This window comes from Lynx rufus, unplaced genomic scaffold (assembly GCF_022079265.1).
Source record: "Lynx rufus isolate CCGP_SWC_20201006 ecotype Redwood Valley unplaced genomic scaffold, mLynRuf1.p SCAF_4, whole genome shotgun sequence".
NCBI classification, from domain to species: domain Eukaryota; kingdom Metazoa; phylum Chordata; class Mammalia; order Carnivora; family Felidae; genus Lynx; species Lynx rufus.
The window spans coordinates 147,189,190-147,477,547 of record NW_025814856.1 but is presented as its reverse complement, the minus strand read 5'-3'; the positions used below and the strand labels follow the sequence as shown (position 1 = coordinate 147,477,547).

Genomic DNA, 288,358 nt, shown 5'->3' with positions numbered 1-288,358 from the left:
TTAAATTTAGAGAACAAACTGATGCTTATCAGAGGGGAGGTGGGTGAGGGGGATGGGTGAAATAGGTGATGGGGATTAAGGGCACACTTATCATGATGAGCGCTTAACAATGTATCATGATGAGTGCTTAACAATATTGTTGATTCACTATATTTACACCTGAATCTAATATAACACTGTAACTATACTGGAATTAAAAAAAAACAAGATGGGGGCGCCTGGGTGGCTCAGTCGGTTAAGCATCCGACTTTGGCTCAGGTCAGGATCTGGCGGTCCGTGAGTTCGAGCCCCACGTCGGGCTCTGTGCTGACAGCTTGGAGCCTGGAGCCCGCTTCGGATTCTGTGTCTCCCTCTCTCTGACCCTCTCCCGTTCATGCTCTGTCTCTCTCTGTCTCAAAAATAAATAAACGTTAAAAACAAAACAAGAGGGGTGCCTGGGTGGCTCAGTCCGTTAAGCGTCTGACTTGTGCTCAGGTTATGATCTCATGGTTTGTGGGTTCGAGCCCCACGTCAGGTTCTGTGCTGACAGCTCAGAGCCTGCTTCAGATTCTATGCCCTCGTCTCTCTCTGCCTCTCCCCTGCTCACACTCTGTCTCTCTCTCTCGAAAATAAATAAACATTAAAAAAAAAAAAAAAAAGAAGTGCCTGGATGGCTCAGTCAGTTGAGTGTCTGATTCTTTTTTTTAAAATTTTTTTTTTCAACGTTTATTTTTATTTTTGGGACAGAGAGAGACAGAGCATGAACGGGGGAGGGGCAGAGAGAGAGGGAGACACAGAATCGGAAACAGGCTCCAGGCTCTGAGCCATCAGCCCAGAGCCCGACGCGGGGCTCGAACTCCCGGACCGCGAGATCGTGACCTGGCTGAAGTCGGACGCTTAACCGACTGCGCCACCCAGGCGCCCCAAGTGTCTGATTCTTGATCTCAGCTCAGGTATTTGATCTCAGGGTTTGAGTTTAAGCCCCTTGCTGGGCTCCATGCTGCCCAGCATGGAGCCTACTTTAAAAAAAAAAGAAGAAAAAAAAAAAGAACGTTAACTGCAGCTGTTTTTGTAGATGCTTGTTTTATAAGATTGAGGAAGTTCCTTATTATTCCTATTTTGTTGAGAGTTTTTTTTTTTTATCATGAATGGCTTTTGACTATTGTCAAATGCCTTTCCTGTTTCTATTAAGACGATTGTGTAGGTTTTGTCCTTTATTCTATTAGCACGATGTATTACATAAATTGATTTTTGAATGTTTAATCAACCTTGCATCCCTGAGATAAATCACACCTGGTCATGGTATATAATCTTTTTTACAGATTGTTGGGTTTGATTTGCTAACATTTTGTTAAGGATTTCTGTGACTGTGTTAATTAGGGACGGTGATCTGTAGTTTCTTTTCATGTCTTTGTCTGGCTTGTTATTAGGGTTATACTAGACTCCCAATAGACTTGGAAAATGTTCCCTCCTCCTCTATTTGCTGAAAGAGTTTATGTGGGACTGGCATTTTTTTCTTCAGATACTTGATAGAATCCAAAGCCACCTGGGCTTGAGCTTTTCTTTGTAGGAAGATTTTTAATTATAAGTTTAATATCTTTGCTTGTTTAGGTCTATTCAGCCTTTCTATTTATTTTTTAGTCAATTTCGGTAATTTGTGTCTTTCTAAGAATTTATCCATTTCATGTTGGCACAAAGTTGTCCATAACAGTCCCTTATAATCCTTATTATTTTTGTAGGATTGGCCTTGATGATTCTTTTTTTTATTCCTGATTTTGGTAATTGTTGTCTTTTCTTTTTTCTCGATCAGTCTAACTGAAGTTTATCAGTTCTTTTTTTTTTATTTTTTTTTAACGTTTATTTATTCTTGAGACAAAGAGAGAGCATGAACGGGGGAGGGTCAGAGTGAGGGAGACACAGAATCTGAAACAGGCTCCAGGCTCTGAGCTGTCAGCACAGAGCCCGACGTGGGGCTCGAACTCACAGACCGCGAGATCATGACCTGAGCCGAAGTCGGCCGCTTAACTGACTGAGCCACCCAAGCGCCCCTGAAGTTTATCAATTCTGTTGAGCTTTTCAAAGAACCAACTGTTGTGTCTATTGTTTTTTTTCTACTGTGGTTCTGCTTTCTATTTCATTGATTTCCAGTCAGATCTTGAATATATCCTTCCTTAAGTTTCCTTTAGATTTACTTTACTTTTCTTTTTCTAGATTATTAAAACAGAAGCTTAGATTATTGATTTGAGAACTTCCTTTTTATAGAGGTACTTACAGTTGCAAATTTCCTCTAAGCACCGCTCTACATATATCCCATACGTTTTGATGTTTTTATTTCCATTAAGTTCAAAATATTTTTAAATTCCCATTATGAGTTATTTGACACATGGGTTATTTAGAAGTATGTTGCTTAATTTCCATAGTTTTGGGGATTTTCCAAGTTCCTTTCTATGGATTTCTAATTTTTCCATCATAGTCAGGTACACGTTGAATGATTGAAATATTTTTTAATTTATTGAGACTTGTTTTAGGACTAGCATGTGAACTATGCTGGAGAATTTTCCACGTTTGCTTGAAATAATGTGTTTCCTGCTATTGTAAGGGTAGAGTGTTCTATAAAATGTTAGGTTGAGCTGGTTAATAGGTTGGTTAATAGTGTTGTTCAAGTCTTCTATATTCTTGCTAATATAGACTATAAATTGTGTAGTCAGATCATAGTTGGAACTTGCACTTCTATTCTGACAATATCTGCGTTTTATTGGAGTGTTTAGTTCATTCACATTTAATGTAATTATCAATAGGGTTAGATTTACACCTGGTAGTTTTCTGTTTTCTGTATATCTAAAACTTTCTTGTTACTCTTTCTCCTTATTGCCTTCTTGTATGTTAAGCAAAACTTTTAGTACACCACTTAAATTCCTCTGTTGATTTTGTAATTATACATTTTGAATGGTCTTTGTAGTTGTTTCTGTAGGGATTACAATATACATCTTAACTGATCAGTCTCCTTCAGATTAACACTCATGTAATTCTGATAAGACACCCAGGAACTTTCTATTTCCTTCTCCCTCCTTACATTTGTACATGTTTTGATGTTATTTATAATGCTTATATTTAAAATACTTATCTTTTATATACTTACATAGTTCATTACATGTATAGATATAGCATATAAATATGCTATTATATCTAAATATTCTCTAAACCCAACAACACAATGTTAATTATTGCTTTAAATAATCTTATGTCTTTTAAATCAACTGAGAAGAAAAAAAAAGATTTTATACACTTACTTATATTTATTTGCAAATTTATCACTTTTTATGATCTTCATTCCCTCTTTCAGATTTGGTCTGGTGTCATTTCTTTCCGGCTTGAAGGACTCTTTTTAGTATCAGTGTGACACAGGTCTAATATCAATTCCCTCAAGCTCTGTTTATCTGGAAATCACTTTATTTCACTTTATTTTGAAGGACGGTAGGATGGTTAATGTCATGTGTCAACTGGTCTGTGCCACGGGGTGCCCAGGTTAAACATTTTTTTCTGGGTCTCTCTGTGAGGATGTTGCCAGATGAAATTTGCATTTGAATTGGGCTCAGCAAAGCCGATTGCCCTCCTCAGTGTGGTAGGATACCATCCAATCCACTGACAGCCTGAATAGAGCAAAATGAGAAGGAAGAACTCAGCTTTTTCCTCCTGCATGCTTGCTGAACCAGGACGCTGGTCTCCTCCTGCCCTTGGACTGGGACTTATGCTATTGGCTCACCTGGTTCTCAGGCCTTCAGACACAGGCTGGAATTCTATTATTGCCTTTCCTGGGTCTCTAGCTTGCAGTTGGTAGATCGTACGACTTCTCAACCTCCATAACTCTGAGCTAATTCCTCGTAGTAACTCTCTCTTGACATACGTACAGATGTAGATATAGGCGTAGAACTCTCTGTCTGTACACGCATACACACCACACCGATGTGGCACTCCTGGTGTACCACTTCAACAAGTTTCTTTCACATTCAGTACTCAAATGATGCAAGCATGCTCGCCAGAATCTACAAAAAGTACTTAAAACAAGTACGTGACTTTAAAAAAAAAAAAAGGATCTTGTAGTTTGAATGGATATCATGGCAGCTAAGTTGTTTAATCAGACAGGCCCAGGTAGACCCTTTCAAAAAACGCATCTCTTTGTCTTGATATTGCCAGCTGAAATGTATGGTAGAGAGAACTTCCTGACTACGAATTGAAGAATTTTAGAAGAGTTGGCCGGGTATGGATCCTAATGGAAACCAGTCCTCAGATGTATAGATATTATTATTTCGAATTTCCTTATAAGAGCAGCAGAGCACCTTCCTCTAGTGAAAAGATTCCAAAAACTGGTTCCATACGTAATCCTATTTTTTCTGAATACTGACATCAGCAATGCGATACTAGTGTGCTGTAAGTGTCAAGAACTTCAGGGGCACCTGGGTGGCTTGGTCCGTTGGGCATCCGACTTGAGCCTAGCTGTTCTCAAGTTCAAGCTCCGCATCGGGCTCTGTGCTGACAGCTCAGAGCCTGGAGCCTGCTTCAGATTCTGTATCTCTCTCTCTCTCTCTCTCTCTCTCTCTGCCCCTTCCCCACTCACGCTCTGTCTCTCTCAAAAATAAACATTAAAAAAAAAAAATTTAAGCACCAAAAACTTCATGTAAACGTTTCCAGATATCCGAGCTAGTTGATACAGATTCGACTTTTAGACACCAGCAAAGTGCCTCCATCCAGATCATGCCAATTCAAACCCAACCTTGAATCTGGCTCTATGTATGTCATAAACTTGTCTTGCCTGGATAAAAATAGAATACACAGGCAGCAGCAGTAAAATTTCCACATCATTTTTCCTCTTTTTGTTCCATTTACGGTGAGAAATATTTGTTTCCCCCTGCAGCCACATATTTATAAGTGTTCTGCTCAGCAGGGGAAGCTCACACTACCAGAGTGAGTTTGTTTTAAACATGCAAACAGATGCTTTTATATGTATATAAAGGGAACTAGCTGATAATCACATTTGGGCAGATACATCCAGACTAAAGTGACCATAGTGGCTACATTTGAAAACTCTTACTAGAAAAGGAGAGAATCTCATCATCTCAGGTCCGGTTGTGGGGGAAGGACTTGGGAAGAGTATCGTTTCCAGTACAAAAGTGCCTTAGTTACCTGTCCTAGAGTAACTGAAGGTGCATTAGTGCCAAGGTCACTCCCATACCTGGTTCACCGGCGTGCCACTACTTTGACCAAGTTCAGGACTGCCTTTCTAAGTGCCAACGACCACATGAGTTGTTTAGGAGGGGATGACAATTTAAGGCAATATTTTAGAAGTAACTGAATCTGATTCCAGGCAGTCCAACTGGAATACTGCTAAGAGCATGTCCTAATCCAGGTAGCCTAGGTCATGGGCCAAGATGTAGCAACGGAATCCATTTTCCAAGATGGCAGTGATCCGGGTCAGGTGGAGAACTCATTACCTCCTTAGTCTCCTCTGGCTGGGAGCTGACTTTGAAAGGGAAAGCTCCCGAAGGGTTTATGATTCAGTTAAATTTATGAGTTTCTTTTCTTCAGTTTTCTTAAGTTTCCTAGAATGTTCAACCTTAACTATAAATGTGGGGTTAAACCCAGTCCTATTAGAACGGTAGATTCTTTTCCCAATAAAAAGAAACCTTCGGATTTCTGGATATCTTGCTTTGACATAAGTCCATCTGGTGTTGTAACAGCACAGACTTAAGCACTAAAATTTATTTGGTGTCTTGCCTGACTCATTGTCTCTGACAGACTATGGAAACAAGACCGTCTCCAATTAGGAAGTAAATCATTCCAATATGTCTTTGTAACTGCCAATGCATTAATTCGTTTTATAAGACTTTGCAGGTTGCATCCAGAAAATGTAGACAATTGTTGCTTTTGGAAATGGGATAAAGTGCTTTAGAAAGTTTAGGAAAGAACCCAGGACTCTCCCACAACTGTCTTCCCAGGATTCCTCACAAGGTGGACACAAGATAAGGCCTGAAAGTTAAAAGTTTTGAGAAGGGTGCTTACTATTTAGGGCAAACAAACGTTTTTTAGTTGATTTGTAATCTCTCCTTGTGTCACAAGCAGCAAACAGCACCAGCAGAAACTGTATAGTGGAGAAGAATAATCTGACGAGCCATCAGAAAACTATGTGTCACATGATCCAGATTATTCATTACAGTGGTTCTCAAAGTGTGTGCCTGGATCAGCATCAGTATCAGTTTGGAATATGTTAGCAATGCAAATTCTTGGGGGCAAGGGGCGCCTGCCTGGCTCAGTCAGTAGGACATGTGGCTCTTAATTTTGGGGTCTTGAGTTCGAGCCCCATGTTGGGTGCAGAGATTACTTAAAAAAAAAAAAAGGAAAGAAATGCAAATTCTCAGGCCCCACCTCTGGTGTGTTTTCCATCACCACCAAATAATTCAGCTCTGAGCAACCACAGGCTGTGTGTCCTATAAGCTTAACTCACTTCTGACACCATCTGATGTGAAACGTTGGGGTCAAAGAGCAGATGGTTGAGAGAGAATTCTCGGGACGTCTTCGGCGCAAAAGAGGTGGTTTTATTAAAGCATGGGGACAGGACTGTGGGCAGAAAGAGCTGCACTGGGGTTGTGAGGGGTTATATACTTTCAAGTTGCAAAGAGGTTAGGGATAGCCTGAGTCTCTAAGGAATTTGGAAGCAAGGTTTCCAGAACCTTGAGGGGCTGTTTGCATAAGGTCATTTACTACTGTCTAGTAAAACCTTAGTCATGAGACCCTTCAGATGGATATCAGTGGGCCATGTGCTTGGGGGATGATTGCCAACATGTATCCTGGGGGGGGGGGGGGGAGAGATAATGGAAGTTTCCAAAGAGATTTTCATATGTTAAAGAAGACTTCTAGGATCCTGGAGGTCAGGCTAATGTCAAGCTAAGGTTGCCGTTGCCTCTAGCAAAGTATTCACATTGAGGCAGTTGAGTTCCTGGAGGAAGGTCATTCTGCCCATCGAGTACTTGTCAATGGGCTGTTAGTTTAAGGAAGTTTAATTTTTTCTGTATTTCTTTTGCAAAGTTCCTCCACATCACATCTACCTAGAGATAGTGTCAGATTCCACAAGGTGAGGGCTCCATCCCACAAGACACAGACTGCCCCCACTTTGGACACCAATCAGCAGTCCAGGTTGTCACCTGTGCTTCTGACACACAAGCTATAAATCAGGGTTCCCACACCCCCCCTCCTTGGGTTTGATCATTTGCTAGGTGGCTCACAAAGTTCAGGGAAACTTTACCAGTTTATTTTATGTGATAATTTAATTTACTTTACCAGTTTATTATATAGGATATTATAACAGATACAGGATGATAAACCAGATGAAGAGGTGTACAGGGTGAGGTCTTAGAGCATCCCATGCACAGAGCTTCTGTCCCCCATGGAGCTGGGGTGTGCCACCCTTACAGCTTGGGGATGAGTTCACCAATTCAGAAGCTCATCAAATCTTGTTCTGGAGTTTTTATAGACAATTATGTCCAGCTTGCCACCCCCCTCCTCGCCCAAACTTCTCAGAGGTTTGGGGGGGGGGGCAGTGCTGAAATTTCCAACCTTCTGCTTTCAAGTCATCATGACGACCAGTCCCATTCCACCCCTCATTAAGCTCTGATGTGTTTATTCATAAGAATAACAAAAGATACTCTATCCCTGGGGGAATTCTGAGTTCTAGGAATTTTAGGAACTCTGTGCCAGGAACCAGAGAAAAAGACCAAGGGGATTGGTCCAGCAGTCCCTGTCCCTAACAAGTGCTCTAGATGACCCCCATGCACACTGAAGTTTGGTACCGCGGCTGCTCTGTGATATCTCTTTTTCCACTTCTGGGGCCTGGTCTTGTAGACTTGCCACATCTCGGAAAGAGAGCAGGACGAAAGTCCGTTTCAATGAGAAAACCATTTCAAACAGGAAATAACAGAATAAAGAATTGAAGGCCAATTCCTTGGCTGGAGAATCAGCTAATGCATTTTATTTTTAGATTTCATCAGGTATTTTTTTTATTTCTTTCCTTTCAATTCCAATAAATTGGAATTAGGGTTCACTGTACCAAAAAGGGCTAATCTTCACCCGGAATACACTAAAACAACATACAAGTCAATATCTGGTTTGACTGGCTCGTGCCCATGCTGTACAAGGCTCTAAATAAATCTCTCCAAAGGGACATGATAGAGAATACAAACACACAGAGTAACTGCTCTTAGAATTTCATTCACAGTTAATAGAAAGTACAAGAAAATACAATATGAATGTATTAGGGCAGGATCTGTGAGAAGTAAGGCAGACGGTTCATTTTCAGAAATACCAAATAAAAGCCGTGCTGTCTAACAATAGGTTTACAACCTATTGGAAATATGTATGAACCCCACCCCCTACAATGGAGTTCCAAACCCTTAGACACATCACTGCCTGGTTCTTCTTCCCCTCTCCGTTTCGCAGGCTTATTTTCAGGGGCTTTGCAAGGAGCATGGGCCAAAGAACAAGGGGAGAAGGGACTGAAAGTCTCACCTCAGGGAATGTACATTTGTTCCAGTCAGACTATTTTTTGCCTTACGTGGGCAGAGGTGACGCCCAGGTAAGGCCGTAACCTCTGTAGTACTCAGCCAATGAGGAACCAGGGGAGGGACCTGCGTGCTAGGAGATAAATTGTCTGCTGTAACTGCCCCCAGTGTGCCTGTCCATCAGATGCCCACTCTTGCAAGCATGTTGATTAAAGAAAACCTCACTTCACTATGCTCTGAGTCTCCACATCCCTCCTTTGATTGGGTCTGTGGGCTTATTGTTAACAGATCTAACAGATCCCAACAGAAAGAATAATTCACTCCAGATGGTTCAGACGAAGCGACCTGAGTGAGGGCAAGATTTTTGAGGTGTGGGCAGAGTTTAGGGAAGAAAGGAGACAAGGCCAAGAACCTCAAGACCAGCAGCAGTGCAGAGACACTAAAATCCCTTGGACAGAAGACACAAAGGGAGAACATAGCGTCCCTGGAGAAGAAGTTCTGCTCAGAGCGAATTGTTTTTGTGGAAGGATCCAGTTATTGCCCAAGATACGACTCCAAAGCAAGGAAAGAAGGAGGAAAATATCCCGACTTATCTCTCCCATCTTCTAATTCCTACCCTCCCATTTGCTAAACCCAACCAGAAGCCAATGGCAAGGAGCTCGGTGATATACTCCACAGGGGTCTAACTCCAATGTCCTGGGGAAGAACAGAGAAGGGTGAGCAGAAATGGGTAGAATGAGGTAATAGAGCATAATGAGAAAAACAGACAAATTAGGACTTTGTGGCTTTCACTCTCCTACAACTATTTTTATGGATATTGGTCTGTTATTTCAATAAGTAGTCATAATGTTGACCTCTATTTTTTATAAGGTCTTTACATAAATATTCATAGTCTCAATGTTGCATTAATACTAAAGATATCAGCAAGTACTAAGTTAATAACCAGAATTATCAGAGATTTTTTAGAACTTTTGATCCAGAAATGTCATTTGGAACAATTTATGTACGTAAATAGCTTTCAAACGTTGTTTATATTCCACAAGAACAACTCAAAAGACATTAGCATATTTTAATTAACACATTTTAGTAGCAAAATTGTATTTAAATTACATTTTGTTATCCTAATAGCTTTACAAGTAATTTTCAGACACATTTGAAACTCTGCCCAGAGGATTTTATTTGATATAAAACAACCAAAGAATTTAGCAACATTTATAAGAAAGTTTTGTGTAAACATCCACATTTCTAAAGCACATCAAGCTCCAGTTTGGGATTCTGTGGTGAATGCATAACCAGTGGAGGAGGGACACAAAGTCACCTTATTATAGTTGTCTCTGCTTTAAGGATAAGGGCCAGTCAGATTCCTAAGTGTAGGGAACACCCAGGGGCATGCTGCAGGTGGCTAATACTGGCCCCTGGGAGCCAATTTTGTGCATTCCTTCTCAACTCCATGTGCAGTGACCTTCACCTTGGTGGTTTGAAATCTGCCGTGATAAGAGTGGTTACATATAGAAATGGACAAAAGGTACAAATAAGGGCTCTTCCTTTTTCTTTCTTTCTTTCTTTCTTTCTTTCTTTCTTTCTTTCTTTTCCTTCCTTCCTTCCTTCCTTCCTTCCTTCCTCCCTCCCTCCCTCCCTCCCTCCCTCCCTTCCTTCCTTCCTCTCTTTCCTTCTTTCCTTTTTTAATTTGTCTCTATTTATTTATTTGAGAAAACAGACACCCACTGGGTATTCAGCTTTTCACCTGGGCCTGGTTGTACCTATGATTTATTTTTGGTTGTCTAGGTTTTGCTGGGGATGGCCCCTGCCCGTATGGTTCCCAGGGCTTGCCTATTTCAAATTAATCCCTTTTGGGGCTGATAATACTGCAAGTTTTCATCTTGTAAATCTAGTTGGTACCTGTGCCCGGGTGGGGACACAGCTCCCCCTGGGGCCGTCAGTGTTGTCGCTCTTCTCTGGACCTTTAAACTGTCAATCTCAGGAGAAGCCTCTGAGGACACTGCCTCACCTGTGTGCCCAGGAGCCAGCTAAGCCAACTCCGAGCCAACTCCCAGCCATCACTGTACAATCACCTGGCTGGTTTCTGCTCCACCAGCTCCTGACCCACTTGCCCCCCCACCCCCGTCCCCCCCCCCCCCCCGGCCACCTCTCCTCCCTCTTTCAGGGTCCCTAACAGCTTGCCCAGGCCCTTCCAGGATCGTGCTGCCCGAGGTCCTGATTTTGACTCATTTCAATAGCATGTACTTTTTTTTTTTGGACTAATATCATCCCTTTACCTTCTTCTTACACATTCGTTTTACTAAAGTAAGAGGGAGCAAAGCCCAGCTCACCCCTCCCCCGCCTTTCTCAGTTCAGAAGCTATGTAAGTGGAGGCAACCAGCCAAGAGCCCAAATTAACCCAAACCATAATTTTTCTTCTAATACATGAGACCTTGGCAAGTTCTGGGAATAATGCCAGATGCTTTCTAGCCTAGGCTATAAAGGCCATCATTACCTAAATAAAATTGTGCCTGAAATAGAAAAGTCAGCTCTTTAATTCATTAGCGACATTTGCTTTATGCTATTATAATTTACTACCCTTGGGAGCTACAGAGCACCCTGATAATGACGAACTTCCTATTGAACAATTTCTTATTCACATCTCATCTGAATATTATGCTGTTTTACCAGACTCAGATAACAGGCAAATAGAAGTTTAAAGAATAAATTACTTTCTGTACCCTTGACCAATAGGAAGTCTAAGTCTTTGTAAATATGAGCAATCGCCACCTTCTCTGTAGGTGAGTTTCCCCATTTGCAAAATGGGAACCACAGAAAAGAAAGGCCAAGAAAGAATTCTCGGAGACGCCTTTGGTGCAAAAAGGTGATTTTATTAAAGCACGAGGACAGGACCTGTGGGCAGAGAGAGCTGCACTGGGGCTGTGAAGCAGAGTGGTTCCTTATATACTATGAACTTGGGGGAGGTAAAGTCAAAAGGGAAGTTTCCAAAGAGATTTTCATATGCTAATGATCCACAGATTACTGAAGCCTAGCTATTGTCAAGCTAAGGTTGTTTTTCCCTCTAGCAAAGCATTAACATTAAGATAGTAGGGAGTTCCTGGAGGACTGTTACACTCTGTATTTGCCTCAAGTACGTGTCAATGGGCTGCAGGTTATAAGGAAATTTAATTTTACCTGCCATTTCCTTCTTGTCTTTTCCCCACATCACTATGGAGGGGTGATGTTGAGGCTCCAGGAAACTGAGTCTATAGGTTTCTGGAGATTAGGCTATTGACAAGATTGTCCTTTTCTTGTAATTTACCAAGACATTTGTAAACTGATAGACTCTATCAGTTTAACCATTTGTTCTCTCTCCCTTCCTCTGTCCTTGGGCAGTCAGGAATGGCTGAGGGATGTCACACATATCCCACTTGGAGTGTGGGGGGTGGAGGGGAGGTGTGTGTGTGTGCACACGTGTGCAAGCTTGTACTTTGCCCTCAGCCTACCTTATGCTCCCTCATCAGTATGGGTTTAGGCAAGACCCCAAATAGAGCTTGCACAGAGCAAGCATCCAAATACATTAGTCATCATCATCATTATTATTGTTAGTGTGGAAGTCCATATGTTCCCTTTCATCTAAATTTACTTTGAATACATACCATCTTTCGGAGTTCAAAATAGACCTCAATTATTAATCGGTTTTTACAGTTTCCTACCTTAGAAGAGTTTGGGTTTTAATGACTGTTTGTTTTACTTTTGTGAAGACAGATAATATGGAGGGAAAACATAGTTTATTAAAAGTAATTTTCTTATTACTGTTGGGTGAAGGGCTCACATGGATGTTAAAAGTTGTTTTTGGACACTATCCATTCTGTGTTTCTAGAAAGAATTCCAAAATACTGAAGAAATTGCCATGTAAGAAGAATTTAAGGTGGAGCAGAGAGCAACAGAGCCATGAAAAGGATTTTATAATGAGATAAAATTTATCACTCTGACTCTGGTCTTGCCCTCCCTGTGTGGAATTCTCTCCTTTTCTTATAGCAGAATAATGTAAAAGGCCCAGTGCTCAGAACAGCTTTCACAGCAGAATATGCAGAGACTAGGGGAGGGAGGGATGTTTTTTTTTAACCAAGGAATGTACTTTATTAGTAGTGATTTATCTAATATCCATTTTATTATCCTGAAAAATGTGGTGTAAACATTTAAAATTCCTCTAAATATTGGGGCCATCTGGCTGGCTCAGTCGGTAGGAACGTGTGACTCTTGATCTCAGAGTAGGGTCAGAAATTCCCTACACTGGGTGTGGAGCCTACTTAAAAAAAAAAAATTCCTCTAAGTATTCATTCACTTAACAATAAATTAAAAAAGACAAATGAATATCAAAAAATTAGAGTTCCCTAGACATTTAAATGCTGATTACAACCTAAATTTTTCACATACAATGTATCAGATTCTTGTAAATACTTTAAAGCCTTTTAAGAATAGATATTGAACAGAGTGCCCGGGTGGCTCAGTGGGTTAAGCATCCAACTCTTGATTTCGGCTGAGGTCATGATCTCAGAGTTGCGGGATTGAGTCCCAAGTGGGGACTGAGCCCCTCGTTGGTGTCTGTGCTGACAGCTTGGAGCCTACTTGGGGTTATCTCTCTCCCTGGCTCTCTGCCCCTCCCCCGTTTATGTGTGCTCTCTCTCTCTCCCTCTCTCTCCCTGAATAAATAAATATTAAAATAGAGAATAGATATAGAACAACACAATGATTGCAAAACAGACGCATGCGTGTATGCTATCCCTGGTTATAAAAGGGTTAATACCACAATTTCGAATTTTCTTTATCTTTTTTACTCCAGCAGGGAGATTCGTATCATAAAAGCCTGGAGTGGAGGGTGCCTGGGTGGAGCAGTTGGCTAAGTGTCAGACTCTTGATCTCTGCTAAGGTCATGATCTCACAGTGAATTTGAGCCCCACACAGGGCTCCTCACTGATGATGCAGAGCGTGCTTGGGATTCTGTCTCTCCTCTCTGCCCCTTTCTTGCTTGTGCGCGCGTACCCTCTCTCTCTCAAAATAAATAAGTGAACTTAAAAAAAAATGTTTTTTAATAAAAATAAAAAAATAAAAGTCTGGAGCGTTTCTCACCTAACTGCTCATCTTCTCAGATCTAAACCCTTGGCATTCATCCAACTTCGCTTGCCGGATTAGGACGCATAATCATTTTAGACCTTTTTGTATTTTAAAACCGAAGTGAGGATTACTAGTTCATCCGTATTTCTATTGTAATTCAGTTATAGAGCAATTGAAGGTTTGTGCTTAAGCCTTTCAGATGTAAACAGATTTGCCCGAATCTAATAATCCAGGTAAGGGGAATGATGATTTAGAATTATCCTGGATAAAGAAATACCAATGAGCCAGGTGTAAATTTCTGGCGTGACTATACTGGTGTCTCATATTTACGACTCTTATTTCCCCCCCTTTTTTCTTAATCTTTCTCCCTGCCAAATCAGGCTCTAAGAATGTAATCCTTCACCTCGAGTGGGATTGGAACATACAGGGGTGGGATGTGGTCTCATGTTGTTACTGAACCATCCTCAGGAAACGAACCAGAGAATCTGGGGCACTGTTGCCAAACAAATTCGGATAAACTCATTGCAAGAGAAGCCAATCATTCAAGAAAGGGGGGGGGGGCGTTGAAAAAAGAGAAAGGGAGAAATTTATTTCTCCCAGCAGCTGGGGCAGGACCCAGCTTAACAACGGACCTCTCTGTCCACAAGCTGGACACCCAGAGTTTTACTGAGAGAGGTGGGGGGTGGGGTGGGTTGGGGGGTATGCAAGAGTGTAGGAAGCAGGAAAGGTGTGATCAAGGATCAGAGTCTATATGTGTTCAGCCCATGATTGTGGGCAGGGAAGGGGACGTGTGGGGTGTCTTCTAGGCATTCCACTGCTATCAGGGTTTTTCCGTTCTGGCGGCTGGGATGGTCTGGCCATTGCAAAACACCTTCATCAGTGCCTCAAGAAAGTATGATAAGAAATTAACAAAATGGGTTTCAGTTAGAGCAGGCTTAAACGGGCTTGCTTATTTCTGCTTTTGACTGCTGGGGTCTATAGTTGAACAAAAGGACTTGCTAACAACATCACCATGGAGACAGGACTGCAGTTTCACTGTGTCACAGTTCTTGTTCCTGGGAGGGACCGTCCCTCTTTGCTTTTTATTTTATTTTATTTTATTTTTATTTTTATTTTTATTTTTATTTTTATTTTTATTTTTATTTTTAAGTAGGCTCCATGCTGGGTGCAGGGCTCAAACTCACGACCCTGAGATCAAGACCTGACCTGAGATCAGGAGTCGGATGCCTAACTGACTGAGCCACCCAGGTGCCCCAGACTGTCCCTCTTTGGAGCTTGGGGCTTACACGTACCTGTCTTCAGTCTGGACTTCTAGTGAACTGGCCTATTTGAAGCAGAGGGAAGTATTATCAGTCGGCAGGCAAATGAAGCAGGTGTGCTTTTCAAGAACCACCAGCACCACCAGAAACTAAAAATGACTGGGTCAGAGTTTGGATGGATGTGGGTGCCGGGCTACTCCCACTTTTGGGCAGCCGCATACAGAGATGTTAGCTGCCGACCAGGAGTTTGTGAACTGTTTCTAAGCCCCGCTGCCAGCTGTCCCAGAATCCAGACGGCCCTCGGACACACCGATGTAGCAAGTGGGGTTTTTATAAGAGCTAAAGAACGCTCTCTTTGGGCGAGAGGACTCCGAAGACCTATCTAGTATGTGGCTTTCATTAACAAAAGAACAGCAAACTTGAAGGGTGAAAAACTCAATACAAAGGTATTTGGAGATCGGTACAGATGTTAAGTCTTTTACTTTTGGATAGGGAGAGACTACTGGCATGGAAGTTTTTAAGACAAAATGGAAAGTCAAACAAGGATCACTAACTTTGAGGAATACACAATGTGCAAGAGAAAGACCAGAATTAATGGGAAAAAGTAGTCGCCAGAGGAAATAAGAAACAAAGTAGGCAATCTAGACCTGGAGAAGACCATCTAGCATCTTCAGGAAGGTTTAGGGGCTATTTATTTTATTTTTATATAATTTTTTTTCCATTTATTTTGAGAGAGAGAGAGAGAGAGCACGTGCACATGAGTGTGCACAAGTGGGGAAGGGGCAGAGAGAGAGAGAATCCCAAGCAGGCTCTGCACTGAGCCCGATGTGGGGCTTGGTCCCACAACCGTGAGATCATGACTTGAGCTGAAATCAAGAGTCAGATGCTTAATCGACTGAGCCACCCAGTCACCTAAAATAAATTTAGGGGATATTTAATCCATAAAATTAGAACAAGTTCCCATAAAAAGGGACGCTGGGGACAACAAAGAGTAAGCATTCGGTAGATAAACATGTAATTGTCAAAATGAAGACAAAGATCAGTATAAAACCTGAAAAATGCAGGGTTCATAGAATTCTAAACTAAAGTTAAAAAGTCAGTGAGTTGGAACGTGAGAGAGGAAGATCAGTAGAAGGTGTCGAAGCCAGTTAGGCAGGTCCAAATTCGACAAACAGTATTCTAAAGAGAGAGAGAGCAGAGAAGATGGAAGGAAAGAAATCCTTTAAAACCACCGAATGGACAAAACAGGAAACGATTTTCTGGATCGGAAGGCTTTGGGGTTTCAGATTGGAGGGGCTCACCATGTGTCCGTGAGCCTGAAGAAAAAGGAGCCAGGCTGAGATTCCGTCTCCCCCAGTCCCCGCTGGTCCCGGGTCATTAATCCAATTTGGCATCCCCTACCGTGGCCTCCCTTCCCAGACCCCAGGGCCTCTCTGGGTTTACAAAAGAGTAGCCCGCCACACACAGAAGATCTAACGATAAGAAAATATTTTTCAAACTATGCCAAAACTCTCGTGCTGCCCTTGAGACACTGACAGACGATTTCAATTTTCTTTTGGAAAACAGCACTTTAAGCAAATTCAGAATGAAAAGAAATCTCTCCCTCTATCTCTGTGATCTATAAAGGTGCCTTAAAAAGATGTGCAGAGGACAGCGGAAAGAGAAGTGTGAGGGGGTGTGTGGCTGAAATTCAGACGCACCTTTCCTGAATTAAATGTGAAACGAAAAGCCCCACGGAAACCCATTCGCTGACCAACATACCAACTCCTGGAACAGAGGCCCAAGAGCTAGACATTTCTGAAATAAAGCCTGTGGCTACTTTCAAGCGTTTATCCCAGCAAGCCTATTTTTATAACAGTTCTAAGATGTTCCTGGAAGTTGTCTGAACTGAAACCGATCGCCCTCTTTTAACACTGCAGAGCAGGTATCACCCTCTGACATGTCTGCGTTTATCGCTTGCTTGTTTGCGGGTTGTGAGTTCCACAAACGCTGGGACTTCGTGTGTCTCATCCACCTCTCTACCCGCGCTAAGACTGCCTGGCACGTTGTAGGTACACTGTTGCTGTTGAATGAATGAATGAATGAATGAATGAATGAACGAACGAATGAACAAACGAACAGAACTTCCTGCTGTGCACTTTTCTTTGTGCCTCGGGAGGCGCCCCCAGGCTGTCATAGTTGGCGTTGACCGAGGAGCTTCTCTCGGTTGAGGATCCTAGGCTCAGATTCAAGGACTTCCATGGAAGGAAAGCTTCTTTTCCGTCCCTGTTGTCAGCCCTGTGAACGTAAGTGTAAAAAGTAAATGTGGGCAAATGCAATATTAGCTATGACGAAACATAAATGTCCATCAGTGGCGAATGGGGAAATGTTGGGATTTGGGGGGGGGGCAAAACATGATACTACTTTCTTTCCTTCTTGAGAGGGAATCTTTTCTTCCTCTCTTTCTTCCTCCTTTCCCTTCCCTTCCCTTCCCTTCCCTTCCCTTCCCTTCCCTTCCCTTCTTTCCTTCTTCCCTACCTTCTCTTTCTCTCTTCCTTGTTTCCTTCCTCCCTCCCTCCCTCCCTTAACTCCCTCCCTCCCTTCCTTAACTCCCTCTCTCCCTCCCTCCTTTCCTCCCTGAACTCCTTCCCTCCCTCCCTCCCTTCTTTCCTCCTTTCCTCCCTTTCTTCCCTCCCCGCTCTGTCCCTCCCTCCCTCCCCTCCTTCCTCCTTTCTGTCTGTCAGTCTGCCTGTCTTTTAAAGGAAAAGTCCTAATTCAGAGTCCACATAGAGCTTCACTGGAGAATGTGAGTAAAATGTGTAGGCTTCCTGCTGGAGACAAGGCCAAGGAGCATCCCCAGGGCCGCCACTCTGATCAAAGCCCAGAAAGTATGGGCCCTTGTGCCCCCTTTTTCCCCCTGGCCTCATAAGTCAGATAAATCACTCCTACCGAGGGGCTGGAATCACTCATACTGTTACACCCTGGGAGTGGAAATTCACTCAGGAAACATGAGGGAGAGGAATAAGATTTCCCACCAGAAAAATCATCTGCAGAACACCCAATGTTATAGTATGCATCCATTTACAAGAATAAAGTTGGGTATACATTCGCTGATGCAGGAAATGCTCCAAAGGACGTTACAAGTGAAGGGAAAATTGCAAAGCTATGTATGGTCTGATTTTTGCAAAAATAAATGAATAATTCTAAGACATGTTAGCACATGAATATACCAGGGAAAGAAAGAGGGCTATGCGTAAACTTAGTGATAGTTATCTTTAGGGTGGAATTATAGGGGATGTTTATTATTATATTATAGCTGTGATGATATCTGAATTTTATATAATAGGCATTGCTTTTAAAATCAGAAAAAAATGAGTTAAAAAAGGGGGGGGGTTAAATTAGAAGCAAAAGATTTTTCTTTTTTTCTTCCTAAAATTGCCTTGAAGCATAAGAGAAGGAGACTAGCTAAATGGGTGTCTCTAGAATGACTGACCATGCAGATGGCCTTTCCCATGGGTTCCAGCACACATGCTGAGGGTGGGTGGGGTCCTGGCCCCACCGCCCTGAGCCCTCACCGCCTCTCTGTGCTGTTCTCTCGGTTGACCTCCCGTTGTCCAGTCCCTACTACTCTGGGACGGGAAACCACAGTTGGGGCCTGGATGTTATGGCCTCTGAAGCCACAGAAGAACAAGCCCAAGCTTTGGTGTCGATGAGCCAAGGCTCAAACGCTAGTGCTGCCGTGGCCTTGGTGTTTGAATTTGGGCAAATTACTTAACCACAGATCAAAGACGGTCAAAACTCATCAACCTACACAGTTACAATGGGTGCCTTCTATTGTGTGTAAATTCTGATTCTGTCTCGATAAGGTTGATTTTATTAAAATATATATATATATATATATATCAAATCACATCAGTCCTCTGCTCAAAACCTGTCATGATCTCCTTGTCTCTCTGGGTCAAGGTCTTACTCCGGCCTCCAGGGCCCCTCCCAGTCTGCACCTTCCCTGCTGCCTGCTGTCTGATCTCATCTCCTGTGGTCATGGCCACCACTCTGAGCGCTGTGGTCTCCTCAGTGTTCCCCAAACAAGCCAGCACGCTCAGGGCCTTTGCACTGGTGGTTCCTTCTGCCTGGAATGCTCTCCCCCAGATAGCCACATCTACCCTCTTCTCCTTAGGTCTGTGCTCAAATTCCATCTTTTCAGTAAGATCCAGCCACACAGTGCCATTTAAAACTGATTTCTGGGGGCGCCTGGGTGGCGCAGTCGGTTAAGCGTCCGACTTCAGCCAGGTCACGATCTCGCGGTCCGGGAGTTCGAGCCCCGCGTCGGGCTCTGGGCTGATGGCTCGGAGCCTGGAGCCTGTTTCCGATTCTGTGTCTCCCTCTCTCTCTGCCCCTCCCCCGTTCATGCTCTGTCTCTCTCTGTCCCAAAAATAAATAAACGTTGAAAAAAAAAATTAAAAAAAAAAAATAAAACTGATTTCTGGACAGCTTTTACTCATTCTCATCCATGTACGGATCCTTCCCTATCTTCTGGTGGGATTGCAAATTGGTATGGCCACGTGGAGAGCGATCTGACATTACATATTGAAATATAAGATGGGCTTGTCCTACAACTCGGTAATTACACTCCTCTCTTTCTATCCTGGAGAAACATCTGCACATGTGCATGAGGAGGCATGTATTAGGATGTTTACTGCAGTAAAATAATTAAAAAATTGAGTTAAAAAGTCGTAGGAGAATGGACTTTTAAATACATCAAGGTACATTTATACTATGAATTACTGTTCAGCATTTAAAGAGGATTAAGTGTATGTCATAAGGGGGGGGTGGATCTCTAAGACACACTGTTGAGTGGTGGAAATTAAATTTTTTATCAAAAAGTCACAGAAGAATGGATATGACTACCAGTAGTAGCCCCAGAGGTCTTGCTGGTGATGGAACAGGTCTGTGTCTTGATTGTGGTGGTGATTGGAAAATCGACGCCTATGGTGGGGCGCCCGGGGGGTTCAGTCGGTTGAGCGTCCGACTTCGGCTCAGGTCATGATCTCATACTCTGGGAGTTCGAGCCCCGCGTCGGGCTCTGTGCCGACAGCTCGGAGCCTGGAGCCCGCTTCGGATTCTGTGTCTCCCCCTCTCTCTGCCCCTCCCCTGCTCCTGCTCTGTCTCTGTCTCAAAAAGAAATAAAAACATTAACAAAATTAAAAAAAAAAAAGAATATCTGCACCTATGGTAAAGTTGCATAGAACTTTACACACACAACTTTACATACACACAAAACTAAGTGCGTGCAACAGTGGTGAAATCTGAGTGAATTCTGTGGATTGTACTAATGTCAGTGTCCTGGTTATGATCATGTACTTCTATAGCTTTGTAAGATATAACCATTGGGTGAGGCTGGGTGAAAGGTGTACAGGGTCTCCTATATAATTTGTGCAACTTCCTGTGAATCTATAATTATTTCAAAATAGTTAAAAACAAATAAAACAAAATCAATGTTGATGTGGTGAAAGACTTAGTTTAATTATGCATTTACCCCTACAACGTCTAGAATCAATGCGATCTCAAACTTTTTAAAAGTAACTTGACAAACTGTTTCCAAAATTTATCCGGAAATGTGAAGAATCACGAATCTCACACACACACACACACACACACACACACACGCACAAATTCTTGAGAAAGAATGAAGGAAGATAACTTGTTCTACCACATGAAGATTTATTATAAAATAAGGAATAATAAGTAGAAGGAAGTATGGCTTTGGCATAAGAATGAACAAGTTGATCAATGGAAAGGATAGAGCATGTGGGAGTGGGGGTGAGGACCCATGAATGTGAAAGCGCCTGATAGGGGCACTTGGGTAGTCCATTTGGTTAAGATTCTCAACGTTTATTTATTTTTGGGACAGAGAGAGACAGAGCATGAACGGCGGAGGGGCAGAGAGAGAGGGAGACACAGAATCGGAAACAGGCTCCAGGCTCTGAGCCATCAGTCCAGAGCCTGACGCGGGGCTCGAACTCACGGACCGCGAGATCGTGACCTGGCTGAAGTCCGACGCTCAACCAACTGCGCCACCCAAGCGCCCCCATTTGGTTAAGATTCTGACTTCAGCTCAGGTCATGATCTCTTGGTTTGTGAGTTCGAGGCCCACATCGGGCCCTGCACTGACAGCTCAGAGCCTGGAGCCTGCTTCGGATTCTGTGTCTCCTCTCTCTGCCCCTCCCCTGCTCACGCTCTTTCTCTCTCTGTCTTTCAAAAATAAACAAACGTTAAAGAAAAACAAAACACTTGACTAATGGTTAAGCTGGTGCTGTAAAATAGAGGGAAAGGATGGGCTCTTGCTCTTTTCAGTACAAGGTGTTGGAAAATGTGGGTATTTGTATATAAAAATAAAGTATCTCAAAAATAAAAACATTTTAAAAAACAAAAAATAAAGTATATGAAGAAGAATTAAATGGCAATTTTATTATGGAAACTTGTAATAACCTAAGTTTTATTTTATTTTATTTAAAAACATTTTTTAACGTTTATTTTTGAGACAGAGAGAGACAGAGCATGCATGGGGGAGGGTCAGAGAGAGGGAGACACAGAATCCGAAACAGGCTCCAGGCTCTGAGCTGTCAGCACAGAGCCCGACGCGGGGCTCAAACTCACAGACTGCGAGATCATGACCTGAGCCGAAGTCGGCCGCTTAACCAACTGAGCCACCCAGGCGCCCCAATAACCTAAGGTTTAAAACTCAATGGATGGGCCTAATAGGAGAATGGAGAGGACAGAGGAAAGAATCAATGAACTTGAAACAGAATATTATCAAATATTTAAAGAAGAATTAATGCTCATTCTATACAATCTCTTCCAGAAAATAGAAGAGGAGGAAATAATTCTCAAATTATGAGGCCAGTATTACCCTGATGGCAAAACCTGGCAAAGACACACACACGAAAAGAAAACTACAAATGGATATACGTCATGAAGATAGATGCATATTTTTAAACAAAATATTAGCAAACAGAATTCAGTAATACCAAGAATTATACACCATGAACAAGTGCAACTTATGTCAAGGATTCAAGGCTGGTTCAATAATTGAAAATCAACCAGTGTAATCCACCATGTTAACAGACTAAAGGAGAAAATCATAGCATCATGCAGACGCAGAAAAATATTTGACAGAATTTAACACTACCCATGGTAAAACTCAGAGAGCTAGAAATGGAAACTTCCTTGGCTTGAGAAAAGTCATATGCAAAAAGCCTACAGAGAACATCATACCTAATGGTGAAAGTCTGAATGCATTCCCATTAAGCTTTGGAACAAAGAGTGGAAGCCCACTCTTACCACTGACACTCAACATAATACTGTAAATCCTAGCCAGAGCAGTGAAGCCAAACAAGAAAACAAAAGGGATATGGATAAGAAAGAAAGCAAGGAAGGGAGGGAGGAAGGGAGGGAGGGAGGGAGGGAGGAAGGAAGAAAGGATAGAAGGAAGGGAGTGAAGAAGAAAGAAAATGGTTCCTAATTGCAGATAACATAATGATCTACTTAGAAAATTCCAAGAAATCTACAAAAACAAAAACAACAAAAAACCCAAAAAACAAAAAAACAAGAAACCCTCCTTCAACTAACAAGTGCATTCAGCAAGGTTGCAGGATACAAAATCAACCTACAAAATCAATTGTATTTCTACATTCTGACAATGACCACATAGAACCAAAGTTTAAGATACAATACCATTTACAGTCCCTCAAAAAATGCACCTAAACCTAACAAAATACAACACTTTTATAACACAACATTAACTTGCATGCTGAAAGCTATCAAACACTAACGAAAGAAATCAAAGTAGATCTAACTAAATGGAGAGATACCACGTTTATGGAGTGAAAATCTGAATATAGGGAAGATTTCGATTCTCCTCAAGTTAATGTGTTTCCTTTTAGTTTTGTTGGTTGTTTCCTTTGCTGTGCAGAAGCTTCCTTTTAGTTTTGTTGGTAGTTAATACATTTCCTATCAATATCCCAAGTATATTTTTTTGTAAGATAAACAAAATTATTCAAAAATGGAAAATCAAAAAAAACTAGCATAGCTAAAACAATTTTTTGAAAGAAGAATAAGAGAAATTACTCTCCTAAGATTTATTGTTGGGAAAGGCAGTCTTGTACCTTCGGGCTCGTAGCCCCCACTTGACTACGTAAAAAGGAATAGCTTTCTCTATTTCAAGCTCAGGAATGCTCTTTCTGCGTTCACTTGAAGCTTGTGCCTCACAGGGCACCTGGTGAACTTGGCTGTATATCTGTCCTCCACGGGGAGGGGGCAGAGCCCTTCCACTGTGGCACAAGAAAGGCAAATTGCTCTGTGCCAGTCACCTGGAGAGACCTGCTGGCCACAGGCAAACAAATAAACAAACCGACTTCGACCTACGTCTCACAACCGATAAAAAAAAAAAAAAAAAAAAAAACTCAAAATGGATTTCACTATAAAATGTGAAGCTATAAACCTCTTAGGAAAAAACAAAACAAAACATGGGAAGTAACAAAAGAAAAAAATAGACCAAATGGGCCACACGAAAACGCTGTAAGTCTGTGCATCGACAGACACTATCAACAGAGTAAAAACGCAACCCCCAGGATGGGAGAAAATATTTGCAAATCATATATCTGATAAGGGAGTAATGCTCACAATATGTAGAGAACTTCCGAAACGAAACAACACAAACGGTGCAATTGAAAAGTGGGCAAAGGAACGGATATTTCTCCAAAGGAAACATACAAATGGCCCATAAGCGCGTGAAAAGATGCTGGACATCACTGATCGTCAAGGAAAGGCAAATCAAAACTACAGTGAGATATCATCTCACACCCGTTAGGATGCTGCTATCAAAACCCAGGAGACAACAGGCGCTGGCGAGCATGTGGAGACATTGAAATCCTTGCGCACTGCTGGTGGGAATGTAAAATGGTACACACCACCCTGTGGGAAAGAGTTTGGTGTTTCCTCAACACAGCACTAAAATTAGAATTACCAGATTGTCCAGCAATTCCATTTCTAGGTGGATACCCAAGATAACTGAAAGCCGCATCTCAGAGATTCGTACACCCACGTTCATAGCAGAATGGTTCACAATAGCTAAAACGCGGAAGCAGCCCGAGTGTCCATCGATGGATGAATGCATTCGTGTATTGTATGTGGGATCCACATACAATAGAATATTATTTAGCCTGAAAAAGGAAGGAAATTCTGCGATATCCTACATCCCGGATGAACCTGGAGGACATTATGCCAGGTGAAATAAAGGCAGTCACGAAAAGTACGATTCCACTTAGAAGCGGTACTTAAGTTAGAGTAGCCTAACTAATGTGGTCCCAAGAAACACAGCGCACCATGAGGTACTCTGCAAAAAAACAAAGAGCAAAAACAGACAATACTACACTTAAGAATGAAACAAGACTAGGGGCGCCTGGGTGGCGCAGTCGGTTAAGCGTCCGACTTCAGCCAGGTCACGATCTCGCCGTCCGGGAGTTCGATCCCCGCGTCGGGCTCTGGGCTGATGGCTCAGAGCCTGGAGCCTGTTTCCGATTCTGTGTCTCCCTCTCTCTCTGCCCCTCCCCCGTTCATGCTCTGTCTCTCTCTGTCCCGAAAATAAATAAACGAAAAAAAAAATAAATAAATAAAGAAGAATGAAACAAGACTAAAGTAAAAAAGCAAGACAAAGGGCCCTATATTATTGAATACAGTGATAAACTTCCTCCTGATGCAATAAGAAACATAAAAGACGATCCGTTATTGGAAAGGTGGTGGTAAATGGTCATGATTTCAGATGTCGTGATTGCCCATAGGGAAATCCAAAGGCGTCAACTGAAGAAGATTAAAATCCAGACATCAGTAAGGTCATGAAGTATTTAAAGATCAGTTGCCTCCCTACACCAACACCCATAATAATCCGTTCAACAAATAATAAGTGGAGACAAATCCACCTGCCGATGCCACAAAATGTAAAATACCTAGAAACAAACCTTGAAACTAAAGTACTGGGCCCCAATGAAAATTATAACATTCAGTTGAGGGACTATCAAAGAAGATCCAAACAATGGAGAGACCTACAATATTTCTAGATGGGAAGACTTGATTTTCTATTGTAAAGATATAAACTCTCCCCAAATAAATCTCTGTATTTCCCACAATCTAAATGCCAGTGGGATTTTAAAACACAGAACAAAATTAAAGTTCGTCTGAAAAAAATTGAAGTGGGAAAACAGCCAATGCTATTTTGAAAAAGAGTAATAATGTTGCATGACTGTGGTTAGTAAGAAACATTTCAAAATACATTAACTTATTTAATGGCAGAATGCAAATCCAAATTAATTGCAATTACATTTGCAGTGTGGAAGATTACAAAATGGTACAGATATAATCTCTGTTAAAAAGTAAATTATGCATGGGGCGCCTGGGTGGCTCAGTCGGTTGAGCGGCCGACTTCGGCTCAGGTTATGATCTCGCGGTTTGTGAGTTCGAGCCCCGCGTCGGGCTCTGTGCTGACAGCTGGGAGTCGAGAGCCTGCTTTGGATTCTGTGTCTCTTCCTCTCTCTGCCCCTCCCCTGCTCATGCTCTGTCTCTCTGTCTCTCAATAATAAATAGACGTTAAAGAATTTTTTTTAAAAAAATTATGCATAAAAGGGGGCTTGGGGTAAATAAATATTAGCAAAATATTGGTATGTGGCTATCTCTGGGTGATAGGATAATGGGTAATTCTTTTTAGTTCATCAGCATTTCCTAAGTTTTCTACACTAAACATATATTGATATCATAAAGAGGAAAAAATGGTGTTTACCTTATAAGAACTCAGATCACACCTTTACTTCAGAAAGTCTTCCCTTACTTAACCCCATCCTTTCTGATCTGTGCTGGTGGCTACATTTGTTGTTTTTATTATTGCAGATACAATATATCATAAGTCTTTGGATTTCTCTTTTCTAGGCTTGTGACTTTTTAATAAATGAGACTGTATGTTTTAGCTCTGCATCTCTAACACAGAGCCTAATATATAGTAGTTCCTCAGTAAGTCTTGGTTGACTGAATAAGGAAAAATGTACAAATGAGAATGTGCAACTCCTCACATCACCACTAGAGGGAACCACACTTCCACCAAGACAGTTCCTGGAGCGTATGGATTTTTTTTTTTTTTTTTAAACAAGGCCGTGCAAATCTGAGAAACCTTCCAGAAGGTATTGTTGAACCCACCTGAGGGGGACTGAATTTAAACCATTCCTAACAGTGAGCTGTCTATTCTATGATTAGATAGTCCCATGATCTCCTATCTTATCCAAACTCACAGCACTTAATATCTGTTCCATTCAGTCTGGCACAGATCAAAATATATTTTAATGATTATCAAATTTTATGCTGTGCCTGTGTCTTCCACAACAAGAGAGTAAGTTCATGTTTAAGCTCATTTCTCTCTCATTAGCCAGCTCTAATCAGTAAAGAAAGGTGTGCAACAATATTTAATTGAATTAAAAGGTTAACATTCTCCCTTGAGTCATGTGCCGCTGTAAGAATATCTAATATGCAAAATTCCAAATGTACAAAACACAAAAATTACGTGATGATTATAAGAACATTCTCAGCGGTACAGAAGGTTTCAATACAAAGCTACAATAGAAAGCTTCTCCTGATACATTTAAAATACCGTATTTTCAGAATTAAAGTGACAGCTACTTTTGCAGGGGACAATTATGATTTAAATAGTGACAGGCTGTTGCTGATGAGACCTGAAGAGCAGGCAAGTCCATTCAAGGTGGGCAGAGATGCCTCCAGAGGAAGGCGTGACTGGAATGTGTTTGATGTTTAAAAAAAAAAAAAAAAAAAAGGTGGAGGGGGAGAAGGGAATTAACCTAATCTCGTTACACAGGCTGGGATACAATAAAAAAGAAGGAAAGGCCAGAGCAGGTATTCGCTCCTCAAGTCTCCAGCATCATCCACGAGAGGCAGGTGGACAACAGGGCCCGAACCCCAAAACTCTACCCCCTGCTAGGCTGTGTGACCTTGAATAAGTTACTTGACCTCCCAATACTTCTGTTGCTCCAGATGCAAAATGGGGATGATAATTCAAACCTACTGCATAGGATTCTTGTGAAGATTAGAGGACACAAGATATAAAAAGTGCGTGAAGCAGTACCTGATACACAGGAAGCGTGCAAAATATGTACTATTACTCATTCCCTAGTACCCATACCCATTACTGTTACTGGTATACTATTACTCTTCGTTGAAGCTCATTCAACAAATTACACGGAAAGTTTTCAACAAATTGTGCCTGACACAGAGCAGGCGCTATAGAAGCGTAGGCTGTTATTATACGAGAGAAGGGCCCCGGACAGGCTATACATTTTTTGATTCCCATGGAAGATGTGTTCCCATCACATACGTGTGGTCATGAGATTACCCTATAGCTTGATAATGCCAGCTATGATTATGCTGGCTCCGCTATTCTGATTCATTTCAATAAGTCACTTTCTGATAGCAAGTTAGCATTCTATGGAGAAAATGTCCTGGCAAGTTAATATGACGAATATGTCATACTTTATTTTATTTTTCATTCTTCTATTTTTTAAAGTAGACTTCACACCCGGCGTGGAGCCCAACACGGGGCTCAAACTCACATCCCTGCGATCAACACCTGAGCTGAGATCAAGAGTCGGACGCTTAACCCGCTGAGCCACCCAGGTGCCCCACACTTTATTAGGCACAAAACAAGGTCACATTTCCTTTAATGTTCAATTTGGAGGGGCTTCCAACCCTTTCCTGACCAAATTAATCAGATTTAAGCCTTTCCCCTCATACATATTCTTAAGGAAACAGGGTTCGTTCAGTTCAATCGACAAGGATTTATTAATCACCCGCTATGTGCCAGGAACTATTGAAAACATTGCAGTTAAAGCAGTAAACCAAACAGCTCCCCCTCCAAATTTCCACTTTCAGGGGGCTCACGTTCTAGGGGAAGAGACAAACGATAATTAAGGAGTGAGTTAACCAACATCATAGCTGAATAGTGATAAGCACTAAGGAGAAAGAGCCAGTGAGAGGTGTGGGTGGGGGTGATGTAACTACACAGAGAAGCCAGGGAAGGCAGGACTGCAAGGAGGTGAAGGTGGCATCCATCGGTCTAAGAGTAACCGTTGGTCTGTGGCTTTTCGGTAAGCGGGGCTTCAAATGTTCCCCAATCCAGATTCATCTCCACAACTGCTCACCCTAGCCCATCTGTCCCTTGGGTACTCCCGGCCTTCAGGGATGGCCCACCACTGCCAGGTCAACCTCTCCCACGTGCAGAAGCATTCTCTTAATCCCAGAGGTCCACGAGCCCACATCCCCTGCTGTTGGCAAAGACAACGGAGGCCCTGTGTGACCAGCTCACAACTCCTTGGCCTTGTCATACTTCTGAGCTGGGCCCAACCATCACCTCCTTCTCTTGTTTACAACCACAGAATTAGCCACCTCCTCAAACGACGGGCAGAAAGGTCTTCCTGGTCCAGACAATCCCCAAATACACTCATCCAACGTAGATCTAATGCCTAAGGTCTGGCGTATTCGGTCTCAGCCACAGGTACCTTCTTACAAGAGGATTCGGATTCGGGGGTCAGGCAACTTTTTCTGTAAAGAGCCAGGTAGGAAATATTCTAGATTTGTCAGCCACCTACGTTTCTGCTGTATATTCTTCTTTTTGTTTTACAACCCAGTAAAAATCTTTTTAAAAAGTTCCTTGCTCGTGGGCTGTACAAAAACAAGCCACAGGGCATAGTTTAGCAACCCCTGTTCCGATCCACTTGTTGGTTACCTACATTAAAATTAATAAATTGTCCTCATGGCTTATAAATAAGTCTTTTGCTGATATATTTTTGTTGGTTCATTTAGCATTAATAGGATACAGTTATCTACTGCATCAGATTATGCATCATTTGTGTAAGAGACATTCATTTGGTTGCTGGGTAAAAACCATACATATTGTTTGAGGAGGAGGCACTGAAGTTCCTCTTCTGGAACTTCTTTTTTTTTTTTTTTTTTTTAATTTTTTTTTCAACGTTTATTTATTTTTGGGACAGAGAGAGACAGAGCATGAACGGGGGAGGGGCAGAGAGAGAGGGAGACACAGAATCAGAAACAGGCTCCAGGCTCTGAGCCATCAGCCCAGAGCCTGACGCGGGGCTCGAACTCCCGGACCGCGAGATCGTGACCTGGCTGAAGTCGGACGCTTAACCGACTGCGCCACCCAGGCGCCCCTTCTGGAACTTCTTTGAGAAGACCTTGATAGATCACCTTGGATGTGGAGGTGACTCTCCATGGGCATGGCCAGGAGGGAGGCAGTGATGCAGAGAGAGAGTCACATAGCTCTGCAGGAGACATTGATGAGCAGGTGAACTTTGGGGCAAGAGTAGATGAGAGGCAGGGCAGAGGGGAAGTGAGGTTGTACCCCACGGGAGGCCACTAAAGCCCATAAGGAAATGTGAACAAAGATACAGTCCTGTGGCAGAGTGCCCAAAAGCCTTTTTTAATTTTAATTTTTAAATCAATAGGACTCTGTAATATTCCATTTTAAGTTATTTGTATTGCTGTCATGTAAACCCCTCGCAGATCCCAATCCTCCAGTTTGTAGGGTTTTTTTCCTTCGCAAGCAAGAACGTGGCTAACTTTAAACCAGCTCAATGTATTATAAGATATGAAGCACATCAAAGAATTTAAAGAACAGCTGGCTGTTCCCTGGTGACCCAGCTGGCTTGCCACTCCCCGCATCCGAAGCCCGGGAAGCCGGCTTCTGCTCAGCCTGTTGGGGAGGACACCCAAACATTCCTAAAGGAGGCTGTTGGACAGACAAAACTGGAGATGTCCACTTCATCAGCCTCACTCCAGCACCTCTTGTGAGTGGCATGTGGGGAAGGAGGAAGGGGATCAGAGACCCACATTCTGGTCCTGAGCAGTAGACAGTAGGGGACGGCCACAGACAGTGAGAGCTCTGTGGACACAGGAGCTCAGAACCAAAGGTGAAACTGAGAAATGAGTCCCTACAAATGCACTTGAAGCCTCTAGGAAGGTCACCGGAGCTTCCCCAGCACATTGGAAGGGACTTGAATCAAGATTCATGAAAAATGTAGATTATATATTATTTTCCTTTCCCCATCCCTTAAGCTGTGGCTCCACTGGGCCTGTGAGATTAATGATCTGACCTGAAATAAGGGACAAGGACAGGGACAGAAGCTCTGAGGTCATTGCCTAATCAGCCAGCCAGTGCCTCCATTTAAATATAAGAGGGGGTCCATTCTCTAACAATCAGAAAGTCCTTCAGTAACCTGGATCTAGGACTTTGGAATTAAGAAAGGGCTTTTTGAGATCCTTTTTCACTCATTTTTATTTATCACCCCCCCCCCCCCCCCGTTGAGATGCTAAACCAGGTGGTCCCCAGAGCAGCAGCAGCAGCATCAACCTGGGAAACTTGTTAACAGTGCTCATTCTAAGGCCCCACGCCTGAACTACAAAGTCAGAAATTTAGGGCAGGGGGAATCTGCATTTTCACAATCCCACCAAGTGCTTCTGGTACACGCTCAACTTTAGAACAACCCTTCTATGGGATTTGCCCAAAGTCACAGATGGTTAATGAAAGAGCCAGAAGATTCCCGGTCCCTGTGCCTTTTATGTCTCATTCAGATCTCTTTCCTGAAATGTGGTCATTTCCGTCCTTTACGCACTAAGTAGTAATGTTTCAGTCCAATTAACTCCGCCTCTGTGCCCCGAGTGGTAGATTCTTGCGCTCTGCGCCTAGAATTAGGTCACTGTTGCAAAGATTTGTTTTTCCTCATTTCCACAAAGTCAACCCTGACTGTTGTTTTGGTGCTAGTCTTCATCCAATCATTTCCTCTGAAGTTATAAAGGAGGGAATCACTCAGTCAACAGGAGTCCCATTTCTTTCTCAACCACTGTCTTGCCAGTAACTTCAATTCCTCTGTCCCTACTGGTACCAGTTCTAGGATGTGTCTTTTTTTTTTTTTTTTTTTTTTTTTAAGTAGGCTTCACACCTAGTGTGGAGCCCAACTCGGGGCTTGAACTCATGACCCTGACCTGAGCTGAGATCAAGAGTCGGATCCTTAAATGACCGAGCCACCCAGCGGCCCTAGGATGCCTCTTAACCCCGGTGCTTCAAGGTCATTCAGAGAAGGACTTAGGGACATTTTCTTGCTTCACGCTGTGGCCCAGCATCATGGAAGAGGCAGTGTACAATCTCAAGCTTCATCCAAAGGAGTACATGTTGACATCAGCTTATATAAATGGAGTCACTTCTTCCGTTGTAACATTTTCTCCATTCTCTCCTAGTTATTCCCTTCCCAGCACCATAACAAATCCGTCCCCATAAGAAGCTGTGAAGATGTTTTAGGAGAGACCAAAAGAATGAGACTTCTAGTAGGACCTTCAAGACCAATGTGGGTATTTGTCCTCAAAGGAGTCCACGGCCATCTCGTTCTTCTTGCGGAGTTAGGGCACCTTGTGACATACAGCACGTTCTCATGATCACCTACATGCTTCCAGATCAGTCTGGGCCCTTCTCTCTTGACACCCCTCACGGGATATCCTGGAACGTCAATAATAGAGCCAAATTCCAAGACCACTAAATCATAGGAAAATCACAGGGGAAGAGTGGTGGCCCACTATGGAAGACACTAGTCTTGGGAAAAGTGAGTACAGGCTATCACCAGGCAATGATTAAGGGAATCACAAAATCTAGGCTGCTGGAAGTCTGAGACACAAAAGGAAGGGAAATACCAGCCAAAGCTGGGTTGGGTTAAAGGTAGGGCTGTCCGACACCCCCCTGAATGCTCAGTATTACGTCCTTGCATGTGGGTGAATGTCCTATTTTAGGATTGTTTCTGCATGTTTGTTCTTTCTGCACATCACACCCTCTAGGGAGAGCCCTGCCACTGTGGTCCTTCCAGGTTTTTTTTTTTTTCTTTTTTATAAAATTTTAAAACAAAATTGAGACCATACAGTGTTTACAGTATATATGTATTTTCTCCATAGTTTATAACGTATTTTCCTGCCATTGTACATTTTTCTACATTAGCAATTTATTGTCCATGTAGAGTTTCATTGTAAAAAAAAAATAGGTAACATAATATAACCAACCAGTTGTCTATTTGGAGGCATTTATATTCTTCACTGTATTGCCTTTGTAGTGCATTTTATCACTTTTCAATATAAAAATAATTGCATTTGTTCCACTTATTTTTAAGATTTTATTTTTTTAATGTTTATTTATTTGAGAGAGAGAGTGTGTGTGTGTGTGCGTGCATGCATGTGCATAAGCATTGGGGAAGCGCAGAGAGAGAGGGAGAGAGAGGATCCCAAGCGAGCTTTGGGCTGTCAGCACAGAGCCTGGCATGGGGCTCAATCTCATGACTCTGAGATCATGACCTGAACCGAAATCAAGAATCAGATGTTTAATGACTGAGCCACCCAGGCGCCCCTAAGAATTTATTTTTGAGTAATCTCTACAGTCAGTGTGGGAGCTCGAACTTACAACCCCGAGATCAAGAATCACACACTCCACCTACTGAGCCAGCCAGGCACTCCTCTTTGTTCCATTTAATGTTCTGGTCCCGAATCCTATTTTATATGACTTTAATATGAGCCCGTATAGATGGATGGGTTCCCTTTCGTCACATTTGTCTATGATATTTCTGCCCATTCCATTAATCTGCATGGTCATTTTCACTTTGGGTGTGTGTGTGCGTGTGTATTGTGTGTGTGTGTGCGTGTGTGTGTGCATGTGTGTGTGTGAGATATATCACATATACATTCATTTTGTAAACAGCTCATGGGTAAATTTCTTTTTTTTCCCACTTAATCTGAAAGTTTTTTGGTAGAGACTTTAAAGCCATTCACATCTATCATGACATAAGTTATACTTGGTCTTTGCTCTGTAGATCTATTTATGGTTTCTGTTTTCACTGCTTCCTGATTATTTCTCTCTCTCTCTCTCCCTCTGTTTACTATAGTAATCAAATTTACTTTCTCCTCCCATTTATAATTTGGAAATTACATACCTTTGTGTTTTTTACTTGGGTTTACTTAATTTAGGATGTACAGATATATTTGAATTCTATTTCTTCACTAAAAAAAACATACATTTGCATTTTTAAAGTTCAAACAAGACTTTGTGTAAAGCAAAAAGTGAGTTTCCCCAACTTCATTGCCCTCCGCACAGAGAACCACTGCCCTAACTCTGATGAGTATGTATCTGGACCTTTTTCTGTATGTGTGGGTGTGCGTGCGTGTGTGTGTGTGTGTGCGCGTGTAGATTTGTAGATTTTTGAAAAACACAAATAGGGTCAATATACACTGATGACTATTTGCTTTGTTATTTCATAGTGTGTTTCTTTGTAAATAAATGGATACAATACTGTATCAGTCCTAACATATTGTCACGTGTCATAGATTTTTGACAATTCATAGATTGTCACAGGAAATAGATTTACCTACTTTGTTTAACCATTCCTCTGCTCATAGATGTTTAAATAGATTCCTATTTTTCACTACTACACTTTAAACATCTTATTAAAATAAAAAAATATTCTCTTATCTCCATCTTTGTGAACCTGCTCCAGTATTGCTCAGTATTGACACCTAGAAGTGAAATTACTGAGTAAAAAAATATGTACACTTAAGTTTTTGATAGCTACGATCGAATTATCCTTCAAAATATTGTACCATTATACACTTTCAAAACTTGATGGGAGTACCTGTAGCCTCACATCCTCACTAATGCTGGCTTTTAACCATCTCAAGGTTTTGCTATGTGATGACTGAAAATGGTGTTGCTGTAATTCATAGCGCACTGAGTGACAGTGAGACTATGAATCTTTTCATGTTTATTGACCATTTGGTTCTTTCTGTGAACTCCGTGTACTTTTATTTGCCCTGTACCACACGCACTTTGCCCATCTGCTCGTTCTATTATTTATCTTTATTTTTTAGCCGCTGAAAACAACATGGATTTATTATTTCACCATTTCTGTGTCCTAATTCTTGGTCTGTTATATATGCTGAAATTATATATTCACTGAGTCTGTGTTATTTATTTATTTATATACTTATTTTTATAGTGATTTTTACCTGTTTATAGTGATGTTTGCCCTACAGAAGTTGAACATTCTGTAGTAATCATACATCTGTGCATCCTTCCTTCCAAAGCTTCTACGTTTCATGTCTTCCTTCCCTACCACACAATAGTAAAGACAGTCTATATTTTTTCTTTTCTTTTTTCTTTTTTTTTTTTTTCAACGTTTATTTATTTTTGGGACAGAGAGAGAGCATGAACAGGGGAGGGGCAGAGAGAGAGGGAGACACAGAATCGGAAACAGGCTCCAGGCTCTGAGCCGTCAGCCCAGAGCCCGACGCGGGGCTCGAACCCACGGACCGCGAGATCGTGACCTGGGCTGAAGTCGGACGCTTAACCGACTGAGCCACCCAGGCGCCCCACGATCCGTTTTCAAGGATTTCTCGTGTCAATGCAATCATGAAGTAGGTTTTATCTAACTTCCTTCACTTAGCATAATCCATATGAGATTCATACATGTTGCAGCATGGATTCGCAGCTTGTTATTTTCATTGCTGAATAGTATTCCACAGCTTGTTGATCCATTCACCAACCAAAGGGCATTTGGGTTGTTTCTGGTTTGGGGCTATTATGAATAAAGACATTATGAACAGTCACATAAAGGTTTTGGGTGAGTATACGTTTTCATCTCTCTTGGTTAAATCACTCAGAGAAGGACAGCTGGATCATGTAGTATGTGTATACTTAATGAACATCAAACTGTCTTCCAAAGTGACTGTACTATTTTGCCTTCCCACCTGCAGAGCATGAGACTTCCAGATGCTTGGCAGTTGGTATTGTCAGGTTTCAAAAAAAATATTCTAATAAGAGTATAGTGGCAACTCGTTGTGGTTTGAATTTGCATTTCCCTCAACTAATGACGCTGAGCATCTTTTGTTGTATTTCTTTGCCATCCCTACGTGTTATTTGCTGAAGTGTCTGTTCAAATCTTTTGTCTGTTTCTAAGAGTGGGTTATTTATCTTTTAGTATTGAATTTTAAAAGTCCTTTAGATTTTTTTCAGCACAAGTCCTTGGTCACATATATAACATGCCAACATTGTTCCCAGTGTGTGGCTTGTTTTCTCAATCTTTTTAACAGTGTCATTTGCAGAGAAACGTTTAACTTTGAGGGACTCAAATTTACAATTTGCCATTGTATACGGACCGCGCTTTTGGTATTGTATCGAAGAAATCTTTGCCTGACCCAAGTTCACAAAGATTTTTGTTTTTCTAGAAATTTTATAGTTTGGGATTTCACATTTAGGTCTATGATCCACTTTTAGTTACTTTTGTATAAGATGGAGGTGCTGAACTGAGGTCCAGTTTTTGCATATGGATGTCCAATTGTTCGAGCACCAACGATTGAAAGTCCTCTCCTTTCTCCACTGAATTGTGTTTGCACCTTTGTCAAAAACCAGCTGGCCAATTTGATCTATTTCTGGACTCTTTCTTCTGTTCCATGAGTCCCGTGTCTATCTTTTTACCACATCACAGGATCTCTGTAGTTCGACAATAGCTCTTGAAATCAGATAGTGTGAGTCCTACAACCTTGTTTTCTTTTCCAAAACTGATTATTTTAGTTCTTTTGTCTTCCCATATAAATTTTAGGTATGCCATCTAACAACAAAAAACTAATAATCCTACTGGATTTTGATTAGTCTTGCATTGATTCATACATTAGTTTTGGGAGAATTGGCACCTTTACGATATTGGGTCTTTCAATCCACGGACACAGTATTTATTTAGGTATTTGCTGTCTTCCATCAGAGTTTTATAGTCTTAATTACACAGAAAATGCATATTTTGTTAACTGTATCCTAAATATTTCATTTGCGGGGGGGGTGTTCCTAGAATGATGCTATTTTTGGTTATAAATAATACTGATTTTAATTTTGTGTTCTATTCGTTCACTGTGCGTATATACAACTACTATTGATTTTTTGCCTGTTGACCTTGTATCCTGCAATCTCACTGAAATACTCATTAGTTCTAGTAATTTTTTGATAGATTCTTTGGGATTTTCTAAGTAGACAATCATGTCCGAAAGTAGGCAGTTTTATTTCTTCCTTGCCAAGCTGTATACCTTTCCTTGTGTTATTGTCCTAGCTAAAACCTCCAGGGTAAAGCTGAATAGAGGTGGGAGAGTGAACATCCTTGGCTTGTTTCCAATCTCAGAAAAATCACTTGGTCTTTCATCATTAAGTTCAATGTACTTTTTTTTGATAGATGCCTTTTTATCAAATTAAGGAATTTTTTTTCTATTGCTAGTTTCCTGGGTTTAAATTAAAAAAATGTTTTTAACGTGTATTTATTATTGAGAGACAGAGAGACACAGAGTGTGATCAGGGGAGGGGTAGAAAGAGGGGGAGACACAGAATCTGAAGTAGGCTCCAGGTTCTGAGCTGTCAGCACAGAGCCTGACACGGGGCTTAAACTCACAAACTGTGAGATCATGACCTGAGCCGAAGTCGGTCGCCCAACCAACTGAGCCACCCAGGCGCCCCTAATTTTTTTTTAACATTTATTTATTTTTGAGACACAGAGAGAGACAGAGTATGAGCAAAGGAGGGGCAGAGAGAGAGGGAGACACAGAATCTGAAGCAGGCTCCAGGCTCTGAGCTGTCAGCACAGAGCCCTATGCGGGGCTCAAACCCATGAACCGGGAGATCGTGACCTGAGCTGAAGTCAGATGCTTAACCGACTGAGCCACCCAGGCGCCCCCCAGTTTTTTTTTTAAGTGGAATACAGTTGACACTAGTTTTCTGAGTTTTTAATCAGGGGGATTTTGAATTTTGTCAAATACTTATTCTACATCTATTGAGATTATTACCCAGTACTTTAAAATTTGTATACTTAGATCTCTAATCCACCTAGAATGTATTTTTATATTGTATGTGGAAGTGAACTTTATATTCCCCCAAATGATTAACTAATTGTTGAAACCCTTTAACACATTGTCTATCATTTCCCCACTCATTTGAAATGTCACTTTTATCGTACATTGAACACATAAATACATGTTTCTGGACCATCTCTTCTGTTCCATCAACTTATTGATCTGTTCCTCTGCCAATCTACACCGAGTCAATTACCAAAGCTTGGTGATATGTATTAATAACTGCTGGAAAATGTCATTCCTGCCATTTTTCTCTTTCAGGTGAATTAGAATCACCTTGCCAAATTTCATACAGAAACCTGTCGGTATATTGTTCAGGACAGTGTTAAAATTATAAATTTGGGGGAATTATTATTATTCTACAGCACTGAGCTTTTCTGTTAAGAAACAATATGTATTTCTCCAGGTCTCTTTGTATGAACTTCAATTCCATTGAATACTTTCCTTCATGGAGATCTTTATATAGTCATCTTAAAAATATCTTACTAGTTCAGAAGTTTCTCATTTTTCTTGGATTTTTCCATGTAGACGGAAATAATCATTTGCCCAAAGTGACAATTTTGTATCTTTCTTCCAATATTTATATCCTATTTTTTTGCCTGTTTTTTTTTTCATTATTGCATTTAATGGGCATCTAGTTCAATGCTAAATGTGCTAGGAGCTATTGTTCCCCATTTTAATGGGAATGCTTCAAGTATTTCATGATTAAGCATTGTTTGTTGTAGATTTCTGGTAGAGAACCCTTTTCAAATGTAGGATGCTTTATTCTATGACCCATTTACTAAGACTTCCTTTTTAAAGTAGGAATGTGTATTGCATTTTGTTAACTCTTTTTTGGGGGCAACTATTGAGATAATCATCTCTTTTCTCTTCAGAGAATACAATGAATTCTATTATTGTATTTTCTATTTTTCGACTACTCTTGGTCTCCTGGGATAAGCTCAAGTTGGGCATGATGCAGTATTCTTTTAATATCTACTAGATTTGATATGCTAACAATTTATTTAGAAATTTTGTATTTATGTTCATCAGTGAAATTAACTTTCTTTTTTTAAATCTTGTGTTCATCTGATTTCAGAACTGGGATAATATCTACCTCTTAGATGAATTGGAAAGCTTTCAATCTGTTTTATGGGCTAGAACCATTTATATAACTTGGGAAATATCTTTTCCTTTGTTTTGGTAGCTTTAGGTTGCAAAACTACTTGGGTCTGGTGCATGTTAATATTTTTTTTTTTAGATTTTAAATTATTTTCCATTTATTTTTGGGTGATGGTCCATAGGTTTTCTCCTGCTTATTGAACCAGCTTTGGCGATTTGTTTGTACTTTTATGGATCAAACGTTTCAATTTTTAATTGCACTTCTTTAAAATTGCACATGGCAATCAGCTTTCCCCACGTTCCTTGTCCCTTTGTTATTTATATCTTCTCCTTTTTTCCCCCTTACCCTCATTCACCAAGAATTCATCTATCTTATTGGTCTTGACAAGGTAGTAGTAATTGGTTTTAGTGATGACGCCCAATCTTTCTTATTTCGTTAATTCCTACTTTTGTTCTTATTCTCTTTCCTTTTATTTCTTTGGGCTTATTTTTCCCTATTTCTAGCTCTCGAATCAAACGCTTAGTTTGTTTATTTCCACAATTTCTGTTTTCTGCAAGCACTTAAGGCTGTAAATCTTTCCATTTGTACCATGTTGGCAGTGTGCACTGATCTTGAAATGTAGTGTGCTCATTTGTTCATTCCTAAGTAGTTTGTAATTTCAATTTTAATTCCTCCTTAATCCAAGTTAATTAGAAGTGTGCTTTCTCGTTTTCAAGAGGACAGTGTGTGTGTGTGTGTGTGTGTGTGTGTGTGTGTGTATCACCTTTTACTATTTTTTTTTTGTCGTTAAAGAATTTTCTGCATTTGGTCAGTGAATGTAGGTGTATAATTTCTACTCTATACAACGCTATCGAAATTTTCTTTGAAAATATCCCATGTCTGTCAAAAATACACGTATCTCCATTATTTCTTGAGCGTAAAGTTTCTTAACGATGTTAATTGACTCTTCTGTAGCCTTTTTAAAATGCCTACTTAAAATATTAATTTGGTTTCCTTTGTTCCATCTGTTTCTGTTAGTTCTTAATCTCTGGGTCATTTTTGTTTCAGTTTTAGGCGCATAGCTCTTTAGGGTTTGGGACTTCTCATTCTTTGACTACTGACACTCTGGGCTAATTCATGCATCTTATTTTTGTTTTCTGTTTACCATGTTTTGTTATTTATCTCCTTTTTCTCCTTACCCTTTTGATGAATTGATGACATTTTCCTATTTTTTTTTTGTCTTATATGGTTAGGGAGTTATATATCCTATTCCAATTTTCCTCGGGGTTACTCTAATTTTTAAGCACATACTTGAACTTGTTTTATAAAATCAGTACCTTCAATTAACGAATACAGCTAAGCTTCCCTCTGAATAAGTCGAGAACCTTTTCATGCTTTTACTTTTCTCCTTTGCCCCTGCTCCCTCTCAAGTAAGATCCCATTAGAGATTGTAATTCCAGATTGTACCCCCCCCCCCACACACACACTCTCCTCAACCAATAATGATTTTAAATCTCACTACAAGTTTTGCCGTGTTTTGTGTCCCTCATGCCTTCCTCTTTGATTCATTTTTCATTTTCCTGAAATACGCTGTTTAGTCATTCGTCCAGAGAGGATGCTCGAGTGGTATACTTTCTGAACCCTTACATTTCTGAAAGTGTTTTTATTTTGCGCTCACACTTGAATGATGGGTTCACCTGGGTATAGGATTCTAAGTTCAAAATAATTTTCCTTCAGAACCTTGAAAGCTTTGCTCCATTGTCTCCCTGAATCCATTGTTGCTGAAGAGAAGTTTTCTATCCTAATGGCCATGTCCACCACTGTGCTTGTATTCAGGGACTAGAGAGCAGATTAAAAGGGACATCCAACTGGATGTTCCTGGGGCTGGGTCCCCAGTTCATGTCACTTCTCAATCACTCATTCATGTAGCAAATATTTTTGTGCCTGTCATGTTCCAGGCTCTGTAGTGGGATTTGTTTTGAAAGAAAATATTGCATGCACACAGAAAAGCACGGAGAGTAATGTAGCACACAGGAGTGTACCCATCATCCGTATTGAGAAATCTTACCATTTTGCCTTGTTTGCTTCAGGTTTTTAAAAAACAAATAAAACGCTAAAGAATTCATTGAAATCCCATTCCTTTTCCTCCCGAACCGGAGATAACTGCCCAAGATTTTGGGTTTATCAGACTCATTTATGGATTATACTTATCATATATGGATATACTATGGCCATATACGGATAAACAATATATAGTAACTAATATAGTGCTTACGACATGCCTACAGATAGTCTAATTACATTACATACATTAACTACTTAAGTTCTCACCACGACTCCATGAGGGAGGCACTATTACTCTCTCCTTTTGTTAATGAGAAGTTACTTAATTAAGGTCACACAGCAGCTGACCAGCTAAGCGACAGCAGCAGAACCTGGCAGCTTGGCCACGGAGTTTGTGCCATTAACAACTATAACATGCTAATTTGGCAATAACTCCCATGTACTTAACCTTTGTGTAAATGCTAATCATATTAGACACACTCTTCTCAAATCTTAGGTTGGTTGGTTTTTGTTTTTGTTTTTTTTTTTTTTCCTGCCCTGACTACTGAGCAGAAAACATTATCCATGATCTGGCTAGCGTGGGTTCATAATTTACTTTTACCAACACATAGTACTGCCTTGCATTTTTATGAATCTTTACATTGCTTCCAAAATCTGTAGCAAATGTGACACCAAACACACTTGCAGCTCTGTCCTAGGGCCAAGGACAAGAATTTCTCTAAGGTATATACCGAGGCGTGAAATTTCTAAGTCACAGGGGATACACACTGTCATCCTTACCAGTTATTTTCAAATTGCTGCCCCGACTTCTGTTTTTCTGTGTGAAAGGAGAGTCTTATGCCTTGTGCCACGATTTGCTTTTTTTTTAATTTTTTTTTAACGTTTATTTATTTTTGAGACAGAGACAGACAGAGCATGAACGGGGGAGGGTCAGAGAGAGAGGGAGACACAGAATCTGAAACAGGCTCCGGGCTCTGAGCCGTCGGCACAGAGCCTGACGCAGGGCTCGAACTCACGAACCGCGAGATCATGACCTGAGCCGAAGTCGGACGCTTAACCGACTGCGCCACCCAGGCGCCCCTTGTGCCACGATTTGAATCTGGCTTATTAGACTCCACTTATATTGCTGAACTATTGGGCTATTATACTGTAGAACCTTCTATCACCTGCTTTTTTTTTTTTTAATTTTTTTTTTCAACGTTTATTTATTTTTGGGACAGAGAGAGACAGAGCATGAACGGGGGAGGGGCAGAGAGAGAGGGAGACACAGAATCGGAAACAGGCTCCAGGCTCTGAGCCATCAGCCCAGAGCCCGACGCGGGGCTCGAACTCCCGGACCGCGAGATCGTGACCTGGCTGAAGTCGGACGCCCAACCGACTGCGCCACCCAGGCGCCCCTGGTCTGTCTTAATACAGACACCTCAGTTGGGCCTTTGCTCTCAGTCTCATTACGTAAAAATATTTACCAATTATTTGCTATGTGCTAATTCTTCCTGCCGATGGTTATTTTTTGAAGCCCACAACACTGCAGGCACTGAAAAGTATTTGAAACTAGTCCCATAAAGGCTCACCTGTTTTTCATAAGGTCATGTGTACTTCGCTTAGACTTGTAAGTTAACACGAGCCTGAACATACCAGGCAAGACGGCCAGCTGTGTCTAAAAGAAACCTGACAGCTAAAAACGCAGGCGCTTTTTACTAAGAGTTGAAACCAAATGTAAAACAACAGACTTAAATGATTAGATTATGTGAAATAGAAAATACTTGAGGGGTGTCTGGGTGGCTCAGTCGGTTAAGCGTCCAAACTTCAGCTCTGGTCACCATCTCCAGGTTCGTGGGTTCGAGCCCCGTGTCAGGCTCTGTGCCGACAGCTCAGGGCCTGGAGCCTGCTTTGGATTCCGTGTCTCCCTCTCTCTCTGCCCCTCCCCTGCTCATGATCTGTCTCCCATGATCATGATCTGTCCATGCTCATGATCTGATTTGTCTTAAAAAAAAAAAAAAACATTAAAAAAATACTTGATTTTTATAGTTTAATACTAAATTTTAAAAATACTTTAAAATACTTAATGTCTTATTATCATGATCCTAAAAATGTATTATACATAGAATTATATGCGGCATTTTGAGAAACTCTACCAAGAGTTGGAATTCCTGTCCTCCAGGAATTACATATACACATATGTCGCTTTTTAAAATTTTTTTTTTTCAATGTTTATTTATTTTTGACAGAGAGAGACAGAGCATGAACGGGGGAGGGGCAGAGAGAGAGGGAGACACAGAATCGGAAACAGGCTCCAGGCTCTGAGCCATCAGCCCAGAGCCCGACGCGGGGCTCGAACTCACGGACCGCGAGATCGTGACCTGGCTGAAGTCGGACGCTTAACCGACTGCGCCACCCAGGCGCCCCGCATATGTCGCTTTTTAAAAAACTCTTTTATTCTGCTGCTCGGCCAGGGATGCCTCTTCTGACTGCAAACACTTCAGACTCATAGATCTGACAGCTGGTTCAGCATCTCCAATGAGATGTCCACAGAGCACCTCGGAGTCTCCAAAACCAAGTTCCCACTTTCCCTCTCCCATACCCTGCTTCTTTGAAAGTCTTCTTTCTCTCAAAAGAAAAAAAAAAAAATTCTCCGAGTTACTGGGCTGAAATTCTTGGGAGTCCTTCGTGAGTCCTTCCCTTCTCTTGTAGCCTGCGCCTAACGTATGGGCAAGCAGGTATCCCACACGCTCACTGCAAAAGACAGCCAGACTCTGACCACGTCTCCCCATCCTCCCCGCTACCACTCTGGTCTAAGGCATCATCATCTTTTGCTTGGATTTCTGCAGTGGCTAACTCACTGCTCTCCTGCCTCCACTCCTGCCCACACTCCAGTCTGTTTGCTACACAGCCACCAGGGTGAACCTTTAAAAAGTAATTCAGATCATGGCACTGCTCAGAATTCTTAAGACTTGCCATCCCTCTTTACGTGGGTTTATAAGGTCAAAGATGATCTGCCTCCCACCCATCCAGATCCCTGAACTCATCCCTGCTCTTCCCATCTCTTTGCCTTCACTTACCCTGCTTCAGCCTTGAACTGGCAACATAATGACTCCCCAAAGATATCCACATCCTAAAACCCAGAACCCATGAATGTGTTACACTGTTATAGTAGTCTGACTAAATATGCTGGCGGTTTGTATTAGGGCATTGGCAGGGAAGATAAGAAGAGTGAATGATCAAGATATATTCTGAAGGTAGAATTAACCAAACATGAAGGTGAACTAAATGCAGGGGCTGAGAGGGAGGTGTCAAGGATGACCCCCCCCCCCCCGTTTCCTGGTTTGAAGGACAAGCTGGACGAAAGTGCTATTTCCTAAGACAAGAAAGAATGCAGGAGGAGTAGATTTGGGATGACCACCACAAATACAGCTTTTGAATATATTCAGCTTGTGCTAACTATGAGACACCACAACTATCAAGTACTCAGAGGAATTTAGGACTACCTGACCTCTCTGGAAAACAGACCTGGTGTAGAGATTATAATTTCCTAAGTTGTTGGTATACAGGCGTACCTAAAGTCAAGGAACATGTTCAAAATTACCTAGGGAGAGGAGATAAAATTGAGAGAAGAGGGCACTGTATAGAATTCTGCAGAACGTTACGCTTTAAACATTAGGTAAAGGAGGAGAAATGAGCAATTAAGACTGAGAAGGAACAGTTAGAAAGATGGAAATAAGCCCAAAAGAATGCAGTTTCACAGAAGCCAAAAGAGAATGTTTCAAGGATTACTCAACTGCTCTCGAGACTTCTAGTAATTTGAGGATTGGATTTAGCAACAAGGATCAATGTTGATTTTTTTTTTTTTTTAGAAAAGAGGGTTTGTTTTTTTTAATTGTGGTAAAATATACACAAAATGTACCGCTTTAACCATTTTTAGGTATACAGCTCAGTGACATTAAGTACATTCACGTTGTTGTATGCCAATGTTGCTCTTAGCAAGAATTTCTGCAGCAGTGTGAGGGCTAAATTTTGGAGCGATTTTAATAAGATGTGGGGTAAGGAATTGTTGAGAATACAGAACGTATTTGGCTCTTGAGATGCCTGGCTTTGAAAGGGAATGTGGCTATGTGGCAATAGCTACAGAAGAATGGAGAGTTGAGAGACAAACTTTTTTTTTTTTTAATGTTTATTTCTGAGAGAGAGAGAGAGAGAGAGAGACAGAGCTCGAGTGGGGAGGGGGCAGAGAGAGAGGAAGACACCGAATCCGAAGCAGGCTCTAGGCTCTGAGCTGTCAGCACAGAGCCCGATGTGGGGCTTGAACCCACAAACCCCAAGATCATGACTTAGAGCGAAGTCGGGCGCTTAATGGACTGAGTCACCCAGGTGCCCAACTTTTTTTTTTTTTTTTTGAGATATTAGTCCATGACTGAATGTTGATTCAAATTATTCTACAGAGAAGGAGAGACAGAAAATACTGGAGAGAGAGGGCATATGTTATGGATTGCGGACTCTGAGGGGCCAGAACCCATGAGAATGAGCTGGCTTTTGCCAAAGGGTAGGAAGGAAGGTGCACAGATGCAAACAGGTTTGCAATATTTCTGGGAATGCACAATATCTGTTTGAGATTGGTAATCATGAATGGATAGTGATACTAACCTGTTTATATATTCCTGTTCATGTATGCCCTATTTATAGACTGTCTCCTATGTGCCTCCTGTGAGCCATTTGTGACCAGAGGGACAGGTCAGCCTCTCAAGGCCTTCAGGAATACCTCTTTGATGTTGCTCCTGGAAACTTCGGAGTGGGCTTAGGAAGATATTGTTTTCTGTAACATTTATTTCAAGACCACAGTATACAATCTGCTGAGAAATGGCCCTTTTTCTACTTTCCATTTCAAATAACCCCCCATTCTGCTTCCAGAGCCAATTCCTGAGAGGTTACTAATGTGCACTGGTTACAGAATAGCTCACATGATAGAATACCATCTGTATAGAGACCCAAAGTCTCTCATCACCTTGAACAACTGACACCCTGTTCATTATCCAGTGAATCCCTTAATCCCAAGAAAGCACAATCAACAAGAAGAAAACTCCCCTCCCTTCACAGAGCAACTATCTACGTATACGGCATCTCCTCTCTGCAATGTCCTCCAATTCTGCTGCTTCTCAGCCAGAGAAATCCCCCAGGAGGTCCTCAGCAGTTAGAAACTGGGTGTCTTGCCCTGGGACCGGATGAGCTCCTTCAGCAACTCCCAAACTAGTATTCATGTTTCAACCCCAAGCCCCTCATTTGCATTGCTTTTTCCAAAATTCAAGAGGATCGATCATCTAGACAATTTGCAATAGCAGCACCACAGCCATAAGGGAAGGAAAACACAAGCAAATATCTGCACTACAATATAAACTCCATGAGGGCAGGAAGTTTTCATTTTTTTGTTGTTTTTCACTAATGAAACTCCCAGCCTAGAAGAATGCTTGGTATATGGGAGGCCATCAGTGTGAACTGACCGAATGAATGAAATATCTAGATTATAGGCCAATGCTACAGCAGAACTTCACCAGCAAAATAATTTTTTCCAGATCCTAATAACATTCATTAAAAAATAGCTTCTTTTCCCGGTACCAATTACCTTAAACACAGAGGCACCTCCATTTTTTCAGAAAAACCTTCCTTTAGGTGATTACCTATGCAAAGGTAAATACTACCTTTTCTACACTGTTGATAGGAAGCATCCTGTCATCCAGGGAAAGCCCCTTTTGGAAAATTTAGCTTTCAAGAAATCACGTTGGAATTATAAAGTATTTAGAACTGAATGACAAGGAAAGCACTCTTTTGAAAACTTGTGGGGTACAAATAAGGGAAGGGCAATTTCTCTTCAAGATTTCATGGCCCAAATTACATTTTAGAAAATAAGAGAGGCACCTGCTCTAATTATTTCTAAATTATATTTTAGAAAATAGGAGCGGTTAAGAAACCGACTTCTGCTCAGGTCATGATCTCAAGGGTTGTGGGTTCAAGCCCCACATCGGGCTCTGTGCTGACAGCTCAGAGCCTGGAGCTGCTTCCAATTCTGTGTCTGCCTCCCTCTCTGCCCCTCCCCCTCCCCCACTCCCTCTGTCTCTCAAAAATAGTAATTGTTTAAAAAAAGTTATTTAGAAAATAAGAAAAATTAGAAATTAATGTAATACATATTTGAAAAAAAATTTTTTAACGTTTATTCATTTTTGAGAGACAGAGAAAGAGCATGAGCAGGGGAAGGGCAGATAGAGAGGGAGACACAGAATCCGAAGCAGGCTCCATGCTCTGAGCTGTCAGCGCAGAGCCCGATGTGGGGCTCGAACCCACAAACCATGAGAACATGACCTGAGCCAAAGTCGGTTGCTTAACCGACTGAGCCACCCAGGCACCCCTAACGTACTATTTAAATTAAAAACTCTTTTTTAAAAAAGGAATAAAACATTAAACTCAACACAAGTATGAGAGGTTAATAAAAACAAATGCTGAAATTAAGCAAATATCTATCCATATATATATATATATGGATATATATATGGATAATTTAATATATATATATATATTTAATTTTTTTTAATGTTTATTTTTGAGAGAGAGAGACAGAGTGCGAGTAGAGGGGAGGGGCGCAGAGAGGAGGGAGACACAGAATCTGAAGCAGGCTCCAGGCTCCGAGATGTCAGCACAGAACCTGACACAGGGTTCAAACTCACAAACCGTGAGATCATGACCTGAGCTGAAGTCAGACGCTTAACCGACTGGGCCACCCAGGCACCCCGTAACAAATATATATTTATTTAAATATAATATATATATATTTAAAATATATATTTTAATATATTTAAATATATATATTTAAATATAATATATATATATTTAAAAAGAAACATACGATCAACAAAAGCTGAGCTATGTGAAAAGACTATAGGCAAACCTCTACAGGCTTATTTAAAAATAAAGAGAAACCTCTGTTCAGACAAAAAAGAAAAAATAATTCACAAATATATCAGGAATGGAAAATAGGATACAACTACAGAAGTTTTAAATAATAAGAGAAGGCTATGAACTATATACCAAAATTTTGAAGGCTTAAACGTAGTATCTAATTTTTAAAGAAAAGTGTGAATTATCAAAATTGACTCAGGAAGAAATTGACAACCCAAATAAATTAACAATCATTAGATAAATTGAGTTGAATTTTCAAAATACCATAGTTTCACAGATGAGATTTACCAAACACTCAAGGAACAAATAATACCTATCTCATATGAACTGTTATAGAAAATACAAAAAGGGATATTTCCGAATGCATTTTATGAGGACAGTATAACACCGATACCAAATATGGACAAAGGCAGTGCAAGAAAAGAAAATTATAAGCCCAAATCACTTATGAGCAGAGGTGCTAAAATAAAAAAGAACTCATAAGTTATGTGGAGTGTATAAAAAAAACAAATAGTACGTTATAGCAAAACAAGGTATATCTCAAAGAATGCAAGGATAGGTCCATATTCTAAAAATCCATCCGTGACCCATTACGTTAACATCACAAAGACCTATGATCATCTCAATAGTTTTAGAAAAAGCATTTAATAAAATTCAGTATTCATTGCATGGTTTTAAAATATTCCTACTTTGAACTCAACGGGGACAGAAGGGAACTCCTTCACCTGATAAAGGGGCTTCTACCAAAAACTTAAAACAAATACCATGAACAATAATGACACATTAGAGATATTATCAATGAGATAGGAACAGGAAAACAATCTTGCTGTCACTCTTACTATTTGATGTTATATTGGAGGTTCTAGCCCATCCAATGAGATAAGGGGACAGGTATCGAGTGTTATTTACAGATAAAATGATTATCTATATAAGAATACAAGAGAAACTGCAAATAAACTATTTAACTAACAAGAAAATTCAGTATGTTTGCTAAAACAAGATTGTTCCAAAATTCAGTAATATTTCCAGACAATATCAATAACCAATTAAAAAATTTAAAAATGATCCCACTTATAATAGCAACAAAAGCCGTAAGGTACCTAGGAATAGATCTAACAAAGAAGGGCATGAGTTTTTATAAATAAACTATGTTATTTATAAATAACTGTTATTGAAGGATATGAAGAAATCAGAGTGATATTAAGGTATTAGATGACTCAATTTTATAAAGATATCACATCTCCCCAAATTTAACCTATAAATTTAATTCGGGAAAATACCAAAAAGGTTTTTCAGTGGAAGTTGACAAACTGATGCTAAAGTTAATATGGAAAAATAAAAGTCCAAAAGTAGCCAGTAGAGTTTGAGAAATGAACAAAGGTGGGGGGAGGGGGAAAGCCCTTCTAGACATGAAGACTTGTTATAAAGCCATAAGAATTAAAACAGTGTGGTATTGGCTCAGAATTGGTTTGATCAGTGGAAGAGGACAAGGTAGGAACATACCCATGAATATATGAAAGTTTAATTTTCATCATGGTGGCATGAAACATTAATGGGGAATGGAAGACTGTCCAGTAAATCAAGTCAGGAGAACAGGTTTTCCGTACTGGGAAGGAGGGAAAGGGAGAGTAAAATTAAGTTCCTATTTTACACCATTCAAAAAATAAGTCCCAAAGGGATCCGTTTTATAAGTGTGGAGAGCAAAACTTTAAAATATTAAGGAAAAAAATGCTATTTTTATGGTATCAGGTATGCAGAGAATTCTTTCATAAGATACAAATAACACAAATTGTAAAGAGATCAAGGAATATGACTGCATTTTACATTTTCTATAGTACCAAAGACATCAAAAGCAGTCAAAAGACGAGCCACAGACTGAAATAATACAATGTTTATACGTATGAACGCCTATAAAACAAGAGGAAAAAAAAATGAAAACATATACAGCCCGTTGGAAAAATGGGTGAGGTCTGTAAAAAAAACAAATCACAGACTTGAAACCTTAATAGCAAATCAATATATGAAGAAGTGCTCAACGCCACCAGCAGCGAGGGGAATGCAAATAAAACAACAAGAGACTGGGTTTTCAAAAACTCAAATTGTCAGAAATTAGAAAATTCTGAATGTAGAAAGTGATGTGAGGGAAACAACTCTTACACACTGCTGGTGGATGTGTAAATTGAAGAACCATTTGGCAGTCTCTAATAAAACTGAAATTGTGCGTGTAGCCTAGCAATTCCCCATCTAGGCAGATTCAGAGAGAAATTCTCACGTATGTGCAAGGGACACATGTACACGCATGTTCGTATTAGCATTGCCCCCAATATTGGCAGCAGCTTAAATATTCATCAATAGGGGAATGAATAAACAGGGCACATTTATATGCATGGATCTACAATATAGCAATTAAAATGAATGAACTGATTTATATTTATCCACATGGAGATAAAGAATAAAAACATTCCATGAAGAAAAAAAAAAAAAAAAGCAAGTCAGAATACGTACAGTCTAACACCACACACGTATATTTGAAAAAGCAAATGAAACAGTATTCTGTATTCTTATAGGTTCATGTGTAGTAAAAGTATAAAACCTAGATTGGAAAGTTACATACTAAATTCATGATAGTGTTTGCTTTTGGAGAAAAAAGGTGAAGAATGGCTTCGGGGAGGAGTACAAAGGGACTTCAATTTAGTCAGAAATCTTGACTAGTTCAATTAAAAAAAAAAAAAAAGACCAGCAGATACGGCAAAATGTTAACATTCACTAATTACATGACAGGTACATGGATGCTTGTGATATTCTCTCTGCATTGTTAAAGATCTGTACGCTTTTTCCAAATAATAAAATGAAAAGCAGCTAGTAAAGAATGCTCTGACACAAATTTAACCTGTGTAGATGAACTGAGTTAATTGTCTAAAATTTTGAGGCCAGGAACTTGATAACAGTTATCTGGTTTAGAATGGCATCTCCATAAAACTAACATAGCTGATAATATTAATGAAACTACTGAGATGAACAAAGCAGATTCTATAGGTAACAACATGGACAGTTGTCAAAATCATATTGAGGAGAAAAAGTGAGGTGCAAAATGACATGTATATTACTGTACCATTTATAAAGAAAATTTAAAACACATAAGCATCAATCTATATTTACATATAAATACATATAAGTAATTAGGCAATAAAGGTATAGTAAGAACTGCTGTAAGAATATACTCTTTATGATGCTGATAACCTAGGGATGCAAGGAGGGAGAAAGTTGAATTGGAGAGGGAGATAAAGTGACATTCAACTCTATCTGCAGTCTTTAATATAAATTAAAAAACCCTGAAGCAAATAAGTTACATTTGATTATTCTAGGAAGCAATTACACGAATATATGTTATTCTTGATATATATGTATTTTTAATTTCCAAAAGAAAAAGTACTGAAGAATTACAAATAAAATGCATATAATTCAACACTATATAGTAAAGCTTGTGTGCATCAAAAACCGTGCTGGGACTATTTTTGGAAATCATCCTGCTTGCCTTTCTATGCGTTTTTAATTTTTTAAAAATCAAAGGAGGAAAAAAAATGAAAGCAATGAAGAAATGCAAAAAAAAAAAATTAAACATATACCTTATTATATAAAAAGAACCCCCCCCCCACAGTCACAATGAGCAATTCTATATCATTTGTTGCATTTTCTTATTTTTAATTTTTGTCAAAAGAAAAATAAAAGATGTTGCCTAATTGGAAACGTGACTTTCTATTATTAAAATTGTGGGAGTCCATTTTAATGTGTTTATCTCGCTGCTAGTCTATAATTTATATTTCAGCGTGGAAATTTGTTTGTATGCCTGTGACAGGTTAATGCAGTTTAAACATGCATTTTTCTTTCGTTGGTTGAATAGTTAAATCGTTACTCAAAGGATTTTAAGTTTCAATTTCAACCATGAGAGGATTCTTTGCTGTTTCAAGGTTAGAAATGTTTCTGGTTCGAAATGCTATTAATTAATGGCTACGTAGTGGATCTATTTAGGGAATTGGTACCGACTCCGGATTACAGTGGAACTGTTAAATGAGAAAACTTTTTTTTTGATGCAGACTTGGGGATATTTTAAATTCGGTCTGAGAGCGGCGGACAGAAATGAAATGTAATTCCAGCCCGCTTAACTAACAATCGTAATTATGAATCGAAAGACAGATCAGGTATTAGCATTTTTTTTTCCTTAAAAAAAAAGTTTCGCGGACTCCGCCGGACACCCAGCTGGCGGAGGACCAGCGGGCGGGGAGGGGGGGTGGGGGGGCGCGAAGCCGGCAGGCTGCCCAGAAGTTACGATCGGGGAGTTTTCTCTTTATTAAAATTACCTGGCTCACCAGCAGAGGCAAGAAAGCGAAGACAAGATAATTTCTTAGGCTGTTAAAAATGACTTAGCCCGGTGGGCCCCGCGTTCCGAGGGGGTGTCCTGCGGGCCGGGGCGGGTCCCGCCGCCCCCGCGGGCTCCGGTGCGTCAGGGGCGCGTCAGGCGGGGCGGGCTCCGCGCGGGCGGCGGCGGCGGCGCCGGGCGGCGGGCGGCGCGCACCGGGCCTCCTGCTTCTCGCTCCGAGGCTGCGGGACGGACGCTCCCGAGAACTCTCTCGCCCGCGGCCGGCCGCGCTCGGACGGCGCTTGCCGGCGGCCCGGCGGTGCCAGCATGTCGGCCGCCGTGGCGTGCCTGGACTACTTCGCCGCTGAGTGCTTGGTGTCCATGTCCGCGGGCGCCGTGGTTCACCGCCGCCCGCCGGACCCCGAGGGCGCGGGCGGAGCCGCAGGCTCGGAGGTGGGTGCGGCGCCGCCGGAGTCCGCTCTGCCGGGTCCGGGGCCACCGGGACCCGCGTCGGTCCCCCCGCTCCCCCAGGTCCCCGCCCCCAGCCCCGGCGCGGGCGGCGCCGCGCCCCACCTGCTGGCTGCAAGCGTCTTGGCTGACTTGCGCGGCGGCTCTGGGGAGGGCTTCGGGGAGAACTCGGGGGAAGCTCTGCGCGCCTCGTCCGGCTCCTGCGACCCGACCCGGTGCTCCGGCCCGACCCTGGGCTCAGAGCCGACCCCGGCCTCCAGCGCGGCCGAGGTCTCCGGACCCGCGCACTCCTCCGGCGCGCTCGCGGTCCCAGGCGCTCCTGCCGTCTCCGGAGCGCCTGCCGCCCCCGGGGCGGTCCCCGGCGTGGCCCCTGGGGCGGGCCCCGCCCCCGCCACAGGTCCAGTCCCTCGTCGGAGGCCGGTTACACCTGCAGCGAAGCGCCATCGCTGCCCCTTTCCGGGCTGCAACAAAGCCTATTACAAGTCGTCGCATCTGAAGTCCCACCAGCGCACCCACACGGGTGAGCGCCCTTTCTCCTGCGACTGGCTCGACTGCGACAAGAAGTTCACGCGCTCCGACGAGCTGGCCCGCCACTACAGGACGCACACGGGCGAGAAGCGCTTCTCCTGCCCCCTCTGTCCCAAGCAGTTCTCCCGGAGTGACCATCTGACCAAGCATGCTCGCCGCCACCCAGCCTATCATCCTGACATGATCGAGTACCGCGGGCGTCGTCGCACTCCCCGAGTCGACCCCCAACCCACCAGCCTGGTGGACAGCTCCGCCTCCATCCCCGGCCAGGAGCCCAGCCTCACCACCTGCCTGTCTGACAGTCATTGCTGTTAGTCATCCCCACAAGGACGATCGCCCAGACCGTTGTCCCTGCCTTTTCCTTGCCCAACCCTCTCTCCCAGAGTCATTAGACCAAGGCACAGACTGGTTCCTCTGCTCGGAGGATGGGTCCAGGGAGGCACGTTGGACCCTGGGGAGGGACTGGGGGCCCGAAAATAGCAGGAATTCTTACAACACGTATATCAACCTAAAGGGGAGAGGGTTGCCTCAAGACAGCCCCCAGGAACTGGTGAAAAAGGGATGAACCCCCGTACTCTCCAGAGTCCTGAAGATTCTCCCCTGGAACCAGAGATGTGAAACTGGAATTCTCAGGTGCCTGAGGAGCTCCCAGTCTCAAAGGACTCTAGTGTCTTATCCACCCGCCAGGGCGGACCTTGGAGAGGGTTTCAGGGGTGGCAGTCTTGGAAATGTCCAGGACTGGAATGGTGAGAGGCCTTTGGAAACAGAAATGATTTCTATTTCTGTAAATAGCAATGTTTACTAATTTATTTTTAGTATCTTTTAAACAGGGATCCCAGGTTGATGGGAGGTTGATGTCCTCCACTCCCCAATTGCCCCAGCTACCTCTGGTAGGAGAGGCCATGTAAGAGTCCATGTGAATGTATGGCTGGGAGATGCTTCTTGGTGTCTGGGGAGTGTTGCGAGTCTGTTTGCAGGTCCTGTTGCATGGTGTGGAACCCTGCACTTGCGCCGTAGCCTTTCTTCTCATTTGGATTCCTACTTGGGGAGGGCAACTTCCTGGCTCACTCTCACAGTGAGATTGGTTGAGAATTTTGGAAACAACCATGAAAGTACCAGAAATAAGAGAGTGGTCCAGGCCAGTTCCCCTTTTAGCCAGAGGGCACACCCAAGTGACTTTGGGTGAGATAGGTCCAAAACAAGACCTTTCAGGATCATTGTTAATATTCAGGGAAATAGGGGCGTGTGGTTCCAGCTGCCCAGTCCAAGTAATCTCAGGTGTGGTAGATTCTGTTCATTTCTTAGTGGCTAACAAGGGGTTTATTTCCCTTGGGATCTGTGCATTTTTGTTTTTGCAGTAAATGAGTTGACGGTTTGGGGAGGGGAAGATGAGAGTGGCTTTCTCCAAAGATCTGGCTGCCCTGGACTTGGACTTGGGGAAGGAACAGTAAGGTGAAAATTGTTATCAAATAGGAGGACCCTTCTCCCTTGACCTTGAAGTCCCTCCAAGTTATACCCTCAGGACCCTTCTGCCCCAATGCAGGAATCAAGCATCAGCAGTATTTATTTTTTCTATATGTGTCTCTGCTGCTATGAACAAAGTTGTCGGTCACTCTGCCTATGTACGTGTGAATGTGTGTACATGTGACCTTTTTACTAGAGATGGGGCTGAAAGGAATTTCCTGCTCTGGTAAGGCCCCGGCGCCCCCCTCCTGAATATCTTGTGGAGGGTGCCATAATCTCAAAGGACCATAACAGGCATGTAGTTAAACAAACCGCTTTCCCCTGTTTTGCAGATGAAGACACTGAAGCCTAGATAAGTTCAAAGTCTCATGCTGAGTTGCTGGCAAAAGCCATGAATAGAATTTAGGTATCTGGCCTTCTAAGTGGCTCTTTCCCTCAGGCTTGGTTACCCCACCTCATCTCTCTCTGGGCCCTTAATCAAAGGACACCACTCTCCCTTCCTACTACCAGTATTCCCTCCCTTCCCATTCCCTGTCACTTCTAGGTTGCTTCAAATGTCCAGTCCCTGCTGAACACTATGCCTGTTGTGCTTAGCTTAAAAGCCCCTTTCTTAGCCGGTTGAGTCCATTCCCTCCTTCACACCATGTGGATTTAGAGTGGGAATGTCTCTTTGGCATTTGGGGAGAGATTTTATCTTTTGACCTGGTGGATTAATTTTCACTGCCAATTCTATTCTTCCTCTGGTCCTGGGCATTCTGTTTTCCTTGAGAGAGTGAGTGATGCAAAGTTGACATTGGGTCTCTACTAAGTGAGGGAAATGTCCATAAGAAGGACCCAAACTGTATGCCCTGTGACTTTGAAGAAGTCAGTGTTTCCTGGTGCAGACTAAACAGGGAGGGTGGGGCCCTCTTTGAGCTACATGTGGGAAGAGGAGGCCCCCAGTTGTGGAGGTGGGTTTTGGTTGGGGGAAGAGTCCTCCCTTTGCTCTGTTTGTCTCCTCAGCTGAGACTGGATAGGAAGGGCACTCCAGGCCCCCTTGAAGACTGTCATTTCCCCTTTGTCTCTTTCAGTAGAAGATCTGCCATTGGGTAGGTGAACAATGAAGTTAATAGGAGAAAGACTCCCACTGACTGTTCTGGAATTGGGCTCAAGAAAGCTTGGCTTTTCCAACCACCCTTTGATAAATAACTTTTGATTCTCAAGCTCCCAAGCAGTGTCCTTATTTGGGTTCTTCGACCTTGGGGACTTTGGGGATGGCTTCTGACAATCTAAGTGTGGCATGTCTTCCAATGACCTCTCCTAGGACTTGGGATGGTGGGGAGGGAGACACTCAAAACACTTAGAGTAGCTAGATAATGGAGGCAAGATTTATAGGCTAGTCCTTCTTAGTCTTGGTTATTACTACCCTTTTCACTCCAGCAACCAACAGCTCTTGAAGAGCAGTCATTGATGAAATGTCTTGGAAGGGGCTTCCTAGTTTTATTGGTATTTATTTTGCTTCTTTTTGTTAAACAGATGGAGGTCAATTACTGAATGAGTCTGGGGATTGGTTGGGGTCAGCCTGAACTTCTGGGCCCTTCCCCACCTCTGCCATCCTGAGTTCTGATGTAGGAATGACCTAGTAACAGAATCTACTGATAGGACTTTTTCTGAATTCTGGGTTGGAAGCTGGAATGTGACACGCATTCACACACACACATCTGGGTGTGAGGGAAATGGATCCCCAAGCTCCACTGGGAAGGTGTGAAGAGTACAGGCCTTGCCCCCAACCGTGGGGACAAGAATCTGTCACTTGTTCCTATTTTCCTGTTCTTCTCCAAGTAGGGAACCATACTGGGATACCACTCTTGGCCCCTGTTTCTACCTCTTACTCCCTTCTCCCCAAAGGAAGTCTGTGTTCTCTGATGGAGACACAGGGAAGAGGGTCATTTTACACACACGCGCCCACACACACACACACACACACACGCTCTAAGTTCTTTCTTTTGTACCTCTTTGCCTGCAATGTGTATGCAGTCCATTCAGATCCAGCTTTCACCTAATAAGTACACCTGCTGAGGCCCAGGCCTGCCTTCCAGAGGCAGGTCTGAAGAGCACCTCTCTCTGTCTCCACTTTTGGAGCAGCCATGGCCCTTGCAGCTCTCTAGGTAAGTGTTTCCTTTGTATATTCTCCTTTGGGAGGGTAATCCCAACATCAGGAATTGGGAGGGGTGGGGGAGACATACTGTGTTAGAAAGCCCAATTCTGGCCATAGGTACAGCTTCATCAACAAAATACTGATATGTTCATCCTCATTAGTCTGATTCCTATAGCTATTACTCAGTTGTTTGAGAACTTAGCTAGGAAAGGGATATGATTGATTTTCTCCCTTAAGCCCCAACACGTGCAAATATACATTGAGAAGTATCTTGAGAAATAGCACTCTAACTGGAATTAGGGAACCAAAATAAGATGTGCAGAGATGGGACATCTTGTGTGCCAGGGCATAGGGCTTTAGCACTTTAGTGATCTTGGACTCTTCAGTTATTTGGCCTTTTTGAGTCCTAGCAGCATATAGTAACTAGCTTCCATACACAAGCTACCTTTTTAGAGGGACTGGACATATGACTCTGTAAAAGTGGGCTGCACAGGCCATTATGGCTGATCTTGATTCACATAGATATAGTTGAGACAGGCTTTCTGCAGAAGGAAAAAGCACTATTGAGTGGAACAATTTGTGCCTTTGTTGTCAGCCATGATTGTAGATAAGGACTTTAAGGTAGAATGGCATAAGTTCCATGTGAACTTCAAAATGTAAGTTTAGGAGATTCTAGTCCTTAAACTGTGCTGGGGATTAGCAGGTGGCACTAGATCAATTGCACCCAATTTGGTTCCCTTTTGTCTTGATTTGAATTGCATCCAGAGAAAGGTCTATGGGAGGGGTCAAGGTCTTTCTTTCATGAGGGGTATCTATAGGCACCTTCTATTTATGTCCCAAGCTGGTGCCAGATATGTTGACTATATAAGCCCTGACGGTGAAATTTCAGGGACTCAGTCTGTGTTCAATCACAGAGTAATGGTGGTTTTTAATCATGAAAATAAAAAGAGGATGCAAATGTTTGTGATATATGGGTTTGGGGTAGAGAGAAGCAATGCCATTATAACCCCAAAGAATAGGAAGCGTATTTTGAAAGGGTATGCCTGGGTTCTTCTTTCCCTAGGAGTCAAGTTTTCTGAGGAAATAAAGTAGGAATCATATTTGTTTCAAATATATATTTAGATCTTGAAGTCAAAATGGAAGCAGTGGGAGGGTGAAAAATGAATAAAGACAGGTCAGTTGAACTGGAGGAAGGGAAGGATTTCTTTAGGAGAAAGGTTGTGTTCTGAGAGGATAGAATTGACAATACAAATGGAAAATAAAAAATATCAGAAGCCCACCAATATTAAAGATGAGACTATGAAAGAGAGTGGTAGTTTAGTCATTACTAGGTTAGAGGATGTGATTGGAACCCAATGAGATATAATAGAAGAATGCAAGCTCTCAGAGAGAAAACAAAAATGCCTACTTCTGCAAGGGATCTCAGATCCAAGAGAATAATGAGAGGTACCTACCTGAATCTGTAGGTAAACCATTAGAAAATCACCCTTTTAACACTGAGATAGGTTGGATACAGAATATGGAGACACTATTTTCAACATTTTTGTTTAGTCTCGGCTGTCTCACCACTGAATGGAATAGGAATACAAATATGGCTTGGAGAATGTACAGAGTTAGGTCTCAAGGGAAAGCATAGGATGGATGAAACACATGTAATATATCAAAGTAGTTAAGTTAATAGAAATCAGGAAGACATAAGCATGATCATCTCATTTGGTTCCAAAGTAAGTATTTGTTAAAACTTATCAATTTGAGTTTTAATTTGTGATTTAATTCGAAAAAACCTTGGCAAACTAGTAACAAAGAAGATAGTTTCTTAAATTGATAAAGAGTATACATCAAAAGCCTCCAGTAAACATCAAACTTAACGTTGAAAGATTGCAGGAATTCTTATGGACTCTATAGTAAAATAGACAGTCTTAAAAAACTCCAGGCAGCTAATCACATGAAAATACAACAAAAATATAACCAAAAACTCATGCATTGGAAAATGTGAATGCAGACTTCTACATGACTAAGATAACAGGAGCAATTACAAAATTTGTATCTGAATGAAAACCAAAAGCACTACATAGCAAAGCTTTTGTGATGCAAGAAAACAACTGGGGGAAGAAATGCAATTTATAGCCTTAAGTTGTTTATTTAAAAAAATTTGAATATTTATTTATTTTTGAGAGAGAGAGCGCTAGCAGGGGAGGGGCAAAGAGAGAGGAAGACAAAGTCCAAAGCAGACTCCAGGCTCTGAAATGTTATAATTTTAAAATTCTGCTCATGTGTTACTATGATTTTGCATCTTTTTTTTATTCCTGATAACTTTTTTTGTGGCTTCTCTCTTTTTTCTCAGTCATATTTTTTAAATCTATTTTTATTAGTTTTTTTTTTTTTAAGTACGCTACTCAATTTTTTGAGACCCAGCGTGGGACTCAAACTCATGAGCCATGAGATAGATCATGACCTGAGCCGAAGTCAGATGCTCAACTGACTGAGCCACCCAGGCACCCCTTAAATTGTTTATTAAAACAAAAACAAAAACAAAAACAAAAAAAAAGGATTGAAAGTGAATGAACTGAGCTTTCATCTCCAAAAAAAAGGAAAACAAATCCAAAGAAAGTAGAAAAAGACATTACCACAGATCATGCATTCTCAATGGGAAAGATCACTGCCCCCAAGGTAGCAAAAATTGGTTCTTGAGAGGTCAAAATACGCTTACTATTACAATTCAGTGTGGCCTTTCAAAAGGTCATACAACATAAACAGATATATGTTATATGGGTGGTTTAGGATTTGGGGAGGAGGTGATGATTACAGAAAAAATGTTTTGAAAGCCTCCTAGAAGGGTCATAATGAAAAAAGGTTGAAAGACACTGCCATACATAAAAGCAGAACTTAGTGAAACAGAAGAAAAAATTGAGTAGAGTACTTAAAAAAAAAACTAATAAAACCGGATTTAAGAAATATGATTGAGAAAAAAAGAGAGAAGCCACAAAAAAAGTTACCAGGAATAAAAAAAAGATGTAAAACCATAGTAACACGAGCAGAATTTTAAAATTATAACAGAATAATACAAACAACTTTGTATCGATAGAGTTGAAAATTATGGGTAATGTTATAGGAAAACAGAAAATTTTAAGATAGTCTAAGAAAATGTAGAAAATCTGAAATTAAAATGGCAATCAGAGTTGTGTTCCCTAAAATGGCATTAGGTCTAGGTGGTTATATAGGCAAATTCTTTAAATGTTTAAGAAACAAATAATTTCCATTTTTTAAAATTGTTACATATCATAGAAAGAGATAGAAAATTATCTAATTTACTTTATGTTATATAATTAAGCTAACTGTAGTACCAAAACAAGACAAATAAAAGACAAAAAACAACAAAAACAACAAAAAACTTTTATCTATAAAGATGGGTGCAAAAATCCTGAGTAAAATATTAGAAATTCTAACTCAGTAGTGAATGAAAAAATACTGCATTACGATCATTGAAATTTATTGAAAACTGCGATATTAATTCAATAGTAGAGATTTGTCAGTGTAATTCGCTTCACTAATTGAAAAAAGGAGAAAAATCAATGCCTTTCTTATATGCCAGCAATCATCGATCAGAAAATGTAATAGACGAAGTGATATCGTATACAGTAGCAATTAATAACAGAGAGCCTTTATAGGCAAGACTATAAAACTTTTACTGAATGACATAAAAGAAAATATAGCTAAGTGGAGATAAATAATGTATCTGTGGTGGTAAAACTCAATACTATGAAGATGTCAGTCTTTTCCTCAAGTGTATATACTTAATGCAACTCCAATCAACCCCCCCCCCAAAAAAAAGGATTTTAAATGAAACTTTTTCAAGGAGATATTACAGTAGATTGTGGGGAGAAAGGAAGAATAATTGCTTTACAGATATCAAAATATTACAAAGCTGTGGTCATTAAACAGTGTGGTATAGTGCAGGAATAAGACAAATGGAATTGCATGAAGAACTCAGAAATCGATCTGTGAATATAGAAGAATTTGGTATATAAGAGAAATGCCATTTCACATTAGTGGAGAAGAGACAGATTAGTCTCAAGACATTAGTCTCAAATGCTATTGAGATAGTTGGCTCTTCGTGACAAAACAAAATAACAAAACACAACATTATTTTCTGTCTCAGATCTTTCAGAAAAATAAATTTCAGATGGTAAAGACCTAAACATTTTTAAGCAATAAAAAGTTATTAGCAAGAAAAAAAAAAACCTGGAAAGTATCATATTGGTTGAGGAAGCCTTTCTTATTAGGACGCAAAATTTTTTTAAATAAAAAAAAAAAAGACTTAACTGCTTCAGAATTCTAAGACATTTTATATCTGAAAGTCTACGCAAAGTTAAATATTAAGCTACACTCTGAAAAAAAATTAACAGGCACAGGATTAATATCAGAATATATAAAGGACCAAAAACGTGAGCGATAAGGACCCAAAAAAGTAGTCAAAGGATAGTAAGCAATTTAACGAAAGAACCAGGACTGAGAGATAGTCAGTGGGTCTTTAGCCTTATGTATATAATGCCTTTGCTCTTTAAAAATTTTTTGTTTATATATATTTATTTTCAGAGAGAGAACACAAGCAGGGAGGGGCAGAGACAGAGGGAGAGAAAAAGAATCCCAAGCAGGCTCCACACTGTCAGCACAGAACTCGACACAGGGCTCCATCTCACGAACCCACGAGATCATGACCTGAGCTGAGATGGAAGAGTCAGATGCTTAAGTGACTGAGCCACCCAGGTGCCCCACTTTTGCTTTTTAAAAAGGAGAATATCTTCGCATATTACTTGCATAAGTTAAAACATTAAAAAAATATATTTTCAACGTTTATTTATTTTTGGGACAGAGAGAGACAGAGCATGAATGGGGGAGGGTCAGAGAGAGAGGGAGACACAGAATCGGAAACAGGCTCCAGGCTCTGAGCCATCAGCCCAGAGCCCGACGCGGGGCTCGAACTCACGGGCCGCGAGATCGTGACCTGGCTGAAGTCGGACGCTTAACCGACTGCGCCACCCAGGCGCCCCTAAAAAATATATTTTCTAGGAGGGGAAAATACTATTGGTTAGAAAAGAAAAGCAGATGATAGGGTAGGAAATGATACACCAGACAAATGCTAATAAAAGTAAGCAGGTGTGACAAAATATCAGAGTCAAAACAAAAATCAAAGTACAAAACATTAGTGGGGCAAAGATAGATTATTTTCTATGGAGAGAAAGTATAGTGCACTAAGAATGTGATGCAATCAAGAACCATTTGGGCCATATGTTAGGGGGGTCAGCTCAGAAGCTCTAGTGCCCATCCCAGGACTTGGACAGGGTCTCCCTGGCCGCCTCCCCCATCCCTCAGTAGGAATTCGGACACTCATTCCCGTTTTCTAAGCTCATTGCCAGGAGAGGGGGGCAATGCCAACAAAGGTTAAATCACACAGGAACCAAGCCCCCAAATTCCCTCAAGAAAATCCCCCTCCAACGCCAAAGCACTTCTTTCCTTTCTCCTCCTTCAGAATACTCTTTGTCCCTCTATTTTCCACAATAGCTTGTGATGATCCAGAGCTTGACCTAGAATTCTAGTTCCCCTTTCAAAATATTCTAGTTTAGTAAAGGGGAAGAAAATAAAAACAATATAAAAATGTGCCAACACTTACAGATGGTAGCTAACTGTATCTACAGCTAACTGCACCTTATTAACAAGCTCCCACTTCTGTTAATGATAGAGGAAAAATTGAAATGTGTCACACTCTCTCAGGGCTGCCTCCTTCCAAGGGCTTTATCCCTCCTTCCTACCCTGGTTTCTGAATGCTGGGAGCTTATGTGTTTCTCTGAGGGCAGAAAGGGAGGCGGTCTCAGAGCTGTATGCTGTGCTGTTCTCTGGTCCTCACTCATTTTCCATGATGTGTGGCTGTTCTGGGGATCCCTAGGCATATAGTGCTTGTGCCCAATGGGTTGCAACAGGTCCTGTCTGGTTCTTTTGGTTGCCTTTCTTATACTCACTGCTGGAGCCTGTGTTCCTGCTATAGCCTCTCATTGTGAGGTCTCTGTAGAATGAGACTTTCTCATCCCAAATACAGACCTCATCTGGACCTTGGGTTCTCTCAGCATTTCTGGACCCTCTTACCAAGGCATGAAAAACATTCTGGTTCCCCTCTATACCATACCAAGGCAACAGGGAACTGGAATGCAGACACAAGTCCATCTGCCTAGACACCTCTCAGCCATTTGGAATTACTTCTTGAATGGCACTTTGTTGCCACAACACCATGCTGAACATGGAATGGAAGTGAAGGACCAGCCCAGAAATTTCAGATTCTACTCAACTTATCTGGGTTTCCTGATGTTGTGTCCATCTTCCCCATTCTGGGCGAAGGCCTAAGGAATAAAGGGGCTGATGGATTCTTTCTAAGGGATCTAAGCACGAAGTAAGCCTAGTCTCAACTCTTCTGATCTTCCCTCTATCCTTGGCTCTTCCAACCGAAAGAACGCTTCACTTCCACCCTCAGTAGATGGCAACTTCCCACCATCATACTCCAACTTTACCTATTGATTATAGCAAAGCTTTTTGTCCAGGCCACATGCTTTCCTCTTAATAGTTGAGAATGTTTAAAATTCAGAACTTCCTTTACTTTCCCAACAAAGTTTTTAAGACTATTATTTAGCTATAGGCTTCAAGAGCTGAACTAGAATCATTATTTACCTTTGCATTCCTGCTATACCAATCATGATGTTCTCTGAGGCAAATGGATGCCTCTGGGTAAAAAGAGAAAGGTTACATGGAAGAAAATAAGCGGGGAAAATTACATTAATATTTTTCAAAACGTCTCCCTCACACCAATTTTTAGCCTGGCTAATGATTAAGTTATTACTTCTGAAGGTGGAGCTAAGAACAGGGTTCCCCACCACCACCACCTAATTGGGTCCTAACAGGAGAACATATTTACCGAGTATAAATAAAACAAAGGTAAATTTAGTCAGTCTTCTGCATATCCATAGAATCAGTAAAAACTCAAGGGAAAGGAAGGATTACAGTTATTATTGCTCTGAGCAGAGTATGTATGGCACAAGCAAATGGCAGAGAGGGTATCAGCAGTATCCTGTCACCCTGCTGGTTCCCAAGGAGTTCTAGGTCCACTCATCAGTCAAGAGAGGGAAGGCAACTTGGTCAGTGGGTTCCAGCAGGGGTCAGCAATGGATTGGACTGGAGTGCATCTAGCAGCCCCAAAGGCAGTGCTAGAAGCTTTCCTTCTGGGGCTATGTGTACTTATGGCTTTTCCCTAAAAGAATCAGGCTTTCATGGGCCAAGACTACATTTCAACAAATATTTATTGAGCATTTACAATGTGTCAGGCACTGTTATAGGCACTTAGGATATATATGTGGAAAAAAAAAGATCTGTGCCATATGATTTTATATTCTAGCAGAAGGGATATAGAAAATAAACAAGTAAGTTATATAGTATGTTAGGTAAAAATGCCATAAAGATATGGAATTAATAAAAAGTAGAACAGCCTAAGTATGATCAGGAGTGTTGGGTAGGAGTAGGGATTAGACTGAGGTAATAAATAGGGTGATCTGGGTAGGCTTCATTGTGCAAATAAGATATGAGCAAAGACTTGAAGAAGGTGAGAAAATTAGCCAAGAGATATCTCAGGGGGGAAAGTATCCAGGCAGAGGTTACAGTGAAAGAAATAACTGTAGGGGATGAGATAATAAAAAACAAAAACAAAAAAAACCCAACAACAACAGAAGGGAGACCAACATTGTAGGAGCAGATTATGATCAGAAGAAAGAGAGGATGCCAATCAAATGGACTTTATACACGCTTGTAATGACTCTGGCTTTTTCTCTGGGAGAAATGGAGAGCCACTGAGGATTTTGAGCAGAAGTATATGATCTACCTTGGGTTTAAAGGGATCATTCTGACTGCTATGTTAGAGGGATTTTAAACAAGGAGATATGTTGGGAGACAATGAATTAATCTAGGTAAGAGATGATAGTGGCTTAGAGAAAGTGTTCAGATTCTGACATTAAAAAAATATTTTTAATTTATTTTAAGTAATCTCTTCACTCAACTTTGGGCTCGAACTCACAACCCTGAGATCAGGAGTCACATGCTCTTTCAACTGAGCCAACCAGGTGCCCCAGATTCTGACATTTTTAAAAAGAAAAGCCAATAGACTTTCCTAAAGGATTTGCTATGGGGAGTGAGAGAATGAGAAAGATCAGAGTGACACAGAGTTCTTTGACCTGAGCAGTTGGGTGGATGGAGTTGCCATCAATTGAGATGAGGAAGGCTAGAAATGCAGGCAGGTTTGTAGGGAAAGAACAAGTGCTCAGTTTTGGACATGTTGACTTTGAGTATGTTAAACATCCCAGTGGAAATTTTGAATAAGCAAAGAAATAAGTCTGGAGTTTGAGAGGAAGGTCTGGGCTAGAGATAAAAACTTGCGATTAACAGCATATTTAAAGCTCTCAATCTGCATCAGATCAACAAGAGAGTGAGCATAGAGGGAGAAGAGAAGAAGGGCTAAAACTAATCCCTGGAGCACTCCAACATGAACAACTGAGGGAGCTGAGGAGGAAGCAAAAAAGGAGCCTGAGAAGGTGTGACCAGAGAAGTAGGAAGAAAGCCAAGAGCATGATGTCCTAGAAGCCTAGTAAAGAAAGTGTCCAGAAAGGAAGTGGTCCACTTTTTCAGATGTTCAGGCTATTTTCAAGCAGGATGAGAGCTGGGGAGCTGGCCATGTTGATAAGAGCCGTTGAGGTAGAGTGGTAGGAGTAAATGCCAGACCGCAATAGGTTTAGGAAAAGCAGGAGGAAAGAACCTGGAGACCATGATTATAAGGCACTATTTCGAGACATTTTCCTGCAAATGAGAGCAAAGAAATGGAGTGAACATGATTAGGAAAAATAGGGTCAAGGGAAGTGATTGTTTTTTTTAATGAGGAAAAACAGCCTGTTTATATGCTAAATGAAAATGATCCAAAAGGGAGTTAAAAGTTGCTACTGTAAGACAGAGATGAAGAGCATTGCAGAGTGATATTCTTGAGGAGGCAAGGGCAATGGGATCTAGTGCACAAGTAGAGGGATTAATTTTAGCTAGGAGCATGGATATTTCATCTTTGAAGCAGTTGGAGATTCAGATCTCCTCCCTATTAAATCCTGCTCCCCATTATAATGGTTCCTTAGTTACTCAATTATCACTACAAAGTCTATAGTGGGGCATTTGCTTCCCTGATGAATTTCCAGGTTGGACAGTAAAAGGAAAAGTTCCATCATGAGCTTTGAGGTATTAATTCTGAGTTTGAAATTATATATACCTTTTTCCTTAGATTGTTAATATTTCATCATTTCTCTTCCCAGTGCCATTTTTAAGGATGAGTGGGACATTTTGATCTTCTTTGTAACTAGAATGACTGAGACAGAGTCTTTTAATCCATTTTGGTGACATGTTGGCCATTAGCTATAGTAATGTCCTTGTAACAGGCAATCTTGCCTTGTTGCCCAGGAGGGCCCAAACAGGTATTCAATCCTAGTTAGAAGACCACTGTGATTGTGTTGAGAGTCTGATTCATCCTGATATAGTTCCTGTGGTATAGAGGTAGTTTTTGTTCTGGAGTCCTAGAAAATAGACATACCTTCCCATCTTCCCAAGTATTTGCAAAACACTCTCCTCAGGCAGCCATCAGCTTAATGGGTTTGGGGTCATAGACAACGTCAACAGTGATATTCCCCTGGATTATTTATGAAATTTCCCCTTGCCCCTCACTGTGTGTGTTTTCAGGCTAGTATTAAAGGGTCTCAGCATTCATTCTTTATACTTTGATGGAGACATAAGGCACTTTATTGACTAGGGAGTGGTGGGTCAACCATTCTGTTATTGTCCAGAATACCAAGCTCGGTTTAACGAAAACTGAAAGTTGCTTTTTTCCAGGGTTGTAATTAGGTACTGTCAGTGGCAACATGCACATCTAGAGGTTCAGAGACCACTTTTCTTTTTAAGACTCCATTAAAGTTATAGAGTTATAACTTCTAGAGTTATAGGAAGCAACACCTAACAAGGAGGCCTCAAGGGACAAAAGCCAGTCAGGGAGCCCCAAGATAGAAGACTGATGGGTGACTAAGTAGATAAGCTGTAGTAAGACACTGGTAACTTGACAAGTTTACAAGGCAGTGAGTCGTCTTCTTGGAAAAAGCTACCTTCAGGGGAAAATCCATGTGACAACAGGCATTTAATGCTCCCAAGCGAGAAAAGGCACTGAGATTCTGGAGCTTGGATTATCTGCAAATACCTCTGAATGGGCGCTAGAGAAGGGCATCACTGATACAATCGTGAAAGAAAATTCTGAGGGAGAAGGGAACACCAGGGTAAAGTCTTGCCATTCCACAAAGTGGTACAAGTCAGGCGGATTCAAGCAACTATATAGTTAAGTGTGGGCTTAGAGCGTGCTGCTGAGCATCACAAGTAAATAGAATGCTGCTTGTTCGAGTAGACAGAGATCCAAAGGAAAGCATTGACCATATTAATGGCAGCAAATAATTGTGGTAGGTGTTATATCCGAGCCAAGCTAAATACCCACGCAACAATTTCTATGAGTCATCTGTGGCCAATCTTTTTAAGAAGCCATATAGAAAAATTAAGAGATAAGAGGTAGGAAAATGACCTCTAAGAAAGGCTCTCAGGCATAGCTGATGAATTTTTCTTTAAAGCTACAAGGCACCAGACATTGCCATGTCCTTTAAGGTCCCGGAAAAAAACATGGCACATTCAAATTGGGTCAATAGAAGAGAATTTAATAAAGGTACTATCTTTAAAGGTGTGAGTAGAGGTTGAGAAAGGGATAATTCAGTATTCTGGAGCTAGGAACTTGGGGTGCCATTACCATTTCTAGAGTTGAAGGAGTGAGGAGAGGGACTTACCAGAACCTGAAAAGAGAGAGAGCTGTATGGAGAGTTCACCGGACAGATGCAGTGTTCTTCAGTTAAGGGATAAAGCCAGCTTGTAGAAAGCCGCTAGGTAGGAATCAAGAAAAAATTACCCAGATCGCACTCTCCTCCCTCCCACAGATTTTTTTCTTACTTGCTCCCTATTGGCTAAACTCAACTGGAAGCCAGAGGACAAGATAATATTTTGACTGGGTCAGACTTCTGAGGAAGAAAAGCAGAGAAAGGTAGAGTATATATATGGAGGGATATCTATCAGAAGCTATCTAACAAAATCTCAATAGCTTTGGAGGGCTAGAGGAATACCAGTGGTCTTTTTTTCCCTTTAGATGACAGAACAAAATATCATCTCTCCACTCAAAATATGTCTCAGTGACATTCCCCGGGAAGACCAGTAACTCTCATGTGGTTAGCATGGCTAATAAGATCAATTAAAAAAAAAATCACCTATTACCAATTTACAATTTTAATCTTCTTTTATCCTTACTACAGAGCAAAAGCAATACATTTCCATTGTAGAACATTTAGAAACAAACCAAAAAAAGAAAATAAAGCTGTCTTGTAATCCCACAATTATTAATTGTGATAATCACTGCTAATATTATGGAATATATATTGTAAGTTTCTTGATCATACTTGACATATGTTTTTTAACTTTTTATTTTGACATGATTTTAGACAAGTTGCAATACTTCACAAAATTGCCATCTAGCCTTCACAAGGACCGTCCAAATGTTAACCTTTTCACCACATTTGCTTTGTTCATATCTTTCTCTCTTTTTTATCTCTCTGCACACACACACACACACACACACACACACAATTTATATACACACATACATATCTCCTTTTTGTTGAATCATTTGATAGTCATCAATTTTAAAATTTTAGCAGAGGCAAGTTATGCCAATAACCTCTGAACCATCAATATCCCCAAGTGTAATTTTGAATCCTCAAAATTAAGAATAAGAGAACTATAATGATAATTGAGCCCGTATCAAAGAACTTTCATCAGATCCAAACAGACTTATCTAGAAATTAAGCACCCTTAGACCTTTGTAAGTACCTTGGGGTTTCTTTGCAGTCTTGAGACAGGCTGTGAAGGATCCTGGGTGACAAATGCCCCACCATGCTTCTATTCAGGGGATGAGACTCTTTAAATTGGGCTAGCCTGAGCGATATCAGGTGGTCATTAGAGGGCTCAGAGAAAGACCTCGGAAAGTCACCTGTGAGGGGATGTCTGGAGGCATTGAGCCAGTTCATGGACAGCCAGACAAGAGATGTTCCATTCCAAAGATATTGTTGCTTGGCATTCCATCTCGTGGAGAAGTCAATTGTAGGTGTCCGATTGTAAATGCTTGGTATAGGAGTTAGAGAAATTAGTCATTCCTGCTAGGATATAAACAACCTCCCTCACAGTGGAATCACTAGGGAAAGAAGAGAAATTAAGGCCTTCTGTTACCTGTCAGGTGCTGATTTAAGTAGAATAATGTGTTGGGACTGGGTTAAATCTTTTTTCCGTCATAGCACATCCCCTTGAGAATCGGCATAAAATAGAGCCAGATGCTAAAATGCCTTCCTAAATTGTTTTTCAGGGTTGAGCCTATTCCCTTGAGGTGTACAGTTGAGAATATCAGATTGTCTGTGATTTTAAAAGCCAAACAGCAAGAGGCTTAGCAGCAGGGTCAAACCCCTGCAGAATGGCATTGAACTGGATATCAGTAGACAGGAGCCAAGATGGTCCAACTTGGGCTTATCAAGGAGCAGCACATGTCTATCTGATCCCACCCTTGGCCCTGTTTTAAGAGAGAAATTGCTTTATTTTCCTTATAAACCAACACTTACAGGTTTCAATTAATTTAGGAGACCGTCTCTTGGCCAAAAAGAGAAAGAGCCATTGTACCATAGTAATTCCTCACAGGGAGTACCTAGCAATATCCTGTAAGGGAGCTGGGAGTTCGTACTCCAGGTTGAGTGTCTTCTCAGCCAAAGGAGCACTAAGGGACCTGCCCTGTGCTCTGAGATCAGAAAGAAAAAATAGAGGAGAGAAGGTATGAGAGGGCTAACAAGGAAGAGAAGAAGCCAGGACCACTCTCCTTCACCAGGTTCTCAGTTCCCAGAAGGAACTGCATGCACGCGGATCCTCCAAATGCCTGTGAGCCCAAAAGTTAGCTGCAGAGGGTAGATGAGATTGGGGGTAACAGTTTGCTGGGACTGTCACAGCAGGACAAAGGTGTACCACAGAAAAAGGTGTACCACATTAAAATCACACATAAGATTTAAGTTGTAGGATGAACAGCAAGGAGTCAAAAGAGCCGAAAATGACTGTTCTAATGGATGAGTTGCTAAGAATCTACAGGAAAAGAAGTTTTAAAAGAACAATTACTAGCAGTCACTAGGGGAAATTTTCCATCTTATACGCAATCGTTGAGGTTCTTCTCTAAGGTAGTTACATTAGACATCCAGGTACTTATGTCCTCCCCCTCCTAAGACCCCTAGATTCTACCCATAGTCCTCTGTTTCTTTTTGCCCTCTTAGTACAGCAGCAGCTTTACCAAGGATCGAATGCACACCAACCAGCCTCATAACCTCCTTTTGAATCACTTTTCAAGTGGCACGCGGAGCCCTAAGTGTTCAGGAGGTAGTCTCAGCTTCTAACTCAATGAGGCCATTGTGGATCTCCTAACGGAAGCATTTCTTCCTTTGATATCAGGAGTTTTAAACAAGCAAAGCCCAAAGCACTGGAGGAAGGGGGAGAAAAAACCTTGCAAGTGACATAAGAATCCCATCCCAGTATTTACCCTGACCCGTGTATTCTGACTTTGGAAGACTCAGCCCCATATATACTACTGGTTCAGAACACATGCCCCATCAAGCATCCTGATCTTGCCAGTGTTGTCTCCCAGCTCACACCCAAACAGTCTTCAAAAGCCTTTCCATCCAGTACTTCTAGATGATATAGCACATGGTAAAAACAGTGGATCTCATGGGCATCATCAACCTTTTGCTCTACTTTTATGAAAGAGTGAATTTTTTGGTCCAAAACAAAATTATTTGAAATATCGGGTTAGTTAATGAGCCCTAAGTTCAAAAATGAAGCTTATGGGAGAGAAAGAGCAGGCAAGGAAAACCAGTTCCCATCTGGAGTAAGTGTTTATTCCCAGGATGGGGAAAAAGCAGTTCCATTCATGATTGAAGGGGTTCAGTGTAACTCATCTGCCACCATTCACCTGACTGTGAGGGCTCAGGGGTCATTGCTACTCACAGGTTAATAACTTGAGACAGAAAAAACTCTATGCTATTGAGCCAATATACAAACTCCAAATCTGCCACTATTTCACCTCGCTCATGAGCCCATGAAACAAGCTTTCAGTTTTGGGAGAGCCTGATTGACATCTACAGGACAGGTCATTTTATTTACCTGACAATTCAGCTTTCTCTGCAGTAGGAGCCTTTCAGTGAGCAGTCACAGGGAACACAGATATTCTTACACTCTGGGTTCATTTATTTATTCTCTAACATTCAGCTTCCCAGCAGAAACAAATGGCACACGAAAATTAAGATATTTCAAGGAGGTAAAGAGGGTTATTTACAAAGGTGTAGGCAGCATGCAGCAAAAAGGATAGAATAGTACCCTAGTGCTGTTACCATACCTAGACCTGAAAAGCAGACCTAAAAAGAAGACTCAGAAGGATAAAACCATATATAGAGGGCCACCTAGAGGAAAGATGTGACATTCATTTGAGATGACCCAATAGGGAGAGAGTCAAAGGAATATACAATCTGACTTCAATCTCCTTCCTTCTCATCCCTGCTGGCGTTCCTATTTACCAAACCCAATCAGAAGCCAGAGGACAAAGGATACAGAATAAACATGTCAGCCTCCCAGAGCAGAAGGCAAGAAATGGGCAGAGAGGTGGGAAAAAGTGAAGAATGAGTCTAGAAGGGTACCCAAGAGATAGCACACACTTCTTCAAGAATGATTTATCAAGTGTGCCTACCACGTGCCAAACACTGTTCTAGGTGTTGGGAACAGAGAAGTGAAAAAAGAGACAAAATCTTTTAACCTCGTGGAGCTTACATACATAAAATATATTGTATAGGATATATTCACAAGTAATAATGAGAAAATAAAGCAGTGAAGGGATATAGAAAATATTGACTGAGGAAGGTTGTCACAATCTTAAATAAGATGCCAGAGAGGACTTCAGGGGAAACCTGAAGGAGGTCAGGAAGGGCGCCTGTAGATAGCTGGGAAAAGGAAGCCATACACAGGGAATAGCATGTGGGAAGGCTCTGAGATGTGAGTATACCTGAAGTATTTGAGGAACAGAGGAGCTAGTGGGTGAGGTGGATTGAGCAAGAGGAACACTATTAGGAGATAATATCACAGAGATCAAGTTGTGGAAGAGATAAGGTGGAGGCCATACCATGTAAGGCTTCATAGGACATTGACAGAAATTTGGCTTTTCCTCTGAATGAGACAGGAAATCATTGGAGGGTTTGAAGCACATTGACATATGCTTACATTATCATTCTGGCTGCAGTGTTGCTATAGACTGACATGGAAAGGAGGACCAAGGTTAAGAGAAGGACACCAGCTAGGAGGATATTGCAATAATCCATTCAAGGGACAATGATGGCTTAAACTATGAAGGTAGCAGGGATAGTGAATGGTAAAGGTGACAGGATTTGCTGAAGGACTGGATGTAGATGTGAGAGAAAGAGAGAAGGTTGATGCCAAAGTTTTGGGGCTACCAGAAAAAAAGGAATTGCTATTTACCGAGATAGGAAGGACTTCCAGAAGTCTGAGTATGGTATATGTTGCACTGGGTGGATATTGGAACCCAGTTCTGGACATGTCCTTTGATATCTGAGTGTGAAGGTGATAGGTGGATATATGAGTCTGAATTTTAGGAGGGGGGGAGATTTTTTTTTTCAATATGTGAAATTTATTGTCAAATTGGTTTCCATACAACACCCAGTGCTCATCCCAAAAGGTGCCCTCCTCAATACCCATCACCCACCCTCCCTTCCCTCCCACCCCCCGAGGGGGGAGATTTTAATATACATTTGACAGTAGGGTGCCAAGAAACCAAGGAGAGTTTGATTGGCTATGACTAGTGCTGCTGATAGTTTAAATAAGATTTGACCTAGGGGTACCTGGGTGGCTCAGTTGGTTAAGTGTCTGACTTCGGCTCAGGTCATGATCTGGCAGTGTGTGAGTTCAAGCCCCGCATCAGGCTCTGTGCTGACAGCTCAGGGCCTAGAGCCTACTTTGGATTCTGTGTCTCCTTCTCTCTCTGCCCCTCCCCCATTTGTGCTCTTCTCTCTCTCTCTCTCTCTCTCTCTCTCAAAATGAATAAATATGTTTAAAAAATTAGAGGCACCTGGGTGGCTCAGGCAGGGACATCCCAGAGCCTGCTTGGGATTCTGTCTCTCCCTCTGTCTCTCTTTCAAAATAAATAAATGAACTTAAAAAAATTTTTTTTAATTAAAAAAAATTTTTGACCTAAATTTACTCTTGTAAGAAGCAATGCAGATGACATTTGTTAAGAGCAGTTTTAGTAAAGTGTTGGGAGTTATGGCAGTTTGAAATGGGATCAAGAAAAAATGGGAGGAGAAATACTGGCGATAATATATACAAAACTTGCAAGGAATTTTGCTAAAAAGGGGAGAAGAAATATGGATCTTTTCCCTAAACTGCATTGTCACCAACACTCCAATCTTGATCCATTAAAATTTACCTTAGAAACTGAGATATGAGTCTTAGTAAGAATATCTGTCAACAAAAATCACATCAATATACTAAAGGGAAAAAATGCAGAAAAATATATTACACTACTAGGCAGCAAAAACTTGTGGTTTTTTGATAAACACCTATTTATGATGGGAAAATTTTTCAGAAAACTAGAAATAGAAGAAAATTATTCACCCTGATAAAGTTTGTATGTTAAAACTCAATAGCAAACATAATGAATGGAGAAACTTTAGTTCAGGAGCAAGAAGATGCCCCATTTCTACTATCGTTTATACTCAAAGTCCCACCCAACATTATAAGGAAATAAAAAGATATAAGAGGCTGAAAGGAAAGAGAGAAAACTGCCATTATCTGCAGGTGATATGATCGTTGATCTAGAAAAAACAGCAAAATCAACAAACCGTTAGAACCAATTTCTCTAAACTTGACAGAAGCCCATGGGGGGAGGGAAGGGGAAAAAAATAGTTACAAACAGAGAGGGAGGGAGGCAAACCATAAGAGATTCTTAAATAAAGAGAACAAATTGAGGGTTGATGGAGGAAGTGCTGGAGAGAGGGGAAAGTGGGTGAGGGGCATTGAGGAGGGCACTCGATGGGATGAGCACTGGGTGTTGTATGTAAGCGATGAATCACAGGAATCTACTCCCCAAACCAAGACCACACTGTATACACTGCATGTTAGCCAATTTGACAATAAATTATATTTAAAAAAAACCCAAAACAAGACAAAACAAAACAAAAACCTAATTTCTCTAAACCAATAATAGCCAACTTCTAAGAAAAGGTAATAAAAATAAAATACTGTTCACAGAAGCAACAAAACTATGAAGCAACTATGACTAAATTTAATCCAAGGTGCATAAGACTTCTATGAAGAAAACCGTAAAAGAAAAGGATATAAAGAAAACCTAAATAAATTGAATTTTATCTTCTTAAATGGTACAACTTGGTAGTATAGTAACTTATTTTGGGGGAAAAAAAAGCAGATAAAGGATGTAAAGAGGATCTAAAAAGATAAAATTTCATGTTTTTGTACGGTACAACTTTATGTTATAATGTTTCCCTAAATGAATCTTATAATTTTAAGCAGTCCCACGCAAAATTACAGTTGGACATTTTGAGGAAGATGATAACCTGATCCTTAAATATGAATAAAAGTCAACTTTAAAAACATTAAACCTTAAAACAGCAAGAGTAGGGAGGTGGAATTTGCCCCACTTGATATTAACAGAATGTTGGCTCTTAATACCTGATATGAACAAGTTTTGGTTCTAGAACAAAGAAATAGACCGTAGAATAGAGCAGAGAATTTAGAGACAACCATTTATGCACCAGAATTTAACGTATACTAGACAAGGCACCAAAACTCCATTGAGAGATGAAGATGTATATGTGTATGTATGTTTCCATGTGTGTATGTGTGTGTATGTTTCCATGTATGCATATATGTATGTATGTTTCCATGTATGTATGTGTATTTCCGTGTGTATGTATGTATGTTTCCATGTATGCATGTATATATGTATGTATGTGTTAGCGGATGATGTTGAAGAAAGTGGCTCATTCCATGGAGCAATATATACTGAATTATTACCTAACATCATCACTCTGTTGAGAAATAAACTGGATTGTTACCTAACATCAAATACAAAAGGGAATTCTAGATGAGTTAAAGACTTAAATGTGGGGGGAGAGGTCAGAAGAAAAATTCAGAGAATATCTTTATATCCTAGGAGTAGGGACCTTTTTTTTTACATTTTATTTACTTAAGTAATCTCTACACCCAAACTTACAATGGGGCTCACACTTAGAACCCTGAAATCAAGAGTCACACACTTTTCTGACTAGGTCAGCCAGGTGTCCTGCAGGGGCATATTTTTAAACAAAACTTATAAAACACAAGCCATACGACAAAATCCTGATGAATTTAATTACATTTTTCTAAAACCACAAGGGAACACTTACACCTACCAGGATGTCTCCAATTAAAAAAAATTTTTTTTAATGTTTATTTTTGAGAAAGAGAAAGAGAGACAGCATGAGTGGCAGAGGGGCAGAGAGAGAGGGTGACAGAATCTCCAGCAGGCTCCAGGCTCTGACCTGTCAGCACAGAGCCCCACGCGGGGCTCGAGCTCACAAACCGTGAGTCATGACCTGAGCTGAAGTCAGACGCTTAGCCGACTGAGCCACCCAGGTGCCCCTGTCTACAATTTTTAAAAATGAAAAAATGACAAGCATTGGCAAGGACGTGGAGAAATTGGAGCCCTCATACATTGCTGGTGGGAATGTAAAATTGTTCAACTATTGCGGAAAACAGTTGGGTGGTCCTTCAAAAAGTTAAGCATAGTATTGCCACAAGACCCCTCTTAAGTATATACCCTCTTAAGTGTATACCCCAAAGAAGTAAAAACAGGTCCTCAAACAAGTGCATGTACATGCATGTTCATAGCAGCTCTATTAATAATAGCCAAAAGGTAGAAACAGTGCAAATGTCCATCATTGGAAGAATGGGTAAAGAAATGGTGGTATACCCATAAAATGGAATATTACTGAGCCATAAAAAGAATGAAGTAGTGATATATGCCATAATGTGAATGAACTTCATGTCAAGATAGCGTCATTATGCTAAGTGAAAGAAGCCAGACACAGAAAATCACATATTGTATGATTCCATTTATATGAAATATCCAGAATAGAAAAATCCACAGATAGACTAGATTGGTGATTACCAGGGGCTTGAGGGTTGGATTAAGCAGAGAAACTGCTTAATGCATAAGGGGTTTTACTTTAGAGTGATGGAAATGTTTTGGAACTAGACAGAAATGGTGGTTACACAGCATTATGAATGAACCACATGTCACTGAATTGTTCATTTTAAAATGGTTAATTATTTTTTTTAAGTTTTCAATTTTTTTTTTTGAGAGAGAGAATGAGATGGAGGGCAAGTTGGAGAGGGGCGGGGGGGGCGGGGGAGACACAGAATCTGAAGCAGATCCCAGGCTCTGAGCTGTCAGCACAGAGCCGGATGTGGGGCTTGAACTCTTGAACTGTGAGATCATGACCTGAGCCAAAGTCGGACACTTAACCTACTGAGCCAGCCAGCTGCCCCTAAAATGGTTAATTTAAAAAGTCTTGGTGGAGGTACTAAAAAACAAAAACAAACAACAACAAAAAACCCCACTTTCTATCCAGGGGAAAAAATTAATAGGTAATAGAATTAAAGATTACTTGTACTTTTTTAAATTAAAAAAAAAAATTTTAAGTTTATTTATTTATTTTGAGAGAGGGAACAAGCAGGGAAGGGAGAGAGAGAGGGGGAGAGAAAGAGAGGCTCCACGCTGTCAGAGCAGAGCCTGATGTGGTGCTCCAACTCACAAACTGTGAGATCATAACCTGAGCCAAAACCAAGAGTCGGATGCCTAACTGAGCCACCCAGGTGCCCGTTGACTACTTCTACTCTAAAACTGACAATGGATTGATATCTAGAATATACACGGAATATACAAAGGACTTTGCAAGTTTACAAGAAAAAGACAGCGACCTCAATAAAACAATGGGCAGAGATATAAACCAACATTTGCAGAAGAAACCAAAAGTTGATAAAGACAAGGTTAAAGAAATGCTCGCACTTGCTAATAATCAGGAAAATGCAAATCAAAACAACAGTGAGATATTAATTTACATCTATTAGAAAAAAAATGAGTACGTTGAATGATACTAAGTGTGCGTGGGAGGATGTGTCTTAGATCATGTTCTGCAGAGGTAGATCTTGACATGTGGATTCATTTGCAAGTGACTTATTAAGGAAGTCATCCTAGGATAAACTAGTAAAGACAGCAGAAAAATGGGAGAAACCAAACAGGGATGGACAGATCTTCCTTGAGTTATGATGGAGTTAAACCCATTGGAAGCTGAAAATATTGGTAAGTCAAAAATTTATTTGTACACCTAACCTATACCAAACATCATAAACTAGCCTAGCCTACTTTAAACGTGTTCAGAATACTTACGGTAGCCTACAGTTGGGCAAAATAATCTAACCTAAAGCCTATTTTATAATAGTATTGAATAACTCATATAATTTATTGAGTACTGTAAGGAAAGTGAAAAATAGAATGGTTGTATAGGTACAGAATTGTAAGTGAATTGATGTTTTGCCCTCATGATCGTGTGGCTTACTGGAGAGAGTATCTTAACATATATCCCTAGCCTAGGAAAAGATCAAAACTCAGAATGTGAAGTGCGGTTTCTAATGAATGTGTATTGTTTTGCCACTATTATAAAATCAAAACATCAATCAAAACCATCACACGTCAGATACTATCTGCATTTCAGAAAGAGAGTCCTAGCCTCAGTCTGATCCCAGAGAGGAGAGTTCTGGAAAGAAAATTACCCCTCAATCTGAGCCTTTTTAAGGCAAAGGAGCTGGGCTTTAATACTTCATGCTGCAGTCACCCATTGCCTACAGGATGCCCAGGGGGTGACCTAAAGCCCTAGGCATTTCCTATTCTCTGGTCTGTTGCTCCAACAGACCAACCTCTCTCTAAAGAAGGTTTTAGGACTGGCTAATCACACGGAAACTGGGAGATGAGCCCACAGAGGCAGAAAAAGGGATCCATAAGTTTCTGGGCATAGCAAGAATAGTGTCTGGAACAAGATACCAGACTACAGGAACCTCCAGGACTACTGGTGGGAAAATAGACTGAATAAGCAATTGTGGAGAGCAATCTAGCATTTCTTTGACAAATTATATTAGACAAACATATGCATGTCATATGATCCCACATTTTTGTTTTTGGCTACGTATCCCAAAGAAATTATAACGTGGGTTCCCAAGAAGAATAGTTACTTGAATGTGTTCACAAGGACATGGCTTTTTTCCCTGGAAGTCACTAATGTGATCCTATTACCAAGGCCTCACACAGGCTCCTTTCATCATCCTGACCTTTTAGCATCATTGAATCACTGAATCATAAGAGCCAAGCGACAGAACTGCCTATTTGCAGGCTGAACCAGCCGAAGAAACTTTTCTTGCTTTGGGCTCCACTCAAATCTGACAGTTTTCCAAAAGTCACCTATTGAATTTGTCAATACAACACACTCAAATGTGTCATGTGTTGCCTCTAAGTTCTATGCCTTTTTCTTTCTTTCTTTTTTTAGATTTTATTTAAAACAAAGTTAACATACAGTGTAGCAATGGTTTCAGGAGTAGAAGTTAGTGATTTATCACTTATATATAACACCCAACACCCCTCCAGCAACCCTCAGTTTGTTCTTTGTATTTAAGAGTCTCTTATGTTTGCCTCCCTCTCGCTTTTTATTTTATTTTTCCTTCCCTTCCCGTATGTTCATCTGTTTTGTTCCTTAAATTCCACATATGAATGAAATCATATGATACTTATCTTTCCCTTACTGACTTATTTCACTTAGCATAATACCATCCAGTTCCATCCATGTTGTTGCCAATGGCAAGATTTCATTCTTTTTCATCACCAGGTAATATTCCATTGTGTGTGTGTGTGTGTGTATAATATATATATATATATATATATATATATATATTCCATAATATATATATATAATATTCCATTGTGTATATATGTATATATATACATATATATAATATTCCATTGTATACACACACACACACACACACACACACCACATCTTCTTTACCCATTCATTGGACACTCATTGGACATTTGGGCTCTTTCCATAATTTGGCTACTGTTGATAGTGCTGCTATAAACATCGGGGTGCATGTGCCCCTTCGAATCAGCATTTTTGTATCCTTTGGATAAATACTAGTGTAATTGCTGGGTCGTAGGGTAGTTCTACTTTTAATTTTTTGAGGAACCTCCATACTGTTTTCCAGAGTGACTGCACCAGTTTGTATTCCTATCAGCAGTGCAAAAGTGTTCCCCTTTCTCTGCATCCTCACTAATGTCTGTTGTTGCCTAAGTGGTACTGTGGCTTTCTCTTACTGTAAGTCAGGTCAGTCCTTTACTTGGAAGGAGATAACCTCACATACCCCCAAACTGGACCCCTTGCAAGATACATTGATGTAAAAGCCCTCGTATTTCCCACTTCCGGGCATACATGAATTTTAACAAGGCTTTTCGGATACTTCCTGGACAAACGTAATTTTCCTTTGGATGGTGAAAGGAGCAAAATTCGTGTATCAGTCTGAGTCCAGTCAGACTAGTGGAAACCATGCTTCGTATTTCAAATGAAGGGTATTTAATAAAGGAACTGGTCACACCGTTGTTGGAACATTGAACAAGCAAAAAAAGAGAGTTTGAGACATTTCAGAGATTAATATCTTTTGGAAGAAGTTATCCCTAGAGCTGGAAGAACGAAATGGAAGATGTGATGTTACCAGAACCTAGGGAAGATACTTCACTGCTAGTGCGTAGATTGCTCAGACCACTGAAAGGGAATACGGCCAAAAGGATAAGAACAGGGCAGGCTTGGCTGCTACTTCTATCTTGATGGAGCATGGGGAGGAATTGCTGGGAATTCTTGAAAAATCTGGACGCTGGAGCTGAAGGGTATGCTGACTCAAGCTGGAAACTGGAAGAGACCCTTTCTTGTCTCCCTTTCCAATTCCTGAAAGTGCCACTATTTGGCAGAACCTAATCAAAAGCTAGGTAGCGAGGGGATCTAGAAAATGAAGATGATAGAATCCATGGAGAGACATAGAATCCCAAGCAGGCTCCAGGCTCTGAGCTGTCAGCAAAGAGCGAGATGCGGGGCTCCAACCCATAAGCCGTGAGATCATGACCTAAGCCGAAGTCAGGTGCTTAACCGACTGAGCCCTCAGGTACCCCTGCATTTTTATATTTTAGGTTTGTGTAGGTAAATAGTACATGGCTGGATTTTTATTTTTTTTTAACAGTACATGGCTGGATATTTATTTTGACAAAGGGGGAGAGGGTGCTAGTGAGGTAGGGTCAGAGAGAGAGGGAGAATCTCAAGCAGGCTCCATACTGTCAGTGAAGAGACCTTTGGGGCTCAAACTCAGGAAACTGTGAGGTCATGACCTGAGCTGAAACCAAGAGTCGGACGTTCAACCGACTGAGTCACCCAGGTGCTCCCCATGGCTGATTTTTAAAATCCAGCCTGAAAACATCTCTTTCATAGGTGAGCTTAATCCATTTATGTTTATTGTGAATACTAATTTTTTTGGAATTACTTCTAATATTTTATTTTATTAAATATTTAATATTTTAACTTAATTTAATTTAAAATTAAATATTTTAATTTACCATATTTTTTGCCTCTGCTTTTATTTGTTCCTTTCTTGACTTACATTGTTATCAATTTTTCTTTATTCCCTTCCATTTATTTAAACGTTATAAGTTTCGGGGCCCCTGGGTGGCTCAGTGGGCTAAGCATCTGACTTTGGCTCAGGTCATGATCTCATGGTTTGCGCGTTCGAGCCCCACGTCGGGCTCTGTGCTGACAGCTCAGAGCCTGGAGCCTGCTTCAGATTCTGTGTCTCCCTCTCTCTCTGCCTTCTCCCGCCCGTGCTCTGTCTCTCTCAAAAATAAATAAACATCAAAAAAAATTTTTTAAACATTATACGTTTCTTTTCTGGCATCTCCTACTTAAGTCAATAATCCTTTCCTGCAAACCAGACGTTATATATTAAAAATGCTAAGCAGGAGTGTATTTTCTATAATTTCAAATGAAAATATTATAATGGGTTTTGTGTCAACAAAAATGTCCTGATCGAGTTCTTAAAACATGACTAAACCACCTATCATTTAGGAAGAAAAATCACCATGTTAGGAAGAAGAATGCTTTACAATTGCTTTCTGATCAGAAACAATGTAATTGCTAGACAGTTCATTTGGTGCAATAATTTGCTGTCTCTGCACCAGCATCTGAGATGCCTATTTCTTTGTCAATACTTGTGCTTTATAAAATGACTACATATGATTTCAACATTTTGCTAATTGTATTTGGAATACAAATCAAATTATTGCTTGCACATCTTTATTTTTTTATTTAAAAATGTAAAAAGTCTTCATGTATTTATGTATGTATTTATTTATTTAGAGAGGGAGAGCGCACGCGCACGCACACAAGCGGGGGAGGGGCACAGAGAAGGAGACAGAATCCCAAGCAGGCTCCATACCATCAGTGCAAAGCCTATGTGAGGCTCGAACTCACAAACTTGAGGTCATTACCTGAGCTGAGATCAGGAATCAGATGCTTAACCAAGTGTGCCCCCCAGGCATCCCACTTGCACATCTTTAAAATACATATTTTCAAAGTAGTATTGAGTTTTGTGGACATGAGTGTAATTTTTTCTTGGATAAGCAATGGACGACATTTGTGTTGAGAGATATCTTGTTTTTTTTTTTTTAATAATTTATGGTCAAGTTAGCTAATATACAGTGTATACACTATAGTCTTGTCTTTGGGAGTAGATTCCCATGATTCATCACTTACGTACAACACCCAGTACTCATCCCAACAAGTGCCCTCTTCAATGTCCATGTCCCATTTTCCCCACCCTGCAACCCCCCACCCCCATCAACCCTCAGTTTGTTCTCTGTATTTAAGTGTCTCTTAAGGTTTGCCTCCCTCTCTGTAACTAAATTTTCCTTCCCTTCCCCTATGGTCTTCTGTTAAGTTTCTCAAATTCCACATATAGGCGAAAACATATGGTATCTGCTTTTTTCTGACTGACTTCATTTAGCATAATACCGTCCAGTTCCATCCACGTGGTTGCAAGTGGCAAGATTTCATTCTTTTTCATTGCTGCGTAGTATTCCACTGTGTGTGTGTGTGTGTGTGTGTGTGTACCACATCTTCTTTGTCAATTCACCAGTTGATGGACATTTGGGCTCTTTCCATAATTTAACTACTGTTGATAGCACTGCTATAAACATTGGGGTACATGTGCCCCTATGCATCAGCACTCCTGTATCCCTTGGGTAAATTCCTAGCAGTGCTATTGCTGGGTCATAGGGTAGGTCTATTTTTAATTTTCTGAGGAACCTCCACACTGTTTTCCAGAGTGGCTACACCAGTTTGCATTCCCACCAACAGTGCAAGAGGGTTTCCCTTGAGAGATATGCTTTTGTAAAATTGCTATTTAACAGCAAGGAAGCAGGGGCGCCTGGGTGGCTCAGTTGGTTATGTGTCTGACTCTTGATTTCAGCCAAAGTCATGATCTCATGGTTCATAGGAGTGAGCCCTGTGTAGGGCTCTGCACTGACAGCAGGGACCCTGGTTGGGATTCTCTCTCTCCCTCTCTCTCTGCCCTTCATCCCGCCTCAAAATAAATAAAATAAACATTTTTTTTTAAAAGAGCAAGTAAGCATTCACAGTATTAACAAGCAAGATATATTGTGGGCTATAGCTTTGTATTCTTTTAGTAATCTTAAAATTTCAACATGTAATTTTTACACTTTGTATTTGTACATTTACATTGCACGGTGAAGAAATATGTCATCCTCCTGACCAGATGGAGTTAAAAAGGAAGACTGTTTACCTCTGAACTTCCCCTCCCAATCTCCCTACTATTGACCAGTATTTTGGTTCCATCTTGTTTCCTCGGTAAATATTCATTTTGATAGAATTTAAAACTTAGAGAAAAGTTGCAAGAATAGTATCTGCCCTTAACTCAAACTAAACAATTGTGTACATTTTGCCCCATTTCCTTTATCACTGGTTTTCAGAAAAATTTTTAATCTTTTTTTTTTGTAGATTTCATTTTTTCAGTAATTTCCGCACCCAATGGTGGGGCTCAAGCTCACAACCCCAAGATCAAGAGTTGCATGCTCTCCTAACTCAGCCGGCCAGGGACCCCTGGTTTTCAGAAATTTGAGCATTATATGCCTCAGGGCTGTTTTGTTTTTGTTTATTCTGCTTTGCATTTGTAGCTTCTTGAATCTGCTGATTGTTATTTTTCTCTAAATTTGGAAACTTTTTGGCTGTTACCTTAATCTCCTCATATATCCTCGTCTCCTCACCAGGGCCTCTAATTACATATTGGTTAGACTATTTGATATTGTCCTAAAGATCACTGTGGCTTTATCCACCTTTCTCAGCTATTTTTCTTTATATGCTTCAGTTTGGATAGTTTCTTTTATTATGTCATTTACTAATATTTTCTTTGTGGATATCAGTCTGCTAGTAAGCCCTTCAGTGAAATTAAACACTGTATTTTTTCCTATGAAACATGTTAGACTCACTAAATTAGGTCATAAAAAGGCATACAAGGTTTCCCAAATCTCAAGCAGTGTCATTACATTTTTGTGCTTTGTTTTAAAGTTTATTTATTAGTACTCTTTACACCCAACGTGGGGTTGGAACTCAGAACCCTGAGATCGAGAGTCACATGCTTCACTGACTGAGCCAGCCAGGCGCCCCTGGATATTGTAATTGTGTAAATTAAAGTATCTGACCAAACGGGTTTTGACAGAATAATGCATTTCTCTTCTGTGTGCAGATAGTCCCCCCATATTAATTGAGATTTTGATTGAGTTAAGCTTTTAATCTGATATAGTGCACGTGTATAGTTTTGTTTTTCCTTTTCATAAATTGAGTTATGAACCTTCCCAGGAGGTTTCCCAAAGTGCTCGTGGACCAACGTACAATCTCCTGGATTTCCAGAGGGTGTCTGTGGGCTAACTTTAGCAACTTGTCAAATGGACCGTCCCAGGGCAAAGTCTCAGGCAAAGCTTAAAGTCTTTATGTGTTGAGGATCTGCCTAAGCCTATGGAGTAAGAGAGAAGGAAGACTATTCCTTACCCCAACCTCCAGTGTAGTAGGAACCACTCAAAGATGTTGGACACGTAAGGGCTAAAGAGGGCAGGCTCTGAGGAAATAGACTGGACTCCTTGCAGATCTAATTATATAAAGCTCAAACATTGTTTTAGTCACTATTTAGAAGCTATTTTTTCAAATCCCAAATTAGGAATTTGAACACCCAAACTACATGTAACAACTACTAATTGATCAGCTTTCCAATACCTATTCAGCTGTATTGGTTCCCTCCAAGTCAATGATCTTGGCTCATATTTAAACTGGCCCTAAAACTGAAAAATTCCTCTGTATCTGCTGATGGATTCCTGAACTATTCTTTCCCAAAGGTTTATTCCCAGGAATCATCAAAGAGAAGTCCCTCCCTTCACCACCACCCCCCCCCCCCCGCAATTATTCTTATTACAGACTTTCTAGCTGTTACCATCAGAGGGCGACTTTCAATAATTTCCTGCATCTAGGCTCCCTCTTGGGGTGTAATTCCAAATTGTTCCCTAATATCGTTTCTTTCCTCTCATGTTCAATCTCTCTAGGATCCAGCCATTTTCCCAGACCTACTATCATCAAAAACATCTCCTAACCCTTTCCTGGCCGAGTCCCCAAATGTAAAAGCAGTTACGTCCAACCATTCAATCAAAGGAACATCTGTCTTCCCTTTTATAGAAGGCTAGTTTTGACATTTCAGATCTGTCCTCCTCTGAGTATCAGTCTTTCTTCATTCATCTGCTGATATGTCCCTAGGTTGCCTTCTGTCATTTCTAAAGCTAACATTCTGAACTCGTCATCTGAAACACCCAGTAGGTTGACCCTACCTGTTGATCAGGACCCTCCCATTGTTTCTGGGCCAGCCTGACTCCAAAGTGGAAGCATACCAGAGGCAGGCTCCTGTAAGTGAATGTTCAGCCTTTGAGATGCTACCGTGTCATTCTTCTTGTAAGCAGAGGCCTCTTTCTCTTATCTAGCTGTTGCTATATTGCTATGCTATTCATAGTGCGATTGGGTCCTAGCTCATGGATATGTCAAGGGCCAAACTGAGCACACAGAGCAGAGTCTCGGTAGGTAAGGAAATCCCACAAAAAGGCTGCGGATAAGGTTTATAAAACCCTTGGTTCAGGTTCCACCCTGACATTTCCTTGCACCTAGTATTTCTTCTTTAAAACAAGATAAGAAGGAGGAAATTTTGGGATGGCTGTACCACCAGCAATGCCTACAAATGCCTATAAATGAAACCCCAAAGCTTCACATAGTCTCTGTGGAATTTTTCCATTTGCAGTCAACAAATATTTGCTGTTGTCTACTGTGTACCCAGTACTGCTGTTCCAGGGACTAGAGATAAAGTAGTGAACCAAGCATGCAAAATCCTTGCCACATTGGAGCACACATTCTCATAAAGGAGATGGGTAAGGAATGAACAAATATATACATTCAGGTAAATATAAGAGCTTCGAAGAATAATAGAGAGACAGAATATGACTGGGAGTGAGTGCCCGTTTGGTGTGGCTAAGGAAGTTCTTTCTTACAAAGTAACACTTGCTTAGACAAATGAACGAAGTGAGGAAGGAAGACATAGGAAGTTCTTGGTGAAGAGTGTTCCAGAGAATAGAATTCACAAAAGCCCTGAAAGGGAATGACTTAACTTGTTCGAAGAATAGCAGTAAGTCCAAGATGGCAAGAATTGCTGACGTGATGGGGAGACTAGCAGGAGATGAAGTTTGGGAGGGGCAGGGAAAATCAGAGTCTTGTAGAAAATGGCAAGAAGTTTGGATTATGGCAAGAAGTGTAATAGGAAGTTATTGAGCAGGAAAATTCTGTGATCTTTTTTTACACTAAAAAAGATCTAGCTACAGAAGTACATTTCCTTCTTTCTCTCCTCTTCTGTGTATCTGTTTCACTCTCTCTGGGATTAAATAAGGGTTTGTGATGATGTAGTGAAGCAGGCCCAGCTTGCAAACCCGGGGAAACGGTGTAGTGAGGCCATAGGTCATGGATGCTTCCTAAGAGCCTGATAAAGATCATTTAGAATTCTTTTTGAGCTGGGGGGGGGAGGGGGGAGGGAGGGCCACTGGATGGTTCAGTGAGTTAAGCGTCTGACTTCGGCTCAGGTCATGATCTCGTGGTTCATGAGCTCGAACCTGCATAGAGCTCTGTGTTGACAGCTCAGAGCCTGGAGTTGCTTCAGATTCTGTGTCTCCCTTTCTCTCTGCCCCTCCCCTGCCTTCTCCCCCCCCCCAAAAAGTAAATATCTTAAAAATTAGGATTTTTTTTAAGTTTATTTATTTGGGGGGGGGGACAGAGAGAAAGGGAGAGAGAGAATCCCAAGCAGGCTCCCCACTGTCGGCACAGAGCCCAATGCGGGGCTTGAACTCACAAACCGTGAGATCATGACCTGAGCCAAAATCACGAGTTGGGTGCTTAACCCACTGAGCCACCTAGGCACCCCTAGAATTGTTTTCTATAAAATGCCTAGGATTTCCTAAGGGAAATGGAGCCGATAAGAACTGCCAACATGCAGTCTAATCTCTGCCTGATGTGTTCTTCACTCCCTAACATTACCTCCCTTTTTTTTTCCCCCTCTTCCATAAAGAAGACTCATCTCAAAGAAAGCACCAATAATGTTTAGGAAGCCCAAAGTGAATGGGAGCTTTGGTTTGGGTCAGGGTGGTTGAAAAGCATTCAGATTTGGAATATATTTGGCAAATGGAATCATAAAGGACTTGAGGATGGGTAGATTGTGTGTAGTTGATAGAATGAGAGGAATCGGGGATAACTCCAAAGTTTCTTGCCCAAACAACAGAATGAATGGCAATGCCATTCACTGAGTTAGGAAGACTGAGGGAGAATGGGTTTGAAGGGGAGGGAGAATCAAGACTTAGTTTGGACCTATCAAGTCTGAGATGCCTGTTAGACATCCAAGAGCAGCTATAAACCACAACTGCATAGAGCTCCCAAGCAGAATGTAAGCTCCAGGAGGACAGGGATTCTTTTCTGTTTTGTTTACTATGATATCCTTGGGAAATAGGAAAGCCCTGGCCCATAGTAGGTGTTCAAGAAATGTTTGCTCAATGAATGGACAAATAAACGAATAAATATGAGTTCGAGGCAACAGATACCATTTACTGATACCAAAATTACTGAGAGAAATCACGGTCTCAGGGGCCTCTTCCTTATCAGAACTCAAACCCAAAGTTCTGGATTGGGCTGCCATATGGAGGAAAAGAGAACAAAGAGAACAGAGGACCAGAGCCTAAACAGAGGAGGGAGCCAAACCCAGTCATGTGATTTTTTTAATATATAAGATCTCCTCAAAGAACAAAGGAAGCCCAGATCGTGATACGAATTTCCTTCTTGAGGGAAGGCCAAGTGTGAAAGTGAGAGAGAAGAGGCTTCCTCGAGGGCCCCCTCCCTGCCACCACCTCCTCAGCCGAGTCTACCAAAATTGATGTTTTTAAAGCTTTGGCCAATATTGGGATTTAATATATGGTTTGGTATGAAAATATAACATATAGGAAGATAGACACATAGTTTGGTATGATTACATATTATCCCACGTGTTGCTGGCTGTCACACCATGCAAAGTCTGGTGTTATTTGCAAGAAATGGAAGAAGCAAGAAAAATTTATTTATTTATTTATTTTAATGTTTATGTGCTTTTGAGAGAGATAGAATATGAGCAGGGGAGGGGCAGAGAGAGAGGGGGAAAGAGGATCTGCAGCGGGCTCTGTGCTGACAGCGAAGAGCCCGACGTGGGGCTCGAACGCACAAACCGTGAGATCATGATCTAAGCTGAAGTCAAATGCTCAACTGACTGAGCCCCCCGAACCAAGACAAGATTTAGAGGAAGAGGGTAAGAGTTGGCTTCTCCTTGGTGTCGGCCTCACAGAGATGCCTGTAACTTAGGGCTAGTTGTCTAGAGTCTACCTTTGTGGGTAGACTCACTTATAACACTCCTTTGTGTCTCAGTTGTGACACTAGGTCTCCTATATTGCGGTAGGATTCGGTAACGTTAACAAATATTCTTTCTTGGAGAGAGGCACCCAATTGGTCACAGCTGTCTCCTAAACCATTTTGTCTTTGAAGTTTAGACTTAAAAGCTAAGAATCTGCAACCTTGTTCTTGGGCTCCATTAAGCTAGATCAGGAGAAAGGTCTATGGAGACAAGAGAATGAAATGTGTCAGCGAGGTTGAGAAGGTGCCCTCAGTGGGACAGCACATCCTCTGCTCCTTCATATATCATTCCACCCCATCCTTGAAACACTTAGAGATTTGCCATGGTGGGCATCTCCAGTCATGAGATTTTTCCTGAGACGACCTTCGATGCCTTACAATCCATTGCGTATATTTCAAACTCTCAATCCCCCCCACCTTTTTGTTTCTTCTTGGTCCTCATATCCCTGACACTCTAGTGCTAAACTGAACCAAATTTTGCACAGAGAGACAGCTTCCACTGTCTCTTGTGAGTAGATATCCCTATATTTCTTTTAAAGTTTTAAATTCCAGTATAGCTAACATACGGTGTTATATGAGTTTCACGTATACAATATCACTATATTCTATATCAACGATTCTATACATTATTCAGTGCTCATCATGATATGTGTACTCTTAATCCCTTTCATCTATTTCACCCATCCCCCCTCACCCCCCTCCCCTCTGGTAACCATCAGTTTGTTCTCTATAGTTAAGAGTCTGTTTCTTGGTTTGTCTGTCTTTTCCCCTCTTTGTTCATTTCTTTTGTTTCTTTAATTCCACATACGAGTGAAATCATATAGTATTTGTCTTTCTCTGACTGACTTATTTCACTTAGCATTACTTCGGTAGCTCCATCCATGTTGTTGCAAATGGCAAGATTTCATTTTCTTAATGGCTGAATAATATTCCATTGTATGCATATACTACCTCTTTATCCATTCATCAGTTGATGGACATTTGGGGTGCTCCCATAATTTGGCTATTGTAAATAATGCTGCAATAAACATAGAGGTGCATATAGCCTTTGAAGAAGTGTTTTGGTACTCTTTGGGTAAATACCCAGTAGTGTAATTACTGAGTCATAGGGTAGTTCTATTTTTAATTTCTTTTTTTTATTTCAAGTACAATATATGTTGTTTAAATTTTACCATTTCATCTAATAGATAAAAACTAAAGCACAATTTATTAAAAATAGGAAAGTGATAGCAAAAATGACAGATTTATGTCATGGCAATTAAGCAGATTGAGCAGGGGCGCCTGGATGGCTCAGTTGGTTAAGCGTCCTGCTCTTGGTTTCGGCTCAGGTCATGATCTCACGGCTTCGTGGATTTGAGCCCCACGTTGGGCTCTGTGCTGACAGTGCGGAACCTGCTTGGGATCCTCTCTCTCTCCCTCTCTCTCTGCCCCTCCCCTACTCAAGCTGTCTCTGTCACTCTCAACATAAATAGACTTAAAAAATAAATAAACAGGTTGAGGAATATTTTCTTTTATAGTTACTTAATATATAGTGCAACATTAATTTCTATTTTTAATTTTTTGAGGAAACTCCATACTGTTTTCCATAGTACCTACAGCAGTTTGCATTCCCACTACAGTGCATGAAGGTTCCTTTTTCTCCATATCCTCACCAACACTGTTTCTTATGTTTTTGATTTTAGCCATTCCAACAGGTGTGAGGTGATATCTTAGAGTAGTTTTGACTTGCATTTCCCTGGTGATGAGTGATTTTGAGCATCTTTTCATGTGTCTGTTCTTGGCCATCTGGATGTATCCTTTGGAGAAATATCTTCTGCCCATTTCTTAATTAGATTGTTTTCTGGGTGTTGAGTGTTTGAAGTTCTTTATATATTTTGGATAGTAACCCTTACTGGGTATGTCATTTGCAAATATTTTCTCCCATTTAGTAGGCTTTCTTTTTGTTTTGTTGATTGTTTCCTTTGCTGTGCAGAAGCATTTTATTTTCATGTCGTCCCAATAGTTTATTTTTGCTTTTATTTCCCTTGCCTCGGGAGACATATCTAGAAAAATGTCGTTATGACTGATGTCAAAGAAGTTCCTGCCTGTGCTCTCTCCTAGGATTTTTAAGCGTTCAGGTCTCAGATTTAGGTCTTTAATGCATTTTGAGTTTATTTTTGTGTGTGTTTGTAAGGAAGTGGTCCAGTTTCATTCTTTTGCATATAGCCATCTGGTTTTCCCAACACCATTTGTTAAAGAGACAATTCTTGCCTCGTTTGTAAAGAGCAATTGACCATATGATCGTGGGTTTGTCTCTAGCTTTCCATCCTGTTCTGTTCGTCCATGTGTCTATTTTTGTGCCAGCGCCATACTGTTTAGATTACTACAGCTTTGCAGTATAACTTGAAATCTGGAATTGTGATATCTCCAGCTTTGTTTATCTTTTTCTTTTAGAGAGAGAGAGAGGATGCACATGAGCGAGGGAGAGGGGCAGAGGGAGAGAGAAAGAGAGAGAGAATCTTAAGCCGGCTCCACACTGAGTGTGGAGCCCAACGCAGGTCTCGATCCCACTCCGCTGGGGAGTTTTTCTTTTTCACTCCCCTCTTTGTTTTTCTTTTTCAAGATCACTTTGGCTATTTGGGGTCTTTTGTGGTTCCATAAAATTTTTAGTATTATTTTTTTCTAGTTCTGTAAAAAAAAAATGCTGTTGGTATTTTGATAGGGATCGCATTAAATCTGTAGGTTGCTTTGGGTAGTATAGACATCCCCATGTTTTTAATAGATCTACAAACAAATTTCATGGCCTTGTATTTCCCGGATTCCCAATTTCCTGCTCTTCTCTATGTCTCTCCATTTTTGGCAGTCTTCCTTAGCTCCCTATTTAAGCCAGGGTGGCTGTTACTGCTGCTACATTCTCCTCTCATAAAATTCGTTAGCTCTGAAAATCATTTTCCATTCATTCATCTCTGAATAATGCTAGTTCTGTTCAGATTTGGTGTTGGCCAAAGCTGGGATGAATGAATTTATAAATCCCAGCCCCGCTCTGCCCACGGATGGAAGACAGGTTGCCAGGCAAAACTCCCTGCCCAGGCTCCAGCTTCTCGCAGGCTTTCATTTTTTGCTTTGCTAAGGAGATACCTTTCTGAACCCCCTCTTTCCTGGTTCTCTGGTCTCCGCACCAATGGAGAACACTAAGACTGCAGCCACAGCGTTTACGGTAGCCAGGGTGCCGAAACAGTCGAGGTACCAAACATCTCTTCCTACGGGTTCTGAAGCAATTAATAAAAACGTACAGGAATCAGAGGCATTCAAAATTTCATGGTTTTTTGTTTGTTGGTCTGTTTGCTAGAAGCTAGTTTGGAGACCATGGCTGGGGCCTAGGTAGACCTTTGGCTTCCTAGCACATCCCTCTTCACCAGAAAGACGTATCTAGTCACTGATCGACAGTAAGTGTCCCCTGACAAGGAAGAGCCTCCCCAGATGGGTTATCACACGCTGCCGGCAGGCTGTTTATGAAAGGGAGAGTCAAGAATGAGAGAGGTTCCCCCTGCTCAGCACTATGTGCCGCTACTCTTACTTTCAAGAGGGTAGACGTTTCTATTTTATAAGCCGTTCAAAATAGGAGGAGAGGAAGAAAATGGTTCCCCAAGGAGTTCTTCCAGGCTTGTACCCTCACTCACTGCTCTCTGCTCCTCAGGTCACGTCTCCCAGGATGCCCCGTGCCACCCCAGCACCCCATCCTCACTACCCGGATGTTCCCTGGTCTGTGAGGCCTCCATTTGGATGTGAAAAGCCGTGGAGATGAAGGGATGCGGGACCCACTCTCAGGTCCTGTCATAGGTCGATACCCAAGATGCAGTGAAAAGGGACAATGGACCCAAGTTTGGGTCGCTATGCACCCCGTGTCTGCAAAAGAAGGCCGTGAGTGGAGAATGTGTGACACATTCACATTGTCTTCTCCCCATTTGCTCCAGCAAATCCTGGCTCTGCCATGAACTCCAGCTTAGGAGGTTCGTTCAATCCAGACTTCTCTCCCTTACAGTCAGTGGCGCTGGATTGTTTGTTAAGCTTTGACAACTTTTTTGAGTTTTAAAAACAGCTTTCTGAGCCTTCAAAAGCTGCGGTTTCGACGCTGGGGTGAGGTCGAGGTTCTCCGGTTTTCACGGTGTCGTCTCTTTCCAAGATTTCCGTTCCTGGTTCTCTTCCAGCCTCGGGCCCCTCCTTTTCAGTGTTCTCTGTACATCTGCTCAGGCTGATGATCTTCCTTTGGCGTTTGTATCGCCCGGGGCTCTGTCTTGTGCCTTCGTGTCTTGAGTTCACCGATTCTCCTGCGTGATCACATCTGCTCCAGTGGCTTTCACGGGCCACCTATACTCGAGGCTGGCTCCCGAATGAATAATTCTATCCCAAACCTCTCTCTGGCTCCAGACCCGTCTTTTAAACCATTTATGAGACCGAGTCCCTACCTGCACCTCCTATTTAACCAACCCAAACCACAAATCATCATTTATCCCCCAAATTCACTCTATCCTCCTTATTTTCTAATGTAGTAAATTGCACCTCTCTCCACTCAAGCGACCAAGCTAAAAAATGTGACTATATGCACCAGCCTGCGGATCCAATTGGTTAGCAAGTCCTGTTAATTCTATCTTCCTAACATCTTTCAGAGGTCCTTCATTTATCCCGCCTCACTGCTGCTGATCGGCTTTAGAGCCTCTGTCAGTTTAGGTGTTGTTTTTGTTTTGTTTTGATTGCAAACAACAGAAATGAACGCTGGCTAGTTTCAGGGGAAAAAAAAGAAGGCGGCGGGGGGTGGGGGGAAGCGGTCTCCGAAAAGCTGGTGGGAAAGCTCCCAGATTGAAGGGAAAACTGAATAACCATGCGTCAAGGGAGGGCTAGATCTGCAGCGGCTCTGGGGACCTCAGCAGGCGGGGCTTAGCCCTTCTGCCTGGGATGCTGCAGAGGACAATTCAGCTACGATCATCTCCCATCTTTCTGTGTCTTTATCAAGCTCTCAAATCCCTAGCGGAGAGAATATGGTTGGCCACCTTTGCATAGGTCATCCAGGGCTGGGAGACAGAGGTGAATGGCACAAATTTGCGACCCATTTAATTTCTCACTCCTTCCTCCATACCATAGCCTTCTTAAAGGCCTCTGTGCCTTTCCAATATATAGTTCACTCTGCCACCATTTTTGTATTTCTAAAATACATATTGTTCAGTGTATCTCCCAACTTAATCCCTCGATAGCTCTTTATTACTCGTAGGGTGACTTACAAGCTTCTATCAGGGTCTACACTCTAGGAGTTGGACCTTGGCTTCCTTCCTAGTCTCATCTCTTGCTGCTTTTATGTTAAATCTTATGTTCCAGGCATAAGCTACTTGTACTCACCTTTCCAGGCTCGGTTTAGGCATTAGTTCCAAATGTCTCCCAGGGTTTAGTGCTCTTCCTCTTTGATTCAACAGCCCCTTGAACAGATCCCTGATACATGCATTGCAATCTGTTGAATTGAGCTCTTTCTTCATCTCCTCCTGGCTAAACTATGAGCTCCTTGAGGTCAAGGACTGGGATTTATGTTTGTTCCCATTGCCTAGGATGGTGTTTAACATGTCACAAATGGTCAGGAAACATACGGAAGTAAATATTAAGTTTGAATGCCTAATATACAAAACACTGTGGTAGTGGGGGGGGGGAACCAATATATATATAACTCACGTGTCACTTTCAAGGAGCTTACTGTGTAGGAGGCAAACAGTACCTGCACAGAAGAAAAGTACAGGTCAAACTACAAGATACTATAGAATTGCGTGCACAAAAAGCAGTGCCTGCAGGCTAGAGTTTGGGATTGGATTGATCTGGAAAGTCTTGTCTAAAGAGGAAAGACCTCAGTGGTAATATAAAGAAAGAAGAAGGTTCAAATGGTTTGAAGACGTGGGGAGAGGGTTTTAAGTAGGGGGAATAAGAGAGAAAGTTCACTGTATTTGAGGAATAGGTTAAAGTAGAGGTTGATTGGGGCGCCTGGGTGGCTCAGTCGGTTAAGCGTCCGACTCTAGATTTCATCTCAGGTCATGATCCCACAGTTCGTGGGATTGAGCCCTGCATTGGGTTCTGTGTTGAAAGTGCAGAGCCTGCTTGGTATTCTCCCTCTCCCTCTCTCTCTCACTCTCTCTCTCAAAATAAGTAAATAAACATTAAGAAAAAATGAGGTAGAAGTTAAGATATGATGACAAGGTCAGTGTATGTACAGGGAAGTCACAGGTTGAAAAAAACAAATTGGAACAGATCGGTGCAGATTTTGTTGAAGCCTTTGTGCTCACTCCAACATAGAACACCTGAGCATTCTAGATTGCCTGTTCATCACAAATTCCTGTGTCTCCTCCAGAATCAAGAAAAGAATGAAACACTTTCAAAACGGAAGTTTTCAGTGCCAAGGAATCTCTCCTTCCTCAATGAACTAAGGTCTCCTGATGTCCTTCAAGGTATTGTACACCAGATCTTTCCATTTTTAGTCTGGGTGTCATTTTTGTGTTTGTGTGATTTTGGTTTTTTCCACCCTGCGTTGCAGAAAAGCAACCCAAGATTTGTACCTTCCAGTTGGGTGGCTTCTTTTTATTTTAGTTTCAGTATCTGCATGAATTGGACTCATGATTCCAGTAAATTAAAGGTGAGAAAAGGGTGAAAACCTCATTAGTCTATTACCCTTGAGGGAACTTTCAGAGTTTAGCTCAGTCTAGTCATACACGCTAGACAATTGTCTTTAGGGTTTATGTCTAGACAACCAAACTAGATATAAACCTTAGATAATCACTTAGCGACATTCTCAACACTAAGGCAGATCTTTCCTCCAAACCCATGGGCTTGATAGGAGCTTGGGCTGAAAGACCTTATCAAAGTTCCTCCTTCATTACCAAGACCCCCATGATTTGATCCCACCCTACCTATCCACTTTTAGGTCTTGCTACTTAAAACAACAACGACAAATACCTTCCCGTCAGGCGACTTCACACACCATCTTACAAGGCCCAGCTCAAGTTCCACATCCTTTGGGAAACATCCCCGTGAGCCTCACTGACCTCTCTTCTCGAAATAGTGGCTTGTACACCGTCAACTTTTATCTTCCATTTTAAGTTGCTCATATCAAAGAAATATAGCAACTTCCTGCCACCCCCTCCCACACCAACATATACACACACTTTCCCTGGGTTTATAGACCTAACCTATGAGAGGGTGGTTGTATTGAAAGGGGATGTAAATTAAAGCATGGCTGCTCTCCAACTCTCTCCCACGAATAACCTGTGAATGGATTTTACTTCAGGTCTTTATGTAGGAAAATTCTTCGCGCTGTCAAAAGGAATTAGAATATTATCTTTAAATCATTTGGTTAACTCTCTCCATTTTTACAAATGAGGAAATTAAGGCCCCGAGAGGTGAAATGACTCACCTAATGTACTAGCATGTATTTGTCCTTTCTATTTCACACTTCACAATCACTTCCTCCACCCACCCACCCCTTCCACCGTTTACCACCTAAGTTCTTGAGGACAAAGGTCATCATGTCTTGTACATTCTCTGCATTCACAACAGCACCCACCAGCCTTGTTTCCAAAACAGGATCAAGAACGGGGCTGGACACACAGTGTGTGCTAAGGAAGAAATGGATTGAATTGAGCCCCTACAGAACCTGGACTCTTTGGAGACACTGACTTTGGCCTCTGGGTGAATACTTGCCTTGGACTGACCCACTTAGCAGTGAACAGCGATGGGCCAAAAGAGACAAACCAAGTGTGTACTTTTCTTTGCCCAACTAATTTATAAGGACGATTTTATGCAAACATTTGCTGTAGTCCATATCACTCTGAACAGTACTAGTCACAGAGTAGACTCATTAAAAATGTTTTAGGGGCACCTGGGTGGCTCAGCCGGTTAAGCGTCCAGCTCTTGATTTCAGCTTAGGGCATGAGCTCACAGTTTGTGAGATTAAGCCCTGCATCGGGCTCTGCACTGACAGCATGGAGTCTGCTTGGGATTTTCTGTCTCCATCTCTCTCTGCCCTTCCCCTGCTCTCTCTCTCTCTCTCTCTCTCAAAATAAAAAAATGAACGTTAAAAAAATATTTTAATTGACTGACTGTCCTCAGATCAAAAACCGGATCTTGGTCTGTGTTTCGTGCAGCAATTAGAATAGAGTTGTCAAAAGTAAGGCACCAGACTGTCCTTGGTGCACGCTGCTGGGCTGTAGGAGAATTTCCCCCACAGCTCTATGCCTTAAATTGGCATAAAGAGTATCTGGGATCCTGTGCTGCCTTTGAGATAATAGAGACTCATTTTTTTAAAGTGCTACAATAAAGATTACAGTATAGTATTATTAGATGACTTAAGATAGTAGGACACATAAAAAAGGTACCACCTTTAAGATGTTAAGTGGGGATGAATTTATTTTGGTCTACCCACAATGTGTCACCTGCTCCCCTTGAGACTATTTTTAAGACGTCTGGCCTGAGTTAAGGATGGAGTTGGTAGCCAGCGACAGGTGCAAGTGAGCCATGCTTGGATGGGACTTGATACGGGATTGGGGATGATTCGTGCCATCCTACAGCAGTTGACCCGCCAACTACATAGCTTGGCTAGTTCTGTTTTTCTTAGTTTGGTCCTTACACTGCCACCCTCATTTTTATTTATTTTTATTTTTTTATTAAAAAAAATTTTTTTTAAATGTTTTTATTTATTTTTGAGACAGAGAGAGACAGAGCATGAGCAGGGGAGGGGCAGCGAGAGAGGGAGACACAGAATCGGAAGCAGGCTCCGGGCTCTGACCTGTGAGCACAGAGCCTGACGCAGGGTTCGAACTCACAGACTGCGAGATCATGACCTGAGCCGAAGTCGGACGCCTAACCGACTGAGCCGCCCAGGCGCCCCTGCCACCCTCATTTTTAGAGGAGAGAGGTCTACTTCAGGTAGTCCCAGGCTTCTATTTAATGTAAGCTAGTTAATACCCAAACAGGAATTATCTCCAAGGAGGAAGCAGGCCATTTATTTTAATCGTTAACCCAGTCTTACTGATGAGCATCTTTCCCTGTGTTCAGGCAGTAAATGAGTTTAGTGGAATTAGTCATGGAATCTAAAATATGGAGTCTAAAACACTTTATTACTAAATATTGCAACTTCTGCCTCCCTCCCTCTTCTCTCCAAAAGGAACTGGTATCTGGGCAGGGGATCTGAAACTAAGAGTAAAAACAGAGTATGAGAATATTTGCCATTCATGATTTCTACCATCTTAGTTCTAGATAGAGAAACGTAGATGTGGTTAGGTACGAGAGGGAGCCAGTAATCCAAGCATAGTCATTAAGAATTGGAAATTTAGTTGTGAAGTTCCACTAATAATGTCCCTTTTCATGGAATCACTAGTTAATTATTGGCAAAGGTAGAGCCATTTCCCTGTGGAGAAGAGCAGGCAGGTGGGCATTCAAAATAGTAGGTCGTCTTTAAGGATATTATAAAGGTCCAGGTGCCCAAAAGAATGTCCTTAAGCTGTCTAACACCCTTATTTTTGAAGAATTCAACTTATCAGATATCATCATATCTCCAAGAGGTCCCACTTGCTGAACTCACTGAACTGAAGTTTTGTTCCCCACCCCCCCACCAGAATGCAGGCTGGATGATAACAAATCCTGTTCTTTACTCTACGTGCATATTCAATTAGTGACCACCCAAATTGGGCTCCTCTAAGCCGGGCTCCCAAACTTTGTTGAGGGAGATTGAGAATATGCCAACGACCAGGCCTCTGAGTAAGCAAATACCATTGGATTTTCCGCTTTTTCAGGTTCCAAGATGCCATATCAACGACTCCAGGAACCAGCTCAGTTAAACTCGAGAAAGGAATAGGGGTTGATAATGATGAGGTAAGAAAGAGCCTTAGTAAATGTGTATGTATAGTCTTTCTTTGGAGTTACTCTGAGTACTTTGGAAGTGGGGTTCACAGACCTCCTGTTGAAGAGCAAGAAACGGTCAATGTTTGTACAGACAGCAAGGGTAATTTATCCTAATTTTATGAAAGGGAAACAGAGACATAGAAAAGAGACAGGGATGTATCCGCGACAAATCAGGGCTAGAAGCCAGGGACCATAAGCCTATCTTAGAAACCCTACTTAGCTAGGCTTTATGGACACCTCTTGCAGCAAAACTCCATTGGATGGTTGGTTGCTTCCCCAGGTTTTTCATATTCAAGTGAATTTTCCAGGCCAACTTTTATTTTACCAGCCACGATAGTACAATTCAACGTAAAACTAAAAACATATTCCACTTGGGACACTCCCGTGGGCTTAGTCAACTGCCGTAGACTCATTTGGAGCTGAGATGCAACACTTCAGAAAAATTCAAGAGTAAAAACATTTTCCTTTGAGATTTCCCCCCCCAAAATTAATTTTTAAAAAACCTACAAGAGAAAAGTCTTCACATCTTTCTCTCACGTTTTCCTGAGATTTCTGTGGTTCTGAATATATGTAGCATATCTGTGAAGTGGACTATTCCTAATATATCTTTGTTTTGAACAAAGGGATTTCAGTTTTCCAAAAATTAAATCATTGCATCTTTGGATTTATTGCTTCCCATTGTTCCTAATGGAATGTATGGCATGGCTCTGATAGGCCTCCTCCTGGTCCACATGCCCCCCCCCCCCCGGGCATTGCCAGCTTCTGGAATTTTCCTCTAGGAACATAACACCTTCCCCCATTGTACGGTTCTGTCCCATCCTTACACCTTCCCTCTTTTCCATTCGCATCCACACTTTCCTCACCTCTCAGTGCATGTTCTGTTTCCTCCGCGCCCCAGCTTACCATATCACCTCCTCGGGGGCATGGCAATCCTTGGAAATGTTGGTCCACACACAGGATTGTGACTCCTCCTCTTTTTCTGATTTCCGATTATGCCAAGCCCAAAGGAGGTAACTCAGCTTTCATTTCCTTCTGTCCTCATCCTTTTGACTCATCTGTGGATAAGTTAGGGCTGAGCTAGAGGCCAGGCAGCAACACCGGGGTCAGCGAAGGCGATGCAGAAGGCCCGGCAACTGTACATACGACCAGACGCGACACCCCAACAGTCTGCCATTCACCAGCACGTCCACCAGACACGACCCTCCAACAGTCTGCCAATCACCAGCACGTCCACCGGCAGAGAAATGCAAAGCGGTGGACAGAAGTATGACCAACATTCAATTATTTGTTTGCCATCACTTTGGGAAGGATCGTGTGCTGTCAAAATATTCAAAACAAGCAAAATGCACCGTTGTTTCTCTCTTCCTCTGTGTGTCTGCTTCCAGCTCGGCAGGCAGTGATCCCTAGGGCTCCCTTGCACCACAAGCCTTCAGTTGTTGCCCTTTCATGACTTGCTTTTCTCCCGGAGAGGGTGTCCTCCATGATGATTTTCACTAGATTTCACCCCTATAGAAATGGAAAAGGCAGAAGGAAGAGGTGCGATCCCTTGGAGTGATTTGTCCCCATCTGAACTTTAACGCTGCCCTTTACCCACTTCCCTCCCCCACAGCTTTATCTGACATTCATAATAAAGCAGGCCCACCTTTTCCACGGACAAGCTTCCCTGTCAGGACGCCTCGGAACGTAGCTCTCCTTGCTGTAGCCGCATCCCGGGATCCCAGGGTACAAAACTGGGAGTACTTTGTTCTTCTGACCGGTTTTTAGTCAGCCTAGGGTGAGGTGAGGTAAGGAATGGAATGCTGTTTAGGACAGGTGCAACGTGAAACTCCTGATCTCAATTATTGTCTCTAGATTTTTGACGCAGTCGGGCCTTCAAAATTTGTCCTGAAGAACCTTCAGGAATACACCATCCATCCAAATATGGTAGGTGGAGGGGCGCCTGGGTGGCGCAGTCGGTTAAGCGTCCGACTTCAGCCAGGTCACGATCTCGTGGTCCGTGAGTTCGAGCCCCGCGTCGGGCTCTGGGCTGATGGCTCAGAGCCCGGAGCCTGTTTCCGATTCTGTGTCTCCCTCTCTCTCTGCCCCTCCCCCGTTCATGCTCTGTCTCTCTCTGTCCCAAAAATAAATAAACGTTGAAAAAAAAAATTTTTAAAAAACAAATATGGTAGGTGGAAAAAGCATTCATCCCCGCCAAGATCCTTAAGGGTTCAGCAGCAGGGCCACTGCTAGGGTATCCCAAATGCCTCCTGGTGCCGCCAGCTTCTGCGACCGCGCTGACTCCTGGGACAGGAAAGCAGGGCTGTCCTAGGACACCAGGCCTGTGGCAGTGCTGGGTACGGTGATAGGGAGGGACGAGGGAGGAGGTGGGAAGGGGGTGTTGGCTGCAGCTGATTTTTTTTTTTAAGTGGAGAAAACCTATTTCTAATAGGAGGTATTCTATTCTCTCCCTCGCCAATCCTCTGCCTCCCTCCTAGGGATGGAAAAGCAAATTTGGCGGGACCGCCCCTTCCCCCACCACGTCTTAAATGACACGCAGTCTTTTGTGACTGCTTTTCCTTTATAAGGTTGTGCTTATTATGCATGTTAATGTGGTTGTGCCCGTGGAGAACTCTTGGTGGGTGGGGAGATGGAGAGAGGGGCTGTGTTGGTATCCCGGAACAAGGAAGGAGCTTTGGTGCCTGGCGATCTCTGCCTTTGCCTCAAACGGACTTGTAGAGAAGGCCACCTAGGTTTGACATGGAAGCTTCTGTTTGCCCCATTGTGCTGGGCACGATGTTACACTTTTTCAGGAGGACTAAGTCATCTTGCTCCTTTTATGTGGGAACCTTCCCTCCCATCTCACTTCCTCACCCCTTCGTCTATTTGTGGGGAATGTTCTGAGGGCAGAGAGGGACAGAGGGCTTCAGACGTTTTCTGTAAAACCAAGCAGATTTCTGTAAAATCTGCTTCAGAGCAGATTTGTCCGGCCCCTGTGCAGCGTCTGTCCTTCCCCCACAGAGGCTGAAGACTAGCCAATTGATTAATCTTCTCTTGATCTAATCCCTTTGTCTCTCTGGAAACCTCTGTGTTGCTCAGGCCCAGTACTATGAGCCTTTGAAGCCCACTGCCCTGCAGAAATTCCTGGCTCGAAACGGGAAAATCAAAAGCTTCACATTAAAAGTAACAGAGTACGATCAGGATAAGACCTTACTGATTATGACCAACAACCCACTTCCCTGCCCATTCGACCAGCAAGGAAAGAACATCGCACCCAAATACTTTCCCAAGGAATTGCTGCTCAAGGTAATGGCGCCTGGGGAAGCTTCCTGGCACCCTGAGGAAGGACCCTGAGGAATCAGGAGGTGGCTTGAAGAGGGAATTAAGTTAACGTGGAAGATGGCGTCAGGAGTCATCTTCTTCCTTCTTCTGCCTTGCTGTGTATTGCACACACAAGGAATCTGGAGAGACTCAGAACCAGAATTGCACAAGCTCGTGTCATGAAACTCCACTGCGTGGAGAGAAGAGGGTCCTCATTAGAAATTGTTCCTCCCTGGCCAAAGACATTTAGTTTGTAATTCCCCAAAGGTGAACTAGCCACTGGCTTTCGGGTTGAGGGTAAAGTGGCAAAGGATAAATCAGGAAATGAGGAACGAGGAACAGAAATAACCAAACGGGAGATGGGGAAAGGATTATGCTTTATACCCACGGCTTTGGGTGTCAGGAGAAGGGGAGAGGAACACAGCAGAGGATGTACCATCACAACAGCCAGACATTTGGGACTCGGTTCTACACTGCAGAAGTTCACGTTCAATCCGGTAAACGGTTGCTGAACATATGCTAAACAAAGAACTAAGATATAAGGATGCTTTCAGGACAGTTTCTATCTTGAAGGAACTTGGAGACTAGTAGGAGAGACTGATCAATAAATGAGAAATAGAAAAGTTATTATAATATACCAGGATATATGGATAATAAAAGAATATGCAAGATATAGAACTCACATAGAGATTAGTATCTTTGTCGGAGGAAAGGGAGTGATCCGGGAGGTTTTACAGAGGATATGATCCTTGGCAAAAGAACAGAATACCCCCCATCAGAGGGAAAGGCAGACACATGAAGACACAAGAAAGTGAGGAGCACTTATGGAGACGTAAGAGAGTAAATGGCAGGACATAAAAGGCGCAATCAAATTGGCATTTTAGAAAGACCGTTTTTTGGAGGAGAAAGTTGTGTTCGTTGGGGAAGAGATACAAATCAGAAAGATTCATTGTGATGTTACTACAACAGCTAAGGGGAGAGATGCTGAAGAATTGAACTAAATTAATAGCCGAGGAAGTGAAGAAAATCAATTTAAAAGATATTTAGGAATCGGGATCTAAAAAAGATCTTGACAGCCTTGAGAGCAGGTCTAATATAACAAGAAGAAATTAAATAAAGTGAAAGTGCAAACACAAGAATCTAATTATAACAGAAATTACCTGAGACAGACCCTTGTAACACAAAGTGGTGAATTTGAGGTTAGTATTTCCTTAGTTGCTAGAGGAATAGCGGTAAAAGATTCCTCTCCAAATGGGGGATAAGATGCTAATATGCAATGATCTACGCTGAATATGGGCTAATTAATTCATTGCCCATGGTCTCTGGAGTCTCAGTATTTGTGCCCTTTGGATGTAAACTCAGTGGTTACTTCTCATGGTGATGGGTAATGTACAGCGAGAAAGGAACAAATGCCAGGCTAGGATTGTCCTGCTCAAGGTAGAGAAGGAAATACAAGACTATCATCTAACTTGATGCAAGACGAGCTTTCTTCCGACAGCTGGAACATTGTGCAAATCACACGCAGGACCTCATCATAGTCATGAGCAAACTGTGCTACCAGTCAAATTGTATTAATAGAGTTAAGGCACCGATTGTCAAAGACTGACACCATGGTAGTTCTATGGACTGTGCAACAAGTTCAAGAAGAAGGATATGCCCATCTAGAATGCTTCTTTCATATTCATACTGCAACCCACCCCCCTTTCTCTTGCCAAACAAAAGTGACGGTCTTTGGTGAGCCAAAGATCATACACAGAAGAAGCATTCTTTTGCTATGCCCAGGCATGTGTGTTAGAGGAGGGTGGGTTCCAGTAGGCAAGTTGAAGAACGGAGATGGCATGTCTATAAGTGATTGCTATCCTCACAGTCCCTTCTAAGTGAAATGGCCCCACCATAGTCCATGAAGAAAAGGATGCCCTGAGAGATCCTCTTTTGTGCAACTGGCTGGGGACCTGAGGTGGGGGCAGGAGGGCACCAGAGCCAGTGAATCAAAATTCATAGGCTGATCGGTGACCTGTGGTGTAAATTGGTACCCCCAAATGAAAACAAACAAAAAAACCCCCAAAGCCAGAAGCCAAACCAACACCAAAACCAGCCAACCTACCAACGACCCAAATCCCCAGGCCAAACAGAGTCCTCCTTCCATGCCTCTGGGTCTGGAAAAGGGGAAGATCAAGGTGGTAAGAGTGAAAGCCGACGGGGCAGGTAGAGAGAGGCCAGAAAAAAATCAAACCAGGAGGAGGAGGGTAGTGCAGGGACCACGAAAGCAGAGGAGGGGCAGGTTGAAGTTACAGGGAAGTAGAAACAAACAAGCAGAAGCTACAGGGAGGAGAAAGATACAGGGTAAAGGTAGGGAGTGAACACAGAGAGAGGGGGAAGCAGACAGGAAGAAAGTAGGAGACAGGCTAATGATATGGGGCTAGAGACGAGCTACACAAACTCATGCGGTTGTAGTCCTTAGCTAGTGCTGTTTGGATTCCAAATACTTTTCCATTCCTGTTTTTCTGCTGTGAGATCTAGCTCTGCAGAGTTTCTGCTCTTTTTGTGGCCAGATTGTTAGCTATGACTTCGTTCCTAGGCACATGTGCTTTTTTAGAGTAAAATCTCTATTTGTTGAGGTAACGTGAACGGAAGTTCCTCCAAACTGAAAGAGCTTAAAGAGAACAAGTACAGCATTTAAAAGACATGGTTCAACAGGAAGTATTCTTTTTTATTTTTTTTTTTAACGTTTATTTTTGAGACAGAGAGAGACAGAGCATGAACAGGGGAGGGGCAGAGAGAGAGGGAGACACAGAATCGGAAGCAGGCTCCGGGCTCTGAGCCATCAGCCCAGAGCCCGACGCAGGGCTCGAACTCACCGACCGCGAGATCATGACCTGAGCCGAAGTCGGACGCTCAACCGACTGAGCCACCCAGGCGCCCCGGAAGTATTTTTTTTTTTTAAAGAGCCTTAAAATTCTATGAGAAGAAGCTCACTGTTGTTATTTAATCAGCCTAGTCATTCATTCGTTCTTTCGTTCATTCAACGAGTATTTATGGAGCACCTACTTTGTGCCAGGCACTGTTACGCATAGTAGGGATACATCAGTGACTACCCCAAGGACTGCCTGAATGATGTTTAATTCTAGTGAGGTAGACAGACCATCAACACGCAAACAATCACACAGATACTATATAATGGGCTAAGTGCCATGACAAAGCAGGATAAGGGAATGAAGCACAATGAGCGTGAGAGGCAATTTTAGATGGTGTAGTTAGGCAAGGCTCCTGGAAGAGGTGATGACATTTGAATAGAGTCTTTAACAAGGTGATGGTCCCACGGTTGCTAGCATATTGTTTTCATTTCAGATTGTCGCATATTAGAAAGAATATAAACGGTCGCTTTCTCAAATGAGTTACGATGAGAAAAAGCAGAAGGAGAGGGAGCCCAAAGCCACATCGCATGAAAGAAAGTTCAAAATACTGGCAACGTTGAGCCTAAGAGAGGAGAATGAGCTTAGGAGGGATGTGATGGATCTCTTCAAATTCTTTAAGGACCCTGCAGAAGAGACATTGGATTTGTTCTGTTTGAGCTGCAGGGTCAAAGTTACAGGGAGATAGCTAACAGCTGAGCAAAGGTGAAACAGGTTGGGCTTTTAGGTGTAGGAAGATTGACCACTTAACTTAGTAGTAATATTGTGGAGGGGATTAGGGGGTCAGATGAATGGTTAGACTGGATGACCTTTAAGAGCTTTTCTGAAAGTCTTTGATTCTATGACCTTTAGTAATGATGAAATTATTACCTCACAAAACATCCCATTCTGTGACCTTTTCACTGCAGACAGAGAAGGGAATGTGAATGAGGCAGTCATCTTTGAGAAAGGAAGGTAGGGTCCCATGGATCTATCTCCCAATTTAGTACCAAATGCTTGGCTTCCTAAGCGATTCACTAATTGAATCCTTCTCAAAACTGGGTAAATTCCTCTGCTGTTCACTTCAAAGGGCCACTGGGCAAGTCCAGTCAATTACTTAGGAAACTGACCAAGCTTTGGACAAGTTTTTTGACAACAAAGCAAATAGGTACACCCGTTCCCACCCCCCGCACCCCAGCCCTCATCTCTGGTTTACCTTTGCAGGGTTTCAGTTACCCACAATCAAGTGGGCATAATCTAATCAAGAGGGACTAATGCTAAGTCACAGTGCATATGCCATTCCCTCATTTCATCATGTAGGCATTTTACCTTCTCACATCATCACAGGAAGAAGGGTCAGTACAGTACGCTATTTTTAGAGAGAGAGAGACCACGTTCACATAACCTTTGTTACATTATAATTATTCTATTTTATTGGTTATTGCTATTCATCCCTCACTGTGCCTCATTTATACATTAAACGTTATCATATGTATGTATAGGAAAAAAAGATAGTATACGTCTAGGGCTTGGTACCCTTCATGGTTTTCGGCATCCACTGGGGGTCTTGGAATGTATCTTCCGTGGATAAGGGGGTCTAGTGTTTTAGCCCACTCAGGGAACGGCTTCCTCTTCTTTTGGTTTCAGTCCCCACTTCCCCTCTCTGGCAGGGTTTGTCGCATCCTTTTAGAGGAATTGAAGCTTAGTCCAGGAACTTAGTTCAGTACCAAGGGTTCAGTTTTCTCCTTCACTGACCCTTCTTCCCTCTGCTACAGGAAGGTTACCAGCACAACCCCCCTGAGAACTTCTGCCTACCCCTGATGTCTCAGAAAAAAAAGTTAAGATCTGAGCTGAAACCAACCTTTCCTGTGACCCTGTTGGCTGATCCTACATCCAAGCAAGAACAGTGGTTTAGGTGAATATTTTCCTTCCTCTCTTTTCCTTATTCATGCTGCTCTTTTCATCACAACTTAACAACAACTTTTGATTGTAGGAAATGTATACAACTGCATAGTGATGAGACAGCTTCCCTACATGACCCCCAACCTCATTTAGACCCTAATGAGAGTTAATAATGCAAAACTAAGGTTTTTCACTAAGAATGATTTTTGAGAGTGACCAGAAGTACTCAAAGATCTCTGTGAGAAAAAGAACAAAATTTTCTCTTAGGGCATAATAAAGGGCTGCAGTTTAGGAACCAGGTGCTGTGAGATTTCATTTGAAATGAGTTATAGGAGCAGCCCACATCCAATTTGGGGAAGAGGTAAGAGATTCTGGAGTTCCTGCACAGGTTTACAATGCTAGGTTCTAGAAACTTCCCTCCCACGGAGCAATGTTCCCACCAATGAACACCATCTAGTCACTGTCCTTTCTTCTCCCCCAGAATCTGATAAAGTAGTGACTGGTTCCATTAACCCCCTGCCCTAGGATCTACTAAATGAGCTTTCTTTGTGAAGGTTTTCTACCTACAATGATTTCAAAAGTGACGGGCAGTATATGAAGGTCTGTGCTTTGCAGAAACAGAAAAAAATGTACCCTCAGCTCAACTTTGCTTCAGTCTGTGAAAGAGATATGAAGAAAGCTGGTAAGCTTCTTTCTTTCAAAGCAATGGCTTACAGATCTGAGATGTGGGCAGGAGGCACAAATTTTGGAGGACAAGAGAAAAGGGCAAATCAACAAGTCTCGTGGAGGTTCTGGAGACTATTTTTTCTCATAGCATGGAAGCTAACAACTGTTAAGAGGCCCAGGTGGCACTAGGCTTTGGATCCCATTTAAACCCTCAAATTTCAAGAAAGCTCTAGTGTGGTGTTTCCCAGACATCACCTACCACTCTAATAGTTTTCGCCATATTGATGTGTTATTTGCCCTTACTCATATAATGTTTTTCTTTAAAAGGTTTTTTTGTTTTTTCTTTTTTTAAAATGTTTATTCATTTATTTATTTATTTTGAGAGAGAGGGAACGAGGTTGGGAGGATGGGGGGGGGGGGGGGAAGGGCAGAAAGAGGGAGAGAGCGAGAATCCCAAGCAGGCTCAGTGCTATTAGCATGGAGACTGAGACGGGGCTAGAACCCAGGAACCATGAGATCACGACCCGAGCCGAAATTAAGAGTCGGATGCTCAAGTAACTGAACCACCCAGGCGCCCCTGTTTGTTTTTGTGTGTGTGTGTTCCTGTCCTAATACTACATCACTGACATCATGGGCTTGATGTACTAGTCACATTTTTTTTTCCTGACATACACTTAGTCAAATTTATAATAATTAAAAATTAAAATGTAAATTGGGTAGATCATTAACAGGCAAGAACCTGTTAATGATCTACCTAATTTACATTTCTGAACAGAGCACTTAATATCTCAGTCTGCAACAATTATTAGATTTCTGGCGACTTTACAGTTTCCCTCAAGAAAAGTGAGTACATACTTACTTTACATAACAGTATCTGAAGAGCCCATTGTGGTGCTTTCCCTAAAGAATGGGTCTGTGGAGTTGAAACAAGGTCTCCCCTTCAAGCAAAAGACACCGCCAGCCAGCCCTCCTTCTGCCAGTAGCCAATCACTTTCCTTGTTTACCAGGCATCCAAATAAAGATCACACAGAGAAGGTTTGGATGGGGCCTGGTTAGGAGGCTGTCCAGGAGTTAGAGGACAGGGTCCGAATTAAGGCGATCGCAGTAGGAATAAGGAAGCCGAGTCAAGGGATATTTACAAGGCATAACGCATCCAAAAAGTGGGGAGGGATGGAAGCAAGAGGAGCCCGCCATGGAAGCTTCCAAGAACAGGCAGACGTTAAAAGAGAATCTGGATAAAGTGATGACACTGAAACCAAAGGCAGTAACATTTTCTTAGTTACACTCTCAGGAGAACTGAAAACCACCTCCACTTTAGGAAAAGACTAAGAAGAGTATGAATACAAGTGAATGCACCTTAGTAAGTAAGAGTTACCTGGGTGTCCACATGGTTGCAGAAGGAATCATTTGAAAGGAGTGGGATGAAACAGGGAAGACTAAACTGGCAGTGTTTTAAACTGGGTTTTGATGAAGGGAAGGAATCCAGGACTATAAAGAAGGTTGGGCATGGTAGTCCGTGATGCGAACTTTACCCTCTTGCTAAGCGTAAAGACCAGCTTTCCGGTCCCTCCAAGTGGGTCTCTTTCTTGCCTCACATTGGGTGTCCTTCCAGATCCTCTGGATGTGCACATTCACTAAGGTGCCCTGTTGCTTTGTTAACAGCAGTCGCCAAGTCAGGGAGTGACATGCCGACTTCCAAGATGATTTGGGAACCACTAACCCTTTCATCGCTCCTGGAAGAGAAACCCACCACAACTGTGCCAGGAGAGAACGCCTTCCGCAGTGGAAGGGCCCAGCAGTGGATTATAAAAAACGCCACTGTCATCAAGTGAAAACAAATCCTCCAGGCCTCTCGCTTCGGTCTCCAGAGACTAAGGGGCCTGCGGAAGTCGCCATCCAAGACGTGCCAACCAAATAAAATCGCATTCTGCCCGCTCCGGGCTTGGGTTGCCCTGTGGCTGGCTGGGTGGGCCGGGGCTAGCCCCAGCTCGGACCCGTGGCGGTAGGGGCCAGGACGCAGCCCCGGGGGCCCAGCGCCTGGCCCCGCCTCCGCCCGGCTGGGGGAGGAGGAGAGGGCGTGGCCGCGTCCCCAGGGGACAAGAGCGGCCGCGACAGCCGGGGAAGGGCGGGCCTTCTCCCCGAGTGACGGGACGGCGACCCAACCGGCTCCAGAGCACGGGGCCGGCCTTCCTGCAGCCTCTTCCGCTCGCCGGCTGCGGCGCCTGGGACGGTTGCGGTGGGTCTGGGCGCTGGGAAGTCGTCCAAGATGATTAAAAAATTCGACAAGAAGGACGAGGAGTCTGGTACGCGCTGGGCTTCTGACGCCCACCCTCCGCCGCGGGGGCCCCTTCCTCGCCCGCCGCCACCTGCTCTTGGGGGCCGCGGACCCGAAGGCGTGGGCGCCGGTGTGCCAGGGGGCCGGAGTTGGAGCCCGCTCCTCCCTCCGCCCGGCTCCGCTCTGCTGCAGCCGGGGGCCTGCCCCTAGCCCCTCCCCCGGGCGCCGGAGCCTCCCCTCGGGTCGCGCGCTCCCGCCCCGCGCCCGCGCGCCGCTTGGGCAGCTCGGCGGCCCCGCCCCCCGCTCCCGCCCCCTCCCCTGGGCGCAGCCCCTCGGAGCCGCCTCCGCCGCGCTCGCCTGGGGTGGGCTGCCCGCAGAGGAGGCGGGCCCACGGCGCGTGGCGGAGGGAGTGGGTGCGCGCGTGGGCGAGGCGGGGGGGCGCTGGTAGTGGGAGGCCCAGAGTGGGTCTGGGCTCGATGGGAGTTGTGTGTGTATGAACTTGGAGGCGCCTTGTACCTTCCAGTCTTCCCAGGGGGGGGTTAAGAGTGCCCCCTGGTACATCGGTCGCTTAATGCTCCGGCATCCAAAAGTCAGTTGCGTTCTTGATAACCCGTCTTTGGTCCAGAGCAAATGGGGAAGATGTCAAGCCACCTAAAAACAACAACAACAAAAAAACCCCAATCCCCAAACCCAAAGCCCTCAATGTTTGGTGCTCTCCCGTGGTGTGGTCGAGGTTTGGGTTAGTAAATGTCCACGGCCCCTTTCAGCTTTGTAGGATTCTTTGCTAAACTCTTTTCTGCCTGGCAGAAATTGTTGGAAACACCAAAGATAGTGCTTGCCTTTAGGGAAATCCAAAGGGCCCTACCACAGTCTCATTAATCGTAGCTGTGTGCACATGACATATACTTGTAACATTCATGTAAAAAGAGGACAGGGAAAGAAGACACTCGTTTTGGGCAGAGTTCCTGCAAAACAGAAGTACGAGATCTTATAAGGATAGCAATGACAGCTAGTACCAGGATCAAAATGATTTTATTCAGTTTATATGCATAATAGTAATGGTTGTCACTGTGATATCCAAATGGTCACTTCACTTAGGTGAGATACCCCAAGCAATCAATACTCTTCTGTAGATAAGTTTGTCTAGGACAGCTGTTAAAGACATTTTTTGTTTATGATATAGGTAGTGGCTCCAATCCTTTTCGGCATCTGGAGAAGAGTGCTGTCTTACAGGAGGTATGACTTGGAACTGTATTGTGTGTGTGTGTGTGTTTTTTTAAGTTATTTATTTTTGAGGGAGAGATCATATAGAGAGAGAGCACAAGCGGGGGAAAGGCAGGGAGAGAGAGGAGGACAGAGAATCCGAAGTGGGCTCTGTGCTGACAGCAGAGAACCCCATGGGGGACTCAAATTCACAGACCCTGAGATCATGACCTGAGCTGGCACCCTGTGTTCTTTCTTTTCTATTCCTTTTTAGATGGTGGGCAGAGAGCTGCTTGAATACTATGATCAAAAATAAGAATTGAAGAATATAATAACTGTGTTCAGAGAATATAGACTTGAGGGAAAAGGAAGAGGGGTTACTTAATCAGAAGCAGGTCTAGAATTTATAGAAATGCAAAAACATGTAGACTCTGCTACATGGTGATAATTTTAAATACAATGCTAAAGAGGTGTTTAGTGTAAGGTTACTGAAGGAAGTTGTGGACATTAAGTGTTTTCAAATGGTGTAGATGAATACTGTGATTCTTAACACATAAAGCGCATAAAATTGACGTACTAGATCGAAGGGAAGGAGTTAGTGTAGGTAGAAAGTCAAGGCCGTATCTAATAATGTATCATATAGTATGATGAATTGAAAACTGTAAACAACATTATTTGGATATTGTGATTAAAATATGTTTATTTTATGATTATTAGAATGTCTGTTTGATTACAGTTGATTTTTTTGCAATCTGTGTTAGAAATCTGTGATAGAAAATATACTAGTGTAACAATGCTTTTTGTCCCCATAGGCTCGTATATTCAATGAAACACCCATCAATCCAAGAAGATGTTTACATATTCTTACAAAGATTCTTTACTTACTGAACCAGGTAGACTATTTTGATTTTCTTCAGATTTGTTTCCTGGAATAACATGCAGTGAAGCACTTTCTGGAAAGTATCGTTATTTATTTTTTTAAATTCACTTAATTTAAAAGTCTGCAGTGTTTGATTAAGGTAATGATATGTAAAACTTCTTGAGGACAAGGATTATGACATACCTCTGTTTTATTCATGAGGTTCCAGACCAGCCAAGCACGTGGTAGATTCTCAACATCAATTGAAATTAACAAGCATTAGTTCATGTTAAAGCGTGTTGTTCAGATTTGTTCAGAGGTCTTTATGTCCCCCCCCCAAAAATGTAGTACAAAATCTTCGACACATTCCAAATAGATGTGTTACCTTTTTTTGAGGGGGAGGAATATAATAGTGATGTTTTTCAAGCTTTGATTTTATTTTTTTATTTTTTTTTTTTAATTTTTTTTCAACGTTTTTTTATTTATTTTTGGGACAGAGAGAGACAGAGCATGAACGGGGGAGGGGCAGAGAAAGAGGGAGACACAGAATCGGAAACAGGCTCCAGGCTCTGAGCCATCAGCCCAGAGCCTGACGCGGGGCTCGAACTCCCGGACGGCGAGATCGTGACCTGGCTGAAGTCGGACGCTTAACCGACTGCGCCACCCAGGCGCCCCCAAACTTTGATTTTAATAGATTTTATTTATTATCCCTACTGTACCACGGCAAGCAGAATGATTCTGAGTTTAACCATGTCGTGCCTTAATGTCCTTTTCTATAAATGGTGATTATGATAATACCTGTTTTATAAAGTTGTAATGATTCAATGAGGTAATGAGTGTAGAGCGTTGCGAATAGTCCTGGACACATACATTCAGGAATAGTTTTCATTCGGTCATTCAGCAAATATTTGTAATACACCCGCTGACTCCTATGCTGCTTTAGGCACTGGGAATGTAACAGAGAAAACCAACAAAAGTATTTGCTGTGATGGGACATAGATTCTGTTTGCTGTTATTGTTATTTTGTTTTTTCTTGTGCTTTGGTTTGTTTTGCTTCAGACTAAAAAAGTGTCATGAAATGTCTAGGAGCTTAGAAAATGTGATTTTGTTTCTTAGATTCACACACACACACACACACACACACACACACACACACAGACTTCCAGTGGTTTACATATGGTGGTAAGAAGACTATGGTTTCCAATTTGAATTCCATGAGAATATCTTTTACTTTTACTGTATTTCATGACTGAAGGCCTCATTCAGAGACTTAATGATTTGTAATTTGCAAATGGAGACTGAGCATCGAGTGCATACTTTTCCATAAAATACATTCCTACACAAACATCCTATCCCTCCGTGGTACCATATTAGAAACATTTAAAGCAAAGTCTGTTTGATTTAATTTTTTTTTTTTAACATTTATTTATTTTTGAGACAGAGAGAGAGCATGAACGGGGGAGGGGCAGAGAGAGAGGGAGACACAGAATCGGAAGCAGGCTCCAGGCTCTGGGCCATCAGCCCAGAGCCTGACACGGGGCTCGAACTCACGGACCGCAAGATCGTGACCTGAGCCGAAGTCGGATGCTCAACTGACTGAGCCACCCAGGCGCCCCTGATTTAATTTTTTGTAGCACACATTGTGTCCTTGACTAAATCCATTATATAAGCAGAGTTTCTTTCTTTCTTTTTTTTTTTTTAAAGTTTATTTATTTTTGACAGAGTGTGAGCTGGGGAGGGACAGAGAGAGTGAGACACAGAATCTGAAGCAGGCTCCAGGCTCCCAGGTGTCAGCACAGAGCCCGATGCGGGCTTGAACCCATGAACTTGAATTCATGACCTGAGTTGAAGTCGGATGCTTAACTGACTGAGCCACCCACGCGCCCCTATAAGCAGAGTTTCCAGTAGATGAAGTTGGTGCAGAGTAGCATATACTTTTTTAAATTTATTTATCTTTTAATGTTTATTTATTTTTGAGAGAGAGGGAGAGAGAGAGAGAGAGGGAGAGAGAGAGACAGAGCATGAGTGGGGGAGGAGCAGAGAGAGAGAGGGAGACGGAATCCGAAGCAGGTTCCAGGCTCTCAGCTGTCAGCACAGAGCCCACATAGGGCTTGAACTCACAAACGGCAAGATCATGACCTGAGCCGAAGCAGGATGCTTAACCGACTGAGCCACCCAGGTGCCCCAAGTAGCATATACTTTTACATTGGCTAATGCCTCTTTGCTGAGCAACTCATGTTGAAACATTTAATTATGTTGATAAGGAAATTACCAGTATAATATGATAAACACAGTCAACTACGGAAACAGGTTTGGGAACCTTAGTTTAATCTTTTGTCTAGTTGTTGGTAATGCTTTATGGAAAAATACTTCTAAATTTCTACCGCAGTTGGCCTATTCATATATTCTAAATTTCAAGTCAAAAAGTAGGGACTTAGGGCCTGTTGATAGGACTGAAAAGTGCATGGACTTGTGTGTATTCCCTACATATTTATGAAAGAAAGCGGGGGAAATCTGTTGTTGGTGAGCAAGTTGGGTACTGTGATTTAAATGATTGTAGGGGCACCTGGGTGGCTGAGTGTCCCAGTTTGGCTCAGGTCATGATCTTGTGGTTCATAGGTTTGAGCCCCACATCAGGTTCTGTGCTGACAGCTCAGAGGCTGGAACCTGCTTCGGATTTTAGAAGCAGGTTCCAGCCTCCCTCTCTCTCTGCCCCTCCTCCCCTTGTGCTCTGTTTCTCTCTCTCTCAAAAATAAACATTTAAAAAATAAATAAAAATAAATGCTTGTAAATTCTTATACTTTGTCCTTCATCCTAAACTTTTAAAGTTTTTCATCAGAATCTGTTTATTCTTATAAACTCTTATTCTTGTAAGTGACAAATAGATTGAAGTGATTGAGCCTAATGCCTTATATAGGATTGCTTTTAATGAAATTAAATATTGAAATGGTCACGTTTTAGGCGGTCTATAATCTGGAATTTTTGACTGTGAGTGAAACAGGTTATCTAGCATCTTGTGCCTTAAAAAAAATGTTGTTCCCAGGCCAGCAGCATTTGCATCACCGGGAGCTAGTTAGAAATGCAAAATTTCAGGCTTCACCCAGAGCCACTGAATCAGATTCTGCGTTTTGGCAAGCTCCTCAGGTGATTTATGAAGCGCAGTAAAGTTCTGATGCAAAGCATCATCCAAAGGCTTACTTTCATATCACTAATCTGGTTCCTGCCCTTTCAGTTGGTCCCTTTTTGCCATGTTTTCTAGGATTCCTAATATGTAGTTCTTTACAATTTAATATTTATTATGCTCTTATAATATGTCAGGCTTTGTGCTGGGCATTGGATTATGGAAATGGAAAAGGTGTGATCTCTGCTTGTAGGTGGTGTAGTAATAACATGCCATTCTGATTAGAAACTCAATTTGCTATTATTTTCTACCTCCTTGTAAATTGCAGTAATCTAGGGAAATTAAAATAGTTCCTGCTAAAAGGTTAGAGACTACTATCCCAGAACTTTTATAGCATGGCTTGTGATACTAAATTATTTTAAATAAGGAGTGGACAAAATGGCCATGCACGTTTATAAATTGAAAGCCAGAAAAACAGCGTAGAGGCAGAAAACAAAGAGATTTTCTTCCCGAGTTCTAAGAGACTTTTGCAGAAATAAAGAGAAATAAAGAGAAAATCCTTGGTATGCTTTATTTAAGTTTAAGAAATTGTTTTAAATTTTCCTTAGGGTGAGCACTTTGGAACTATGGAAGCCACAGAAGCCTTCTTTGCAATGACTCGGTTGTTTCAATCCAACGATGTAAGTCTTTTTATTTTATTCTTTTCGGCTGGAAAAACTCCTTTTATTCTTTTTCCTGGGGGAGCTTCGAATGTTCTAAATTGGGAAAGGTTGCTTGCAATATTTAGCATTACTTAAACATTATTTATCTTCATCAAATTTTTCAATGTTCATTAACGGCCATGTGAGTATGAGAGATGGATAGAATATAGCATAAAGCCGTCTCCTCCCCCACCCCGCATCTGTCATACAGTCATAAAAGCCATTCCCATCCAGCTTGTGGCACGCCACGGCGAAAGTGGACTGGTGTGGAAGTCAGTGGACATAGCTACCACCTCTCTAAGTTCATAGTCAAGTTTCTGGTGAGCCTGGGGTTGCCGTTGGTCAGCGGGTCGGGCAGGTAAGAAGATGAGCCGGATGCACAGTGGGGAAGAGGACATGGGGAGGGAAAAAGAAGAGAAAGGACAAAGTAAAGCTCCCGGCACCTCAGCGTTTGTGTGTCTGCCGTAAGCCACCCCGACTCCCAGAGCATGATGGCCACAGCTTTGCTTCCGTCTTCTAAATGTGGTTGCGTATTTCTCTTTTGCCCGGCTCTAGCTCAGAACCTGCAGAGAAGGGAGTCTGGGGAGATCTACTTCCCACCTTTCTGGTGACATAAATTGTCCCAATCTTGCAGTGTTTTGGTGTGTTTTGCATATCTTTCCAGGCCACGTTTTGTCCCCAACCCCCAGAAACTTGTAGGATGTGAGTGTGGTTAAGTGTCTGGGTAATGATAAGTTTCAGGAGGAGGTGACTCCTTACGAACGTCAGCAGTCCCTTGTCAGGCAGCTGTCTCAGTTGAGGCTGTTACACACTCTTCAGGCAAAGGGAGACTCCTTTCCTCAGACGGAATAAAGAGCTGCTACTTGCACAGGAGGCCTGGGGAGTTTAGGCTCAGCTTTCTCAGAATCTGCCCGTATGTCCCCATCCCAGTTACCAGGGTCCCACTCCTTCCTGATCAAAGTCTTCCCCTTAACCTAAGATTCCCTGCAGGGTGGGTATTGATTTTGCATTATAACTCGGCCACACAGAGGATTTGCTTTTCAGAATTCTTGGCCCTGTGTCCACATGACACAGGCTTTCTATCAAGGCATTCTAGAAAATTTCTAGACTTTGAAAATCACCTAGACTTTGAGCAGTGAATTTAAAACTCTGGACTCATTTCTTTGACCAAGTTCTCCGGCGTCCTTAGAAGCAACTAACCCATTGTAAGAACCCATGTTTACAATACATTCCATGGCAGCCACTACTGGGTTACCCAAGCCTTGTCTTCTATAGGTCCTTGAATCTGCTTCTCCAGGTGATGATTTAAGTACTTTGGCCCCTGCCTGCCCTGGACGATGAGTATCCCCTTTACAACTGGAAATGGGGCCATTAATGCCTTTTATCAAATCAGAGAAGCAATTTCAGATTTCTATTGTTAAGGTCCTGTTTCCCTGTAATCACTTCCTATACCAGAAATTTGGGGCGAATTCAATCAGGGAAGCAGAACCGTCATGATTACCGTAGAATTATGTACTAGTGGAGTTAGACTAGAAAGCTCGGCATTTCAGGCTGCCGGAGGAGGGTCGTGGAGAGGGACTGGTGTAACAATTGTGGAAGGCTGCTGCCTCTTCGTGGCTCTGTGAATTTGTCGTGCAAGTGTCTGGTGGTGAATTTGCTCAGGGGGCTGGCAATTGGGAGGGAGAGCTGGACATAGAGCAGAGAAGAGGGTGCAGGGCAGGGAAGAAACAGAAGGAGGACAAACTCGAAGCCTCTGGCACAGAGGTTGTACTAAGCAAAGAAGGCATCCGGGCCCCTGGGTGGCTCAGTCTGTTAAGTGCCCGACTCTTGATTTCGCCTCAGGTCATGATCTTGCTGTCAGGAAATCGAGCCCCGCTTGGGGCTCTGTGCTGATGGTGCAGAGCCTGCTTGGGATTCTTTCTCTCTTTCTCTCTCTCTCTCTCTCTAAAAAAAAAAAAGAAGGCATGAAATAATTTTCTAGGAAATGGAATGGGGAAATGCAGGTTGTTGGAGAGTATGAATGGCCCCTTCGAGTTAGTGGTCATGAATGTATTACTTGGTGGCACAGTGAGTGTTTTTCTCCGGCTGCACGCTTCAGGATGTGGCATAGAGCAGTTGGAGATTGGATTCAATCGGGGTTAGGGTTTTTGCCAGGTTAGTAAACAGGGGGAAGAGCAAGGAAGTTGAGTAATTGAACTATTAACTGTGGGATCTGGTTACGAAGCAAGGACACGGGCTGACTGGAACAGTGAGAAGTTGATCGGATCGATGGATCGTAGGTCATGAGGAAGTGAAAGGGTTGTTGGAGTCCAGAGCGGTGGCTGGGGAGTAAGTCGCTTAGAAATGAAATTATGAGGGGGGATACTGTTATACTGGTGGGGGCAACAGTGGAAGTGGGTGATTGCAAAAGGAAGGAAGGATCGGTGGAGACGAGGCCAATTCTACCGAGTAGTTAGCTTTAGAAGTATTGCCTGTATGGATATTAATGTCCCCGGCGATTATTACTGGGCTAATATTGGAGATTGTGGTGGCGAACATGGTACTAATATTTTTTTTAAATAAGGCAAGTACCCGGAGGTCTATTTATGCAACCAGGAGTGGTGACAGGTGAGATTTCAACAGGCGGTGAGCTTCCCCACCTGTAGGTCTGGTGGATGAGGGTTAAAGGAGAGACACCAGCCGCTATTTGGGAGGGCTGCAGGGGATTCTTAGGGAGGAGCCAGCTTTCAGTTAGAGGCAAGATGGGGGTGTTCAGAGAAGAGTTAAGGATATAAGTGATGATGAAAGTGCCAGAGAGCCTGATGGAGGGTTTGGGATTTGAGAAGGATGGAAGACAGAGTCCCATTAGGCGCTGTTCCCAGCTGCATGGGGATAAGTTTCCAGGTGACAAATAGTGGCCAGGATATTTTAGGTTTTTTGTAGTGACTGAGGTAACTAACAACGTATAGCATGCTGTGATTCATTTTGATGGTCCCTTAGGCAGAACGTGGGATTGAGGTTTTTTGGGGGGAGGAAGGAGAGGTGGAGAATTTGCTGGCAGCATGTGGGGCTTCTTCGCTTTCCAGCCTTCCTTTACCAGAGGGTCATTACTCTCTTGAGATTGGTAACTTCCTATCAATGTTTGTATATATGTAGTACATACGTTTGTTTGTATGCATAATCTATACTTAATGTTTTTGTGTGTTTAAAAATATAAGTGATCATATTATTATTGCTGTTTTCAAAATTAATAGTTTTGAGATCTACCTTCGTGCTACACATACATCTACGTTATTTATTTTCACTGCTGCATGTAATCCCAGTGTGTTAATATACAGTATTTCTATTTATTTATTCATTCTCCCCTTGGTAGATAATAGTTGCTTCCCCCTTTTTGCTATTCCAAATGATATTATACATAATGTTTATGTACATGTCTTGTGCACATAGAATTTTTCCGGGGGAGATACCTACAACTGGCATTTCTAGATAATGCTAGTTATTTGATCTTATCAAATTGATCTTTAAACTGATCTTTTTTTTAAAAAAATTTTTTTTTTCAACGTTTATTTATTTTTGGGACAGAGAGAGACAGAGCATGAACGGGGGAGGGGCAGAGAGAGAGGGAGACGCAGAATCGGAAACAGGCTCCAGGCTCTGAGCCATCAGCCCAGAGCCCGACGCGGGGCTCGAACTCACGGACCGCGAGATCGTGACCTGGCTGAAGTCGGACGCTTAACCGACTGCGCCACCCAGGCGCCCCTAAACTGATCTTGTATGAATAATTTACATAGACGTTGCTTCAAATCCTTAAACCTGTTCGTGACACTTTATTATCAGATCTAAATATTTGACGTTCAGAAGAATGTGAAATGGCATCTCTTTGTGGTTTTAATTTGCATTTTCATGATCATTGCTGAAATTGAGACTCTTCCTATGTTTAGTGGCCATTGTACTTTCCTCCTCTGTGAATTGCCTATTCATATTCTTTGCGTATTTATATTCCCCTTGTTGACTTATAGGAAATGTTTCTTATTTTAGTATTTAAAATACAGCTTTACTGAGTATAACTTACATATTATAAAATCCGCCAGGGCACATGGGTGGCTCAGTTGGTTAAGCGTTCGATTCTTGATTTCAGCTCAGGTCATGATCTCGCGGTTCACGAGTTCGAGCTCCGCATCGGGCTCTGTGCTGACAGTGCAGAGCCTGCTTGGAATTCTCTCTCCCTCTTTCTCTTTCTCCACCCCACCCCACTCATTCTCTCTCTCTCTCTCTTTCTCTCTCTCTCTCTCAAAATAAATAAACTTAAAAAAGTAAAAAAAAAAAAAAAAATTTCACCAATTTTTAGTATACAGGTCAGTGAGTTCTGACCAGTGTGTGGAGTCATGGAACCATCTCCACAGTCACGATACAGAAACCTCCATCACCCCAGAATGTGCCCCCACATCGCTTAGTTGTCTGTGTCCTTCCTCGACCCCTGGCATCTAAGAAGTCAGCGATCTACTTTCTGACAACATGGTTGCATTTTCTAGAATTTTCTAGAATTTTCTAGAATTTCACTTAAATTTAATCATATAACATATAGCCTTTTTATGACTTTTATGTCTTGTTTCTTTCTCTTAGTTTATGGCCTTTGAGATTGACTCAAGTTTTTGTGTGTGTTGGTGGTTTTTCACTTTTACTACTGAGTAGTATTCTACCGTATGGTGGTGGTCTTGTTTCCTTATCCGTTCACAGGTAAATGGATATTTGGGTTGTTTCCAGTTTATGGATATTATGAACAAAGCCACTAAAAGTAAATATTCAAGTACAAGTCTTTGTGTGGACCTACTGTCCTTTTCTTTGCTTGGCACCCAGAAGTGACATTGTTGGATTTGCATTTCCTTAATGACAACTGCATTAAGCAGATGTATGCTTATTTGCTTTCTGTGTTTCTTCTTTGGTGAAGAAGTGTCTGTTCAAATCTTTTACTCTTTAAAAAGAAATCATGTCGTTAGTCTTCTTATTGAGTTGTAAGCTTTCTTTATATTTTCTGGATACAAGACCTTTATCAGAGAGGTGTTTTGTAAATATTTCCTCCCAGTGTGTGGCTAGCGTTTTCTTTCATTTATACCGTTGTCTTCTCCATTAAAAAAAAAAAGTATAATTTTCGTAGATTCACCCTTTACAGAGTATAGTTTTATGAATTTTGACAGATGCATACAGTAGTATCATCACCATTGCAGTCAAGATTTAGAGTGTTTCCATCACTCCAAAAAGTTCCCTCATGCCTCTACATGTGATCTGTTCCTCCCATCCTTCTGTTCCTCCCATCCTCTCTCCCAGGCAACCACTCATCTTTTTTCTTTCTGCATAGTTTTTCCTGTCTGGGAAGTCATAACAATGATATCGTATCATATGAATGAAGCCTGTTGAGTCACTTAGCATATCGCATTTGAGGTTTATCTGTTGTTTGTATCAGTAGGTCACTTCTGTTTATTTCATTGTAGTATTCTATTATATGGATGTACCTCAGCTTGTCTACTGTTTGCCATTTGAAGGATATTTGGTTTATTACCAGGTTTCAGTGGTTGCGAATAACGTTGCTGTAAACATTCGTGTATAAATTTTTTAAACGTAAGTTTTTATTTTTCTTGGGTCAGTTCCTAGGACTGGGGTTGCTCGGTCACAGATGAGAGGTGTAGGCATGTTTATCTTTGTAAGAAGCTGCCAATCCCTCTTCCGTTTCCGCCGTCACTGTTAGAAAGTTCTAGTGACTCTGAATTCTGGCTAACCCTTAGTGTTGTCTTTTTTTGCTTTTTAAAATTGATTTCTTTTTAATTTTAGCCATCCTAATAGGTATGCTGTGGTATCTCTTTGTAGTTTTAATTTGCATATTCCTAATGACTAATAATGTCAAACATCTTTTCGTGTGCTTTTTTTTTTGCTTTGTGTATATCTTCCGTACCGAAGGATCTGTTTATATCTTTTGCCCGTTTTTAATAATTTGATTGCATATTATCTTATTTTTGAGTTTTGAGAGGTCTTTGTATATTCTGGATACAAGTCCTTTATCAGATATGTTTCCTAAATATTTTCTCCCAGTCTGTGGCTTATTTTTTTCATTCCATAGTCTTTCAAAGAGAAGTTTTAAATTTTGATGAATTCCGGTTTATCAGTTTTTTTTTTCTGTTGTAAATTATGCTTCTGATGTGTATGATAGAAATCTTTGCCTAACCCAATGTCCCAAAGATTTTCTCCTATGCCTTTTTTCTAGGCATTTTGATCCACTTTGAATTAATTTCTATATATGATGTAAAGTAAGGGTTGGATTTCTTTTCACCTCCCTCCCCTACCTCCTTTCACCACCTCCTCCTTTTCCTCTTAACTTTCTTGTCTGGACAAATGGTACTGAAATGGTTGCATGTCAAAATGGAAGAAGGAGGAGATAATGATTGATTTACATTGGCACACTGGAACATTCTATCTTGTTTCATTGTGTTTATTCATGTGTTTATTCGTATTCTAGTACCATACTGTCTTGATTACTATACCTTTATAGTAAGTTTTAAAGCAAGTAGTCCACATTTTCCTTTTTTTCTTTTCCTTTTTCACAAGTTTTGGGTCTTCTGGGTTCTTTGCCTTTCCATATGAATTTTATTTATTTATTTTTTTTCAACGTTTATTTATTTTTGGGACAGAGAGAGACAGAGCATGAACGGGGGAGGGGCAGAGAGAGAGGGAGACACAGAATCGGAAACAGGCTCCAGGCTCCGCGCTGTCAGCCCAGAGCCTGACGCGGGGCTCGAACTCCCGGACCGTGAGATTGTGACCTGGCTGAAGTTGGACGCTTAACCGACTGCGCCTCCCAGGCGCCCCTCCATATGAATTTTAGAATCAGCTTCCGTTTCTATTATTTAAAATCTGCTGGAACTGATAGAGATTACATTGAATCTGAACATCAATTTGAGGAGAACTGACATTGTAACATATATTTAAAATCTGCTGGAACTGTGATAGGGATTACATTGAATCTGAAGATCAATTTGAGGAGAACTCACACTGTAACATTATTGTGTTTTTTTGGCTACACAAACACAGTATTTGTCTCTCCTTGCTCAGGTCTCTTTAATTCCTGTCAGCAGTATTGTAGATTTTAGAGTACGAGTCCTATATATGCTTTGTGAAATTTAACCCTAGTTAAGACTTTTAAAATACTATTGCGTCCATATTGCTTGTAGTTTATAAATTACTTAATTGTTTGCATATTGACCTGTTTCCTGTGATCTTGTTAAATTCATTTATTAGTTCTAGGAGTATTTTGGAAGACTTCTGAGAAATTATTTTTTCCTTTTCAATCTGCATGCTCTTTATTTGCTTGTCTTACCCTACTGTCCTCTTGTACTATCGTACAGGGTAAATACAAGTGACGGTTGGGGACATCCTTGCTTTGTTCCCGATCTTAGGGACAAAGCATTTAGTCTTTCACCACCAAGTGTGACACCAAGTATGGTGTTAGCTCTTAAGTTTGTCATAGATGCCCTTTATCAGGTTGAGGAAGTTCACTCTATTCCTAGTTTGCTGAGAGATTTCTTTTTTGTGAATGGGTATTGAATTTTGTCAACTGCTTTTTCTACACCCCCTAGATTATCATGCCTTTTCTTTTTCAATATGTTAATATGGTGAGATGCACTTATTTATTTTTCTGGAAAACATAAAATCTTTGGTTTCTGTTTGTTAAACTATGTGAAGCATTTTTGAGTCTGTAGTCATGAAATATATTGATCTGCAGGTTTTTCTTATAATATTTTTGTCTGGATTTCGCATTGGAATAATGCTGGCCCCAGAAAATGAATTGGGAAGTGTTTCTTCCTCTTCTGCTTTTTGGAAGAGTTTTTGTAGAATCATTATTAATTTTTCCTGAAATGTTTGATGGAGTTCACTAGTAAAGCGTCTTCTTTAGGAGAAGGCTTTTGATAATTAACCCCATTAAAAAGAATAGATTTGCTGCTATCTGTTCAAATTATTTATCATCTTCAGTGAGCTCTCATAGTTTGTGTCTTTCAAGGAATTTGTTCATTTCATTGAAATTGTTGAACTTTGTTTCCCTAAAATTATTCATGATATTCCTTTATTTTTGTAGTGTTTGTAGGATCAGAAGTAATGTCTTCTCTTTCATTCTGATACTGGTAAACTGTATCTTCTCTTTTATTCCTGGGAAGTTTGTCTAGAGCTTTATAAACTTCATTGATCTCTTCATACAACCAGCTTTTTGTTTCATTGATTTTTCTCTATTAATTGTTTTTCTTTTCCAAATTAATTGTGTGGAAAAAAAAAAAAAAAGAATGCTGAAAAATCCAGCCATAAGAAGGAGGGAAAAAAGAAAGAAAGAAAGAAAGATGGATCAAGAAGGACAAACATAAATCATATCATAAGATGATAGATGTAGACCCAAATCCGCGTTAAATATAAATGCAAAACACAAAGAACATTTGTAAAAATTGATTGTAGGGGCGCCTGACTGGCTCGGTGGAGCACGTGATTCTTAATCTCGGGGTTGTGGGTTCAAGCCCTACGTTGTGTGCAAAGATTACTTAAAAATAAAATCTTTAGGGGTGCCTGGGTGGCGCAGTCGGTTGGGCATCCAACTTCAGCCAGGTCACGGTCTTGCGGTCCGTGAGTTCGAGCCCTGCGTCAGGCTCTGGGCTGATGGCTCAGAGCCTGGAGCCTGTTTCCGATTCTGCGTCTCTCTCTCTCTCTGCCCCTCCCCCGTTCATGCTGTCTCTCTCTGTCCCAAAAATAAATAAAAACGTTGGAAAAAAAATTTTTTTTTAAAATAAAATCTTTAAAAAAAACAACTATATACTGAGCCATAAAGCAAGACGCAACACATTTTAAAGGAATGAAATTGTACAGACCGTGTTCTCTAGTTACAAAGGATTGGTGTTGGAAATTAATCATAAAAGAATACCTAGGAATTCACCATATATTTTGATATTAAAAACATATTTCTGGGGGTGCCTGGGTGGCTCAGTCATTCAAGTGTCTGACTCTTGGTTTCCAGCTCAGGTCATGATCTCGCAGTTTGTGGGACTGAGCCCTGCATCAGACTCCGCACTGACAGTGTGGAGCCTGCGTGGGATTCTCTCTCTCTCCCTCTCTCTCTGCTCCTCCCCTGCTCATGTCCTCTCTCAAAATAAATAAATAAACTAAAAAAAAGAAGACATATTTCTGTTCTGTTACTAGCCATGGTGCCGTAAAGGGGTGAGGCTTATCCTGCTACCACAAATACCTAGAAGATCAAACAAAATACATTACACGGTAATTCTCAGACATTAGATTAACAGGCATCCTGGGTCTGTGATCTGGAAAAAAGAAAAACAGAGTGAGCCCTAGCGTTATCTCATGTCCAGAGGCCGATTACAAGTATCAGGTCAAGGAGGGCCCACTGAAAAGGAGCCTAGTTATCTCGCTGAGTTGAGGAAACCGACAGAATTTGAGGAAGCCAAGAAAGCTCAAATTTGTAGAGCAGAGTACTAAAGAGGAAGGAAGTAGGGGGAGAGGGAGAGAAGCAAGAAAGGAAGGAGATAGTTCTAGCAATTTGCTGAGGGGCTCCACTTAAACCTTTGGATAAGATTTGATCTGTGCATATGTAAAAGGAAACTGCCCAAGGCCAAAGAAAGGAACACCAGAACGCAGGGCTGGCACTCGTTGGTATTTCTACCAGTGAGAGTGGAAAGACCTTTTCATTTGGTGTAGTTCTCAGAAAGGTATCACCTCGGGGTGCCTGGATGGCTCCGTGAGTTAAGTGGGCGGACTTCGGCTCAGGTCATGATCTCGCAGTTCACAAGGTCAAGCCCCACGTGGGGCTCTGTGCTGACAGCTCAGAGCCTGGAGCCCGCTTCAGATTCTGTGTCTCCTTCTCTCTGCGCCTCCCCTGCTCATGCTCTGTCTCTCTTTCTCTCAAAAAAATAAACAATAAAAAAAAATTTTTTTAATGAAAGATACACTGCATGGATACACTGGAATCATAGCAGATTCCAGACTGTAGGGGAAAAAAAATCAGTAACTGGGAAGACAGATAGAAACTATCCAAAATGAAGCCAAAAGAGAAAAAAGACAATTAACATGAACAGGGCATCAGAGTAGTTTGGAAGTTCTTTTAGTGGTTACCCTAGAAATTGCAATATGGATATTTGACTTTCAGAATCTAACATTTATCTTTGTCTTGTACCTGTTCCTGGAAGATTTGAGAACCTCTTTATGTATGCGAATGTATAAACGTGTATATTATACATACACACATGCACATTTATATACATACACATATGATAACGCATTATTTTTGGTGGGTGTTTTGTTTGCTGTTCACTGAGATTTACTCATGTCCTTACCACTTTTTAAAGAAAGCCTTTATTTTTTTAGAGCAGCTTTAGGTTCACAGCAAAATTAAAAGGAAGGTACAGAGATTTCCTGTATACTCCCTGACCCAACACATGCATAGACTCTCCCGTTATCAACATCCCCTACCAGAGTGGTAAATTTGTTATAATTCATGAACCTGCATTGGCACATCATAATCACGTGGATAATCATTAAATGCTACAAAGGGTATTTCTTTTTGTTTTTATATATTTTTTAATGTTTATTGTTTTTGAGAGAGAGGCAGAGCACGAGTAGGGAAGGGTCAGAGAGAGAGGGAGACACAGAATCCAAAGCAGGCTCTAGGCTCCGAGCTGTCAGCACAGAGCCCGACACGGGGCTCGAACCCACGAACCTCAAGATCATAACCTGAGCTGAAGTCAGACCCTTAACCGACTGAGCCACCCAGGCGCCCCTACAGAGTATTTTCACCGACTTGAAAATCCTCTGTGCTTCATCTATTCATCCCTGCCTCCTAACCTCCAAACCCTGGCAACCACAGATGCTTTAACTGTCTCCTTTTCTGAGATGTCGTATAGTTGGAATTATATAGCGTGTATCTTTTTCAGATTGGTTTCTTTTACTTAGTAAGAGGCACTTAATTTCCTCCATGTCTTTCCGTGGCTTGATAGCTCATTTTCTTTCTAGTGCTGAATAATATTCTTTTGTCTGGATGTACCACAGTTTATGCACTCACCTACTCAAGGGCACGTTGGTTGCTTCCAAGTTTTGGCAATTATGAATAAAGCCGCTGTAGACATCGTATGCATGTTTTTATGTGGACAGCAGTTTTCAACTCCTTTAGGCAAATGCCTAGGAACACGATTGTTGGATTGCATGGTAAAAGTATGTTTAGTTTTGCAGAAAGTCACCAAACCATCTTTTAAATTGGCTGTACAATTTTTTTTCCCACCAGCGAGAGTTCCTGATGCCTCACATCCTCATCAGCATTTGGTGTTGTCAGTGTTCTGGATTTTGGCCATTCTATTAGGAACGTAGTGGCATCTCATTATTTTAATTTGCCTTTCCCAAATGACCTGTTGTGTACATCTATAATATATAAAGAACTCTTACACTTTAATACTTATATATTCATATACTTAATTGTCATCTGTTTATCTGTTTAAGTGAAGTGTCTTAAGGTCTCTGGCTCATTTTTAATCAAGTTGTTTTTCTTATTTTTGACTTCTAAGAGGTTTTTATATATTTTGGGTGACAATCCTATATCAGGTGTGTGTTCTACAGGCATTTTTCTCCCAGTTTGTGGCTTGCGTTTTTTTTCATCCTCGTGACATTGTCTTTTGCAGAACAGAAGTTTTTGCTTTTTTTTTTCTTTAACATTTATTCATTTTTGAGAGAGAGAGACAGAGACAGAGACAGAGCATGAGCCAGGGAAGGGCAGAGAGAGAGGGGGACACAGAATCCGAAGCAGGCTCCAGGCTCTGACCTATCAGCAGAGAGTCTGACATGGGGCTCGAACTCATGACCTGGGAGATCATGACCTGAGCCGAAGTCAGACACTTGACCGACTGAGCCACCCAGGCACCCCAGAAGTTTTTACTTTTAATTAGGCTGGCTTTTTCATTATTTCTTTTATGATCATACCTTTGGGGTTATATCTAAAACGTCATCATCATACTCAAGGTCATCTAGGTTTTTTCCTATGTTTTCTTCTAGGGATTTTACAGTTTTGCATTTTGGATTTAGGTCTGTGATCCATTTTGGGTTAATTTTTGTTAAGAGTGTAAGGTCTGTGTCTAGATTTTTTTTTTTTTTTTTTTTTTTTTTTTTTTTTTTTTTTTTTTTGCATGCGGCTGTCCACTTGTTCCAGCACCATCTGGGGAAGAGACTACCTTTGTTCCATTGTATTGACTTTGCTCCTTTGTCAAAGATCAGTTGACTGTATTTATGTGGGCATATTTCTCAGGGTCTCTTCTATTCTATCCGTCTATTTGTTTATTCTTTAGCCAATACCACACTGTCTTCACTGTTTACCGCTTCTGCTCTTCATTTCTTGCCAGATTTCTGAGTCATTATCTAGACTGATTTTCTGTGAGCCTGAAGAATGTGCCTTTTAGATTCTCACTCTTTCTAGACTTTAGATCCTTTATCCTATGCCTGTAAGGCCCTGGGCTTGTACTTCTCCGGCTATGAGGTGTTTGCTTTTCCGTTTTGGCACCCATGAATGGCTCTTGATTTTACCCTTGGCTACATCGTTAAATTTTGTGTTCCTATTTCATTCGACATTTCTGTGTGTTCGTTTAGACAGTATGTTTTAGTGGTAACAGGCACATCTTTGCCAACACTTTGTATTGTCACTCTTTGTCATTTTAGCCATTTTGATGGGTGTGAAGTAGTATCTGAAATATGTTTTTTTTTTTATTTCCCTGATGACTAATAGTGTAGAGCCCTTCCCCCCACCTCCACCCCCATTTTTTGTGCTTTAGCTGAATTTTTTTTTTAATTTTTTTAACGTTTATTTATTTTTGAGACAGAGAGAGACACAGCATGAACGGGGGAGGGGCAGAGAGAGAGGGAGACACAGAATCGGAAACAGGCTCCAGGCTCTGAGCCATCAGCCCAGAGCCCGACGCGGGGCTCGAACTCGCGGGCCGCGAGATCGTGACCTGAGCTGAAGTCGGACGCTTAACCGACTGAGCCACCCAGGCGCCCCAGAATTTTTTTTTTTTAATTTCCAGTTTTATTCCGCTTCACGGTAGATTTTTATCGGGGGGGAGGGGCAAATTTTCTTCAGCTCTGAAGTTTTGATTTTTATTTTCTGTTTTCTTCTCAGAGTAGGTTTGTATGGCTGCCATCTGCCCCATTCATCTGAGCCCTCCTGGCTTTCTCTTTCTCTTTTCACTTAAACTTTCTCTGGATGATTTTTTCCTGGTTAATCACCACGAGACCCCTCAGTTCCTTCGCTTCCCTTAATGGGCTCACTAGTCTCCACCAGGTTCTTTTTACAGCTTGGGGTCTGGAGCCGGGTCTGATGTATTTGAGTTTCACTGCTTATTAGAAATGTGACGTTGCCTGGTAGGGAACGAGGCCAGACAAGCTAGAGGAACCGGTGCCCGTAGTGTACGAATAAACCAGAGGGAAGGGGAGGAGGAAGGTCGATGAAACTTTACTATTGGTAAGTGAACAGTTACTTTGGATCCAGGTATCCTTCTAGAAATCTTGATACTTGAAAGTGGAAGTTGGTTATACGAGCACAAATACTTCAAGGAAAAACATCTAAGTTGCTGGGCTGAGGAAGATAGAGTCTGCATGTCTTTCCATCCATATATTTAAAGAATTAAAAAAAAATATTTTTTAACATTTATCTATTTTTGAGAGACAGAGAGAGACAGAGCACGAGTGGGGGAGGGGCAGAGAGAGAGGGAGACACAGAATCGGAAGCAGGCGCCAGGCTCTGAGCTGTCAGCACAGAGCCCGACGCGGGGCTCGAACCCACAAACTGTGAGATCATGACCTGAGCCGAAGTCGGATGCTCAACCGACTGAGCCCCCCAGGCACCCCGTATATATTTAAAGAATTTTAAAAATACATTTTCTAGGATAAGCCTTTAACACTTTGAGAAATCTATGTCTTTGGATTCACACTGTCAAAGTTTGGATCTCTGTATAATTAACTGGATTTTAAAATTTTCACCTAGATGTGTGCCTGTGCATCAGTTACTTGTTTGGGAAACAGTAGTATTCTGAATGTTGTCTCATCCAGGTATTTTTAAAAGGATTTTTTTGGGGTAGGTGAGAACCTTTTTCAGAATAATGTTCTAAATATATCTACTTGGGGCTCTCACTTCAAATAGTGTAAAGAACCATTTCCTTATGAATAACTGCTGCCTTTTATAAATAATTTTGCAGCAAACACTGAGAAGAATGTGCTATCTTACTATCAAAGAAATGGCTACAATCTCTGAGGATGTGATCATTGTCACAAGCAGGTATGCGAATGGTCAGAACGTAGGAGGGGGTGCTTCTATATTTAGTGGAGTATTTGTTGTTCTTTTTCTGTTAATTTTACTTTTTTGACTGTAAGGAAGCCAATGGGAATTAATATGTATACGTTATTTTATATATATGTTATTTATATATGTTGTTTATATATATTATATATGTTATATATGTTATTATATATATGTTGTATGTTATATATATGTTAATTCATATGTATATGAATTAATATATATATGTTATTATATGTATATATCTTAAAGCATTCTTTCCTAAAGTATGGTTGTCATCATGTGAAAACCATGCCTATGTGATAAAGCAAAGTCACAAAGGATAATGCTAATAGATTTGCTTATACATTTTAAAGGTTCGTTATAATATGGAAACAGAACCAAAAAGTAAATGACACAGTGACACAAAATATTTACAATAAGTATATTAAAAAGCTAGTATATGTAATATGTAAAGAACTCTTCAACTTAAAAAAAATTCCAAGTGATCGTTCATAAAATAACTAATGGAAAGGACCTGATTGTTTTTAGTCGTTCTCACTGTAACCCAAAAAAAGCAAATTAAAAACTCCAGTGAGTTATAAAATTTTACCCATCAAATTGGCAAAGAAGAAAAAAGGCGGTAGGTATTTGTAAGGGAGATTGATATTCTTGTATATACAGGAGGCAGAATAATAAATTGATTCAGTTTTTCTAGAAAGCAGTTTGGCAACATTGATCGAACATTTAAAAAGGTTTATCCCTTTGTGGTTTGTTTCTTAAATGTTTATTTATTTTGAAAGAGAACACGTGTGAGTGGGGGAGGGGCAGAGAGAAAGTAGAGAGAGAATCCCAAGCCGGCTCCACTCTGTCAGTGCAGAGTCGGACAAGGGCCTCAATCCCACGAACCGTGAGATCATGACCTGAGCCGAAACCAAGAGTCGGACGCCTAACCGACTGAGCCGTGCAGTTGCCCAGGGTTTATTATCCCTTTGACCCAGTAATGCCACATCGATGGAAGTATGGTCAGAACATAATCAGAGATAGCACAGGAAGACTTATATGTGATAATGTTCATTGCAACACTGTTTATACTAGCAAAAAGGATAAAATAAATATATGCCATTCTTAAATGTTATTTAATCAACCATGTTGTCAGATTAGGAGATACTTTAATTTTTTGAAAATATTTTTGAAACATTAATGATATGGAAAAGTCCTCAAAAAGTGCCGAGTAAGAGTTGGATTCAAGTTTATGTATTTTATATAGTCTCCCTTTTAAAAATATTTTATGTACATATATAAAAATATGTGGATGGAAATATACTAATGTATTACCAGTAGGTTCTCTCTGGGTGTTTGGGATTGTGGCTATTTATTTTCTGTAAAATTGTGATTTCCAGTTGTCGTAGAATGAGTATGTATCTCACACACACACACACACACACACACACACACACCCCAAATGTTATTTAAAAAAGAACTGCCTTCCTAATTATTAACTATAATTCATTTAAGTAAATTTGGCTTTTGTGTAACAAAATAAATTTCGGAGGAGGGTGCTTGTCTTTAACCGGCAGTTGTATTGAATATAGTTGCGGTTAGTAAGGCTCTCAGCTGGAAAGAACCGAAAGCCCGATGTAGTCACTAGGCATAGAGTGTTGGTTCAGTAGTTCAGGGCGAGGGCTGGTGTTTCTTGAATCCCACATTGTCGCAAAATAGGTGCCTGAACGACTGGCAAGCCACCATTCAAGGTGGGAGGGGTGCCGGGAAAGGGGCCAGGGAGGGCCAGCACCATCTGCCTCTTTTATCAGGTATGCAATAGCTTTTCCCAAGGCGATTTTTAGATTTCATTTGACACAGCTGGGTTCTACGACGATCGTCGGGACCAGGAAAGTGACTATTTAGCTTTTAAAGCCCAAGTATTAGGGGCAGGCAGGGGAGAAGGGGTTGGAAATGGGTATTGGATTAGTTAGCTAACAATATCTGCCACCAGTAACAAACAGAGAATCTTCACTTAGATTGCTATAGTCACTAAATATGGGAAAAATTAAAAATAGATTAGGGTTTTTTTGTTTGTTTAGCTGTTAGTACTTTCCTCTGACTCCCGTCAGGCTGCCATGAATTATGGTTTGCTTCTGGCTCATTTCAAGTGAGTAGTAGATGTGGTAGGCAGAATAATGGCCCTCCAAAGATATCCCCGGCCTCATTCCCAGGACCTGCGAATATGTCACATTACGCAGCAAAGGGGAAATGAAGTTGCCCGTCCGCAGGTAGGGAGAATGGTGTAGATCATCCAGGTGGGCCCTATAAGGATAAGGGTCCTTAAAAGTGGAGGAGGGAAGCAGAAGCATCAGGAAAGAGATGGGATGAGGGGAGCAGGTCGCAGATGCAATGTTGCTGGATTTGGAGATGGAAGAAGGGGGCCGGGAGCCAAGCAGTGTGAGTGGCCTCTAGCAGTTGGAAAGGGCAGGGACGTGGGATTCACCCTACAGTCCAGAAAGGGATGTAACCCTGCCGACACCAGTGAGACCGGTGTTGGGTTTCTCACTTACAGAACCGTAAGAGAAAGAAATGAGTGTTGTCTTATGTCTCTAAGTTTGTGGTCATTTGTCACAGCAGCAGTAGAAAAGGAATAGGTTTTGTGGCACGTACGGGTATCGGATCAGCACACTGTGCGCTTAAAAATTTTACAATGTCGTATGCCAATTATCTCTCAAAGTAGGGGGAAAAAACCACTAGAGGTTTTGGTACCTTGGAGTGGGGTGCTACTGTAACAAGTACCTAAGACTCTGGAAATGGCTTTGGAGTTGGGCAACGAGTAGATGCGGGAGGAATTTGGGGGCGCAGGACAGAAAAAGCTGACACCGCCTCGAACAGAACGTTAGTAGAAACCTGGATGTTAATGAATGGTAGACTCAGAAAGAAGTGAGGAGTAGAGAAAACACTGATCACGGTAGAGAATGCTGAGATCGTTGGCGGGAATGTGGACGTTAATGGCGCCGCTGTGGAGGGCTCAGAAGGAGATGAGGAGGGCGTTTAGGTCCTGGAGGGAAGGGAACCCTTGTCCTGTGGTGGCAGAGAGCTTAGGATTGTGCCCTGAAGTTATACAGAAATCAGGACTCGTGAGCTTGGCTGTTTAACTGAGATTTCCAGAGTGTTGAGGTGCGGCCTGGTTTCTTTTTGCCACTCACGGTAACACGTGCGAGAGTAGAGCAATAAATCGAGGAGACACCCGTGAAAGAACCAGGCGTTCCTTACAAATACCAAATCATTATGTTGTGCACTTGAAACTGAGAGGTTATAGGTCCATTATACCAAAAAAAAAAAAAAAAAAAAAAATCAAGAGTTTTTTGGAAATTCTCAGCCCGCCCCAATTGCAAAGGACGCTAACATCAAGAGATTCAGTAGGAAAGTGTGCTCTAAAGGAAAAGTCAAAGGAGTTACTCTACAGCCTTTTGCTAACACCCCAGGAGGATGAAAAGGTCAGAGTCTTCACTCACACAAAACACTCTGAAGAGATCAAGGGTGTGACTCATAGATTCCCTCTGCATCTAAGCAGAAGCCGGAAATAGAGATGGGGTTGTTTAGGCAAGATCTGTGGTGAGGCTCTGGTCTAATGGAGTGAGTCTCTGTACGTATATGGTAGACCCACAGGGCTCTTGAGAATCTTAGCCAGCATCACCGCCAGCGTGGACTGAAAGGGACAGAGGGAGGACAACGTGAGAGAAAGTTGCCCGAGTCCCAAATTCTACAGCAGGATATAGGCCGAGAAGACCGAAGACTGCTCAGCTTTAAACACATGCTGCCCTTTATGAAAACGAAAGGATGGTCCTGAGGGCAGGGGAGCAGGACCAGAGCATGGAGTGGAGAATGACTGAGCATTCTGCCCCGCACCCGAAACCTTTTCCAGCTTGCTTGGCTGGGTTTCAGAATTCCTTGGGACCAGTGACTTTCTTTTATTTATTTTCCCCATTCCATTTTCTCTTTGTGAACAGGAATGTCTGACTATTATCCTGGGGTGGTCCCGCCATTGTATTTCGGGAGCAGAGAACTTGTTTTCTAATTTCACAGGCCCACAGGTGGAGAGGAATTTTGCCTCAGGAGAGAGGCTACCCAGTCTCCCCCATACCTAATTGAGAGGATTTTGATGATAAGGTCAGGGGTTTTGAATCCGTGGGATGTAGATGAGCTTCTGGAGTCTAGGTTGGTGCTGTAAAGCGATGAGATTTGGGGGGAACTTGGGATGGGGTGCATCAGTCTTGTCTGTGAGGTAGATGTAAGCCCCACTGACACGGTCAGTTTAGCCCAATGAGACCCACATTGGACTTCTAACCCATGGAACCGTAAGTTGATAACATTTTGTTTTAGGCCACCAACTGTGGCCGTCTGTTACAGCAGGAATAGAAAACTAGAGACGGCCATTCAGCACATGTAGACAACGATGTGACCTTGCTGGGAAACCATGGTGATTAAGAACACCTGAGGGCAGACACCTCACTATGAGTGGCCAATAAATACGTGGAATGTTCTTGATGTTACTGTCAGGGAAATGCAGATTAAAGCCCCAGTGAGATACCATTCCATACCCATTAGAATCTAGGTTCAAACCACAAAGCCCGACAGCACCAAAGTCAAAGAGCCTGCTCCAAGGCCAGGTACGTTGTAGGGGGGTGTGGGATGGCATAGCCACCTTAGAGAAACTTACGCAGAAGACTTCCAAGAGGAAAGAATAATTTAAAGCCCCGAAAGGCTCCAGGTACACTCGACCAATTATCAATGTTTTGGAATGGATCAATTCAACATTATAAAGATTTCAGTCCTCTCTAAATTAGTTTGTAAGTTCAATGCAATCTCAGTGAAGCAGCCCACAGGCAATATATTATGAATGTAGAAAAATTGATACTAAAGTTTAAGTCAAAAAACAAATATTTAGGAACAGCCAGGAAAGAACTGTAGAAGAACTGGGAGCTCTCCCAGTCAGTGAAGCATTAAGGCCTGGACCCTTAAAGCAGTATGGTCCTGGCACATGGATGGACAGACCAGGGGAATAAAATTGTGTTTTGACTTTGTAATGTGTCACCATGGCCATGCTGATCTACATCGTCAGAGGTTGTTTTGGTACAAATGTATAGAATTAGACCCCAATACACATAGAAATGTAGTATATGACAACGGGTGGCATCTCGGATCACTGGGATAAACACTGGGGTACTTTCTAATATGTGATGCTGAGACAACGGAGTAGTCCCTTGGGAAAAGAAAAAATCAGATCCATATGTCACATCCTATCCGTGAATAAACTCTAAAAGGAGAAAGACTGTAAATTTTCAAAATGGAAGCATACAAGTGCTGGAACAGGGGTGTGTTCCTCTTTAACCTTGTTGTAGGGAAAAGCTTTGTTAGGACTACAGTTCCAGAGGCAGTGAAAGAAAATGTTGATAAATCTGATTGCATACGTTTCTCATCATAGAAGATGATCCATGGGTTTTCAGTAGATCTGAGTGGTACAGTTTCTTAGGTTCATGGTATCCTACGTGACCTCGCCGCTCATTTTATGGCAAAAGCCATGTGACGGTGGGCTTGTGACCAAGAGATAGTTTCACCATATTCTGTCAGGAGCAGATAGCCTAAATGCAGTGGTGGCTCAGTTGAGGTAGTAGTTTGGCGATGGGACCCTGTGAAGTTGGAGGATTCTCCTCTGGGATGAAGTATGTGCATTAAATTGATGGTCAGTGTATGATACTGTCACCAGTAAATACAATAGGTGGGTCCAGGAATCGAGAGGTGAAAGTAGGACTGGCACCTGTCACCCTTGCTCCCAGTGACCTGCCTGTAGAAGTTATGCTTCCCATCCCCACCCTGAATGTGAGTCAAAGGCGCTGGTTCTCAAGAGACCGTGTTCTCAGTGATGAACAGGGGGAGGCATTTAACCCATTGACTCCTGGTTCCTGCTGTTTGAGGATTGCCTTCAGCACAGAGATACCCCACACTTCTGGATCCACACGTCTGAATGACAAGTTGGCAACCACAGGCACCACCCACTCCAGTGTCTGAGAAGTCCTGGGGCAGAGAAGTGAGCCAGTTTGCACATTTAAAATGATGACTACTTTTGGGTCGCTTTGGATTCTTGATGCTGATGGACCAGCAGGTAAAGAAAGGAGCTGTGTCCTCCTAGAGGTAGTTGACCTTGATCCCTATCAGGAGCTAGGCTTGTTGCTCTACAAAGGTGGAAGCAAGGACCGTATCTAGAATTCAAGGTACTATTTACTTACGTATATTTTGATGTGTTCATGCCTGAGACAATGGTCAGTAGAGGATGGGGAACAGCCAATGGTCCAGCCATGGTAAATCTCCAACAAAGAGCTCAGATCCTTGGAGATAAAGGTTTGAGTCACCTATCAGACACCTGACCAAGATGAGATCAAGTGCTGGCTAAGCGTGAGGGGAATATAGAATTGGGTGATTGTGGGAAGGATGTGGTGGATATCAGTCACGGCTGCAGAATGAGTGGTAGCGGTAAGGATTGTACCATGTGCCATTCATTTTCCAATCTCTTGTAGAAAGAGTGGATGGTTACCATCTTGAAGGCTCAGTGACAGGTTAGATTTAATGGAGGACGTGTTCAAATTTGACGGACGTGAAGGATAGACTGTTCTGGATGCTGTTGCCTCAGGCCTTCTCTCTGATCCTAGCTGTGCTTGTGGTCAGCTGTTCTGTACAGGGGCCAGCTCACTTGCGTGAATAGTGCCTGGCCGAAGCACGCGCTGTGTGTTCTGTTGCTTGCCCCCCAGTTTCCCTGGTGCTCCGGTTTGGGCCCTGACTTGGAACTCACATGTGGGAGGTAACATGTGCATGTTAACCAAATGGGGAAAGAACACTCTGGGGTTAACTGTCAGCCAGTGGCTGAGAGCTAGTGGATAAATTCTTTCCTTTTCATCCCTTGGAAATGTGGTTCCAACATGTATTTCATAAGCCTCCTCAGAAGATGGCTCATCAAATAACCAGTTGCCTGTGGCAGTGACCCACTAGAGAAAATTCCTTTGTATTAAGTACCCTCCTTCCTTGTTCACCTCTCTGTCTTCCCTTCCCTCGAACACATTCCCAAACAAACTACCTGTCTGTAAGCCTTTGTCGGGGCAGCCCAAACTAAGACACGGAGCCGCGGTTGGCAAACTCTGGCCCGTGGCAAAAACTATTGCCTTGTTTTGTAAATAAAGTTTTATTGGAACACAGCCATGCCCATTGTTTTAAATGTATTGTGCATGGCTGCTTTCATGTCACGTAGAAGCCGAGGAGCGAGACCTCAGAAGATACTAAACCTGCCAAGCCTCACTTTTTATCTAATTGGAAAAATGCAAATATCTGTGAAAAAGACTAATGGATAAATTATTTATATCCCAACAGTGGAAATCTGTGTTACCATTAAAATGATATTTTAGATATATTTTGGGTTCTTAAAAATATACAGATACCTAAAATTTTTTAAAGTCTGCCAATATGGAGAGATTCTTAAAATATATTAAGGGAAAAAGGGAGGTACCAGAAGAGTGGAGATTCATTTGCATGCATTTTAATGTCTCTATGGTCGTATGTATTTTTTTTAGAAGTTCCTTAAGAAAACATAAGCAACTGTTCACAGAGACTGTCTAGGGTCGGTGAGGCCCAGCTTAGACTTTGTATTTTATATTTCTCTGTATGTTTTGAAAGTTTATGAAAATACTCTTATAAATAAAAAATAAAGAAATTGAAGGACTATCAGTTCTCCACTAATTTCTCGTCATGGCATCCTGGTGGAGTGAGTTGGAGTTGGAGGCCATTTTGGATTACGTGAGGGGGAGGTGAGTGGGGAGGGGATGGATGGTCATTCTGGGGACAGATTAAACACAGAGGACAGGGACAGGAAGATAGGGTGAATGATGTATAAAGGCCGAAAACCTCTTTGAAGTACGGATGTGGAATTTAGTAGCTCTGTCCACACTCCTCTGCTTATTCTGGAAACTCCATAGAGAGGTCTGAAGCCATAGACAGCTGTCATTTTGGGAAAACTGTGCCTGTGAGAGGGAGCACGACTTCATGAGTTAATCATTTTAGTCAGGCTCTTTTAAGGAGTTGTCTAGTCTGATGGGTTTTTAGGATTTGGGGGATTTCAGCCAGTGGCTCGCTATTCCATTCTCTTCATTTTTCATGCCAGTTACCAGTATCTAAAATCATATTTCATTTATGTAATATATTATCTCTTCGCATTAGTATATTAGCTCCATGAAGGCAAAGACTTTGTTTTGCGCACTGCTATATTCTTCAGATTTAGAACAGCGTTCTATCCAATCGCTTTAATATTTATCCAAAGAAGACACTCAATAAATATTTGCTGAATTCGTAGCCGCATTAAGATAATTATGGGGACAATGGGAATTAGCTAGGGGTGGACTCCACAGAAGAGATATCAATCGATTTCATGGTAACTCATTTGATTTTTCTTAGTCTGACTAAGGACATGACCGGAAAAGAAGATGTGTACCGAGGCCCAGCCATCAGGGCTCTCTGCAGAATCACTGATGTAAGTTCTCTTTGTTTACCGAGGCATCAAAGGGGACACTGTGTTTAGCTACAGGTGGCCGTGTAAATTTAATAGGATTCCCTAGTCCTGACTCTGTGAATCTTCAGTATTAGAGAAACAGGACCACCAGAAAGGCTTTTGTGCCTCCAGGCTTTTTTTTTTTTAAAGAAAAAAGAACTTTATTATAGGATCTAGATCTCTCAGAATTTGAGGTAAAGCTTACAACAGATGACAGAGCAAGAAATAGGACAGCTTTAAGGAACTCAACAGCAAGATTTCTCCGATATTTACTATTGTGATCCACCACTTACGAGGCTCAGGCCTCCTCATTCATATATTCAGCAGAGAGAACCTAGTTAACCATCAGCCAGCCAGTGGCTTATAACCACAATAGGTCTGAGTCCGGTGTTTCACCTTGACTCAGTCCCTCACATCTGGAGGGATGAAATTAGGCTGTCCCTTTCTGGGAACTCTTGAGTAGGAAAGGTTATAAAATGAAGGGCAGACTGGCCGTTGCCAACATATTGAATAATATTTCAGCTCTAGTCATGGTTGGGTATCTTTTATGTGTATGTTTACAGTCTTCTCAAGTTTTAAAGGTTGCGTAGGAGCAAATGGTAAATCTGGATCCTAGAAGGAGTAATGGAAATGGTGTGATGTGTTTTGCTGTGGCTGCCTTTGTTTTAGTACTAAATCGGTCAGCCTGAGACTGGACACTGCCCACGCTAGCCATAGGCTGTCTTTGAATATTGATCTCCGTCTGTTTACGTATCTTCATCTGCTGCTACCTTCACAGTGCTAAGCTTTCTTCCACTTACAAAGGACTTTATTTGCAGAGGACTTCGTATTGAGGACACTCTGTAGTAGCATATTAAACATGTAATTTCTTAGGTATCTAAAATTATCAGGGATCACATTTGATGTGTAGGGCTTTATGGGATCCGTATAAAATACATCCCCTTCGTGCAGAGATACCTTCAGGATTTCAAAAGCATTTCCATCCCCTTCTAGGAATTTCCTTTGTAACATCCCTGAGAAGTGGATGTTACACTGGGCTTACACTTTTCCTCAGACTGGGACTCTCCACGCTGAGACCGTTGATTTCATTGTTGAACAGTTAATTTGCTTCCTTCCGGTCTTTCTCTTTGACGATTCAACTTGGTTGTCTAGCTCCTGCCCTCTGCGATAGAGTTACTCTAGTAGATGGCAGTCCCTTTAACGCAGTCTAAATATTGGCGCGGAAACAAATATATGACTGGTTTTTGTAAACTATTCTGGAGCGTAGTTTTGGGTGAAGATGTGTGCTTCAACAACTGTTTCTTTATGAATGTTCTCAGGGAACAATGTTGCAGGCCATTGAAAGATACATGAAGCAGGCCATTGTGGACAAAGTCTCCAGCGTCTCCAGTTCGGCACTGGTGTCTTCCTTAGTAAGTGAACGAGTGGCCAGCTGCCTGGCTCGAGCGGGTGCTAAACAAAATATCACTGTGATTCTCTCACACGTGAACCGTGAAACATTCAAAAAACATATTTGCGTCTCTATTACTTTATCCAAGAGTGTTTTATCAGAGCAGCGTTACGATCAATATAGGCAGTTAAAAAGGTGACATGTCCATGTTTGAAAGGTTTTGGTAATCAGAAAGGATGGGGGGTGAGGTGGCAGACCGGGAAGACACTGAAGGTCGTTTTGGTTTTGTTTTGTTTTGAATCTTCCTTTGTGACCTGAACTTGACCTCTTGCCTCTTGTATCGCCTGCTTTCCTTAGTGCCCTGTGTGTGTGGTATCCTTCCATCCAAAGCCCCCTGCCCCGCTTGGAAATTTCTTACTGGAAAGTGGTCTTTGTTTCAGGGATACTTTTTCTTTCTCTTTTTATCAAAACAAAATGTATGACAGCCTGAGGTCACCTTGCATTTGGTTAAAATTGGTTATTAGTGTGTGAATGGATTAGATCATCTGAATCACAAGAGTTTCTGGGTCTGGAGTGTAGGTGGTCAAGTTTTATAGCAAGGGATCTGTCAGTACTGTGTGTTTTTGTTTTTCCTTCCAGGTGAGTTTCCTGGAAGTAAAACCTAGAATGTACACATTATTCAAGCACCATCCTGTTAACTAGCCCTTCCTTTCCTGTCCCTCCCCTCTCATCTTAGCCCACAAACCCCTCCTCATCTTGGAGAGAGTTTCTGGTCTATTAGTTGCGTCTGGAGTAGAGACTTGAAGTAGACTTCTAAAAGCTACAGAGTTGTCTCTTTGATTTGGAAATGTCTGTTAGTGATTTTTCTAAGAAAACCAGTTCATGTCTGTAAACCTCTAGTGACCATGCACTGTCTATTCTCACTTTGTTCTGTGTCTAGCACATGATGAAGATAAGCTATGACGTGGTTAAACGCTGGGTCAATGAAGCCCAAGAAGCTGCTTCCAGTGATAACATTATGGTCCAGGTACTGTGATCGAGTCCCGTTAGGTCTTGCGATCAGCTTTCTTTAACCCTTCATTTTAGGGACAATTTATTGACTCCCTAGATGAGTGTTAGCGGAAGTGTAATATTAAGCAGCCTATTGGTAGGTATCCCATTAATTAGAATTACTGTCATAGACCCTGCTAGCGTTTAATAGAAGCTGTAGGAACGTTCAGGAAAGATTCTTAAATTCAGTAGCAGTTTGAGATGCTCATTCCAGAGGTCCTTCACACTGCATTTCAGCCCCTTACGTGAAAAATAATTTGTGAAGAAGGACGTTCAAGTCTAAGCTTTTCGGAACTTGGTTATAGTAGACGTTATGCCAACAGTCAAGAGTAATTTTATTTTGTGAAACGTAACCATTTTGTTGGGAAGATCTCCTTTGGATATTCGTTAATTCCTAATTAAAAGAGAACAAGAGCGAAATGGCAATGTTCTGTGAAGTACCCCATTTGTATTGGAGAGGATACTTATTCGCCCCCTTTTAATGTTTACAACTTCTGTAGGCATATTTAGTTACGAGGAAGTAGAGGAGTAATTTTTCCCTCAAGAAACCGTCTCGCTCTCTTAACTCTGATCGTTGTGTTTTTACACGAAGTGCCACGATAATTATGCTCCTTGAGCCTGCTTTAGGAGATTAATCCTTTAACTACTAACGTGGCCACAGATGACTTAAAGCCACTAACAGAGACCCGTGCCACTGGTAAAGCCCTGGACCTGAGCGCCTTTGTGCTAAGGATGTATGGGGGAGTGATGAACCTGCTAGAACCATCTTCGGATTGTATGTCACCTCTTTAATACCACCTGTCCAATCTGAATCTACAGTTTCTGGGGGTGAAAACTCTTCTCCTTTCAGTCTTGCCTGTGTTTGAGTCCGTACGAAAAAGTTGTTTCTATTTGTACACATTTGACTTGGGTATCTTTTTACTAAAAATCTAGTTCCATGTGATTTTGTTTGCCTGGAAGTTTGTCCTGTTCCTCCTCCGCTTTCTGGATGTTACATCCTTTTTCTTGTTCTTTAGTACCATGCGCTGGGAGTCCTGTATCACCTTAAAAAGAACGATCGCCTTGCTGTTTCTAAGATGTTGAATAAGTTTACTAAATCCGGCCTCAAATCACAGTTTGCTTACTGCATGCTTATCCGAATTGCCAGTCGCTTACTAAAAGAAAATGAAGAGGGGTAAGTGTCTCCACCTAAACCTAAGTGATTTTTTGTTTGCTGGCTAACATACGTCCAGGTGTATTTCCTTGGGGGATTTTTTTGGGCTGCGCTGATTTTACAGAGATTTAGTGTTTTCCAAATTAAGAAAATTTGGGGACTTCCAAGTCCTGCAACATTTTTGGTTTTTTACCTTAATGGGTGCTTTGGTATATGTATGTAATAGATTATGATTGCCAGTAATACTATAAGATGCTGATAGGGAACAAAAAATACAGATCACAGGCTATGCAGTGATTAAATGTGAAAGCCGGGGTGACATTAAGAGTCTTATTTGTTCCTTTATTTTTGTAAGAGAATCTTGAAGTACTGCGTTTAATGACTTATTTATTGAAAGGGCATGGCGAGAAAAAGAAATACACCATTTGTAAGGCTCTCATCTTGTTCATGAACTGGCGTTATATTATTTGATGGTAGTCTGTGATAACAGAAGGATGAATATTGTAATCTCTTGAGTAACCACCAAAAAAAAAAAAAAAAAAAGGAGCTATAACGTAAATGTCAACAAAGAAGATAAAGGGAATGTTAAAGTATTAGGTTGAGCTTCCTGCTTCTAGTAATGGTGGAAAAGCTTGGTCATATCAGCCTTACTGCAAACACTTAGATCTTCAGTACAAAAGTATGCCGCCCCCAAACAATGGGGAAGTCTACCACTATTTGAAAGCACTGGTGAGTGGTGAAAAGCAGGCAAAAACTGGAGGGAAGTTGATGCCTCAGAGACAGAGCTGTACGAAATGAGGTCTGTATATTTCTGATCAGTCTCCCGAGGTCCACAGTTCCTGGAGGTGGGATCACAGAAAGCCACGGTATTTGCTGGACAAGAGGGGTGAGAATAGTTTGAGATTGGAAGAGTGATGAAAACCTAGGGTGAAAACCCTGGAAAGGAGGAAGCCACGACTGGGGGAAGCCCCCAAATCGATTTCAAACTGCAAAAATCCTGAACTTCCCCTACGGTACAGGGGAAGACTCTAGAAAGCCTGGCAAAATGTAGCTGTGAACTGAAAGAACCGAATGGAGAATTCAGGCGCACCTCGTGGTGGAAGAGATAAAGTCTGGAGTGTGATTCTAGCCAAGTTAACTGCCTGCTAGAGAAACATCATAAATTCTCGAGTCTTTGCATCCTGTCATTCACAATGTTTATGTACAGTAAAAAAAAAAAAAATGACAGAAGTGCAAAGAATTTGGAAATGTGACCAACGGTTAAGAGAAAAAGCAGTCAATGGACACTGATTCCGATAGGAACCAGACATTGGAGTTAGCAGACAAAAACTTTAACAGACTTCTAAAAGATGCTTTAAAGACTTCAATGGGAGATAGTTATGAATGAGCAGAGGGAATGAAAAGTAAAGCTCTAGAATTTCTTTTTAGTTCCTTTTTTTATAGAGTCCTGTATCAGTCAGAATTGAACCAGAGAAGGAGAGCCCAAGGCAGGTAATATATAAAGAGATTTACTACAAGGAATTGGCATTTGCGGTTTGGGGGCCTGCTACGCAAGTCCAAGATGCATTGGTCAGGCTGGAACTCACAGGCACGGGCGGAGGCTGTCGTCCGCTAGTGGAACTTCTCATCTCACATTTTACTGTGAGCAACAAGATGAAACCAGGTCACACCGTCAACGCTCTCCTTGGAAATTTCCTCAAACGAAGAGCCGAGTTCATCGTCTGCAAGTTCTGCTTTCCACATAACTTGTAGGACACCGTTGCGCTCATCTCTCCACTAACCTGTGACAAGGATCCACCTTACTCCAGCTTACGACAACTTGTGCCCCCTTCTGCGCTCTCACGGGTTTCTCCAAGACTAGATTTCTTTTTAACTCCAGTCTAGTTAGCATACAGCGTTCTATTAGTTTCAGGCGTAGGTATAGTCATTCAGGAATTCTATACGTGACTCGGTGCTCATCATACGTGTACCCTTAATCTCCTTTGCCTGTTTTCCCCATCCCTCCCCCCCCACTTCCTCTCTGCTAACCACCAGTTTGTTCCCTGGAGTTGAGCCTCTTTCCTGGTTTGCCTCTCTCCCTCTCTCTTTTTCTTTTATTTACTTTGTTTCTTAATTACACATTTGAGTGACATCATCTAATATTTTTGTCTTTGACCTATTTCTCAGCATTACACTCTCGAGCCCCATCCATGTTGTTGCAAATGGCGAGATTTCATTCTTCCTTACGGCTGAATGATATGTCCTTGTGCATACGTGCCACATCTTTATCCATTTGTTTGTCAGACACTTGGGCTGCGTCCATAGTTTGGCTATTGTAAATAATGCTGCAATAAACACAGGGGTGCAAATATCCTTTTGAATCAGTGTTTTTTTATATTCTTTGGGTAAATGCCCAGTAGTGTGATTACTGGATCACAGGGTAGTTCTATTTTCAACTTTTTGAGAAACCTCCATATTGTCTTCCACAGCGGCTGCACCAGTTTGCATTCCCACCAACAGTGCATGAAGGTTCCTTTTTCTCCGTATCCTCGCCAACACCTGTGTTTCTTGTTACTGATTGTAGCCATTCTGACAGGTGTGAGGCGATATCTCGTGTTCTGATTTGCATTTCCCTAGTCATGAGTGATGTTGAGCATCTTTTCATGTATCTCTTGGTCATCTGTATGTTGTCTTTGGAGAAATGTCTCTGTTCATGTTTTCTGCCCATTTTTAATGGGATTTTTTGGTTTTTGTTGGTGTTGAGTTTTAGAAGTTCTTTATCATGTTTTTAAATTTTATTTTTTTAATTTACATCCAAATTAGCATATAGGGCTACAATGATTTCAGGAGTAGATTCCTTAATGCCCCTTACCCATTTAGCCCATCCCCCCTCCCACAACCCCTCCAGTAACCCTCTGTTTGTTCTCCATTTTTAAGAGTCTCTTATGTTTTGTCCCCCTCCCTGTTTTTACATTATTATTGCTTCCCTTCCCTTATGTGCATCTGTTTTGTCTCTTAAAGTCCTCATGAGTGAAGTCATATGATATTTGTCTGACTGACTTACTTAAATTAGCATAATCCCCTCCAGTTCCATCCACATATTTGCAAATGGCAAGATTTCATTCTTTTTGATTGCCGAGTAATACTCCATTGTATGTATATATACATATATATATATATATATATATATATATACATACATATATATATATATATACACACACACACCACATCTTCTGTATCCGTTCATCCATCGATGGACATTTGAGCTCTTTCCATACTTTGGCTATTGTTGATAATGCTGCTATAAACATTGGGGTGCATGTGTCCCTTCGAAACAGCACACCCGTATCCCTTGGATGAATACCTAGTAGTGCAATTGCTGGGTCGTACTATTTTTAATTTGGGGGGGAGCCTCCATACTGTTTTCCAGAGTGGCTGCACCAGCTTGCATTCCCATATAAGTTCTTTATATACTTTGGATCCTAACCCTTATATCAGATAGATCATTTGTAAATATTTTCTCCCATTTAGTAGGTTGTCTTTTAGCTTTGTTGATTGTTTCCTTTGCTGTGCAGAAGCCTTTTATTTCGATACAGTCCCAATAGTTTATTTTTGCTTTTGTTTCCCTTGCCTCGGGAGGGAAGGGAAAAGTGTTGCTGTGGCTGGTGGCAGATAATTACTCCTTGTGCTCTCTTCTGGGTTTTTTATGCTTTCAAGTCTCCCCTTTAGGTCTTTAATCCATTTTGAGTTTATTTTTGTGTATGGTGAAAGAAAGTGGTCCAGTTTCATTTTTCTGCATGTCGCTGTCCAGTTTTCCCAATACCATTTGTTGAAGAGACTGTCTTTTTCCCATTGCATATTCTTGCCTCTTTTGTCAAAGATTAGTTGACCTTATATTCATGGGTTTCTTTCTGGGCTTTTAATCCTGTTCCGCTGATCTGTGTGTCTAATTTTGTGCCACTGCCATACTGTTTAGATTGCTACAGCTTTGTAGTATAACTTGAAATCTGGAATTGTGATACCTCCAGATTTGTTGTTCTTTTTCAAGATTGCTTTGTCTATTCAGGGTCTTTTGTGGTCCCATGCAAATTTTAGGATTATTCTAGTTCGGTGAAAAACGCTGTTGGTATTTTGATAGGGATTGCATTCAATCTGTAGATTGCTTTGGGTAGAACAATATTTGTTCTTCCAATATGTGAGCATGGAATATCTTTCCATTTCTGTCATCTTCAATTTTTTTCATCAGTATTTTATAGTTGTCAGAGTACAGGTCTTTTACCTCCTTGGTTACATTTATGCCTAGGCATTTTATTTATTCTTGGTTCAATTGTAAAAGGGATTGCTTTCTTAATTCCTTTCTGTTTCTTCATTATTAGTGTATAGAAATGAAACAGATTTCTGTACATTGATTTTTTTTTTTTTGTATCCTGTGGCCTTACTGAAATATCAGTTCTAGTAGTTTTTTGGTGGAGCCTTTAGGGTTTTCTTTCTTTTTCAAAAAAAATTTTATAATATTTTTATTTATTTATTTATTTATTTATTTATTTATTTATTTATTTATTTTTGAGAGACAGAGTGTGAGCAGGGGAGGGGCAGAGAGAAAGGGAGACACAGAATCCGAAGCAGGCTCCAGGCTCTGAGCTGTCAGTACAGAGCCCAACGTGGGGCTCAAACCCACAAACCATGAGATCGTGACCTGAGCCGAAGCTGGACACTCAGCTGACTGAGCCACCCAGGTGCCCCTAATTGCTAGTAATCAGTTTAAATTTTCTATTTCTTCCTGATTCAGTTTTTATTTTTATTAAAAAAATTTTTTAAATGTTTATTTCTTAGAGAGAGAGAACGAGCATGAGTGTGGAAGGGTTAGAGAGAGAGGGAGACACACAATCTGAAGCAGGCTTCAGGCTCTGAGCTGTCAACACAGAGCCGGACATGGGATTTGAACTCACGATCCGTGAGATGATGACCTGAGCCTAAGTCGGGCACTTAAAACCAACTAAGCCACCCAGGAGCCCCCTGATTCAGTTTTAGAAGGTTACGTTTGTAGAAATTTATTCATTTCTTTTAGAGTGTCCAATTTGTTGGCATGTATTTTTCATAACATTCTGTTAAAATCTTATTTTTCTGTGGTTTTGGTTATGACACCTCTTTCATTTCTGATTTTTAAATTTGAGTCTTTTTTTTTTTTTTAAGAGTCTGGGTAAGGGTTTATCAATTTTATTGATCTTTTCAAACAGCCAGCTCCTGGTTTCATTGATCTGTTCTATTTTTTAGTTTCTATATGATCTATTTCTGCTCTAATCTTATTTCCCTCCTTCTACTGGTTTTGGATTTTTTTTCTTTTTCTAGCTCCTTTAGGTGTAAGATTAGGTTGTTTATTTGAGATTTTTCTTGCTTCTTCAGTTAGGCCTGTATTGCTACAAACTTCCTTCTTAGAACTTCTTTTGTTGCATCGCAGAGATTTTGGACTCTTCTGTTTTCATTTTCATTTGTCTCCATGTACTTTATTTCCTCTTTGTTTTTTTTTGTTGTTGTTGTTTGTTTGTTTTTTGTTGGCCCTTTCATTGCTTAGTAGCATGTTATTTAACCCCCATGTATCTGTGCTCCTTCCAGATTTTTTCTTGTGCCTGACTTCTAGTTACATAGCATTGTGGTCAGAAAAGACGCACGGAAAGATTTCAATCTTTTTGAATTTGTTGACACTTGTTTTATGGTCTAATATGTGATCTCTTATGGAGAATGTTCCATGTACCCTTGAAAAGAATGTGTGTGCTTCTGTTTTGGGATGGACTTCAAGACCAGATTTCTGTAAGTGGTCTGTGAACCCTCGCTGGCGGTGTTCTTAAAGACCCCATTTCTATTAGCAGTCTGCTTAAGGCAATTTAGGCTTTCTTCATCATGCTCCCTGAAATTCTCGCAGCCTTTACCGACTGCTTGCTTCCAAAGACAGTTTCCCAGTTTCAGGTTTTTGTTACAGTAGCACCTCACCGTCAGGTACCAAAGTCTGAATTGGTTTTTTATTGCTGCCATGGCAAATGACCACGAATGTAATGGCTATTACAACGTGTGTGTATGATCTCGTGGTTCTGTAGGTTAGACATAAGTCTCATGGGTTAAGAGTCAGAATGTTAGCAGGATGCTGTTGCTTACTGGAGGCTTTGGGGAAGAATTCACTTCGAATCTCATTTCGGTCGTTGGCTCAATTCATTTCTTTGCGGTCAGAGATTGGTAGGTCCCTATTTGCTTACCCACCTTCAGTCAGCGGTTGGTCTGTGTCACGTAAGGTAACATATTCACATGTTCCGGGCAGGAAGGCACGAACGTCTCCGGGGCCATTCTGTCCGCCACACAGATGGTAACAGAAATGGGTAATTGCTGGATAGACTTAGCACCAGGCTAGAGGTGGCTAACAAAACAGTGAAAGAGTTGGTGAATTTGAAGGGAGAGGAATAGAAAGCAACTAATTTGAGGGAACCCAGAAAACAGGTTAAAGAAGAATAAACAGCTACAGAGAACTGTGGGATACTATCAACTGGTGTGCCACCTGGGATGTAATTGGAATTCCCGAGGAAGATGTGGGAGACTGGGGTGAAAGAGAGAGATGGAGATATACGAAGAAATAATGAACAAACTTCCCAGCATGCGTTTATTCTAGCAGCGCAAGGTTCCGTTGACAGTCAAAAATCAACATAACATTCCTCATTCAAAGAATAAAGGAGAATAGTCTCAGTATCATAATGGATGCAACAAAAGCACTTGATAAAAATCAGTGGCAATTTGTGATTAAAAAATCTCTTTTCAAAGCAAAGAATAGAAGGGAACATCATTATTCTGATAAGGTACCAAAAAATCTCCAGTAAACTTTGTACTTATTGGCGGACTATTAAAGGTTTTCCTCCTTGAGATTGTAAATGAAACAAAGAATGCCTGATAATTCTATTTTTTAGCAACATTTTACTGGAAGTCATACTTGGTGCAGTAAGAAAAAAAAAATAAGGATTTGAAAGAGGACATAAAATTGCCTTTGCGGACAGCATGATTTTGTATATAGAAAATGTAAAATCTAGGGGCACCTGAGTGGCTCCGTCGGTTAAGCGTCCAACTTCAGCTCAGGTCATGATCTCACAGCTCGTGGGTTCAAGGCCCACATTGGGCTCTGTGCTGAAAGCTCAGGGCCTCCTGCATCATATTCTGTGTCTCCCTCTCTCTCTCTGCCCCTCTCCTGCTCGCACTGTGTCTCTCCCTGTCTCTCTCTCTCTCAAAAATAAACAAACATTAAAAAAAAAAAAGAAAATGTAAAATATCTATTAGCCATCAGGATTGATATGTAAATTTATCAAGGTTACTGGATAGGTTAGTATCCAAAATCAGTTTAATTTCTATATTCCAGTAACCAATCAATAAAGTAAAATCATTTATATTGAAATCAGATCCTTATGAATAAATCTACAAATTGTATACATCTCTACACAGAAAATCATAAAATGTTATTGAAATATGACTTGAATAAATGGAGGGATATATCCTGTTCTTACAGTGGAATATTCAGTACTATAAAAACGTCACATCTTATTTTGTTCTGCAGATTCAATGAACCCCCGATCAGAATCTCAGTTGTCTTTGTTTAAATATCAAACAAATGCATACATTCGTGGGTCAAATGACATACCAAGGATACCTTTAGTACTGTTACTCAGTCCAAGTAGAAGCAGTCCAGATGTCGGACAAAGTTAGAATCAAAAACTAAATTGTGTTATAGTCATACAGTTAATAGTATACAACAGTGGAAATGAACAAATTACTGCTAAATGCAACCACAGTGTGGATAAATTGAAGTCCCACACAAACAGATACAATCTGTATGGTTCTCTTTGTGTTAATTTCAGACTTGATAGACACAACTAACCTATAGCATTAAAAGTTCATATTTATCTGTAGGGCAGAAGCACGCTAGTGCCTGGAAGGTGGCATGCAGGGGGCTTCTGACGTGCTTGACATACTCATTTTCTTTATCATTCTAGGTTTGTAATAATTCCCCTTGGATTTAGTTATCTGCCATTGTATAACACATTACTGAAAAACTTAACCGGATTAAAAGGACAAATCCTTATTTTCCCACACGATTTTTGTGGGCCGGAGATTTGGGAGTGTTCTCAGCTGGTGCCTCCTTGAGGTCTTTCGTGAGGCTGCAGTCCAGATGTTGGCCAAAGTTGTGGTCATCAGAAGGCATGAGGGAAGCTGGAGAATCTGCCTCCAGGGTCACTCAGTCTCGTGACTGGTGCCTTGGTGCAGGCTGTTGGCAGGACGCCCGAGTCCCTTGCCACGTAGACCTCTCCATGGGGCTGGTCAGTGTCCTTATAACATTGTGGCTGGCTTCCCCCACAGTGAGGGATACAAGAGAGCACAAAGTGCAAGGCACAACTATTTTTATGAACAAAATATTCATAGACACCTAGTCTTTGAAGCCACACCCCAACATTTCTGCAGTATTCCGTTGGATAAAAAAGGTCAGCTCTGTTCAGTGTGGCTCGGGACTAGAAAAGGGAATGAATACCAGAAACCAGGAATCACCGGGGGCCTCTTCAAGGTCAGCTGCTATATTAGTATGCTACAACCGCTGTGACAAAATACCACAGACGAGGGGGCTTAAACAACAGAAACTTCTTTGCTCACAGTTCTGGAGTCTAGGAAATCCAAGATTAGAGTGCCAAGAGGGTTGGTGTATGGTGAGAGCTTTTCCTGGGGTTGGAGAGGGCTACCATCTCACAGTGTGCTCATGTGATCTTTTGGTGCATTTGTATACACACACACACACACACACACACACACACACACACTCACTTGCGCGCGTGCACAGATTGGGGGGCCAGAGCAAGTGCTGTGTTATCTCTCCTTTAAAAACACTAATCCTTTCAGATCAGGACTCCACCTTTATGACCTCATTTAACCTTAATTACTTCCCTAGAGGGCCCATCTCCAAATAGAGTCACACACCATGGGTTAGGGCTTGAATATGAATTTGAGGAGGAGGGGAGACAAATATTTTGTGGACTTTTCTATGATTTTGTTATAATCGAATACAAAGTTAACCCTTTTAAATGGGTTTAACCCATTTCTCAGACCTGTAGAAAGATATGATCTTTAGAGTAAATCACACACAGCACGAAATGCTAAGTAGAATGAAGGGTAAAGATAAGTAAGCAAGCACATTCTAATGCTGCATTTTTTTTTAAACAAGGATAAAGAGAAAAATTCTAAAAGTTCTATGAAAACAAAGGTATTTAACCTATAGTTTTACTTTAGGTTTCTTTGTAGCATTGCACGCAAGGCAGCAACGGTGTCTTCGTAGTGCTGTGGGAAGAGAACTGTCAAACTAGAATTCTATACTCAGCCAAACTATCATCCAACAGCAAAGGCGAAAGAAAGGTATTTTTAAACAGAAGGATTTACTATAAATAGTTTGTCAATCACTTTGTAAGAATTATTCAAAGATTTACTCCAGCATGAACAAATACATACTCAGAAGGCAATAGTGGGATTGAAGGAGTAAGATGAACATGGAGTTAGGATAAGCAGTAGTAATCATGAATAGATGATATTTTAACTTTGTAAAGTTTAATAACAATCTCAAAGATTCCAGAAGACAGCAATATGATAAATACTGGTGTTGAAGGCAGTTCTACATGGTAGTCAAAGCGTGCTAAGTTTGTTTGTTTTGGTCTGGTTTGGAAGGAATATGTTGTCGATTATTACTTATAAATATTTATTTATTTAAATCATCTCTACCCCACAACGTGGGGCTTGAACTCACGACCCCAAGACCAAGAGTTGAATACTCTCCTGACTGAGCCAGGATGTTAATTATTAATGTTAAACTTTGTCAGAAAAACATACGGATTCGTAACTAAGAATGTAAATGGAATGCAAAGCTTTAAAAATGTTGAAATAGGGGCACCTCGGTGGCCCCGTCGGTTAAGCGTCTGACTCTTGATTTTAGCTCAGGTCACGTTCTTACAGTTCATGAGATTGAGATCCACATCGGGCTCCGCCTTGACAGCATGGAGCCAGCTTGGGATTCTCTCTCTCCCTCTCCCTCTCTGCCCCTCTCCCACTTGCACGCGTGTGCGCGTGCGTGCTCTCTCTCAAAATAAAAACGTTAAAAAAATAGAAGTATTGAAATAAAAATGGAATGAAGAAAATTTGAAGTTTAGTGGAAAACAATGGAGTATATAAATAGAAGAAAACCAAATAAGTTGGGCAGAATTCAGTGTAAACGTATTAGTTGTCTCTTGCTATGTGACAAATTAGTGCCAAACTTAGCAGCTTATAACAGACATCATCTCGTAGTATCTGTGGTCAGGGACCTGCAAGTGGCTTAGCTTCTGGTTTGGTCCAGGGTCCTCATGAAGCCCCAGTCAAGCCATCAGCCAAAGCTGCACCCACCTAGGTCTGGAAGATCCGCTTCCAGTTTCACTCATGTAGTTGTTGACAAGCCTCAGTTTCTCCTTGGCTGTTGGCCAGATGCTTCAGTTTCTCACTTTGGCAGCCTGTGTGTAGGCTGCTCGAACGTCCCCACGGCATGGCAGTGGCTCTTCCCAAAGTAAGTGAACTGGAGGAGAGGTTCGGATGGGAGCTGCAGGGTGTTATAACCTCATCTCGAAAGGGACATGGCCTCACCTCTGGTGTGTTCCCTTGGTTACAGAGACCAAGTCTGGTATAATGTGGGAGGGGACTACACAGGGATGTGGATATTTTCAAAAGTAGAGATTTACGGGGCGCCTGGGTGGCGCAGTCGGTTAAGCGTCCGACTTCAGCCAGGTCACGATCTCGCGGTCCGTGAGTTCGAGCCCCGCATCAGGCTCTGGGCTGATGGCTCGGAGCCTGGAGCCTGTTTCCGATTCTGTGTCTCCCTCTCTCTCTGCCCCTCCCCCGTTCATGCTCTGTCTCTCTCTGTCCCAAAAATAAAATAAAAAAACGTTGAAAAAAAAATTTAAAAAAAAAAAAAAAAGTAGAGATTTGGGGGGACCATTATAGAGACCGCCTAGCAAACAAAAGTATTTTCAGTGTAATAAATGTAAGTAGGCTTGCTGACATTATTAAAGGATTACTTATTAAAAGAGTGGCCGGTCAGGTAAACAAAATAAGAGATCTATTATATAGCCTTTCACAAAAGACACGCCTAAACAGAAGGACAAGGAAACACTTAAAATCTATCAAAAAATACATGCTTGATATATACGAACACTAATTGCTGCTTAGCAATAGTAATACAAGCCAGAATAGGAATCAGGATTTAGAGCATTAAAAAGGACAAAGTGGGATTTTGTATTATGACAAAAGAAATGATCTAAAAAATGATGTAACAGGAATGAACTTGTATGTACAGTGGACCCTTGAACACGGGTTTGAACTGCGTCGTCCAGTTACACATGGATTTTTTTTTCCCGATAAATACAGTACAGTACATAACTGTATTTTTCTTCTGATTTTTTTTTAAGTGTATTAATTTATTTTGAGAGAGAGCAAGCAGGGGAAGGTCAGAGAGAGAGGGAGAGGGAGGGAGGGAGGGAGGGAGCGAGAGAGAGAGAGAGAGAGAGAGAGAGAGAGAGAATCCCAAGTAGGCTCCGCAGTGTTAGTGCAGAGCCCAACAAGAGGCTCGAACTCAAGAACCGAGTCCGGAGATCATGACCTGAACTGAAATCAATGTCCGACACTTAGCTGACTGAGCCACTCAGGCGCTCCTTCCTTCTGCTTTTCTTAACGTTTTCTTTTCTCTAGCTTTATTGTAAGCATACAATATACAACGCATCTAATCTGTAAAATATGTGCTAATTGACTATGACTTGTTGCTATGGCTTCCAGTTAATAGTAGGCTATTAGTAGTTAAGCTTTGGGGGGAGTCCAAAGTTCCACATGAATTTTCGACTGCTTAGTGGTTCAGTGCCCCTCATCCCTGCACTGCTGCAGTACAGTTAAGTACTAAGTATTAACTGTACTTAATAACATTGCTTCAAAATATGTGCAGCACCATCTTAAAGAAATACAAGAAATTAAGTTCGGGAGACTGTAAACACTTCTCTCTCAGACACTGACAAATCATACTCTAAAAAGGTAAGACTGTAGTTGATCTGTAGATCACTGATAACAAAACTGACCTCATATTTAGAACCCTATATTCAAGAGAGAATTTAAAATTTTTAAAATTGAGAAACCTACATCTAGAGAATTGCATAAGACTCATAGTCGTATTCTGTACATTGTATCCAATTATGTAGAACACCCAGGTAACTGGCCCTATGTGTTAGGTAGTTGCATGTTTCTGGTATCCCAGAAATGTGATATACATCCTTCTTGATCATACCCACCCCCGGTAGAAATCACTATTCTGATATTTACGGTAGTAATTGCTTGGCTCTTTCTTTAGATTTTTACCCCGCGTATGCATTCATAAACAGTAAGGTTTCATTTTGAACATTATGTCAATAGAATCATGCTATAGTTTCTATCTTTTTTTTTTTTCCACTCAGTATTTCTGTCTAAGATTTACCCTTGTTTCTACTGGAGGTCTGGTTCATTTTAATTGTATATTTCCTTGACTGAATCCTTCCAGGCTTATTTATATTCATTCTTCTGTTAGTGGGCATTTGGGTTGTTTTCGGTTTTGAGCACTTACTAATGAAATGGCAGCAAACAGCATTCCTGTACCTACACCACACCTCCTCATTACCATAGCTTTCTCTCTTTATATGTAAGCATTTATTTCTGTAGGGTATGTCTCTAGGGATGGAATTGGTAGATCATTGTTGGACTGTTTTTCAAAGTGATTGTACCAATTTACATTCTAGCCAGGCAGGTGAGATTTCCTGAGGCCAAGACTTGATGTCAAATTTTAAATTAATCAGAGGGGTGTATTAGATCTTCTTTATTGAGATATAACTCAGATACCGTAAAATTCACTTTTTTTTTTTTTTAAATTTTTTTTTCAACGTTTATTTATTTTTGCAACAGAGAGAGACAGAGCATGAACGGGGGAGGGGCAGAGAGAGAGGGAGACACAGAATCGGAAACAGGCTCCAGGCTCTGAGCCATCAGCCCAGAGCCCGACGTGGGGCTCGAACTCACGGACCGCGAGATCGTGACCTGGCTGAAGTCGGACGCTTAACCGACTGCGCCACCCAGGCGCCCCGTCACTTTTTTAAAAGTGTATAATTCAGTGGTCTTTTTTTTTCTTTTTCAGTTTATTTATTTATTTTGAGAGAGAGAGCAAGCATGTGTAGGGGAGGGGCAGACAAAGAGAATCCCAAGCAGTCTCCACACTGCCAGCACGGAGGCCGACATGGGGCTCGAACTCACAAATCAGGAGGTTGTGACTTGAGCCGAAATCAAGAGTCGGATGCTTAACGGACTGAGCCACCCAGGTGCTCCTGATTCAGTGGTCTTTAGTATATTCACAAAGTTATCTACCCACCACCACTGAAACCAGAACGTTTTCATCACTTGAAAAAGAAACCCCCAACCCACTATCAGTCACTCCCTATTCTCCCCTCCTCTCAGCCCCTGGAAAGCAATCTGCTTCCTGTCCCTCTGGATTTGCCTGTTCTAGACACTTAATATAAATGGGATCATGCAATATGTGGTCTTTTGTCTCTGGTTTCTTTCACTTTAACAGTAACGTTTTCAAGGTTCATCTATATTATACAAATATCATACTTGATTTTTATGGCTGAATGATATTCCATTGAGAGGCTATCCCATATTTTTATTTACCCATTTATTTGTTGGTGGACATATGGGTTGTTTCCACTTTCCAGCTTTTATGTATAATGCTACTATGAACAGTCATGCGTAATTTTTTGTGTGAATATGTTTTTCCATTCTCTTGGGCCTAGGAATAGAGTTGCTGTGTCATAACGTAACTCTGTGTTTAACTTTCTGAGGGGAACTGCCAAACTCTTTTCCAAAATGGGTGCATCATTTTACATTTTTGCCCACCATGCACGAAGGTTCCAATGTCTCCACATCCCCACCGATACTCGTTATTGTCTTTGTTGTTATGTATCTCATAGTAGGTGTGATGAACTGTATTTCATTGTGGTTATTTTTTTCCATTGAAAAAATTTTATTGAAAAAAAATTGTACAAATAAGTTCTTGGCTTGACAGTAACAAAAGCTGCATTTCATTAATGACTAATAGTGTTGAGTATCTTTTCATGTGCTTATTGGGCATTTGTATGTCTTCTTTGAAGAAAGGTTCAGTCATATCCTTTACTCATTTTAAAAATTGGGTTATTTGTCTTTTATTGAGTTGTAATCATTAACCAAATACATTTTGGATACCAGATCTTTATTAGATACATAATTTGCAAAGATTTCCTCCCATTCTGTGGGCTTTTTAGTTTCCTGGTTGTGTCCTTTGAAGTACCGAAGTTTTAAATTTTGATGAAGCCCAATTTGTCTAGTTTTTGGTGTTTTTTTTTTGGTTGTTTGTGCTTCCGGTATTGTACTAAAGGAAACCATTGTCCAATCCAGGGTCATGAAGATTTATACCTGTGCAGTCTTCTAAGAGTTTTATAATTTTACCTTTTACATTTAGGTCTTTGGTACATTTTGAGGTATCTTGGTATATAGTGTGAGGTAGGGGTCCAGTTTCATTCTTTTGCATGTGGGTATCTGGTTGAAATAGGAGTTTGCAGTTGTCTAAGCACTGCTTGGTGAAAGATTCTTTTTCCATTGCATTGCCTTGGCATCCTCGTCAAGTCATAGTGGTTTTAATTTGTAATTCCCTAATTACTGATGAGTTTGGGAAACGTTTTCTATGTTTATTAACCATTTGAATATCCTTTCTATTGAAATACCCAGTTTTTTATTGGGTTATCTGCCTTATTCGTACTGATTTCTAGGAGTTCTTTTTTGGTTGTGTATGTTGCAAATAGCTTTTCCCACTCAGGTTTGTCTGTTGTCTCTCTCCTGGTGTCTTAATGAACAGAACTTCTTTAATGTAGTCACATTGATCAATCTTTGACTTTTGGAATACTGTTTTTGGTGTCTTGCTGAAGACATCTTCTACCCCAAGGTCTCAAATATATTTTCTATATTTTTTATAAGCATTATCTCTTAAGATAAAGATAAACTTAACATAAACTTTTTCAAAGGTCTATTTATTTATTGGAGAGAGAGCGAGAGAGCAAGAGAGAGAGAGCGAGCCTGAGCGTAAGTATGAGCTCTCGAGGGAGGAGCAGAGGGAGAGGGAGAAAGAATCCCAAGCCAGCTCCTAATTGTCAGTGCAGATCTCAATGCGGACTCAAACTCAGGAACCACGGGATCATGACCTGAGCCAAAACCAAGCTGGACGCTTAACCGACTGAGCCACCCAGGCACCCTGCATTATAGTTTTAGCTTTCATGTTTTAGGTCTATAAACTACTTGGAATTGTTTTTTGGATATGGTATGAGGTAGCAATTTAACTCCCCAGCCGTGGCTACTGAGTAGTCCTGGTACCATTTGTTGAAATACCTGTTCGTATCCACTACCCACCCCTCACTTGTTAATTCTCAGAATTACCGTGGAAGTTCTTTTTGATTTTGTATGTATCCTGGCATAGATGCCATTTTAAAAACTTACAATTTCTCACTATAAACTTCCCACTCAGTTCTGCTTTCTTGCACGTATTCGTTGTCTCTTATTTTCTAATTTTCATTTTGATTTCCTCTTTGAGCCATTGGTTGTTCAAGAGTGTGTGGTTTACTTTCTATGTATTTGTGAATGTGCCAGTTTTCCTTTTGTTATTGATTTCTAGTCTCTTTTTTTAAGTTTATTTAATTTATTTTGAGAGAGCGTGTGCATGTGCACCCTCGCACGAAGGGTGGGAAAGGGTGGGCAAAGAGGGGAGAGAGAGAGAGAGAGAGAGAGAGAGAGAGCGAGCATGTACGAGAGATTATCCCAAGCAGGTTCCGTGCTGTCAGCGCAAAGCCCAGCTCAAGGCTCAATCTCATAAACAGTGAGATCCTGACCTGAGCTGAGATCAAGAGACGGGCGCTTAACCGACTGAGCCACCCCGGTGTCCCGATTTCTCGTTTTATTTCATTGTGATGAGAAAAGATACTTGGTATGATTTTAATCTTCTTAACCTTGTGAAGACTTGTTTTGTGACCTAACAGGTGATCAATCCTGGAGAATGTTCTTTGTGCTCTTGGGAAGAATGTGTATCCTGCTGCCATTGGGTAGAATGTTCTGTGTATGTCAGGTCCATTTGGTCTGTAACGTTATTCCAATCCACTTGATTTTCTCTCTGGATGTTGTATCCATTATTGAAAATAGAGTCTTGAAGTGTTTTACTATTATTGTATTGCTGTGTTTCCCATCAGATATGTCAATGTTTGCTTTATATATTTAGGTTTTTGAAAACTGTTTTGACTGTTTGGTCCTTGCGTTTCTGTATAAATTTTAGGAACAGCTTTGAATGTCTGCAACAAAAGACTGCCAGCATTTTGGTAGGGATTACGTTGAATAGAACAATAGACCTACTTTGAATAAATCATTTTGGGAGAATTGCCATCTTGATATTGAGTCTTCCAGTCCATGATCAGAGACTGCTTCTGAAATTACTTAGATTTCTCAGCAGGCTTTTGTAGTTTGCGGTGGGAAGGTCTTGCACTGTTTTATTAAATGCATTTCTAAGTATTTTATTCTTTTTTTTTTTTTTTACTTTTTTTTTTTTTTTACGTTTATTTATTTTTGAGACATAGAGAGACAGAGCATGAACGGGGGAGGGTCAGAGAGAGAGGAAGACACAGAATCTGAAACAGACTCCAGGCTCTAAGCTGTCAGCACAGAGCCCGACGCGGGGCTTGAACTCACGGAGTGTGAGATCATGACCTGAGCCGAAGTCGGTCGCCCAACCGACTGAGCCACCCAGGCACCCCTCTAAGTATTTTATTCTTTTCGATGTTATTATGAATGGAATTATTAATTTCATTTTGGATTATTGTTGTCGATATATAGAAATACAGTTGATTTTTGCAGGTTCATCTTGTATCCTGTAGCCTTGCTATGGTCATTTATTAGTTGTATTTGTGTGTGTGTGCGTGTGTGTGTGTGTGCGTGTGTGTGTGTTATTCCTTGGGATTCTCTGTGTTCAGGATCATGTCATCTGTGAACAGATAGTTTTACTTCTTCCTTTCCAAACTGGATGTCTTTAATTTCTTTTTTTGCCTGATTTTACTGTCTTGAACTTTCACTAAAATGTTGAGTAGAGGTGGTGAAAGTAGATGTCCTTGTCTTGTCCCTGAATATGAGGGGAAAGCTCTAGGCCTGATGTGCATGTTTTGAAGGTGCCCTTTATCAGATGGAAGACATTTCCTTTAGTCTCTAGGTTTTTGAGAATATTTATCATCGAATGGGTGTTAGATTTCGTCAGTTGCTTTTCTGCATTTATTAAGATATTGTGGTTTCTGTCCTTTATATTATTAATTTGGTATATAACATAAATCGGTGTTCTGTTGTTAAACTGATTTTGCATTCATGGAATAAATGCTACTTGATTATTGTGCATTGTTGTATGTATTGATTATTCTTTTATATATTGCTTGATTCAGTTTGGTCATTTTTGGTAAGGAGTTTTGTGTCTATGACAGAAATGCTGGGCTGTAGTTTTCTTGTGAACATTTGTTAGGCTTCTTCATAGGTAATCCGGGCATCACAGCATTAGCTGGGAAGTCGTGCACCTTCATTTATTTCCTGGGAGAGTTTCTGGAAGATTGGTATTATTTCTTGAACTATTTGATAGAAGTAACCAGTGACGTCACTGGGACCTGTGCTTTTCTTTGAGGGAAGGTTTTAAATAACTCCTAGACCTATTTAGATTGTGCATTTCTTCATGAGCCAATTTTAGTAGTTTGGCATTTTGGGGGACAAAGTCCTAGAAATGCCATATAGTTGTTTGTAATATCCCCTTATCATCATTTAAGTTTCCTTAGGGTCAGTAGTGTTGTTCCTTTCTTCGTTCCTTATTTTCATAATTTGTGTTTTTTGTTTTCTTTTTTTCTTGATTAGTCTAGCTAAAGATTTGTCAATTTTGTTGATCTTTTTAAAGAACTAACTTTGGGTTTTATTGATTTTCTTTATTATTATTATTTTTTTTTTTTCTGCATTCTAGTCTGTTGATCTCTGTTCTGATTTTATTTCCTTTCTTTTGCTTGCTGTCGGGTTGATTCACTCTTGTTTTTCTAATTTCTTAATTGTGGAAGCTTTGGTTATGGATTCGGGACTTTTCTTCTTTGGTATTGGTGTTTAAAACTCTAAATTTCCCTCCCAGCATTGCTTTAGCTACATCTCATAAATTTTCATGTGTCTTTGTTTTCATTCAGTTTAAAATATTTTTCCATTTTCCATATGATTTATTGAATCTGAATGTGTGACTCTTGTGGACAGCATATAATTGGATCTTGCTTTTTTATCCTGTCTGGCCATTTCTATTTTTTTGGTTGGGATAATTAGACTATTTACATTTAATATAATTATTAATAGAGTTGGATTTACTTTTGCCATTGTGCTGATTGTTCTATGTCTCCTGTCTTTTTCTGTTTCTCTCCTCTTTGACTACCTTGTTTTGTGTTAAATATTTTCAGTGTATCATTTTAATGTCTCTGTCAGTATTTTAACTTTTTTTCCAGTTTTTTCTTAGCTGTTACTCTAGGGATTAGAACATGCATTTTACTTTACCACAGACTGCTTCAGATTAATACTAATTTAATTTTAGTAAAATACAGAATCTTTTCTCCAATATAGTTTCATTCTCTCTGGGCTCCTATTTGCTATAATTGCCATATATGTGGCATGTGTGTGTTATAAATCCAGCAATATTCAGTTGATCCTTGAACAATGTGGGGAGTAGGGGAGCCAGCCCTCCATCGAGTTAAAAATCTGCATATAATTTTTGACTTCTCCAAAATTTAACTTCTAATAGTCTACTGTTGACCAGAAGCCTTACTGATACCATAAACCACGTATTTTGTGTTATATGTATTAAATGCTATATTCTTATAATAAAGTAGGCTAGAGAAAAGAAAATGTCATTAAGAAAATTATAAGGAAGAGAAAATATATTTGCAGTACTCTATCATAAAAAGTCTGCATATAAGTTGATCCATGTAGTTCAAACCTGTGTTGTTCAAGGGTCAACTGTAGGGTTATAATTATTGCTTTATACCATTTCATGTCCTTTAAAGTAGTGAAGAAGAGAAATGAAAAAAAGTTGTCTATAGACTCTTTGATATCAACTCACATAATTATCATGTCTAGTGCTCTTTTTTTCTCCTTGATTATTCACATCACTGTTCGGTGTAAATCTTTAAGCATAAAGGACTTCCTTTAGGATGTTTTTTTTTTTTTTTGTAAATCTGTCGGCAGTGCTTTCTTTCAGTCATTGCTTCTCTGGGAATATCCTTATTTAGCCTTTGTTTTTTGGAGGATAGTTTTGCTGGATATAGAATTCTTGTTTTTATATTTCAGCACTTTGAATATGGCATTCTATGCCCTATCTCTTCCCTTGTTTCAGGTGAAAAGTTAGCCATTGATTGTATTGATGATCCCTTTTGAAGCATGATGCAGTAGTTTTTACCTTGCTGCTGTCAAGATTTTCTCTTTGTCTTCTGCTTTCAGTGGATTGACTATGGTGTGTCACTGTGTGGATCTTTTTCTTTTTATTCTGCTTGGGATTTGTTGAGCTACTCAAGTGCATAGATTAATGCTGTTCATCTAATTTGGGCAGTTTTGTTAATCATTTCTTCATATATTCCTTTTGCCCTTTTGTCTCTCTATTTTCCTTCTGGGCCTCCTATTATGCAAATGGTCGTTCATACACTGGGTCATATTCCATAGATTTCCAAAGCTCTGCTCTTTTTTTTTTTTTTCATTCTTTTTTCTTTCTTAGCTGGATTATCTGATTTCTTTCTACTTCCTTCAGGTTTACTGATTTCTTTCTACTGCCAGTGCAAATCAGCCGTTGAATTGCAGATTTTTCATTCATTATTGTACTTTCCAAATCCAGAATTTCTATTTGGCTTTTTAAAAGAAAACAAAACAAGTAAACCAAAACTCATTTCTCTTTATCGATATTCTCTCTTTGGTGAGGTATGATTGTCATGTCTTTAATTCTCTTTCATTCTTTAGACATGATTTCCTTTGTTTCTTTGAACGTGTTTATATTTATTGACAAAATCTTTGCCCAATAATTCCAATACCTGGGCTTCCTCAAGAATAATCGGTACGGGGGCGCCTGGGTGGCGCAGTCGGTTAAGCGTCCGACTTCAGCCAGGTCACGATCTCACGGTCTGTGAGTTCGAGCCCCGCGTCAGGCTCTGGGCTGATGGCTCGGAGCCTGGAGCCTGTTTCCGATTCTGTGTCTCCCTCTCTCTCTGCCCCTCCCCCGTTCATGCTCTGTCTCTCTCTGTCCCAAAAATAAAAATAAACGTTGAAAAAAAAAAAAATTAAAAAAAAAAAAAAGAATAATCGGTATGGACTGGTTTTCTCCCCTACATGTGGGGCATACTTTACTATTTCTTTAACATGTGTCATCACTTTTTGTCAAAAATTAGATATTTTATGTATTGTGGTAACTCTGTAAATCACATTTCTCTCTTCTCCATCCTCAGAGGTTGTTATTATTGCTGTTTGTTGTTGTTTGTTCAGTGACTTTCCTGGACTAATTCTGCAGTCTTACTCTTTGTCATGTACAGGTACTGAAGTCTGCTTGATTAGCTAAGTCATCAGATAACAATTTAACAGATTTTCTTTTTTCTTTTTAATGTTTATTTTTGAGAGAGAGAGCATGTGTGTGTATGCACAAGCATGGGAAGGTCAGAGAGAGAGGGGGACAGAGGATACAAAGTGGGTTCTGTGCTGACAGCAGAGAGCCTGACGTGGGGCTCGAACTCACGAACCATGAGATCATGTCCTGAGCTGAAGTCAGATGCTTAATCGACTGAGCCACCCAGGAGCTCCTTGACAGATTTCCTTAAATGATTTAAGCCAACATATCTCCAAATCTTTTTCCAAAGTGGGCACTTTGTGTGTTGGGGCATGCCTTCCATGCCCTGGCAGTTTACAACTCTGCCTTAGCCTTCACTTCCTACTTGCGTAGAACCTCAAAGTCAAGGGATTAGGGCTTGTCTGGCCTTTCCTGGGCATTTGCACAGTCTTGTACATGTGCATGGCCTTCTGGATCCCCAGGAATATGTCAGATATTGCCAAGGCCTCTTGTGGAGATCTCATTTCTCAGATTTTCCTTTTAAGGTTTTCAGCCACCCTCTTGTTTGTCCCGAGTGGCATCATTGTCTCTGGCAACTGCAGTAATAAACAGTGGCCACTGATTTTTTGGGACAAACTTGCTGAGGATAGGGCTTTCCTCACTGAATGAACTCTGAGTCAGATGAAATGAAGATCAGCTCCATGAATGAAGCTTTTCTAGGGAGCACGAGTCAGGTCAAATAGTGATATTTCCCTGGGGACTGGGCTTTTGATGGAGCTCCAAACCCATCTGTCTCCTCTGGTGGCTGCTAGGCTGCTGGCTTTCATAGCTACTACAGTTCTGAGGCTGCTGATTTCCAAGGCTTCCATGAAATTGGACAGAGGGAATAGAAATAGAGCAAAGGAGAACACCAGAAAGCTTGTTGTTCTTATGAAGATGTAACTTTTCTTGAGTAAATGTTGCTAGCATTGTTGCAAGCCTTTGGCTAATTTCTAGAGTGCTGAGCAAGTTAATTTTGGAACCTTATGCCAGTGTTCTCTTTGCTTTTATGGAGGAATGTATTTTCAGGGGTCCTCCACCCATAATTCCGAAAGTGTTCCTCAATCTCCCTGTGTTTTTAACTTCGATGCTTATTGCACCTGTTCTTTTTGATATCTGATCATGCCCTGTATTTATTGTCAGCCATGAAAGCCCACTGTTCGATTTCATCGAGAGCTGCTTGCGAAATAAACATGAAATGGTTATTTATGAAGCTGCGTCAGCCATCATCCATCTTCCTAACTGTACTGCAAGGGAGTTGGCACCTGCTGTTTCAGGTCAGTTGTATGTTCCCTACCCGGCTGTTGTTTACATTAGTGTGTTTTTGTTTTAAGTCCCACGGGTCTGCAGGAGAGGTGGTAAGAATGATTTTTGAACCTTAGCTCTCTCTATATGCCTTTGCATTCTGCTAGGTGGGTCATTTATTTTTGTTGTTCTTTACTTAATTGGCGCTTTTTTTTCTGAAGTTACTATTTCCCTGTGTGAAACATTAAAAAATTTTACTTAGAAGACAGGTAACACTCATACCTTCAGTTCTTGCCTTGAGTTCTCCTTCATGGTTAAAAAAGTCCATTTGCTCTTATAGCTATAAGTATTCCACAGATTCCAATATTCATGGATATATTAATTCTTACAGATAAATAAACTTTGTTTCCTATATTTAAACTTTTATAGCTCAAGAAGTGCTTTTTCTATTTTTGATGACGTGTTTCTCATATGAGGTACTGATGCTGCGATCTAATCTCCTTATGCATATTTTGAATATGATTCTTCATGTACTTTATGATGAAATGAGATATATTCATGGTGATCTGTATTTCCCCTAGTTCTTCAGCTTTTCTGTAGCTCTCCTAAGCCAGCGTTGAGATATGCAGCTGTGAGGACCTTGAACAAGGTAGGTCCTCTTGCCAACTATTGACTTGTATCCATGTTTGACTGAGAAACATTCATGTGAGGCATTTGGCTTTCTCTCAAGGTTAGTAGGCATGATTTATGGACTTCACTTCTAGAGCACCTTCCTTGTATTTGTGGCTTTAGGTATGGCCATTTTTGCTATTCAACTAAAGACTAATAATTCATTTCTGACTGCTGAGCACTCTGTAGCTGAAAACCACATTGTCCAATATGATGGCCATTGGCCATGAGTGGCCATTTCCATTTAAATTAATCAAAATGAAATAAAATTAAAAATTCAGCCCCTCAGTCACTCTAGTCACACTTCATGTGCTCAATAGTGACATGGTTAGTGACCCTCATATTGGACAGTGCAAAAATAAAGAACGTTTCTATTGCTGTAGAAATTTCTCTGGGACAATGCTGGTGTAACACAATGTGACTCACATACGTAATTTTAAATTTTATACTGACCACATTAAAACATTTTTCAAGATGAGATTAATTTTATTTTTTTTATTTTAAAAATTTTTAATGTTTATTTTTGAGAGAGACAGAGCATGAGCGAGAAAGGGACAGAGAGAGAGACACACACACACACACACAGAATCCAAAGCAGGCTCCAGGCTCTGAGCTGTCAGCACAGAGCCCCACGTGGGGCTCGAACTCACAAACTGTGAGATCATGACCTGGGCTGACGTCAGACGCTTAAGCTTAACCGATTGAGCCACCCAGGTGCCCTGTCAAGATGAAATGAATGGTAATAATACATTTAATTTACCCTAATATATGTAAAATGTCATATCAACATGTAATCATTATAAAATTATTAAAGATCTATTTTGTCTTATATTTTTTCATATTAAATGTTTAATATCCAGTGTATATTTTATATTTAGAGCATATCTTAATGTGGACTAGCCACATTTCAAATGCTTATTAGTCACATTTGGCTATTGGCTACCATATTGGACAGCATAGTTCTACAGGATATAACTTAGAAACACAGAATAAGTAACCATAAATGAAAGTTTAAGGTAGTAGAAGACTTGTCATCAGGTAGTGTGTGATCAGTTATAAATTAATTGTATGAACAACTGGAGGAGAGAGAAGCCACGGAAGAAACTTGGTAGGACGGCCATGGAAGAACCCTGTATAGAATAACAATTCAAGATTTTTTTTTTTTTAAGTTTTTATTTGAGAGAGAGCGAGAGAGCATAAGCAGAGGAGGGGCAGAGAGAGAGAGGGAGAGAGAGAATCCCAAGCAGGCTCCACACTGTCAGCACAGAGCCCGACGCGGGGCTCGAACCCATGAAACCACGAGATCATGACCTGAACTGAAACTGAGAGTCGGACGCTTAACCGACAGAGCCACCCAGGTGTCCCAATAGAGAATAACAATTAGAGTTATATTTTAAAGAGTTGACATAGGTCCACATTCTTTTATCTGTAATATTAGGGCCAGATGTGTCTCAGAATTCAGTATTGTGTGAGTTTTAGGAAGGTGATATGGTTCTATCTCTTACATACCCCACTGAACCTCGAGCAATACCCTGCCATTAGACACATTAATATTTCTGTGGTATATATATGACTGTCCTCTTAAATTATTATTTAACTAGTTTTACATTAGTTTGGGTCGGATTTTCCTGTTAAAATGAATTTCGATGCCAATGCTCTGCTGAGTTTTCAAATTTTTTAAATTGTGGGTAATGGATTCTATACCAGTATTGAGATAGCCAGAGGGGTGAACAATTTTGACAGAAGCAAAGAAGCCAGATGATAGACATGTTGTGATGAGCATGAACAAACCAATTTGGCTGGAGTTTGCTTAAAGACAGAAATGTTTTCTAAGTGATAAGCCATTAACACTCTTTGAGCAGTATTTACCACACTAGGTGCTATTCTCCGAGATCCTTACATCTAGTAGAATAGACATCCACGTACACATGCACTATAAAGAAAAACAGGCCAAGTGTAATAAAACACGGACTACGATATTGTTATAAAGGTTATAGAAACCTAGGAAGAGAAAATGCTGTTATACACTATGACTCTGGCAGTTAATCATTTACCAAATGCTATTTCATACCATATTGATTGGAAGTGTTCTTCTTGAAACAATTACTTTGGACCTATATTGTCCCATTTAGATTAAAAAAAAATTTTTTTTAATGTTTATTTATTTTTGAGAGAGACAGAGACAGAATGTGAGTGGGTTAGGGGCAGAGAGAGCGGGAGACACAGAATCCGAAGCAGGCTCCAGGCTCTGAGCTGTCAGCACAAGAGCCCGACACAGGGCTCGAACTCATGAGCTGTGAGATCATGACCTGAGCCGAAGTCGGATGCTCAACCAACTGAGCCACCCAGGCGCCCCCCCCGCCGACCCCCATTTAGATTTTTAAAAGTCACTTACCTTAATTAAAATTTCTATTTTTTTCTTTCATTGTTTTTTAAAGTTCCGGTCTTCAGCAATAGTAGTTTGCTTAATTTATTTTTCTTGCCCTTCCACAAGGTGGCAATGAAGCACCCCTCTGCTGTTACTGCCTGCAATCTGGACTTAGAAAACTTGATCACGGACTCAAACAGAAGCATTGCTACCCTGGCCATTACTACACTCCTCAAAACAGGGAGTGAGAGCAGTGTGGACAGGCTCATGAAACAGATATCTTCTTTTGTGTCTGAAATCTCAGATGAGTTCAAGGTAAAAGTTTAAATATGATTGTTTTCTCCCAGTCTCGGGCTTGCCTATTTCTTTTCTTAACAGTGTCTTATTATTATTATTTTTTTAATGCTTATTTATTTTTGAGACAGAGAGAGACAGCACATGAGCGGGGGAGGGGCAGAGAGAGACACACACACAGAATCTGAAGCAGGCTCCAGGCTCTGAGCTGTCAGCACAGAGCCCGATGCGAGGCTCAAACTCACAAACCGTGAGATCATGACCTGAGCCGAAGTTGGACGCTTAACCGACTCATCCATCCAGGCGCCCCTTCACAGTGTCTTTGGATGAGCAAAAGTGTTAAATTTTTCTGAAGTCTAATTTATTAATCTTTTTCTTTTACTGTTATTGTTTCGTCTACTTCCAAGCCTTAAAGATACTTTCTTGTTTTTTAAATGTTTTATGGTTTCAGCTTTTACATTTTGGCCTATGATCCAATTTGAATTAATATTTATGTATTGCATGTGATAAGTTCAGGTTTTTTTCCATACTAATATCTAGTCATTCCAACATAATTTGTTGAAAAGAATTCTCTTTCCCCATTGGAATGCTTTGACATCTTTGTCTGAAAAGCAGATAATTATATAATTGTAGGTATATATCTGGGCTCCTTAGAATATTCTGTTGATCTCTTTGTCAATCCTGTGTCATTACCAAACTGTATTGATTAATGTAGCTTTATGGTACCTCTTTAAGTGTCAAGTAGTATGTTCTTTCAATTTGCCCTTTTTTAATATTATAGGTCCTTGACATTTCCATATAAAATTTAGAGCTGGCTTATAATTTGTATAAAACAAAGTCAGTTAGGATTATGATTGGGGTTATGTTGAATCTATAAATAAATATTGGGAGAACTGACATCATAACCATATTCTTCCAGTTCATGAATATGGTATACCTCTGCCTTTATATAGGTCTTCTTTAATGTCTCTGAGTAATGTTTATTACCAATTACTCTATTGGTCTTGCTCATCTTTTGCTAAATTATAAATATTTTATGCTTTTTTTCTATTAAAATTTGTTTTATTGTTTGTTAGTAGTATATAAAAATACTTTCTTTTCTCATAACTTGGTATTCTTTCTGATACTGAAACCTTATTGGTTCTAGTAGTTGTTATGCATTCCTTAGGGTTGTCTATATAAATAATCATGTTATCTGTGAATAGAGACCGTTTTACTTCTTCATTTCCAATCTAAAAGCCTTCCCTTTCTTTTTGTTCTTGCCTAATTAAAAGGACTAGGACTTCCACTACAGTGTTGAATAGAACTGGTGAGAATGTGTCAGAGATGATCAAAAGAACAATAAAATAAATTTCAGTTAAAAGAATTAAAGTAGAAAGGTGTTATTATTTCTTTCTTATTTAATTCTCAGCCAAGAAGTATAACTGGCTCTATTTACTCCCTTCTAGTATATATCTAGACTTTAAAAAAAACAAATGTAGCCTGTATATTCAGGTGGACATTTTGAATCCTGGGGAACCTTGGGAGATTATGACGGTCATTTTGTAGTACAGCTTACTGAATGAGCCTCCTGTGCTTAGACATTTAGGTTTCAGTCTTTTGCAATTACAAATAACTGCAGTGGATAACCTTGTGCGTATGTTTTCTCAAAATGTTGGAGGTGCATCTCGGGGTCACTTCCTAGAAGGTCACATGCTAGGTTGAAGGGTAAATCGACAGGCAGTTTTGTACAGAATGCTAAATTGCACCAGCAATGTAATAGAGTGCCAGTTTCCCCATAGTCTCACCAGTAGAGTGGCTTGTATTTTGAAGTTTTGCCAACCTGATGGGTGAGAGAATGTATCTCAGTGTAGTTTTAATGAGTTTCTCTTCTTAAGAAGGAAGGTAAACATCTTTTTACATTTTTGAAGATCATTTAATAGCTCTTTTTGAATATTGTTTGCTCATCTCTTTTCTCCATCTTCTTCTATAGGAAGTTTGGTCTTTTATTTCCTCAGTTATTCCAGGTTTTTTATATAGTAGGGATATTAGCTCTTTATCTGTGAAATGTGATATTTTCTCCCCGTTTGTCATTTGTCTTTTGACTTTTCTTCTGATGTCTTTCATATTTTATTTATGCGAAAGTTCGTTCCCTTTATGTAGTCAGATTTGTCCATCTTGTTGCATTTGACTTTTGGGGAATAGTTAGAAAGCTTTTCCCTTCAGATTATAGACTCTGATTGGGTGAATAAGGATTCACCTATGATTTCTTCTAGTGTATATATAGTTTCATGTTTTACATTTAAATCTCTCATCCATTGGATTTTGTTATTACATACGGTATGAGAAATGGATCTAATCTTATCCTTTTTCAATGATTATTTCGTTGCTCTCCCTGCCTCCAAATTTTATTTAAAAGACAGGTCTTTGCCCCAGTGGTTTGAGACACCCCCTTTATCATATACGAAGTTTCCATATGTACGTGGGTCTATCTTTGGGCTTTCTGTTCTGTTTTGTTGTTCATTTAGTCATACATCAGTACCACACACTATTTTAAATATATGAGCTTTATAGGAAGGATTAATACCCCCTCTTTGGTTTTTTTCTCTAGCTATTCTTACGTGTTTATTTTTCCTTGTGAATTTTAGTACTAACTTGTCTAGCTTCATGAAAAATCTCATTGACATTTTTACTGGGATCACATTGACTTTGTAAGTTAACGTAGGGGAGAACAGATATCATCTTGATGTTGTTGAGACATCCTATCCGAGAACAAGGGATATCTTTTAATTTGTTCAAGCGTACTGTTGTGCCTTATTAATACTTTATAGTATGTTTATGTTAGTTTTGAATGTTCTTAAAATGCTTTTCTGATATTGTCTGTTGTTGCTATTATACACGTTTGTATCCATTAGATCTCATTAGTTACGCATGTACACGTTCCCTTTGTATAGTTCAAGATCTCTTCCAGCCTTAGAGATAATAGCTTCTCCCTCTAAAACTAAAGGACAGGGGAGCCTAGTTGGCTCAGTTGGTTAAGGGTCCGACTTCAGCTTAGGTCATGATCTCATGGTTCATGGGTTCAAGCCCTATGTCAGGCTCTGTGCTGACAGCTCAGAGCCTGTACCCTGCATCAGATTCTGTGTCTCCCTCTCTCTCTGCCCCTCTCCCACTCATGCTCTCTCTCGCTCGCTCTCTCTGTCTCAAAAATAAATAAACATTAAAAAAAAACAACTGGGTTGCTTGGGTGGCTCAGTCAGTTAAGCGTCTGACTTCGGCTCAGGTCATGATCTCACGGTTCGTGGGTTTGAGCCCTCCCCCCACAGAAGAAGCGTTCTTCTGTAATGAGAGCTACCGTAGCCCTTTTCGCATTGCCCTCTGGGAATTGGGGCCGAGGATACTGCCCCCAGATGCTGATGCTCTAACTACTGCCATTGCTGTGAGTATTTAGCCGCCCATCTCTGATCCAGGAGTCCCGTGTTTTCTCTCCCAGCAATCCGTGAAATTGCAGACTAACGTGTTAGCTTGCAAGCAGGGTAAAATTTCACACCCTACTTACTTCTCGACACTGGTCTTTAGAGTTAAGTTGTGGTAACATTTTCCTAGAAACCATTTTGTGAACTAGTTCCTCAGTAACTCTTTCTTCTACGGAAATCGGTCTGTTTACGCTTTTTCTCTTCACTGTTGACTTTAAAATTTTTCTGGGCTTATGTGCTTGGAGCAAGGGGATGGGGTCTCTGGAAAATCGTTGCTTCTTTTCCTTTGAGCCCTCCTGCCCGATCCTTCACGGAGAAGCCTTAATGCCATTTGAGGTAACTACAGCCCCTTCTTAGCTTGCAGCGAGTAAGAGGCAAAGTATGCCTCGTAGCTAAAGCTGTAGAGACGAACATCCTTTCTGTGTTTTTCTACAGGTGGTGGTTGTACAGGCAATCAGTGCTCTCTGCCAGAAATACCCTCGAAAGCACAGCGTCATGATGACTTTCCTCTCCAACATGCTCCGAGATGATGTAGGTAGACAAGACACATTCTCATCATAGAAAGTTGCTCTCTCAAATTCTTACCGATTCCCATGAGATCCCCTCCGTCGTATTTAAAACAGCTTTATCCTCTCCGCATGCCTCCGAAATAGTGTGCTTAATTCTGGTTGCCGTCTCTCATCACTAAACATGCTGTTGTTTTAGCACTGGGAGCCCAGACACTTTTGTTTCTTTCAGAAGGGAAAGGAAAGGAAATTTGAATATGATAAGCTTGAGCCTCGGAGTTAGAAGCATTTCTTCAAAAAGCGTCCTCCTCCGAATGAATGGCAGTTTTCTCTTTTGCCAGGGAGGCTTCGAATATAAGCGAGCCATCGTGGACTGCATAATCAGCATTGTGGAAGAGAACCCCGAGGGTAAAGAAGCCGGTCTAGCCCACCTTTGTGAATTCATCGAGGACTGTGAGCACACTGTTCTGGCCACTAAGATTCTACACTTGTTGGGCAAAGAGGGCCCCAGAACGCCCGTCCCCTCCAAGTATATCCGCTTTATCTTTAATAGGGTCGTACTGGAGAACGAGGCTGTCAGAGCTGGTGAGTCATTGGAACGTTGGTACCGACGGGACTCCTAATCCTCTGAAATGCTTATTAACTCAGGGGGGGGTGGTGATGAAATTGGAAAATGAAGTTGCAAGGTCTGAGTGAGGGTGGGGGCTTGGGACCTACTTGGGCCAGATAACGCAGCTCTTGGTTGGCGCTCGGTTTCCATCCGGATTTCTGCTGCTGGTTAGAGACAGATAACTCTTGACTTTCAGTATGATAGGAATGCTGTGATGGCATCAGGTGGTTTTTTTCAGACTTAGAGCCATTAGTATGAAGTGTGTGTGTGTGTGTGTGTGTATTTTTAAGTGACACTTTCAAGAGATCTTAGGACATTTTTTTTTTTACTTCCTCCTCTCTAATCATTCCTTCCCCTGAGCATATGAACAGGTGAAAAGCTCTCCTATTAAAAATATAAACTGGGGCACCTGCGTGGCTCAGTCGGTTAAGCACCCGACTTCAGCTCAGGTCATGATCTCGCGGTTCGTGAGTTTGAGCCCCTCGTCGGGCTCTGCGCTGACAGCTCAGAGCCTGGAGTCTGCTTTGGATTCTGTGTCTCCTTCTCTGTCTCTGTCCCTCTCCCGCTTGTTCTTGTTCTCTCTCCCTCAAAAAATGAATAAATATTCAAGAAAATTTATAAAAATATATATATAAACCTTCCTCTGATGCACTGTTTCTTACTAGGTATTGACTATACCTCCCCTGTCAGGTAAACTTGAAGCAGCCGTTACTAACTGCCTCCGTGAATTTATTCCCCATTTTTTCTTCAACACACGATAAACTGGCTCTCTCCCTTAAAAGCCCTCCGAAGCTAATTTTTAAAATTACCGATAAGCTAGTTGGAAAATCAAGTTCTCACCTTTGTTCACGACCTTCGGCCTGAATGAGTGGCTGAACACATCTTGAAACTCTCCGCTCGGTGTCCACGAGAGCCCGTGACTTCCGTCCCTCCCCGGTCTGATTTGTAAGGCTTCTCTTTCGTTCCTTAAAATGCTCGTTTCCCTTGGGGGTCTGTCTTACCAACTTAAAAATACACCCTCAAAAAATACACACTTGAGAATACACACACTTCGTACTAATGGCTATAACGCTGTCTTTTGCGGGGGTCCTTTTCCGAGCTCCACCGCTGTGCCGTGGCATTGCGGTCCCGGGTCTCTTTCCTGAACTTGTATGCCCCTGTCTAAGGCACTTCAGATGCAACCCAAATGGAAGTCCTCACCTTTACCATCCACTCAGCCGTGAAGACGGAAGCGTATTCTGCCATTTTAGAAGCCCCATCGGCTCCCTGACAAAGTCACGTCAACTCCGCCGCCTTAGCGTTTCTGCATTCTCTCTTTTCTGTTTCCCCAAGGGCTGGTGTAGGCCCTCCTCCATTTCAGATGCCCGCCTAGTCCGACCGCATGGTAGTCTCGCAGGGGTCCAGTCTGTTCTCCACACTTGGCTTCCAAAATGGCCTTGGCACACAGAGTCTGCTTACGAACAGCCAGTTTGTAATGCGCCCTGTTACAAGTACGCAGGTGTGCCCCGTATTCGATGTCCGGTCCTAAGAAGCGTGAGGCTCTAGCATACCTGTTTCGTCGTGTCACTGCCTCCCCCTGCCTTGGATTTGTTCTCTCTGCCTGTGGCGCTCCTTCCCCGCCCTTTCCCTCCGGCTAACTTGACTTGTCCCCTCAAGTTTTAGCACAGGTAGCAAGCGTCCATCCTTGGGTCACTTCTCCAGCAGTTCTGATTTAGGCTCCTCTCTCTCTCTCCTCACGTAGCATCCTGGATGTAGTTCTGCCGTGGACTTTACCACGTTGTCATTGTCTCTTTACTTACCTGTCTTCTCCACTAGAGTCCAACTCCCTGAGATCAGGGACTGTGTCTTTTCTCTTTCTACCCCCGGCACCACTCCCGACAAAAGTTAGGTAAGCAATAAATCTTTTCCTGAATGGAGTGAATTTAATAGTAGAGTTGCTTTTTATGCTTGGGGCTGGTTGGTTGTGTTAGAGCTTAATTACGTCACTGTGGTATACAGGGGGCTGTGGTCAGAGTGGAGGAAGGCCTATTTTTATATATATATACGTATATATACGTATATACACATACGTATATGTATACATACGTATATACACATACGTATATGTATACATACGTATATACACATACGTATATGTATACATACGTATATACACATACGTATATGTATACATACGTATATACACATACGTATATGTATACGTATACATACGTATATACACATACGTATATGTATACGTATACATACGTATATACACATACGTATATGTATACGTATACATACGTATATACACATACGTATATGTATACGTATACATACGTATATGTATATGTATACATACGTATATATACATACATATTTATGTATATATGTATACATACACATATATATACATATACATGTATATGCATATATATACACATATACGTGTATATATATATATATACACACACACACACACACACACACACACACACATGATTCTTTTTTTCTCAGTGCATAGAGAATTTTCCTATCCATAGCTGTCTTGGGCCTGCAGATTTCTAGTCAGGCTTAAATGGGTCAAAGAGATAAAATCAAGAAATACACAAATTAAGAGAGTTTATTCCCACTGAACACGGGGAAGCTTCTTTTTTTGGTTTTTGTTTTGTTTTTCGTTTTTTGAATAATTACTGCGCAACCCTGAGAAACCAATACAGTATTTATGTTGTTCTGTTTTATGCTTCATTGTAGCTGCTGTGAGTGCTTTGGCTAAATTTGGGGCTCAAAATGAGAATCTTCTCCCAAGCATCCTTGTCCTCTTACAAAGGTAAGTATGTCTTTTTTTTTTTTTTTTTTTTTTAAGGACGCCATATGACTGAACAGACAATGCTTCATTGTACCATATCAAATGTTTCGTACAGCCTAAGAGTAGAACTGATGGAATAAGTCAGGGGCGAATGGCATTTTTGTTATCTTTCTAGTAATTGTGTGTGCACACGTAGATTTGATTTTGACTTTCTCCCGTGGAGTTTGAGGAAGTGACTTAAATATATGTGCCTCAATTTGCAGAATAGGGGCCAACTTCAAAGTGATTCACTACGGAGAGTTGAAAAATCAGCTTTTCGTGGTTTCCATGGTTCCCTACTTGATGAGGAAAAGATCTGCTTTAGCAAATACTCTGTGATTACATCTTATAATTGAAGCAGAAAAATTATAAGCTAAAGGCTGGCCGGTTGAAATAAAACAAATTGCCATTTGAGTAGTCACAGTGGCTGGATTCTGAATCCTTTTTAGTATCCTTAGAAAGCATAATGGTCCCATCTCTTAATGATGAAGAAGTCTGAGTCTTTACCAGGGTCATGTGGCTGCATATTCAAGACTAGACTCCAACCTGCTATCTCATGTTTTTGTATTCTTCCTAATCATTTTAACGCCTGCTTACGTAGTGCTTCTGGTTCATAAAGACCCTATTTCTTTACCAGTTCAGGACAGTCTCCCAAATTTATGGAGATTGTAGGATCCACTGTTGGCTGTTGAGCTCTTTTCCAAAGGTAGTGTCAGATAGCCTGCTCTGTGTCGTTCGGGTATGGTGGGAAAGAAAGCTCTCGGAAAATTTGAGGGTGCTGTGACAGGCCTCTTCTGTGTCCCCTGGACAGGTGTATGATGGATACTGATGATGAGGTTCGGGACAGAGCTACTTTCTATCTGAATGTGCTGCAGCAGAGGCAGATGTCGCTGAATGCTACCTACATCTTCAACGGTCAGTGAGAGCCAGGAATGGAGACAAATACGTTTTTGGTCCCCAAATGGCATCTTGGAAGCATTATCTTGTGATCTGCATTAAGAGCCGACTTCACTAGGCACATGCTTGTCGTGTGTCTTTGCACGCGCTTCCGTTTCTAGGGGAACCGAAAGTACGTAAGGGCCCGGAGAGCACTGCTTGTTGCTGGTTCTCCTTGAACTTCCTCTGGATTGGCTCTACCTTTTCCCTCTATGTTACGGTTGTTCCCACGTGGCTAAGCTGCTTTCTTTCCTGGAAGGTACTTCTAACTTGTTGGATATCTTGATGCTCTGCTCCCATGCTTCCTTGGGCAAAATTAGAAGGCAGTCTTATAAGACAGCTTCGTTTTTAACCATTTAAGTTATAAAGTCTGTGGCTTAATCCTTCTCTTTCTTCAGAAAGCTTAGATAAATACTACACATGTGGGCCTGTCTGGATCCTAGGATTGGCAAGGAGTTAGAATGCTGAGATTTCTCTTTTGTAGGCCTCACTGTCTCTGTGCCGGGGATGGAGAAAGCCTTACACCAGTACACGTTGGAGCCTTCAGACAAGCCCTTTGACATGAAATCCATTCCTCTTGCTATAGCTCCTGTCTTTGAACAGAAAGCAGGTAACGGGAACACTTTACTGTTAGTTTTCCTATGTGTGAGTGATTTTGCACCAGTGAAATATGCTGTTAGTATATTTTCGCAAAGACTTCTTTGATTTGTTTAATCGTCGCTCCTGAATCTTATGGAACTAACATGGATTTTTTTTTTTTAATGTTTATTTATTTAGAGAGCAGGGAGGGGCAGAGAGAGAGGGAAACAGAGAATCCCAAGGAGGCTCTGCACTGTCAGCACAGAGTCCCGACGTGGGGTTTGAACCCACGAACTAACTGTGAGATCATGACCTGAGCCAAAATCAAGAATTGGAGGCCTAACCGACTGAGCCACCCAGGCGCCCCTGGGTGTGTTTTTTATTTTTTATTATTATTTTTTTAATCTTTATTTTTGAGAGAGAGACAGAGGCGTGAGTGGGGGAGGGGCAGAGAGGGAGGGAGACAGAATCGGAAGCAGGCTCCAGGCTCCGAGCTGTCAGCACAGAGCCCGACGCGGGGCCCGAACCCACGAACCGCGAGATCGTGACCTGAGCCGAAGTCGGACGTCCAACCGACTGAGCCACCCAGGTGCCCCGGATGTATTTTTTTAATTAGGGTTTTTAAAAGTTTTTTCCTGGTTTTCTCATAGAGTATGAAACATGACCCAGATTGAGTTTTTTCTTCTCTCGCTGCTAAGTGTTCCCGCGTGTGAAGTTCGTGGTCACTGCGTGTCTCAGGGCAGTGACTATGCTGCCAGCTGCCGTTTTTATTTTCTGAGATTGGGAAATTCTTAATTTTGCTACCGGAGGCTTGTTGTGAAAGAATGTATGGCACAAGCTCATAAAAAATATTCCCAAAGAATATCTCACTTTAAAACTCAAAAAAGAAAAGAGTTTAGTGGCTCGAGGTGAGGAGGAGAGAGATCTTCTAACCTTCCACATTCTCAGTTTTTCTATTAGGACACAACTCATCTTTCTGTCTCGGTCATGAGGTCTGTTGTGTAAATTGCGCCTTTTAGTAGTTTGGTTTTTTTTGGACATGCTGGTCCCTTTAAAGCAAATTCTGGATTTTTAGGGCCACTGATTATCTCACAAACTACATTCACTAAATACATTTCAATATGAGCATCTCTCTGAAAAGGGGGACAGAGAACCGACTGGTATAATTTAGGGAATAGCTCCTTGTACATCCGCTAGAAGTTTCTGTCTGCGTTTTTTAGCTTGACGGTGGGCGGGAGGCTCACTTGACTGTTCACATCTGTCTTTGCAGAAATCACACTCGTGGCTACCAAGCCAGAGAAGCTGGCTCCTTCCAGGCAAGACATCTTCCAAGGTATGATGACTTAATGGGTAGAAGTAATAGTCTCGCACCCCAGGCACGGTAAATAGAATGAAGTCCACTACTTTTATTCAAGTTGATTAATTCTCAGCCCTGGAAACCTTTGTGCGAATCATTTATCGTCATGAGTGGCGGCTACCTGGAATCCCTGGGACTTTTCAATTTCCAACTGCTAAGTCACTAACTGGGAGGGTTGTTCTTACGAGGTGTCTTGGTTAATGGGGAACTCAAATTTTACAATACTAGGAATTTATTTGTTTTTCTTCGTAGTAATTCAATAGATAAACTCTCATAAAAGATGACTTCACTAACGCTCGGGGACATTCTAGTAGAGCCTTCCAACTGTTAGTGAAGCAGCGGCAACTTAAAACATTTGAGGCACCCAGAGGCATGTCTTTTCCTCTGTGACTTTCTTTTTTTTTTTCTTTTTTTCCTTGAAAGAACAATTGGCCGCCGTTCCCGAGTTTATGAACCTAGGACCCTTGTTCAAGTCTTCTGAGCCTGTTCAACTTACAGAAGCAGAGACAGAATATTTTGTTCGTTGTATCAAGCACATGTTTACCGATCACATCGTGTTCCAGGTGAGAGAAGGGCTATCCCGGCTCCCGCCCCGGCTCCGTGTGCTTTAGAGATGAGTATCGACTCCCCTTTGGTGTATGATTCTAGTTTATGATTATGATTTTACTGAGCAGTAACTTGGCCTCATTTCTGGGGTTTTTTTTCCTGACTCAGCTGTAGAAATGCCTTCGTATGATGGTTAAACTTTATTTATTTTTTATTTTTTTTATTTTTTTATTTTTTATTTTTTATTTATTTTTTATTTTTTTCAATCTCAAAATCAATGACGGTTAAACTTTAAAAGGACATAAAACCGAGATGTCTGAAGTAGCTGGCACAACATCAAGTATATAACCTATTAAAAAATAACCCTCATTTAACATCAGGGTAAATTAAGTGGCTTGTTCCAAGAACTTGGATTTCAGTTTGCTTCTTAGCTGTCAGACGTCTACCGTCTTGTTCCGTAGACCGCAGTCTCAGGAAGAAGCAAAAAAACTGATGAATAATACAAACAAAAAGAACTCAAGGCTGTTGTGTTGCCTCGAGAGAAGTCTTAGGAGGGGACCTGCAGGACAGTGTAGACAGGAAAGGGACAGTGGGTCCCAGAACAGAGTTGTGGATTATGGGTGGGAAGGAACAACTTGCTGGAAATCAGTTCTCCTCCACCATAGCTTTTCCGTCTGCTCACTTTCCAGTTTGAATGCACCAATACTCTCAATGACCAGCTGCTGGAGAAAGTGACAGTGCAGGTGGAACCATCAGATTCCTACGAAGTGCTGTGCTGCGTCCCAGCCCCCAGCCTCCCTTATAACCAACCAGGAATATGTTACACTCTTGTTCGTTTGCCTGATGATGATTCGACAGCAGGTACTAACCCACAGAAGGGAGGAGATAAGGTTCAGAACGCAGGGCAACTTGAGCTCTTAAACGTCTGGGCAGATGTTTGGGGGTCAGGAATATGGTTCTCTTCCAGAATTACATGCAATGACAATGATGGTATATTTATATTGATAAAATTAACTCCTGCAGAAATACCAATTTTATGACCAGGTCTCTAAGTAATACTTGCGGGACGTTTAAACTGAACGTATACGGCGGTGGCTCCGAAAGGAACCCGTGCTTTCTGTTGTAACAGTGTGACCACGAATGAGGGTTCGTGTACCTGGTGTCTCCTGTGAAGGATCGTAGCCTACTTCTCAAGATTTTTTTCGGGGGCCTCCTAAGGACTTTGTATTCAGTAGCTCCATGGCATTTTAAGATCATCGTTTCTGGGGGTCCTACACCACAAGTCTGAGAGTAGGACTCATCCTGACGAGTGGCTTAGCCAGCCTCTGTATCTCCACATTTGGGAAGGGCACTGGAAGTCTCTCCTTGGCCCATATGCGCTCTTGAGGGAGGGGTGGGGAGACCTCTGAAGGAGAGCCAACGGCTAGGGCCAACAGGATGTACAAAGTTGGGGTTTGAGGTCTTGTGACCGACCTCTCTGAATGAATGTCAAGTATTTATTGCACTTGATTTTCTTTTCCCGTTTTCCCACCTGAGCTCTTCTCGGATTCACTCCGACACTGTTACCCAGTTTTTACAGAAATAAGCACACCTATCGCATTGATGTTTTCAACAATTTTTATTACTAGTACAGGAAAAAACAATTTTTACTACCAGTACACGAAAAAACAATTTTTACTACCGGTACAGGAAAAAAACAGAAGTTAACAAAATTAACAAATACTGGGGAAGTTACAGAGTTACAAGAAATCGTAAAAGTACTAGTAAATAGTTATCCCTGGTCATCATTCAGTTCCGTCTGGGGCTTAACCTGCCTTCTCTTAGCCCCTCTCCCAACTCCCTTTTCAGATGTTGGTTCTGGGAGCCCCTGCCCAATCTCCTCTGCGTCGGACGATAGACCAGGCTACTCACTCTAGCACGAGGTAGATTCAAGTTGGCACCGTTGCTGGGTCTGAATCCCAGGTGGTTCCCTCTGGCCCTAGTCGGACCTACACTTCTATCCTGCAACCACCCCGGATCCATAACCCCCTGGGTAGGAAGGCACTTTCTTATCTGGCCTTCAATATTTCTCCTTCAAGCATTAGGCCATCTGGCTTTGACTTCTAATTACCTCCTTGATCCCTTTATGAAGTTCCTCTAGCTCCATCCCCTTCCGGCTTCACTTTCTCTCCTGGTCTGTTTCCCTCTGGTTACCTTTGTCAAAAGTATGTCCACCAGCCACCAATGAAATTGGCTGTACTGTGCTCTTCAGTAAAGCTAGCTTTATTTTCCCTTGGTCCAAACCAGTATCTGGGCCCAGGCTTAACACAGCCCTGGGCTTCAGCCATCATCCTGGGAAACTGCACTGCATCATTGTTTTTTTTCCCCCCAATAGCCACCTCTCCTTTTCTCAAAAGTCCTCCTAAGGTTTCTGGTTTTTAAGGGATGCCATTACTTTGCAACTTAATTTTAAAGGGAAGCAAAATGCTGAACTCACTGAAGACTCAAGCCCTTCCCAGCTGAGAATGCGAGCTCCTCCCAATTCCCCAGGCTCACTTGGATAACTAAGTCAGGTGCCTCACACCCCAGGGAGTGGTCTTAACAGAATACAACAGATACAACTTTACAATATCAAAGTACAGAAAACAACAATATTGAAAGTACAGAAATTACATTGTACAGGAGCAAACCACGATAAGAAAAAACATTTCTACCAAGAGAGGAAGTATCGGGAAGGTTTCCTCACCCCTCCTTTCTAAGGAGTTACTTTATTTTGAAAACACAGATCTTACAAATTAGCCCAGAGGTTTCAACCTTTGGTCTGCTGGCTACGGACTCTTTTGCTTGATGGTGTGTTAGTATTTTGTTCATAAAAATTTGGCACTTGGAGAGTTTTCTTTGTTCTCTGTTAAACTTGGCAAAGGGTGTTCCGATTGGTGTTAAACTGTTTATAGTTATAAACTCTTGTCCTTGCGTCTTGGAGAAAAGAAATGGAGTTTTGTCTCGACAGTCGGACTTTTAAAATTTAATTGTTAGTAGTCGATTTTTAGTCGACCCATCGTATACCTGCTTAAAATCAAACTCCCTTCTATTCTTCAGTCTTGGTCAGAAACTCTAACATTTTTAACCTATGGCCAATTCAAAGTCTTTGCTGTGCAAAGAACAGAAGTGAAATACCAGGACATAGATGGTAATAAGAGTCCTTCACCACCACCACCACCCCGTTTTTTTGGTTTTTTTTTTTTGCTTTTTTCTTTTTTTCTTTTTTTTTTTTTTTTGCGTTTTCCCCATTGCAAATACTGTGAATTTTTCTAATCACCTGAAGATCTATATATCACTTCTACTTATTTCAAAAAGTATATTTTCCATACAATCACACACACACACACACACACACACACACACACACACACAGAAATTCTACAGACTGATTTTTTTCAACTTGAAAACTGTATATCATAATAGAAAGGAATATAGGTTTTGGGGAGAGACAGATTGGGATCTGGATCTGCTACATACGGACTGGGTAACTTGGACAAATTCTTAGATTTCCATAAGCTTGTTAGGATTGTCGTAAAGATGAAATGAAACTAAATAAGGTGATTAGCATGGTGCCAGACACATAGTAAACACTCAATAAACAGAAGCTGTTGTTGTTTCGGTCGTGGAACTATGCACTTTCTGCCTTTATCCTCTTTAAAATCAAGTCTTCCACAGTTCATAGGACATACCCTCTGACCTCCAGGAAGTGGTTCCCACGGTTATCTTGGTCTGTGCTGTATCTTGAAACTTTCTCACTCCCCCTTACTTTACATGTGGGCAAAAAATCTAAACGCCATCTGATAAAATGTACTCGAGCCCAACATCAAGATGGTCCCGTACATCCTCCCCTCAAACCACGGGCCGTTTGTGGGAAGCTGACCATTATCCCAGGTCTCTCTTCAGTTAGTCCTACCGGTCTTCGGTCCTCCGGCCACTCCTCCTTTATGCAGACATGCTTAGAAAAGCCTTCAGGACAGCGTTCTTTCTTCGCACCCTTTCCCATTCAGCAACTTGCTTTCCTCTGAAGGTTTATTGCACCCCGAGAGCACAGACTACCGGTATGTGCAACATTCTAGCACTGTTTCCCCCACGACCTCTAGGATGCCCCCTGCCTGTCGAGCTTTTTGTTCCATTATGATTCACAACCACTGTGACCCCCTATATTGTTTTATTATTGGACTGTCAGGCCTTGAGTGCATCATAGTTCTCGTCTCAAAGCATTTCCACTCATTTAAATAACTCCCTTAAAAAGTCTTCAACAGAAGATACCCATCCGAAGATCCAGTTTAATAGTCCAGGTATAGGAACCTCTTTTCTCTGTCATTAGGGACGCCGCCTCCCACATAACAATTCGTAACTGTGCTCGACTTGGTACCTGCACCTCCTTAACCTCCATCTGCTTTTGAGCTACCGCAGGATTCCGATGGGCTCCTACCTCTTACGAATCTGTGGTCTCCATTCTATTACTTGGTGTTCGATATTAATAATATAACTCCCGACACTATGAACAGTTGCAATTAAGTAAAATCTGCATCAGAGTTGTTCGCTTTTACCCACCTCCGGCCACTCACAGGGATCCTTATTCACGGCCCCTCGGGAAACTTTGCCCTTTTCCAAGCTAAGCACGTAATCTGTGTTTTTACTCAGATCTTTAAAAAGTAGGATAGGTCGAAATTACTGTTCAACCACCGTTTTCCTCTGCCTTGATCACTGGCATCTGTATCCATCCAGCCTTAGAATCCATATTCCTCCAGTTTGACCCACGAGCTGGACCAACATTCCCAGTTTCAGATCTCCTTTCACCTGCCCCTCCTCCTTGTACCCGCCCTGGCTTTCCTCAAACGCTGAAATTTCTAACGTTCCCGCTGTGCGGCTTTCAACCCGTCTTCCCATCCTGTCCCTCGTCACACCGTGGTGAGGGTACAAACCTTTGTTGCTGCCGTTCTTAAACGATAACCCCTCTCCACGATGCACCACAAAGGTGGCATATCCGCTCATTTCCTCTTTTCCCTCTTTTGACTGTAGGGAAAAGACCTCTGCTTGGTCGTAGCACTCAGGCCTGGTTCCACTCGGGAACTTCCTCCTTAACCTACTCTCATCACTCCAAATTCCTCTAATGACTTACTCGCACCTTCATATTTGGACACCAGAAGCACTGGAGGATTGCAGCCGGTGCCCTCCGTCCAGGCTTCGCTTCCCGAATTTAGCTCTGGACGGCCGCGCATTCTCCCGAGTCGGCCGGCTTCCACGCGATTACGTTGATAGTTTGCAGGCAGCCACCTGTTTCTCTACAACAACTTATGTTTACATATTTCTCCCAGTTCCCTTTATCCCATTAACTGTGATCAAGCTGACAGGCAGCACTGTGGATCATCGCCATTATAATGTTGCTCAATAGTTGCGAGATTACTTAGTTAAGTGTACCGTCAGCTTAATTCCAATTTCATTTCAGCCACTTTCCGCTTTTCCTCCGCTCCCTTCCGTTGGAAAAACAGCGAACGTATAAATGGCGCGTCGCCGTCTGTGGCATTCACGGTTACCGGCGCCCGGTGCCGTCCTTTCAAAGTCCAAGTGACGGCACCGTGCCGATGTGGCTTTATTCGGCTGTAAATATTCTGTAACGTTCTACACTGTCACACAGTCACACAGCAGCACCTGTGCGTTCTTACGTTCATTAGCGGGCTCCCACCATCGGGCCTTACGAGCACACGGGCCTCCCCTTTTGCCCCCAGACCTGCCGAGATCCCCGCTGCTGGGAAGTTCTTCAGGGCTCTGTTCCGTTCTCCCTGATGCCCTTTTATCAAACCTGAGCCCCGCAGGCGGCCACAGGTTGCCTCCTCCTCCCCCGCTGCCTGCCGCTCTTCTCGTCCCGTTGACCCCCCTGACACAAATCCCATCCCATGACCACCTTCTCACGGCTGCTCTCCAGACCCCACTGTCTCTTTTACGCCGTGTGCAGAATCAGTGTGCTCAGAGACACTCTGCTCCATCCACAGCGTCCTGTCCTTCCTCACCTACCACCTGCCGGGCACGTGAAGGGGTCACGGGTCTTTTCCGCCACATCTTCTTCCTCTTGACCGACCCTTTGTCCCAGTGTGCTGTACTGAATCCACCTGCTGCTGATGTTGCTGCTAACCCCTCTACGTTTCAGGTCGGCCACTTGGGAGGTCACTCCCTGGTCCTTTCTCTGACCTTTCATCTTCTCATCGTGCCCTGCACTGACAGTGTTGTCTCCAACATTTTAAACGGGCCACCAGCTCTCCTGACTCCTCTCCTCTGGCCGCCTCCCCCCACCCCTGCTTCCTCGTAGGCTGTCCTCTTCCTCCTGGGGCAGGGGGGTTGGTTCTTCAAGACCTTGTCCACATTTGGGGGGCAGTTTCTGGATGCCTCTCGTCTGCTCCCTCCCCCGGGCCCTCTGCCATCCCTCCCGGCACAGGACATTCCCTGACCCTCCCCAGCCTCTCCTGCCCTACCTGCGAGGCCCTCACCTGCCCCTTCTCACTCCTGCCCCTCGGACCACCTCTCCCCCACCATGTTCTCCCACCTGCTGCAGACTGCCCGCCTGATGGGCCTCCAGGGCCCGCCCCCCTGCCTGTCCTGCTCTGCTTGTCTACCGCACACATGACATCGGAACCGTCCCGCTACCTGAGCCACGTGACGTTCCTTCAGCTACCCTCTGAGTCGTCCAGCTGCTTCCGCCGTCCTCTCTGCTGTGTGCTCCCTGCTCGCTCCCTCACCCCCGCTCACCCCACCTCCGTCGTCTCTGCTTCAGACATACGGTACTGAACCCGCACGCTCCCCCGCCAGCCCCTGCTCACGTCCTGTGGACCCACACTCTGCAGGCCGCCTGGGCCCCACACACATCCCTCCTGCGACCTTTCCTGTTTCCACTCGGACCCCTTCGTTGCACACTCTTCCTACGGCGCTCTCCGGGAGCCTGTTCCTCTGACTCTCCTTCCTCTTTCCTTTCACTACTGCACTTTCCCTTGCACCCTCCCTCCCGCCCTCGCCCCTGCCCACATGGCCCAACACCACTGCACTCGGCCTCCACCTGCAGGAGCCCTGGGTCCTCCTGCCTCCCTGGCAGCATCTCTCCCCCAGATGATCAGCCCTGTGGTCCCCTGTCCCGCCAGCCCCTTCCTTCTGCGCGGACAGCCCGCCCCGTGCTCTGTGCTCGTGGTGCTCACACAACTTCCTTTCGATTGCCATTCTCCTCTCTCTCGGCCCGAGTCCTGAAGCGTCCCTAGCTCTGGGAACACCACTTTGGCACGCCACTCCCTACACGCTGACCGTGAATCCGCACCCAGCCCCCAATGTGCCAGGTGCCCTCTTGGCTACATCCATTTGCTCGCTGTCTTCCTGGTCCCACGTCCTTTGCCCCGTGTCTGACGGTCCTGACTCTGATGTCCCCATGCACCCCCGGCTCAGGGGCTCATCTGCTCAAGCTTCACCTCTCCGCCCGCCCTCCACTCTGCCCCTTCCACCCAGCGATTCTCACCCGAGGACGCGTGACCCCCAAGACCGCCTATCAGCATCATCATCGGGCCGTGGTTTTGGGGTTTCTTTTTGTGTTTTTTTGGTTTTGTGTTTGTTGGAGCAGAGCACTGCTCCCCCTCAGATGTTTTGATAGGCCTGCCTTGGGGGCCGTGCCCACAGCCCCCCTCGGGTGAAAACCACCCCCCCATCCTCGGGGAGAACCACTGCGGTGGAAGCCCAGCTCACTCCCCGGGCCTCACTCCCCTGGCACCGTCTGTCACCTTCTCCTTCCCTCGGTTGCCACTGACACCCTGAACAGTTAACACCGTCCCTCACATTCCCAACAGTTCCCCACGCCGACACCGACCCGGCTCTATCCTCTTGGAAGCACCGCATTCTTTGAGCATGTGGTCCCGACACCTGCTGTGCCCCCAGCCCAGTCTGCACGAGAGCATCGTTCTGTTCACACCCTCCCGCCCTCAGCCTTGAGGACTTACCGGCAACGTGACCGTATCTTTGGGCCAATACTGGTTTTTCTCCGTGGGTGCCGCTGGCTCCCTCCCTAGGTTACCTCTCATTTCAGACCCGTGACACCGTCCCCTCACTGTGGTCCTCACGTCCGTCTGGGATTCCTGCCCAGCAGACCTGCCACCGTCCCTGCAGCTCCTGTCCTGTGTCCTCTCTGGGTAGACACGCTGGTCTTCCCCAGCCTCGCTTCAGTCTGTGGTCATCACCCCCAACGTTGGACGTCTAGATGGGTTGCGAGCTCAGTTTAAAACGTGGTTTTCTCTGTGCCTGGAGCTTCGCCAATGTCTCCCACACCCCTCTGCACATACACCCCATTAATCCCAACCCTGCCCTCCCGTCCAACCCAACTGCCGTCCCCACCTCCCACCCCATCCCCACCGGATCCGTAGTAAAGAGCCTGGCTGGAAAGTTCTATTCTGACCACAACATTCAAGGCTGTAGGGGCGGCCCCTGCCACCACCCCTTTGCTACTCTTCCTTCCCCACGCCACTGCTCCCGCTGGCTGGCCCGGAGCCCTGGACGCGCCTCCAGTAGGCACGTCGAGAAGTGCCAGGGTGCAGACGCTGCCACCTCCCTCTTCTCCGCCCAGCCTGTTGGCGGCCAGCCTGCCTCCCTTCCATGCTCCCCTCTCCTTTGTCCCCTGGGGGTCCCCTTCACCTTGCCCGTCCCTGAGACGTGACTCTCCTGTCACACTGCATCAAGGCCCCATTTTCACATTCCTTCCCCTTCCCTCCTCAGCCCCCGGAGAGCACCCCGCCTCTTCTCTCGGCCCCACGCCTCTCAAAGCTCCCGAAAGCCTGTCATGTAGTCGCATTGGGTCATCCCTTCACCATTGGGAGGTGCTCCCTCCCGGGACCTGCTCTCAGTTCATACCCTTTCCATCCCCTCATCGGGCCATGTTCTCTCTGAACCCACCTGCTGGCGCTCGTCCGGTCCTTCCGCTGGCTCTGACCACCACCCCCCCCTTTAGGCTCCCTTGTCCCCTAGCCTCACCCCACCTCACCTTCCTTCCTCCTCTCTTCCCTTTTCGATCAAGCCCTTGCCCACCGGACTTTACACCAGGCCTGCACTTTGAGCTCGTCCTCCTTCCCTCACCTCCCCTGCTTCCATTCCTTCTCCACCGGGTCCCCTGATGCACCCCTGCCCATCACGCTTGCCCTCCACACCCCACTGACACGGTCCAGATCCCCCTTTGCCCTCCTTCCCTCTTGGCCACGTGCAGATGTCAGCCCCCACTCTCGTTCTCCATCCAGTAAGCCCTGCTGCCTCTGTTGTCCACCACATCAAGCCTCTAAAACAAGGGTCCCCAGACCTCACCAGCCCACCCCTTGCTCTCCCTCCCTGCCCCTCTGCTGCCGACATCTTCTTCGATAGACCCAGGGCATCATGCTGGGTTAAAGGTCACTTCTTACCTGCTTCCCTGTAGAGGCTCTGCTGGGTGCCAGACCTCCACCCCTGCAGCCTTCCTGATGTAGCATACACAGAATTAGTTATTGCTACAAACCGTCACTTCTGCCTTGGTTACTGTGCACTCCTCCACTCTAAGCAGATTTTCTGCCCACGCACTGGACTCCAACCACGTGAGTCCATCCCAAGCCCCTGAAGTGACCGGCCAGAGGTCTCTGTGCAGGACGTGTCTTAATGTGGAGTGCTGCCCCTCCCCCTCTGTGTTCTGTCCTTACACAGTTCCTTTCCCACCTGCGTTCGGGGCCCTCGACTTCAAACGCCCTGCCTGTAGCATCTTGGCTATGTTCTGCTCAGCTCTGCTCCTGTCATCTGGCCTTATATACCCCACGTGCCACTCTGCACCCCCCCCCAGCCTTGCTGACGTCCCCAGAGAGGAGCTCCTCAGGCCGCCTCCCTCCTCACAGCACCGCCCTCCTGACCCTTCCTGACCCCCGTGTGCATTCGTGAGATTCTCTGCACTCCTCTGAGCAGCCTGCCCTGCCCTTCCCATTGACTCCCCTGTCCCCACAAATACCCCCCACTGCCTTTGCGGCTGCTCAGATTCCACTCTCTCTCCCCCCACTGGATGCAGAAGCACCTCGTGCAGCCTATCCTCTGCCTCCTCTCCCACCTCTGTCTTCCAGAAACCCTCTACTTCATCCTCAGCATCCAGTCCCAGTTCTGCCCTGAATTCAATGGTCTCTTCCTTGATGTCTGCTCCCTTCTGACCCGCCCTCATGCTCCTCTGTAGCCAGGTTCTTGGTCCCCAACCTGCTGTACTGACTCCTTCTGCTGACCCGGTTCTACCCTCTTGTGTCTGCCGTCTTGGAGACAGTGGTTCCTTCTCTTGACTTCTCTCTGACCTTTCATTGCCTCAATATTTCTTTTGCGAACGGGGCTGTTCCTGCCCTTTAAATGGGCCTCTGCCTCTATTACCTCACCTTCCACCTCTCCCATGTTCCTCTCTTGGCACACCTGCACCGTTCTCCCTGCACGGGCTTCCTCAGGGCCTTGTCCACACCCGGGGGCACAGTTCTTGGATGCCTCACGTCTGCTCCCTCCCCCGGGCCCTCTGCCATCCCTCCCGGCACAGGACATTCCCTGACCCTCCTCAGCCTCTCCTGCCCTACCTGCGAGGCCCTCACCTGCCCCTTCTCACTCCTGCCCCTCGGACCACCTCTCCCCCACCATGTTCTCCCACCTGCTGCGGACTGCCCGCCTGATGGGCCTCCAGGGCCCGCCCCCCCCGCCTCTCCTGCTCTGCTTGTCTACCGCACACATGACATCAGAACCGTCCCGCCACCTGAGCCACGTGACGTCCCTTCAGCTACCCTCCGTGAGTCCTCCGGCTGCTTCCGCCGTCCTCTCTGCTGTGTGCTCCCTGCTCGCTCCCTCACCCCCGCTCAGCCCACCTCCGTCGTCTCTGCTTCAGACATACGGTACTGAACCCGCACGCTCCCCCGCCAGCCCTGCTCACGTCCTGTGGACCCACACTCTGCAGGCCGCCTGGGCCCCACACACGTCCCTCCTGCGACCTTTCCTGTTTCCACTCGGACCCCTTCGTTGCACACTCTTCCTACAGCGCTCTCCGGGAGCCTGTTCCTCTGATTCTCCTTCCTCTTTCCTTTCACTACTGCACTTTCCCTTGCACCCTCCCTCCCGCCCTCGCCCCTGCCCACATGGCCCCACACCACTGCACTCGGCCTCCACCTGCAGGAGCCCTGGGTCCTCCTGCCTCCCTGGCAGCATCTCTCCCCCAGATGATCAGCCCTGTGGTCTCCTGTCCCGCCTGCCCCTTCCTTCTGCGCGGACAGCCCGCCCCGTGCTCTGTGCTCACGGTGCTCACACAACTTCCTTTCGATCGCCATTCTCTCTCTTGGACCTAGTCCTAATGTGTCAACTAGCCTGCACTCCCCACCCACTGACAGTCGATCCCAACCCTCCCACCCACCCCACATCGTACCAGAGGCCTTCTCGGCTACATCCATTTGCTCGCTGTCTTCCTGGTCCCACGTCCTTTGCCCCATGTCTGACGGTCCTGACTCTGATGTCCCCATGCACCCCCGGCTCAGGGGCTCATCTGCTCAAGCTTCACCTCTCCGCCCGCCCTCCACTCTGCCCCTTCCACCCAGCGATTCTCACCCGAGGACGCGTGACCCCCAAGACCGCCTATCAGCGTCATCTCTCGTGCCTTCTTCTGTGTTTTCATTTTGGGGTTTTCTTTTGGTTTTGCTTTGAGCAGAGAACTGCTCATCCCTCAGAGATCTTAATAGGCCTGCCTTGGGGGCCATGCCTGCATCCTCCTCAGATGAAGTTGACCACCACCCTCCATCCCTGTGAACAATCCGGGCTACGGAAACCCGACCTGCTCCCTGGCTGCCCTCTCCCCTTATATGCTTCTGGGCTCCACCAGTTGCCATTGACCTTGTTCCTCAAACTCCCAGCACTCCCAACATTTGACATTGACCCGGCTCTGTCCTCTTGGAACCACCTCATTCTTTCCACGTTTACTCTTTGACATGCATACCCCCAAACCCCAGTCTGCATGAGAGCACCGTTCTGTTCACACGGCTCCCTCACACCCCTCCAGCCCCCCCCCCCACCTTATGACACAAGGCACTGTGACAGTATCTTTGGCCCTAATCTTGTCCTTTCGGTGTCTGCCATCGTGCCTCTCTCTAGGTTACCCCACCTGACCTCAGACCCGTGACACTGTTCCCTGCAGAGTCTTGTCCCTGTGGTCCTCACGTCCCCCTGCGATTCCCATCCAGCAGACCTTGCCTTGCACCCTTCCTGTAGCTACTCTCCTGTGTCCTCTCTGAGTGGACTCGCTCGTCTCCTCTGCCCTCTCCTCAGCCCGTATTCATCATCCTCAACCCTGGATGTGTCGTCACCCCAGCAGCCTAGTTTGAAAAGAGGTTTTTCCCCGCGCCTGGAGCATGGCTCGTGTCTCCCAACGCCCACCCCATGCCCACTGATCCCCAAAACCCATGCCCTCCCCGACACCCAAATACCACCCCCCCGACCCTCCCTCCCACCCCATTCCCCCCTCCCCCCTGTCCGTCCCTCCCACCCCAAAGCCCCTCCCACCCCTCCCCTGCCTCCCACCCCAACCCCACCTCCCACCCCAACCCCGCCGGATCCATAGTAGAGCCTGGCCAAAAATTATCCCCTTGCCACAACATTCAAGGTTCTAGGAGCAGCCACTGCTCGGGGTCCACTGCTAGGCAGCCCTCTTCTCCCCTCCCCTCCCCTCATGCCTCTGCTCCCGCCGTGGGGCCCCACACTCTGCCGAGACCTGCCACCTCCCTCTTCTCCTTGCTTCCCCTGTTGGGTGTCCAATCCCTCCCCCTTCCACCACACTCCATTCTCCATCCTCCCCGGTGCCACCTTGTGTCTCTGGAAAGTGACCCACCTGTCACACTGCTTCCAGGCCCCATTTTCACATTCCTTCCTGTGACCTTTCCTCATGAGACATTTCTTCCCTTTCCCTCCTCGGCCCCGGGAGAGCACCCCAGCTCTTCTCTAGGACCCACGCCTCTCAAAGCTCCCGAAAGCCTGTCACGTAGTTGCTTTGGGTCATCCCTTCACCATTGGGAGGTGCTCCCTCCCGGGACCTGCTCTAGGGTCACACTCTTTAACCCCCTCATTGGGCCATGTTCTCTCTGACCCCACCTGCTGGCGCTCGTCTGGTCCTTCCACTGGCTCTGACCACCGCCCCCCCTTAGGCTCCCTTGTCCCCTAGCCTCACCCCACCTCACCTTCCTTCCTCCTCTCTTCCCTTTTCAATCAAGCCCTTGCCCACCGGACTTTACACCAGGCCTGCCACTTCCTCCTCTTCCTTCTTCCCTCAAATGCAGTGCTCCTTTCTCTTTCTCCTCTCCATCGGGTCTGGGGACCCAACCCCGTCCATTGTGCTTGATCTCCCACTCCTCGTTGAGATGGTCCAGACCTCCTATGCCCTCCTCCCCTCTTGGCCATGTTCCCCTCCCAGCGCCCACTTGCAGACTTAAGGCCCTCACACTCTCCATCCCATTCCGCCTCACCCCCGTCTATTAGCCACCATCCCGCCTCATGGAAACGAGTCCCCCAAGCCCCAGTCTCCACTGTCCGCCCCTTGTTCTCTCCTTCTGGGCCCCCGCACAACCCTCATTATCTTCTTAGAGTAGACCTAGGGCACTCCACTGGTTTTGAAAATCTCAGTCCTTCTCTGGTTCCCTGTACGACCTCTCTGCTGCCTGCTAGACCTCCCGTGTTAGAGAAGCAGCACACATTTGGTTATCAATGCAAAATATGCCTTCCACCTTGGTTCCCACCCACTCCCCCACTAGTTCGCAGCAGATCCGCCACCCACACACTGGACTCCGTCCACCTGAGCCCGCCTCAGTGACCCTGAGGCTCCCTGCCATGGTTTCTGTGCGGGGTCCACGGGCAGTGCTGCCCCATTCCTGTCTCACCTCGGTTATCGTGACTCCTTTCCCCACCGGCTGGAGGTGGCCCCAGGTATTCCAATGTCCGACGACGGTGGTTCGGGGCTGTTCCTGCCCTGGCCTCCATACTGCACACGGCAGTCATCTTGCCTTCTGAGATTTGCCGCAGCCCCCAGATCAGGAGTTCCGCAAGCTGCCTTCCCCTTTTCCGTGGTGTCCCCTTCACAGACCCAGGGTCTCTCCTACATCCACGATTTTCTCCCTTCTTCCATGCTGCTTGTTTCTTTGTTTTCCCGTTAAGTTCCCTGACCCGAGTGACCTCTGAAGGACTGCCTTCCATGGCTGCCTGAGACTCCACGGTCTTTCTCTTTCCACGCTGGCCAGAGCCTGACGTGGCTCAGCCCATCCCTCACGTTTTCTCCCGCTCTGGTCTTCTAGAAACCTCTTCATCTTCGGCACCACATCCCACTTCTCCACAACACGCCAGTCATGCAGCAGATTTCCTAGTCTTTCCTCCAGATCTCCTCCCCTTTTGATTAGCCCTCTTGCTCCCCCTTGCTGTCATCGTCCTTCCCAGGGTGCTGTACCGAATCCCTCTCTTGTCCCCGTCTGCCCGAAGCCACCACCCACCTTTGCCGGTCCACCATTTTGGAGCGGTGGTTTCTCTAACCTCCTCTCGGAACTCGCATCGTCTCGCCATGCCTTCGCTGGCAGGGGGTCCCCAACATTCTCAATGGGCCGCCACCTCTATCACCGCATCCTCCTCTGGCCTCCTCCTGTGTCTCCAGGTTCTAATGCTGGTCTTACCTTGCTGTGCTCCTCCTCCTGCACGGGCTTCCTCGGGGCCTTGTCCACACCCGGGGGCACAGTTCTTGGATGCCTCTCGTCCGCTGCCTCCCCCGGGCCCTCTGCCATCCCTCCTGGCACAGGACATTCATTCCCTGACCCTCCCCAGCCTCTCCTGCCCTACCTGCGAGGCCCTCACCTGCCCCTTCTCACTCCTGCCCCTCGGACCACCTCTCCCCCACCATCTTCTCCCACCTGCTGCGGACTGATGGGCCATCGCCTGATGGGCCTCCAGGGCCCGCCCCCCCGCCTCTCCTGCTCTGCTTGTCTACCGCACACATGACATCGGAACCGTCCCGCCACCTGAGCCACGTGACGTTCCTTCAGCTACCCTCTGAGTCGTCCAGCTGCTTCCGCCGTCCTCTCTGCTGTGTGCTCCCTGCTCGCTCCCTCACCCCCGCGCTCACCCCACCTCCGTCGTCTCTGCTTCAGACATACGGTACTGAACCCGCACGCTCCCCCGCCAGCCCCTGCTCACGTCCTGTGGACCCACACTCTGCTGGCCGCCTGGGCCCCACACACGTCCCTCCTGCGACCTTTCCTGTTTCCATTCGGACCCCTTCGTTGCACACTCTTCCTACAGCGCTCTCCGAGAGCCTGTTCCTCCGACTCTCCTTCCTCTTTCCTTTCACTACTGCATTTTCCCTTCCACCCTCCCTCCCGCCCTCGCCCCTGCCCACGTGGCCCGACACCACTGCACTCAGTCTCCACCCGCAGTGAGCCCTGGGTCCTGCTGTCCCCCTTCCTCCTGTCCTCCTGCCTCCCTAGTAGGATCTCTCTCCCACCAGTGTGGTCTCCCGTCCTGTCTGCCCCTTCCTTAGCTGTGGACAATCCATCTGGTGCTCTCTGCTCTTACCCACAAAACTCAACTACCTTTGGTCGCCACTCCCATCTCTCAGCCTTTTTCCTCAAGTGTCCTCAGCGTCTGGATGACCGCATTTGCTCTCTACTCCCTAACCTTGCTGGCGAATCCCAACACCACCTCCATCACGCCGGGAGCCTCGTGGGCTACATCCATTTGCTCGCTGTGTGCCTGGTCTGGAGTCCTTGTCCCCCATGTGAGACAGTCCTGACTCTGAGGCCTCCATCTTTGCTGATCAGGCCCTCGTGTGCTCAAGCTTCACCTCCCTGCTCCTCTCCCCACTGCGCCCCTTCCACCCAGGGGTTCTCATCCCAGGACGCTGGCGCCCCCGGAGGCCTGGCAGCAGCTGCGGCCCTTCATGCTTTTGTTAGGTCTGGATGTTTGTATGTTTTGCTGCTCACCCCTCAAATCTTTTCTCCGGCCCCCACTGTGTTCCATGCCCACGGCCCTTCTGGTGAAATCCACCCCTCCATCCCAGGGCAGGAGCACTGAGGCGGGAACCCCCCCTGCCTCCCTGGGGTGCCACTCCCCTCGCCAGCCTCCAGCCGCCTACCATTTGCCAACAGTACTTGTCCCTCACATCCCAGCGCTGCCCCCACCCGGACACTGGCCCGGCTCTCTCCTCTTAGAACCACCGCGGTCCCTTCCGTAACCACCCTGACACCCGACATACCCCAACCCCAGTGTGCGTTACAGCATTGTTCTTTTCTCCCCTCCACATACACCTCCTTCCTCCAACACTTGATGACCCTCAGGCACGTCAACGACGTCTGGTCCAAATCTGGTCCTTCTTTCTCGGTGCTTGCTGTCCCTTTTCCTACGGTACCCATCATCATCAGATCTGTGAAGCAGTCCCACCATACACCCTTGTTCTTCTGGTTCTCCCGGGCCCCTGTGTTCCTGCTAACCAGACCTTTCCCTCTACCTGTCACGCAGCCAATGTCTCTGTCCTCTCTGGGTGGATTCACTGATCTCCCCCGCTTCCCCAGCCTGGAGTCACCACCCACAGCACCGGACCTGAAGTCAGTTCGCTTTTCAGTAAGATGAGACGGATTTTTCAGTGTCCGGACTTAGCTCGCATCCTCCTCCCTAGCCCTGTGCCCACCAGTGCCCACACTGCCCTCCTGGCCAGCCTCGTCAGACCCACCTACACCCAGACCTGAACCCTGTCCCTGCCTCCCACACTGTTTCAGTAGAATCCAGAGTATAAAAACCAGCCAAGAATTATTTTTTTTTTTGCCACATTATTCAAAGCCACGCAACAGCCACTGCCAGCTACCCTTCTTCCTCCCCCTCCACCCAATGCCTCTGCTTCCACTGGCTGACCTCGGAGCTCCAGACTTCCTTCTGGTTGGGACCTCTGAGATCTGCCTGGATGGCAACCTGCCACCTCTCTCCTCTTCTCCCCACCCCCCAACCCCACTCCCAATAGCGTCCGGTCTTCCCGTCCACCACACTCCACTCTTCATCCTCTTCTCGGTGCCTCCCATCACCTAATCGGTCTCTGGGAGGTGACACTCCCGTGTAGTTGCAACAAAGCCCCGTTTTGACATCGTATCTGCCACCTTTCCTCACGGGGCCCTTTTCTTAGCCTGTCTCTTCTCTAGGACCCATGCGGCTCTCTCAACGCTCCCTAACGCCGGTCATGTATTTGCACTGGGTCATCCCTTCTTCATCGGGGATGTGCTCCCTCCCATGAACTGCTCTCACAGCTCACGCTCTTCCTATCGTCTTGCCAGGCCACATCCTGTCCTCAAACCATCTTCTGTCTCCTTGTCACATCCTTCCACTGGCTCTGGCTGCCCTCTTTGCCGGGCCTCACCCCACCTCACTTTCCTTCTTCCTCCCTCTTCCCTTTCGATCAAGCCGTTGCCCATGGGACTTTGCACCAGGCCTTCACTCCCTCCTCTTCGTCCTCACCACGCATTCTCTGCCTCCGTTTCTTCTCCGTCGGGTCCCTCGATGTCCCCCTGCCCTTCGCGCTTGCCCTCCCACTCTCCTTTCCCATGGGCCGGATCCCGCTTTGCCTTCGGTCTTGGCCACGTGTCTCATAACACCTGCAGGCAGGGTTTAAGAGTCTCCTCTCACTCTCCATCCCACTCTGCCTGGCCTCCCTGTTGTCCGTGGAATCAGGCCTCCTGAACAAAAGCTCCTTAGGCCCCTGCTTTCCCGCCCCCTGCTGTCTCCCTCTGTGTACCTTACTGCCACGCTATCTTCTTAGAGTACACCACTGGGTTTCAGAGTCCCCTGTCCTTCCCTGCTTCCCTTGTGGAGCCTCTGCGCCTTATGCTAGACCTCCACCTTTCCCACCCCCACCGGCTTGGCAGGATTCAGTAATTGGTGCGAAATGTCCTCTCTGCCTTGGTTCCCACCCACTACCCTGCCATTTGTAAGCACATTTGCCACTCACAATATGCTCCGTCCACGAGTCCATTCCAGTGTCCCTGAGGTTACCTGCCATGATTTCTTTGTGGGGTCCACCTTAATGTGCCACGATGCCCCGTTTCCTATTTCACTCCAGTCATTTTGGCCCTTTACCCAACTTTTGCCGAGGGCTTCAAACACCCAGCCTATGGTGGCCCGGCTCGGCTCAGCTCTGCTCCTACCATCCAGCCTCAATATGGCACATGCCAACCTTCTTACCCCAAGAGCTGCGATGTCCCCAGATGGGGAACTCTTTAGACCACCTTCCCCTCTTCCGTGGTGCCCCCTCAACCAACCCTGAGTGCCTTGTGGTTCGTAAGGTTCTCTCCTCTGCTGTGCCACCTGTTCCTTTCATTTCCCAGCGACTCCTCTGAGCCAGCTCACATCCCCCAAACTGCTTTCTCATGGACGCCCACGACTGCTGTCTACATCAGCGCTGGGTTGATATTGACCTTGTGTGGCCCGCTCTGCCTTTTCTCCTACTCTTGTCTTCAAGAGACTCCCTCTGGGCGCCTGGGTGGCGCAGTCGGTTAAGCGTCCGACTTCAGCCAGGTCACGATCTCACGGTCCTCGAGTTCGAGCCCCGCGTCAGGCTCTGGGCTGATGGCTCAGAGCCTGGAGCCTGTTTCGGATTCTGTGTCTCCCTCTCTCTCTGCCCCTCCCCCGTTCATGCTCTGTCTCTCTCTGTCCCAAAAATAAATAAACGTTGAAAAAAAAATTAAAAAAAAAATCCTTTAAAAAAGAGACTCCCTCGATCATCTCAACATCCTGCCCTACTTCCCCTGCCACATGCCACTCGTGCAGAAGAGTAAGTGGTGTTCTCCTTGACATCTGCTCCTTTCTGGACCCGCCTCCTGTTCGTTCTGTAGTCAGCTTTTTCATCTCTGACATGCCGTACTCAATCCTTCTGATGTCACATTCACTCCTAAGCATCCAACCTTTTCAGGAACCGTGTTGAAGACCCTGGATGCTTATCTGGGCTTCTCTCTGACCTTTCATTGCCTCCCAAGCCCTTCACTGACCTGGCCATATGCAAGGTTTTAAATGGGCCATCACCTCCACCATCGCATCCACCTCTGGCCCCTTCCTACCTCTATGGAGTTCCTTGCTTGCCTGACCCACTCTGTGTTCTTTCTTTCGCATGGGCTTCCTCGTGCCCTTGGTCCATCACTGGAGGCAAAAATTCTAGATTCCCCATACTCCCTCCTTTGGGCATTCTGACATTCCTTCCTTGATAAAGTACATACCAATATCTTTGAACAAGCCTCATGTGCCCTAGCTGCAGGGTGCATTCACCTGCCCTTTCTTACTATTCTTGCCCCTGAGACCACCTCTCCTTGACCATATTCTCCCACCTGCAGATTGCCCACCTGACCTACCTTCAGGCCCCCATTTCATTGCCTCTCCGGCTCTGCTTGTCGCACACATGGCAAAGGAACTGTCCTCTTACCTGAGCCACGTGACGTTCCTTCAGCTACCCTCTGTGAGTCGTCCAGCTGCTTCCGCCGTCCTCTCTGCTGCGTGCTCCCTGCTCGCTCCCTCACCCCTCGCTCAGCCCAGCCCACCTCCGTCGTCTTTGCTTCAGACATACGGTACTGAATCCACACGCTCCTCCCGCCAGCCCCTGCTCACATCCTGTGGACCCACACTCTGCTAGCCCGCCGGGCCCCACACAACCTTTCCTGTTTCCACTCGGACCCCTTCGTTGCACACTCTTCCTACAGCGCTCTCCGGGAGCCTGGTCCTCCGACTCTCCTTCCTCTTTCCTTTCACTACTGCACTTTCCCTTGCACCCTCCCTCCCGCCCTCGCCCCTGCCCACAGGGCCCGACACCACTGCACTCGGCCTCCACCTGCAGGAGCCCTGGGTCCTCCTGCCTCCCTGGCAGCATCTCTCCCCCAGATGATCAGCCCTGTGGTCTCCTGTCCCGCCTGCCCCTTCCTTCTGCGCGGACAGTCCGTACGTTGCTCTCTGCTCACGCTATATAACCCAGCTTCCTTTCATTCCGCATTCCCATCTCCATCAGCTTTATTCCTCCAGTGTCCTCAGCTCCAGGGCCACTCACCGGCATTCCACTCCTTACCCACTGAGAGCAAATCCCAACACCTCCCCCTTCTTTCCAGGTGCCTTCTTGGTTACATCCATTTGCTTGTTGTCCACCTGGTCCCAGGTCCTTTTCCCCCATGTCTGACGGTCCTGACTCTGATGCGTCCATCTACCCCCGGCTCAGGGGCTCATCTGGCTCAAGCTTCACCTCTCTGCCTGCCCTCTCCTCTGCCCCTTCCACCCAGTGGTTCTCACCCGAGGATGCGTGACCCCTAAGACCGCCTATCAGCATCATCATCGGGGCATGATTTTGTGGGTTTTTTGTGGTTTGTTTGGGTTTTTGGTTTTGTTTTTGTTGGAGCAGAGCACTGCTCCCCCTCAGATGTTTTGATAGGCCTGCCTTGGGGGCCGTGCCCACAGCCCCCCTCGGGTGAAAACCACCCCCCCATCCTCGGGAAGAACCACTGCTATGGAAGCCCTGACTTCCTAGCTGCAGTTTCTTCTTGTGCACCTATAGGCTTCCATTGTTTGCCACGGAAACTTCATCAGATCTCAGCACCACCCCGCTGTGTGATTGGATTGGCACTCTCCTCTTGAAACCACCATGTTTACTCTTTGGCACATGACATGCCACAAATCCAGTATGCATCACGGCATTGTTCTTTTCACACCTCCTGCCACACTCCTCCTGTCCCTCCATTTTTTATGACTCTCCAGCATTGTGAAAATGTCTCTGGTCCAGTCTGGTGTTTCTTAGCATTTGCCACTGTCCCCTGACCTATATTACTCCTGCTCATTTCAGACCCGTGACAGTCTCATCCTGTAAAGCCTGGCCCCTGTGGTCCTCACGGCCCTCCGATTTACCTGCCAACCATACCCTTCCCTTCTACCTTTCCTGTGCCGCTCTTCCCTGTCCTCTCCAGGTGAAGTCAGTGGTCTCTCTCACCTTCTCAGCCTGTGGTCGTCACCCTCAACGCTTAATGTGTAATCAGTCCACAAGCTCAGTTGAAGATGGTTTTCTCAGTGCCTAGAGCTTGGCTCATGTCCCCACCCCCCACAAACCCCAAACCCCCCACCCCGACCCCGAGCCCAACGATCCCAACCCTGCCCTCCAGACCCAGTAAAACCCAACCCACCCAGTAAAACCCAACCCACCCGGTTAAATCTGACCCATACCCAACCCCTACTCCCATTTCCCCCCTCCCACCCCATTCCCCGCCTCCCACCCCATCCCCACCGGATCCGTAGTAAAGAGCCTGGCCGGAAAGTTCTACTCTTACCACGACATTCAAGGCTGTAGGGGCGGCCCCTGCTACCACCCCTTTTCCCTCTCCCCTCCCACTGCCTCTGATCTCAGTGGCTAGCAGCACGCCCGGAGCTTCTGTCTGTTAGGCACCTCTGAGATCTACCAGAATGCATACTCTGTCACCTCCCCCTTCTCCTTGCTCCCCGTGTTAGCGTCCACCCTGTCTCCTTGCCGTTGCGCTCCCATCCCTCGTGTCCTAAGTGCCTTTCACCTGGTCTCTGTCTGGGAGGTGACCCTCCTGTCACATTGCAGCAAGGAAGGCCCCATTTGGACATTACTTCCTACGACCTTTCCTTATGGGCCACATTGCTTCTTTTTCTCTCCTTGGCCCATGGAAAGCGGCCTGCCTCTTCTTTAGGGCCCATGCAACTCACCTCAATGCCTGTCATTTAATTGCATGAAGTCATCCCTTCGTCATGGGGGATGTGCTCCCTCCTATGACCCTCTCTCGCAGCTCACTCCCTTCCCATCCCCTCAACAGGCCACGTTCTTTCTGAAACCATCTGCTGTCGCTCCTCTGGTCCTTCCACTGGCTCTGACCACTCCCCTCCCTGTAGGCTCCCTTTTCCCCTAGCCTCACCCCATCTCACCTTCCTTCCCCTTCTGTCTTCCCTTTCAGTCAAGTCCTTGTCCACAGGACTTGACCCCAGGCCTGCACTTTCACTCCTTCCTATCACCCATGCTCTCCCACTCCCCACTGTCAAGTTCCAGACCCCTGCTGTGCCTTCTTTACCTCTTGATCACATTCCTCTCACCGCACCCAAGTGCAGGTCTTAAGACTCACCCATCGCTCTCCCTCCCGTTCTGCGTGGCCCCTTCTTTTGTCCACCTGATCAAGCATCGTGAACACCACCCCCCAAGCCCTCGGCATCCCACTCCTTTCTCTCTGGGGCCCGCTGCTGTGCACGCCGTCTTCTTAGACCAGACCCTATGATACTCACTGGTTTTGAGCATCCTCTCGCACCCTACTTGCTGTGCGGAGGCTCTGTATGCCAGACTGCCACCGTTGTCAGCCCCCCCCCACCCCCGGAACAGAAGCATGCATTCGGTAATAGTGAAATGTCACCTTCGCCTCGATTCACACTTAACTCCTTCACCATCTTTACTCACACATCTGCTACCCCCACACTGCACTCCATCCACATGAACCCATCCTGAGTCCCTGAGGTTACCTGCTGGTGGTTTCTGGGCAGAGTCCCTCTTAATGTGTGAGACCGCCGTGTTTCCTCTGTTTCACTGCATGCATTGTGGCCCCTTTTCCTGCTGGCCGCTGAGGGTCCCCGCTTTTAAACCCTCTGGCTGTGGTGTCTCCGCTCCTACGATCAGCCCTCCATACCGCACACGCCACACCTCTTGCCCCGTGAGACCGGGAGCTCTTCGGGTGCCTCCTCCTTTCCCGAGGTGCTCCCTTTGCCGACCCTGCGTCCCTCGCAGCTTTGGAAGTTCTTTCCCCCTCTTCCACGTCTGCTGTATCTTCCTCCTCCTGTCTGCTCACCTGACCCACGAGCTCTCACAGACTGCCTTCTCGGAGCCACTCAGGATGCCACGGTCTCCTCTCCACACGGGGTGTGGAACGAACCTTCCTCGGCCCATCTTCTGCCTGTGCTCCCGCTCTTGTGTTTGAGACACGCCCCGCCACGTCTACAACTTCCCATTCCACTTCTGCCACTGCCTGGCGTCCCAGGATGGCTTCAGCGGTCTGTTCCTCGATATACCAGCTCCTTTCGGGCCTGACCTCACGTTCGCTCCATTGCTGGCTTCTTCATCCCCAGCTTGCAGTGCTGCATTCATCTGCTGTCCCAGTTCCTCTGTAAGTACGCGGCCTCGTCACGGCCGCCACTGGAAGAAGGTCCTTGTTTCTCTGCGCTTCCTGCTGACGTTTTACGTCTCACCGTGCCCTGCAGGGACCACGCTCTCTCCGACATTCCCACTAGGCCCCTCTCTCTCTCCCCCTCATCCTCCCCGGGCCTCCTCCCACCCGGCCCAGGCTCCTGGCTGGCCTGATGCAGATCATGTGCCTTCACCCGCACGGGCTTCGACACACGCTAGTTCCTCTAGGGGTCAAAGGTCCTGGATTCTCCACGTCTAGTCCCTCCTTTGGGCTCTTTCCCATCCCTCTCTTGGTACAGTGTGGTACCAGAAGCTCTCAATAAGCCTCTCCTGCCCTAATTACAAGGCTCCATACCTGCCCTTCCTCATGCTAACTGCCGGTGACACCACCACCCTAAGACTTCTCACCTGACCTCCAACGCCTGGGCCCAGACTGCAGGTCTCTCCCGCTTTGTGCCTCTACTGTATACAAGGGAAAGAAAATGTCCTAAGTCGTGAGACATTAGCTACCCTCTGTGAGTCGTCCAGCTGCTTCCGCCGTCCTCTCTGCTGTGCGCTCCCTGCTCGCTCCCTCACCCCCGCTCAGCCCACCTCCGTCGTCTCTGCTTCAGACGTACGGTACTGAACCCGCACGCTCCCCCGCCAGCCCCTGCTCACGTCCCGTGGACCCACACTCTGCTGGCCGCCTGGGCCCCACACACGTCCCTCCTGCGACCTTTCCTGTTTCCATTCGGACCCGTTAGTTACGTCCTTCTGACACTGCTCTCAGGGAGCCTCTTTCTAATTTTCCGACCTTTGGCCTTGCATCAAGCACTTTGTCCTCTGCCCTCCCCCGCCCTGGCCGCGGAAGTGCCACACACATCACAGCACTCAGTCCTGACCTAGATGTCACGGCTCTAGGTATTACCGTCTAGCACTCTGTTTCTCCCTCCCTCCCTGGCAGCATCTCTCCCCCAGATGATCAGCCCTGTGGTCTCCTGTCCCGCCTGCCCCTTCCTTCTGCGTGGACAGCCCGCCCCGTGCTCTGTGCTCGTGGTGCTCACACAATTTCCTTTCGATCACCATTCTCCTCTCTCTCGGCCCGAGTCCTGAAGCGTCCCTAGCTTTGGGAACACCACTTTGGCACGCCACTCCCTACACGCTGACCGTGAATCCGCACCCAGCCCCCAATGTGCCAGGTGCCTTCTCGGCTACATCCATCTGCTCGCTGTCTACCTGGTCCCACGTCCCTTCCCCCGTGTCTGACGGTCCTGACTCTGATGTCCCCATGCACCCCCGGCTCAGGGGCTCATCTGCTCAAGCCTCACCTCTCCGCCCGCCCTCCACTCTGCCCCTTCCACCCAGCGATTCTCACCCGAGGACGCGTGACCCCCAAGACCGCCTATCAGCATCATCATCGGGCCGTGGTTTTGGGGTTTCTTTTTGTGTTTTTTTGGTTTTGTGTTTGTTGGAGCAGAGCACTGCTCCCCCTCAGATGTTTTGATAGGCCTGCCTTGGGGGCCGTGCCCACAGCCCCCCTCGGGTGAAAACCACCCCCCCATCCTCGGGGAGAATCACTGCGGTGGAAGCCCAGCTCACTCCCTGGGCCGCACTCCCCGGGCACCGCCTGTACGCTTCCATGGGCTGTAAGTGACACTGTTCCTCAGATCCCGGCACTGCCCCCACTCTGTCTAGGCCTGGCAGTCTCCTCTTGGAACCACCACATTCCTTCCGTTATTTACCCTTTTGACACTGGACGTGCTAGAAACCCTAGTCCACATCAGAGCATCGTTCCCCAATGCCTTCCCCGCCTCCAGCATTTATGACTCTCAGGCGTTGTGACAATATGTTGGGTGCAAACCTGGTCCTTTTCAACAACTGCCATCATTCTTTTCTGTACGTTACCTCCCTCGTGTCTGACCTGTGACACCACCCCCTGCAGAGTCTTGGCCCTGTGGTCCTCACGTCCCTCTGATTCCTGCCAAGCCCACATCGGTTCCATCTTTCCTGTGCTATTCTCCTGTGTCTCCTCACGGTGGATGCACTGGTCTTCCCGACCCTCTGCACAGCCTGTGGTCATCACTCCCAGCATCGTGTGTGCAATCAGTCCATAAGCGCAGTTAAAGAATGTGTTTCTCAGTGCCTGGAGCACAGTTTGTATCTCCCACCCCCGCCCCGTGCCCACTGATCCCAACCCTGCCCCCCCAACCCGACCCAGTAAAACACGACCCACACCCCACCCAGACCCCATCCCCAACCCCAACCCTGGACCCCAGCCCTACCCCTACCCCACCCAAACCAGTCCCCCATCCCATCCCCACCTCCCACCCCGTCCCCACCTCCCACCCCATCCCCACCGGATCCGTAGTAAAGAGCCTGGCTGGAAAGTTCTACTCTGACCACAACATTCAAGGCTGTAGGGGCGGCCCCTGCCACCACCCCTTTGCTACTCTTCCTTCCCCACGCCACTGCTCCCGCTGGCTGGCCCGGAGCCCTGGACGCGCCTCCAGTAGGCACGTCGAGAAGTGCCAGGGTGCAGACGCTGCCACCTCCCTCTTCTCCGCCCAGCCTGTTGGCGGCCAGCCTGCCTCCCTTCCGTGCTCCCCCTCCTTTGTCCCCTGGGGGTCCCCTTCACCTTGCCCGTCCCTGAGACGTGACCCTCCTGTCACACTGCATCAAGGCCCCATTTTCACATTCCTTCCCCTTCCCTCCTCAGCCCCCGGAGAGCACCCCGCCTCTTCTCTCGGCCCCACGCCTCTCAAAGCTCCCGAAAGCCTGTCATGTAGTCGCATTGGGTCATCCCTTCACCATTGGGAGGTGCTCCCTCCCGGGACCTGCTCTCAGTTCATACCCTTTCCATCCCCTCATCGGGCCATGTTCTCTCTGAACCCACCTGCTGGGGCTCGTCCGGTCCTTCCGCTGGCTCTGACCACCGCCCCCCCTTTAGGCTCCCTTCTTGTCCCCTAGCCTCACCTCACCTCACCTTCCTTCCTCCTCTCTTCCCTTTTTGATCAAGCCCTTGCCCACCGGACTTTACACCAGGCCTGCACTTTGAGCTCGTCCTCCTTCCCTCACCTCCCCTGCTTCCATTCCTTCTCCACCGGGTCCCCTGATGCACCCCTGCCCATCACGCTTGCCCTCCACACCCCACTGACACGGTCCAGATCCCCCTTTGCCCTCCTTCCCTCTTGGCCACGTGCAGATGTCAGCCCCCCCCTCTCGTTCTCCATCCAGTAAGCCCTGCTGCCTCTGTTGTCCACCACATCAAGCCTCTAAAACAAGGGTCCCCAGACCTCACCAGCCCACCCCTTGCTCTCCCTCCCTGCCCCTCTGCCGCCGACATCTTCATCTTCGACAGACCCAGGGCATTCTCAGATTTTGAGGTGTCCCCCTGTCCAGTACAACGTCCCTGTTGGGAATCTCCAGCTACGTGTTAGGATCCACCCTTTACAACTCCTTGAAATAGCACAAAGAGGGATTTGGTGACTGTTGAAAAATGCCATTTCTGCATTCGCTCTTGTTGGCCCCTCCCCTGTTTCTAACCTGGCTACCTACACACTGGCCTCCATTCACATCAATCTACCTTGAACTCCCTGAGGTTTCCCGTCAGTGGTTTCTATTCAGTGTCTGTTTTAATGTGCAGCACTGCCCCATTTCCTCAGTTTCACCTTTGTCGTTAACGTCCCCTGTCCCTGCGTGCTCTCAGGAGCCCTTGGGTCCAAATGCCCAGGCTATGGCATGGTCCCTCTGCTCTACTCCTACTGCCTAGCCTTATATCGCCCGTGACAATCTTCTTGTCTTGAGACGTGTTGATGTCCCCAGATTGGAAGCTCTCCACACCGCCTTCCCCTTTTCCTTCCCCTTCTGCCCCTGAGCCCCTGGCATGTTTATGAGATTCTCTCCCCTTTTCCCTACTGCCTTTCCCTTTGTTTTCTCATAGATTCCCCTGACATGACTCGCATCCCACAGACCAACTTTTCATAGTTGCCTCAGTCTCTACTCTCTCCCCCTTTCCAAACTGAACGTTCTGGGCCTTTCCTCTGCCTATTCTCCCACTCCTGTCTCTAAGAGACCTCTGGTTCACCATCAACACTGCATCCTACTTCTCCAGCACGTGCTAGTCAGGTGACTACCCTCAAATCCTTCTCTTGCGATCTTCATCACCAGGGGGCTATAGACAATCCACCTACCATCCAAATTCACCCCTAGGCACCGTAGCTTTCCAGGTCTGCCATTTTGGAGGTTGTTACTTTTCTAGGCTTCTCTATGGACCTAGACAAGACACCACTGACAGGATTACCTCTAATACATTAAACAGGCAACTACCTCTCCCACCTCAAGCTCTAGCCTCCGTCCACCTCTCCCACATTCCTCATACCACTGTGTGATTTCTGGCCTCACCTACACTGTGCTCTTCCTCCTGGGGCAGGGGGGTTGGTTCTTCAAGACCTTGCCCACATTTGGGGGGGAGTTCCTGGATGCCTCTCATCCTCTCCCTCCCCCGGGCCCTCTGCCATCCCTCTCGGCACAGGACATTCATTCCCTGCCCCCCCCAGCCTCTCCTGCCCTACCCGCGAGGCCCTCACCTGCCCCTTCTCACTCCTGCCCCTCGGACCACCTCTCCCCCACCATCTTCTCCCACCTGCTGGGCCTCCAGACCCACCCCCCTGCCTCTCCTGCTCTGCTTGTCTACCGCACACATGACATCAGAACTGTCCTGCCACCTGAGCCACGTGACGTTCCTTCAGCTACCCTCCGTGAGTCCTCCGGCTGCTTCTGCCATCCTCTCTGCTGTGTGCTCCCTGCTCGCTCCCTCGCCCCCCGCTCAACTCACCTCTGTCATCTCTGTTTCAGACATACGGTACTGAATCCACATGCTCCCCCACCAGCCCCTGCTCACGTCCTGTGGACCCACACTCTGCTGGCCGCCTGGGCCCCACACACATCCCTCCCGTAACCTTTCCTGTTTCCACTCGGACCCCTTCGTTGCACACTCTTCCTACAGCGCTCTCCGGGAGGCTGTTCCTCTGACTCTCCTTCCTCTTTCCTTTCACTACAGCAGTTTCCCTTGCACCCTCCCTCCCGCCCTCGCCCCTGCCCACAGGGCCTGACACCACTGCACTCGGCCTCCACCTGCAGGAGCCCTGGGTCCTCCTGCCTCCCTGGCAGCATCTCTCCCCCAGATGATCAGCCCTGTGGTCCCCTGTCCCGCCTGCCCCTTCCTTCTGCGCGGACAGCCCGCCCCGTGCTCTGTGCTCGTGGTGCTCACACAACTTCCTTTCGATCGCCATTCTCCTCTCTCTCGGCCGGAGTCCTGAAGCATCCCTAGCTCTGGGAACACCACTTTGGCACGCCACTCCCTACACGCTGACCGTGAATCCGCACCCAGCCCCCAATGTGCCAGGTGCCTTCTCGGCTACATCCATCTGCTCGCTGTCTACCTGGTCCCACGTCCCTTCCCCCGTGTCTGACGGTCCTGACTCTGATGTCCCCATGTACCCCCGGCTCGGGGGCTCATCTGCTCAAGCTTCACCTCTCCGCCCGCCCTCCACTCTGCCCCTTTCACCCAGCGATTCTCACCCGAGGACGCGTGACCCCCAAGACCGCCTATCAACATCATCATCGGGCCGTGGTTTTGGGGTTTCTTTTTGTGTTTTTTTGGTTTTGTGTTTGTTGGAGCAGAGCACTGCTCCCCCTCAGATGTTTTGATAGGCCTGCCTTGGGGGCCGTGCCCACAGCCCCCCTCGGGTGAAAACCACCCCCCCATCCTCGGGGAGAATCACTGCGGTGGAAGCCCAGCTCACTCCCCGGGACTCACTCCCCTGGCACCGTCTGTCACCTTCTCCTTCCCTCGGTTGCCACTGACACCCTGAACAGTTAACACCGTCCCTCACATTCCCAACAGTTCCCCACGCCGACACCGACCCGGCTCTATCCTCTTGGAAGCACCGCATTCTTTGAGCATGTGGTCCCGACACCTGCTGTGCCCCCAGCCCAGTCTGCACGAGAGCATCGTTCTGTTCACACCCTCCCGCCCTCAGCCTTGAGGACTTACCGGCAACGTGACCGTATCTTTGGGCCAATACTGGTTTTTCTCCGTGGGTGCCGCTGGCTCCCTCCCTAGGTTACCTCTCATTTCAGACCCGTGACACCGTCCCCTCACTGTGGTCCTCACGTCCGTCTGGGATTCCTGCCCAGCAGACCTGCCACCGTCCCTGCAGCTCCTGTCCTGTGTCCTCTCTGGGTAGACACGCTGGTCTTCCCCAGCCTCGCTTCAGTCTGTGGTCATCCCCCCCACCCCCACCCCCCGCCCCTCATTTTGGACTTGAAATCAGCCTACAAATTCAGATTCAGTTAAAGAAGAAGGTCTTCTCATGTCCCCACACCCACCTTGTCCCAGTCAGTCCCAACCCTGTTCTCTAGTCCAACCCAGTGAACGCCACCCCCCACCCCTACCCAACCCCATCTCCCACCCGTTCCATCTGGATCCGTAGTACAGAGCCTGGCCAAAACGTTCTACTCTTTCCACCACATTCACGGCCACGGGGGCAGCAGCCAAGGCTCCACACCCACTACCACCCTCTCTGCCCCTCCTTCCTGTGCCTCTGCTGGAGCACTGTGGCCCCAGGCTCCGCAAGTCCCTCCTGTCAGGATTGTTCTTGCCACGGCCCCCTTCTCACAACTCCTCTTGTGTCCGGCCCGTCTCCCTTCCGCCGCACTCCACTCCCCATCCTCCCCAGGGCCTCCTCTCACCTTGTCTGTCTCGGGGGGATGACTTGTTCAGCTGCAACAAGGCCCCATTTTGACATTCTTTACCAGGAGCTTGCCTCACGCTACCCGTCTCTTCCTCGTCCCCCCTCCGCCCAGGTAAGCGCCCTGCCTCTTCGCCAGCGCCCGTGTGTGTCCAAGCTCCCTAATGCCTGTCATGTATTTGCACCCGGTCATCCCTTCTCCACAGGGGATGTGCTCCCTCCCCTGACCTGCTGTCACAGCTCACACTCTTTCCATCCCCTCAACAGGCCATGTTCTCTCTGACCGCACCTGCTGGCGCTCGTCCGGTCCTTCCACTGGCTCTGACCACCGCCCCCCCTTTAGGCTCCCTTGTCCCCTAGCCTCACCCCACCTCACCTTCCTTCCTCCTCTCTTCCCTTTTCGATCAAGCCCTTGCCCACCGGACTTTACACCAGGCCTGCACTTTGAGCTCGTCCTCCTTCCCTCACCGCCCCTGCTTCCATTCCTTCTCCACCGGGTCTCCTGATGCACCCCTGCCCATTGCCACTGCCCTCCCACTCTGTAGTGAGATCGTTCAGATCTCTCCTTTGCCCTCTTTCCCTCCTGGTCCTGATCCCTTCACAACACCACATGTGGGTTTTAGGGCCCTCCTCTGGCTCTCCCTCCCCTCGCCTGGCCCCCTCTGTTGTCCACCTGATCCAAGGTTCTCGACCAAGAGCCCGGAAGCCCCTGTTGCCCTACCACTGCTCTCTCCCTCCATGCCCTCTCGCCGTCCACACCATCTTCTCAGATTAGATCTTTGACACCCACTGGTTTTGAGAGTCCTCCTTCCTTCTCTAATGGAGTCTCGCTGCTACATGCTAGAACTCCATCCTTTCTGCCCCCTTGGAGCAGCTGAGACATGGATTTGGTGATCCTTGGGAGACGTTACCAGCCTTGATTCTTGCATGCTCCCCTGCCATTTCGAAGTATATCTGCTACCCACACTTTGGGCCCGATGCACATGAGTCCGTCCTGTATCCCTGAGGTTCCTCTGCAGGGTCTTACTGTGCAGTGAGATGCCCTGGTTCCCCTGTTCCACCTCATGGTGCCCCTTCCCCCCACTTGTTCCTGAGGCCCCCGCGTCGTCCAGTGCCTGGAGTCTCAGCTCTTTGCCCTGTTCCTACCATCCCGTCTCAGCCCTGCACACGCCGTCTTTCTTGACACCTGAAATCTGCCAATGTCCCGACTGGGAGCTTTTCAGGACGCCTTCCCCTTTTCAGCGGCACCCCGTCTACCCACCGCGAGCACCTCCCATGCCATGAGGTCCTCTCCTTCCTCCCCTGCACCTGTCCACATCGGTTCCCTTCCACTCCCCTGACCAGCGCCGCCACCTGAAGGAGTTACAGGTCTTTTCCTTGACATCTGCTCCCTACTTGACCAGCCCTCACGCTCTCCAGGTTATCAGCCCTTCGTCCCCAGTGTGCTGTACTGAATCCACCTGCCGCTGACATCGCTGCTAACCTCTCTACGTTTCAGGTCGGCCACTTGGGAGGTCACTCCCTGGTCCTTTCTCTGACCTTTCATCTTCTCATCATGCCCTGCACTGACAGTGTTGTCTCCAACATTTTAAACGGGCCACCAGCTCTCCTGACTCCTCTCCTCTGGCCGCCTCCCCCCACCCCTGCTTCCTCGTAGGCTGTCCTCTTCCTCCTGGGGCAGGGGGGTTGGTTCTTCAAGACCTTGTCCACATTTGGGGGGCAGTTTCTGGATGCCTCTCATCTGCTCCCTCCCCCGGGCCCTCTGCCATCCCTCCCGGCACAGGACATTCCCTGACCCTCCCCAGCCTCTCCTGCCCTACCTGCGAGGCCCTCACCTGCCCCTTCTCACTCCTGCCCCTCGGACCACCTCTCCCCCACCATGTTCTCCCACCTGCTGCAGACTGCCCGCCTGATGGGCCTCCAGGGCCCGCCCCCCTGCCTGTCCTGCTCTGCTTGTCTACCGCACACATGACATCGGAACCGTCCCGCTACCTGAGCCACGTGACGTCCCTTCAGCTACCCTCCGTGAGTCCTCCGGCTGCTTCCGCCGTCCTCTCTGCTGTGTGCTCCCTGCTCGCTCCCTCACCCCCGCTCAGCCCACCTCCGTCGTCTCTGCTTCAGACATACGGTACTGAACCCGCACGCTCCCCCGCCAGCCCTGCTCACGTCCTGTGGACCCACACTCTGCTGGCCGCCTGGGCCCCACACACGTCCCTCCTGCGACCTTTCGTGTTTCCACTCAGACCCCTTCGTTGCACACTCTTCCTACGGTGCTCTCCGGGAGCCTGTTCCTCTGACTCTCCTTCCTCTTTCCTTTCACTACAGCATTTTCCCTTGCACCCTCACTCCCGCCCTCGCCCCTGCCCACATGGCCCAACACCACTGCACTCGGCCTCCACCTGCAGGAGCCCTGGGTCCTCCTGCCTCCCTGGCAGCATCTCTCCCCCAGATGATCAGCCCTGTGGTCCCCTGTCCCGCCTGCCCCTTCCTTCTGCGCGGACAGCCCGCCCCGTGCTCTGTGCTCGTGGTGCTCACACAACTTCCTTTCGATCGCCATTCTCCTCTCTCTCGGCCGGAGTCCTGAAGCGTCCCTAGCTCTGGGAACACCACTTTGGCACGCCACTCCCTACACGCTGACCGTGAATCCGCACCCAGCCCCCAATGTGCCAGGTGCCCTCTCGGCTACATCCATTTGCTCGCTGTCTACCTGGTCCCACGTCCCTTCCCCCGTGTCTGACGGTCCTGACTCTGATGTCCCCATGCACCCCCGGCTCAGGGGCTCATCTGCTCAAGCCTCACCTCTCCGCCCGCCCTCCACTCTGCCCCTTCCACCCAGCGATTCTCACCCGAGGACGCGTGACCCCCAAGACCGCCTATCAGCATCATCATCGGGCCGTGGTTTTGGGGTTTCTTTTTGTGGTTTTTTGGTTTTGTGTTTGTTGGAGCAGAGCACTGCTCCCCCTCAGATGTTTTGATAGGCCTGCCTTGGGGGCCGTGCCCACAGCCCCCCTCGGGTGAAAACCACCCCCCCATCCTCGGGGAGAATCACTGCGGTGGAAGCCCAGCTCACTCCCCGGGCCTCACTCCCCTGGCACCGCCTGTCACCTTCTAAATCAGTTGCCACTGACCCTTCTCTCTCAAATCCCAGCACTGCCTTCAAATCGTGACACTTGCCTGGCTCTCTGCTCTGGGATCCATGGCATCCCCTTTTTCACCTGACCTGCCCCACACTCGGTCTACTGATAGTTAACATTTCTTATTTCTTAGGTCTGTCCTCCTCTTGGTCAAGGATCATTATTGAGTGTGACCTTTATTTCTTTTTACTTAATACCCTAATCCATGGCTCATTCATTCCAACGTTTAATTTTACTTGTTTTCAAAGTGCTTACTATTTCCTTTCTCTGGTAGAACTTCGGAAATCTACTCATTAGTACATAAATTTTGCAGCCGATGCTCTGGCCTTTCCCCCTCATCTCTCTTTCCTCTGCTCCGCTCTCTCTGCCAGACTCTTTTCGGTTCTTCCTCTGGAGCTTGTTGAAAATGGAGCCTCCCTTGAACTCAGCTACAAGAAGTTATATACACTCTTAACCTCCTCCTTCTTAGCCTGATTTCCCTCTCCTTGCCATCAATATCTTCTCTTCACTCATTAATCCTTCATATCTTTTAAATTTACATGCTATGACTGGTTTTGCAAGATTCTCTGTCCAACCACCTTCATTTCGTCACTCTTTTGCCATTTTCCCTGTCATGCACTGGTTTCCCCGTTCTCTAGTTTTGTCATGGTCTCTGTGTGTAGTGTAAGCCATGCAATTTCTTCTTCGTTCTTTTATTTCCATTATTACTGGGGACAGTTTTGTCCCTGAGAAAAAGCAAATACGGAATTCTTTCAGTCCCATAACCCTATGTCTGCTTAACCCCTCTATGTGTGTGCCTTTCTCTGCCCCGCTGTCCCTCGGCCCCGGGCCTCCTCCCGCACTCCCACGCTGTTCCGTTGTCTGCCCGCTACCATTTCTCTGATGAAGTTCGATGCCCTTTCCAGGTATGGATGTGCATTTTCCAGTGCCCTTCCACAACACCCTTCCCCCGCCCCCGTCCACGGAGTCGCTCTTTATCCGTTTCTTAACCTCTTTCCCCTCCCGTGTTTGGAACTGGATTAAACGTGCAACTCAGTCTATCTTTTCCCATTTGCCTTTTGCTAATACTCCGCTCTAATGCATGTAGCTGCCTCCTACCCTCTTTCATCCTGCCCTCATGCTCTTCACTACCTTTAGCGAGTCTTTAATCCTACACCCACTTCCTTGACTTGTGTGCTACTTCACCGCGCTCGGGTTTCTGGGTCTCCCTACGTTTACTCTGGTTTTACGTTCTATTTAGTCTAGTTACTCTGAAATGTGCTCTAATCCACACAACATTCTCTTTACTTAGCTTCTGTCATCTCTATTCTTCCTTGTTCCATCAGATACAGTTATAGTGCCAAAGCTTGTTTCAGGATGCCAGTCTGCACATGACCTTCCCCAGCTGAAGGTAAATTTTGCTTTTCCACCCATCCGCTTGGACCCCCCCCCTCCCCAGTTTTATCTTTTATTAACCATCCGTCTACTGAGTGTGTCTCATTCTCATACACTCGCTAATAAATCCCTGTTGGGCTCCTGTTTTTATCCTACATCCATTGTTCAATCTGTCTCCATATTTCTTTTTTCCTACATATTTTGTTGAACTGCCTTGGCTTCTATTTATTCCTTGGTAGGATCCCTGCACCTTGCCTTGTCTTAGGCCCATTTCACCAAACCTTTCTCTTTATCAGCCATGCTTTTTTACGCAAACATACTTTCCTGGATACTGTCCCTCTTTTTCTCCACTCTTTCTTCTTTTCAGAACTGCCTCACCACACAATTCTCTTCCTGCCTCAACTTCTTTATACGTTCAAGCAGTTTTCATCACCTTTTGGTTTAAAATATGCTGAATAACCATTTTTGTTAGTTATAATGCTTATACTGCAATATCTGAAATTTGAAAAGCCCCTAACATCACCCTTTTAAAAAATCCAACGTATTTTCTCAACCATCACAAAAATATTATTGCAAAAAACTTTCAAGTATTTCTTACGATGTCAACCATTCTAAAAGCCAACTGCAGAATCATTTAACATATCGTCCCTTCGTTAGTGTACGTGTTTGTCTGTAGCACACAGTGAACCCATGCTATGATAAAATACCGTAAGTGCATCCTCCTTTGACGCTGCAAGGAATAACGAAAAGGCTTTCAAGATAAATAACAAACTCCTATACATTTTTGAGTGAAATATATAAATAAGAAACTTCTAGGAAATGTTTACTTACCAATTGGCGAACTGCTGGAGCTGTTCCACACGTATTGTAGGGAAAGTGATGGACATAACACACAGGGCATTGAAAAACCTTGAGCATGGGAAGCAAGCCTATGAAGAACTTTAACCACAGCAAACGTATATCATCCCGAACAGACACGTGTGCCAACAAGAATGCCGATTCGCCGCAGTTTCCCAAGCACAGGGGGACGTAGAGATAAAAACTTTTCATGTTAACGAGTATAACGTGCATATTTAGCTGGGGACACCTGTGTCCCTCGTTCTGGTCTTGGTCATATTGGCCATTTTGACCCTGCGTATCCCAAACCCAGCCTAATTCATACTCTTCATACTCACCACCCCCCCCCCACAAGCAGCATCTTCTCTCCCTTCCTCTTTCCTCTTGTGTTCTACAAGTCTGTTCAACTGCTTCTCTCACTTTGACTCACAGGACTCCTTAGCTTCTCAGCAAATTTAACATCACACTGACAGGAAGTCTCCCCTAGTCTGAATATCTGCCCTACCGGATCTTAAACATTCACCATGAGCCCCAACCACTCCTCAACCAATAGGCATTCATTTGTTCTACAGAAAAAATATTCAGTCCACACCTTCTAAAACGGCACTGGTGATATTTCTAAGGTTTGCACCAATGGCTTATCAGAGTTTATCTTAATCCAGTCCATCTCCTAGCCTTTCCTAGGAAGCAACGACTCAATCGTCAATTTCCCACTAAGACTTCAAGGGCCAACCTATCCAGCTCCTGTTTTTTTTGCTCAGGCCCTGCATGCTCTCCCACTCTACACAAATTTCGGAGATCTGACAGCCTCGGTGTTTTCTTTCATCCATACCTGTTTGTCTTGTAGCCATTCCCTTTACTCAGCTGCTCTCTAATTCACACAATGCCCCCTTTACTTACTTCCATCCCATTTTCCTTTTATTCTCTCATGACCTTGGCCCAAGTGTGGAGCAACAGCCACGTCTCCCATGAGCACGACTCTTCAAGTAACAAGGTTCCATCCGCAGGCAACCCGAACGTTGCTCTGTTCCTTTTCTCCATTTTCCCTTTCCCCTTTTGCTGCAAACTCCTTACATTTCCTCCATCATTCCTTCTTCCAGCTGTAAGATTCCCGTGAAACTGATCATCTCTTCCGGACACATACATTTTGATAGTCAGCACTCACAAGTCCACCTTCTTCTATCTTCCTTATTTCCTGTAGTCTGTACTGTGCCTGCTTCGACCTTCCATTCCTTCTGGATTTTCCTAGGGTTCCTTCTCTGGCCCATTTTAAGTCCATCACATTTCATCTCTCTTTCTTCTCATTCTGTTGACTATACCAATTGTTTCAAATCGTTCTCCACCCAAGCTTTCAGGGCAGCACGGCAACCATATTCCAACTCTTATTTAGCCACACCCTGACTTCTTTCCTCAGCTGGTTGGTCGATCTCTGGCTTGACCTACAACTCTGCACTGAACTTCCAATTCTGATTATCTCTGAGGACGCGGTCCTCATCCTGGCCTTCAGTGCCCTTCTTTGCTTAGCATTTTACAAACCTGCGTGTTCTGCACGGCAGCCTAGACTGACACTCCCTCCTCTTAGATTGCAGCCTCAATTCTCCTCTACGTTTTCCTTCTTTATGACGTGTCTCACGAGTTTCTCTCACTTACAGCCAGTTCTAACATAATACTTCAATTTCTGAGCAAACCTGAACATCGTATTTCAACAACTTCTTCCTGATTTTGATTATTTGCTGCATCATATATTATTAACGTCTACAATATTTTCAGCTTCCATTTCTAATCACAGTGAAGAATACATTATTTTTCTCTTGAGGTTTACTCCCTTAAAGATACCCACCCACTTCTTACCAAGTAGAGGTCACCCGCTCCCTAGACAACCTCCCACCACGCTCTCCTATTGGTCAAACAGGTTGTCATCCAATGGTGTTGCATCAAGATTCGTCATCATCTTCCCCCGCCCCAACGATTCGTATCAATCACGTCTTTGGATGAAAATTACCCATCCCTCCCAAATTCATACGCCCACACCCCACTTATATCTTAACTTTATACTGTATCTGATTGAGATATTTTTAAAGAAATAAAATAGTGCACATATGACTGAGATTTCCTCCGTACCACTCCAGAATCATTTACCTCTCCCTCACTACATAATCTGATATTTCTCTCATTTGTATAATTTTAATAAATATTTATTTCTCCTTAAATAACATGTAATGCTATCTTTGAGGGTTCTAAATATATATAATATGTATGCTAAGCTATAATATACTGTACATATTATTACGTTGTAGATAACATACATTATATATTACATTACATATATTACCTTATATATAATATGTAAAATTATATATAGCAATATAGGTGTTATATATATAGCATATATACATTCTTTAAAAATTTTTTCCCATCAAGACTTCAGGAGCTAGTCGACTTTCTGACTCCTAACCATATGCAGGCTTTTACTTCTCTCATTATATATATCACTCATTGCGACCTTTAACACCAAACATTTTAACCAAGTAGACCTCTCCTAAGACCTGACAGATTTCTCCATTCTGGGTTTCTTTAATCCACATCTTATTTGCCTTTTTTGCTACACTGACTACTGAGAACCCCCCTCAAATTCATGCATGCTCCCATTACTTAGATTAAAACCCCCTCTTATGCTCTGCTCTATCTTAACTACCCACTTCAGCTATCACATCATCGATACTACACTATATACTATACCACACCACACATCTCATCACCCCACAGTCTATCCTAACAGTGGGTACAGTACTTTCCTCCTGAGCCTTACTTCCGTCATGATTCCCAACCACTCCTCAAGAGATACAAATACCCTTGTCTACAGACAGACCACTCACCCACACTGCGTGACTGGTCAATCCTGATGTATTTTAAGGTTGCTAGCAACATCTTTTTAGGAGAATTCATCTTAACAAAACCGCCTTAATCCCGACCTGCATTTTCGCCACTCCATTTATTCTTTTAAGTCTTCTCTCATTCCTACAGCGGTCCTTTCCTCAGCTCACAAACTCTCTCCCCCTTCTTATCCCATCATAACCTTGGACTAAGTTCGTGCCTCAGCCAGCAGTCCGTTATCTGCCATTCTTAAAATCATCCTTTCACATCTGTAGGAATCTTCACTTGACTCTCCCGTTCCTTTCCTCCTTGGACGTGGTTTTACCCTGGGAAACATGCTCCCTTGTCTTCTGTGTCCCTCCTTCCAGCTGCCACCTGCTGTTCTTACAGATCTCAGTTGCCTCTCTGGACAGACAGATGTTGGGCACTCACTGCTCAACCCACTGCCATCTCCCCTTGTGTCCTATTCTTTACTGCATCCTTTTGTGCTCTTAGTTCAGCATAAACTTCCATAGGATGCCTGCCGCCGGTTTGCCTTTTATGTCCATCCCAGTTAGCCTATCTCTGACCTTTCACTCTATTGACCAGACATGTTACCTTCCAACAAAGCGACCTGGACGGCAAAACTTCATACCCCAGTTCTCGCTCTGCCACACTCTTACCTCACTCTCTCTCCTTGTTAATACACAAGTCTGACACATTTCCAACTCCCATTTCCTAATGTTCCCACTTAGCCCTCTTTAATGCCCTTCCGCGTGTATTTTCCCACCTGCCTGTTCTGCACCCTAGCCACATCCACACATCCCCTCTCCTTGTTTGGCTCCCAGCCCCATCTTTTGTTCTCTCCCTTGCTGTTTGTTCATACAAGTCTCAAGTCTCTTCAGTGGCTTCATCTCACTTTCTGCAAATCCTAACATGTTTCCTTAATTTCCAAGTGTGCCTTTAACGTCTCCCTTATAGTACGTTCTTTCCAATCTCCCCTCTTCTAACCTTTCAGAGTGACGAGTGCGTATTCTTTTTGAGGTTCCCTCCCCTCTGATCCCCACTCCCTCACCCAAAACCAACTGTCTCCTTTTTAGACAAGCCCTTCCCTTAGAGAGCAACCAACTGGTCTCCTTCCTTTTCTGTCATGATCTTCGGCCCAAGTGTGGTGCCATATACGTCCGGTCATTGCCAGTGACAATTTCCATGTCAGTATTGTGATCTCTTCTCATCGGACAGCAATTTTAACTTTGCTATTTTACTCCTTTTTCTTGATATCTGCCTCATAAAAACTTACGTTCTGTATCCCTCCTCCATTCGGAGATTATGTTTATACATAGCATTCCCATAGATTCAGACTGGCTTCTGGATAAACCAACATCTCATATTCAGCCCTCACCATTCAGACTGTGGACTGGATTCCAGGCCCATCCCCGTGGCCCCTCTCTACCCTCCTCTTCCACAAAGCTTTCCAACAGCTCCCTTCCTAATCTCTGTTTGTAGCCACACACCCCCCTTCCTTTCTCTGCCTCAGTGCTTGGGTCGGAATTAACATAAAACCACGCTACCAAGTCCCTACTCTCTACATCTCAGTGTCCCTCCCTCCAGCCCTCTTCAGTGACCTTCCCCTTGGCCAGGTTACTCTCCTGGATGTTCCCCGCCCTAGCCTGAGTCACGGTGGCCCCCTTCCTTATTTTAGCCTCCGTCCTCTCCAGACCTGCTGTCCTTCCTTACAGGTCTCCCCAGTTGCTTCTCTGTCGGCTAATCGCAGTATGACAGGTTGCTACAAAGACTTATCAGAACGGCTCTTCCTCTGCCTTCATCTAAAGCAGTGGTTCTCAAACCGCGGCTCGTTAAAGCGCAGACTCATCAGCTCAGACGGGGCTGCAGGGCACGTCTTAGGCATCGCTGTAAACATGCCCCTCCGCCAAGTCCTTCGGTTAAAAACTTGCCACCGATGCATCAAGAGTGAGTCTACCTCTGACTTTCATTGCTGTGCAGACCTTTCTTTCTCTCCCAGTATACACACGAGTCGCAGCAGTGTGGCCTTATGCCTAACACGTTAGGCCAGCTAGGCCTGTTCCAGAGCCGACAGGATCCCCCGTTCTGGGGATCTTCGTGGCACGTGTGGTTTTTCTTATTACACGCCACCTAGTGAGAGCTGTTCTCTATAAATGCCCCTCTTAGCCTTAACCCCTCTCCTCCCCCCAACCCCCGCCACCCCTGCGCCTTTGGCCCAAGCGTGGGGCCTTCTCCCTCCAGTCAGTACCTGCCAATCCTCAAGTGACCTTTTAATCTGGGGGCAGCCATGACACTGTTCTCCCATTACCGTCTCCTTATTACCTATCCTACCCTAAAGAAATAGGCCACCTTCTCTTGAGCCCCCGCCCCCTTTCCACTTCATTCAGCAGACACGTGTCCTGCCGAGCAGCTCTCCCCCACCAGGTTTTCTCCCCACTAGCGGTCTGTCGCTTGCGGAACATCTCCACGTGACAGAGTAACTTCTAGAGTAACTTCAGTGTGGCGCTCGCGTATTTACTTGTATCTCCCTTCAGTTGTTTGCCGCCCCCCCCCCCATCTTAATTCCACACGGTGTCATTTCAAGTTCTACCAAGGTGCGTTCCCACCAGGACCCCTAGCCGCTCAGCTCCCGATACTCGTCATCCCTGCGACAGACAAACGACTCACACAGCGATCCTGGTGTCCGTGTGCTGCCCTCGCTCTACACCAGGGGCGTCTCCCTCCGTCTCCCTCCAGTCTTCCTCACTAAAGCTTCCCGCCGCTTCTCAGGCCCTGTTCTCCTGTCGTCACATGTACCGCTTTCGGTCTGGCTTCAAGGCCCCCCCCACCCCCACTTGACCAAACAGACCCGTCAGGAGACCTTACAGGATTTCCCCTTCTGGGGAACTCTGTTCCTCACCATCTCTGCCCCTGCCACTCCACTGCCCCCCACTGCCCCTCCAGCAGCTGTCCCCTGACATCGTCTCCGTCTCTCTCCTCTTTGAGTCAGCATGGTACCCTACACTTCCTGCCCAAACCTGCGGGTCTTCAGATGCCCCCGTCTCTTCTGCAGGCTCTCCGACTCCTCCCCCCGGCCCTCCGGGAGCACCTCCGTTACCTACACAGCCGCTGGCTTTTTTAGCTCCCATCTTTGTATCGTTTCCCATGGATTCGGGTGTCTGTCTTCTCTTCGATCCCCCTTGTTTCGCCCGTGCTGTTCCCCTGGTACCCTCTGTTCAGCCCAGACCTTCCCAGGACCCCTGCCGCTGGCCACGGCTGACATCCATCCATCCGTCTTTAACCTTCCACTCTGTTGGTCACACTGTTGCTTCGAGGAAGAGTCCCACGTGGCACTCCCTCACGACCCCAGTTCCTACACTCCATCTCCAAGGCGCATCTCCGTGGGTCGTCACCTAGCTTGGCTCACAGCTCTGTGCTTCGTACGCACCTCTGCTGTCTCCCGGTGCCCTCGCAGTGGCCCTCTGGTGTCGTTCCCTCTTCACGCCTTCTACTCCACTCCACACCTTCAATCCCCTCCCTTCTTGGCGTCTAGACTATAGCTTCTCTGCCCTTCCTCCTCCGTGCTGTTTTCCCACAGGTGTGCCCAGGAGTGTCCCTCGCTTTTAGCCACTCCTCACACGGCACGTAGCTTCAAAGAGCAACCAACTTGAATGGCACGGCGCACGAGAAACCATGATACCTGGCCGGGCCGTCATCCTTTCACTGGCCATCTCTCCACGGAGGGAATGGGTGCAGGACACTTCTCTCCAGATGTGCTCCCTCATCCTCTTCACGCGGTCCCCAGAGCACAAACCGCTCAACCAAGTCAAGCCTGGTTCTCTCGAACGTCGCCAGCGGTAGCTTCTCATCAACTTTCCTGTCACCCACGTCCTTCAAGTCCCAATTTCTCTCCAAATGGGTGCTCCAAGAGCTAGTCCGCTCCTGCCTCCTACCCAAGTCCTTGCTTCTCACGCTTTGTTCATACTTCTACTCACAATACCCAAAATGCGACCAATGACCCGTTTCGAGCTCTGACAAGATGCCCCAGTCTAGACCTTCTTCGTCCCTCACGTGCCCTGCCTTGTAGGCCCTCCACGACAGCGTTTCCTTTTCTTTGCTTCGAGTCTCTCCTTTCCTTCTCACTGCATCGTGACTTGTGGCCCAGGAATGCTGCCCATCCTTCCAGCCAGCGTGTCACTCCTTACTGACTCCTTTCCATCTGAGAGCAACTTAATGCAGCTTTTCTGCACTTTTCCTCCTTTTCCCCCTACTTTTGTTCTAGAGTAGAACCGTCTCTTCACCCCTCCTGCCATCTGTACAGACAGCATTCCGTGGATTCACCACCTTCCCTGGTGCATATTTGCTCCTCATTTTTGGCAGTCACTGCTCGACTCACCTCCATCTTCCCGGATTTCCTACATGTCGTGCTGCACCCATTCCTTTCCAGTTCAGTCCAGACCCGCCTGCATGGGCCGCTACAGCCAGCCTGTTTTACCTCTGTCCCTTCCACCTCTACTTTCTGCCCCATTGATCACAGCCTTTAAATTATTTCAGCAAAGCTTTCTGGAATGTCCTCTTAACCCCATGTCTTATTTAATCACGGTCTCCTCTGTGGTTGAGACCTGACAACTCCCCCCCGCCCCGAATTTTCCACTCTGCCCTTTGCTACCCTAGAGGTCCTGCCCTCCAGCCCGACTCACATGTCTCTCCCAACATAGTTTCCAGCATCTACCTTTTCTCTTATTCTGTGTTCTTTCACACGGGCCTCCTCAGAAGCTGTCTGTCCTTTCAGTCAGTCCTAGGACAAGCTTCATTTCTGAGAAGAATTGTAACATAGATCTCCAGGGCATGCTGCTCTTACTGTCTTTGGTTATTTGCCTGGCTTCGTTCATGAAGCTCTCATCTTTATGTTACGGCAACGGACTCAATATTGTTCTCTGGCCATGAAAGGCCCCCCTCACTCCCTCTCCTCATCACCCAGTGTTACTCGTCCTTTCTGCTAACATTAATAGATTGCTACCAGTGGTTTTACTGGATGGAGTTCACCTTGGATGCCCTGTAACCTCTCCTTGTTATCAACCAAATTATTTAATTAAAATTTTGTCACAGAAGTTTCAGAAACATTCTACTAATACCATTCTTATTTGCTTCCTTAATCTGTTTCTCTGTGTCTCTTACTTAAGTGTCTTAGGTCTTTACTTGTACATAAAATCCAACCAGTTTGCCCCAGGCTGTGATTATACGCTTGTTCCTGATGGTTTCCTTACTTCTGTTCATTTGCCTGTAGCCTCCCTGCTTAAGCAGAACCAAACTGGGGTTCATATAATCCTGTGTTACTCAATGTCCACCCTGCCTCTCCATTCTTATTTGATCACGACCTTTGTCCCTACCACAATCCCATCTCTCCTTTCTTTTTTTCTAAATACTTCAACTGACCCATTCTAGCTCTGTGTTAGCTTCCACTTTCTTCCTCCTTCCCTTTCTCCTGCAGAAAACCCTACCTTGATTTAACCACGATCATTCTTTGATCAATCCCCTATTGCACTGAAATAATTCTGTGGTCTTGATAGGTACACTCTTCTCTATGGGTCAGCCCGCTGCCATCATCTGTTTTCAGCACGCTCTCTGAATTCAGACCTGTTCTTCACAGGATTCCCACCACTGGCTTTAGTTACTTCTAACGTTCCAATCTCTTGACTGCCTCAGCTCACCAGAGCCTGTTGGAAAATATCTGGTCTCCTTCATTTGAAATACGTGGTATTTCAAACAAGTTCCTAAACAAATTCTCCTCCAGCACCTAGGCATTAGCGTATCTCTTACCATTGCCAACTGCCCCATGGCCTTTCTGGCCTTTTGTCTGTGTCTTCCTTTGCTTGCCCAACTCTTTTGCAGCCTTGGAGATCCTATTAAAACTGTCACATCCCTTCAAATTTTTGATTTCCCCAAGCTGTTAATCCTGCACTCCCACACAGCCCCGTTAAAACTCAAAGAACCTACGGGCACTGAGTTGCAGCATCACAGGCATGTAAGGAGACCTCTCTCTCTCTCTCTCTCTCTGTCTCTCTCACATACACACACACACATCTAGTTAACTCCTAGCCAATCCACTCTTGGAGAAAGAGGTCATGACTCCAATCTGACATGTTTGTTTACACCTTTATGTGGAATGTCAACATGTATTGGCATTTACTACATACGTGGCAGGAAAGAGGGAGTTTAAAGACTGAGCAGAGAGGTCAAAGTCCCATTACCCAGATTGTCACAGATGGTCTTTCCATCTGAGTCTGTTCTTTCCTGCCCTTCCTATCCCCCAAATAACTCTCACTCCCCAATTTCTAGTATTTTTTGTACCTGTAAGCCTTTTTCAAACCATGGATTAAATCCTCAAATGCCTTTTCATCCATACTTAATAAATCACCCCCTCTTCCAACAGTTCAGAAAGTCCCATCTTCTTCACGAAGACTTCCCTTTCCAAAAATGTGTCCCCCTACCTCCATTTCTTTCTGAATTTACGAGTCATCCCCAAACATATAATGGCCCACTTGCTTTTCCATTTTAAGACACTGACTTTGCCAGTACCGGAACCTCATTACTGACCTATACCGTAGGTTGAAAGTTGACCTAAAGCAAGTTCATTCTGGTGTCCTACGGACCCCCTGTTGGTCCACAGTCTAAAGATATAATATTGAGAGACTCTGGTGTACTTAGTGTTAATTTAATGACCTGTGTGCTTTTTGCTTTTTTTTTTTTTTTTTTTTTTTTTGCTTTGTCAGCTCCTAAAAGTAACGGTTCTCACATTTTTCAACTTGTAGACCCTTTTGACAGGCCTGGCAAAAAAAGTCCCCAGTTATCCCCCCTGCCGCTTTCTTTATACAGATACGAAAACATTTTTGCCCAGGTCGTCTTTTCTGTACTTTTCGACAGGAAAGGTGTGGTCTATGTATGGCGGGGAATGGTTTTTAAAGTCATTTTGTGAGACTGCCTTTTGCCCAGGCCGCAGGCTGCTTTGGGGGCCACCACCCGTCACGATACAGAACACGGCGCTGCGTGCGGACGGTGCGGAGTTACAGACGGAGGCCCTGGGCTTGCACTGCCCCTGACACAGGCTTGCCTTCTCTTTCACCCCAGCTGCAGGCACCTTTAGCTGCACCATGAAGTTTACCGTCCGGGACTGCGACCCTGACACTGGGGTTCCAGCTGAGGAGGGGTATGATGATGAGTACGTGGTGAGTCTTCCCGGCACAGAGATTCACTCTGACACCCTCGCACCACCCAGTGACCTCTGCCTGCAGAGAACATTTTGCGGGCGGCACCTGACATGAACCTACGGGCTTTTATTCTCAAACACGTCACAACCGAGGAGGACCTGGGCCAGTCCTCCTCTGTGACAGGAGTGTATCTTGCCAAAGAGAATTCCGATTTACCCCTTAGTGACTGATTAAAACAAAACTCACTTTGTTAGGTCTTTAAAAATAGGGGCGATTAAGAGATGAAAACGCTTACGCGATTTGCCTGGAGATCAAGGAGTTTTACGGGAAGGATTGGGTTTTTCTGTTTTTGTTCGGCAGCTTTTAGTTTGCTTATAATGTAGCCACAGCATGAAATGAAAAGCCCTCAGAGAATGTAGGGAAAAATTTAAAAAGTATCGACCTGCTGGCGAACATGAAGTTCAGAAGGTCCGTGTGGCAATCTGACTTCTTTGTACCCCCGGGGGCTATAGGCGTGGCTCGGAATACAGCTCCCGCCAGGTGACCTGTTTTCTTGCTTTCCTTTGCGAAGGCATATGCGGGTAGATTTATCCAGACCACGGAACTTAAACTACTTTAGTGGTAGAGTTTATCCTAGGCTCCTGCAAAGGATATAACGCGGAATGATAAAAGCATGCTAATTAGTCCCTTCGGTCTGGGCTGTGTACCGGAGGGCCTGCATTTACTGACCCCTGCTTGTTACCTACTAGCTGGAAGATCTCGAAGTGACTGTGTCTGACCATATTCAGAAAGTCCTGAAGCCTAACTTTGCTGCTGCCTGGGAAGAGGTGGGAGACACCTTTGAGAAAGAGGAGACCTTTGCCCTCAGTTCTACCAAAACTCTCCAAGGTGAGAACAATTTTGCTCTCGGTGTATTGCAGTATAAGACCTAATAGGCTTACTTATTATTCCACAGTAACTCTTTAAATATCTCATAACCTGTTTCACTGCCAAGGCCAGGATCCCGTCTGCATCATCTAATGGAATCAACCGGGTTCTAGTCTGGTAGCCTCCCTCCACGGGGCACCCCTTCCATCCCCAGCACGTGCAGGGGCAGACCCCCAGGCTGAGCCTTCCTGACCCTCTTGTATCTTCTCAACACAGAAGCTGTCAACAACATCATCACGTTTCTGGGCATGCAGCCATGTGAGAGGTCAGACAAAGTGCCTGAGAACAAGAACTCCCATTCCCTCTATCTGGCAGGTAAGAAACCTCCATCAGAGTCTCCCTTTGTATGGTTGCAAAATAGGAGGGGGTGTGCAGGGGCATCTCGTGCCCTGCTCCGGTTCCATTATCCCATTATGAGTTATAATTTGAAGGCCTGTTCATATGAATAATTTGTTTTAGCTGTTTAATTATTTGCGTATCCTTAACGTTGTTCTCTGAAGAAGTAAATTTGGCCTAAAACACTTAAAACCTCTCCCGCACATACCAATGCTACCACTTCCCCACCTTTGAGTACTCCAAATCCGTATTATTGAGTACCTCCTATGTGCCTGGTATCACGGAAATATAAAAGATTGCTTAGAATTTGTCCACAAGATTCAATTCTCACCGTAAACACAAATCTCTAGAAAAGCTAAACTAAACTAATAGGAAATGCAAGCAGAGCACGATATAGTTCATTATTCAGAGCTTCTTGTGAGGTCTTAAGTCAGTTTTCCTTGCTTTTTTCTCTCAGGTGTATACAGAGGTGGCTATGATTTATTGGTGAGGTCCAGGCTGGCCTTAGCAGACGGAGTGACCATGCAGGTGACTGTCAGAAGCAAAGAGGGAACACCTGTAGATGTTATCTTGGCTTCTGTTGGATAAATTGTCACTGGGCAAGATGAAGTTGATGGCACAGTTCACTGTCAGTGGGCTTTTAGACTAGTGGCATGAATTTCCCGGAATTTGACTTTTAAGGATTAATGTTCTTTGGAGAAGCAAATTAAACATTTGGCCCTGAGCCAGCAGATCAAGCAAATATCTGTTCTTGTGCATGTAAATTTCTTTTTTCTTTTCTTTTTTTTTTTTTTTTTTTAAATTAACACTTGGTCAACTTTGGTATGATAGTACAGCTTTGGGTGATGTTGCAAATCAAATACTATCCTGTGCCCCAGCTGCTTAACTTCATCACATTCTTTAATCTAATGTGTGTCTGAAAGCTCCTGACAATGTTGGAAAGCTTTTATCCCAGAGGGGTGGTGGGGGAGGGGAAGCCGGAGTCCACTTTTGTCAAAATTCGTTTTTATTAATAGAAAATAAACACTTATTCCAGTTTCAGTCGTTATACTTCAAGTTGCTAATAAAAAAAAAAGAATTTAAAATAATCACTCAATCATCCTGTTTTGACTAAGACAGTGAAGCTGTGGCTTAAAAAAAACGTATTCAGCACCATTTGCGCATAGGCCTTTCAGAATTTGTTCTTAAAGTTTCAGAACTTTCCTGTCTACAAAGTACAGGAATTACTGAGCTACGAGAGGAAGCTTCTCTAGGACAACCAACGAGAAGTTAAGTAATCGTCATAAAAGGAATCCATGTACATTCAGCACGGTAACTTGGACTATACAACGATCCCCTCCCCTCCAGCTCAGGAGGGACATGCTTCTAAGCACTGAGGTATGAAGAGTCAGACTGTTATTTGCTGTTAGAATTAGCTAATAACAGTAAATCTCTGGCAAGGATGCTACTGGTCCTTAACATCCTGTGATTTTAGGAAATTCTGTAAATAGTCTGGGTTTAATTCAATTTACTCAGAAATGAAACCTGTTGAATAAGGTTCACTACTCTGCCAGAGTATCTGCTGGTTTAGTATCCTTATAAAATACATATAATACGTGCAGGTAAATCATAGTATTAAAGTATACTTAGAATACTGCATATTCAAACCAAAACCTAGGTCAACAAAATGCCTATAATTAAAAGCAGCTGATGGAACGAAATCCAAAGTTATGACAAGGGAGACTCACTCTCGCTAAGCCGTGTTGCTTAGAGAAGTTATGAAAGCGTGTGCCCTTACGGCCATGTGAGGACAGGTAAGGAGACCCCCCTCTCCTCATTCTTTACCATAGGATTCCAATCGAGGATGGGCCAGAAATTAGCATTTCTAAATATTCCAGAAAAGTCCACAGAATTGTCAGAAAGACTTTCAAAACGTCTGTCTTTCTGAATCTGTGAGTAGTCATGCTCATCAGAATTTTCTGATAGCACAAAGACAAAGGCAAATCCATACACTCGCTCAGATGTCAGAAGAATGGGAGGTGGACTGTTCGGGCCATCCTTAGCCAGAGCTTCCGTGGGCTTTTTACTATATGCTGATCACAAGTGAGTCAGGTGGACTTTTGTGAGAGAATAGCGTTTGGCGGCCAGGACCTCTTTTGGGCATTTCTTTCTAAGTGGAATACACAACAGGTAAGGGAGTAGGGGAGGTAATACAGGGAAGCTACTCTTTCCAGCTCAGAAGGAGTTGATGAAGCCCATATATGCATTCAAGAAGCCCATGGGATCCTCTAGCTGTGGATAGTGGCTAATGTGGTCATCCAGAATCGACACTGTGGACCGCGGCAGCGTTTTCCTAGTGGAAGAGAACAGCATGTAGGTGAACTTGAGGCTGGAGGGAGGGGAGGGATGCAAGCCAGTGGGCAGCCCCGGTAAATGCCCTTACGGACATACCACACTGGAAGGAACCAACAAAGAGCTTATTCACCTTCTACTCTGGAATTGTATCTTAGGCGGGTAAACCCGCCAATTCCATTTAGGACATAAGCAGACTAGTTCTTAACTGTTCATAACCCAACAGACAACAACTTGAAAATATAACACTTTGCAACACCTGCCCAGGCAGGAGGACTTCCAGCTCCTTAGAGAAGCATGAGGCATCAAACGAGTGGGCCATTCAGAAACTAACCGTCCAAGTAAAGATAACAAAAGGCCTTCCTTAACCCTGGCAGGAGATGGGGCGGGGCGGGGGGGGGGGGGGCGGGGAGGGCATTCTGTTTAGAATTAAATGTACACTATTTACTACTGGGTTGTTTCTGCTAGGCCGTGTGAAGGTATGGGACAGTCTCATGTGACATAATCAAGATTTCGTATTCCAACACCTTCTGAGTAAGTTAAGCACCTAGAGAAAATAACAACCAAGGAGAAGGCACTTTTCCACAGTGAACTCTTCTCAAGCTCTCCTTACAGTCTGCTAAGCTGAGGTCGAGGAGTTAGTTTTACAGTCAGACTAAAGCAAACATTTAAAACAGATCTACTTCCGTTCCTTGGTTCACATGACAGCTTTTTCTTACCTGTACACCTAGGAGTATGTGGTAGCCATGACAGTGAAAACAGGCCATGTAAATCAAGACAACGTAAACCTGAATTTTTTCATCTTTCCATTTACGAAAATAAGATTCCCCAATTCATCTTTTTATGTGTTTCCTAGATGAACAGCCAGTGAGGGCAGACACAGTGGCTATCCTGTTCACCACTGTCACCAGGAACAAAACAAAGACCCCTGAGGGAGACTCACCTGTACAGCTCCAAAAACTCTGGATACGGGTTTACGGGATCCAGTGGCCCATAGATAAAATGAACTAGGAAAGAGAAGAGGAGTGAATTACTAAAGGTCTCAAATGTATTCTCCTACCCCTTCAAAAAAATTGTTTTTCCAGTCTTCATTGAGAAATAATGGACATACGTCACTATTTAAGTTTAAAGCACACAGCAAGACGATTTGGTGTGTGCACTGTGTGAAATGATTACTGAAACAAGTTAACATCTACCTCATATAGATACGATGGAAAAGAAAAAAAAAATTCTTGTGATGAGAACTCTTAGGATCTACTCTCTCAGCAACTTTCTGGTTGGCTATAGTCATTATGTTGTACGTTACATCCCTAGTACTTACTCGTAAGTGGAAGTCTGTACATTTTGACTACTTTCCTCCAGCTTCTCCCTCACCCCACCCCTGGTAACCACGGATCCAATCTCTTGTCCTCGGAGTTTGGGGGAGTTTTTTTAAATTCCACAGGATGATCTCCGTCAGTGAGATCATACAGTGTCTGTCTTTCTGTCTGACTTCTCTCATTTAGCATAATGCCTTGTAGGTTCATCCACGTTGTCACAAATAGGAAGATTGCCTTATGGCTGAATAGTGCCCACTGTATACATACATATACATCACAACTTTTTTATCCATTCATTGATAGATGGACATGCAGGCTGTTTCCACGTCTTGGCTATCATAAACAACGCAGCTATGAACACAGGGGTGCAGAAACCTTTTCAAGTTAAGTGTTTTCATTTCCTCTGGATGTATTCCCAGGAGTGGAGTTGCCAGATCATACGGTGGGTCTATTTTCATTTTTTTGAGGAGCCTCCATACTATTTTCCACCGTGGCCGTCCCCATTTACAATCCCACCACCACTGCACAAGGGCTCCCTTGCTTCCAAATCCACACCAACACTTACTGTCTCTTGTCTTTTTGCTGATGGCCATTCTAACAGGTGTGAGGTGATAGCTCATTCTGGTTTTAATTTGCATTTTCCTAATGACTAGTGACGTTGAACTCTTTTCATGTACCTGTTGGCCTTTCCTATACCTTCTTTGCAGAAGTATCTATTCGCGTCCTTTGCCCAGTTTTTAATTGGCTTATTTGTTTCTTTGCTATGGAGTATACACATTCTTCATTCATTTTGGATGTTAACCTCTTGTCAGATACATGGTTTGCAAACATTTTTCCCATTTGTTGATGGTTTCTTTACCTATACAGAGCTTTTTTAGTTTGATGAAGGTCCCACTAGTTTATTTTTTGTTTCTAAATATCTTTTTAAAAAATTTTTTATGCTTAGGGGTGCCTGGGTGGCTCAGTCAGTTAAGCGGCCGACTCTTGACTTCGGCTTGGTTTGTGAGTTGGAGCCCCGTGTCGGGCTCTGTGCTCACCGCGTAGAGCCTGCTTCCAACCCTCTTTCTGGCCCTCTCCCGCGCAGGCTCTCCCTCCCTCTCTCTCAAAAATAAATGTTAAAACAAATTTTTGTTTTAATTTTATGCTTAGAAAATCTAGCTTCTTTTAATGAGTAGGTTATAAGGAGCTCCTGGGAATAAGCCTAACACTTAGTCCATTTGGGACAGTTCTCCTGTACACAGCCATTCAGTCCCTCCTCCAGCTCTTCTGTGCCTGGACCAAGGGGACTAAGCCACACTGTGCATGTTCTCCTCCTATGAATCCAGGATACCATCATTATTTAGGTCTCTCTTCAGTTATAACTGACCGCTGACGTTTTAAATCTTGGGCACCAGCTACTATGGATGAGACACTGCACTGAGTTTTTTCTTTTTAAATCTATAAGAACGAACAGACACGTGAGCACAAAACACCTCCAGCCTCTCAATTAGTATCTAAACCGCCTTCTGTTGCGGCACCTCAGCATTTAACGTGGCAGCCGCTGACAAGGCCCAGCACGAGAGCCGGCCCAACTCCCACTCCTGACAGTGACCCCAACTACCTCTGCAGTGGCATCTCCCTGTTTTCCACACTTCACTCTACAACTCGTGTCACTGGTGTCCAGATGCTGGGAGTAGGGCCTGCCAGATTAAATAAGAGATGCCCAGTTAAATGTAATTTCAGGTAAGAAATGATTTTGGGGGGGGGGGGTATAAAGATGTCAAAATACTGCAAAGCACATACTTATTCTAAAAAAGTACTTGCCGTTTATATGAAATTCAAATTTAGCTGGGTGTCTTGTATTTGTATTTGCTAAATCTGGCAATTATTTTAGCTCCATAGTCCCTCAGTATTCCTATCAAAACGTAATACAGAAATACTCACTGGGAATAGTTACAGAAGCAAGAGCTCCCACCCAGCGTCTTCTAAACTTCTTCCTCTGGTTGATGTACTGTAAGAGACTACAGGACAGATAAGTCAGCAAGAGTAGGACAAGAAATCGTTACTGTTACAGGAATGCAAAGGCATCCTAAAATGAAAGCCGCTACATTCTCACTTGAACCGCGGCCTGAGGATGCTTTGTACAAGACAGAGAGCTCTCCCTCTCAGTCCCTGCTGCAACGGGAAAGACACCAAAAAGGAAGAGCCTTGTACTTTGAGAGGTACTAGGCTCCTTTCACAACTGTGATTAGACATTTTGAAGCATTTTAATATTAACAAAAAGCCCAAAGTAGGATTTGCTAAACTCAACTGGCCAGTTACTGAGTTAGCATTAGCTGTTACTGATTAGCTGTTTATCTAAACTCTGTACCACATGGCTTCTGCTCAGGGCTCACTATTCTCCACTTCTTTCTTCTCAGCGCAGGACTTCCTCGTTTGCCTCACAGACCATAACGCGGACCCCCTCGTGAGAGGGAACAAGCTAGCAAGGAACAGAACGAGGAATCCTACAGCTTTCCCCACTTTCCAAAAACAGAGCTTCTCTGGAAACCAAAAGAAAGTGTTATTTCTTACCTGTCGATGACTAAGTTTCCGTCATTGTTGCGGATCCCTGCCCACATGTCCCACAGCTCACTCTCAGAGGGGCGGGTGTACGGCCCAAAGACTGGGGTGAGACTGAAAGAGCCCGAAAGAGCAGAAAGACACAGGTGAATGTTAAAGAATCCAGAATGTTAAATATGACTGGAACCTCACAGGTCACCGAGTCTGACCCTTAACTGATTTGTGAATTCCTTCTACCACTTCCCTGGCAAATGGCCAACATCTGTGTCTTAAAATATCAAACCCTGGCCCGGAATTTTAATGGCAACTTTTCAGTACATTGTTCCCGGGCTATAGCGAATCAGTAATGACTTACCCTCGGGAGAATACAAAGAAGTTCATCAATCGTGTCAGGATGGGTGACAGCACGCCTCCATCTTTGAGGAGCTGTAGGTAAAGAGGTAAAAATCAGGAATTTAGAGAAAGAAAACCACTAACCAGGACAGAAGTTGCATATTAGGAATTTAAAAAGGACTTAAGCCAAATGTCCTTCGACTGAAACATTTCCTTACTGGCTTTTCGCCTCTTGTTTTGCCTACCTGCTCTCTCACGGAAGGCAGACCTATTTGTGGTTCCCTTTAAGATTACCTTTCTACGCTTCACTAAATCCCTAAGATTTCTAACTGATGTATTCAACTTTAGGATCTGATCTGTTCAGACAACATGCTAATGACACAAATCTCTAGATAGCTGTATTTCTCCAAGTATTTGTTGATCTCTTCTTCTCAGAAAGGAGGCTTTACCTAGAAACTGCTTCCATTGCTGTATCTGCGGATACAGAAGGAAAAAACTAACTTTATTAACGTAAATTCCTGAGGAGAGCATTTTAACTACAGCCCATTACAGCAGGTATGGCCCTTATAAAGGTCCTAGCATTATTTACGTTGGTATAAATCTTGAAAACTCAAGATTTTGGGGGCGCCTGGGTGGCTCAGTCGGTTAAGCGGCCGACTTTGGCTCAGGTCATGATCTTGCGGTCCGTGAGTTTGAGCCTCGCGTCGGGCTCTGTGCTGACAGCTCAGAGCCTGGAGCCTGTTTCGGATTCTGTGTCTCCCTCTCTCTGACCCTCCCCCGTTCATGCTCTGTCTCTCTCTGTCTCAAAAATAAATAAACGTTAAAAAAAAAAAAACACTCAAAATTTTGTCACTGGAGTAGCCAACCTTTTGGAGTAGGAGAGGACGGTGAGTCTCAGGAAATATACCTACAGGAGAAGAAGAGACTCATGTTAGTTATTTACCAACAATTTTAAGTCAAACACAGGCTCATTATCGGAGACTATCTCCCGATTTACTGTCACATTTGGGGCCTTTATTGCCAGAAATGATACAATAAACAAAACTTCGTTCTTTCATCTAATTATTTCTCCAGGGAATTCTCTGTTTAACAGGTCAGATTCTGTCCTGCTGGGATTACTTTCCCCATTGTAAGAGTAGAGAAACAGGGGAAAGCTAATGTATGTGATCATCCATAATGCTGACTGAGCCTGACTTCCCTTGGCCTTTCTTTCCACTCTTCACAGTACCTAGTATTGTTAGTGATTTGGGCTACAAAAGAAACCAGTGGTTTTTTCAGGAACTGTAGGTCCCAGGGTGGGGGGGGGGGGGGACCAAAAAACCTAGAGTTTCCTTTTCCACTTTTCTCCAGAGTCAATGAGAGAAAGCCATGAGCATCACTGATAAAGGGAGAGACTCCCGTCCGAATCTGCCCTTATGGTATTCAGGGGACATCTGGATATTCATGGACTTACAAGTCAGGCTCAATGGCACACAAGGAAAAAGAACCCTCTCCAAAAGATTGAAGCAAAGGTTCAATAATTTCTAAGTGAAACCTGGCATTACCATCAATTAAGAGTTTTTGGGGGGGCGCTAGGGTGGCTCAGTCAGTTGAGCATCTGACTCTGGATTTCAGCTCAGGTCATGATCTCACTGTTTGTGAGATGGAGCTCTGCATTGTCAACCATGGAGCCTGCTTGGGGTTCTCTTTCCAAAATAAATAAAAATAAACATTTTTTGAAAGATTAAGAGTTTCTGGAACAAACCACAGGGTATCAGAAGCGCCTGTGGTTTCATCACAACTATCTGCATAACCCACTGCGGTTGCTGCAGCGAGTGCTCTCCTCACGACCAACTGTGGTTGTTGCTAGACCTACCCACAGATCTTGCTGTGCGATGCATTTACAAAGAAACACGTGTTACTGCACCACAGCTTTTTATTAGCTGTTTGTCGATACGAGCAGTTTCTTTCGTGATCCTATTTGTTTTATTTTCTATGTTTAAAAACATTCTGAGAAAGAGTCGATAAATCTCATTAGAGATTTCGTAGTTCATGGCATAAGAAAGGTCAAGATCCTCTGGTGTAATTATGTCTGCCTGCAATATCATGAGATTACTGTTTAGATGTCGACATGATACCTACATGTGGCCCTTTGAGGCGACACCTCACTTTCCACCCACCACCACGGCAGTTACCTCCATTTGACAGACAGAGACTCTTTATGGTAAGCCGACCAGATCGATTCTGCTTGAACCTAGAAATGGGTGAGGGAAACACACATCTAACTCAGTGGACACACACCAATGCAGCAGCTGAAGACAAACTCCCCAGAGGGAAAAGGACTAGAAAGAACCCAGGAACAATTTATTTTTCCCAGCATTTTAAACCAGTGATACCTGTGAGCAGTACTGAAGTCTATGACCTCACTGACCTATAGAGCAGCTCCTGAGCAACGATATCTCCATAGTCATGAGACAAAAGGTTGATCCTGCGGTTCTGGAGCCCCAGGTGCCGCAAAAGTGCCTCCACAATGCTGGCCTGCTCAAATATGGAATAGTGATGTGGTCTCTAAGGAGAAGAAAGCCCAGATATACAGGATGACGTCATGAGTGCTGATCTGTCTGCCAGCCTGACCGTCTGTTGTCATCCAACACCACCCCTCCACCAAAAAAAACACTGGTCCCATCTAGATGCCGCTTACCGGTTTGTCACTGAAGCCAAAGCCCAAGAAATCAAGGGCGATCACTCGATGAAACCTTAGGGTCAGGCCTTCCCAAATCTACAAGAACGAAAAAGAGGATCTGGATTTTGTAATCCTGCGCTCCTCCAACCTACAGTACAAGAGTTTCATCCCCATCTTGACTTAACAAACAGACTTTGATAAAAAAATCTCATGAAACCACCACAGGCCCACAGATGATCCTCTTGGTTTACTCGTAATCTCCATTCAGGGAAAAACTCGAGCATTTTTAACTTGTCAATGATCCTTTCCAGATCACCCAAGGGTTTTTTACTCTCTTACAGTAAATGAGAAACAGTTCTACATTTAATCCTGTTTTATTAAGCAATTCAAATAGCTAAGAACCTTGCAGTCCTGATAACACAGTCCTTGATTTTGGATTTTTAAAGATATAGTAGGATCTAGAAATCTGATTTCATTACCTTGTACCAATCATAGCTGGATGTTGGAAAGCCATGCAAAAGCACAACTATCTCAGGACTTCCAACCACACCCACAGAGTCTGGGAAAAAGGAAAGAAATCAGTTAGGCTGGCTCCCTTAAAAAATAATCTTGAAAATATTAAAAGCTACATAATCTGGTATAAAGGACAAGAAACCCTGCCTAAATTAATGAAATAAAAATAAATTCATTTTTAAAATGCAAGCTTACTGCTTCACGTAAAAACAGGCATTTGATGATTTTCTTTTCATCTGTGTATTAAAAACTTGTACATAGCACACTTTATATGAAAATACTTGAAGGCAATCTGCTTAATTTCACTTAGATTTTTTAGAGTATTTCCCCATTTCTTTATATTACCAATATGTAAATTGTTTTTCACAGTAAAAAGTAAACTTGCACAGTTAGAAGTATACCATCACAACATAAACACTACAGGTTTTTTGTACCTTATTAATGGCCTCACAAAAATTCTCTGAAATATAGCAACTCTTCCTCAACCTGGTGAACACCTTAGTTTATTCTATTTGTCCAGCACTTTTATTTCCCCCAGGGGAGACCCAATCCAGTATCAAAAGCATACTGCTCAAACTATTAAAAGTTCTAACAAGTATAAAAAAATATTAATACAGACATGAACATTTTTTAATGCACAGGCATCTTTTAAATTAGTCAAACATTTAAACAGTGAAAGGTCTTGTTAAAAGTATTAGATTTAAAACGGACCATTCATACATACTGCCAGTGGCATGAGATTTGAGAAGGTTTGCAAAAATAATTTAATCAAAAGCAATTAAAAATATTCTTGAGAATTAAAGAAAAATTCTTGAGAATCCATGCAAATAAAATCATTCCGTTTACAAGTAGTATAGTGTGAAAATATATGGAAAAAATAAATATGTTAAACATATACATGAAGATTTCCCTTCAACACTGACTATGTGAGACATTAAAAAACTAGAAACAATTAAATGACCGGTATAGAGGAAATTATATACTTACTTAATTGAATACAGCAAATGAGAGGAGGTCAGGAGCAATAATGAAAAACGGTTTATGACAAACATTTTTCGTTATTGCTCTTGACCCCCGCCCAAAAGAAATCTTTCCCAATCTTGTTTCACAATTTCTTTACCTATAAAAGGGGTTAATAGCGCCTATATCCAAGTACTGTTGTAAAGATTAAACGAAATAATGGAGATTGAAAACCTAATCCAATGACTAGCATATGATAATTACTTGACAAGTAGCAGTCATAATAATTATCATCAGCAAATTAATTTATACAAGGGTATAAGGCTTAAATCGCATTTAGTTATGCATGCAACAAATCATCTTTATAGAACACAATAAAATGAAATCAGGGACGGAGGGAAACAGAACCAACGGTAGGTCTGCTGAATACCGTTTATATTACCCGACACTAGGGGCGCTCAAAAGAGAAAACCAATATCTATCAATACAAATGAGGCTATGAAGAAAAATTATACTGAAAAGTCAGTTCTACAGAAATTGAAATTAATTCCACCGCCCCCGCACCGCCCCCCCCCCAGCAGTTTTCTTTGAGCTTCCCTGCTATGGAGTTAATGAGGGGAATTAGTTCATTCCTTCAAGCACACTGCCCAGAAAATGGGGCTTTTCCCCGCCATCACTGAAGGGCAACAGAGACCAATGGACACAAAATGAGTACCTCGGTGGGACCTATGGGATCTGTACATGCGGGGGGCTCCAACGGCCCTCGCCTTACCTTGGTAGAAGATGCGCAGTCCCTTGTAGGTGAAAAATTTGCCTGACGACTTCCAGGAGTGAAGGGCAGGGGAAAGCTGGGGGGGTGGGATATGCAGGTAGGCCGCAAGCAGGGGCACAGCCAGCAGACCCACCTGCACCCACCACTCCCTCATCCTGTAGGAAAACCAGAGACCCGAGGTAAGCAGTCGGGACGAACCGCACATGCTTCAACAAGCCCCAAATCGGTAAGATGGGGTGGGAAAACTCTGTACCGTGCAGCGACTGCCTGGCCCTCCATATGACGCACGGCAGAAAGTTTACCCAGAAGAACGTAAGCACACCTCTGCCTGCTACGCAGTCACCATAACTGCTCACCATTCTAGGAAAAAATATATTATTTTAATACGTAATCTTCCCCCTCTCCTTCCCACTTTAATCCCTCAGTGCGCTTCTCCTTCCTCCCATTGTGCTTTTCCCCAGACGAGAAGAGGTTTTTTTTTATGTGAAGTCAAAAGAAGTATTGTGCCCCTTTTCACTGGCTTTTATCAAAGGTTCCCCAGAAAACAGTAATGATTTCCTTCATATTAAGCTCTACCCCCCCCCAACGAGTAAAGTGTTACAGATACACAGATGTAGTTTTTTACTAATGATTTTTTAAAAAGCATGTCGTAGTATCCTCTGTCCTTAAAGCAGAGAGCCGTTTTTAATTTTTTTAATATTTATCAATTCTCTGACCCCAGTGAAGCCCCACTTGGTACTGCTCTCTCGATCTGTGCTGAGAAACGGCTCCAGGTAAACCGTCTGTGAACGTAGGACCCTCGGTGCACTACGTATTCCAACATAAGCAGCTTTGTCATGACCCACAGTATCTAATCTCCTGAGAGCTCAGGGCAGGAGATTATATTTCTGCTCTACTGGGCAGACTCTTGAGGAAGCTCCCATTTATTTAATTTTTTAGGACTGCTACCTCCCACCCTGCACACACCTCAAAAAAAAAAAAAGAAAAAAAAGGCAGAGCTCATACCCAACATCTGGAAATTGCTTTGGTCTCTGGAAAGAAAGGGCTGGCTTGCATACCCAACCTTCTCATGCCCAGGACTTCAAAGGTCCAGGTCAGTCTATCCACAATGATGAGTGCTAAACGGGAATTAGAAATAGTTCTGTTTCTAGCTTATGACTTCGAATAGTCACCAGGGAAAGAATTAGCAGTAGAATGGAAGGGCTCTCAAAATAACCAGATTGGAAATACTTTCTAAAACTAAAGTAAGAGTTGTCAAGAAAACAGAGCTTACAAATTAGGGAACCCAATTGTTAAAGCCCCGCTGGAGACAGCTTTGTGCGAGTACACATACCCTTCCACCAATATTACCTGTAGACTGGACACAACCCCTACCCATCACAAACTGATCCAACTCACAAAATACTTTTTTTCTTTTTTTTAACTCTAAAACAAATAAATAAGACTGTGGTTCCACAGTGGTTAAAAAAAAAAAAAATCCCTCAAAAAACCTGAGCAGCATCTCTCTTTTTTAGGCATCACTTAGGGCAGTCTTTTTTTTTTTTTTTTCTTCCTCCAAAGTAGCTGTCCATAAAACAGACCCGATGATTTGGTTGCACCTTTCAAGTTAATATTATGATTCCAAAAAGTGCCCGCAAACATGATAATTATTATCACAATTTTCACCCCCTAATTGTGGCAGGCTACAACCCAGTACCTCCTTGAAAAATGAGATGACAAAAGGCATCAGGTTTAGCTATCATTAGCTATCATCTGTCCTGTACTTCAGCTCATACATTTCATCACCCCCCCCTCCCCACCAGCCGCCCCAACCTGGGCTTCTTCATCTCATTCATTCAGGGGTTTCAGCAGACGCATATCTGCAATGACTCAGCACAGAGCCAGGGAGGGGCTACTAGAGGAGCAAGCAGAAGGCTGCGGGGGGGGGGGGGGGGGGGGGAACAACGACTGTATACTTTCCACTCCCGGACACCTCCACCCTCTACACCTCCTCTTTTACTCCAAGAAAGGAAAGACGCAACCTTTCAGGAAGCCGTTTTCTGGTTTCATACCTCCGTAAAAATGCCTCTAACAACATTTTAGGATTTTTAGCAGGGAAACAATCTGGCAGTCAGTAGCCAAAACGGGTTAAACATTTTTTGACCAAAATCCCCATTACTTAATGAGCCACGAGTCAAAAGTATAAATCCTGCAAACCCCAGGAGCAAACCTTCTGGAAATTAATAACCTCTACAAGCCTTGAATTCTTCGTCTCATAAAGAGGAAAAAATACATTTAAAACCACCAAATGTGCCACCTTACGGCATCGCGCTGAGACTGTGAACTACTGTGTAAACCAATGCAAACAATTCACGTGTAACATTAGGACAGTTTGGTCAAGTAATCATTTTCGCTTGGCTTCTCATTACTGAAATCCGAAAAATACTTACGCCTCGGTGATACGGTACTGCAAGTTCTAGTCACACCTACGCAGTAACTCACGCCACAGCGATACCAGGGTCTTCAAATCCTAAGTCGCGCCACAACGATACCGGGGTCTAGAAATCCCAAATTGCGCCACAGCAATACCAGAGTCTCGAAATTCTAAATCGCGCCGAGATGATGCGGGGGTCTAGAAATCTTAAATCGCGCCAGGGCGACGCCGGGGTCTAAAAATCCTAAATCACGCCAAGGCGACACCAGGGTCTAGACGTTCTACATCGCGCCAGAGCAATGCCCGGTTTCAAAATCCTAAATCGCATCTGAGCCATACCAAGACCTAGAGCGCCAATCGCGCCAGAGCGATGCCGGGGTCTAAAAATCCCAGAGTCTTAGGGTAAAGCCGGGGTCTAAAAACCCTGAATCGCCCTAGGGCGATGCCGCGGTCTAGAAATCTTAAATTGCGCCAGGGTGACGCTGAGGTCTAGAAGTCTTAAATCGCGCCAGGGTGACGCCGGGGTCCCCAAATCCTAAATGACGCCATGGCAACGTTGGGGTCTAGAAATCCTAAATCGCATCCGAGCGATACCAGGGTCTAAAAATACCAAATCTGGGAGATCTCCAGCCCTGCACATTCTACTGCGTGCAGGAGTGATATCCCCTCCCAAGTAGGCAGACAGGGCTCAGAGGACAGGCAGGCGCGCCACCCCGCCCCCCGCCACCAGCCCGGGTGGGGTCTTCCCTCGCGGGAGTCGAGGTCCGGCAACCCCGGCACGGACACGCACATCCCCACCAGCTGGCCCGCACCCTCTCCGGGACGGCGGCTTTGAGCCAGCCACACCCCCTCGCGCCGGCCGCGCGCACCCACCTGCGGAGGCGATCTCGGCGCACCATGGCCGCGTCTTATCCCATGCCGCCCGGCACACGGGATTGGAGCACCGGGCGCCGCAGCACCCGCGGCAGGCCAGGGCCGGCCGGCAGCAAGGCGCAGCCTACAGCCCGCGAGGGCGGCGCCGGCCGCGGCAAGCAGCGAGCGGCCACCCGGGAGTGCGCTGCGGCACTGCCCGAGGCGCGGCTGCCGCAGAGGAAGGACGGAGAGGCGCTGGTTGCCGCGGCAGTGCCGAGCGAGTGGGCACCGACTTTTAGAGCCCACCCGCGCCCCGCCCCTGGTCCGCCCACCGCGCCGCAGTGCCCCTCCCGCCGCAGCCAACGCCTCTCCCCACCAGCCCTCCCCGCAGCCCTGCCGCCGCCGCAGGGATGGAACTTTCTTCTCACGGCAGCTCCTCTAGGGGGCACCTTTAGGGTTGTCGACCCCGCCAGCGCTCCGCTGCTCCTTCACAAGGCGCCCCCCGCCCCCAACTCTGAGCTCCAGGTTCCGCAGCAGAAATTCTCCTCTGGCGAGTTAACGCCACAGGGAAAGGCAGACTCTGAAACCCGAACATACACCCCCACCCGTGGACCACCACCCACAGGTTCCCCAACCCCAGAGGTGGCCACTCGACCTCAGGTGTGGTGGGGCTCAGGGTGGCCAGCTGTGGTGCCTGCTCTCGGTCTGTACCACGCCCGAGGCGTGGGTTCCGTCCAAAGCAGTGGTCTTCGAGTGCCCCACACCTCGCAGGTCCCAAGCTGTGGGTAACCACCAAGGACACAACCGAATGTCTAGGAAACAATAAGCTCTGCTGGACCTCCTACCAATCTCATCAGCTAATTCGGGGGGGGGGGGGGTGGCTAGGAAGCAAAAAGGGCAAAACTTGGGGGAAAGTCTGGGTTCTCTCGCTCAACCACGGCCATGGCCGCGGCGCCAGGCACGTTTCCTTTGCAGCAGCGCTACGTGGTCGGCATGCCAGAGCCCCGCCGCAGCCCTCTCTCGGCACCCGCTCCCAGCCAAGGGCCGGTACAGCACCAGAAATAATGATCTTCGCATTTATGCGACTAAAACTCCCCTTTTTTAGAATGCCGACTGAATCACAACGCAAGGGCGCCAGTGGTACGGGAGAGAAGGAAGGAATTTTTTTCTTCATCGATAATCCTTTAAAAGGCATATATTATGCCTTTGAAAAGAAAAGTGTAGAGAATCACAGTGTCTGTGTTCATTTTCTGGCTGTAAACTTAAACTCTGACGAACGCACGCGGGCTGCGAGCGAGCCAGGCAGCCCAAGCAGTGCCGGCTCCCTCCAGCGGGGGCGCTGCAGGCCTCTCTTCCCACTCGCACCCGCCCGCGCAGGCCGTTCCGTGGCAGACAGCGCAGGCGAGCACACGAATCGCAAAAGGCCAGTGCCGCCGAGCCCGGCCAAGCCCACCCGGCACCTAACATTGCACAGGGAGCCAGGGGCCGCCAGCCAGCCATAGGAGGAACCACCACGTATGGGGGCTATCATCGAAACACGTGGCGCAACCCAGGGTACATTTCTAGTGGGGTCCGATTAACAGGGTCGTGAAAGGGACCTACAATGCGCGCTAAGCGCCGGAAATACGGAGATGAATGCGAAATGGCCCCTGCCACAAGATGCTGACCATCCGGTGGGGAAGACAGACAAGAACTGATGCCGCTTAAATCTTCCCTTTCAGTTCCTGGCAACATTTTTTGACAGGTTGGCCCCCTCCCCCTAACATGGAAGGCCCTTAAAGGCCAAGCCCAAGTATTATTCACCTTTTGTATCCCCAGAGCCCGCCACAGTGCCAGCCACAAAGCAGGCCCCTAATAAATACTGCATGAATAAGTGCAAGAATTTGAGGGCGCACAGGGGAGGAAGTAATTAAGGGGAGGGGGGCGGGTAGGCTTGAATGATGAATAGACATTTACCAGAGAGACAAAGAGCATTCCAACCAGAGGGGACGGCATTTGCAAAGCACCGGAGGCGCAGGACCGCACAACCTTTGGGGGAAGGCTGCAAGTCCTTTAGGCCTGGTGCCGACAGGCAAAAAATTCGGCTACAAAGAGTATTTCATCCTGAGGAGTTCGGAATTTGTCCAAAAGAAAATGAGAAGCCACAGATGGCTGTAAACCCTTTATGGCTTTAATTGGTTACTCACCAAAATATAAATTACTCTCTTGAAAAGTAGAGGATTACCTATTTTAACTACCACCTTTTAAGGACTGAATTAATTACTTAGCAAAATCTAAATCAGTCAACGGAGTAAAGGTTTTCCCATTTTAATGAAGACAACAGTAACAACCTTTGCATTATTTTCTTTTCGTATTTGTCGTCCATAGAACCGTGGAGCCCCACAGATTCCACACTTTCGCTCTCACCCCACCAGAAGCACCAGCACCCAAGATGAAGGCGGTTTTGTATTTAATGAACTGAATGCTCACAAAGGATCTTATTCTGAAAGCCACAGAACAAGTGGGCAGATAGGAGAAACTGTTGGGGGGAGGGGTGAAGAGGGGACCAAAGATGCTCTCGAAGGCAACAGGAATTCTAAATCGGGCACTCAAGGGAAACGCTCCTGGACAGAGTGGCTAGGAAAAGCTTCCACGGGGAAGGAGGAATCGAGGGTTGAGGACTTCAAACCCGGAACTTGGCTTAGGTGAAGAAAACATTCCCATTCGGAAGACCCTCCAGTGCAGAGACAAGGAATCTGAACACGCAGAGGGTACTATGAGAGATCGGCTTGGCTCGAGCTGGGAACTGGCTTTCCAAAGTTGAGGGAGAAAATGAATGCTAGCGATAATGCCCCAGGAGCCAAAGGGTTAATGAATTTCCTAAATGTGCCTGACTTACTTCCAGAAAGAAGCTTCCTCCACCAGGGAGAATCTGGCTCAAGGTAAAAAACAGTCCAAGCGTCTGAGAAAACATGTAACCGTACATAAATCCAAAGTCTGCCTCCGGCTTGCTCTCGGTACACCCTTTCCGTTCTTGGATGCAGACAACACACTCGACCGACATCCCATGCAGAGCACTCCCTTGACCAGTAGCTTATCGTGCACTCCTGTCACATTCCAACCCTAAGATGGTCCCCCATAATAAGTCCTCGGTTTGTGCAAAAAATAGTGCGGAACACTCAGCATTCATTGTGCAACAGCGGTGTGAGATCAGCAGGGCTGGCACCGAAAGTTCAATACTCGTATTTTTCTAACCCCAGTCTGAGACCTATACTATGACAGGCACAAGGCTATTTCTGTAGACAACGAGACAGAACTGGGACTGCCACTTTGAAGAGCCACCTATAATTATCGATTCAAATAAATGGAGGAAGTTCAACATGGGAGAAATTTGGTCGAACAGCAGCACATATTAGAGACTTAGGGCTTTAGGTGACAGTCAGTCAATGTGATACGGCTCAAAAAATGCCACTGTAGATTGCAGAATGTAATGAGAGAAGTACCCAGGATGAACTAATCCTACTCTATTTTGCTAGTTAGACTTCACAGAAAGTATTTCATTCTGTTTTACAAAGCAATTTAAGAGACCCATAAACAGGAGTGCGTTCAGAGAGGATCACCTAAAATGCATTACAAATTATGTCACTGAAGGCATAGCCGCTGTCATATTTTAAGCATGGATCTTCACCAATTTATCCCTAATCCTTACAATAACTCAGTGAGATGACTATTTTCGTCCACATCTCGCAGAGAAAGATACAGCGGCTCAGAGCACTGAGTGTTAGTATGTAAAGGACTGGGAACTGAACACAGATGTGTCTGGCTCCAAAGCTGGCGTTCTTTCCACCACCCCACACTGCCTCCCTGTTTAAAATAACTGGGCATGTTCAGTTGGAAGAAAAGAAGCCTTGTGGAGTGAGTGGAAGAAGGAAATGTGTTAGCAGTCCTCAAATATTTGTGGAAGCAGCATTAGACATTTTATTCTGTATGGCTCCAACGAGTGCAAATTGTAGAGAAACAGATGTCGATTCAACATAAAGAATTTTCCAACAGTCAGGTCTGTCTAGGGAGACTGAGTGGCTCAGCCATTTGGGGACGTGACAGGTCCCTCATCACTAGGGGCTGGGTAATTCTGTGGCAGGTATGCAAGCTCTGGAAGAATCCACGAATGCCCTTTAAGGTTTTCTCCCACCTAACAGGAAACTAAGGATCAGAGAGGTATTGGAACCTGGCCAGGGTGACCCTTCTCCGGAAGGGTCAAATCCACAACTAGGTCTTCCCTAGCTGTCCCTCAGGCCACCACTCTTTGTACAACGTGATGTTTCAAGCAGAGGGCAAGACAAATTGAAGAAATTATCAACACAGTTACATCAACCGCCCTCTCAGCCAAACTTAATCAATACATCCCCAGAGTGACTGGTTTTTTTTTTTTTCCTCTTCAGGCTCATGTCTGGGTAAAAGTCTTTGGCTGCAGAAAGTTCAAAAGATGTGGTAGAGAAGCATCAAGGTGAATAATCCGTTAGCCAGATAAAACGGACCTAAGCGACAGATAGCTGTTTCTATAGATTACGATGTCACTGGGCACCCCTAAAGTATCTTTACACACCTCTGTATTACTCCCATAATCCCACATCTGGCGCTGTTCCACTCGTCCGTATCTACAGTCCATCTCCCACACTCACACGGATACGTAGGTTGCAGGATTCCAAATAAAATTGTCTCTTGCATTTTTACAGCTCTTTGCCTTCCACGTATATTATTATCTCATCGGATGCTCACCACAGCCCTCTAAGGAAAACAGCTACCTTCTTTCATACAGACAAGCAATTTCCTAGCTGCCTGGGGAAGAGGGGACTGCCACACGTCACTTTTTTCTTTTTTTCTTTTTTTTAAACCACTTTCCGCATTAGATTATTCCCCCAGCCTGGATGAGTCAACCCAGAGGCAGGTGTTTCGCTTTTCCTCCATTGCTATCAGCACCTCACACCTTCCTCAGCTGTCCTCCCCCACCAGGCCCTCCAGTGCCCCCCACCCACACCACTCCTGCAGCGCTTCCTCCCGAGTCCCGAGGCCCTGAGGCCCTTTACGACCACCACACTCGCCTGGCACCGCCCAGGCGGTGGCTCCAACTCCCGGGGCAAACCCCCCTCACGGCGCCCGGTGGCCGCGTCCCCGCACCCCACACTCGCTCAGGCCCGTGTGGCTGCCACCTTCCCGACCACGACCACTACGGCTGTCCCCCGAGTGGGAAGGTACAGCACCCCCCACCCCCCGCTCCGAAAAATTCGAGTCCGGGTTCCCTGGAGGGGCGGTCAAGCCGACTAATGTTGTAAGGGGAGTCACGCCTGGGGGCGAGGGTTGGGGGACTTTTGTGCGTTCTCGTCTGACCCCGAGGCTCTGGGAGATGACGGCCGAGGACCTCGCGCACGTGGCACCTGGGTGGCGCGCACGCCTCGGGCAGCCACCCACGAACCCCAGCGTGGTCCTGCACGCCCCAGCGTATTCTCACCCCGTCCTGGGCCATTGTCACTCAAAGCCTGGCCCCCAGGATGGGCGTGTGCTCCACGCACACTATCCACAGACCCCAGGTGTGGCCACACCCACTCTTCGGGGGGCCGGGAGGGTGAGGGTGGAGGGTCACTGATCGCCCGCCCCGTCTCTTACCTGATTCAGGTAAGACCTGGGCTACAAGACTCCATGTTTGGGGGAAACGGTTGCGCATGCGCTTCCTGAGGCCAGAGGTTCTGGGCCGCACCCCAGGCCCCCAGGGAAGACCCGGCCAAGCCACCGAATACCCGGCTCTGGGCTAGAGCGTCGCCACCTCCGCGCACCGGCCCATCGCCCCCAACCCAGCATGTGCTGCCGCCTTCTCCCTGCCGGGCGTCAGCGCCACCTATGGCAAAGGGTATGAAATGGCAGACTGTGCCTTCGAGAAGGCTTCTCATGGACTGGATCAATGAGGATAAAATTGTATACGGCCTAATCTCAGTATTTTCACATGATAAACTGAAGGCCAAAGAAGAGATATTTGGGGAGTTATTAACGAGGTAGAGATCTTTGGTGAGACTTCCACATCTCAGCCGTTCGTCGTACCTAAAGGCTCCCCGGTCGACATCTCCGGCCCCGTCCTCCACCCCCAACCCTAGATGCCTATATTTGCCTGCCTCGCGTTCATCTTCACATGAATGGTGCACAAACATCGGACACGGAAAAGGGGCTGCGTTCGCGACCCTTTCTCCATTTCCTTTTTCCCACACTACAAACTGACTCCCCGGAGCCTGTGCTTCCTCCTACATTCTCCGTCTTGGTGAATGGCATTACCATCTACCCCAGTCTCTCACACCCAGTCGCCAATACCTGTGGCATAATGGAATGAGGGTAAAGAGCCCAGCACCTCTGGGTATAGATGCCAGCGAGTTCCTCCCTTCCCCCTCCTTTCCATCTTACCTCCCAAGGGTCTCTTGACTTCATCCGGCTCCCCTCCGTTCCCACTACCGTTTGCCCTTATTCAGGCCTTATTATCTCTCACCTGGACCACTGCCTCCTAATTAGTTTCTAGGCCTCCACCATCACACCTTTCCAATCCATCATTCTCACACCGGCCAGGGATTTTTCTTAAAACCCTTTCCTCACTCCCTGTTGCCAACGCTAAATGCAAACTCTTTAGCTTGGCATGCAAAACACCTCAAAATCTGGTCCCTCCTCTAGAATCTTCTCTCTTGCCCTTCCCACCTTTCCCACCACCCGAAACTCCGTCATCGAACCAAAATTACTAATTGTAGTTCCTCCAAACCCCGTAGGTTTCCTTTCTCCGTGTTCTCCAGGTACACATGTTCTTTCCCCCTACCAAATATAATTTCCCCACTTTACTACCTGAAAAATTCATCCCTCACGGCTCAACTTCGTTGCCATACCCTCTAGCAAGCCTTTCCTTAAACCTTCCCACAGACACAATCACTCTCCCCTTTATGACATCTGTTGTCCCTTGCACACCCTTCCACAGTGGCACTCATCACACTATTGTAATGACACTTCCATAGCTGTCTTGTCTCTCCTACCACATTGCTGAGCTCCTTGAGGACAGGGACAGCATCTTGTTTATTTCTGACTCCCTTGTGCCGACCCAGCATCTTAGAATAATGATAAGAATGTATAAAGCACACATTTGTTGATCACTATGTGCCAAAGTCTGTGCCAAACTCCTTATATACATTATATTATTTAAATCTAACATATAAGAACTGTTATCGTCCTAATGTTACCAATAAGAAAACCGAGGCTTCGAACGATGAAGGAGCTTGCCCAAGGTGGCTGAGCTGGTAGGTTGTGGAGCCAGGATTTGAATCCAGATATGCTCGCTTATGTTTACTCGTCAAAAAGTTTGTGGAACTGATATTTGAAAAATCTCAAATCGTTTTTTTAAAGTATTCATGCGTACAGAGTTAATTTACTTTGTAAAGGGAAAACACACAACTATTCTACTCTACTGGATGGAAATACATTGTCCTAATTTAAACGAATGGGGTGGAAGGCAAAATAAATACCCTTGGATGTCAGGCGAAATGAGAAAACAACCCTGCCGTTATTCTGTATAATCTGTTCTTATGATATGAATGTTATGAATATATTTTTGCAGGGGACTGATTATACACTAATAAGTACATTTTTTCAAAACCCCTTTCGGACAAGTGGGAAAGGAGGGATCTAAATTGAAAGGGTCACCATCTGAACGCTCAAGAAGTTACTGGAGATGAGGATAGCAAGATATTGTGAGGGATGCATGAGGTCTAAATAAGTTCACATTTGTAAAGCACTTCAAAGAGTGCCTGGCACACAGGAAGCACTACATTATTGCTATTAAGATTGTTACTGTTAAAATCTTCAATAGCTCTCAATCCAGTGTTACAGATAAGCACATAAGCTGATAACGAGCAAGGTGCTGAATGAATAATACAGCTATGAGCAAAAGTCCAAGGGCATCCCCAGAGGGAAGGGGGCAAGTATCTGCCAGGGAATAGGGGGAGGGGCAGGAAAACAAGATGGCACCCGGAGATCACATGACCGAGGAAGGCGCGAGTTGCTAGAACTGGAGCACCACCACCTGACTTCTGCAGAAACATTTTGTCAGCAAATCTTGTACGACTAAAGGTTCTATTTCTCCAAATCTCTAATATTCGAAGTTTGCTCACTATTCTAAGCATCCTTTTGCCACTGGCACAGGAATGGAGCCTTAACCACTGGGCAAAAGAACAAGGCTTTCACCAAGTTGACATGAGAGTACGCAGGAGGGAGAAAGAGGTGACTGAAGCTGATGATGGTGTGGCCCTGTACTCCAAGGAGGTTCCAACCCCACCTGGAAGTCCAACTGGGATGATCAAGGCTCCATGAGGGAAAAGTACATTCCCATCCCCCAGGCTCCAGTCCCTCCCTAGCAGAGGAGAGACAGTTGGGCACAGACATGGTGATGCATGCCCTGAGCTAGAAGGAAGGGCTAGGCAGCAGGGGCCGTCATCCAGCTTGGCAGGCATTGCCCCAGAAGGCCCACCTCTTTCCTCCAAACCCATGCCAGGGGTCTAGCACACTAACCCAGTGTTTCCTAAGCCAAACAACATGGAAGGCTGCTTAAAAGTCTACATTCTTTACCACAGGCCATTAACTTTATACGTAGGCAAAACATATTTATGTTCCTCCTTTTCTTCAATAAACAGAGTAAAGAAACTTTCTGTGGGTAGTTCACTCTGGACCAGTGAAATGAGGGCAGCTATTCTGATGGGAATAACTAATGAGACATGTACAGAAGAAAAAGCTAAACATTAAACAGAGGAACACTGTTGGTAGAATTAAATATATACAACTTTTTCTGGAGGACACTTTGGCAACAGCTATCGAAATTGACCCAGCAATTCCACTTTGCCAAATTTATCCTATGTGTATATTCCTTGACATGTGTTCAAGGATGAACAATGGTGCATTATTTGGGAAAATTTTTTTCAACTGAAAACAAGCTAAATGTCCATCTATAGGTGCTACTTACGAGGCTATCTAATACCTAAAGCTTCTCGATGTACATGAAAAGCAAGGTTCAAACCGTATGTCTATTATAATGCTACTTATATAAAAACATCCAGGTATTATATATCTAAATATGTATATATATATATATATATATATATATATATATATATATATATATTTACAATATGGATATATTTGTATATATGGATTAGAAATGCCTGGAAAGATCTAGATGTGACAAACTGGCAGATTAGGGACAAATTTGGTCCACAGGGAGATTTGTTTATTGGGTTTTTTTGTTTAAAATTTCAACTTGAATGCCTTAGGAAGGGCTCCCATACAGTCCTCTTAACTCTCGATTCTCTTCCACCCTTTGATTCTCTAAATTGTTTCCTGCCTGACCCCTAAATGCAAGTGAAGAGAGAAATGGGTATGTGTGGGGGTAGCTAGAGGGGTGCTCTAAGTTTTTACTTTCCACTTCCATCGTGTCAACAAACATGACTTTTATGACTTAAGGAAGGGTGGGGTCAGGACTGAAGTCTTTCACTGTCAAGAGAAGGACTGGAGGAAAATAAGGATCCTGAAAAAAGAGACACTGACTTGGAAGCTATCTCTATAGTCCAGATAAGGAGCAGAGAGCATCTGAACAAGCAGTAAATGCAAGGATAAATTGTGAAACCCAGATATGAAACTTCTTTTAAAATCCCTTATCAGCCACAGCAGTTAAAAGAATGCACAGACTTTTCTTTCTTCTTCCTTCTTTCCCCATCATGAAAAATCGCAGCCTGTGGTTTATCCCATGGGCCACTGGGCAGGGCTCTGCTGTGCTCTGTGGGAATCCAGGTCTGCTCAGAGCACTCCTGGGGAGTCTCATTCTCCCATGCCTGCGAGTTCCTTCTTTCTCTTCACCATGTTGGTACCAGCTGTATAGAAAGCAGGAGTCTTGGGGCGCCTGGGTGGCGCAGTCGGTTAAGCGTCCGACTTCAGCCAGGTCACGATCTCGCGGTCCGTGAGTTCGAGCCCCGCGTCAGGCTCTGGGCTGATGGCTCGGAGCCTGGAGCCTGTTTCCGATTCTGTGTCTCCCTCTGTCTCTGCCCCTCCCCCGTTCATGCTCTGTCTCTCTCTGTCCCAAAAATAAATAAACGTTGAAAAAAAAAAATTAAAAAAAAAAAAAAAAGAAAGCAGGAGTCTTCACCACCAATGGTTACAGCAGAAATCAAACGCGGATTGTCCCTGGACAGAGTCAAGCGGATAGTACTGTCCTGGCCCCTGTTGCCTACCTTGGAGGATCACTGGTTTCCACAGTTCACTTTGAGATAATATTAGAAACCCCACAGCCTGCAAGGAAGGGTAAAGCTTTACCTTAAAATGAGAACAAGGAAAACTTCCAAATGAAACATTCCCTTGTTTTTGGCAGTAGCTAAAAGACAGCCTGGTGTGAGAGTCCTGGATGCCATACTATGCTCTTTCATCTACTGGAAATCCTTCAGTTGAATGAAATTATTTATTTGAAAAGGTTTTCGTTGAATTTGGGCTGGTATATCAGAGACTTTCTCTTCTGTGTTTCAACAGTAGGGAATGTGGCATGGCAAGGAAGTTGGAGAGATTAGGCATGAATAAAGTCAGATCCATGACTTACTCATCTCTGGCTGGTTCATTTCTCAAAAAGCGAGAGAGGGAAGGGAGAGAAAGGGGGATGGAGAGGGGGGCAGAACACAGAGGTTTTACAACTGTAGAAGGGTTTACTGCCCATTGGTAACCCCCGTTCCCACTGTGTCTGTCCCACAACATTATGCTTGTCAGAGATGTTCAAGTCCTTCAATGCAAAGCCACTGAGTTCATACAAGTAACTCAAATGTCCATCAACTGATTCATGGATAAATAAGATGTGGTATATGACACAATGGAACAATATTTAGCAATAAAAATGATTAAAGTACAAATACTTGATACAACATAGATGAATCTTAATGTTAAGTGAAAGATGCCAGACATAAAAGACCACATATTGTATGATTCCATTTCTATAAAATGTCCAGGATAGGCAAATCTGTTGAGACAGAAGGTAGATTAACGATTGCCTAGGGTTGGGAAGGAGTGGGGGAATAGGAATGATTGCCAATGGGTAAAGAGTTTTTCGGGGAGGTAGTGAATATATTCTAAAATTGATAGTGGTGATGGTTACACAACTCTTTGAATAAGCAAAAAACCACTGAACTGGATATTTTAATTTTTTTTTTTTTGAGAGAGAGAGAGAGAGAGAGAGCACACCCAAGTTGGAGGAGAGAGAGAATCTCAAGCAGGCTCCATGGCCAGTGCTGAGCCCAATGCAGGGCTTGGCTTGATCCCACAATGGTGAAATCATGACCTAAAACCAAATCAAGAGTCAGATACTTAACCAACTGACTCACCTAGGTGCCCTTGAATTGTATATTTTAAATAAGCAAAGTGTATGGTAAGTAGTTATATCTCAATCAAGTTGTTACTAAAAACTGAAAAGGAGAAAAGATGTATACCAAAAAAAAATCATTTAAAAATCTGAAGTAGCTAACAATATATGTATATTAAAAAATACTTTGGAAGAAGGAATATTACTGGAGGTTAAGAAGAATTTCATAATAATGAAAGGGGATTGATTCATCAAAAAAAATTCTAAATGTGTGTGCATATGGTCACAGAGCTTCAAAATAACTGAAGCAAAAACTTATGGAACTTAGAGGAGAAATAGACAAATCCACAATTATAACTGGAAATTTGCATATTCCTCTCTCAATAATTTATAGAGGAAATCGAGAATGAGAGCATAGAACATTTGAACAACACTATCAATCAACTTGAACTAAGTGCCATTTAAAGAAATCTCCATCCAACAAAAGTAGAACACATAGTCTTTTTAACTGAACATGAAATATTCACCAAGATAGATCATATTCTGGACCATAAAACAGGTCTCAATAAATTTAAAAGGATTGAATTCATATGACATTTAGTTCTCTGACCACAATGGAACTAAATTATAAATCAATCCTGGAAAAATATATGGAAATCCTTAAATATTTGGCTATTAAACACTAGACTTCTCAATAATTCGTGGGTTAAATAATAAATCACAAGAGAAAGTATTAAATATTTGAACTGAATAGAAATGAAAACACAACATATCAAAATTTGTGGGATACAGCTAAAGCTGTGCTAAGAAGGAAATTTATAGCAATGAATGATTATATTTAACAAGAAGAAATGTCTCAAATCAAAAATCTAATCTTTTACCTTAAGAAACTATACGAAGAAGAGCAAAGTAAAACCAACTAAATAGCAAGAGGGAAATAATTAAGAGCAAAATCAATGAAATAGAAACCAGAAAACAAGGGGCGCCTGGGTGGCGCAGTCGGTTAAGCGTCCGACTTCAGCCAGGTCACGATCTCGCGGTCCGTGAGTTCGAGCCCCGCGTCGGGCTCTGTGCTGACGGCTCAGAGCCTGGAGCCTGTTTCCGATTCTGTGTCTCCCTCTCTCTCTGCCCCTCCCCCGTTCATGCTCTGTCTCTCTCTGTCCCAAAAATAAATAAACGTTGAAAAAAAAAAAAAAAAAGAAACCAGAAAACAATAGAGAAAATCAATGAAAATAAAACCTAATTCTTTGAAAAGATCAATACAATTAATGAAACTCTAGCTAGACTAATCAGGGGAAAGAACAAGAAGCCAAACTTACCAATATCAGGAATAAAAGAGGACAGAATACAAATCCTCAGACATTAGAAAGATGAAAAGGAAATATTATAAACAACTTTATGATGATAAATCCAACCACTTCAATGAAATAGACAAATTCCACGAAAAATACCAAAGATCATTCAGGAAGAAAGAGATCAACTGAATATCCTTTTATCTACCAAATAAATTGGACTCGTGATTAAAAACTTTCCCACAAAGAAAACTCCAAGCCTGGGTGACTTCACTGGCAAATGCTACCAAATATTTCAGGAAGAAATAATCCCAATTTTATACAAAGTATTCTAGAAATAAAAGAGTCAGGGACATTCCCAATTCATTTTACAAGGCCAGCATTATTCTGCTACCAAAACCAGATGAAGGCATTTCAAGAAAACTACATACCTATATCCTCGTGAACACAGATGCAGAAAACCTTAACAAATCCTTGGCAAGCTGAATCTAACAGCACATAAAATGAATAACACATCATGACTAAATGGGGTTTATCCCAGGAATATAAAATTGTTTTAATATTCAAAAATCAATCAGTGTAGGGGCACCTGGGTGGCTCAGTCGGTTGAGTGTCTGACTTTGGCTTGGGTCATGATCTCACATTTCATGGGTTCGACCCCTCATCGGGCTCTATGCTGATAGCTGGGAGCCTGGAGCCTAATTCAGATTCTGTGTCTCCCTCTCTCTCTCTGCCCCTCCCCTGCTTATGCTTGCTCTCTTTCTCTCTCTCTCTCTCTCAAAAATAAATAAGCATTAAAAACAAAATCAATCAGTGTAACTCACCACAATAACAGACTGAAAAAGAAAAATTGTCTCAATTAATGTAGAAAGCATTTGACAAAATTCAAACTCCATTCTTGATTTAAAAAAAATCTTAGCAAATGAGGATGGAAGGGAACTTCCTCAACGCCAAAAAAGAAAAACCCGTCTCTACCATTATTTTCAATGCCTTCCCTACTAATATAGAGAACGAGGCTAGGATGTCTACTCTTCACATTTCCATTCAGCATTGCACTGGAGGCCCTAGGCAGTGAAATGATGCAAGAAAAAATAAATAAAGTCACACACATTGAAAAGGAATAAGTAAAACTGCCTCTATTTATATACAACATGATCGTATACTTTGAAAGTAGTAAAGAAACTATTTAAAAGCTACCAGAACCAGGGTGCCTGGGTGGCTCAGTTGGTTAAGCATTCGACTCTTGATTTTGGCTCAGGTCATGATCTCCTAGTTTGTGAGTTCAAGCCCCGTGTTGGGCTATGTGCTGACAGTGTGGAGCCTGCTTGGGATTTTCTCTGTCTTCCTCTCTCTCTCTCTCCCCCCACAACTTGCACACATGCATTCTCTCTCTCTCAAAATACATAAATAAACTTTAAAAAAGTTAAAAATATAAAATAAAATAAAAAGCTACCAGAATCAAGAAGTGAATGTATTAAGATTGTAGAATACAAGGTTAATATATGAAATTATCTTTATGTCTATTTACTAGCAACGAACAATTAGAAACATACTATTTACAGTAAATACCATTTACAATAACATCCAAAAATATGAAGTACTTGGGTATAAAATAAATAAAATATCACAATATCTCTATACTGAAATCGTTACTGAGAAAAATTAAGGAAGATCTAAATAAGTGAAGAGTTATATGATGTTCATAGATTAGAAAACTCAATATTGTTAAAATATCAGTTCTCCCTAAAGTGATCCATATATCTGACACAATCACAATAAAAATCTAAGCAGACTTTTTTAGAGAAAATAACAAGCTGATTCTAAAGTTTATGTGGAATGCTCATTTTGGTAGGATTTAGGATAGCTGAAACAATGTTTAAAATAAAGAACAAAGTTAGGGCACTTACATTATCTTATTTCAAGACTTACTCTAAAGCTATATTAATCAAGGTGAGGTAGGTATAAAAATAGACATGTGCGGGATTGTAACAGAATACAGAGTCTAGAAATAGACCCACATGTGTATGATTATTTAATTTTCAATGAAGTTGCTAGGGCAATTCAATAGTGAAAGGATAATATTTTCAGAAAATAGTACTGTAACAGAACAGAATTCTATTGGCTATCCACATACAAAACACACACACATGAGGGGGGGAGAAAAAACACCTGGACTCTTACTTTACATTACTTAGGAAATTTAATTGAAAATGAACAACAGGCCATATTAAAAACATATTTAAAATGGACCACAGATCTAAATATTATAAGAACTATAACTATAATAGTTCTGGAAGAAAACATAAGAAAAAACTCTTAGTGGACTTTGGTTAATCAGAATATTCTTAACTAGGACATAAAAATATAAAATATAACAAAAAATGATAAATCAGATTTCATCAAAATTAAAAACTTGTTCTCAAAAGACACTGTGATGAAAATGAAAAGTCACAGATTGAAAGTATTTACAATACATATGACTTATAAAGGATTTGTATCCAACTTACCTAAAGAATTCTGCAACTCGATAAGAAAACAACTTGATTTAAAAATGAGCAAAAGATATGAACAGACACTTCACCAAAGAAGATATATGAATGGCCAATGGGCACATGAAAAGATGCCTAACATCATGCATCATTAGGGAAACACAAACTAAAATTACAATGAAATACTACTTCAGGCCCAGCAAAGTGACTAAAATTAAAAAGATGGACAATACCAAATGTTGACAAGGATGTGGAACAACCAAAACTCTCATACATGGCCGGCCAGAATGCAAAATGGTATAACCTCTTTGCAAAACTGAATGATTCACGTAACACTAAGCATATACTTAAAATAGGACACAATAACTCTGATACTGGGTGTCTACCCAAGAGAAATGGAAGTGTATGTTCACACAAAGTCTTGTTGAATGTTCAGAGCAATTTTATTTGTAACAGTCAAATCTAGAAGTGTCCTTCAACTTGTAAATAGATAAATTATGGAATATCCATTCAATTGAATACTCCACAATAAAAAGGAATGAATTACTGATATGTGCAACAATGTAGATGTTTCTTAAAAAACACATGCTAAATGAAAGAAGCCAGATACAAAAGACTACAACCCATGTGATTCCATTTACATAAAATTCAAAAAGGGAAAAACTATAGTATCTACAGATAGAAAGCAAATCAGTTGGGGTCAGAGACCAGGGGATCAGGAGAGGGAATTAATTGCAGAGGTGGCCCAGAAAACTTCTTGGGATGTTGGAAATGGTCTGCGTCTTGGTTGTGATGATAGTGAATAGGTGTATACAATATACACTTAAACTTACTGAATATTATTGTATATAAGCTATACCTCAATAAAGCTGATTTTTGAAATGATATAAAGATAATACTTTGCATAAGTTTAGAACAAGTCTGGAAGAATGTACATCAAATTGTCTTATAATTTTTTTAATGTTTATTCTTGAGAGAGAGAGAGACAGACAGACAGAGCATGAGTGGGGAGGGGCAGAGAGAGAGAGGGACACAGAATCTGAAGCAGGCTCCAGCTCTGGGCTGTCAGCACACAGCCCGATGCGCGGCTCGAACTCACAAACTGTGAAATCATGACCTGAGCCGAAGTCAAACGCTCAACCGGCTGAGCCGCCCAGGCGCCCCTCTTATAATTTTTTTCTAAATGTTTTATTTTATTTTTGGAAGAGAGAGAGACAGAGCGTAAGCAGGGGAGGGGCAAGGAGAGAGGGAGGCACAGAATCCGAAGCAGGCTCCAGGCTCTGAGCTGTCAGCACAGAGCCTCATGCGGGGCTCGAACCCATGAACTATGAGATCATGACTTGAGCCGAATTCCGACGCTCAACCGACTAAGCTACCCAGGCTGTCCCCGGTTCTTAATAATAGGGATGAGATCACAAAAGACTTTCACTTTCGATTTCATTTTGCTATACACTTCCATAAGGTTTTATTTTTTTAACAAAGAGAGTTCTATATTAGGAGTCTTGTGATTGCTGGTGATAGAAACCCAACTCAAGCTAACTTAAGAAAAGGAGGGATTTATTGGTTCACGTGTCTATGTGGTCCGGGGTAGAGTCAGAGCGGAATCCAGGTACTCCAACGAATTTGTTGAGAATGAGGCTTTCCTCAACTATCGGCCCTTCTTTTCTCGGTGTTGGCTTCATTCTGAGACTGCCTTCCCCCCTTTATGATGACAGAGCAGCCTACTGGCTTAGCAACTCCGGAGGAAAAGACACACCAGGAAAAGTCCTGGGCCAAGTCTTAATGATCCAGTTTAGGACACATGTCCTTCCCTGAACACTGGGACCATGACAGAGAAACCTGGGTCATGGGACCATGCATGGAGTTGAGTAAGGGCAGGGTGGTCTTAGCTCAGCCCTACATTGAGGATCAGTTCCCAGTAGGAGAAGAAAGAAAAAAGGGGATCCGACATCAGAATAAAACTGGCTTGGCGAACAAAAGCCCCAGATGACTGCTACAGTGTGCTGCTTTTGGAATTAGCAGGTGGGGGGGGGGGGGAGTTATTTTGTTTCTAATCTTTAGAATAACTGAACCCAAGGCAATATTCTTTGGTGCTCTCCTAACAGAGCACAGTATAAAGGAGGAGAGAGGCATTCCTTGGCCCGCTGGTATGAACTGAATGTGCCTACCCAAAAGTCATATGTTGAAACATTAACCCCCAATGTGATGATATTAGAAGGTGGGGCCTTGGGGAGGTAATTCGGTTTAGATGAGATCACGAGGGTGGAGCTTCCATAGTGGGATTAGTTTCCTCAGAAGAAGACAAAGAGATTAGATCCCTCTCTCTCCCTCTCTCTCCCTCTTCCTCTCCCTCTCTCCCCCTCCACCATGTAAGAATACAGCGAGAAGGTGGCCATCTGCAAGGCAAGAAGTGGGCCCTCACCGGACACCGAGTCTCCCAGGACCTTGATCTTGGACTTCCCAGCCTCCAGAACTGTGAGAAATAAATGTCTGCTATGGTATTTGTTACAGCAGCCTCAGCTAAGATAGTAGCATGTTTCTCTGAGCTGGACTAGAGAGGAGCGAAGGAAGATGCCATCCAAGAGGACCACTTTCCTTGCCAAAACAGAAAGTAATTTGTGGAAAGGGGTACTGGTGTGGTCCCTTGAAGGAAATGGTATAGGAAGTTGACTAGGGACGAAAAAAGGATTTCTGAGTCAAGCTGAGGGTGGGTTAAATTGGACCATGTGACCATTCTGGGGGACAGGGATGGCTGAAACCCTTGGGGGGGTGGCCCCTATGTGCCACCACCAGCATTCGAGCTCCACGATGAAGACGCCGTGCTTCTAAAGTATCAGGCCAATTTCACTTGATGGTAAATCATTTTAAACACTTCGTTATTAATACAAATCCAGATGCATTATGAAGCGGAGCGCAAGAATTGCATGAAAATAAAATAAAGATGTCTTGCTTGCAAGAAACCCTTTGGGCTGCCGCTCATTCTCTGCTTTGCGTGAATTCAATCTTTCCTGCTGTTAGGAAAGCTTTAGTGGAAAATTTTGAAAAATACTCCTTTAAGGCATGAGGGCTGGGGATAAGGGATGTTCTGGGTTTTTTTTTTTTTTTTTTACAGCGTCCAGACACTTTCCAGAAGAGGAAACCAGGCAAGGATTCAGAATTCAAAACTCTGGGAGTTTGAGGACAGGACTACCATCTGGAGGGGCTGGCAGAACCGATGCGAGGCTAAGCATTAGGGACTGAGGTTCAGCACTGCTCATGCAAACCCTGAAACAGCTGCATTCCTGGGTAACATCTCACGCGGAAAGTATGGGATCCTGCCCTGGCTCAGGGTCTAGATTAGCGTCTCTTGGTGGAACAGGAATCTAGTGTTCTTGGAGAAGCAGATTCATTTCTGGGGTCAGGGGAAGTTCGCCTCCAAACAACGAGCTCCAGTGAGCCAGCTTTCGGCTTCAGAATCGGTGGAGGAAAGAGATGGAACCCAGAGGTTTTGAATTCACAGGTTTCATGAAATATGGGAGGGCAACAAAGGGTCATCAAAATAAGGACGTTTTCACACCAGGAAAGTAAGGACACAATGGAAATGCCATTCCTTCCCTAGAAAAGGACCGTTAGTTGGCACCTGGTCTTTTCCCTCTCCCCTCCCCCCCCCCCCACCCTTATCCATCATCACAAGGCAGGAAAAAAAAAAAAAACAACTTTAACACAGATCACATCATTCCGAGAAAGTGGGAACTGGTGAAGCAACAAGGTGGGTCCCTCCTTTCATGCATTCTTGGATGAAATGAAAATTACCCCTAGGAGGACGTTCTTAAAAGACAGAGCGATTAGCTAACACTATGGTAGTAATCGTATTGCCATGTATAAATGTATCAGACCTACGTGTTTTACACCTCACACGATCGTATGTATCAATTATATTTCAACGAAAAAAGAAAGAAAGAGAGACAGGGAAAGACCAGCTCATGGCAATCAGCTGGACTTCTACAGTTTGACCACTGGCTAACGCCCGTCTCTTCTGGGTGGGGGCCCTTTGGAAATCCTAATCAATAAATCTTGACTATCACGGTGGATCTTATAAAGTACAGGAAATGAGAAGGGGTGGGGTCGAGTGGGAGAATTAAATCGGATATATAGATTCTTGGACTGAGGCGGATGAAGAAATTAAGTAATTACAAATCCAAAGGCAAAAAAAAAAAAAAAAGGAAGAAACACAATCAGCCTGCACCTGGAGCATTAGGTTCTGGAAATCCAATTTGCACATAAAGAGTGAAGGGGCCTTTGCAAAGGGGGGCAGGAGCTGAGAGGACCTGCTAGTAAGCAGAGGACCGTTGCCCTGGAGACAGTCTTAGCGTAGAAATGGCAAATAGAAAAATAACAGGGGCTTAAGGGAGAAAGAAAAAAAAAAAAAAAGGCACTACTTAGGATGGTTGAAATCTTAGAAACCAGACTAGACTACATGAAAGAAATGTACTTACAAGGACAAATAGAGATTTAACTGCTTTCAAAAATGAAAATAGGAAGAAGGAAGGTATTTTCGTTGTTTCTGGGTTAGGATAGGTGATGAGACGCGCAATGGATTTAAATAAAGAGGATGAGAGAAATTTGTTAGGAGCAGAAACTGGGATACGCTTGCCTATCCCCTAGCCTCTCAAAAGGTGCATTTGAAATGTGCCTTTAGATAGATAGATAGATAGATAGATAGATAGAGAAATAATGGCAAAAAAAAAAAAAATTCAGGGAGCCTCCTTCTTGTTGCCCACAATAATGACTTGAAGTCATTTAAGAGGGAGAAGTCCAGAGCTATCAGCATGAAATCCACAGATACCAACTGGTTACTTTCAAGGCCGGGCAATGACTGGGGAAATCGTTTGGGCAAATACGGCCAGGAGGTTTTGGGGTTGGGACTAGGTAAAAGTTGGTCTGGACACCGCCTGCAAGGTGGCTAAAGGTTTTGGTGTTGGATTTGGAACGCTGAGAGGCTGGGCAAGAGAAGGGATCCTATCTGGATGACCTAGAGCAAAAAGAGCCCCCAAGACAGGTCAAAGGGCTTAGAATAGAAGACGACCGGGAGAACTAAGCCCAGGGATGAGCAGAAAGGACAGGTGTGGGGCTAAAACCAGCAGCCAATAACAAAGGGACGATGAATAGGGACACTTGGGTGTCCTGTCAAGGAGGGCTCTGGGCAATTGTAAGAATGGACTAAAGCAGTCATTCTCAGAGTATGACCGGCAGGAATCAGCACCAGCTGGGACTTGGTGTAATGCAAATACTTTGTCCCCGTAAATCAGCAACTCTGGGGATGGGGCCCAGCAATCTATGTGTCAGCAGACCCTCCAAGTGACAGCACCTCACACTGATGTTCCAGAACAACCCTACTAAAGCATCCCTGGCTCGCCTTGAGTGGCTGCTGAGATCAGCTTGCGAGGCCGCAGTCCTCCCTTAGACCCCTGGGCCAGCCTGGACAGGTGGATAAATAGTGAGACTCACAGAAGGGGAGCTACACCAAGCCACACCAGTTTCACACTGATGTCAGACTGGTGGTGGGAGAGGTCGGAAGCAGAATCACCCAGCCTGTGGAAGAGAAGTAGACAGGACTAGTTTAAGTACCAGGACTTCGGGAAGGATCAAAATTCACTGGTAACCTCTTCCTATCAGGAAACTAACTCTAGAAAACTACAGGTTTGTAATAGACGAATTAGCGAACCCAATAATAGAAAACAAACAAAGGTGACCCCTATGGTCTCAATATTGAGCGGGTCTACAGATCAGAAGGCCTCCTGGAAATGGGAAAGGAAAACTTGCAGCTTGGAGAGATCAGGTAGTAAAGCAGCAAGAAGCTTTAGGCATCGGGAACCAAAAACATGCAGACATAACTGGATGGGGTCAGGGCACTAATGGAGAGGACTGTAAATGACTGTAATTTTCAGAGCTGTGAAGCCACAAATTGCACCCGGCAGGACTGCCTGCTATGAGTGTAGCACTCTCTGCTCTCAAGATGAAACAGCTGGAGGCTGTGGAATTGGTTAAAGTGATTCCTGGAAAAAAAAAAAAAAAAGAAAGAAAAAGAAAAAGAAAATTGACTATGTAGGATAAGAGGTCTTCTGCCAACCCCTCAAAAGAGACGGGGCCCAAAACCCTGGATATAAGGGGCCTGGACCATCTTCAGAGGTGAGACTGTCTTCACACTTCTGCAATCCAAGGATGGAATTTCAAGGCTAAAAACTTAGAGACACGAAAAAAGTAAACAGATTGCCAGTGCTTGCTCCCCCTGGATTTTCGGCTTTGTAAGAGAGGCAGTGGAAGGGCCTCAGCCTATGGGGGTAGTGACTAAATGCAGGATGTATAGAGAAAACAAAAGCTGACTCTGGGAGTGATCTTGGCTTTAGAAATGGCAGAGGGACAACCAGGGACACAACAGGGGCTTAAGGAAAAGAAGTGCCCTTTCCAAGTTTTAACCCCATAAACTGCTGATACAGCAATAGGAAATAAAAGCTAAGATATAGAGTTAAAATTAGAAAGAGGATCAAGGCTCTAGGAAATCCAAGAATGAGAACTAGGCAAGTGAGTAGCCCAAGGATTGGAGGCTACCAGAGACTGAGTGTATTTCAAAGCTTTCTTCAGTCATCCCTCCTATTTTCTTTTTTTTTGGGGGGGGGGTGGGAAGGGGATGAGTTTTTCACCACTTTATTGAAATACAACCAATGTACATCAAACCACAAATATTTAAAGCATATAATTTCATGAAGTTTGACATACATATAGACCCCTGAAATCACCATCATCCTGAAAATTTCCTCCTGCTCATTTGTAATCCATTTATTTCCCTTCCACCATCTCCTATCTGCCCCCCCCCCATCCCCAGGCAATCACTGACCCAATTTCTAACACTACAGGTTGACGGAAAAGTTCTAGAATTCTAATTTTAGTTTAATTTTATATAAACTTTTCTCGAATTTTATATAAGTGGAACTGTGTAGTATGTACATGATTTTTTTGCATGATTTCTTTCACTCAGCATGATTCTGAGATCCATCCATGTTGTTGTGTGTATTGATAATTTGTTCCTTTTAGAGCTGAATAGTATTCCATTTTGTGGAATCAATTACATAGCCATCAAAGTATCTGTTCATTTATTCATTTATCCAATCATCTGGACATTTGGGTTCTTTCCATTTGGGGGTAGGCTTCGTGTGGACATATTTTTCTTAAATAAATGCTGATGATGTATCATTTCATTTGGGCTTGATTTGCTAAACTTACGTTAAGAATGTTTGTGACTATCTTCACGAAAGCTATTGGCATTTAGTTTTCTTTTCTTGTAATGTCTTTGTCCAGTTCTGTTATCAAGGTAATGATGGCCTAACAACATGAGTTAGGAAATGTTTCTTCCTTCTGTTTTCTGGGAAAAAAAAAAAAAAAGTATAGAATTGGTATTTTCTCCCTTAAATTGTTGGTAGAATTCATCAGTAAAGTTATCTTGGCCTGGAGAGTTAATTGGTTGGTGAATTTATTTGTAGGAAGGGTAGATGTTTAATCTACAAATTCAATTTCTTTAATAGATATAGGACCATTCAAGTTACCTATTTCTTCTTGAATGGGCTTTGGTAGTTTGTATCATTGGCAAATTTATTGGCATACATTTTCTCATAAATGTCATATCCTTTTAATAGGAGCTAAGTGATAGCCCTCATTCATTCCTGATATTGTTAATTTGTGTCTTTCTTTTCTTCCTGATCAGTATGGCCACAGACTTATTTACTCCATTGATGTTCCCCCCAAAACAGCTTTCAACTATCTCAAAGAAAGAGCTCTTAAGCAAGTTTCTAGGACTTCAAACCATTAATTAATCCCTTATCACAAGATCCATGTCTAAGGGGACCCACCTATCGATGCAACTATAGTAACTCAGGTTTGAAGGAATTATACTTGAACATTAACTCATCGTCCATCTGGAGATAGGGGTTCCCAGATTAATAGGCCCACACCGCCTGATACCAAGAAATCCAATTTTTCACTGAGAGTCAAAAATCTATAGGTGTTCTTAGGTCAGTGCTTCAATTCACTGCATACCATCATTTTCTAGGCATGTTGGTAGTACCTACACGCCCTCCTCTCTATTAAGAACCAAATATTAGGGGAGCTTGGGTGGCTCAGTTGGTTAAGCTTCTGACTTTTGATTTCAGCTCAAGTCATGGTCTCACAGTTCATGAGTTCAAGCCCTGAGTCAGGCTCTGTGCAGAGCCTGCTTGGGATTCTCTCTGTCCTCTCTCTGCCCTTCCCCTGCTCATGCTCTCTCTCTCTGTCTCTTTCAAAATGAATAAATTTTTTAAAAAGTAGATGTGAAGAAATATGTCCCTTCCATCCTATGTGCTAATATTAAAAAAAAAAAAAAAGAACCAAACATTAGCATGGTTAACCATGAAAAAAAAGAGAGAAGATTAAAATTACCAATGTTAGGAATAAAGGAAGAGAGACACCATTCATACTTGAAGGATAATAAGGCAATGTTACAAACAACTCTATGCCCCTAAATTCAAAAGCTTTTAAATAATGGATCATTTACTTGAAAGACACAAATTACCAAAACTCACTACAGAAGGAATAGATAATAGTTCTCATAACCCTATTAAAGAGAATAAGTTTGTAGTTAAAAACTCCTCCTCCTCTGCAAAATTCCATGACAAGATGGTTTTACTATGAATTCCACTAAATACTTAAGGAAGAAATAACACTAACTTTGTACACTCTTTTCAAAATACAAAAGGAAAGAACTTCCCAACTTATTTTATAAGACCTGCATTACCCTAAATACAAAAATCAGACGAAGACATTACCAAAAACAAACAAACAAACAATTATAGACTAACATCTCTCATGAATTAGACACGAATCTTTAACAAAATATTAGCAAATTGGATCCATCAATATACAAATATATAATCAATACATATTACATATGACTAAGTAGGGTTCATATTAGGAATGTGAAGCTGAATCAATATTCAAAAATCAATATAGCTCACTATATTAATAGGGTAAATGAGAAGAATCATATGACCATATTTGTAGATGCAGAAAAATATTTTGACAAAATTCAAAATTGATTCACGTTAAAAAGACTCAAGGAAAGTGGAAATAGAAGAAAACTTCTTGAACCTAATAAACGGTATCTACAAAACCCCTACATCTAACATCATACTTAATGGCAAGAGATTGAATGCTTTCCTTCTGAGATCTGGCACAAGGCAAGAATGTCGTTTTTATCACACCTTTTCAACGCTGTGCTTGAATTCCTAGCTAGTGCAAAGGCAAACAAACAAACAAATAAATGGTATGCAGGTTAAAAAGGAATAACTAAAATGGTCTTTATTCATAGGCAACGTGGTTATGTATGCAGAAAATCCCATAGAATCTACAAAAACATTCCTAGAACCAAGAAATGAGTTTAGTAATGTTACAAGGCACAAGGTTAACATACAGGAGTCAACGGTATTCCTATATCCAAGTGATAAACACCTGGAACCTGAAATTAAAACAAAACAATACCATTCACAATACCCCCCAAAAGGACTGAGGTATTAAATCTAGCAAAATATGTGCAAGATCTGTACGTGGAAAACTAAAAAAATATTGATGAAAGAAATAAAAGATCCGAATAAATAGAGAGATATACCATGCTCCTGTTTTGGAAGACTCAATATTGTTAAGATGTCAATTCTACCAAACACGGTCTATAGATTCCATGCAGTCCCAATCAAAATCCCAGCCAAGTTTTCGTAGGTTTTAAGCTTACTCTAAAATTCACATGAAAAGACAAAGCAATTAGAAGAGCCAAACAATTTCAGGAAAAAAAGCTATCTGATTTCAAGGCTTACTATTACTGTAACACTACAGTAATCATGATAGTGATGATAGATTTAGATTAATGAGGATGTTGGGGGAATCCCAGGATGGAATGTAAAGCATGACAAATAAATCCAATTGCATTACAAATGGGTGATATAACCACACTTGAGGGTATGGGTAGAAAAGGAGCTGACCTAAATAACTTTGGAAACTGCAATCTGACTGGAAGTTTTAAGGCTAACGACAAAAGAAACTGTACATTTAAACGGCATTCTAGTTGGTAAATTTGTTTCTTGTTGGAGTACAGCTTCACAATTCTGAAATTGCCTTATACGTATATGGAAGATGAATAATTAAGTAAAGGAATGGTGGGAGCCAGGTTTCTCAGTATTGGAGAGGGAAGTGACAGAAAAGAAAGAAAAGGTGGCTAAAATGAAACCCGTAGTACTGATCCGGAATCAGCGACATCAATACGAACTCATGTATGTATTATGTATTTGAACTCATGGCTGTGTTACGTATATACATATGTATATACACATATATACATATATACATATATACATACATGTATATACACACACATACATACATAGATGCAGAAACAGGTGTAGATATATTTGTATTTATGAGTTGGTGTGTGTATATATATATATATATATATATAGTTCTGTCTGCTGAGAGGACCTAAAACCAATGACATCCCAGTAGTAATGAACAAACCCAGGGCCGAGGTGTTGGTTTCATATAACATTTTCAGATTGAAATAAAACAAAGCAGGCATCTTGGAGAAATGGCTGGTTCTAGGACCGGGGTGGAAAAAAATAAAAGAAAGGAGCATCTTGTATACCAGAAACTAAGAAAATGCTCAAAAAACAAAAAGGATGGGGGCATATCAAAGGGATGTAGGAACCACCCTGAAAGAGTCCCCAGCTGCCAAACTCTGGAACAATTTGAGCAACAAAATAAGTAACAGTATTGGATTATAACCCAAAATACAAAGCAAATATACATGAGTCCATACTGATATAAATAAATGATTGATAAATATATAAACAAATGGGAAGAAACAAATATTCTTTTTTTTTTAATGTTTATTTTATTTTTGAGACAGGGAGAGACAGCATGAATGGGGGAGGGTCGGAGAGAGAGGGAGACACAGAATCCGAAGGTGGCTCAGGCTCTGAGCTGTCAGCCCAGAGCCCGACGCGGGGCTCGAACTCACGGACTGCGAGATCATGACCTGAGCCGAAGTCGGATGCTCAACTGACTGAGCCACCCAGGCGCCCCCAAATATTCTTTACACAATAATTCATACATATACATTTTTCTTTTTTCCTTCACACCAACAGGTGGAATTTATTTCTGTCTCCCTTGGTTTAGTGAATCGTTTCTAAAGAATAAACTATGGAAGGGGAGAAATATTAACTATACCATGAAGACACCTAGCAAATATCACCCTAACCAAGTGATCAAGGCTAACACCACCAGGACATTATGTACCTCCTTGTAGGAGATGATGAGGAGGGCACCTCATCTCTGGTTTTCCTTCTAAAAAACCCATAACTCCAATCTAACTATGAGAAAAACATCAGAAAAGCCCAAATTCTGGGTGCCTGGCTGGTTCAGTCAGCAGAGCATGTAGCTCTTGATCTCCAGGTCATGAGTTTGAGTCCCATGTTGGGTGTAGAGATTGCTTAAATAAATAAACTTTAAAAAATTAGGACACTCAGTCGGTTGGGCATCCGACTCTTGGTTTTGGCTCAGGCCACGATCTCATGGTTTCATGAGATCAAGCCCTACATCGGGCTCGGTGCTGGCGGTGCAGAGCCTGCTTGGGATTCTCTCTCCCTCCCTCTCTGTCTGCTCCTCTCCCACTCATGCTCTCTCTGTCTCTCGCAAAAGTAAATAAACTTTAATAAAACAAGGTTGGGGAGGGGCGCAGCGCCTGGGTGGCTCAGTCAGTTAGGCGTCCGACTTCAGCTCTGGTCCTGATCTCACAGCTCATGAGTTTGAACCCGACAACTCAGAGCCTGTAGCCTGCTTCAGACTCTGTCTCTATTTGTCTCTGCCCCTCCTCTGCTCATACTCTCTCTCTCTCTCTCTCTCAAAATATAAGTAAACATTAAAAAATTTTTTTCAATTAAAAAAAGAGGAAAAAAACCCAAATTGAAGACCATTGTATAAAATACCTGACCAATACTCTTCAATACCTCAAAGGTCATGAAGAACAAGGAAAGACTAAGAAACTATCACAGACCAGAGGAGACCAAGGATACATGATTCCTAAGTGCAGTGTAGTATCCTAGACAGGATCCTGAAACAGAAAGAGGATATTCATGGGGAAAGTTCTGGAGTTCAATTAATAGAAATGTATCAATGTTGGTCCTAATTTCGGCAAATGTACCATGGTAAAGTAAGATGTTAATAACTGAGGAAATGGTGAGGGGCTTATGAGAATTTTCTGTATTATCTTTGCAACTGTTCCGTAAATCTAAGTTTATCCCAAAATAAAAAGGTCATTTTTTAAATGGAGATGAAATAAAGACATTTTCAGACAAACACAAAGGTGAAAATATTTGTCTCCAGCACTACTATACTACAAGAAATATTAATGAAAGTTTTCAATCTGAAAAAAATGGTTCCTTCTTGAAGGACCTACACACACACACACCAGAAATGGCAAATATGTGACCTAAATAAATTTTCTCATTTTTTTATAATTTCTTTAAAGCATACTTACCTATTTAAAATACTAACAGTGTATTGTAGGATTTACGTTTGCAGGAGTAAAATGTATGACAAAGCACAAATGACAGGTTTATAGTTGCAATATTAAATATAATATTCTTTGGAGGTGTAATGTACTAAGTTAAAGATGGATATTATAAGACATAGAACAACCACAGAAAAATAACTAAAGAGCCACAACTAGTAATGCAATAAAGGAAACAAAATGATATATGAAAAAAAAACACAAATAAAGCAAAAGAAGGTAGAAAAGGAGAAAAAGAGGGGCGCCTGGGTGGCTCAGTCGGTTAAGCATCCGACTTCGGCTCAGGTCACGATCTCGCGGTCCGTGAGTTCGAGCCCCACATCCGGCTCTGGGCTGACGGCTCAGAGCCTGGAGCCTGCTTCAGATTCTGTGTCTCCCTCTCTCTCTGACCCTCCCCCGTTCATGCTCTGTCTCTCTCTGTCTCAAAAATAAATAAATGTTAAAAAATTTTTTTTTAAAAAGAAAAGGATAAAAAGAGAAAACTCAGATGAAACAAATAGAAAGGTAATAGCAAGAATGGTAGACAGAAGCCAGACCATGTGTGTAATTAAGCTAAATGTAAATGAATGAAAACACAGAATTACAAGGCAGAGATTGTCAGAGTGAATTAAAAAACAAAACCCAATAATATGATGACTATAAGAAACACTTGATATATGAAAACAACAACCAAAATAAAGGGATGGAAAGAGATATAAATAGCGTGCAAACATAATCATAACAAAATCTGGAGTGACTATATAAATATCAGAGAAAGCAAACTTCAGAATAAGGAGTATGGCCAGAGATAAAGAAGGTCGGTATCAAGGTTGAGTTTTAATCTGGAAGATCTTGGGGGAGGGGGAGGGGAATCTGCTTTAAAGATCACTTTTGTTGGAAGAATTCAATTCCTTGTGGTTGTATAAGTGAGTTCCCCATTTGTTTGCCAGCTATAAGCCAGGGGTCACTCTTGGTTCCTTGAAGTTACCTCATCCCTTGACATATGGTACCCTCTATCCCAAAGCCAACAACATGGAACTGAATCCCCCTCGTGCTTCAAATGTCCAACTCCTCTTCTGTGACTAGCTGGAGAAAACTCTGCTTTCATGTGATCAGGTCAAGACTATACAGATAATCTCTCCAGGAGATTAAAGGACAATAGTGCCAGGATAACATACATTGATCCCGGGACTAAAATCTATCACATTAACAATCCTGGAGATTATCCAGGTCACATATACCAAAGAGGAAGGAAATTTTGTGGATCATCTTAGAATTCTTCCTGCCACCAGGTCATTTCATAATGGTAAAATAATCGGTTCATCAAGACGTAGGAAAACTAAGTGTGTTTGGATCTAATAACAAAGTTTCAAAATATATGAGGTAGGGGCGTCTGGGTGGCGCAGTCGGTTAAGCGTCCGACTTCAGCCAGGTCACGATCTCGCGGTCCGGGAGTTCGAGCCCCGCGTCAGGCTCTGGGCTGATGGCTCAGAGCCTGGAGCCTGTTTCCGATTCTGTGTCTCCCTCTCTCTCTGCCCCTCCCCCATTCATGCTCTGTCTCTCTCTGTCCCAAAAATAAATAAACGTTGAAAAAAAAAATTCAAAATATATGAGGTAAAAACTAATGGAACTACGAGAAGAATTACAAAAATTCACAACTGTAGTTGGAGATTTCAGCCTTCCTTTCTCGGTAATTGACAGGACAAATAGAAAATTAGTTAAGGTTTGGAAGACTTGAACCATACTTAACCAAACTGACCTAACTGACATTTGTAGAGCACTATCCCCAATGATTTTAGAAGGCCCACTCTTTTCAAGTTCATATGGTAGAGTCACCGCTACAAAACAAAAACAAACATATATAAACTAGTATAGAATAAGTTTCAACAAATGTAAAAGGATGGATGGAAATCACACAGAGCGTACTCTCTAACCACAAAGCCCTTCGATTGGACCTCAATAAAATCCCCATTACAGCAACTCCATCACGACATGGAGACACTCCAACTTCGTGTTTAAATATCAACATGACAGTCATCCTATGTTATGATCGAAGAGATATTAATTAATCACAAGGAGTAGAAGTCCCAAGGTAACTGGTGGGGAGGATTGCTGTCTCCGCGAGAAAGTCCAGAATAGAGAGAGTGTCCAACAGTTTATAAAGGGAAAGTTCTAACAGCATAAGAATTTGAAATAATCTTTCACCCAGCATGAAATTTCAAAGAGGCAATAAAAGGGCGCACGTGCTTGTGGGGCCTGGGAATGAGTGGGCTAGACTGGGATGCTGCAAGATGCAACAAACACAGGCAGGCAATTAGGCTGACAGGTTTCTAGCACTAAATCAGATGTCAATAGCAGTTTAACTTTCTTTCATATCTTCATCATAACCCCACATAGGAGGAAATTAAACAACAAAACTAAATAATCTATAAACTAAAGACGAAATTACAAGGGAAATGAAAAAAGACTTTAAACTGAATTACAAGGAGAATACATTGTATTAAAATTTCTGCAATGCAGCTAATTCGGGGCTTACGGGAAGACTGAAACTTTATTGAAAAGAGGAAGATCAGACTCAGTGAACGACCTAAGCTTCCACCTTAAAAAACTAGAATAAGGGGCGCCTGGGCGGCTCGGTCGGTCGGTTAAGCGAGCGACTTCGGCTCAGGTCAAGATCTCGCGGTTCGTGAATTCAAGCCCCACGTCGGGCTCCGTGCTGACAGCTCGGAGCCTGGAGCTGCTTTGGATTCTGAGTCTCCCTCTCTCTCTGCCCCTCCCCCACTCATGCTCTGTCTCTCTTTTTCTCTCTCTGTCAAAAAGAAATAAACATTAAAAACAAAAAAACTACAATAAGAAGGGGCACCTGGGTGGTTCAGTCAGTTAAGCATCTGCCTCTTGATTTCAGCTCAGGTCATGATCTCATGGTTAGTGAGATCAAGCCCTGTGTGGGGGTCCCTGCTGCCAGCATGGGGCTTTCTTGGGATTCTCTCTCTCCCTCCCTCTTTCCCCTCCCCTGCATGCGTGCGTGCACGCACACTCTCTCTCTCAAAATAAATAAGCCTTAAAAAAAGAAACTAAAAAAAAAAAAAAAAAACTAGAACAAGAAAAGCAAAGTAAGCCCATAATCCATAAAAGGAAATAAAGAGTAGAAATTAACAAAAAAGAGACAATGGAAAAATTAAGGTAAACAAGTGCCTCTGTGAAAGGATCGACAAAACTGACAAACCTTTAGCTAGACTGATTCAGGATAGAATGCACAAATCATCAATATCAAGAAGGAAAGGTATTATCAGCACAGATCCTATAGACATCAAAGGGACAATAAACCATATTTTAAATAATTTTATGCCAATATATTTAACCTAGATGAAATGGGAAAAAAATCCTTGAAAAATACAATTTGTAATAATAATTGATACTTTATTATTTAAAAGAAAATCAAGTTTATTGAGTGACTGGGGGAGAGGCAGAGAGAGAGGGAGAATCTCAAGCAGGTCCCATACTGCCATCGCAGAGCCCAATGCGGGGTTCAAACACACAAAACTGGGAGATCATGACCAGAGCCAAAATCAAGAGTCACTCAACCAACTGAGCCATCCAGGCGTCCTGATAACTGATACTTTAAAAAGACAGGGCGCCTGGGTGGCTCAGTTGGTTAAGCGTCTGATTTGGCTCAGGTCATGGTCTTGTAGTTCTTGAGTTCAAGACCCACATCAGGCTCTGTGCTGACAACTCAGAGCCTGGAGCCTGCTTCGGATTCTGTGTCTCCCTCTCTCTCTGCCCCTCCCCTGCTCACACACTCTTTCTCTCTCTCAAAAATAAACATTAAAAAAAAAATTTTTTTTAAAGCAACTATTCAGCACACATTTTTCAGACAAAGGACTTGTATCCAGAATATATATATATATGATATATAATAGTAATGTAATTATGATATAATAATATAAAATAATATAATAAATAGTAATATATAATAAATACAAGAAACATATCTTACAACTCATTAATAAGAAAACTATCCAATTTAAAAATGGGCAAAGTATTTGAACAGACCTTCACAAAATAAAATCTATAATTAGTCAATCCACACATGAAAAGGTATTTAATTAGTCATAAGGGAAATGCAAACTAAAACTACAATAATTTACTACTGGATATCCACTAGAATGATTACAATTTTTAAATTTTTTTTTCAACGTTTTTTATTTATTTTTGGGACAGAGAGAGACAGAGCATGAACAGGGGAGGGGCAGAGAGAGAGGGAGACACAGAATCGGAAACAGGCTCCAGGCTCTGAGCCGTCAGCCCAGAGCCTGACGCGGGGCTCGAACCCACGGACCGCCAGATCGTGACCTGGCTGAAGTCGGACGCTTAACCGACTGCGCCACCCAGGCGCCCCTAGAATGATTACAATTTTTAAAAGTGTTGGAGAAGATATGGAGAGACTGAAACTCTCATATATTGTTGGTGGGAACATCAAATGGCTCAAAACACTTTAGAAAACAGTTTGGTAATTCCTTTCAAACCTACACTAACCATACCATTCAGTAATTTTACTCCAATTTACCAAAGAGTAATTAAAACATAGGTCTACGCAAAAACTTGTACATGAATATTCACAGCAGCTTCATGCATCATAGCTAAAATCTAAAAACAACCCAAATGTCAATTAACAGGTAAATGGATACACAAACTGTGTTATAACCATAGTCAGCAATCAAAAAAAACTGAGTACCAATACCCGAAGCAACACGGATAAATCTCAAAAAAATATGAGGAACAATGAGAACAACCATGCCATATGATTCCATTTAAATGAAGTTCTAGAAAACGCAAACCTAGTATATAGCGACGGAGAACAGATCAGTGGTAGCCTAGGACAAAGGGAAGGTGTATTGCCTGGCCCCGGGCACAGGGGAACTTAAAGAGAGACAGAACTGATTGCACGTACAGTTATGGATGGATATACACACCTGTCAAAATTCACCCGCTTGTATACTTAAAATTAGTGATTTATTGCATGTAAATTATAACTCAATACATTTGAGTGCAAAAATCTTCCCACAAGGAAAACTCCAGGCCCAGATGACTTCATTCGTTTTTTATTAAATATTTAAGGAAGACATCATACCAATGTGACACAAATGCTTTAAGAAAATATAGGAGGGAACGCTTTTCAACTCATTTTATGAGACAAGCCATACCTCAATACTGAAACCAAACACATTACAAGAAAATGAAACTCCAGACCAATATCCCTCATGAACATAGATGCATAAACAGACAAAATATCAATGAATTGAATGCAGCAATACATAAAGATGATAATATATTATAACCAAGGGGAGTTTATTCCAAGAACGAAAGATTGGCTTAACACTTGGAAATCGATTGATGTAATTCAATGTATGAACTGAATAAAAGAGTGCAAAAAACCACAAATGAGGCAATTTTGTAGGTACTCTAAGAATACCTTCTAAACATTCTCCCTCCGGCTGATTCTTGTTCAATATGAGTTAATATTGCATAAGTAGTTTGACCCCACCTGCTAATTTGCCTCACATCTAATCACCAGCTCTTTCTTGAACAGACTTCGCATTATCGACGTCCCAGACCCACGCCTGCATGATTACAGGAGAGGGTCAGAACAGGCATTCAGGCAATGACATCGCCCTTTCTTCATTACAAGCTTATTGAGAGATTTCTTCTGTAGAAAGGGTTTTCATTGCCATGGAAATGAAATTGGATTCTGGCATTTGTTGTATTTTATTTTGCCGGTGAGCAACACCCAGATATCCAGACTAGGAGAATTCCTATCTGGTGCTCTTCTCCTCCCCAAACTTAAAAATATGGTCAAAGATGCAGCCTGCCCACAAACCAGAGGCATCCAAAGGAAACCACTGAATCCTGGGAACCTGGTCTCACTAATCTGCGAGAGGACTGAGCTTCTGTGCTTCTAAACCTGGTCACTTACCTGGGCCCCTGCAGCCAATGTGAGTCTCCTTCCCTGCACGTCCAAAGGAAGTTTCAACCAAGCCACTGACAGCACAAAGGCCATTAACGCAGTATTTCCTCCACCAGGTAACTCACCACCACAAATCCCAAACCATACTCTGGCCCAGGGAGCTCAGAGAGGGACTATCACGTGGCTGCTCTTACCAGTGATAAATGGGAAATGTCTGCAAGAGCCTGGAGGTGGGTCTGAATTCCCCTGTTAGCCAAAGCAGGTGGGAGAAGGATCTAGCGATTGTTTTGTAGTAACTCAGGAAGAATCAGCTTGAACCAAGAACTCACCCAATTTAAGAGACACCGGAGAAACTGAAGTGGTAACCTCTATGCCTTTGTTGGGGAGCCATGCTCAAGCCTTTCAACTGTTCATTCCCCATGTTTTCCGCTTTTGCGGTAGTCCCTGAGTCATCGGCTGGCTTCCTCTCCTCCTGCTGCTGTCGATAACTAGTGCTGACCATAATATTTATCATTTAAACTGAGACGCTTTTGAGAATGTAAAGCGGGTGCTATTAATAATTATACTGTAACAACAGGTATAAACTGGTTTTGTTCTAGGAAAATCAGGACATATGGTCACTCTTACCAGTGATCCCTCCACCCAAAGGAGTTCTCTCTCTCAAAACTAACTGGGAAAGTCAGAGTCACCAACCATATCATTTTCTTTGCTGCCCCCACAAAAACAAAAAAACACAAACAAACAAAAAACAGACACACTTGTAATTTTAAAGTCTTTATTTCTAGTCACTAGAGGTAAACTGACAATGGTAACTGAAAAAAAAAAACAACTAATAAGGGAAAATTAAAAGAATATAACGTTTTAAACTTATGGGCCCTGGTCTGAATAGCCAAATTTACTGAAATGGCAAGTTCATGGATTTTGTTTTAGATTTTATCTTTTTTTTCTTTATATAAATGACCACTTACTATCACAAACACATCACATGTGTATTGTGGAAAATTGGAAAACCTAGACAAACCAAAACTGCAAAATAAGACACTACATGCCCATCATCAAGAGAATATCCCTGCAGAGTGACATTAGCAACAATAGTGGCCTGAGAAGCTCAAAATCTTCTCCTCCACAAAAACAATGAAAACACTAGCAAAAATCGTTAGAATCAATTTTTCAGAACTCTGGAAGTTAAACAAAGCCTCACAGCAATCCAAAGAGCATTTATTCAAGAAAAACAGCTGAAACTCAGTAGAACTATGAGTTTGTGATCATTTAACTTGCCCTATTCCAATGCACCTCTTTCCAGCTTCATAGTAGCCTTGAAAACCAATAGCCCACAATTACAGTGAAAACCAGCAGTCTGGCAGCCACCAGAGAGACAGAATGGAATTGGAGCTTCTTTAAAGCCTCATTTATAAAGAATTGTCATCATTTGACCTATCTTGGTGGTTCCCTGAGACCCCAACTTGCAAGCTGGCTTTATTTACTAACTCAAGGTTCATCCAGTGCAAAAAACCCTTCTCCCCGCGACATTTGTTTAAAACAATAAGAGGTAACTGTTTAACTTCACAGCCGCCTGAGTTATTGGATAATGGTTGGGACAAATAATAGACTAACTAAAAAGCTTAAAAAGGAAAATATGGGAATAAAATGTGCATAGGGGATGTAAAAAGATCTGTATACTCCTGGGAATCTAGATGGCCACATACATAGGTGGGGTTGTGCTCATGGTCGGGACTGTGCACAGGATCAACAGTGACCTTAAAAGCTCACTTTTACTGATCTGCGGCTCGGTGCAAGCAGAAAGTGAAGGCAAAGTAAGAATTTTCAGCTGCCTGTTAGTAACTGAGTGTTGAAGGCATGCCCCAACATAAACACTGAGCTCTTCTGCAAAGACTGGAAGACTTATTGGTTCCAAGGAAATCTCTATTTTATTATTAGCTGACCACTACCAGATCAGAGATTTCAATGGTCATATATAACAAAGAATACAGACTTTGCAGAACTTGTTCAGAAAAGTCACTACACAAGTAATAACAAACAGCACTAGCAATAAGAAACCCTGAGGAGGGGAGAGAATCTGATTTACGGATTATATTCCAGATTGCCAATCTGAATTCCAGATTACCAGATAATGTGATATTATTTGAAATGCCCAGTTTTCAAAAAAAATAAAGATAAATGAAGTGCCCAGTTTTTACTAAAAACTTATGAGACAGTAAAATAAATAAGAACATAGATGAATACACAGGCAGGAAAAGCAATCAATAGAAAGTCCCCGAGGAAGCCCAGATACTGTACTGGAAGGATAAAGATTTAAGACAGCTATCATAACTATTTTCAAAGAATGAAAGGAAACAATTTTAAAAACTAAGTAAGTATGAGAACAATGTCTCATCAGATAGAAAATATCAATAAAGAGGTAGATATATTTTTAAAAAAAGGAATCAAATAAAAATTCTGTAACTGAAGAAGACGAATGGAAATGAAAACACTAACGGGGCTGTAAAATAGAGTTGAGCAGGCATACCAAAGAATTTGCAAACTTGAAAATAGTTGTTAGCTTATCCAGTCTGAAGACCAGAAAGAAAAAAGAACAAAGAAAAATGAAAAGAATCTTCGAGACCTGTGGGATACCATCAACAATCCAACAAAAGTTGGAAACTTCCAAAACCCACTTTCAATCATGGGTAAAACAACTGGACAGATTAGCAAGGAAATAGAAGACTTAAACACTATAAACCAGCAAGATGTAATAGACGTCTACGGAACACTCTACCGAACAACATCAGAATATACATCCTTCTCAAATGCACCTGGAACATTCTCCAGGATAGACCATATGTTAGACCATAAATCAAGTCTTAATAAATTTAAAAGGACTGAAACAATACCAAGTATGTTCTCCGACCAAAATGGACTGCAATTAGAAACCACTAACGGAAGGACATCTGAGGAATTCACAAATACTTGGAAATTAAACAACACACTCATAAATAACCACCAGGTAAAAGAAAATGTCACAAAGGAAACTATAAAATACTTTGAGATGAATGGAAAGGAAAATACAACATACTAAACTTTATGGGATGCAGCGAAAGCAGTGTTCATATGGACATATATAGCTGTAAATAGCTATATTTAAAAAGAAGTTTTCATGTCAATAATCGAACCTCCCATGTTAAGAAAGTAGCAAAGAAGAGCAATCTAAAGTTGAAGCAAACAGAAAGACAGAAATAATAAAAATTACAGCTGAAATAAATGAAATAGAGCATAGAAAAAATGTTGGCTAGACTGACCAAGGGAATAAAGACAGAAGATTCAAGTTACTAAAATCAAGAATGAAAGAGAGGACAATACTAGTGACCTTACAGAAATAATAATAATTATAGGGAAATTCTATGAACAGCTGTATGCCAACAAATTAGATAATCGAGATGAAATGCATGAATTCCTAGGAATTCACACAAACTATCAATACTGACTCAAGAAGAAACAGAAATTTTGAAAAGACCTGTAACAAGTAAAGAAATTGAAATGGTGACCAACAACTTCCCACAAGCAAAAGCCCAGACCCAGATGGCTTCGCCAGTGAATCCTATAAATGGTTAAAGAAGAATCAACACTAATCCTTCACAAACTGTTGCAAAAAATAGAAGAGGAAGGCACACTTCACAACTCATTCTAGGAAGCCATAACTACTCTGATACCAAAGCAAGACAAGGAAAGAAAATTAAAGACCAATATCCGTTATGAGTTTAGATACAAAAATATCCGACAGCGGAGTCTAGCAACATAGAAGAAGGATCATACACTATGACAGAATGTAAGGTTGGTTCAACATTTGAAAATCAATGCAATATACTATACTAATAAAGCACCATATCATCTGATCATTTCAATAGACACGGAAACAAGCATTTGACAAACTTCAACACCCTTTCATGATAAAAACACTCAACAAAGAATAAAATGGAAGGGAACTTCCTCAACCTGATAAAGGCCATCTACAAGAAACCCACAACTGACATTACACTTAATAGTGAAAGACTGAATGTTTTTTTCCCCTAAGATCAGGAACCACACAAGGGTGTCTGCTCTTGAGACTTCTATTCAATATTGTACTGAAGGTTCCAGCCAGGGCAATTAAGCATGAAAAAGAAAAGACATCCAGGTTAGACATGAGAAAATGTTTAAAACTATCTCTCTTCGTAGACGATATGATCTTGTGTATAGTAAATCCTAAAGAATACACACACACACACACACACACACACACACACACACACGTAGCACTAATGAATGAGTCCAGGAAGATTATAGGATACAAGATTAAAAATTCAGGTGTATTTCTATACACTGGCAAAAAATAAAACTAAGGAAATCATTCCATTTATAATATATCAAAAATATTCAGGAATGAATTTAATAAAAAAGGTGCAAGACTTTTACAGTGAAAGCCACAAAAAATATTGTTGAGACAAATTAAAGAAGACCCAAATAAAAGGAAAGGCATCCTGTGTTCATGGGTTAGAAGATTTATTAGTGTTAATTAAGATAATGATACCCTCCAAATTGATCTACAGATTCAGTGCAATCCCTATCAAAATCCCAAATGTCTTTTTTTGTACAAATTGACAAGATGATCTTAAAGTTCTTTTTTTTTTTTAAATATGAAATTGGTCAAGTTGGTTTCCATACAACACCCAGTGCTCATCCCAATAGGTGCCCTCCTCAATACCCATCACCCACCCCCCTCCCTCCCAACCCCCATCAACCCTCAGTTTGTTCTCATTTTTAAGAGTCTCTTAAGGATGATCTTAAAGTTCAAATGGAAATGCAAGGGGCCCAGAAGACCCAAACAATCTTGAAAGAGAACAAAACTGGACGACTCACACTTCTCAATTTCAAAACTCACCAAACTTACCAAAAAAGCCACAGTATTCAAGACTGTGTGGTTCTGCCATAAAGACAGACATACAGGTGAATAAAATCGAATTGAGAGTTCAGAAATAAACTCATACAGTGGCACCTGGGTGGCTCAGTCAGTTAAGCATCCAACTTTGGCTCAGGTCATGATCTCACAGTTCACGATGTTCAAGCCCTGCATCGGGCTCTGTGCTGACAGCTCAGAGCCTGGAGCCTGCTTCAGATTCTGTGTCTCCCTCTCTCTGCCTGCTCATGCTCTGTCTCTCTCCCTCTCTCTAAAAAATAAACATTAAAAAAAAAGAAAAAAACTCATACATTTATGGTCAATTGATTTTTGACAAGGGTGCCAAGACAATTCGATGGGGGAAAAATCGTCCTTTTAACAAATGTTTCTGGGGAAACTGGATACCCACATGTAAAAGAATGAAGCCGGACACCTACTTCATACTACACACAAAAACTAATTCAAAATAGATTAGAGACCAAGTGTAAAAACTATAAGACTCCTAGGAGAAAATAGAGGAGTAAATCTCGTGAATTTTTATAGGCATGGTTTGTTTTTTTTTAACATTTATCTATTTTTGAGACAGAGAGAGACAGAGCATGAGCAGAGGAGGGTCAGAGAGAGAGGGAGACACAGAATCCGAAACAGGTTCCAGGCTCTGAGTTGTCAGAGGCTCTGAGTTGCGGGGCTCGAACTCACGGACTGCAAGGTCATGACCTGAGCCCAAGTCGGACGCCCAACCCACTGAGCCACCCAGGCGCCCCTATAGGCATGGTTTTTAACATATGACACCAAAGGCATAACCAACAAAAGAAAAAATAAAATTAAAATTAAAATAAAATTTAAAACTTTTGTGCTTCAAAGCCACCATCAAGAAAGTGAAAACACAGGGGTGCCTGGGCGGTTAAGCGACTAACTTCAGCTCAGGTCATGGTCTGACAGTCTGTGAGTTCAAGCCCCCTGTTGGGCTCTAGGCTGACAGCTCAGAGCCAGGAGCCTGCTTCGTATTGTGTCTCCCTCTCTCTCTGTCCCACCCCTGCTTGTGCTCTGTCTCTCTCTCTCTCTCTCTCTCTCTCTCTCAAAAATAAATAAACATTAAAAATTTGTTTAAAAAAAGAAAGTGAAAAGACAACCCAAAGACTGTGAGAACACACTTGCAAATCAAATGATAGGAGTCTAGTATCCAGAATGTATAAAAGAACTCTTACGGCTCAACAATAAAGAGACAACCTAATTTTCAAATCGGCTAAGAACTTAAATAGACACTTCTACAAAGATATAGAAATTGCAGATAAGCACACGGAAAGCTGCTCGTCATTAGCTATCGGGGCACTGAGCAGCAAAAGCACGAGATACCGCTCCAAGCCCATTATGGTGGCTCTGATAGAAAAGATGGACACTGGTGTTGGCCGGGATGTGGAGACATTGGAACCTTCCTACAGTGCTTCTGGGAATGTAAAATGGTGCAGCCCCTTGAGAAACAGTTTGGCATTTCCTCCCAATGCAAGCTGTGTGACCAACAATTCTACTCCTAGGTATATAGCCAAAAGAATTGAAAACGCACGTTCCCATGAAAAATTTGTATACGTGTTCGTAGCAGCATTATTCATAATAGCCAAAATGTTAACGCAATCCAAACATCCATCCACTGATGAACAGATACATAAAATGTGGTATATCCACGTAATGGAAATAAAAATAGAAAAAAATGTCAAAATTGCCATGAAAAGGAATGAAGTACTAACCCCCGCTACGGTATGGATGGACTTTGAAAACATTATGCTAAGGGAATGAAGCCAAACACAAGAAGGCCACATATTGTATGATTCCGTGTATATGTAACATTCATAATGGGCAAATCCCTAGAGACAGAAAGTGGATTGTTGCTTGCCCGGGGTGGGGAAAGCAGGGTTGGGGGGGGGGTGGTGATTACTAATGGGTATGGGGCTTCTTTGGGGGATGATAAAGATGTTTTGGAATTACACAGTGATGATAGTGGCACAACCCTGTGAAAACGGTAAAATCCTCTGAACTATGTACTCTAAGCGGACGAATTTTATGGTAGGTGAATTATATCGCAATAAAACAGTATCTCAGGAAAAAAGTCTTAAACTTCAATACCCACATTAATATCTTTTTGGATCTTTCTCTGTGCTTGTATGTAGTGTGTAATATTTAAGCCAAAATGATTATTACTATTATTATTACTACTATTATTATTACTATTATTACTATTATTACTATTCTCGGAAACCTTCTTTTCAGTCACCTTGCTGTTTCTAAAAGTTTCATTTCATGTAATACTCAATCCCTATTAAAATTTCCCCATTTGTTAGGTTTACTAACTTGAATTCAAATAAATTAAATAAGTAAATAGATAGATAGATAGAGAAATAAATAAATAAATAAATAAATAAAATTTCCCCGCTTGTTGCAAAAAATGTACTTTTACAGCTGGTTTGCCCAAATCAGTATCCAGTCCAAGACCATACATTACATCTTGTTATGATGTCCCTTAAGTTTCTTTGAACAAGGCACAGTCTCTTTTCCATGGCACTGGCTGTTGAAGAGGCCAGTGGTCTTGCAGAATACTCTCCTTCTCTGGATTTGTCTGACTGCTTCCTCATGGCATTGTTCAGTTTTTTTCCATCTCCTGTGTTTCATATAAAATAAAAGTTATATCTAAACTATATATCCAAGTTAATGATATTTGGCTAGAGCATATCATAGGTTATATCGTATACTCCGTATTGAGTCACATCAGAGGACACATAATATCTGGTTGACTGTCTGTTAGTAACACTAAGATCGATCCCAGGATAGGAGGGTGATGACAGCCAGACTCTTTCACTGCAACGTTTTTTTTTTTTTCACCTTGCCACTGGAAAGCTCTCCGTGATATATTGCTTCTGCACTACACATGTCTCAGCTCCCCAAATAACCGTTCACCAGTTTCTTTTTTCTCTTTTTTTAAAAATTTTTTTTAATGTTTATTTATTTTTGAGACAGAGAGAGACAGAGCATGAACGGGGGTTCATGAGAGAGGGAGACACAGAATCTGAAACAGGCTCCAGGCTCTGAGCTGTCAGCACAGAGCCCGACACGGGGCTCGAACTCACGGACGGTGAGATCCTGACCTGAGCCAAAGTCGGCCGCCTAACCGACTGAGCCACACAGGCGCCCCTCACCGGTTTTTTTTTTAACACCAATTGAAGCACCTTGCATGCATCCATATTTTCATTAGAGTTTCCAAAATATTATTTTCCTTATTGTAAAATTCCTCTGCGTTTATTTGCTGGCATCCTTCTGGTATGGCTTTTCCTCATCAGCTAGGGTTAACGGGTACAGATCCTACCAGAGGGGAAGGATAGATTCATTCTATTTAATTCATTCCATTTAAATATAAATTTTCAGGGGTTTTTTTCCCCCTTAAAGTAGGGCTCACCAATCCCATTTTCTTCCGGCTACTTTCTGTGGATCTTCCTTTCAGCCTGAAAATGTATTCAAGGCCTCTCTCCAGGCCAGCACAGATCCATTTGGCATTTCCTTCAGCAATCCCATTCACTGAGCCCCTAACTTTCCCTAGAGCTCGAATCAGCTCGTTGAGACAAAGCACCCCACAGAACACCCACAGGACAATCAGAATCATTAGTTGAGGCCCTGGGGTTTACAGAAATTGTGCAGCCGCGCGCTTCAGCAAGACTAATTCGACCAGGTAGAGGCTGGTCTCCTTATCTGTCTTCCATTCTCGTTTTCCTGAGCCCTGGTCAGGGTGAGCCCTTGCTAGACTCATCTGAACTCCAACCATGTTCTCTGGAAGTATTTCTCCTAATCCTCAGCCTTTGGAAGTGATTATTAAGGTAAATAAACGCATGGGCTAGGAATTGTGGTATGGGAAGATGATAAGTGTATCATTATCAGGGGCCAGATTCCTCAAGAAGAGAGATAATCCTCAAGAAAGACCCTGGACACCAGCATGGATTGTGGGTCCAAAGCTCCCCCCCCCTTTTTTTTTTCTCTGAGGAACACATAAGCCTGAAGCAAGATAGGCTCAAATCTGGAGGAGCTGTGGCTGATGTGCAATACTTTGTCCTCAGCCTGTGCTGAGTGAAGGTGCAAAGAAAGGGGAACAGGACCTCACTGGCAGCCTCAGCGAGAGCTGGGAGAATGAGCACCCCTGCGGCCCCTGGGGTATATGAACTGACTGATGTATAAACCAGAACACCAACGCAATCATATACAAAGAGGACAGTCCTTGCCAAATGGACCAGATGTTCATGGTGACTGGTCAGCGCATTCTCTCCTGTTGGAAAATCTACATAGAAAGCCAAATTATAATCCAGAGGTTGTCTGCGAGCATGAAATCAGAACAAAGCGAGGGGAATTGGATGAGCTCTGTGGCATCCATAGGGATAGAGGGTGGATTGCATATTTGTGTCTAATGGTCAAAAAACAACTCTTTCCCTTGACAGGGCTGGAGACATAATGACAAATGTTTGTTCCTTGGCTCTGCTTTTCAGCACTCCCTACAGACCACCCCCCTTCTGCTCACATATTCTTTCTTCAGCTGTTAAGGCCATTGATTATGTTACAGCTTTCCTCCACATTCCGTCATGCCTTGATTAAATTTCCAGGCGCTGCTACATCCTGTTTCTTAGGATGACATTTGCAGACATTTATTCACATCCATTGTGCGTGGATTTCACTAGCTGAACAATCGCAGAATAATATTTATTATCAGTTTGGGGGATATTGCACAATTGCTTCCGATATACTGATACACTAGACAGCAGAAAAAAAGGTTAAAACGACCAGTGTGATAAAGGAGGAGACTTCCCTCCTTTTGGTGTCCCATGTGGCTCCATGAGCAGTGTCACAGAATTTGGTTCATTTGACAAATACTTATCTTGTGCCTACCATATACTAGGCACCATAACAGGCACTAGGAATTTAAAGAACAGGATATAGTATCCCTGCCTTCAAGGAGCTGACAAGGTAGTGAAGGAGGCAGGCAAGGAGCTCACCCAGCACAGCAGTGTGATTGACACAGGGTGCCATGGAGGCATTTAGAAAGAGCACCTCCCAAAGTCTGCGTGGACTTTGAGGGGCACCTGGGTGGCTCAGTTGGTTAAGCGTCCGACCTCGGCTCAGGTCGCGATCTCACAGTCCGTGAGTTCGAGCCCCGCGTCGGGCTCTGCGCTGACAGCTCAGAGCCTGGAGCCTGTTTCGAATTCTGTGTCTCCCTCTCTCTCTCTGACCCTCCCCCGTTCATGCTCTGTCTCTCTCTGTCTCCAAAATAAATAAACATTAAAGAAAATTAAAAAAAAAAAAAGAATAGGGACTTTAACCATAAAACTATGGAGACTCACTGAAGGGCTCTAAAGTCTGCTTAGTCTAAAATTAACACAGCCAGTCCAGCTTTTGCTTTGTTCTGTTCTTACTGTGCTAAAATACGCATAACAGGACACTTACCATTTTAAACATTTTTAAGTATGTATATACCATATTTTGTCTATCCATTCATTCACTGAGGGACACTTAGGTTGTTTCCACCTTTTGGCTAGTGTGAATAATGCTGCTGTGAACACGGGTGAACAAGTCTCTGTGTGAGTCCCTGTTTTCAACTCTTTGGGGCACATATCTAGGAGTGGAATTGCTGTGTGATATGGACCTCTGTGCTTACATTTTTGAGGAACCACCAATCCGTTTTCCACAGCAATGGTGGCAGTTTACATTCCAGTTTCTCCACATCCTCACCGGGATGTTTTCTTTTCTTTGTCTTTTTCTTTTCGTTGGTAGCCATTCTACTGGGCGCGAAGTGGTAACTCATCGTAGTTTCGATTTGCATTTCTCTAACGACTCATGATTCGAGCACCTTTTCATGTGCTTATTGGCCATTTGTAGATCTTCTTCGGGGAAGCGTCCTTTCAAGTCTTTGCCCCCTTTTTAATCGCGTTGTTTGTTTTGTTGTTGAGTTTTGGTTCTTTATACATTCTGGATATTACTCCCTTATGAGATGTATGGTTTGCAAGTATTTCCTCCCATTCTGCAGGTTATCATTTCACTCTCTCAATAGTGTCCTTCAAGGCACAAACATTTTTAATTTTGCAGTCCAACTTACCATTTTTTTTTTAAGAGAGAGAGAGAGCAAGCAAGTGCATGAATGCACATGTGAGTGGGGTAGGGGCAGAGGGAGAGGGAGAGAGAGAGAGAGAGAGAGAGAGAGAGAGAGAATCCCAAGCAGGCTCCATGCCCAGCATGCAGCCCAGCATGGGGCTTGATCCCATGACTCTGGGATCCTGACCTGGATTGAAATCAAGAGTCAGATGCTCAACTGACTGAGCCACCCAAGAGCCCCAAAGCCACCATTTTTAATTTTGCTGTCTGAGCTTTTGGTGGCATGTTTAAGAAATCACTGCCAATTCCAATGTCATGAAGATATCGCCGCCACCACCCCCCCCACCCCCCGCCATGTTTTCCTCTAAGAGTTTTATAGCTTTGGCCCTTACACTTAGGTCATGGATTCATTTTGAGTCCATTTTTGTATATGGTGTAAGGTTCACCGTCATTCTTTTGGTATGTGGATATCCAGTTTTCACGGCACCATTCAGTGAACAAACTTTCTTTTCCTTCGTCCAGCTTTGTTTTGATTAGTGTTTGCATGGTAGAGTTCTTTCTATCCATTTGCTTTCAACTATGGGTATTTTTATATTTAAAGTGCATTTCTTATAGATAATAAGTAGTTGGTTTTCTTTATCTAATCTTACAACGTTTGCCTTCTCACTGGGGCGTTCATACCAGGGCTTAGTAAACTTTTTCTTTAAAGGGCCAGTTAATGAATATTTTAGGCTTTGCAAGTCACCCAGTCTCGTTGCAGCTGCTTGACTCTGCCATGGTAGACAGAAAGAAGCCAGAGACAAGACATAAATTAGTGGATAAGACTGTGTTTCCATAAAGCTTATTTTACAAAAACAGGCAGCAGGCTGGATTTGAGCTAAGGATCACAGTTTATTGAGCCCCTGGTTCAGACCATTTATATTTAACGTACCGATACGGTTGGATGTAAACCTAACATCTTGCTATGCATTTCCTACTTGTCCCATTTAGTCTTTGTTCTTTTTTTCTTCTTCTTTCTTTGGAATAACTGAGTATTTTTACTATCTATTTTACCTCCACTATTTACTATTTCGTTATGATTCTTTTTTTTTTAAGTGGTTGCTCTAGAGTTTACAATAGACACCTTAACTTTATTAGTCTACCTTGAAATAATGAACCCCTTCACGGACAGTTTAAGAACCTTAGCAGTTTAAGAACGTCAACTTCTGTTTTCAGCCTTTGTGCTATCGTGATACATTTTAATTCTACACGTTAGAAATCTCATCATACGTTGTTATTATCTGTACTTAGTAATTTCTCTTTTAAAGAGAACAAAAATAAAGAGGAAAATCTCTTTGATAATATGGTCACGTGATCATTTCATTGCTCTTCACTAGCGTATGTCCAAATTTGTACTCTTTCAGAAGAGTCCTATACTCTTTCTGCCAAAGAGGTTGTAATAAGGTTTATTGGCAATAAATTCCTTCAGTTTTTCTTTGTGTGAAAAAGTCAATATCACCTTCATTTTTAGAAGACGTTTACGCAGAGTATAGAATTCCAGAAAAACATGACATCTTTTTCCCTTTCGCCACTTAAAAAATGTCCCTCTATTATCTTTTTGCTTTGAATAGTTACTGACAAGAAGTTGGCCGTAATCTTATTTTTCTTCTTCTGTATGCAATATTCCTTTTTTTCTCTGGCTGCCTTTGAGATTTTCTCTCAAAAGAGGAAAAATCTTTGGGATATGTCTGTAAGTTTGGGATACGTCTATAAGTGGAATTTTATACTGATTTTGATTTGGTTTGGTTGTATTTATGTTGCTTGAGATTCTCTGAGCTTCTTGGAGCAGTAGTGCTGTCCTTCACTAATTTTGCAGAAATTATTGGCCATTTTATGTTAAAATACTTCTTCCCTATTGTCTATCTTCTTGATAGCGTCCCACAGTTTTAAAATTCTCGGGGCGCCTGGGTGGCTCAGTCGGTTGAGTGTCTGACTTCGGCTCAGGTCACGATCTCACGGTTCGTGAGTTCGAGCCCCGCGTCGGGCTCTGGGCTGATGGCTCAGAGCCTGGAGCCTGCTTCTGACTCTGTGTCTCCCTCTCTCTCTGCCCCTCCCCCATTTATGCTCTGTCTCTCTCTGTCTCAAAAATAAATAAACATTAAAAAAAAATTTGGGGGGCGCCTGGGTGGCGCAGTCGGTTAAGCGTCCGACTTCAGCCAGGTCACGATCTCGCCGTCCGGGAGTTCGAGCCCCGCGTCGGGCTCTGGGCTGATGGCTCAGAGCCTGGAGCCTGTTTCCGATTCTGTGTCTCCCTCTCTCTCTCTGCCCCTCCCCTGTTCATGCTCTGTCTCTCTCTGTCCCAAAAATAAATAAACGTTGAAAAAAAAAAATTAAAAAAAAAAATAAAAAATAATTTTTTTTTTTAAATTCTATCTTCTGTACCCTCTCCCCCCACCTTTTTCTCTTTGTGTTTCATTTTGGATGATTTCTAATGTCGTGCCTTTAAATTTATGGACACTTCCATCAGAAGTATCTAGTCTGCTGGTGAGCACAGTGCAAGAATCCTTCATCTTTGAGATTGTCTTTTTCTCTCTCTCACATTTCCTTTTTATAGTTTCCATTTTTCTGCCCCAATTCCCCATATGTCCATACATGTTTTCTGCTTTTTACATTAGATCTTTCATAGATCATAGTTATTTAGAAGTTCCCGTTTGATAGATCTGTATTGCTGAGCTCTGGTTCTGTTTGTTTTCTTGCTTGATGATAAGTCTGTCTGTCTGTCTGTCTCCCTCTCATTTTTCTTTTTGCACTGTCATGGTTTGTTATGGAATGCTGGACATTATATGTAGAAGCCAGTAAAGACTGAAGTAAACAGTACTGATGCCTGGAAGCGGGCTTGCCTCTTCCGTTAGGCTATTATCAGGGGGACAGGGGGTGAGTTAATCTAGTCAGTAATTGAGCTGGTTTGAGTTTAGTTACTGGTATCCTTACCCTCGGTGTACCAACGAGTGCCATCACCTTGTGCTTCGTGTGGGGAATGGGCTGCTGGAGGGTTTTTCTTAATACTCTACCACGGGCTTTCAGCCGTACCTACGTACTCACACCATCGAGTGGAGTTTCTCTCCACCGTCTTGTCTCCTCCTCAACAACAGACTGCTTGCTGCTTGTTGCTAGGCTGTGATGGGCGGCAGGTTGCGGTCCTTGACTCTCCTTGTCCAGCCTCAGTCTCAGGCAAGTCCTGTGCCCCTGGGCCTGGGGAGTGGAACCTTTTCAATGTTACTCCCCACATCCCCTCACCTCCCCCATGGTAACCAAACTCTGTCTTGTGTCTTTGGTGGGCCTTGGGCAGGAGAGAGGTACCTGTTTCTCTCCCAGGAGTAGTCTACCTCTGCTTTATATCAGTGCAGGTTCTTGGACCCAAGAGGTTTTCATGTTCACTCTCCCTACCCCTCTGCCCCACCTCTACTGCAAAGCAAATAGCTTTTGTTTCTACCCTTTCTCCTGAAGTAATAGACATCTTCTGGGTCCCTGAGAGTCATATGGATGGTTTCCTACCCTCCCCCAGATACAGACAGATTTTGTACTCTCCCCTGGTGGCCCTGGGGACAGGAGGGTCTACTTTCCCTACCCTAGTGGCTTAAGACTTTTTGGCTTTCATAAAAGAAAGGCCATAAGATGTGGGTGATTTGTGCCTGTCCCCTGCAACAGGCAGTCAGCTCCTGCAAATCTACACCACCATGGGGGTGGGGGGAGGTGCTCTCTGGTCTCCTGTCTTCCCTCACGTCTTCCTTTTGAGCACCCAGGGGACACCCATAAAGAAGACCTTGCAAGTGAACATAAGCCTTCCTTGTGTCTGTGACTCTGTGTTAGTCAGGGTTCTCCAGAGAAACAGAACCAACATAAAAATATAGAGAGATATATAGATATATGTGTATACTAACATCTAGCTAAGAGAGAGGAAAAGAGACAACAGATTTATTTTAAGGAATTGGTTCATGCAATAATGGAGGCTGGCGAGTGCAAAATCTTCAGAGTAGGCCAGCAGGCTGGGGAAGACTGCAGCGACAGTCTGAAGGCAATCTGCTGGCAGAATTCCCTCTACGTCTGAGAAATTCAGTCTTTTTCTTTAACGTCTTCAGCTGATTAGGTAAGGCCCACCATATGATTAGAGAGTAAACTGCTTTACTCAAAGTCTATTGATTTAAATGTTAATCTCATCTAAAAAATACCCATAGAAACACGTAGAAGAGTGCTTGACCAAATATCTGGGTACTGTGCCTAGCCAAGTTGACACATAAAATTAATCATCACCGGCTCCCACTTATCCTAAACTGATCCAATAGCCTAAACTCAGCCTTTAGGAATTAATGAAAATTTTAGCTTGATTTCTTTATATTCACATCTAGGTAGTCACCTTTTCTCCAGGGCCCTGCCAAACGAGAAACAGTTTGTGTGTCCCCTTTCGCCTCAGTAGGGCTTGCCACTTTTTGGCATTTGGTTATGTGGCCGCCTTGTGATCTCAGCTCGTACGTTCAAGAAAACGTATGATTTTGTAGATTATTCATTCCCTCTTATTGATAGGAAAGAAGTGATGTCCCTAGCAGCTTTCTACGGCTTAAATAAAAGCAGAACTCCCAATAATTGTTTGTCCTTACCGTGGGTAGAATCCTGATTATTTAAAAGTCACGAAGGATAGGAATTACATTTGCAGTCTCGCACAGGGGTTGCATGCTGGTGGCCGACAGATTTCACATGAAAACCTAGGTTTCTAGATCAATCTGAAAAAATGTGAATATGTGACACCCTTGATCCACGTTTACTGACCTTACCGCAGGGCGCAGGGTCTCTAGCTGTCCCTTGTGCCCAGCCTGACACAGGTACCTCTCGGCAGTGACTCCTTCGCCGGCGGCAGACCATTCTGAGATTTAGGTTGGCATCTCTGAGTCCTCTTGGACCTGGATCTATGGCAGAGCATCGTTCTGTGTAAACCCCAGGACAGAAGCAGAACATGGCCTGTGACAACTGAACGCCCTGGGGTGGGATCACAATGGGTAAAGGAAGTCTTGGATCTCCCCAGGAAGGGACATCAATATATCCCTTCGACCACAGCTAGGCGTCCTGTGAGCCTCTCAGAAGTGGCTACGGAATTGCATATGTGGGAATGCCAGCCCCATTATGTAAGGAACCAGGATGCCAAGATTCTGTTTCACCAGAAGACAGTGTAGCCAGTGGTGGTCCCAAAGAAATCCGGGGAGGTAGGTATTACTCCCCTGGGCAAGGGGCTGCAGGGATGGCTGGTGCCTCTGGGCCCAGGCCAAGCACTTGAAGTCTGGCCTAAGCTGAACACGGGCAAGGGTCAGCCCTCCACTCAGAGGCTGGTGTGCTACTCTCTTGGGGACATTCTACCACCAGGCAGAG

General features: G+C 43.5%; 4 protein-coding genes across 7 annotated transcripts; 3 read left to right on the top strand and 1 right to left on the bottom strand.

Moving 5' to 3' along the window:
• The first annotated feature begins 51,666 nt into the window (after positions 1–51,666).
• Positions 51,667–52,650, top strand: KLF14 (KLF transcription factor 14). The gene has a single exon (XM_047095059.1). The coding sequence runs from the start codon at positions 51,667–51,669 to the stop codon at positions 52,648–52,650; it is 984 nt and encodes a 327-aa protein (XP_046951015.1).
• Positions 52,651–95,125: 42,475 nt separating this feature from the next.
• TSGA13 (testis specific 13) lies at positions 95,126–107,888 on the top strand. Its single transcript, XM_047095166.1, has 7 exons — positions 95,126–95,148; positions 97,185–97,263; positions 99,145–99,216; positions 100,369–100,581; positions 105,257–105,396; positions 105,938–106,065; positions 107,712–107,888. The coding sequence occupies exons 1-7, from the start codon at positions 95,126–95,128 to the stop codon at positions 107,879–107,881; spliced, it is 825 nt and encodes a 274-aa protein (XP_046951122.1). The 3' UTR covers positions 107,882–107,888.
• Positions 107,889–108,260: 372 nt separating this feature from the next.
• Positions 108,261–224,230, top strand: COPG2 (COPI coat complex subunit gamma 2). Of its 2 annotated transcripts, XM_047095359.1 has the most exons (24): positions 108,261–108,352; positions 109,508–109,560; positions 110,340–110,420; positions 114,116–114,187; positions 128,461–128,540; positions 137,025–137,100; positions 138,438–138,530; positions 139,449–139,535; positions 140,575–140,732; positions 162,622–162,755; positions 163,305–163,372; positions 165,887–166,075; positions 169,945–170,040; positions 170,357–170,600; positions 173,359–173,434; positions 174,264–174,367; positions 174,873–174,998; positions 176,238–176,300; positions 176,748–176,887; positions 177,560–177,731; positions 222,146–222,243; positions 222,975–223,113; positions 223,369–223,467; positions 223,946–224,230. In XM_047095359.1, exons 1-24 carry the CDS (start codon positions 108,316–108,318, stop codon positions 224,074–224,076), a joined length of 2,616 nt encoding a protein of 871 aa, XP_046951315.1. In that variant the 5' UTR covers positions 108,261–108,315; the 3' UTR covers positions 224,077–224,230. The 2 variants fall into 2 exon arrangements, with proteins under 2 accessions (XP_046951315.1, XP_046951316.1); XM_047095360.1 differs by lacking the exons at positions 108,261–108,352; positions 109,508–109,560; positions 110,340–110,420; positions 114,116–114,187 and adding an exon at positions 114,435–114,566.
• A 1,400-nt stretch (positions 224,231–225,630) lies between these two features.
• MEST (mesoderm specific transcript) lies at positions 225,631–238,231 on the bottom strand. Of its 3 annotated transcripts, none has more exons than XM_047096104.1 (12): positions 238,206–238,231; positions 234,920–235,074; positions 233,154–233,233; positions 232,693–232,770; positions 232,423–232,559; positions 232,187–232,245; positions 230,879–230,919; positions 230,035–230,105; positions 229,692–229,793; positions 229,062–229,138; positions 226,763–226,826; positions 225,631–225,820 (listed from the first exon to the last, which is right to left on the bottom strand). In XM_047096104.1, the coding sequence occupies exons 1-12, from the start codon at positions 238,229–238,231 to the stop codon at positions 225,703–225,705; spliced, it is 1,008 nt and encodes a 335-aa protein (XP_046952060.1). In that variant the 3' UTR covers positions 225,631–225,702. The 3 variants fall into 3 exon arrangements, with proteins under 3 accessions (XP_046952060.1, XP_046952061.1, XP_046952062.1); XM_047096105.1 differs by having other exon boundaries at positions 234,962–235,074; XM_047096106.1 differs by lacking the exons at positions 229,692–229,793; positions 238,206–238,231 and having other exon boundaries at positions 234,920–235,073.
• Between the last annotated feature and the right edge of the window lie 50,127 nt (positions 238,232–288,358).

What these genes read in the sequence shown, in the direction of transcription:
- KLF14 (XM_047095059.1), top strand. Translation starts at nt 51,667, where the DNA reads ATGTCGGCCGCCGTGGCGTGCCTGGACTACTTCGCCGCTGAGTGCTTG.
- TSGA13 (XM_047095166.1), top strand. Translation starts at nt 95,126, where the DNA reads ATGGGCCAAAAGAGACAAACCAA. An exon ending in AATTGCTGCTCAAGGTAATG is followed by an intron (nt 100,582 to 105,256) that starts GCGCCTGGGGAA and finishes CCTCTGCTACAG; the next exon opens with GAAGGTTACCAGCACAACCC. An exon ending in AAGAGATATGAAGAAAGCTG is followed by an intron (nt 106,066 to 107,711) that starts GTAAGCTTCTTT and finishes CTTTGTTAACAG; the next exon opens with CAGTCGCCAAGTCAGGGAGT.
- COPG2 (XM_047095359.1), top strand. Translation starts at nt 108,316, where the DNA reads ATGATTAAAAAATTCGACAAGAAGGACGAGGAGTCTG. An exon ending in CTCTCTGCAGAATCACTGAT is followed by an intron (nt 137,101 to 138,437) that starts GTAAGTTCTCTT and finishes GAATGTTCTCAG; the next exon opens with GGAACAATGTTGCAGGCCAT. An exon ending in TGATGATGATTCGACAGCAG is followed by an intron (nt 177,732 to 222,145) that starts GTACTAACCCAC and finishes CTTTCACCCCAG; the next exon opens with CTGCAGGCACCTTTAGCTGC.
- MEST (XM_047096104.1), bottom strand. Translation starts at nt 238,231, where the DNA reads ATGGTGCGCCGAGATCGCCTCCGCAG. An exon ending in ACTGCGCATCTTCTACCAAG is followed by an intron (nt 233,234 to 234,919) that starts GTAAGGCGAGGG and finishes CCTTTTTCCCAG; the next exon opens with ACTCTGTGGGTGTGGTTGGA. An exon ending in GCTCAGGAGCTGCTCTATAG is followed by an intron (nt 232,246 to 232,422) that starts GTCAGTGAGGTC and finishes ACCCATTTCTAG; the next exon opens with GTTCAAGCAGAATCGATCTG.